Below are 214,734 nucleotides of genomic sequence, written 5' to 3'. Positions count from 1 at the left end.
GAGGGCCAAGACAGGCCCCCACCTGCTCCACAAAGTCAGGAGAATTCTAGAGGGCTTCACTGCCGCCCCAAAGCTTCAAGGAGCTTTAAGGACAAAGGGACAGAGAAAGAACTGAAGTCCCTGAAGGCATCGCTGACCTCCCAGACCTGGGCGTCCAGGAGGGGCCGGGGGCAGTGGCAAACTTGGGAGAGAACAAGGAAAGAGAGGGAGGGTGGGTGGGGCTGGTTCCCACCTCAAAGCGGTGTCCCAGCAACGGCAAATCCTGCAGCCTACGGGAAAAATCTGTGTGTCCTCTGTCAGGAACAGGGTGTTCTGAAGTCACTTCCCGAGCTGCAGGGGTGGCTGAGTGGCGCCTCTCACATCCGCAGGCCAGAAATAAGAGACCTCCTCAGTGCTCCGGCTCTACGCGGGCTGCTGGCTTCTATTCTTTCAATGTCACAACTTCTTGGAAACTTTTTCTTTTTTAAAAATTTAAGTAGGCTCCAAGCCCAACATGGGGCCTGAACCCATGACCCTGAGATCAAGAGTCATATATTCTACCATGCTCTATCTACTGAGCCAGGTGGGTACCCCGGGAAACTTTTTACTGTATCATTTAAAATTTTTTTTAATTTTTAAAAAAAATTTTTTTAATTAAAAAAAAATTTTTTAACGTTTATTTATTTTTGAGACAGAGAGAGACAGAGCATGAACGGGGGAGGGTCAGAGAGAGGGAGACACAGAATCCGAAACAGGCTCCAGGCTCCGAGCTGCCAGCCCAGAGCCCGACGCGGGGCTCGAACTCACGGACCGCGAGATCATGACCTGAGCCGAAGTCGGCCGCCTAACCGACTGAGCCACCCAGGCGCCCCATATCATTTAAATTTTTAAAAAATATTTATTTATTGTGTGTGTGTGAGAGAGAGAGAGAGCGAACAGGGAAAGTCAGAGAGAAGGGGAGAGAGACAGAATCCCAAGCAGGCTCCATCCTGTCAGCACAGAGCCTGTCTCCGGGCCTGAAATCACAAACCATGAGATCATGACCTAAGCCGAAATCGAGTCAGATGCTCAACTGACTGAGGCACCCAGGTGCCCTGCCAGTTTTTAAATTTATTTAGTTTTAAATGTTTATTTTTGAGAGAGAGAGCATGAGCAGGGGAGGGGCAGAGAGAGAGGGAGACACAGGATCCGAAGCAGACTCCAGGCTCTGAGCTGTCAGCACAGAGCCCCACGCGGGGCTCAAACTCACGACCTGTGAGATCATGACCTGAGCCGGAGTCAGGCGCTTAACCGACTGAGCCACCCAGGCGTCCCTACACCATTTTTTAACAAGCCATGAAAATAGTTATCCAGTCCACAGTCTATTTAGTATAACTTTTATATTCAATTGTTTATAGTAATACAATCATTTATATTAGATGAGAGGAAGAAATTAAAATTTCCCACGATCTCGCTTTGTTTACTGCTGTTACCCTGTGTATATCCCACTGGTCTTTTTTTCTAGATCTATAGATATCTGTGTATCGTATGTCACGTGCCCACATAGAGGTCTATGCATCCTTCTTAAGTGAAAATAGGATCATAGAGGTGGCGGACACATATTTGTTCTGTCTTTTGCTTAGTTTAAGTCATTTTGCTTTGACAGGGCATAACCTAGGGGGCGCAATTCTTGACCTAGGTGTGGAGACAGCCTGGGTTTCCTGCCAGCAGCTGTGGGTGTCCCACAAGGAATTTGTTGCAAACGTTAAACGAAGTCCCACACTTTGTGACTCATTTCCTTTGACGATCTGGAATAAATTCAAGTCACTCCTATAATGTCATTCTCGTGTGCCTGCATCGTGCGTGGAAGCGTTTTGAATATTTTAGTGTTTCAAATTACATGCTACATTCAGCTTTCACATCTGAATCGATCTGATGTATCCAGACCAGCAAAACGCCGTGGAGATTTTTAGTGGTGTTCAGAGAAAATGGAGGCGCTCCTGGGCGTGGGGAGAGGCCAGGTTGGCAGGAAGGGGAAGCCCGCGGGGTCCTGGGGGGGAGCTTCACCATCGGGGTGCCCGCTGGTGGGGGTCCAATGCCGTCAGGGCTCCTGGAGGATTGTTCTCAAAATCATCTGCAGCGATAAGAAAAGACACATGAGGGGGCGCCTGGGTGGCTCTTTGATTTCCGCTCGGGTCATGATCTCACGGTTCATGAGTTCGAGCCCCGCGTGGGGCTCCACCCTGACGGGGTGGAGCCCGCTTGGGATTCTGGGTCTCCCAATCTCTTTGCCCCTCCCCCACTGGTGCTGTCTCAAAAAAAAAAAAATAAAATAAAAAACACATTTTTTTTAAGTAATACGTGCTCATGTTAGCAAATGTGGAATTGCGGTTTTTTGTTTTTTTTTTTTTACTGTTTATTTTATTTATTTTTTTTAATTTTTTTTTTCAACGTTTTTTTATTTTTGGGACAGAGAGAGACAGAGCATGAACGGGGGAGGGGCAGAGAGAGAGGGAGACACAGAATCGGAAGCAGGCTCCAGGCTCTGAGCTGTCAGCATACAGCCTGACGCGGGGCTCGAACTCACGAACTGCGAGATCATGACCTGAGCCGAAGTCGGACGCTTAACCGACCGAGCCACCCAGGCGCCCCTACTGTTTATTTTTGAGAGAGAGACAGAGTGTGAGTGGGGGAGGGGCAGAGAGAGAAGGAGACAGAATCGGAAGCAGGTTCCAGGCTCCAAGCTGTCAGCATAGAGCCTGACACAGGGCTAGAACTCATGAACCATGAGATCATGACCTGAGCTGAAGTCGGACGCTTCACCGACTGCGCCACCCAGGCGCCCCTGGAAATGAATTTTGGGTTTTTTTGGAAATGAATTTTTAAAATGCACTGTGTGGGGCGCCTGGGTGGCACAGTTGGTGAAGCGTCCGACTTCAGCCAGGTCACGATCTCACGGTCCGTGAGTTCGAGCCCCACGTCGGGCTCTGGGCTGACGGCTGGGAGCCTGGAGCCTGTTTCCGATTCTGTGTCTCCCTCTCTCTCTGCCCCTCCCCCGTTCATGCTCTGTGTCTCTCTGTCCCAAAAATAAATAAACGTTGAAAAAATAAAAAAAAAATAAAAAAAAAAATAAAATGCACTGTGTGATACCACTGATAATTGAGTTTTTCGTATGCATACATATGCCTCCAGGGGTCTAGCTGTCTGTGTATCATTGAATTGGGAATATCAGTTGTTTCTTGTGTTTTTGCTTTCACATCTGAATCAATTTGATGTATCCTAACTAATTTTCACAAACTGTGTTCCATTACCTGATTATGTCATAATGTAACCTCATTGGGACATTTAGGTTGTTTCCCAGTTTTGAATATTAATACAGTTGCAGGGGCTATCTCTGTGTATTTCTTTGATTATCCGGAAGAGAAATTCCAAGCAGCAGAATTACTGGGCTAGTGGGTTTGGATCCATAGTGCCAGGCTGTGCGCCCCCCGGCAGAACTGGAGAGGACCCCCTCCACCATCTCTCCAGCAGTGCTGGGCATAATTATCATTAGAACATTTTCCTCTTCCTTTTTTTTCTATTTTTTAATTTTTTAGACATTTGTTTATTTATTTTGAGAGAGACAGAGACAGTGTGTTGGGAGTGGGGGCAGAGAGAGGGAGAGAGAGACAGAGAGAGAGAGACAGAGAGAGAGAGAGAGAGAGAGAGAGAGAGAGAATCCCAAGCAGGCTCTGTGCTGCCAGTACAGAGCCTGACATGGAGCTGAACCTATGAAACCACGAGATCATGACCTGAGCCAAAATCAAGAGTCGGGTGCTCTTAACTAACTGCACCCAGGCGCCCCTTATTAGAATATTTTCTTTTTTATTTTTTTTAAATTTTTTTTTCAATGTTTATTTATTTTTGGGACAGAGAGAGACACAGCATGAACGGGGGAGGGGCAGAGAGAGAGGGAGACACAGAATCGGAAACAGGCTCCAGGCTCTGAGCCATCAGCCCAGAGCCTGACGCGGGGCTCGAACTCACGGACCTCGAACTCACGGACCGCGAGATCGTGACCTGGCTGAAGTCGGACGCTTAACCGACTGTGCCACCCAGGCGCCCCTTATTAGAATATTTCCAATGACAGGTGGGAAAGGACTGTCATTTTAAGTGACATTTCTTTCAACATTTATTTATTTTTGGGACAGAGAGAGACAGAGCATGAACGGGGGAGGGGCAGAGAGAGAGGGAGACACAGAATCGGAAACAGGCTCCAGGCTCTGAGCCATCAGCCCAGAGCCTGACGCGGGGCTCGAACTCACGGACCGCGAGATCGTGACCTGGCTGAAGTCGGACGCTTAACCGACTGCGCCACCCAGGCGCCCCTTTAAGTGACATTTCTAATATCACTGGTATAATCTTCCCCCCATGTTTATTGGCCATTTATATTTTTTCTTAAACTATCCCTTATTCTTTATCCATTTTTGTCTGTTTCTAAATAGAAATTAAAACAGTTCTTATTGATTTGAAAGTACTCTTTATACAGTAAGAATATTAGTTATGTAAGAATTAAACTGAATGCTATAGGGGTGCCTGGGTGGCTCAGTCAGTTAAGCATCCGACTTTGGCCCAGGTCATGATCTCAACAGTTCGTGGGTTCGAGCCCCGTGTCGGGCTCTGTGCTGATGGCTCGGAGCCTGGAACCTGCTTCGGATTCTGTGTCTCCCTCTCTCCCTGCCCCTCCCCTGCTCTGTGTGTGTGTGTGTGTCTCTCTCTCGTTCAAAAATATTTTTTAAAAATTAAAAAAAAAAACACTGAATGCTATCAAAGCCTTACTGAGGTGGCAGCTGATTAAAAGTGAAGTTCTGAAGAACCACTTTCCCGTTGGGGGTGGGAGGGGGGTGGAGAAAAAGAAAAAGAAGAGAAGAGAAATGGTAACTCTGTATCTGCCAGGTCTGTGGCAAATACTCTCCCCAGCTTATTCTTTGACTTGTGAAAGAATTCTCCACGTTAAAATTGTAATGTTTGATTTTCAAAAGGATTCTCCACGTTTAAGTTGTAATCAACATTTCTGAACCAAATCTGCCCATCTTGTCCTGTATGGAGTTGGCTCTGCCTTATGCTTAACACAGGCTAACACTTTCCTTGGCCCAGATCAATGCCTCTCCGCCTCGGCACCAAGCCCCGTGCAGCTCCCACCTGTGTGCCCAGGCACAGACTCTGGGGCTCTTTCAAAGAGAGGTGAAGTCTAGGAAGCCAGGGGGGGACTCAAGTCCTACCGTAGGGTCCCCAGCCTCCCGGAGGCCAAGGAACTAGTGAATGACTCCTCTGTGCTCCCCACCTACCCTCCTGTCCGTATGTCCGGGGGTGCTAAGGCAGGACCCATGCCCTCCACAGTGAAGGGATGTGCCCCACCTGGGTGAGCACGTAGTCGTCCTGGGTTAGCTTCCAGATGATTTCAAAGTGATCCACATCGTGGAGTTCTTCAAACGAGGCGTTCCATCCTCCTCTGCACAGTGTCTGGGTAGAAAAAAAGGGCCAAGCAGGAGCGTGAGGCAGCAGGGCCCTGCCTGACCCGGAGCAGGTGCTCGCTCGGTATTTGTTGAATAAATGGCTGATGGTCTTGGGGTCCCTTTGGGTGAAATAAAGGGGAAGGTAATGACAGCGCATGACCCTCAACCTCCGGCCAGGAGCGGGGTGCTGGGGGTACCTGATAAAATTCCCTGGACTGTCGGGAGAATTCGGGGGAGTCGTGTTGGCCCACGATCACCAGCACGTGGCAGGCGGGATCCACGGGCTGCGTTGGGGCCGCCTCCAGGAGCTGCTGTGGACCATTCCTCCGAGCATCCTCCCTGATGCGGGGGTGGGGGGGGGGAGGCAGGCATGGGTCAGGACGGAGAAAAGCCCGCGCGTCACCCCTGGCCCGCCTGGTAGGTTCAAGCTCAGCTGGGGAAGGAGGGGGCAAGTGACTCACAGGGTCATGAGGAGAGGGCCGTTCTGAGAGGTGAACACGATGGGCTCTAGGTCATAGATCCCACTTACCAGGAAAAAGCCTGTAAAGGTGAAGAGCAGTCAGAGGGCCAGGCTCTAGGTGGGGCCAACACCCCACCCATACCAGGCTTCCTGCAGGCACACGGTGGGGCAATATGGGGCCAGCCCCAAAGGGGCGAGACCAGGGTAGGGGTAGAGAAGAAGCAAAGACGAGCCCACGTCACAGGGCTCCAAGCCCCCAGCTCAAGCACGTCATGGCTGTTGGGATTTTGTGCAGCCGGTGCGGCCCTCGGGCCCATCTGGGGAGGGAGAAGGCTGCCCGGCCAGCCCGCAGTCCCAGGGAAACCTCTGAGGTTGGGTGTGACTGCATGCTTGGTCCAGTCGGCCAGGAGCATCATGGCGGCCAGGTGGGCCCCAGCCGAGTGTCCGCACAGGTAAATCCCCCTGGGTTGGGTCAGAGGAGAGAGAGCCGGATTTGCATTCGGTGGCCCGAGTGCATCAGGTCGGTATCGAGGAGTCCCGGTTCGCCTTCTGCTCCACAGGCCAGAGGGAGCAGCTGGGCTGCATCCCGGGGGGCTGAATCCACGGTCCTCCCACATCGTCTGGCAAAAGGGAAAGCTGCAGTGATACCTACTCGTTGCGTGGATACTGCTTCTGGATATACACGATGCTCCGGGTCACTTGGTCTACCATCTGGTCCAGGGTACCTGCACAGAGAACACGAGTCGGGGCAGGGTCCGTCAGGGGCTCTCTCCCCTCCAAAGCCCACCAGGCTTCGAACCTGTGAGACCATCGTCCTTACCTTTGGGGGCTATGTCATAAGCCACTATCACCACGGCCACTCCCTGTGCTGTCAGTGGGTTGACCATGAAGGCTGATGTATCTTTACTGCAGAAAGAGAGACGGAGATGTAGTTAAGGATCCCGAGGTGAGATCATCCCTGATTCAGGGTGGGCATAAATCCCATGACTGGTGACACTATAAGAGAAGGGCGGGGGATGACCTGAGACACGGACACAGAGGAGGCCCCATGAGGATAGACGCAGAGATGGGGGTGATGCGGCCACAGCCAACGAAAACCCAGAGCCCCCAGCCGCTGGAAGACGCAGGAGTGGGTTCTCCCCCGGCGCCTCTGGAGGGAGCAGGGCCCTGCCCACACCTTTATCTCCGACTCCTGGCCTCCAGAACTGTGAGAGAATGCACTCCTGTGGTCAGACACACAGTTTGAAGCAGCAGCTCGCACGATCTCCTACACCAGGGAAGGATGGATGTCCCTTTGTCCCTGTTCATCCAAGCTCCCGACTCACCTTCCGCTCTGCCAGTACCCGCCATGGAAGAACACACAGAAAGGCGAGGCTGTAAGACAGACAGAGAGCGTGGGGGCTGAGCCGGGTGCCCGGCTGAGCCCTGCTGCGGGACCACCCGCCCATTCGCCTACCTTCAGACACTTGCTCGGGAAAGTAGATGTCCAGGTTCTCCCCCTCGCCGTCTCCGTAGGGGACATGCAGCAGGTTCCTCCTGGTGGCTCGGGCCCTCTTAGTAGCTGTCTCGAGAAGTGGACAGGTCGCTATTAGCACGACCTGCTGACCTGCAGCTGTTTTCCATTTTACCGAAGGTAGAAACCTCTCTGCTGAAAGCCCCTCTGGGTCGGCTGATCAGCCCCACGTTTCAGAACTCCATGAAAGGTGCCCCTCCCCCCCAAGTCCTCATGATCAACTGTGCCGGGCTCTGGAGCCTCCCCTGGGGGCGTAGTTGCAAAGAGACCAGACTGTCCCATCCAAGTGCGACCAACACTATGTGCTGACATCTGTCTGTAAGTGAGCTGTGGTTCTGAAGGTCACCTTTTACCACCACTTTCTTACGCGCCCATTTTGTGCGTCGTACTCTGTTTCACACTCCAGGAAGTATAAACTTTTGCAAGTCTCTGGAAAATCAATCTTCTAGGGAAGCAAGATATAAACTCACTTCAAATAAATAACGATATGTATCAAACCCCGAGAAGATCACACTCCTTGACGCATGAGTCCTTATGCACGTAATTTTTATAAGGAAATAATCAGAAACATTCCCAAGGACTTGTTTTAAAGATGCCCACAGTGGGGCGCCTGGGTGGCGCAGTCGGTGAAGCGTCCGACTTCAGCCAGGTCACGATCTCGCGGTCCGTGAGTTCGAGCCCCGCGTCAGGCTCTGGGCTGATGGCTCGGAGCCTGGAGCCTGTTTCCGATTCTGTGTCTCCCTCTCTCTCTGCCCCTCCCCCGTTCATGCTGTGTCTCTCTCTGTCCCAAAAATTAATAAAAAACATTGAAAAAAAAATTAAAACATAAATAAATAAATAAACGTTAAAAAAAAAGTTTCTTGATCCTTACCTCACACCACATCAGATCAGTTCCTGATGGTCTATCTAAACATGAAAGAGAAGCCACAAACCTCTTGGAAAAGAAAACGGGAGATCTCCATGATCTTGGGATAGACAAAGATTGCATAAATAGGACCCAACATGTACTAATCAAAAAGAAGGGGTGCCTGGCTGTCTCAGTCAGTAGAGCAAGTGACTCTGGATCTCGGGGTTGTGAGTTTGAGCCCCATGTTGGGTGTGGAGATTAATTGCAAAACAGTTTACATAAATACAATAGAGCCTGGTCAGTGTGATCTTTCTGATACTGAACATTGGAGCAGTGAGACATGAACTTGGGATCCGTGTCCCTGGAGGTGCCCAGGTCCCCAACCTTGGGGTCCATAGAGGCGGGCCCAAAAGGAAACCAGTGCACCTCTTGGCTGGATGATTCTGCAACTCTAGAAGGGACAAACCCAGTAGAAAAAGATAGTTTGTATAAAGTGTGTTTAGGCATAAACTAACTGGTAAAATAGGCCGTCTCCATTCAGAGAGACGGCTCAAGGCCAACAGAAACAAAAATGATGGGAGATGCCAAGTTTCCCCCCATGCCAAAACCAGAGACCAGGCTGCCTCTGCAGAACAGGCCAAGGGGCTGTAAAACCAGTTTTGCTGTCAGACCTTGTCTACGGACGCCCCTGTCCTGAGAGTGAAGCCTGAGAGGCTTCTTAGAGGAGAGAGATGTGGCTTGCTGTGCGTCCCTGCTCCCTCTCTGGTGCTGGGCAGCAGCAGGGGGAGACTTCCCATCTCCCAAAGCGACCAGCTGCTCAGAGAGCCTGAGGTGTGACTCCTGCAAGTGTCTAACGAACGGAACAAATCAGGCTCCCCCTGTGCCGGCCACACTGGACACAGCTCACTCTGAAGGCCATGCTTTACGGAATGGATCTATTATTAATTAGATAATTATTTAATGTTTATTTCTTTTTTTTCAACGTTTATTTATTTTTGGGACAGAGAGAGACAGAGCATGAATGGGGGAGGGGCAGAGAGAGAGGGAGACACAGAATCGGAAGCAGGCTCCAGGCTCTGAGCCATCAGCCCAGAGCCTGACGCGGGGCTCGAACTCACGGACCGCAAGATCGTGACCTGGCTGAAGTCCGACGTTTAACCAACTGCGCCACCCAGGTGCCCCATAATGTTTATTTATTTCTGAGGGAGAGAGAGTGTGTAAGCAGGGGGAGGAGCAGAGAGGGAGACACAGAATCCGAAGCAGGCTCCAGGCCCCGAGCTGTCAGCACAGAGCCCGACGCGGGGCTCAAACTCACGAACCGCGAGATCATGACCTGAGCCAAAGTTGGACGCTCAATCGACTGAGCCACCCAGGCGCCCCTGTCATTAATTTTTCTTATGGAGACACAATATGTTTGTATGGTTCACACACACACACACACACACACACACACGCACACACGGCTTCCTACGGGTGCCTGGGTGGCTCAGCCGGTTAAGCGTCCAACTCTTGATTTCAGCTCAGGTCATGATCTCATGGTTCTGAGCTTGAACTCCATGTCTGCACTGACAACGCAGAGTCTGTCTGGGATTCTCTTTCTCTCCCTCGCTCTCTGCCCCTCCCCCACCTCTCCCAATAAATACACGTTAAAAAAAAAAAAAAAAAGGCTTTCCAGTGAAACGTTCCCTCACCGCCTCTCACCTGCCTGCTTTCCCAGCCCCTTGCCAAGGTGACCTCCGTTACTAACACGGATATAGACCCTCTCAACCTTTCGTCCAAATGGCAGCATATAAAATACGTGTCTGCCCTGCCCACTTCGCGTAGTGTTTCTTGGAGAGCTTTCCCCATCTGCACATAGCTTCCTTGTTCTTCCCTTCTTTATAGACCTTCCTTCGCTCTTATATTCCATCTGAGGGTTGCATGCTAACCAGTCATGCCAGTTGCGCAGGCCCGACAAACCACATCCCATCATCAGGAAATCCTCTCCGTGCGTCTCCTCCCGCCTCCCCCGCAACTACCTTGTTGGATGTCCCTCCCCTTCTCCGCTGGAAGCAAGGCCGGCCCTCGCGGCTTTCCTACTTCTTCCGCCAAATGCTCTCCCGCCACAGGTGTGAGCCAGTCCTGGGCGCACCTTTCCCTCTCAGGTTCAAGTCCGTCCGGGGCTCCTGCGCGAGTTGGCTCCCACTGCTGTGACCAAATACCACAGGGTGCGGGGGCTTAACCTACACTTACTTTTCACAGTTCTGGGTCCCGGAAGGCCTAGATCCAGGCGCCAGAGGGGCTTGTGTCTGGGGACGGCCCTCCCCTTGGGTGGCAGGTGAGCACCTCCTCACTGGGTGCATACACGCCTCTTCTGGGTGGGCCTGTGGGGCTCTTGGCCTCTCTAGGGAGGCAAGCCCTCGGGCGTCTCTTCTAAGAATCCAGCCAGGTCAGGACCCCACGCTTATGACCTCAATTCACCTGATCACTCCAAATACAGCCACCCTAAGGGTTAAGGCTTCAACATGTGAATCTGGGGAGGGCACAAAGATTCAGTCCACAGCATCTGGCACACGACCCCCAAAAGCCCTGGGGCTCTACAAAATCAACCCTGCCCAGCACACCTTCCTCTAGGGGTCGACCCTGGCCACCCTAACACCCACTGTCCAGCACCCGCCTCGCCTGCTCCATACTGCCAGAGCGCTTGTCCCTTCTAACGGACCACGGCATTGACTTTGTCCTCTTCCCCTGCCCCGTTAAGAGTCACGACCAGGGCACCTGGGTGGCTCCGTCAGTGAAGCGTCCCACTTCGACCCAGGTCATGACCTCTCGATTCACGAGTTAGAGCTGACGGCTCAGAGCCTGGTGCCTCCTTCCGATTCTGTGTCTCCCTCCCTCTCTGCCCCTCCCCCACTTGCACTCTGTCTCTGTCTCTCCAAAAAAAAAAAAAAAAGAATCACAGTGAAAGACAGCAGAGAATACAGGCAAAACCACTGTGATAACGTGGAAGGTGACAGATGGTGACTCCGCTTCTCATGATGAGCACAGAGTCATGTAGAGAACTGTTGAATCATTGCGTTATACACCTGAAATTAATATACCTTGTAAGTCAACTGTATTTCGATAATACAGTAAGAAGGGGGGCACCAGGGGGGCGCAGTCGGTTAAGCCTCCGACTCTTGATCTCAGCTCAGGTCATGATCTCACAACTTGTGGGGCATTCACTTTTGAATGCCCCCCTCTCTGTAAAGAGAGCTTTCATACTCCTCCTGCTTTCTGATCTTATACTCTAGTAAACCTTTGCCTGCTGCTCAAAAAAAAAAAAAAAAAGAAACAACTCACAATTTGTGAGTGTGAGCCCTGCACCAGGCTCTGCGCTGATGGCCAGGAGCCGGTGTGGGATTCTGTCTCTCCTCTCTGCCCCTCCCCTGCTTGTGTGTACCAGCATGAGCTTTCTCTCTCTTCCAAAATAAATAAATAAAAGTTAAAAAAAATATATTTATTTATTTATTTTTTATTTTTTTTAACGTTTATTTTTTTTTTAAATTTTTTTTTCAACGTTTATTTATTTTTGGGACAGAGAGAGACAGAGCATGAACGGGGGGAGGGGCAGAGAGAGAGGGAGACACAGAATCGGAAACAGGCTCCAGGCTCTGAGCCATCAGCCCAGAGCCCGACGCGGGGCTCGAACTCCCGGACCGCGAGATCGTGACCTGGCTGAAGTCGGACGCTTCACCGACTGCGCCACCCAGGCACCCCGAACGTTTATTTATTTTTGAGACAGAGAGAGACAGAGCATGAACAGGAGAGGGGCAGAGAGAGGGGGAGACACAGAATCTGAAACAGGCTCCAGGCTCTGAGCTGTCAGCACAGAGCCCGACGCGAGGCTCGAAGTCACAGACCGTGATCATGACCTGAGCCGAAGTCGGATGCTTAACCGACCGAGCCACCCAGGCGCCCCCCAAAAATTTATTTTTAAATAATAAAATAAGAAGACAGAGAAAAAGATTCACATTGATGCACGGGCAGGGGTTTGTGTGTTTTGCTCACTGATGTAGTCCGTGCACAAAATGAGTGACCAGTACATGTCAGGCACCCAGTAAATATTCATTGAATGGATCGGCACCTGGGGAAGGAGTCCTCTGCTGGAGGCATCTGGGCTGGGTTAGCACAAGTAACCCTGCCGTGATCAGCCCCGTGCACACGTCACCACTGTGCGTGGGGGTCTGAAGGAAGCACTCTCAGCAGTGGAATTTCTGCATTAGTAGGTCTATTCATTTCTCATTTTTAAAAAAAAGTTTATTTATTTATTTGAGAGAGCACGCAAGCAAGCAGGGGAGGAGCAGAGAGAGACAGAGAGAATCCCAAGCAAGTTCTGCATTGTCAGCACAGAGGCTGACGTGAGGCTCGATCTCATGAACTGTGAAATCATGACCTGAGCTGAAACCGAGAGTTAGAGGCTTACCCGACTGAGCCACCCAGGCGCCCCTTCTCAAGAGTTCTTAAAGTATACATGGACCAGCCAGATTCATTTTGTGCCAGAACTAAGAAAAGACTATGAAATTTACGTTCTGAGTTGAAGAGTGATTCAAACCACACAGCTGTAGACATGCACTATCATGGACGTGTCTCCCTCAGATATTAAAAAACTCAGCTGACCCTGAGAAAGAGAGGAACTGTTTCTCTCCAGGAGTGGACCCCGCGGCTGGTGACGGGCAGCTGGGTGCAGGGGCAGAGAACGAGGTGACTCACAGCCTCCCTACCGAGGGTGAACACCACCAGCCCTCCAGTCTCTGGACCCCAGGGCCGGAACACGGGAGGACGTCAATGAATAGACCTCATTAAAAGGTCCTCTTTTTGATACTGAAGAAACTGACTTTCTATTATTTGCAACTCAAAGTATCCAAACTCTTACAGACAGAAACCCCAGGCCCGGGGACCCATCCAGAGCACATGTCAGGGGGATTAGAGGAAGTGGAGACCAGAGTCCTTAGGGACTTATGCAAGATACAGCAGGGGGACCACACGGTCCCAGAAAGGCTGAAGACCTTATTCCACCAGGCTGTGGCAGCACTTTTAAAAATGGCAGGGTCCCATCAGCCACCCTCTGGTTAACGATGGGTGGTGGAATTATTGATGATTTTATTTTGTAAATCTATTTGAGTAAGCATATGCTCCTTTTGTAATAAGAAAACAATGGTTACCTAAAAATAGCCAAGGTGGCGCAGAGCAGGGCTGCTTGGCCTGCGATCTGGGGATACTGGGAGCCCTACCCTGTTTGCTACTGGTCTATGATGAGCTAAATACGCAAAGTGAAAGTAAGCATTTGGAACGTATGCAATTGTGTCCAACGGCTTTGTCTACTGGTCTTAGTAATAAGAAATCAAGAGCTTTCAAACGAAAACGTGTACACGGATGTTCACAGCAGCCCTATTCACAGTTGTCAAAAGGCGGACAGCCCAAATGTCTGTCAGTGAATAAACAAGACGTGGTAGGTCCATACGACGAAGGCGTGAAGTAGTGATCGGCATTATATACCGTGGATGGAGCTCCAGAACATTATGCCAAGAAGCCGGCCACAAAAGGCCACACGTACATGTAAGGATTCCATTCCGACCGGGTGTCCAGAATAGGTAAATCCATAGACAGAGACGGCGAGGGGGGGAAATGGGGAGTGACTGATGGTAGGGCTCCTTCTGAGGCAACGAAAATGATATTTGGAACAAGGTACTGATGATGGCTGCACAAATCTTGAAGGTTCTAAACGCCACCGAACTGTACGCTTTAAAATGGTTAGAATGGTCAATTTTATATGTACAACAAAATTGGGGCTTGTATCTTTTGTGCCTTTGTTTTTCTCCTTTCACTTTTCCGGTGGAGAGGGAAAAGCCCAAGCCGGGAGCCTGCGAAGGTAGTGGGGTGGGGATCCCTAGTAGAGGCGGTCGGACACGAGGCTCCACCCACGTCACTGGTGATTGGTTCTCCTGGAGAGGGGCGTGGACTAGGACCAGAGGAAGCTAGCAGAGGCAGGGCGCCCAGAGAATCTTTTCTCTCCCCTTTGAAGTGTATGTAAATATTTTGAAGAGCTAAACGAGTCTCTTGCCAGTTTTCCAACCTCGGAATGTTTTCCTCCAGGACCTGGGGCGTCATCACTTTGCAATGTAATCATCAAAATACAGTGCCCCTACCCCCAGATTCTGCGGTCAGACAGGAGCCTACCTTCTACAGGTGCCCGGCTCCAAGTTACACAACTACTTTGTTGTTAAGCTACGGGAAGGTTTCTCTTTCCTCTGGATAAAGGCAATTGGCAAGCACAGATGGCCACCCTCATTACCAGGTGGACTTAGGAAGATCTAGGGGGACAAGTGGCACTGTGAGGCCACCTGCTTCAGCACAGCTATCATTTATCTTGAGAACAGGTATGCAGTGGGGGTATATCTGCCTGCCTGCATAAAAAGGTGAGGTTTCTGGGCTGCCTGCCTGCCTCAGTAGGGAGGGCGTGCAACTCTCGATCTCTGGGTCGTGAGTTTGAGCCCCATGTTGGGCGTCGAGATGACTTAAATGCATAAACAAATAAAAGCTTTTTTTTTAAAAAAAAAAAAGGGTGAGGTTTCTTTCTGGTTTCACAGTCTCTTTAGCAGCTTGCCTGTGGTGCACATCACAGTTTGGTTTAACCCTTATTCAATAAAAACTTATTTTCTTTCTCTCTCTGTCCTTTGTGGAGAGGCTTTCTGGCTCAGCAGGAATCTATTTCTCATCACTTGCCCTTCCTGTGCCTTTGCCGCCCCCCTGTGAGCTTGCATGGGAGGAGGCAATCCCGTCTGGGGAGCACCTCCAGGAGAGGCCGACTATTGCGCACTCACGGACACTGCCCGACCCACCTCACCCCATCGGGCTGCCCCACCCTTTTCTGGAAGCTCGGCTCCAGGCGGTGGCTACCATCACGAGCTGCGTGACTTGGGTAAGTTATTTAACCTCATCGAGCAGGGGTGAGGCCCTTGCTCTGGGTACAGCATGGGGGCGTCAGCACCAAAACTTCAGTCATGAAGTTCCTTTTGAGCTGAAGGTCTGTGTCCCCCAGCGCTCATATGTTGAAGCACTGCCCCGTAACGTGATGGTATGACAGGTGTTAACTTTGGAAGGTAGTTGGGTTTCGATGGGGTGAAGTGCTATGGTAGGATTAGAGGCCTTATAAAAAGAGGAAGAATGGGACGCCTGGGTGGCTCAGTAGGTGAAGCATCTGACTTCGGTTCAGGTCACGATCTCGCGGTTCGTGAGTTGAAGCCCTGCGTTGGGCTCTGTGCTGACAGCTCAGAGCCTGGAGCCTGCTTCGGATTCTGTCTCTCTCTCCCTCTCTGCCATTCCTCCTACTCACGCTCTGTCTCTCTCTCTCCCTCTCTTTCTCTCAAAAGTAAACATTAAAAAAGAAATTAAAAAAAAATAAGAAGAAAGAGGGGGCACCTGGGTGGCTCAGTCGGTTAAAGGCTCAGGTCAGGATCTCAGGGTTCGTGGGTTCGAGCCCCACATCGGGTTCTGTCTGTGCTGACAGTGCAGAACCCGCTGGGGATTCTCTCTCTCTCTCTCCGCCCCTCCCCTGCTCGTGCGTGCATGCTCTTTCTCTTTCTCTCTCTCTCAAAATAAATAAACTTAAAAAACTTTTAAAAGGAGAGGAAGACAGACCAGAGCTCTGTCTCTCTGCCATGTGAGGACAGCATGGAAAAGGCAGCTGTCTGCAAGCCGGGAGGACTCTCATCAGGGAACCAAACTGGCCAGCACCTCGCTCTTGGGCCTTCTTAGCCTCCAGAACTGTGAGAAACAGATTCCTATCGTTTAAGCCATCCGTTCTATGGCATCTCGCAATGGCAGCCCAAGCTGACCAATATAAAGATAAATAGTATTTAAATGCAACATATATATATATATAAATCAAAATTAATAATTAATGCTAAATGTCCATGGCCAACAAAATGTCAACATTTTATTTTGTTTTACTTTTTAAATTAAAAAAATTTTTTTTAACGTTTATTTATTATTGAGAGACAGCGAGACACAGAGCGTGAGCAGGGGAGGGGTAGAGAGAGGGGGAGACACAGGATCGAAAGTAGGCTTCAAGCTCCGAGCTGTCGGCACAGAGCCCGACGCGGGGCTCGAACTCATGAACCGCGAGATGGTGACCTGAGCCGAAACCGACTGAGCCACCCAGGAGCCCCTTTTGCTTTTTATAAATATCAACAACATTCCAGGTTCAGCCAAGTGGGAGGCCTGCCTTTTTCTCACCCTACTTCCTGGTGCCCCTGTAGCATGTGGCCTCACTGGTCTGGGCACTGTCAGCCGAGCAGGAGAGGAGGTGGAACACGGCCTGTTGGGCCTTTCCTGCCTCCAGCTGACCTGTGGCGAGGGCTCCTGGATGCCTGGCCCTGAGCCAAAGAGGCTTGCGTGGTACCTGGACTTTGGGAACTGTCCCGAGAGCCTCCTCCTGCCCCCAGCATTCTGAACCACTGCCATATGCTAGAGACCACCCACAGCATCCAAGGGGAGGGCCCCCAGTACCCTCATCCCCTATCTGTGAGTAGGTCCTCAGGGCCTCCTCGGCTCCCAGTCGGATGACCCATCTGCTGGGGCTGTACTGATTCTCCAGCTCCTATGGAACACAGACAGAAGTTTCCGTAAGACCTTTGTTCTCCACACAACGTGCCCCCACCCCTCCGAATGCCTGCCTTGAGAAGCCCCCTCCCCAATATCTCAGGCTCTTTAGAGGCCCTCAGCTTCCTTCAAGACCCTGGTATCCCACTCTCCACTCTCCCCCGACACCAACTAATTACGTATTTCAGATACAACATCACAGGGGCTCTCAGGTTCACGGTCTAGAGCTATGGCCGTGCTTTTAACTAGTGGCCAGCCCTGGGGCGCCTGGGTGGCGCAGTCGGTTAAGCGTCCGACTTCAGCCAGGTCACGATCTCGCGGTCCGGGAGTTCGAGCCCCGCGTCAGGCTCTGGGCTGATGGCTCGGAGCCTGGAGCCTCTTTCCGATTCTGTGTCTCCCTCTGTCTCTGCCCCTCCCCCATTCATGCTCTGTCTCTCTCTGTCCCAAAAATAAATAAACGTTGAAAAAAAAAATTTAAAAAAAAAAAAAAAACTAGTGGCCAGCCTTAAAGGGGAGATAAGGTCTTATAAAATGTGTTCTGGTTCATGCCACCATGGGCACTCCTACTGCAGGAGGCCAGGTTGCTGGGGTGGTCACCGCAGAGAAAGTGTGGCAGAGCTTATCTCTGAGAGGCCACGGTTCTGACTGCAGGAGGGCCCAGAGCAAAGGTACAGGGCTCAGGAGGGGGGAATCAAAGGTCGGTCTGGAGATAGTGATAGGCCAGACTGCTGAATCACAGAGGTGAGCCTGGGCAGCTGGGACCGGAAGACGGAGGGTCTCACATATCAGGCTAAGATGTTCAGACTTCATGTAGAAAAGTAACAAGAACCAGGTTTTGGAGAAAAAGTTCAAAGGCGAGGAGAAAGAGTGAAGCCCCAAATGGGAAACTGGAAGACAGGGTAGCTTCACAGAAGGATCTGGGGCTCTGGAGTCAGATGGGTTGAGGGCCATCCATGCTCCGTCACTTACAGGCTGTTTTACCCTGGGCAACTCGTAGTCTCTGAGTCTCAGTTCCCACATCTATATAACGAGCAAAATAGCAGCCTCACAAGGTGAAAGGTCATAAGGCACATAAACGAAGTAAAACCAGCCATTCAAATGTGGGTTACTGCCTCCTCGAGCTGAACGAGGTTGTTGGCCAGGGTTCTTTAGATCTGTACAATCTGTGCCTGTCAGACGTTCACAACCATCCCTGGCACACACGGTGACTGCTGTCACCGTCCTCCCTGTTCTTAAGTATGCTGATGATAATGCCACGGGTTTCTGAGAGTCCTCTGATATTGTAGGCAAGTGTGTGGGCGACAGAGAGACAGAGACAGAGAATGGGATTTCTTGGGGGGTTAGTGCCCATAACTTAACCAGATTCTCAGATGTATCAGTGGCCAGAATAAAAAAAAAAAAAAAACTAACAAAACCCCCCAAACAAACCAACCACTGCCTGAGATGCGGGGGAAACTGGTTAGGAAGTTACAGTTGCATGATCACAACACATGCTTTGCCGGTGTGGTTTCCAGCCCTCACAACCACCCGGCAGTAAACACCAGCCTTCCTGCATCCAGCATCCTGCGACCTGCCTGCACGGTGAGACCCTGCGCTTGAGGTCGGCAGCGTGGCCCCCTGGATGGCTATCGGCACAGCTTCGGTCTTCTCTGCCCTTAAAAGGCTGCCTGTGGCCAGAAGCAAACCAGACCGGGGCGCCAAAGCTTTCGGAGCAGGCACGCCCGGCACGCCCGGTGGGTCAACGGGCTCCGAAGCTCCGTTCCTGGAACTGCATCCAATCTCCGCGCTGCCCAGCTCAGCCCCAGCCGCCGCCTGCAACCCGCCTACCTCCTTAGACAGCTTCTTCCAGGGAGCCTCGGCCCGGCGACCCCGCTCGGGAACCTCCATCTCGCGACTACCGCGGGACGGTGCTCCCCGCCTGCTTTTTCTACGCGGGGGGGGGGGGGGGGGGCGGGGGGGGCGGGGCGGGGCGGGGCGGGGCCTGCCGTCCCGGTGACGTCAGCCCGCCGGGTCCTCGGCGCTGCCCACTAGGGGCGGGCTGCGGTCAAACCTCCCGCCAGTCCGCGGCCGCGCGCTGATTGGCTCCCGGGCGCCGGGGCCGGCTCCCGATTGGCCAGCGCGCCGGGGATAAAGACGGGCGGCGCGGGAACCAGCTCCAGGCAGCTGGGCGGTGACACCTGAGGGTCCCTGAGCGGCGAGCTTCCTAGGGGCGCCATGAGCTGCATCAACCTGCCCACCGTGCTGCCCGGCTCCCCCAGCAAGACCCGGGGGCAGATCCAGGTACGGGGGGCAGGTCCCAGCACGCGGGGGCGAGGGCGGGGGCGGGGGCGGGGGCGGAGTCGTGGCCGGGGGTCCGTGTGCAGTGGACCCCGAAGTGACCCCGCTTTCTCTTCTAGGTGATTCTAGGACCCATGTTCTCGGGAAAAAGGTAATGGCCTCGCGGGGCCAGGGCGGGCCGGGACCACTTCCTCCTCCACCCCTCCCTCCCGAGGGTCTGTCCTCCCCTGGCGCCTCTTGCGGGCCTGTCCCCCCTCTCGGACAGCCCCCCATCGTGCAGTCCCCCTAGGTCAGCCGCCACCGGCCGACCGCGCTTTCCCGCTCAGGATGCTGCTCCGCCCTTGGATCCGGTCCTGGAGGAGGCTCTCCCTCCCAGCCCGCCCAGTTTAGGCCCTCCCATTAGGGTCCGAATACCACCCGCGCCTTCGCGCAGCTGGGTGCAGCTGCTGACGGTTTGGCCCCTCGCTAGAGCCCTCTCAGAAAGGGGCAGCCAGGTCTCCTAATTTTTTTTTTTTTAATTTTAAGTATTTAACATTTTTTAATGTTTATTTATTTTTGAGAGACAGGGAGAAAGAGCGTGAGTGGGGGAGGAACAGAGAGAGAGGGAGGCACAGAATCCCCAGCAGGCTCCAGGCTCCGAGCTGTCAGCACAGAGCCCCACGCAGGGGCTCCAACCCACAGACTGTGAGATCATGACCTGAGCCGAAGTCGGAGGCTTAACCGACTGAGCCGCCGAGGCGCCTGTAAAACTTTAAGTATTCTAAGTTTAAGTTTATTTCATTTATGTACTTATTTATTTAAAGAGAGAGAGACAGAGTGAGCATCAGCAGGGGAGGAGCAGAGAGAGAGAATCCCAACCAGGCTCCAGACTGTCATCGCAGGTCCCAATGCCGGGCTCCAACTCACCACCCAGGCGGCCATGACCTGAGCCGAAACTGAGGATTGGTGCCACCCAGGTGTCCCTAAAAATTTAACACTAAGGAGTCAGGCCAGGGGACCTTTGCTCCCCCGATGTGACAGGACCACTAGCTGACCTGGTGGGCTGGTGAGCCCCCTGAGTACCTCTCTCCGCCCTGGGGGACAGCTGCGGTGACGCTCAGGTGGGCTCTGGGATCCAGTGGCAAATCGCCATCTTTGGCACAAAAAGATTTTGTGACGTCAGTTCAGACTCTGTGAAGACCTCTGGAGTGAGGTCACTTTGGACTCCTCCCCTCTGCCTGTGGCCTTTGCACTTCTCTGCCTCCTCCCCCGGCCACCTGGGGGGTTATCCCTTGCCACCCCCCACGTGGAGAGCACGTCCTGCCCTGGCATGCCTTTATTATTCCTGGGCTCCCTAGGGACGTACAGTCTTGACGTCCCTCTCAGGTCTAGACTGAACTCTCAGAGCACCGGCCCTCTCTGTCCTCACTGGTCTTTCTGTCCAAAGGCGCGGGCGTCAGGCTGCAGACCCCTAGACGGTGGTGGGGAGCCCAGCTTGTGCTGATAGAGTCTTCTTTGCCCCCTCTTAACCACTGTGCTCTGCTCTTGCAGTACTGAGCTGATGAGACGGGTCCGTCGCTTCCAGATCGCCCAGTACAAGTGCTTGGTCATCAAGTACGCCAAAGACACTCGCTATAGCAGCAGCTTCTCCACGCACGACCGGTCAGTGTCTGCTCTCTTCTGTCCTCTCCTAACACCTCCTCTGGAAGCCGGGTGGAAACTCACGGGTGGGGGGTGGGGGCTCGTGCCGACCGTGCAACTCGGCAGACTTTGAGGGCTGCTTGGCAAGGGCTGTCAGGACTTGGCCTCTCACAGGATTCTAGCCCTGGGTTTCTTCACCAGGGGAGATTTTGCACCCCCTCCCCCCCTTCCCAGAGTCCATTTGGCGATGTCTGGGGACGTATTTATTTTTCACAACTGGAGCGGGCTAGGGGTGGCTGTTGGCGTCCCGTGGCTAGAGGCCAGAAATGCTGCTGAACATCCCACAATGCCCAGGGCGGCACCGCCCCCCCCCCCCCCAAAATGTTGATCCTGCCCCAATTATCAACAGTGCCGTGCCCGGGCTGAGGAACCCTGCTCTGGAGGTTACAACTATACGGTTGCAAACTGGTTTTGTTGGGCCTGCACGGGGCTTTTTATGTAACTTTTCAGTTGCCCTGCCCTGGGGCTGATTCCCTGTGGCCTTGTGGCTTTTGTGCATATCCCCTTCTATGTTTATCTGCCTGCACCTTGGGATCATTTCAGTCTGCAACCTGAGGGGGGGGGGGGAGGGTTACATTTAGTCTTACTCGGGCCTGTTCCTTGCTGCAGATTGGGGCCTGACACTTCTGAGCCTGGGACAGGTCTCTGCCCTTTGGACTTGTCCACCTGAGCTGAAGGCGGGGCTTGCAGCCTCAGAACCGCCTGATGTGTGGCTTCAGGGTGGGAGCATGGGGTTTTCTGAAGCCAGGCCGGTGGTGGGGTGGACAGTGCCCGGGGTTTGGAGTTAAGTGCCGGGATTTTCATGACCATTGCTTCCTGGCCGTGCTGTCTGATGTAGGCCACGTATGTCTTCCAGTTTGCTTCTTTCTCCCTGCCTTTTTTTAAAAATGTTTATTTATTTTTGAGAGAGAGAGAAAGACAGGGCACGAGTGGGGGAGGGGCAGAGGCGGGGGGGGGGGGGGGGACACAGAATCCGAAGCGGGCTCCAGGCTCCGAGCTGTCCGCACAGAGCCGAATGTGGGACTCGAACACATGAACTGTGAGATCACGACCGGAGCTGAAGTCGGACGCGTAACGGACTGAGCCACCCAGGTGCCCCTGCTTCTTCCTCCTTAAAACACGCACTGGGCAGGGGAATATCCAGGGAAGCCCGTGAAACCAGGAGGCAGTACTGTGCTGTGATGAGAAGTCCCTCAGATCAGGGTCACATCTGAGCTCTGCCTGTCTGAGCACAGGTGCTGTCTAAATGGGCTGCAGCGGCTGGGACTGAGCCCCTGGCAGGAGTGACAGTTCCACACACCCTGCCCTTGCCCGCCCTCTGGTCTTCTCTATTTGGGGATGAAAGGGGGAATTTAAAATGCAGGGAGGGGCGCCTGGGTGGCGCAGTCGGTTAAGCGTCCGACTTCAGCCAGGTCCCGATCTCGCGGTCCGTGGGTTCGAGCCCCGCGTCGGGCTCTGGGCTGATGGCTCGGAGCCCGGAGCCTGTTTCCGATTCTGTGTCTCCCTCTCTCTCTGCCCCTCGCCCGTTCATGCTCTGTCTCTCTCTGTCCCACAAATAAATAAACGTTGAAAAAAAAAAATTAAAATTAAAAAAATAAATAAATAAAATGCAGGGAATACCATTTCATGCTCTTCCCAGATCTTGGAGTAGAATGATAGCATGGTAATAACTAAGCAGTGGTTGTGTTTTATGTTTTTCTAAATACACCTACAAACTGCTGAGCTTTAGTTAAGTACCAGCAGGAAAAGTGAAGACAAAGGAAAACAACACTGCGGAAAACAGAGACCCTATTTAAGAGGACAGAGAAAGGCATTTCTCTTCAGAAAGGGCCCTGGGTGTGGGAGCAGGATGGGGTCCAATGCCCTGGAACATTCCCACATGTGACCTTTCACTTGCAAACCCTTCTGGATATGACTGTCCCCGCAGGGCATGCCAGGCAGCCGTGGGACCTTAGATATAAATCCTGGCTCTGCTGGTTAACAGCTCTGTGAGCTTGGAGAAACCCTTCAATCTTCCAGAAAAGCCAGATGGAGGGAACTCTAGAGAGCTGAAGGTTGGGGTTCCGGACTTATCTCTGCCAGGATACACAGGGCTCCGAGTCTGGTGCTAATGTTTGGCCCAGGGCCACGTTGGACTTCCCTGGGCACTTTTGCCTTTCATGGGCCCCTTCCGCCATAAAAAGAAAGAAGTAAAAAATTCTAGTTTGTGACTGCATTGATCTAAAGACATCTGTAATGCAGGCTGAGTTATAGTTACTTATTCCTTTTCTCATTTTTAAAACAAATTAAAGCCTTTCCTCTGCCCCGGCCCACTAAACCAAAGTGGGGAGGAGCTTTTGAGTCTCAGTAAAGCTTTGTATCGCGCGTTGCTAATTTCTAGTCCAAAGCATCCAGTGAAATAGCTTGTGTTGAATAACTGGTTTTCTGAGCATGGGCCTTTATTCTCCCCAGATGCCCTCCCACAGGCGCTAACTTCACGCTCCAGCCAAACAGTGCCGCGTGATTTGCGGGTAGGGCGGTCACGAGAGCTGTTCCCCGGCCCCTGCGTTCAGGCCCCCACTCCCTTGCCTTGCTCACGCCCTGGCTTTCTCTCCCCAGAAACACCATGGAGGCACTGCCAGCCTGCCTGCTCCGGGATGTGGCCCAGGAGGCCCTAGGTGTGGCTGTCATAGGCATCGATGAAGGGCAGTTTGTAAGTTGGTTTGTCCTGGCATTCTGCCTACAGACTCCCTATCTGTCCCCCCCTTGTCCTCTGCTGGCTTGGAAGGTATTCGTTCTATTTCTGATCTTTTTTTTTTCTTTTTCAGTTTTTTTTTTTTAATGTTTGCCTGGTTTTTTTTCATTTTTTTATTACGTTTCTTTATTTTTGAGAGGCAGAGAGAGAGTGTGTGAACGGGGGAGGGGTAGAGAGAGAGAGGGAGACACAGAATCCAAAGTAGGCTCCAGGCTCTGAGCTTGTCAGCACAGAGCACGATGTGGGGCTCGAACTCACGAACCGTGAGATCATGACCTGAGCCGAAGTCCAATGCTCAACCAACTGAGCCACCCAGGCGCCCCAATGTTTGCTTATTTTTGAGAGAGAGCGAGACAGAACACGAGTGGGGGAAGGGCAGAGAGAGAGAGAGGCAGAGAATCCCAAGCGGACTCCAGGCTCTGAGCCGTCAGCACCGAGCCTGACACGGGGCTCGAACTCACAAACTGTGAGATCACGACCTGAGCCGAAGTCCGACGCCCAACTGACTGAGCCACCAGGCGCCCCTCAAAGACTCTATTCGTTTCTGGGATTTCTGGTTAGTTCTCTTTGTGTAGCTCCTGCTCTAATTCACACATCTTCATTTTTGTTTGCGAATTTACCGTTTTTTGTTTGTGTGGCGGCTGCTGTCCCTTTCCTTGTCTTTCCGAGAATCTTGTGTTAAAGGCTTTTCCGGCTCACTCTTTCCCTTTCTTTTTAAAAAATTTTTTTTTCAACGTTTTTATTTATTTTTGGGACAGAGAGAGACAGAGCATGAACGGGGGAGGGGCGGAGAGAGAGGGAGACACAGAATCGGAAACAGGCTCCAGGCTCTGAGCCATCAGCCCAGAGCCCGACGCGGGACTCGAACTCACGGACCGCGAGATCGTGACCTGGCCGAAGTCGGACGCTTAACCGACTGCACCACCCAGGCGCCCCCACTCTTTCCCTTTCTTCCGGAGTGCACTCTCTGGATGAGCCTGCAGGTTGTCTTTCGTAGTCTTGGCGTCTTTCGTCTTTCGTGTGCTTTGGGAGTTTTTGTTTCCGCGAGTTCATCTGGAATGAATGAAACTGTAACTCTCTCCCCACAGGGCTCACTTCAGCCCTCCGGAGAGTTCTGAGTGCGTCTGTCTCCACCCAGGGCACTCGTGAGGGTGACGTGAGCTGCTGTAACAATCAGGCCCCAAATCTCAGCAGCCGAGTAACATAGAACTTTATCGCGAGTCAGTGATGGGGAGGTCTGCCGACACGGCTTCTATAATTTCCCTGGGTGGGCGCGTCCTGACACAGGAATTGGGCGAAGGTGGAGGGTCCCCTGTACTGCCTATTTATTCTACCTCTGTGCCCTGAAATTCTTCTGTGTGTGTGTTTGGTGAGTGGGTACTGATTGTTGCAGGGAGAACCCACAGCGTGGGAACCAGGGACCTCTCACAGAGGGAGCCGGAGAGGGCTTGTGGGCGATCATTTTGGGGAGGCTTCTAAGAGGCTGGCCTGGCTCTCGATTCTGTGCCCTCGGGAAGGGAGTAGCTGACCGGCCTCCTCAACCTTCCCCCTAGGGAGGAGGGGGGACCAGGAGGCGGAGGCCGAGTCGGTAAAGCAGCAGTGGTCACTCCTCCTGGGCAGGAAGGGGGAACGTGTGGTCCTCCGTAGCCTGGACAGTGTTCACGTCTGTCTCTGTGCTCAGACAGGATTACGGAGGGTCTTGGTTTCATCTTGACCCATCCCAGTTGAGGAGTGGCCTTGCTGGATGCGAATGTTCCGTGAAATGAATTTCGCTCTACGTGGTACCACCGGGGCCTAGCTGCCAACGCCAGGCCAGCTGCTGCTGTGGGGGCTGCTCTTCTCTTTTTGCAGCCCAGAAAAGCAAACAAAAACTCATTACGTGTTGGTCTGCATCCATCTAGTCTTTCTAGATGTGTATTTTTAAATAGCGCGAGCTCCATCGGGTGTTGGATGTACGCGACAGATCGCGGGAATCTCCCGAAGCCAAGACGACCCTGTATTTAGCTAACTTGATGATAAATTATTCGTAAATAATAAATAAATAAATAGAGTGGGCTTCTATCGCATGGTTGACCATTTACCCATGTCAGCAAATGTGCAATATTCATTCATTCATTCATTCATTCATTCCTAAGTATTTTCTGGGCTTGTGCCCCATGCCAGCAGTGTTCTTGGTGTTGGGGGGGGGTACAGCCAGAGTCTCCCCCCTTGAGCATCCTTTCTAGTCCCTAGTCTAGTCTCTCCTTTCTAGGGAGAGAACGATGTCCTAGGTCAGGTGGGGACAACTGGACAGACGGGCAATGTGAAGGGGACAGAGCTACGGTGAGGTGGTCAGAAAGGGGTCTGAGGGAGAGCCAGGGAGTGAGCTGCTGGCCGGCTGGGTGTGTCCAGGGGCAGGATGGAGGCAGGTGGCTCTGGGCAGGCTAGGGGAGAAGACTCGGGAATTAGCCTGGGCAGAGCCCGCCAAAGGGCGGCCCCGCTGACGGAGAGCGGATGACAGGACAGTGTGACCACTGGGCCTCTGCAGAAATCCCCAGGAGAGAGGGGAGGAGTAAGGGGCAGGTGGCAGAGCTTGCACGCATGTGCGCACACGCACACACGCACACACGCGAACACACACCCCAGTGAAAGTTTGTCTCATCGCTGCTGTCTGATGTCTGTGTCCATGTTTACGGGCTACTTGTATTTATTTCTCCTTTTTCCAATGGCCTTTGAAGGGCTTCCACTCATTTTCCTCCTGGTTTCTCCCTTCTCCAGTGGACCTGAAGTGGCCGATGCCACTTTGTCACACGGTCTGCTTCTTTCTTCCCTGTTTATGTGCCCCGGAGATCTGTCTGTGGCATTCCGTTTCATGTTTTACCACTCACGGCCAAACGTTTTGCTTTGTCACGTCCTTTATCCCTGGCTTCTGTGGCCTCTGCCCCTTCCAGGCCGGCCTGTCTGCCAGGAAGCAGAGGCCTGGGCTGGGGCAGGGCCAGGGGTCATTGGGCTGCACATCTCGAGCCAGCCGGCTCTTGGCAGGAAGACAGCAGCGGTGAAAATCCACTCGTAGGCTTCCTAATCTCTTCTTTGGGTTCTTTCCCCTTCATGAGACCTCGTTTGGGAAGTGGCTCATTGCAGGTCGCCCGGAGGTGTAGAACGGGCCGCTGGACTCGGGTGGGCAAACTCGTCCCCAGCAAGAAACCTCCCGGTACTTTCCTCCGTGGGTCTCGTGATTATTTTTGTCCACCAAGAAAACCTGAAATTTACTAAGTACTTTGCGGTTCTGTGTTAAAGTATGGTTCTTTTGAGGTTGTTTATTTTGAGAGAGAGAGAGATAGCACGGGTGGGAGAGGAACAGAGAGAGAGAGAGAGAGGATCCTAAGCGTGTTCCACCTTTCCAGCTTGGAGCCCGATGTGGGGCTCGAACTCACGAGACGGGGAGATCATGACCTGAGCCAAAACCACGGGTCCGATGCTCCATAGACTGAGCCCCCCAGGCACCCCGAGGTTCTACTTTAAGTGTAACTGTAATATTTTCCTAGGGCTGCCCTAACAGGTACCACAGACCAGGCAGCTCAAACAGCAGGAATTGATTTTCCCAATTCTGGAGGCCCAAAACCCGACATCAGGGTGTGGGCAGGCTCCTTTCCCTCTCTGGGCCCTGAGGGGAAGGGTGTGCCCGGCCTCTCTCCTTGGAAATGTATGGAGACCGTTTGCTTTGCGACAACTTAGGGAGGGAGGCGTTTACTGGCTGAGAGCTCCTTGCAGGCTGGGAGCTGCATTTCTGTCACCTGTGACGGAGTGGGGACACGTGCGTGACGGTGCAGGAGTCGTGGGTGTTTCTGTAGCTCGGGACTGGCCAGCCCCACAGAGGGGAGTCACGTCTGGCTTCTTCGGCCGAATCGTACTTGAATTGCTCGTGATTTTTCTAGCCACCTTCACGGGACCTGTCTTGCCAACTGTCCAGGTCTCGGTAACCTTGCACCTCGATAAATGCGCCAAGTCAGGCCTGATGGCTTGGAGAGAGACCCTGCTGCCCAAAGACAAGCACGTGCGCGTTCTCACAACCCGAAGACCAATCCAGATAGACTAACACAATCAGCCGAAGGCAGTGGGATTGACCGGGGACAGCTCGCCCGAGCATCTGCGGAAGTTGCGACCTCACCCTGGGCCACTTAAAATCACAGTTGATTTACCAAGTACACGCGGGGCCCGCTGTGGCGTCCTGCTCCGTAAATGGCCAGTGGAACCCCGACCCCCTCTCGAGGCATCAGATGGCACATTATTCCCTATTATGAGTGCCTTCGATCCTTAAACAACACCGAGGGCGGTCCTTGCCATTTCTAAGGTTCAGAAACGTGAAGTCCTTGCCAAGGTCACCAAGCACACGCGTCCCACCAGAGCGGGGTTCAAGGCAGGCAGCCCTCTGGCCTGAGCTTTTGGCCACCGCGGTTTTAGACCGCCTCCGGGCGGGGCCACATCACCTGGCGACAGGTCCGTGGTGCTGTGCTGGGGCCTGGAGCTGATCTATTCTGTCCCTATTCTGTCCCGGTGGCCGGTAAGGCGGCATGGGTGGTTGTGGGTGCACATGGCTGTGTGCAGTGGGGCAACCACAGGAACACCCGTCTCCCTGTCGGGGCACTGGCGGGAGCGTTGGGGTCGCCCTGTTCTCATGCTCTACGCTGACCGGTGGCAGTGTCTCTCCGTGGCTGCTGCAAGCTGCTCGGGGTGGAAACCCACTGTTGTCCCCCCTCCACTCCCTCCCAGTTCCCAGACATCGTGGAGTTCAGCGAGACTATGGCCAACGCCGGGAAGACCGTGATTGTGGCTGCACTGGATGGGACCTTCCAGAGGAAGGTGAGTCGTCTGATCCAGGTCTTGGGAAGGGGTCTGGAGGGAGAAGGGGGCCCGGGGAGGAGCAGGGACAGCCCAGCTAGCCTTTGCTCTCAGCGCGGTCCCACCTGGATGACTGGGGCTGAGCCCTTGGGGGGCACTCTGAGCGGCTCAGGCTGAGCCGGGCACTCAGGTGAGCGGGACCCAGGCCCCCCGGGGTTTGCCTGGGAGCGAGTCCATCCCAGTCTGGGTGCTGGGGGTGTTGCAGGGGACGGCACTCTGGGGAAAGCAAGGTCAAGGCAAAGTGCCCCTGTGTCCGTGCTTGTGAGTCAAGGGGTCGCAAGGAAAGACCCGCCTGGCGAGGTGGATGCGCCCAGAGGCTGTCTCTCCCCCGGAACGTAGGCCTTCGGGACCATCCTGAACCTGGTGCCCCTGGCGGAGAGTGTTGTGAAGCTGACGGCGGTGTGCATGGAGTGCTTCCGCGAAGCCGCCTATACCAAGAGGCTGGGCGCGGAGAAGGAGGTAGCCGCCACCTGCCTTCTCCAGGGGTGGAGGGGGGAGGGTGGCCCGGAGGCGCCCCGCCCCATCTCAGCCCACGGCTCTTTGCATCCCCGCGGCCAGGTCGAGGTGATCGGGGGCGCAGACAAATACCACTCGGTGTGCCGCCTGTGCTACTTCAAGAAGGCCTCGGGTCTGCCCGCCGGGCCGGACGGCAAGGAGAATAAGGAGAACTGCCCGCTGCTGGGGAAGCCAGGAGAGGCCTCGGGGGCCCGCAAGCTGTTTGCTCCGCATCAGATCCTGCAGTGCAGCTCGGCCAACTGAGGTGTGGGCGCCTGGGGAGCGCCCGCTCCCTTCCCGCTGCCGCCCCCTGGCGGATGCTTGCAGGACTGCCCCCGCCCTCGTGCGGCGCAGCCTTTCCAGAAGAGGAAGTGGAGGGGGGTGGGGTGCGGGGACGGAACTTTTCGGCGGCGGTGCGCTTTCCCCGGGCTGGTGGTCTGCACGTTCCGTTTCCCCTTTCCTGCCCGCCGGCGCTTTCTTGGTTCCCTTCCCCGCTGCGGATCCACTCCTGAGCTCAGGGTCTGGCCACCCACCGCGGACACCCGCCCCCTCCTCCCGTGGGGTGAGGGGCCGAGCCACAGACTGGCGACACTACCGCTGGCCGCTTCTTCCCCCTTGTGGCTTTCACTGTTGAGTTTCTGTTCTCGCTGGGAAGTCCGTTCCCCAGTTGCTCCGGCTCAGCACAGTGTCATCCCACGCAAAAATTTCTGTTGGCCTGGAAAGGGCTCCTGGTCCCTCGGGGTGGCTGGACTTGTGCCTTCTGGCTTCCCTTTGGGCTAAAAGCTCTTCCCTCTCTCTGGTGGTCATTTTCTCCAGAATTACAGCTTCTCTCACATGGGGGACACTTACCCTAGTAGGGCCCAGATCCCAGGGGCTTATCTTTTAAGGGGGGGGGGGGGTAGGGGCAGAGGTAGCTGGGGACAGGGTCTCTGATTCTGTTGTGTGTGAAATTAATAACTAATATTAAAATTTACTGGTTGGTGGGAGCACATGTGTCTTTAACAGCCTGGGATGCCCTGGGTCTCCCTGTCTGATGGGACCATGGGTGGGGATTTCTTTCCAGATCTTTTTTAGCACTACCTGCTGGTCTCTTAGCCACAACACTTTAACTGAGAAGCGCCGCGAAGCGCGTCCCAAGAGGCACATTTGCTTGCTCTCCTGTCTGGACAGGTTTAGGACAAAATGGGTGGACGGAGGAGGCTGGGGCCCCGGGACGGAAAGACAAGGCTATACTCGGGGCTGCCCGCTGGGGCTGTGGGGTCAGGTTTTGTTTGTGAAACAGACACTTGATAGTTCAGGAGCCCAGAAGACTAGCTCAGCTGTAGCTTGTAACATGGGCCGTCAGTGGCTTGCGTGGAGGCCAGAACCTTCTGGGGTTGGGTGTACCCACCAGTGGAGATGGGATGGGGGTTCTGGGGTGGCCTCCTCGCCCTGGCTTGCCTCTCCCCTTTGCTCTATTCCGGCTTGCTAGTGACTGGTCTCGAATTACAGTGAGGCATTTGCAGAACCCTATGAGTGTCTACTCGATTTTGAAACTAACAGGCCCACTTTTGACAGTTCTTGCTGTCTCTGCTCCAAAAGGGAAGTGAGGTGCTTCAGGGGCCCTGGCCCTTCCTGCTAGAGATGGGCTCACTCCCTCAGGGTGGGCCATCCCGGGACGGGCTCCAGACGTGCGGACCCCTGTCTGCTAGAAGTGGAGGCCTCTGGGCCCTGCCGGATCACTCCGCGCTCTGCTAAGAGGGTTGGGAAGGAAAGGGTTACCGCGCAGGGTCCGCTCCCAGGGGCCCCCACCCCAACTCCAGCAAGGGCACAGCAGGGCCCTGGCAAGGCAGTCCAGAAAGACTGTCTTGTTTACAAGCTGAGCACAGTTGCTATTTTAAGATGCTGTTGGACGGCAGTGTGAGGAATGAGACCCCAGACAAGTGCGTGCGCGCGCTGGGCGTGCTGGAGGGGCACACTGCCGTGACTTCAAAATGCAAGTTCATAAAGCAGCCCCCTCCCAGGGTGCACCCCAGAGTGGAATCTCTCTCCAACCCCTGGGCTGAGGCCCAACTGATGACCCTGGAGATTATGAACGAGAAAAACATTTATTCCGTCTTCAAATCAGTCTAACAGAACCAAGGGTCTGCATCTTACCCCCAAGGCTTTTTAATACATTCAGAACAGCCCAGGGGCTGTGGACACACCCCACACCTCACAGTGGCAGAGTATTTACATAAAGCTGGGTGTTTTCCGGCAGGCAAAGCCCCTCCCGGTTGCCAAGGGCTGGGAGCAAGGCGGAGGGAATGCCTCCCGGTGCCCCCTGGGGTGGGCATCCAGCGCCACGGCTGGCAGGCCGGCAGGCCGGCAGGCAGGCAGGCAGTCCGGAGGCACTGGCATGGGGCAATGACCCTAGATCCAAGAGCAAGCAGATGCTACAGCAGTGAGCACGGGGCTGCTGGCTCCCAGGGCAGGCAGGGGGCTGGGGACACAGCAGCGCCAGGAGGTGGGGAACAAACCTGAGTGAGCAGGAAAGGGGGCCCTGGCCCCACAGTCTCCTCTTTGGCACAGAACCCGAGTAACTGTGGCCACCAGGGCCCAGGTCCTGGACCTGGGCCCGGCTCCTTTGGGCTGGGGAGAAGCTAAGGCACTTGTCAAAGCAGCGTGTCGGGCACTTCTAGCTATTCCAACTGGGGTTGGGGATCATTAAAAGCAATGACAAAACACATCTGGCTAAAAACCCTTTTCTAAAAAATGCCCTTGAGGAGTCGGTGGGCGAAGCCCTTGCTAGAGGGAGCCCGGCAGCCAGGGCAGGGGAAGCGGGGGCTCTCCAGGCCGTGCGCGGCTCCGACGGGCACCCGGCAGGGTGAGGGGGCCGCAGCTCCAGGAGGCGAAGCTCACGGGAGGAGTCCAGCATAGAGCGAAGGCCCCCGAGCGCCCTCTCTGCTCCCCTGACCGTTCCGGCCGCAGCTCAGTACACAGGGGGCGGCTGGTAGCCCTCCGTGGTCTCAGCGTTCTGGGTGAAGGGCGGTTGTTGGTAGTTGTCCACAGACGCACCAGGGTAGGAGGCGTAGGCGGTGCCGGGGTCTGGAGTGGGGTCCACGTAGTTCTGGATGAAGTCGTCCACGCCGGCCTTGTAGCGCTGGTAGGCCAGGGAGGCCAGCACGCCCTGCAGGGAGCCCCGAGGTTTGGGTTCCTCAGCCTTCCGCCACCCTTCTCCAAAGACACTGCACCCCTGCCCGCCCCGGCCCACCTACCCAGGAGAAGATGGAGAAGAAGCTGAAGGTGATGGCTGCCCGGGCCGAGTCGGCCCCCACTAGCACGTCTTCCGCCTTGGTGGCCACCCACTGGTTGGTGAGGAAGCAGAAACCAACGAACCACAGGAAAGTCCAGAAAGCTGGGAAGAAGGCCAGAAGGGCAAGGTCACTTCCACGGAGGCAGGGGCGGTCTGGGGACCCAGGAGGGGCCCCCTGTGGGGGCGGCGATGGCGAGGCCCTGTGGCAGGGATCTCCCAGAAGCCTCCAGGAGTGTGAAGGGCACTGATGCGGAAGCCAGGGTGGCGACCTGGGTGCCTGGCTCGAAGGTCCCGTGACTGTCACTCAACGCCGGTGGGCTTAAGCAGACTCACAGAAATCCCTGTGTGCAAGCCTGTCTGCTTGGGTAGGGGCTGCCCTCGGTTCCCCCTGAGGCTGCCGAGGCCCTGCCATCCCAGAACCCTCTTAGGAACACTCCTATTCACCTCCCCCAAGTCAACTGGGGGTCCCGCTGGAAGGTACCTGAGAAGAGCAGGTCGCTGATGACCAGGTATTTGCGGTCAGTGGCGTTGCTGATCTGGGGGAAATAGGCATCAACCACTAGGAAGGCGGCCGAGGCCAGGAAGGCTAGCACCCCAATGGCGCTGCCGTAGCCGCACGCGTCCTCGTTGTGGTTGAAAACGCAGTATTTCTGTTTGGACTGGTGGGTGTTGCTGTAGCCCTCGCCGAAAATGCACGAGAACACGATCAACGCAAAGACCTGAGGGGACAGGTGGGGAAGGGCTGAGCGGTCGCCAGACAAGCCCCACAGCGGGCACACGTGAGAGGGACCCTGGGCTCCCCCACTGCAGCTGTTCCCCTTTGGGACGGCAGGCACCAGGGCCCCCTCTGAACTTGGGGACTGAGCTCGTAAGCAAGTTGCTTCTGGCTGGTGCACAGTCCCCACTTCTCCGTGCTCCCGGGCCACCTGCAGGTGCCAGCACAGTCGCCATCACCGGGGGCACGGCGGGAGATTCTTGGACCAGGGAGGGGCTGGTGGGGAACGGACGGGGATCTCCTGGGAGGGAGATCCCCACCCCGGCTGCCTGCCGGGAAGGGCCATCGTGGTTCCGTAGGAGATGGGCCACAAAGTTACAGAAACCCAGGCCTGGAGTCACCCCCAGATCACCTTCTGCTTGAATCACCTCTGCAGAGCCCAACCTCTGCCCCAAAACCTGGGTGATGAAAGACCCCCCCCCCCCACCACCTCTCAGGAAAGCCGCGCCAGTGTGCCCTGAGCTGGAACCCGTGTCCCCAGACTCCCACTTCTCGGAGCCCCCTCCCACTCTTTCCTGCTCCAGGCTGCTCCCCCCACCCCACCCCCACCCCAGTTTGGCCAGCTTTCTTCCTACAAGGACTCCTGGCCTCTTTGACATCCTGACCCTCCCCTCTGAGGGCCCCCCAGGCTAGTCTGACTGGCAGGCCTGTGGATACAGTTCTGCACTCAGAACCCTGGAGGTCCTGGGCCGGGGTGGAAGGGGGTTCACCAGCCAGAACTCTGGGAGGGGCTCTAGGCCCTTGGGAACAGCCTCATGTGGCCTCCTCTCCTCCCCAGACGTCAAGGCCGCCACCCATCCCCACCCCATGTGAGCAGATGCGGGACGGTCTGGACACCTGGCTCCCACTAGGACAGGCACAGGCCTCTCCCTTGCCCTGCCCGGACAAGGCCCTCTGAATAGACTCTGGAGCTGGCAGTCACAAGCCCCACCCCCAGCTGGGGATGAAGCCGGAACTCCCCGATGCTGGGAGCAGTGTGCCAGCCCCGACTCCTGGCACAGCTGTCCCGACACACGGGGCATCTGCTCCTTGGATCAGACCCCACGGTCAGGCAGGGAGGGGGCATGGGTGCCACCAGGGCACCTCAGAAGGCTCCAGTCCCAGGCAGGCATGGTGAGGGCACTTGGGAGTCCCAGCCCTCTGCCTGCCCACACTAACACCTTGTCCAGCTCCAGGCGCTGGTTGTCCAAAATCCTGTGCCCCGCCCCCCTCCAACGCTCTTACCCCCAGTAATCTGGTGCTGGAGGGATCCCCTACCCTCCCTGGGAAGGGTACATCCTGGGGTCACCTGATCTTGGGTGGGGAAGCAAACACGTGACTTGCTCCGCGAGTGGAGGGGAGACCCCATTACCCAACGTGGCTTGGGAAAGCCCCTTCCGGATGAATTCCCCCAGCAGAGAGTCCCAGCACGGCGGCCACCTGTCCTGGAGCTGCCCCAAGCTCCTCCCACCGCCAGCAGGGCGACAGGCCTGCTCCCCCGCGGCGCCTCCGGGCCACCCCGCGCCCGGGCCCGGCCGGTGGGGGGCAGTGGGGACCAGGGGAAGCCGGGGAAAGCTGCGGCGCGCGAGTGGCGGCCGGCGGGGCCCGGAGGATGGAGGGCGGCGGGGCCCGGGCCCCCTCGCCGGCCCCACGCGCGCCACCCGCACCCCTCCCCCGGGCCTCGGCCGCCGCCACCTGTCGCGCTCGCAGGCTCGCGGCACCCCCTCCCCCGCCCGGTCCCCGGCGGCGGAGTCCGGTTCCCCCGCCCGGCTCCCCACCCGCTCACCATGCACACGGCGCGCGCCACCACCTGCGGCTGCGTCAGGAAGCGCCACAGGTCGAAGGAGCCGCCTGCCTTGGCCGCGCCGTAGGCCCCGCTCTCCATGTCGCCTCCGCCGCCGCCGCCGCCGTAGCCGCTGCCGCCAGCCTAGGACCCTGCCACCACCCCGCCCCGCCCCGCCCCGGCCCCGCCCCCAGGGGCGTGGCCAGCGCGGCCCCAGGGACCGAGAGCAAAATGCGGTCCGCAGCCAGCGGCGAGCAGAGCGGCCCGGACGCTCCGACGGCTGGGCCTGCCTGCGTTCTGGCGGCCGACAAACGTCCAGCCCACGTCGTGGCGGGGGCCGCGTCCCCCTGCCCCCAGCAAGGGGCCAGAGAGTCCCCAGGAAGAGAGGGACGCCAGGAGGGCCCGCCCCTCTGCCCCACCCACACTTTGCCGCCTGCCCTCCCGCCTTCTCCAGGAAGCCCAGCAGATAGATGCCTGTCTGGGCCTCACCCGCCCAGGACCCAGGCTCAGAAGCACCCCCTCTTTTCTCCCCATTCCATCCCAAACCCCAGCCCATAGCCTGGACGCCCTCCTCGACTGGCCCGTCGCTCTTTGCTCCCGTCTGGAGCTAAGCCTGGGGGTGGTGTCGAGGACCCTCTCCGCAAATTTTCCCGGGCTGAGCCAGGCCCCAGGGGTGTGTGACTTCAGACTTCCATGCCCAAGATGGTATGCAGACAGAAACAAAGTTTCCAGGGTGACAGGCAGAGGGCAGAGTTTAACCCAGCCCTCCCCCCCCCCACCCCAACATCTTTAGAGCATCTGAACAGAGAAGGTTGATGGGGTGGGGTGGGGGTGCACTCCCTAGGGGCCACGGACTGACCGGAAGGGAAAAATGCCAGACAGTTTTTGCTAGTTGCGGGTAAGGATTAATGAGTGGGTGCTGGGGGGGGGGGGGGGGGCGGTGCTCAGAATCCTCCCAGGTGAGCCGCACAGTGACAGGCTGACTAGGCCACCAGGAGATGGGGTGCCACACCAGGGAAGAGGGGAGCAGGGGTGGGGGAGGAGGAGGGGACGCTGAGTGGGTTGTTGCAGCTGGGCCTTTTCACAGTCTACCCCACCCTCTCCCCAGACCTGCAGGGACGGTGAGGACAGGGGCCACACAGAGGTCCCCCCACTTCCTATGGACCTCCCCTGCCATCACAGGCCCTTCTATTCATTCCATCCCCGTCCTGAAATTGTCACACTAACACCATGTGTGCTCGTGGAAGAACACCAGCCTTCAAGAATCAGGGCCGGCAGGGATTTCCTTCATTCAAATGGCGAGTCCTTCCGTAGGGGACAGACAGCCGGGGCCCTCTTGAGGGGACTCTGCCGAGCCCGCATCGTCTGGCCACAGCCTTGATGATAAAGGAGTTAAGATTCCAGGTTAGGCAAGCACACCTCTCAGCCACCCCTCCCAAGGCCTCCAGGAATTTTATGGTGCCAAGCGCATCAGTGCCCTGGGCAGGAGAAGGGGTATAAGGCTGAGTCACTCCACTAAATGAAGGGGGGCACTGAATCACCAAGAGGGCAAGCGTCGGCTCCTGGTCACGTGGCGAGGGAGAGCCTGGTCTCCGTATCCCATTTATATATTTAAAAAAAGTTTTTTAACGTTTATTTATTATTGAGAGACAGAGAGACACAGAGCATGAGCAGGGGAGGGGCAGAGAGAATCCCAAGCAGGCTCCAGGCTCTGAGCCGTCAGCACAGAGCCCGACGCAGGGCTCGAACTCACACACTGCGAGATCATGACCTGAGCCGAAGTCAGTCGCTCAACCGACTGAGTCACCCAGGTGCCCCTCTCTATCCCCTTTATAAAAGGGAAAACCGAGGCTCAGAGAGGTGACGCGGCTCTCCCAGGAGTCTGGCCTCTGGAAAGGACAGAGACGGAAGGAAGGGACACTGACGTGAGACGAGGAGAGTGCCAGGGATAGACTCCCGGACAGCGGCCACTGAAAAGCTTGGCCAGGGAGGGAGGAAGACAACCAGGAGACGGCCGTGTCTAGAGACCAAGGCAGGCGAGAAGTTCACGGGGCAGAGGTTGTTGCTGCCAAAGGCCAGACAGGTGCAACACGCAGAGGCCTGTGGGGCTTGGGGACAGACAACACAAAGGCCTGGTCGCTTTACAAGTCAGTGAACCGAGAGCCTTAGACAGGGGACCCCAGGAGGTCCAGCCCCTGCCTCTTGTCACCAGCTGGGAAGCACCGACCTATGTGGTTCCCACGGAGAACAGAAGCCCCTGATCCAGCCTGGTCCCCAGGAGGCTTCAACCCCGCTCCTCGTGTCCCTCCCCAGACCCGTCAGGAATACAGGCGAATGAATGCCCCACCCGGAGGCCAACTGACTCCATCACAGGGGAGTGTTGGTCGGGGTCAGATAAAGCCACGGAGGTGCAAGCCCTCAGCAGACACGTGGCACACAGTAGGCCCTTCACAAACTCTTGCAGGTGATGCATGAGCCACATGGCCCTTCGTTTGCCCTGGAGGCAGCCCTGTCCTCCAAACCCGCTACCCGGCCTCCTTCTCGCTGTCCCCCACATCCTGCACCCATTTCCTACCCGATCCGCGAGCTTGGCCCAGCAACCCAGAGGCAACAGCGGCAATAGAGGTGAGGCTACCAACCAGCCAGCACAGAGGTGGGTACCAGGGGCAGCTGCCCCGTGAGGGAGGCGGGGGTGGCTGAGCTGGCCTCCCTTAGGCAGGGCCAGGGCGGGGCTCTCCTACCTCCCGCTGACCCACCCAGAAGTGCCAACCGCCCCTCTGGAAGCCAAGGGGCCCTCTCACCTGGGGACACCAGCTTGAATGGGCTGGGGTGGCCACTGAAGTCGTTTTCAGCCTGGCTCCAATGCCAGGCTGACATCGGGGTAAGTGGGAAGAAGTTGGCAGACTGCCCGTAGTTCGGTCCCCGCTGCACGTGGACCTGTGGGTCCTTCCCGACAAGGCTAGAGGCGATGGGTGGGCTGCCTGAGGGCACCCGGCAGGAAATCTCCACCCTGGGGCCTGTGTCTCCGTCCAGCAAGGTGGAGTTAGCCTGTAGCTGAGACATGGGCTCCGATAGGGTGGAAGAGGTTAGCAAGGCATGGCTGCGTGACTTTAACACCCTCTCCCCAGCAAATTCCCTCGTTTCAAAGTGCCTACTGGGCTTGGAGGCCTGTCATTGCTGCCTCCTCCAGGCAGCCTTCTGGATTACTCCATCTTTTTTTTTTTTTTTAATATTTATTTATTTATTTATTTATTTATATTTTTGAGACAGAGAGAGACAGAGCATGAGCAGGGGAGGGGCGGAGAGAGAGGGAGACACAGAATCCGAAGCAGGCTCCAGGCTCCGAGCTGTCACCACAGAGCCCGACATGGGGCTCGAACTCACAGACTGTGAGATCACGACCTGAGCTGAAGTCGGCCGCTTAACCGACTGAGCCACCCAGGCGCCCCTCCATCTGTCATATGCCTGGGTTTCAACCCTACTTGTAGTGTGTACCACACAATTTCACATTTGGTTTTGTTCTTATGGTACATTCTGGGTTGCCAGACTTACCAAATAAAAATACAGGATGCCCAGTTAAATTTGAGTTTCAGGTAAATAACGAATAATTTTTCGGTATGAATATGTCCTGTGCAAAATTTATCTGGCAGCCCCTATTTATATTTTTTCAGTACTGATCCTTTTACTGGAATACATGTTCCTTCAGAACAAGAACTGTCACTTAGAAGAATCTGGATTCTAGGAGCTCCTGGGTGGCTTAGTCGGTTGGGCGTCCGACTGGCTCAGGTCATGATCTCAGGGTTTGTGAGTTCGAGCCCCGCGTCAGGGTCTGTGCTGACAGCTCGGAGCCTGGAGCCCGCTTCGGATTCTGTGTCTCCCTCTCTCTGTGCCCCTCCTCTGCTCGCACTCTGTCTCTCTCTCTCTCTCTCAAAAATAAAATAAAAATAAAAAAAATAAAAACATAAAAAAAAAAAAAGGGAGTGACGTTCCGATCCATGCTACGGCACAGACGAACCTTAAAAACATTACCCCCGGGGAAAGAAGTCAGACACAAAAGGCAACATCTGTTCTATTCCGCTCGTGGGAAATGTCCAGAATAGGAAAATCCTGAGACAGAAAGCAGACTGGTAGTGGGCAGGGGCCGGTGGAGGGGGAAATGGGAAGTGACCGCTAGTTGTGTAGGGGCTTTCCTTTAGGGGTGATGGAAATGTTCTGGAACTAGGTAGAGGTGTGGTTGCACAACATTGTGAATGCATCAGATGCTGTGAATCGTCACTTTAAAATGGTTAATTTTGTGCTAAGTGAAATTCACCTCACCTCAATTTAGAAAGGAGAAAGTAGGGGAGGGGAGGGGGGAGGGAAAAGATAGAGGTAGGGAAGGAGGAAGAGAGAAAAAGAAGAAGAAAGGAGGAAGGAAGGAAGGAAGGAAGGAAGGAAGGAAACAAACCCTACTGGATAAAAGGCTACCTCTGGGACTTAGACTCTTTTTGTCCAGAATATTTTCCTACAAAAACAAAATGAAATTAGGATGTGAGTAGGAAGCACGGAGAGGTTTGAACAGAGGTCGGGAGAGCGGACGCTGGATTCAACTTCTAGGTTCAACCAGTCTGTCGACTGGAACTCGCAAGACAGGCGTTGGTGTGCCTCGTGGTGACACCACCCATCTCGGGTTGGTTGGCTGAACCACCCGCTACAGGAGACGGCAGCTCCTAATGCGCATGTCCAGCCGGGAGGCATGCGCGTTCCAGGCATCTCCTAAGGCGATAAAGTGCGTGCCTCGAGGACGCGCCGAGCTGGGGATTTCCTCCCCGAGATAGAGACAAGTTAGGTGCCAAGTCGACCAGCCACCCGATCAGCTGGCCCCGAGCTCGGACCTGATGCTGGACGGGGGAGGGGAGGGGGAGCTGAGACCGGGAAGGCCTGTCTGCCCCCTGTATCAGAGGCCTCCTCTGCCAGACCCTCCAGGGTGCCTGGGATGCCCGGCCCCTGCTCCCAGAGGGGTCAATGTCTGGTTTAAAGGGGCCGTCGGAAGGCGAGGGTAGAGGGTATGAGCCAGATCCACAGGGACCAGCTGAGCCAGAGAGAAAGATGCCACTTGGGAAAGCAGGATTCCGGAAGGAGACGGGACGCTCCCAGCCCTTGGAAAACCCAGGACCAGACCCATTGCCCGGCCACGCCCCGAAGGCGCTTGCGGAACTTGGAAGTAACTTCTTTGTTTTGTAGGCGGATCCTGGAGTCGACCTGATGCAGAAGACATTTCTAAGAGCTTCCTACTGGCCCTCTCGCTGCCAATAGTGAATTCTCAAGGCAGAGAGGCCAGGAGGAAACAGAGCTGCTTTCGGAATGGGGGTTTGCGGGGCAGGGTCGGATTGTTCATGTTAATGGTGCCTGTTGAAGAATAGTGGGGGGGCGGGAAGGGCGCCTGGGGGGCTCAGTCGGTTGAGTGAATGACTTCGGCTCAGGTCATGACCTCACGGCTCGTGAGATCGACCCCCCCCCCCCCCCCCCCCCCCCCCGTTGGGCTCTGTGCTGACAGCTCAGAGCCTGGAGCCTGCTTGGGATTCTGGGTGTCCCTCTCTCTCTGCCCCTCCCCCACTCGTGCTCTGTCTGTCTGTCTCTCTCTCAAAAATAAACATAAAAAGGAGGAGGAAGCAAACTGGAAGACATATATGACTCTCTCTTTCTCTCTAAATAATAAACATTAAAAAATAGTGCTTGGGGGCAGTGCTTGGGGCGTAGAGAAGAGGGTTTACCAAATCGAAATATATATCTTGTGCACCACCCTTGCCCTGCTGGGCACACTGGCTCTGGAAATCGCACCGCCATCAGAAAACTGCTCACCGAGCAGAGAACTGGAACCAACCAGAATGTTCTTCCTCCAGAGACATTTCCCAGGAGTCCTGAAGTTTCTGACCCCTAAGCATAGTTCTTTCTAGATCAGAGGTTCTCCACAGAGGTGGCCTTGCTTCCAGGGACCTTTGTGTCTGGAGACTTTTTTTTTTTTTTTTTTTTTTTTTTTGCTCCCTTCAACGGAAGGAGGACCTATAAAAGTTCAAAGGAAAAGCTGGCCGCCTTTGTTTCCATTTCGATGGCCATTAATAGAAGCTTGATTTACATAAGTTCACAGACCAGAGTCCCGTGAGCTCTGTAAGGGGGGTGGGGGTGGGGTGCAGGGTGGGGGGGGGGGTCACTTTTCAGGACCGGCGTGGTCTTCGTCTTTTGATTGTTTAGTTGATGCATTTAACCCACGGGAAGTGAGTGCTCCGGCACGCACTTAAAATTCATCACCGCGTCAGAGCACTGGAATGATGCGGTGGAGTGAGACAAGCCCACGCTCAGACCCGAAGCGGAGCCAGGCTGCGCTGGGCTGAGTGGGTGGCCGCGCTGGGCTGAGTGGGTGGCCGCGCAGAGCCTCCTTCTGTTGCTAAGGGAAGAAGGAAGCCCCTTGGGGTGTAAGCGGGGAGAGCGGAGCTGCCGCCGCCCCCGTGGCTAGGCGGCTCTCCAGACTTGTGTGTGTGTGTCATAACCGGAGGCTTGGAGATTTGAGTCCCAAACCCAGAGTTCCAATTTCTTAGACCTAAGGTGGGGCCCAGGGATCAGATGCTGAACAGCCAGCCCACCTTTGAGGGTTGAATTGTGTCTTCCCAAAAGATACCTTCCAGCCCTACCCTGCCCCCACCCCCGGGGTAATTGGCTGCAGCCGCAAGGAATTAATACAGCACCCCCTCCAATGTGGCTCTTATGAAGTGGTCTAGAACGTCACTCAAAAATTCCAAACAGGTTTTAGGCACGAATGGGGGACAATCCGAGGTTCCTTTGCTCTCGCTCGGGGAGGGAGTACAATCTAGCTTGGATCCATGCTTCAACCAGGTCCCCCTCCCCCCACCTGCTGAATGAGAACATTGTCATGTGTTCATGGCGGCCCCACGGGGACCCCCAGGCCCCCAGCCCCGCCTACCCTAGCTGTTGTCCCTGGTGCTGGGGGTCCCCCACAGCCTCCCCAGCACTGACCTGGGAGGACAGGGGTGGACTTCCCCTCGACACTTCTGGACTAGTCTCCCTCCTTCCTCCCTAAACACCATCCTGGAACCTCCTATCTTCAGACGTATTCTGCCCTGCTCCCCTGGGCTACCATTACCTAGAAACACCCATCACTCCCTGAAGATTCTTGCCCCCGGTTCCCACGGTACCACACTTGCCCGAATTCTTGGGGATTTCATTTTTTTTTCATTATATGAAGTTTATTGTCAAATTGGTTTCCATACAACACCCAGCGCTCATCCCAAAAGGTGCCCTCCTCGGTACCCATCACCCACCCTCCCCTCCCTCCCACCCCCCTCTTGGGGATTTCAAAACACGCAGAGATACTCTTTCCAGTATCTTGGTTCTTCGGTTCCTTCACTTCCAATCTCTCGTGTCCAACTTCTTGCTCCCACTGAGGCGTTTCGCTGCACAATATTCTATGGCAAGACTCCACTTCACTTAGCCGTCCTCTGAGTCGCTCGGGCCAAAAACCTCGGGATCATCTCTCGCGGCTCTTTCGCAGCGCATCACCTCGTATCCTCAGCACGTGCCACTGGCCTGACCTCCAGAATGTCTTGATCGCTTCTCCTCACCCCCCCCCCCCCCCCCGGGGCTCTGGCTATCACCAAATCTCGCCTCTGGATCCGGGGAGCAGCCCGAAGGCCCCTGGGATGCCCCCGTGGTTCCCATCCCGTCGCTTCTCAACACAGAACCCGTGAAGGGGAAAGCGGCCCAGGTCTTCGGCGCAAATCCTGCCCCTGTAACTGCTCAACCCTCCTCCCCATCAAGCTCTCCCCTCCCTACTGCTTCCTGCGCTCAGGCCTCGCCGGCCATTTCCTCCTCCAGCTTGGGTGTCTCCTTCTCAGTGACGATCTCCCAGTAAATGCTGCTGCCCCCCCCCCCGCCCCACCCCGTATTCCTTTCTACTCTTACCTGCTTGCTTTTCTCTAGAACTTACCACATGCCAGCACACTGTGCAAATCGCTTATTTTCACTGTCGTCTGTGTCCCCCCTCCCAGCCCCACTGGAAAGTAAGCTTTGTGAGGACAGGAGACCTCTGCTTTGTTTCTGCACATCCATCTTGGGGCCTAGAACAGTGCCTGGCACCGAACAGGTGCTCCAACAGGCTGTGCTGAATGAATGAATGATTTAGCAGCTGGTCTCTCAGGAGTTGGGTTAGGGAGGGTTGTTGGGTAAGGCTCTGAGCAGAAGGCAGGGGCGGGGCGGGGCGGGGGGCAGACGGGGGGGGGGGGGGGGGAACAGGTACTTCCCGGGGTCGGGGACAGGAATGTCTGCCGCCTCAAGCTGCTGTCTCTTTTTAGCAGAAACACCACAACTGCCGCGTTTGTTTTTAAAGCGAATGAGGAAATGATAGTTCTGCCTCTGCCGCCTTCGCGCGAGGCCCACCCTTCAGTGGAATAGGGGCAGGTGCCAATTCTGTGACCCCGTGACCCAGGGAAGGTAACGGTTGAGATAAGCCAGGGAGGCGCGCCAGCCCCCAGCCTGGTGGAGAGGAGGAGGTGACCCACCACCTTGACCTTAAGGGTCACAGGGCTAGAAATGGGGGCGGGGGCAGAGCAGGGCGGGAGGCAGGCGCGGAGGCGGGCCCAGGAGCGTCCCCGCCCCCTGGCTCTGTACCGCCCCCTGGTGGAGAGCGGGGACCCTGCCACCCTCCGGCTGCCTCTGAGAGTAAGTCAGGCTCCCTTGGCCGCACCTCTGAGGAAGCCTGGACTTCCTCTTCCTCGGGGCAGAGACGCTCCACTGGAATGCCCCCAGCCCTCTCTGGGGCCACCCCCACCTGGCAGAGCTGGGGGGCTCCAGGAAGGGCTCCTGTTCCAGATCGGGCCCCTGGGGTAAAAAGACTGGACGCGCCTGCCCAGGGACATGCGCGCTGCTCCCTCTCCCTCCCCCACCACAGCCCAGGTGGAAGCCAGCGCTCTCCTGGCCCCATGGCCCCTGGAGGTCCCACACTGGCCTGCTCACCCCGCTCCTCTCCGCACCCCCCCAAGACCCCGCAGGAGTTGAGGCCAAGTTCCAGAATCGTCCAGCTGTCTGCCAACAAACACCCCCTCTCTATCAGCAACCTCCACCAGCCGTCTCCTTCCCGCGGGCCACTCGCCCTCCTCCTGCTCCGCAGAGAAGCTGCTGGTGGCTTCCAGAGGCGAGGGTGATAGGGGAGTAAGCAGAGAGCCCAGGACGCAGAGGCCGCCCGGAGAGCCTCCTGCCGAGGCCAGAAGGGAAGCCTAGGACTCAGCAAGCGTCTTCACTCACAAAAGCTCTTTCGAGGCCTCAACATTTGGTGTCGTCATTTTGTGGATGAGTAAATAGGGCCCAGAATGATGCCGCGATCGGTAACGGGGCCACAAGGGGCTGGTCTGAGACCCAAGCCCACGTCTCTCCCTCTCTCCTGCGCTTCCAGAAGTGTCTGTGCCTCCAGGTCCCTCTCCTGTGCTCACTGGCATTCCTGCACGAGCCTGCTTCCCTGAGGCCCTGGTAGGGCTCCCTCCTGCCCCCGCGCGATGTCCCCAGTGGCTCACCCAGCAGGGCCAAGCAGAGCAGCTGAAGGAGCCTCATGCCTCTGCTGGCAGAGGGCCCTCTGCTCAGGCTCACGAGAGCTCCCTCAACAGGGCCACCTCCACTCTGGGACCCCTAGGAGGCTCCCAGGGTGGGTTCCTGCAACAAGGAGATAACCCGGAGGCCACAGCACCCATGGCCTCAGCAACCAAGGCTGGGCCCAGAACAGCTAGGCCCCCCGCACCGCCCCCCCGGGGAATGAGTAGGCCCCTGGGGACTTGGAACTAAACCAGGGCTTACACTCAGCTGCCACTGCTGGGCTGTAGGGGCCTGGGCCTGTTTGGTAGGTAGATGTTGGCGTCATAAACCCTGGAATATGTATGTTACTGGCAGAGGGGTATTAAGGTTGCTAGTATATATTTTTAAGTGTATTTATTTATTTTGGGAGAGAGAGAGAGAGACAGAGGAAGAGAGAGAGGGAGGGAGAGAGAATCCCAAGACGCGGGGCCAGAACCCACAAACTGCACGATCATGACCTGAGCCCAAAACCAAGAGTCTGATACTTAACTGAGCCACGCAGGTGCCCCAAGGTTGCTAATCTTCTGATTTGAGATGGGGTCATTATTCTGGATTATGGGGACGGGCTGTTATTCTTCCCCAACCCCCCCCCCCCCAGGGGAGTCTGACTTACGGGCAGGGTATCTGGTGGGATGGACCCGCTGGAGACACAGGCAGGAGAGGCCATCTCTGCTCATGTCACACCAGTTCGTTAGTGACCCCCTGTTGGGCACCTGCTAGGTGGCTGACACTGGGCTCAGCCCCCAAATTAGAGCTCAGACCGGATGAGGCCCCTGGTCACCCCTGGACGGTGTTGCAGTGTGGCAGGCACGGTGCTCCAGGACTGCCCTTGAACTCAGAGTGGCATGGGGGCCCTTTCTCACACCTGCGGACAGTGGTCATTCCCAGGACCGATGCCAGCCAGTCTAAAAGGAGGCCAAACCACATCACATACGGGTGGCATGCGTGGCCTTTTTAGCAGTCTGCAACAGAGCTCACCGGACCTGGGGAGAAGGGTGGGAGTGAGCCAGGAAAACAGAGAACACTAAGGCCAGACCAGGGCTGGGGGTGCTCAGGGCAGGGGGCTCAGGGCCGCCTGGAGCGAGGGAGCAGGTAAGGTGTGGCAGCCGGGCTCCTCCTGAGCCAAACCTGGGCTGCTGGGCCGGCGGGACCTCTTTATAGCCACGTTCAATTAGGGTGTTCAATTAGGGTGCCCCATTGTGACAGCCTTCCTCAGGGAAGATGTCCCGCCCCAGCGGACCATTTGCTCCCGGTGGGAGCTGTTCTTCCTACCAAGCTTCACAGGCTGACCACATGCCCATGCCCCATACAGCCCAGGGTGAGCACCTGACCCAAGGAAGGCAGGGACAGCTGCCTCTGTGTACCCCTGGCCCTGCTCAGGGAAAGCCACTGGGGCCTGTGACATCTGGGCACGTTGGGAAGCTGGTCTAATGGATGACCCTGCCACCTGTGAGCAGCAGGAAGGATGAGGGGCCATCTGCCCCAGAGCCCAGGGGGCAGATGGCTTGGAGCTCACCTGGGGACTAGATGGGTCAGCGCCTTGGTGGCTCCCCTTCTCCCCAGCAGGCGAGACCCAGCATCTGTCACTTGCCCCCCAGATCGTGGCTCGTTCCCCGAGGATGTGCCCCGTGGGCTCACCTACCTCCCTGCATTTGGGGAGCAAGGGTACCCCCCCTCAGTTTCCTAGCCAAATTCCCTTTCACAAAGCCTGTCCTCACTCTGCTGACATGGTTGGGGGAAGGAATCGAAGGAATTAATGATTGCAGAAGGACAGAAGGATGGTCTAGGTCGCTGCCCACCTGTCTCCCGGGGAGGCCCCGAAGCTCACGTCTTTTCCTCCATGTTGTGCTCCGGGGATGGGGTCTGAGCTCAGGCAATTCATGAGAAGCCTCCTCCTTCCCTCCAGGTCGGAGGAGAGGTGGTGGGCGGACCCGAGGAACATTCCCCCCAGGGCTTTGATGGGTAGGGCATGTCTCCTGCCCCAGCCAGGAGCCCTCTCCAGCGGACCACCTGTGTCGCTGTTTTCAGAGGAGGCTGGTCCTCTGAGCTCTTCTGTCTCTTCTCTCCGCAGGCTGCATGTAGGATGGGACTCATCAGGACCAGGTCACCTAGACTGTGTGGAGCAGGGGCTATAATACAACCTGCAGTTACTCAAGGCACACATCAGGACACTTGATAAGTAATTGCTCATTTAACCCTCAGAGGAGGGTGCCGTGAGCCCCACGTTGCGGCTGAGCAAACGGGCCCAGACTTTGACTGTCTTCTCCCTGGTGTTGCACTTGCCCGGTTCTCAGCAAAGGTTTGCTGAAGCCTGAGAAAGTGATAAGCAAAGGCCCCTGGTGTTTCGGTGCAGCCTTCTACCATTCTGGGCCAGAAGAGCATCACCCCCGGAGGCTCATCACCAGACGGCGCTGGGCTCCACCCTGAGTTTCTGTTCCAGATCCGTGGAGCCTGAGAAGATGCATTTCTACCAAGCTCCCGCGGGATACTATCGCTGCAGGTCAGGGCCACGCTCTGTCTTGTTAATAACATGTGTCACTTTCACCCGAGACAGGCCAGTGGCCCTCCCCTGACCGAGCACACAGCACCACGTGTTTCCCCGGAACAGGGCCCTGCAGTTGTTGACAGACTGACGGGTCATGTGGCACCGGGTGGGTGAGAGAGGACAGCGATGGGAGGAGGTGAACTGGTCCAACCTCCAAAGCCCACGTGAGGGCTTGGGCCCGAGGGCAGTGGGCCAGAGCCGCCTCCAGCCTGGGAATCCTGCCGGGTGCCAGGCTGCCGGAGGAAGTAGAGGTTTTCCAAGCACGTCATGGGGTTTCTCCTGACCCTCCCTCCCGAAAGTTCTTTGGGCCAGCATTCTCAGCCCTGGCTGCGGGGGAGAGTCATCGGGCAGCTTTAGAAAGTCCCGATGCCTAGCCGCTGTCTGCACCTGCGCCAAACACATCAGCAGTCCTGGCACAGGGCCAGTTCTCTAAGGCTGAGAGTCACTGCAGGGGTGGAGGCCCTGGGCTGCATCCCTGCTCCGTGGCCCACTGGCTCCACCCCCTCCCCAGGCTGACTCTGGGGTGTGTCTAACAATGCAGGTCTACACTTGTCTCACAGCTCTTGTGGGGTGCCTCCCCGCCACCAGCCCCGCCACTCCTCGAGGTCAACTGAACGTGAGGGCGGGGGTCTTGGGGGGGCATGGAGGAGAGTTAGAGAACAGGTTCTGTAGAAGCTAGGGCCAAGGGACCTCTGTTCTGGGTTCCTGAGGAGGCCCACTTTATTGATGTGGGGTCCTGGGTCAGAATAGAAGACCATGAGGAATCCTGCCAGGGAGAGGCTGGCCGTGGACCATCTGTTACTCAGACTCGGGTAAGGTCTGGAAGCACCCCCACCCCCCACCCCTCCACCCGGTCAGGGGCAGGAATGCACCATGCTGGTGTAGTGTGGCTCTGGGACCAGCTCTGCTGCTTGGTGACTCCAGCATCAACTTGTGGGTCTCAGTGCTCTCATAGGTGGAGAAGGGATAGCAGGAGGCTGGTTGGGGGTGGGGGGCGCGGGGGGGCAGCAATGGGCACTCAGAGGACAGCAAGCCCCTAGTGCAGGCGTGCTCAGCGGCGGCCGGGTCTTGCCCTTCGCGTAGATGTCAGCGGCGCTCCCCACAGGAAACACTTTCTGAGCACTTCCGGTGGGTGTGTATTTATATATCGCATTCGTGGCTTACTATGCTAATGTATTATGTACGTTATAAACCATCCAACAAAAACAGAAACTTTACAGGACCGGGCTAAAAATAGAAATACAAGTCGCCATATTTTCTTCCTGCTGCCCGGGGGCTCTCCTGCGTCTTGCTGGAGGGCCCACTGAGAGGGGCAGTGTTGTCCGGCACGGGGAGGGGGCAGGAGCTTGGGGCCAGGGGGACTCTGGTGGGGGAGGTGGGTCGAGCCCCGGGGAGGCTCCGGGCCCGAGGCAGGGGTCGATGCTACAGCTCTGAGCCGCTGGGAAGGCGGAATCTACGCGCGGGGCCCGGGTCACCGAAGAGCCCCGCGGGATCCTCGAGGCAAGGTCCGGGCCTGGGGGTCCTGGGGCCCGGGGAGCCGGGGCACGGGAATCCAGGGCAGAAGGATCGCGGGCGCGAAGCTCGGGAGTGAAGGGCCTCGGGCCCCACAGAGTCGCCGGAGCCCGGTTCCGGCAGCAGCCGCGACAGGTCCTCCACCAGGTGCCACTTTTCCTGGACTTGCTGCGGGGATTGGGGGAGAGCGAGCGGCCGGTTACGAGCGGCGCCTTCACCCCGGAGCCGGCCGGGACGAGCAGCCGGCCCCGCAGCTGCACCTACGAAATCCGCCGAGCCGGGTCCCTTGCCCCGCCCCTGCCCCGCCCCTGCCCCCGCCAAGCCTCGCCCCACCCAGAGGCCACGCCCCACGCCTCCGTGAAGCCAGAGACCACGCCCCCAACAGTACCGCCTCCAGAAAGAAGCCACGCCCCCACCAGGGCCCCGCCCCTCCCTCAACCCAGAGCCACATTCTATCAACCCCGCGTTCCCAAGCCTAAGGCCACAGGCCTGTCATCTGGCTCCCGGCCTGAGGCCACGCTCCGGGGCGAGGTGTGACCCCTCCCCAGCCCAGCGGACACTCACCCACACCAGTTGCTTCCGGATCCGCTGGATGGCCCTCGCATTGGCCTGGGACTGGGAGACGCAGACGGTCAGGACAAGGCTTTGGACAGACAGACAGGAATCCAAGGTCAGCTATCCCTGGAGGGCAGGTGCCTCCCCTACTTCCTCTCTCCCCACCCCAGTGTCTTAACGCCTCCCGGGGTTTTTCTGTCTGCAGACACCTTTCTCTCTCCTGTCCTTCCTCCCCCTGGCAGCCTCTTTCCTCTAAACGGCCGTAAGAATACCTCAACTGCAGGTTTTTAGTGTGCCTGCAGGAGGGATCGTGTGTCCCCGTGGGTCACACAAGGTACCTGCTCGAGGGGGCTGCCCAGGGCTACCTGCCTTTGGGCCCAAGCTCTGTCCTCTGGGACCCTGCCCCCCCTGCCTCTCCTTGTCTTGCTCCCAGATCCCACGAGTGTCTGGGGGTGCTCATCGAAGGGCGGACGCCCTCCCAGGTGTGCCCCCTCTTGGCCCCTGCTGCCCTGAGAGGCACCTGAGCAGGATGAGGACGGGGAAGCTGAAGGCGTGGGAGCCCAGGTAGCGGAGGGCGCGCTGGCCAGAGGGCGGGAGCCGGAGGGCCATCAGCTCTGGCACCACCTGCCAGGGGGCCGCGTAGTTGGCGAAGAGGCCGCAGTCCCAGGAGGAGTGGATGCTGGGGAGAGACAGCCAGGGTGGGGCTGGCGTCAGGGCCCCGGGCGAGGAGGGGCTGCCTGCCCCCCCAGCCTCGGGCACCTCTGCTGCCCTCACCTGCTGACCACATAGCCCAGAGGCACGACGGCCAGGAGCTGGCCCAGGATGAGCACCAGCTGGAAGAAGAAGGTGGAGCTGGAGGCGCGGAATCTTCGGGGAGAGGCCTTGGAGTTCCTCATCAGGGTGTACTGGGGGAGGCGGCAGCAGGTGGGGAGGCTGTGAGCCGGGGGAGCCCGAGGCCCAGGGCAGTGCCACTGGGGGGCTGGGCGGAAGCGGGACGGGAGCCGGGCTCCGCTGCCGCTGGCTCAGGCGCCCACGCAGTGCCCCTCCGGCCCCCTCCCAGCCCCCGAGCCCTCACCTTCTTGATGTAGAAGGTGAGGAAGATGAAGACACTGTTGAGCAGAGGCAGCAGGGGACAGTAGAAGAGGCCCATCCAGGTGATCGTCTGGCCGGCCACAATGTCCAGGACATTCTTGGGCACCAGGAACTCTTCCCGGTCCAGCCAGACCCAGAAAGAGCCTGAGAACCGCTCCACCAGCAGCCTGGGGGAGGGGAGCGTCCAGATACCCACAGCAGTCGTGACCACTGACCGTCACACACTCAGTCGCGCCGAGCGTGAGGTGGGAAGAACTGCTCACCCTTGGCTGTGGCCACCGGCCATCCCCCAGACACGCCCGGGTCACCCCCGCCGCCCCCAGGTCTCCCCACGGTGTCCCCGGGGCTCACCTCCTAGGCAGGCTGACAAAGAAGGCAAAGGCCACCGTGAGGAGGAAGTTGAAGATGCTCAGCTTGTACAGCTCTTCCCCGACCGCGTTCTCCCAGCACTGGAGCAGAGGGGCACGTGTCACCCAGGGTCCCCGGCCGCCCCTCGCCCACCCACTGGGGGCCTCTGTGTTGTAGGAGCCCTGCCTGGAGCCCGATAGGATTGCTAAGTTAGAACGGGGGCCTCCAGGGGAAGAGCTGAGCAGGGACCCCCCTCCGCCCCCCCCAGCTAGGGCTGCCGCCCTGCCCAGCGTGCTGTGAACAGTGCCCCCTGGAGGAGTGCAGCGCGCTCTCTCCCAAAGGTGAGACCGGAGAGGGATGAGGACAGAAGGGACAGGCCTGGAGGGAGCCACCAGCCACCTGGTAATCACAGGCGTTGTAGCCGAAGGACTCACAGCTGGTCTTGTTTCTGCCAAGGCACAGCACAGTCTGGCCCAGAGAGAAGGAGAACATTCCCAGGCTGGCCAGCTTCAGCACCACGCACCTGGGGGGGTGGGGGGTGGGGGGGGGGGGGACCGTGTCAGGGGAAGGGGCTCGGGTACGTGGGCACAAGCCACCCAGGTTACATGTGCGGTGGAGCTCCGTTGGAGATCATGTCTCTCCGGGGTCCGGCGCACTCTGATTCCAGAGCCCGGCCGACTTCCAGCCTACTCTGTCCGGTGGCAACGTCGCCCAAGGTGTGTTCCCCAGAATCGTGGTCTCCAGATGATTCATGAGGCAAGGGTTCTGTTTTTAAATCAGCGTGGGAGACACTGTGTAGCCCAGCTGCCCTCCCCCTCCCCCGCGGTCACACTTGGTTTAGAGTTTAATATTCTCGCAGCAGGTGGGAGCTCTGTTTCTACCCTAGCCCGCTTACACGGTCTCACGTGGCACAAACATGCCCACGGGCACTCCTGAGTGTTGCATGACTGGATCACACAGGCAGGATGGCTTTTAACCCCAAACCGTCTCATGCGCATTAGAGCTAAGTGTGGACTCTCAGCTGACATATGACACGAGTTTGGCTGCGAACAGTGGTTCTGTTGAGGGAGGCTGGGAGGCAGGGCGGGTGGGGGCTTATTTTTTATCTTTGCTTTTTGTCAGCATTTTGAAGTGTTTTTTTTTTTTGTTTTTACCACGTGCGTGTGCTATTACCTATCCCAAAAATAAAGTTTCAAGCCACAGTCAGCCTTGGAGGAAAGCTGAATGGGCTGCAGACAGCTTCTGCACAGGGGAAGCAGGAGAGAAAGCCGGCAGAGCTAAGCAGGGGGGTGGAGGGGGAGACGGAAATGCTGAGCTGGAGCTCTGCGGGGGCTCAAGGAGGGGCTTGGGGTCCAAGGCGAGATCCTCGTCCTGAGCGGGCAGACAGAGCAGAGCATGGGGGTCGGGGGGGGGGGGCTTGCATTTGAACCTGCACCCAACGGACATGGTGAGCTTGCCTTTGGCTGAGGCCCTTGACCCGTGCGAGCCTCAGTTTCCTCATCTGTCAAATGGGAATGAGGATGGTCCTGACTTCACAGGTGAAGGTTGTCAAGGTGAGGGGTGGAAACCCTCGGGGCATGTGGGTGCTGTGCGCCTCCCACCTTCCTGGTTTTCCCGGGCGAGAGGCTGGTTCCCAACCCTTCCTGGCTGTTTTGTCACTGGCCCCTCCGAACGGCTGGTGCTTGGTCCAGGCAGCTGGCTTACTTTGGAAGGAAGGGACTGGAAAGCTTTAGACGGAGGCTCTTGAGATCATGTTTCTGGAAGCTTCTGCATACCTTCCCTTGCTCGGGACCACTGGTGCCAGGCGGTAACCAACACGGGCAGCAGGACGCGGCGTCCTCAAGTGCCCCCGGGCCCTCCGTTCCTTCCCCTCCACACGCTGTCCCCCCTGTCACCCCCAAGGATGGCACTCACCAGATAAGGGTGAGGTTGACCTCAGTGTTGGGAGGGTAGTTCTCCAGCTGGATGAGGAAAACAAAGAGCAGGGGACCCACAAAGTTGACCAGGGCGATGACCCCCGGGGGCAGGTACTGTAGCAGCACGAACAGAGACTCCTGCGGGGAAAAGCAGGTAAGGGGGTGCGCACGGGCTGGGGGGGTCCCCCAGCGGCTCCCTCGGGCCCTACAACCCCCTCAGGTGTAACTGGTGCGGGCCTGGCGTCTGGAAGCCCGCGGGCTATTCGCGACTGGAGGATATCGCGGGGAGAGGCGCTCTGGCCTGGTCGTGACCTCAGGCGGATTGTTTTCAACCTCTCTGAGCCTCAGCTTGCTCATCTGCAAAGTGGGACCGCCCCGTCTCCCCGCCAAGTTCTGGCCGGGATTAAATGCATGCGCGTCAGTTGCCAGGCACCTCTTTGTTGTCCTGTGAGTACTTGGTGGCCCAGAAGATGGCGCTGATGGCCCCGACCACCAGGAGCCCGATGAGGACATTGACCCGCAGGTAGGTGAGCAGGTGGCAGGCCCTCTGGGTCCGGGTCTGCTGCTGCATCAGCAGGAATCGACGCCCTTCCTCCAGCTCCACCTGTCATGGGGGCGGGGACACAGACAGGTGGGGGCTGGGTGCTGCGTGCGTGGAAGGGGCGGGTGCCCTCAAACGGCGCAGGCCCAGGTCCCTGTTGGTCGGGAGACAGGCCGCCAGCATCCAGGCAAGGTTGGGGCGACCCTGGGACGGGGGCAGGCTGAGGGCTGGTGGCCGGTCTTATCTAGACCGCCCCACCTCGCACCGTGTGCGTCTGCTCACGTCCAAACAGCGGCACAGCCCCACCTCCAGCTGGAACGCCCTACGCACGCGCGTGTGCACACACCCCCGACACACGCTTCCAAACCACGGCCGCTCACAGACCCAGGCGTACACGCACCACACGCTTGCACACACCTTGAACTCGTTGCTGATCTCGTGCTTCTTGATGGTGGCTGCTTCCTGTCCCCGGATACAGAAGTCCCAGGAGGAGAAGACTTTGACACTGACAGGTGACCTGTAGTCTTGGCCCAGAAACAGCCTCTGTGGCAGCTCCTTTACCATCCTGGAGGGGGCCGGAGGCCAGGGCTCATGGGGGAGGGGCCTCTGCCCTGGCTCAGGTCTGGGGTGGGAAGCCCCCCGACAGTCCTGGGGGCAGCCTGTGGCCTCAGCTATCGCTGGGGGTGGGGAGACAGGGGCGGTGTCCCCTGCCCCTGAGCTCTGCAGCTGGGGACACGGAGTTCAGGCCCTGGAGGCATGGATGAGCCTTAGGGAACAGGGGCCGAGGCCCTCCTGCTAACTTGGGGGTGCCACGCCAGGGGAGGGGCGATCAGGGAAGACCCCGCCCCCCGGAAGGAGGTAGAGGCCGGGGCTGTGCTCTCACCGCCGCAGAGTCCCACAGAAGCAGAGGAACAGGCAGGCCAGCGGGCTCAGGAGGTAGGCCAGGCGGATGCTGTAGGCCGAGCTGCTCTCCGGGCCTGCCCGGTATGCGCCATAGAAGAGGTAGGTGGTGTTGAAGGCCTGGGGACCGGGTCGGGTCGTGCAGGTGTGTGCTAAGTGTTTTCCAGGTCTCGGCTCTTTAACACTCACAGTACCCGCATCAGGTAGGGGGTGAGAGCCTCCCTATGTTACAGTCTCAGAGCAGTTAGGCAACTTGCCCAAGGCCACACAGCTTCGAGGAAGAGACATTGGCACATGGGAGTCTACACGGTAACCCCTCAGTGGCACCCAGGGGTGATGGTGGGGTGGTGCTTAGTCCACAGGCCTGGATGCTCCCCCAGCTGGGCTCTGAGGGCCATGGGCAAGTGTCCAGGGGCCTGGGCTGTGCATACTGGCCTCAGCCTCTCTCTGACCCCGTCACTGTCCCCACCAGCCTGTTTGTGTAGAACCATTTCCCTAGAAGCCAAAATGCCTTTGGAGGGACTGGGGTCCTCTTAGACTGCGGTCCCCTGGGGCCAGTTCTCCAGGTCCCCCAGCCCCCCTGGCCCATAGTGAAGGCAGAATCCACTCACCCTGCCGGTTAAAACATTCCAAAGTTGATTGTGGAATCTGGGAACACCAGTCTGGGGCTGGAGGCCACCAGGGCACTGGAGGGCTGTCGGGAGGGAGAGGAAACTAATAGGGAAGGGTCCCCAAGGGACATCTACTCCATAGCCCCCAGTCCTGGGGAGGCCCGAGCAGGGCCCTGAGGATATGTGGGGAGGTATGTCATGAACACGGCCCGGCAGGGAGGGTCCCAGGGCTGGACTCAAGCAGGAGGACGCCTGGGACCGGGACACAGAGGGTAGGGCTGTCCCAACACCCTGAGCCCTGGACCAGCCCCTCAGCGTCGCCGGGGGTGCCTGTGGGCTCCAGGACACTATTCCCTCGGCGGGTAGGGCACTCACTGAAGTTAAGGGAGGGGCCTGTGTCAGGGGGGCGGAGCCAGACCAGGGGCAGCAGCACGAAGCCTGCGGTCAGGAGCACGGTCAGCAAGTTGAGCAGCAGCAGGAAGCGAAGGAAGGTGAAGTAGGACTGGATTCCGGTGCCAAAGAGGCCTATGAGGAGAGGAGGGGGTCCTTCAGGGCCGCACCGAGCCAGGGGCCCCCCTGAGAATCCGAGGGCTGTGGGTGGCCAGCCTCGCGGGGACCTCGGTTTAGGGCCCTGGAGGCTGCCCTAGCAGTACCTCTGATGGCCACCAGGGGGTGCTGCCATCTATCGAGTTTTGCGCCCCGCTTGGGGCGGAACTGATGCGGGATGATGGGATGGGGGGCGATGGTTGTTGTTGGTGGGGGGGGGGGGGGCGGTGAGGGGGGAGGGCGGGGGTCATGGCAAGTGGGCTGGTGCCCTCCTTGGGCTTCTAAACTGGACTTGGACTCCAGAGAGTCCTAAACTAAATTGGACTCCAGAGAGGGGAGGTGGGGGTGAGGGCGCGGGTCCTACCCCCGATCTCGTAGAGGGCGTCTTCCCAGAGGCCGAAGCCCCGGACCAGCCTCCGCGCTGCCTCCCCTAGGCGCCGGCCCGCTGTCTGCCCCCTGCGCCGCCATCGCTGCCAGCGAGAGGTCTTCACCCCCCGGGGCTCCCGCAGCTGCCTGGGACGGGGTGGCGATGGGGGCGCCCTTGAGTCACCCGCTGTGCCCACCGGGCCAGGCAGAGCAGGGCCACGAGGCAGAGGAGTTTTCCCACTGCCGGTGACTCGGACCCTCATTCAACAGATCCTTCCTCTCGGGGCTCCCCCTCCCCCACCGTCTGATCTCCAGCCGTGTGGGTCCGCGTGTACCCACCGGATGAAGCGCTTGTCCACCATGGCATACGGCAGCCCCCGGACTTGTGCCTGGGAGGACCACAGCCGCCCGATCTCTTGCTCGCCCAGCTCCTCCACCCCTGGCTCAGGCGCTGGCTCCCCGGGGTCCTGGCCGGACCGCGCTGCCGGCCTCCGCAGCATCTCCGCGGTGGGGGTGGGGTTGGGGTTGGGGGCGCCGGGCCGCCCCGCCCCTCCTCCCAGAAGGGCTGGGGGCTGCCTGTCGGGCGGGCTTCAGGGTCGTGGCCCTGGCATGGCCAGAGATGAAGAGAAAGAACTCAGCCGGAGCAGGTCTGGACTCAGTCCCCATCCACATCTCAAAGCGACACACAGCCAGAGGCCTCCGTTTCCCTGTTTGTCCACGGGGGAGAAAGGCCCAAAGGGCACAGAAAGATGGGACTGTCACAGACACAGACAAAGCCAGGTGTGGCCACAGAGAAGTGCGAGGGGGCCCAAGGCCTGCTGTACCCCAGTTACGCCTGCTGCCCCGGGGGTCACCCTTTGGCAAGACCATTCCTGTTCTCGGGGTGCTAATTCTCCCATTGGGAACGGGCCCCAAACCCTGACAGGTCCAAGGATCCGGCATCCTGTGGCAGCACCGATTGGGATGTGCTGGGACTCGGTCTGCCGGGTGCCCCCAGGGACCCCAGATGAGGGGGCGTGGCTATGGTCTCAGACTTGGGAACTGGACCCTAATAAGCAGGCTCTGACCCCCACCCCCTCAGCAGCCCTCGACCTCGGTTTTCTCTTTCACCCCCTCACGCTCTGCCTCCTTCCCCCCAGTGTGGGCCCAGCTCACCTGGGGACAAGGGACCACCTCCCCGGAGGAGCCCCCTCCTTCGACCGGGTCCCGCCAAGCCAGGCGGGACTGTGAGGGAGCCGAGGGGAGAGGGGTCACATGACAGGAACCCCAGCTCTCCCGCCGTCTCCTCCCCCCTCCACTCCTCGCCCCCACCTCGGCAGTTTCCTCCGCTTTCGCTGGGGCCGCCACTTCCTGCGGCGCGCGGGGAGGCGGGGGGCGGGCGAGCAGGTGGGAGGCGTGGCGGGGCAGCCTCCCGGGCGGGCGGCTCGGTTGCGCCCTGGGTGGGGGTCGCGCCCTCCCCTCCCTGCGGCTCCTGCGGTTGCCGCCTTCCTCGCCCCCGCCCCGAAGCGAGGGCGCTCCTGGGTGCTCGCCCGGACTGCTCACTTTACACCCGGGGAGGGGGGGGGTGGCTTCTTATCTGCGGGTCCCAGTTTGTCCTCTCCTCTCGGGAGAGCGCGATAGTGGCCTAACGGGTGGGCCCCATCACTTAGGGCTGCTCAGTTTCCAGAAGCCCTTGGCGTTCCTGGCAATGAGGACAAGGCAGGGACCTAGAGCCTGGCCTATAGTGAAGGCTCAGGAATTGGCACCTTTGGGGCGGCTGAATCTTCTGCGAGCAAATCGTCTAAGAGCCATCTCGGCCATTTCTCTCTCCCGGGATCCCCTGGGGTCATGCCCTTCCTCCTTGGTCCCTGTCCACCTCCCTTAGGGCCCAGTCCATCTCATAGCTGAGCTCTGGTGGCTTTTCTGCACCCCTGCCTAGACCCCTTCAATTTCTGAGCCCCTCTGCTATGCCAGGCTCCAAACTGGGTGCTGGCTCCCAGGGCGCAGTGGGCTCAGAGAGCGGGGCCAGGGGTGACAGACCGGCAAAAGATCATGTCAACAGGAAGTGACAAGTGCTCCAACAGGGGTTCAATCCAGGGAGGCTTCCTTGAAGAGGTGACTTCCAAGTTGGGCCAGGGTCATGCAAGTAACATGGGGCTGGAGCGTGGGTGTGCGTGGGGGGCGGGGTAGTAGTGGGAGGAGAGGCAGGGGCCTGGGCAGGCCTGGGTCTTCATGGCCACCTGCCTTGTGCCAAGATCCCGCCGCCAGTAGTCCACCAGAGGTCCACACTGACAGCTGCAAAAAAGCCCCAACCCTGGCCCCTCCCTCTTTGTCCAACTTCAGGCCTGCGGGCCCCTTTGCCTGTTGCATTGCATCTTTTCATCCGGGAATCCTGGCTTGGCCCACCCGTTGTCCCCCCTCCCCTCTCCTTCCTTTCTGCCTCCCACCCTCCCGGCCTCTCAAGGCTTCTCCGGACCGGGAATGTCCCCCCCCACCACTCTCCAAATCCCGCCCATCCTCCCTCCAATCCTTGGGAGCCTGCCCTCTGACTGCCAGGCTTTCTCAAAGTCAGGTTTCTCAGTGGGGCTCTGGGGTGGACTAGACTCGCGCCCTGGCAGATGGCATGGGGGGAGGGGGGACTGATGAACCCCTGAGCCTCAGTTTCCTCATCTGTGAAGAAGGGACATGGGTGCCCACCTCCCTGGCTTATGGGGAAGAGCGACGGGGACAGTCACAGTGGCCTGGCCATCTTCCCTGGGTCTCACCCCCTCCTCCCCACCTAGCACACAGGAAGTGACCCAGAACTGTGGGCTGACAAACGAGGCAGAAACCACGCCCAGACCAGAGGGGGGTGACAACCCGGGTTCCCCACACGCCAGCTTCGGAAAGTCGTTTGTCAGCAGGAGGACGCGCTGGAGGGCAGGGTTACCCAATCTGGTGTCGAAAGGCGCTGCCTCGGTGGGGCTTTGCAGCATCGTGCTGGTTGGATAACTGCCCGGGGGCGGGGGGGGGGGGGGGAAGGGGCGGCTGGGAATTACAGCCCCGATTGTTTGAAACTCGGGGAAACTGAGTCCCACTGCCGGTGTGGACCTAGGCTGAGGTCGGAGTAGACCTGGGCGCTCGGCCGCCCGCACCCTGCTCAGGCCCGGCGGGGGGGCGGGGGCGGGGTTGGAAGGTGGCCCGGCGAGGGCACGGTCGCCGCAGGGCGCGGGGCGCGCCGGCGGGCGGGCCGGGTCACGTGACGCCGGAGGCCCGCCACCACGTGGGCCGGGCTGGGCGGCGCAGCTCCCTCGGGCCCCGCGGGTCCTGCGACGGCCCCGGGTCGTCCCCCCGGGCCCGCGGTCACTCCCTCCCCCTGACCCCGCGGTGCCCGCCCTCCCCCCCGGAGGCGGAGTCCCGACTGCAGCTCCCGGCGGCGCTTTCAGGGGACAGGTGAGCGGCGCGCGCGCAGGGCCCCTCCTCCCCCACCCCGCGCGTCCCAGGTGAGCGGCGGGGACCCGGGGGCTGGTCCGGGGCTTGGGGGCGGCGCCCGGGTCCTCCCCGCCCGGCTGCTTCCCCCCGCCGCGGACCCGCTCCCAGTCCCTTGGGGCCCCCGGGGTCCCCGGGGAAGGGGGTTCCACGCCGGTTGCTTCCCCACCCCCAAGCCCCACCCCCGCGGGCCGCACCGGGGAGAGGGCAGTGTTGGTGCCCGCGACTGGGACGCGGAGGGGCGGGGAGGGCGCCGGGTCGCGCAGGCAGGTATCACTGGCCCCAGGCGGCGGGGGAGGGGGGGCGGGGGGGTGGGAGACTGGCGGGGCGGGGGGGGGGGGGGTCGAGGGGTTCCCGGAGTTGCTGCTGTCCCTGGGCTCCAGGCTGGGCTGCTGCTGCTGCTCCCAGGGGACTCGCTGCCCGGCTGGGGTGGGGCTCCTGGAAACCGGCCCCACCCCTGCCCCTCCTCACCTGGCTCAGGGCTCAGGAATGGGGTGCCCCGGAAACTCTGCCGGACCTGCCCGGGCCTGGGGCGGGGTGCCCGGGCGCTGGGTGTCCGCTGGCAGAAGTCCTAGGCAGTGACGGGGAGCCCAGGTGAGCCTCTACCCCAGGCAGGCCTCGGGTTCCAGGCCTCTGAGCACCTCCCACTCGCTCCCCAACCCCCTGCCCCCAACTCCCCCTCCTCCCGGGGAGAAGGGGTGTGTGGGCGAGGCCTGTGGGTCTGAGCCTGCAAGGGGTCTGTCTGTGGAGGAGGGAATTCTAGCTCTAGGGACAGGATTGGGGGGCACACGGTCGGCCCCACCTCCAGCTCTGCTGGTTCCCAGCTGAGCTCCTGCTGGAGGGAGGGGAAGGGGCTTGGCCTGTGTGTGTATGTGTGTGTGTGTGGGGGGGGGGGGGGCTGGGCTGAGAAACGGAAGTCCTTGAGGCCCCTAAGTGAGGACACTGTCTGGGCACCCTGGCCTCACCCAAGGAAGACCCCTTGAGTTGAGCCAACTTTTCTGAGCGCCGCGTTCCCTGGGGGTGAGTGTAGGGAGGACCGGGCACCGAGCAGACGCAGGGCACAGAGTGAAGAGCCCACACAAGGTCACGCTGGTTCCAGTTGGCCCCAGCCGACCGCAGAGCCCTCTGCCTGGACACAGGCTGGACAAAGGCAGCCTGTTTAACGCCCAGCCCCCCTTCTCCCAGGCAGCTGCCCTGCGGCCCCTGGGGTGATGAATGTAGGGGAGTAGGTCTGGTGACCTTGCAGCGCCCCGGCCCCCGGCCCAGTGGGGAGAGCAATGTTGGTGGGGGGTGGGGGCTAGCTGTGGGAGGGGTTTCCTGGGAGAGGAAGTGCTCTGGGGTTATGGGCAGGCCCAGGAAGGAGGGCTCCGAGTCGCCCTGACCCTTTTCACCAAGAGAGTGGGGGTGTGTCCGGGGCAGAGCCCTTGGGAAGGCCAGCCGTGTGCACAGACACCCACCCTTCCCTTTCCAGGGACTGGCGCCATAGAGGAAACCGGCGGGGACTGCCCAGACCCCCCTCCCTTCCTTCCTCTCTCCCTCAGGCGGTGGAACGGGATCCCCCTCGCCCCCTTCTGGCATGAGTTTTATTCGGGGTCACTAGCCTGACCGCTGCGTATCGGGCTGTGGATGGGGGGCGGGCAGGGGCTCGGGCGGCCCAGGCTGTGAGTGCCACCTCCCGCGGTCCCCAGGGAGCGGGTGGTTCGGCCGGGCACCGGGCATGGAAGGCTGACCTTGGTGCAATATTCTGTCTCATCAGATGGGCAGCGGGAGGCTTCGGGGGCTGCACCCAGGCTCTGAGCTGCCCTAGGGCTGCAGACTGGCTGGGCGTGGGCCCTAGACATGGCCCAGCCGCTGCCCTTTGTCCTCAATGTCCCTGAGCTCCCGGAGGACCATGAGTAAGTGGTCTGGGCCTGGCGGGGGTGGGGGCTGGGCGGCGGGCTGGAGGGCAGGGACGTCCCCAAACTCCCTGCCAGGGAGAGGCCATCTGGACCAGGGCCCGGGGAAGGGGCGGCCGCTGGGGCGGGACCGGGGCAGCTGAGTCCTGGACGTCCGCCCGCTTCTTGCCCCCGCAGCCGGGAGCCCAGCCCGTTCGACGAGAGTGAAGTCCATGACTCCTTCCACCAGCTCATCCAGGAGCAGAGCCAGTGCGTGGCTGAGGAGGGACTGGAGTTACGGCAGAGGGGGCTGGGGGCCGCAGCCCCGGGGACCTCGGGTGAGCCGTCCTGGCCCAGGCGCCCGGCTGCTGCCGTGGGCCGGGCGCTGGGCCTTCCCGGCCTCTCAGGACACCCCTCCCGGCTGCGTGCGGGCCCGAGGTGGGGACCGGGTGGCGGAGGCCGCTGGCCAGCCGGGGCCTCCGGACGAGTCTTTTTTGTGTACAGGCAGTGGCCGCCAGGCCCTCGTGGGGCCCGAGGATGCTGCTGCCCACAGCACGGCCACGCTCCGCATCCTGGCCAGCATGCCTAGTCGCACCATCGGTGAGTGGGACCCTGGGCGGCCGGGGCTGCGGGTGGCGCTGTGAGTACCCGCCCCGCCCCCTCCCGGCCACCGCCCGGAGCCCCCGTGCGGCCTCGCTGGGTCGCAGAAACGACCGACCGCACGGATTAAAAGAGGCTAAAAGATAGGCTCCTGGGAAGCCAGCCGGTGGTGCCTGGGTCCCGGGAGAGGCGAGGGGCGGGGAGGCACAGCGGCGCGGCCCCCTGACCTGCCACCCCCCCTGCAGGCCGCAGCCGCGGGGCCATCATCTCCCAGTACTACAACCGCACGGTGCGGCTTCGGCGCAGGGTCAGCCGGCCCCAGCTCGGGGGCGTGGGGCGCTCGGCCCGGCCCAGCCTCCGCCTCTATGACCTGGAGCTGGACCCCGCGGCCCTCGAGGAGGAGGGTGAGTGAGTGGGCCCCGCGCCTCGGTGGGTCGGAGCCCAGGCCGGCTCCCCTCCTGCCGCGGGGCTGCCCGAAGGCTGCCAGGCCTCGTGAGGCCTTGCCACGGTGGGGGGTGGGGGGGGGCAGGGGCGGCCGAGAAGCGGGGCCTTCGGGCCGAGAAGGGTTTGGCCCGGGGCGGGTAGCGGTCGGAAACGCCTGGCCCACACACTCCCACGCTGAGCACCCGTTGCATATGCCGGTCTCGGCTTTGGGGTGCGATGAACCTGGGGCTGGGTCAAGTGTGGGAAAGTCCCTGACCGGGTCTGGCTCACCGGCAGCGAAACAGATCGAACCAACTCAATGGAAAAGCAGATGATTAAAGCACAGATAAGGGCGACGGAGGAAAGGCACGCTGCGGGAGGGGGATTCAGGGAGGCTTCCTGGAAGAAGTGACACTAGAGCAGAGGGGCATGTGCAAAGGCCCTGGGGTGGGAGGCCGGTGTGGAGGGGCTAGAGGGCAAGGGACGGTGGTTGCAGCAGGGCCAGTGTCACGGGTTGGCCTTCAGCCTGGTATCCTCTGGTGTTCAGGTGCCCAGAGCTCAGGCACTGTGTTGGGGCCCCTCCTGTCTCCTCCCCAGTTTGCTCGAGGCCCTGCGGCAGGGGACGGACAGTGCGCAGGGAGGCGCGGGCTCCAGGGTCAGGGTGAACTTTCCAGCTTCGCTTTGCAAACCGGGCCGGGTGTCCGTCAGCTTTCCGAGTGTCACCTCTTGTCTGGGAACTTGGGGTTGGAGGGCTGCCCCCTCCCAGGGTGGTGGTGGAGATGAGAGAGGGAGGGGCGGGTCTCCAGGCGGCGCCCTCCCCCGTCACCCCACGAGAGCTGGTGTCGTGGGCAGTGGTCGGGGCTGGGGTCGGACCTCATCGCTGCTGACCGGGGTGGGGACGGGGGGGCGGGGGCTCAGGTGCGACGGGGGTCAGAGCAAGGTGCTTGTGGGGGCTCAGGACGAGAGTCAGGGTCGAGGAGGAGGGGCCCGTTGGCCGAGGTGGGGGAGAGTGAAGACGGCTGGTGCGGGAACACAGGCGGGCATGGCAGGGCTGGCTTGGGCAGCAGGAGCAGAGGCCTCCTGGGCCTGGGCGGGCAGAGGTGTGTGTTGGGGTGGGGCCGCGGGGGCGGACAGGCTTGTCCGGGGTCACGGCCACAGGTGCGGGAGGGAGGGGTACGGCGGGAACCGACCCGGGTCCGTCCTCCGTCCTCCTGCAGAGAAGCGGTCCCTGCTGGTGAAGGAGCTCCAGAGCCTGACGGTGGCCCAGCGGGGCCACATGCTGAAGGGAATGCCCTTGGGCCTGGCCGAGAAACGCAGCCTGCGGTCAGTGCCCGTCGGGCCCGGGCGGCCCCCGCACCCGCTTCCCTGGCCGGGCTGGGTGGTCGGTGAGAAGCCCTCCCCCCCCCCCCCCCCCCCCCCCAGCTTGCAGCAGGCGGGGAGGGAGCTGGGTCCATCCCTGGTCCAACCGTGATGTTGCCTCCGCGCCCAGAGAGGAGAGCCGGACCCTGACGGGGAAGCACAGGGAGCAGCGGGGCCGGCGTGGGCTCCTCGCCTGCTGCGGTTGGCTCCGAGACACCTGCGTCCTGGTAGGAGCCTCCGGTCTGGGATGGGCCCAGGGCCGCCAGGTGGGGGGCGGGGGGCTTTCGTCCCCTGCTGTCCTCTTGGTGGGGTCTCCCCTGCCCGCCCCCCCCCATGCCTGCAGGCCTGCTCCCCGCCCCCCCCCGCCCAACCCGGGAGCTGGGGGCTGACCCTGCTGCCCTTCTCGCCTTGGTGCCCACAGGCCCTGCACGGCCTGGGGCTCTGGCTGCTGGCGGGTCTGCACGGCCTGAAGCCCTGGCGCTACGCCCTGAAGCAGATCGGAGGCCAGTTCGGCTCCAGCGTGCTCTCCTACTTCCTCTTCCTCAAGACCCTGCTGGCCTTCAACGCCCTCCTGCTGCTGCCCGTGCTGGCCTTTGTCGTGGGCGTGCAGGCCGCCTTCCCGCCACCAGCCTCCCCGGGCCCCGTCCCCGCCTTCACGGGCCTGGAGCTGCTCACGGGCGGGGTGAGGGCTCGGTCGGGGCGTCCGTGGCTTGGGGGGGGGGGCCCGACTCGGCTGTGGCCCTTGGCCCACCTCCCCGCTCTCCCCCCACCCCGGCCCCGGCCCTTCCCCTGCTCTGCCTTTCTCCTCGCCCTGCCCCCACGGGGGCCCTCCTCTGCCTCGCGAAGCCCGGGGCCCGGTCGGGCGTGGGAACGTCGCTGACGCGGCGGGGCCTCCTGCCCGCAGGGCCGTCTCACCCACACCGTCATGTACTACGGCTACTATGGCAACAGCACGCTGAACCCGCCGTGCGGGCCCGCCCCGGACGGCGGTCAGTGTGGCCGCGAGACCGACGGCCTGCCCTACAACATGCCCCTGGCCTACCTCTTCACTGTGGGCGGAGCCTTCTTTATCACCTGCATCACCCTGGTGTACAGGTAAGGGCCCCCACCCCGTGACCTGCTCTGAGCACAACTCGTCGGCCGCCCCCGTTCATTCGGGGATCCTTCCTTCCACCCGTCCGTCTGTCCATGCATCCATCCATCCTTCTTTCCTTCCCTCCCTCCCCCCTCCCCTCCCTCCTCCCTCTTCCTCCCTCCCTCCTTCCTCCCTCCCTCCCTCCTCCCTCCTCCTTCCTCCCTCCCTCCCTCCCTCCTTCCTTCTCCATCCCTCCCTCCCTCCCTCCCTCCCTCCCTCCTCCTCCCTCTTTCCTTCCTTCCTTCCTCCCTCCTTCCTTCCTTCCTCCCTCCTTCCTTCCTCCTTCCTTCCTCCTCTCCTTCCTTCCTCCCTCCCTCCCTCCTTCCTTCCTTCCTTCCTCCCTCCCTCCCTCCCTCCCTCCTTCCTCCCTCCTTCCTTCCTTCCTCCCTCCCTCCTTCCTCCTCCCTCCTTCCTTCCTCCTCCCTCCCTCCCTCCCTCCCTCCTTCCTTCCTCCCTCCCTCCCTCCTTCCTTCCTCCTTCCCTCCCTCCCTCCCTCCCTCCCTCCCTCTTTCCTTCCTTCCTTCCTCCCTCCTTCCTTCCTCCCTCCCTCCCTCCCTCCCTCCTTCCTCCCTCCTTCCTCCCTCCCTCCTTCCTCCCTCCCTCCTTCCTTCCTCCCTCCCTCCCTCCCTCCCTCCTTCCTTCCTCCCTCCCTCCCTCCCTCCTTCCTTCCTCCATCCCTCCCTCCCTCCCTCCCTCCCTCTTTCCTTCCTTCCTTCCTCCCTTCCTTCCTTCCTCCCACCTCCAACCTCCTCCCTCCAACCCTCCTCCCACCCACCCTCCCTCCTTCCTCCACCCTCCCTCCCACCCACCCCCTCCCACCCAACCTTCCAACCCACCCCACCAACCAACCAACCTCCCTCCCTCCACCACCAACCACCTCCCTCCAACCCTCCTCATCCATCCAACAACACCCACCTTCCAACCTCCCTCCCTCCAACCAACCTCCTTCCAACCACCCACCTCCAACCTCCCTCCAACCAACCACCACCCACCCACCACCAACCAACCACCACCCACCCACCCTCCCTCCCACCCACCCACCCACTTCCAACCTTCCTTCCTCCCTCCTCCTTCCTCCTCCCTCCTCCACCCTCCTCCAACCTCCCACCCACCTCCTTCCTTCCTTCCACCCTCCCACCCTCCCCCCTCCTCCCCCTCCTTCCTTCCTTCCTCCCTCCCTCCCTCCCTCCCTCTTCCAACCTCCTCCCTCCTTCCTTCCTCCCTCCTTCCTTCCTCCTTCCTTCCTCCCTCCTTCCTTCCTCCCTCCCTCCCTCCTTCCTTCCACCACCCACCCACCACCCACCTCCTCCTCCTCCTTCCTCCTTCCTCCCTCCCTCCCTCCTCCACCTCCACCCCTCCCTCCCACCATCCACCCTCCCTCCCTCCCACCCTCTTCCTTCCTTCCTTCCTCCCTCCTTCCTTCCTCCTCCCTCCTTCCTTCCTCCATCCTTCCTCCCTCCTTCCTTCCTCCCACCCTCCCTCCTTCCTTCCTTCCTTCCTCCCTCCCTCCCACCCTCCCTCCTCCCTCCTTCCTCCCTCCTCCTTCCTTCCCTCCCTCCTCCTTCCTCCTCCCTCCCTCCCTCCTCCTCCTCCCTCCTTCCTTCCTTCCTCCTCCCTCCCTCCCTCCTCCCTCCCTCTTTCCTTCCTTCCTTCCTCCCTCCTTCCTTCCTCCCTCCTTCCTTCCTCCTTCCTTCCTCCTCCTTCCTTCCTCCCTCCCTCCCTCCTTCCTTCCTTCCTCCTCCCTCCCTCCTTCCTTCCTCCCTCCCTCCCTCCTTCCTTCCTTCCTCCCTCCTTCCTTCCTCCCTCCCTCCCTCCCTCCTTCCTCCCTCCCTCCCTTCCCTCCTCCCTCCTTCCTCCCTCCCTCCCTCCTTCCTTCCTTCCTCCCTCCTTCCTCCCTCTCTCCTTCCTTCCCTCCTTCCTCCCTCACTCCCTCCCTCCCTCCCTTCCCTCCTCCCTCCTTCCTCCCTCCCTCCTTCCTTCCTCCCTCCCTCCTTCCTTCCTTCTTCCCTCCCTCCCTCTTCCTCCCTCCCTCCCTCCCTCCTCCTTCCTCCCTCCCTCCCTCCCTCCTTCCTCCCTCCCTCCTTCCTCCCTCCCTCCTTCCTCCCTCTCTCCTTCCTTCCCTCCTTCCTCCCTCCCTCCCTCCCTCCTCCTTCCTCCCTCCCTCCCTCCTTCCTTCCTCCCTCCCTCCTTCCTCCCTCCCTCCTTCCTTCCCTCCTCCTCCCTCCCTCCCTCCTTCCTTCCCTCCTCCTCCCTCCCTCCCTCCTTCCTTCCTCCCTCCTCCCTCCCTCCCTCCCCCCTCCCTCCCTCCTCCCTCCCTCCTTCCTTCCTTCCTCGCTCCCTCCTTCCTTCCTCCCTCCCTCCCTCCCTCCTTCCTTCCTCCCTCCCTCCCTCCCTCCCTTCCCTCCTTCCTTCCTCCCTCCCTCCCTCCCTCCCTCCCTCCTCCTTCCTCCCTCCCTCCCTCCTCCCTCCTTCCTTCCTCCCTCCCTCCCTTCCCTCCTTCCTTCCTTCCTTCCTTCCTCCCTCCCTCCCTCCCTCCTCCCTCCCTCTCTCCCTCCTTCCCCCCTCCCTCCCTCCCTCCCTCCCTTCCCTCCTTCCTTCCTTCTACCCACCCACTCAACACTTTGTCTACCCCACAAACACTGGCTGTGCTCAGCTCGGGGCAGGAAGGTGAATGAGCACAGGGTCTGCCCTTGAGGAACTTGCTGTCTAGGGGAGCAGACAGACCAGTGAGGAGGCTGGGAAAATCCAGAGTCTTCGAGGCCTTTGCCGACTGTTATGGAGCGTGGGAGAACGAGTCAGGCTGGCTTCCGAGGGGCGGGTCAGACAGGGAGGTTAAACGCGAGCAGGCAGGGGAGAAGCAGAGGAAAGTGTTTTGGTTCTCGGCACAGGCAGTGCAAAGGCCCTGGGGTCAGCCGGCATATTCTGCAGCCGGCCACATCAGTGGGTCCTGGAGCCGCAGCCCTCGTCTAGCTGCGTATGGCTGGCGGGTACCGTATGAGACAGGCCTGATGACAGGCTTGATCGAGGGTGGCCAGCGGTCTGCAGCGGGATGCCCGGAGCGCAGGGCTGGAGGAGAGGGGGGTGGGTGGCGGGAGGCTGACGTAGCGCTGGGAGGGCTCCTCTGAGTGGGTGGTGGGTTTCGGCTGCAGGGAGTGTCCTGACTGCCTTCTCCCGCCCTCTGTGCCCCTCGTCACCTCTCTGCCTGGCTCTGCTCCTCCCAGCATGTCACACTCTTTTGGGGAGAGCTACCGGGTGGGCAGCACCTCGGGGGTTCATGCCATCACCGTGTTCTGCTCCTGGGACCACAAGGTGACTCAGAGACGGGCCTCCCGCCTCCAGCACGACAACATCCGAACCCATCTGAAGGTGAGCTGCTCGGGGGCCCTGGGGCTGCTGCCCCGACCCTGCGTCCCTGTGTCCCCGCAATGCCAGTCCTGGCCTGTGTCTCCTGCGTGTGGCGGGCAGGGGGCGGGTCTTGGCCCTGCTCACAGTGGGTTCTGGACACGGGGTGGCCCCGGGAATCATCCTGGATTTTCCTCCCGTGCACGCCTCTCTCTCGGGGCTGTCTGCTGGCAGGGGCTAGTGTCCCCGGTCCTCGAATGTGCAGGAGCCCACGTAGCTGGGACGCGCCGCTCACAGCGGGTTTTGGTGGGCAGGCGTGCTCAGGGTGGGTCGTTGCTGTCGGCCTGTCCTCGAGGCTGCTCTTGGGGCCCTGGGCCAGGAGTCCCCGTGTTCTCTGGTCCCCCAGCGGGAAAAGGCCCCGGGGCTCCCGCCTGCACGCAGCCCTGCCCCGCCCCCGTGGCCCGGGGCAAGCAGGGACTGTTCTCTTCCTGCGCTGTCAGTGAGCAAACTGAGAGCCGAGGTTTGGTCCCTTGTCCGAGGCCGGTAGCCCAGCTGGGCCTTGTGGGTTCTCCGCCTTCCCGGGGTTCGTGTCCGGGGATCCCCCAGCTTTGACCCGGCTGATGGGCCCTCGCCCCTCAGGGAGCTCCCGTGGGTGGCCGGGCGGCCTTCACACCCCAGGGCTCCCGGTCAGCCGGGGGCCACCCCCCCCCCCACGGCAGGTGGCAGGGGGGGGCTCAGGTCCCTCTTTGTCCCCGCGAGTGTCGCCCACGCGTCTGCCTGTCTCCGCGCGTCTGTCACGGGGTTCGTGACGGGCTGGCTGCCGCCCGCAGGAGCTGCTGGCCGAGGGGCAGCTGCGGCAGGGTCCCCGGAGCGTGTGCGGGCGGCTGAGGCAGGTGGCGGTGCTGGGCCTCGTGTGGCTGCTGTGCCTGGCGATCACGCTGGGCTGCACCGTGGCCGTCTACGCCTTCTCCGAGCTCATGATCCAGGTGCGGGCAGGGAGCGGGCGGCCCCGGGAGCTCTGGGCAGGGGGTCAGACCCCTGCTTCATTAGGGATGGGTTCCCGGTGACCGGGCCCCTGCGCCTTCTCCCCCGCCTTCTGATCTTTTAGTTTCTTCTTTTCTTTCTTTTTTTTTTTCCGGCACCTGTGTCCCCACCCCCTTCCCGTGTGGGTTGAACTTGAGGACTGGGTGGGCGTATTCTGGGGGAGGGAGGCAGGGAGGTGCTGCGGGGCGGTTGGGCCCCTCCCTCCGCCGGCGCACCTGCCCAGACGGCCGCCCCTCCTCCCCTCCCACAGAGCCCCGTGTCTGCTGAGCAGGGGGGGGGCGCTGCTGGCCCTGCCGGTGGTGGTCTGCCTCCTCAACCTGGGGGCCCCCTACCTGTACCGCGGCCTGGCGGCCCTGGAGCGACACGACTCCCCAGTGCTGCAGGTGTACGTGGCCGTCTGCAGGTGTGTGTGCAGGCGGGGCGGGCGGAGCTTCCTGGGGCGCGACCCCTGTCCCCCCCCCCCCCCCCCCCCCCCCCCCCCCGGGCACCCCTGTCTCAGCACCGCCCCCTCCTCCCCGTCCTGTCTAGGAACCTCATCCTCAAGATGGTCATCCTGGGAATTCTTTGCTACCACTGGCTGGGCCGCAGGGTGGGCACCCTGAGGGACCAGGTGAGGGGGGACCTGGGTGGCGCTGGGGAGGCGTGAAGCCGCGGGCCCGTCGCGGGGGGGGGGGGGCGGCCTTGCCGCGAGGGCTGGGGGGCACCCGCCGTGTGGCGCCTCTGGCCTGGTCTGCGGCCGATGGGAGGGCCCCCAGCTGGGCTGCTGGGGCGGGCGGGGTGGCGGGGGCACCAGGGGCACAGGGGGCTGAGGCCCGGTCTGTTTCAGTGCTGGGAGAACTTTGTGGGCCAGGAGCTGTACCGGCTAATGGTGCTGGATTTCATCTTTATACTGCTGGACACGCTTTTCGGGGAGCTGGTGTGGAGGTGAGGCCCCGGCCCCCGCACCTGCCTCCTGGGCACCTGCCCCCCCCACCCCTCCGCCGCTGGCAGGGCAGGCAGGGATCCCCTGGAAACCGGGCCTCGCCTCCCGGATCGGGGCCGTCCATCCGCACCCACGACGCCTCTTCTGTACATCATCAAACCGAGAAAAGCACAAGACAGGATGTACCCCCCACCCCCGTTTTCTTTTTAGATCGGGGGAGGGGGAAGAGTTTTCAAAATGATGTATGATCTCAGTCTTGTGCAAAGGGGGAAAAAGGGAAGGAAGGAAGGAGAGGGACGTTTTCAGGGCGCTGCGGGTGCTGACGCTGGAAGTGTTTTTATTTTCTTCTGTTTGTGTTTTTTTTTCCGGGAACATATGCATTTGATAGTAATTAAAAAAAGGGATGTTTGACAGTGAAGCGTGTGAAGCCTGGACGTTGAACAGAGACTGAGGGGTGGGGGGAGGGGGGATGGTGCGCCCGGCGGGCTGGGTCAGTGGAACGTGCGACTCATCATCTTGGGGTCGTGGGTTCAAGCCCCACGTTGGGTGTGGAGTTTCCTTAAAAAAAAAAACAAAAACAAAAAAACAGAAAGAAGACTGGGAGGAAGTCAGCTGCAGCCTGGAGCCCCTCAGGTTGGGGGCCTCGGCCCGCCCGCCGAGTGCCCTGACATCAGCTGGGCGCCTGAGGGGGGCGGGCAGGGCGGGCGGCTCGGCCCGAGGGGAGGGTCACCGGCCGGGGTGCCTGCCTGCGGGGACCGCTCCCTGGGCCCGGGTCTCCTAAGTGATCCTCAGGGGCTCCTCTGCCCCAGGCTCATCTCCGAGAGGAAGCTTAAGAGGAAGGAGAAGCCGGAGTTTGACATTGCCGGGAATGTTCTGGAGCTGATTTACGGGCAGACCCTGACCTGGTGAGCATCTTCCGCCGGCCTGCCACTGCCCGGCCAAGGCGGAGCCCCCTTCCCCGCTCGGGACCATAGCAGGGCCCCGCCGTGGGACTCTGGGCCGACGCGGGGCCCCGACCCCTCCCCTGCCAGCTTCCTGAGCCCGGCCCGGCCTTGGGGTGCGGCCGGGAGGTCTGACCCCGGGCCGGGCCTCCGGAGCCCTGGGGTGCGGCACAGGGGTCGTGACCCCAGCCTCTGGACTGCAGCCCCCGCCCCTGCCTCCCCAGGCTGGGGGTCCTCTTTGCTCCCCTCCTCCCTGCCGTCCAGATCATCAAGCTGGTGTTCCTCTTCTACGTCAAGAAGGTAAAGGTGCCCGCTGGGCCCCCAGGAGGGTGGCAGGGCCTTGGGAGAGTGTGCAGCCAGGGCGGGTCACTGGGCTGCTGGACCCGGAGCCCCGGCTTTGGAACCCTCCCCTCGGCCCGAGTGGTCTGGGGCCGGCATCCCCGGGCTCCCTCCGGGGTCAGTCCCATGGTCCCCGGGGAACAGCCGACTACCCCCCTCCCCCCCCTCCCCCCCCACCACCTTACAGCCTTTCATAGGCTGGGTGGCATCCTGTCGGGTCCCTGGGTGTTGCTGGGCGCTCGAGCCTGCCGGGCCTCAGGGCCTGGCGCTGGGAGCTGCTCTGAGCGGAGGCCTCGACCTGGGCCGAGGGAAGCGGGTTGGGAACCAGGTTCTCTCTGGCCTTCCGTTTCCTCCTCTGGGTGATGGGGACAGTGCCCTGCTGGAGGCGACGTTCATAAAGCACCGGGCACGGTGCCCGCCCCAGCAGAGACCTTCAGTCAGCCGGGTGGTTGTTTCTATGGACTCTACCGCACACGAGGGACGGTGGACGAGGCCCCGCCCCCCCCCCAACCCCCGCCTGTGCCTCGGTCTCCCCCCTGTAAAGCAGGAGACTGGCCTGGCCGGCTCTCCCCACCCCGCAGGCTCACACGCGGAGGGTCTGCTTCCCAGGGGGGGGGGGGGGGGGAGGAGCCCGTCCCGTCCTGGGGTCTGGGCTCAGGGCCCCTCCCCCGCGGGAGGCCCCCTGCCGGGCCTGGGGGAGGGGGGGCCGAGGCGGCAGGGCAGTGGCAGAGCGCAGCCTTTGTCCCTTTGCCCCCAGACGAGCCTGATGGCCAACTGCCAGGCGCCCCGCAGGCCCTGGCTGGCCTCCCACATGAGCACCGTCTTCATCTCGCTGCTCTGCCTCCCGTCCTTCCTGGGAGCCGCCGTCTTCCTCTGCTACGCCGTGTGGCAGTGAGTGGGCGCTTGCCGCCTGGGGGCGGGGGCGCGGGGTCGGAACCCAGGCCCTGGGTTCCGGAGGCGCTGCGGTGTGGGGTGACGCGCCGGCCGCCGTCCTCCCCCAGGGTGAAGCCCTCCAGCACCTGCGGCCCCTTCCGGACCCTGGACACCATGTACGAGGCGGGCAAGGTGTGGGTGCGGCGCCTGGAGAAGGCGGGCCCTAGGGTCTCCTGGCTGCCCTGGGTCCACCGGTACCTGGTGGAAAACACCTTCCCCGTCTACCTGGTGTCGGCCCTGCTGCTGTGAGTGCGGGTGGGCGGGGTTTCCGGGGGAAGGACCGGCCCGGGCGGGGGGGGGGGAGGCCCCATCCTGTCCGTCCCCCCTCCCCCCCCACCCCGACCCCAACCGACTCCCCCATTTCCTGCAGGGCTGTGATCTACCTCAACATCCAGGTGGTGAAGGGCCAGCGGAAGGTCATCTGCCTCCTCCGGGAGCAGATCAGCAATGTGAGTGCCCCTCCCACCCCCTGCCCTGCGGGCCACCTGCTCGCTGAGCCCCACCCCCCACCCACCCAGGCTGCTGAAAGGGTCTATTTGCGAAACACGTGACACCACCGGGGACTGTGTGTGGTTTGCACTGAGCAGAGGTGAGGAGGGAGGTGAGGAGGGAGGCGGGCGGGTGGCAGAGACCCCCCGGGGACAGGGTGTGCGGCCCTGCGGGGCGGGGAGTCTCTGTGAGGATCTCTGAGACATGGAAAGAGCTGCTGGACTCCCTAGGGGACTCATGTCAGGTTGCGGACCTCGTTCGGTGCCTCCGTTTCAGAAACCAGGGGAGTGAGGTTGAAAGCGGGTCGGGATTTAAAACATTTTTACGAAGCACGTTGCAGTTTGTCGGGAAAGTTTGAGAGGCAGGGTGGGCCCGGAAGCCCGGGGCGCGGCTCCCTCCTGGGACCCCTCGGGATCCGCCGGTCCCCTGCCGCCCAAGCCCACGCGGAGAGGCCGCCCGGCCCTGCCCTGCGGACCGTCCCTCCTGCCCCGAGCGTGGCTCTTTCCCCGCTGGGTTACTGGACCTCCTGTCATGTTAAAAGCACGTGGCTGTGGCATCTGGGTCGCTTGGGTGGCATTTTCCCAGCTGGGGAAGGTGTCTTGCCCGGGTCCGGGCTGGGTGCTCAGGGGGGGACCGGCCGGCGACAGCGGGTCCCCGCACAGACGCCGCCCTCCCAGGGCTGTTTTCCTTCTGGGGTTTTTCACTCGTGCACCCAACGCTCGGGCCACTTTGGGGCCAGCTGTGGTGCACCCAACGCTCGGGCCACTTTGGGGCCAGCTGTGCCTGTGGCCCGGCATCCACGTGGGGCTGGGGGCCGCGCCTCGTCCAGCTGGGGGTGAGGGTGGGGGCCGCACAGCTCCACCTGCTAGTTCTCGGCCAGTGGGGCCAGCGGAAGGACGGGTCTCCAGGAGGGCCCTTGCTGCAGACTGCGTCTGCCCAAGGCCAGGCCCCGCCCCAGGTCTACGGCCTTGGGGGCTGCAGGTCTGAGCTCAGCTAGCTCCCCAAGTGGCTTTTCCTGGGGCCTGGGAAACTGGGTGGCTGACTGAGCGCACAGCCCTCCAGATCCACCAGTTGGGACGGAAAGGGCCCCAAGCCCAGGGCTGTGGGCGGGTTGCAGAAGTTGGAGAAAGCAAGCCAGGATGCTCCCCAGAGTCTCTGGAAGGAGCCGGTTTGGCTGACACCTTGATCCTAGGCCCAGTGAGACCCATTTTGGACTTCCGATCTCCAGAACCGAAGGATGAATTTGTGTTGTCTTCAGCTGCTAGGTTTGTGGTCATTGGTCAGAGCAACAGTAGAAAGGGACACAAGCCCTATGAGGCAGACATTCTTATCTCCCTTTTACAGATGGTGACTCTGAGGTCAGAGAGGAGGTAATTTGCCCAGTGCAGAGTTAGTAAGTGGCAGGACCAGTTTTAGATTGGGTCAGGCTGACTCTGTGGCCTTCACTGGGCCCCCGATTACATTTCCCTTTTCACCTTGGCCGCTAGGAAGCTTAGATCTCTATGTATGCCCATTGCCTGGCTCTTGGTTTTTCCATCCTTGTTTGGTGCCTCTTTCCCCCTTAAACCTTTTGTGCTTGTCCTGTCCAACAGTCCTTGTGAGCTCCCTAAGGACCGTTCTGAACAGACGGATGGACAACTGTTCCCTCACTCTTTGTGTTCTGGCCTTTCTAGGAGGGGGAAGACAAAATCTTCTTGATCAACAAGCTTCACTCTGTCTACGAGAAGAAGGAGAGGAGCAGGTGAGGGGCCATGGCGGGGTCAGGCACTTGGTGCAGAGCAGGGGTGAGGAGGGCAGGGGTGCTGGCCTCCCTGGCTGCTCTCCTTCCCACCTTCCCTGCTCAGGCGTGGTGAAGTCTGGTGGGCAAAGGAAGGCAGAGGAGAAGCGTGTGCAGGGGTGGGGTCGAGCTGGGCTCTGAGGCCCTTCCCCTCCTGTCCTCCCTGCCACGCCCTTTTCTTTCTAAGCTGGGGTGCCCGAGAGCTGGCCCCTCAGTTCCTGGGGGGTGCACGCTCCGGGCGGGGTGGTGCAGCTTGCTGTAGCCTCCCTTCTCCTTGCTCCTCTCTTACGTGTGGGCAAGCCCACCCGTCTTCCTGCTGCCCCGCCTGGGCCAGGTTGGGCAGGCTGAGGAGGGCAATCCAGGCCCCGGGGCTCATCCCTGGGCAGCAGGAACCTGTAGACTGAGCCATCTGACAGCCCCGCCCAGCCTACAGACACACTGGAGGTCTGTCCAGCCCCTTTCAGGCTCTCCAGAAGCTTCTTTACCCTTGGCTGGGGCGGGGGGGGGGGGGGGGTGTCTGAGTGCAGCCCCTGACAAGGGCTGCTGGGTGTCTGGCTGGACGACTCCTCAGCCTCCTGGGTGGGTGACCCGCTGCCCCCAGGACAGAGGGGCCCCTTGCTGACTCCCCCTTCTGGCAGGGGTGGTAGAACCCAGGAGGCCGAGAGGCTCGAGGAGGATCCGGACGCCCGCTAGGACAGCCTTGCATCCGCTCACAAGTACCGCCCGTGCCCGTCACCCTACGTTTCCACGGCCCCGCAGGCAGAGACGCCAACCTGAGACGGTGCACGCACTGGACAACCCCACTGGGCTACAGGGAGGGTGATAGGACTCTGCAGCCCATCGAGGCTGGAGCTGGAGGGTGGGCGAGTGGGGCTGGAGCCCCCCCCCCCCCCCCAGTGGACTAGATCCTGCTCGGGACTCTATTTATTCTGGTAAAAATATTTTGCAGAATGGGCCTCTCTTGGGAGTCTGTGCTCAGAGCCGAGCCAGCCGGGCGCCCAAGCACCACTGTGCTGTGTCCCCTCCCCTTGCCTGCGGATGACGTCCAGGCGGAGGGCGTGGGAACCTAGGGCCCCTTTATTTCCTCTTTCTGGCTGGAGGCTTCTCTTCCCTCCCTCCGCAGGGGTGCGGGGGTCTGGCGCTAAGCACAGGGCGCCCTCTGCTGGCAGAACCTCAGATGGCAGGTGGGCCAACCCACGGCTTGACAGGTGCCCCTGGCCAGCCTGTGCCAGGTGGCTGGCACCTGTGCGGGCAGCCAGGCAGGCAAGGAGCAAGTGTGGGGGGTGGCCAGGGTGACAGAGCTCTCAGCGGTGGTATCCCGCGGTTACAGGGCCGGGGGTGTGGAGAGCACAGTTAGGGAGGCTGGGGGATGGCGTCCCAGTTAGCAGCGGGCCACAGGGACAGGAGCCTGCCAGGCAGAGGGGCAGCCAGCATGCAGGCTGGGACGGCCTGGCGATCCTGTGGGGATGCCATGAACCCGAGAGTAAGGGAAGGTGGGGAGAGGCCATCACAGGCCCCCGTGTCCCAGGTCTGTGGCAGCCGGGGAGATGGCCCCACGACTTCTCATCCCACAGGGGAATCCAGAAGAGCACAACTCGGGCCTGGGCGAGGCAGTGGGGAGCGCCAATCAAACCCACGGCGGAGACACCACCACCAGCAGTGCCCCCAGCCGGGCCCACGCCCACCCGAACCGTCCCCTCTCCGAGGACGATCTCACGGGGGGTGGGGGCGCGTAGGACTGTTCGCAGATGTGCGGGGACAGGTCCATCCGCTGATGTGGCCCCGGAGGCTCACCTGGCACTCTCTGTAGGTGGGGGGCGGCGCCCTCGATGCCCCCGACAGCTCGATTCCTGGCTTGCCGTGGCCAGTCCCAACACGGGGCTTGGGGATCCCTGCAGATGGCTGGTGCTCATCCTGGGCACGAGCACGTCGGGGTGAAGTTGGACGGGCGTCCAGATGGAGGGAGGCTGGCCAAGGACCCTGCGACACGCCCTTCCCGACACCTGCCTCTAAACGGGCACAGACAGACCACTCCCAGTTTGAGCTGCCTCATGGCCCCTGTGAGGTCAGGCCAAACTGCTCTGACAAGTCAAAGGCCTGCCCAGGTTTCTGTGGAACTACCACGTGTGACGGCTGTGTGTGTCCCTCACTCGAGCACTGACTCGGGCGCTGCCGTTAGGGCGTTTCGCGGGTGTGTTTAGCACGTACAGCCAGCCGACTTTAGGGAGATTATCCCCAATAATGTGTGTGGGCCTTACCCAGTTGAAAGACCTTAAGAGCAAAACACAGGTTTTTCTGAAGAAATTCTGCCCCAGGACCACAGCGCTGACTCCTGCTGGCCCGGCTCCCACGTGAGCCCACTCTCCTCCTGGACACCCGCCTCCCGTCGTGCTGTTTCTGACAGCGTGCGGCCTCAAGATCCTCCGGTCAGGGGCGCCTGGGTGGCGCAGTCGGTTAAGCGTCCGACTTCAGCCAGGTCACGATCTCGCGGTCGTGAGTTCGAGCCCCGCGTCGGGCTCTGGGCTGATGGCTCAGAGCCTGGAGCCTGTTTCCGATTCTGTGTCTCCCTCTCTCTCTGCCCCTCCCCCGTTCATGCTCTGTCTCTCTCTGTCCCAAAAATAAATAAACGTTTGGGAAAAAAAAAAAAAAAAAGATCCTCCGGTCAGCGCATCTCACCACGTTCCTCCCTCGCCGGAGCCCCCGGGGGATCGGGCCTGCGCAAGGGCTGGGGCGTCGGACGGGCCCGGATCCTGACCCTTCTGAGCTGATAGCCTCGCGCCTGCTCTGTGACCTTGCCCAGCCAGGTTCCTCACCTCGTGGGGCTGCTGGAGCAAATGACAGGTCCTGTACGGTGCTTAGCGCCATGCTTGGCATGGGGATTTTGCTTAAAAAAAAAAAGTGATCTATAATTGCCAAAAGAGGTCAACTGAGCACTTAGAAATTGCTTTCAGGGGCGCCTGGGTGGCTCAGTCGGCTGAGTGTCTGCAGTTCAGGTCATGATCTCGCGGGTCGTGGGTTCAAGCCCCACATCGGGCTCTGTGCTGACAGCTCGGAGCCTGGAGCCTGCTTCACATTCTGTCTCTCTGCCCCTCCCCCGCTCACCCTCTGTCTCTGTCCCTCAAAAACAAAATAAACGCAAAAAAAAAAAAAGAAAAGAAAAAGAAAGAAATTGCTCTTCCTGGGGCCAGGAGGTTGATGGAGCTTTTGGGCTGATGACAAGATTCCTCCAGGCCACTGCTGCTCGGCTCTGGCTGCTCAATGGAGCCAAACGGGGAGACTAAAACTCGGGGGCCGGGGCCGCCCCCAGGGATTCTGCTTGCTTAGTTTGGGAGGTGTCCTGGCACTGGGGTTTAAAAAAAGTTTCCAGAGAATTCTAACGCAGCTTTGTGTAGCATCTGACACGGTCTCTTAAGCCCAAGGCAGAAGTGCCCAGGGAGGCGGTGTTGGGAAACGTGCTTCCGTTTCCCAAACCGGGGCGCCGGCCGGGCCTGCTACTTCTCCGGTTCCTGGTCAGACAGCGTCACGCAAGGGGAGCTCATCAACCGCGTTTGCACCGAGATGCGATGCGCAAAGCTGGCAAATTAATTATGACTCCGGTCGTGCTTCCTTGGGGGTTTCCCTCGATCCATCCCGAGCGTACGGCACCAGGGAAGAATCTTCTTGAAACGCCGCTCTGCGTTTCGTTCCGGTCAATGAACACGGGCTCAGCTGCTCGGCATCTCGGGTCTCCTCTCCCGTCATAGAATCCGTGCTCGCCCCCCCCCCCCCCCCCCCCCCCCCCCGCCATGCCTCCTCCTCGGGCCTCCTGGCTGCGGGAACAGCCCCTTCTCCGCACACTCTGTTACCACCCACCGGGCATCTGGTCTTTTGTCTGCCATTCTCCCGGGGTGTTGCCAGGACCTTGTAAAAAGCACAGCTCCGCACCTACCCTCTTCTCGATTCCAGACGCCGAGCCTCCTCTTGTACTGTGGGCACCGGGACCCCCGTTGCCCACTCCTGGTCCACGAGCAGTCACTCCCGACCTCCTGGGCTTACGTAGGGTCACCCACCCCGTCCCCAGCTTTCCGCAGCCCGTTAAAATCTGATCCGGCCTCCCGGGCCCGGGGCGGCCCCACCTCCAGCCTGGCGCGCCCCTTGGATGTTCTCGGGGCGCTGAGCCCGTCGCCCTGGGGAGCAGGCGCTGCCAGTTTGCTCTCTCGCAGAAACCCTGTGGACACTGCACCTGCTTGTTGGGAGCGCCGGGTGCGCTTTGCCCCGCTTCCGGCTTCCATCCCTTCTGGTCTTGCGCTCGCTCCTCCGGACCGTGAGCCCCTCGGCGCGGTCCTGCAGCAGCTTTCCAAAGAGGTGGGGCGGAGCCAGGAGTCCGCGGGCCTGCCTTCCCGCTGCGGAAGGGGAGTGGAGACAGACCCTCCTCCTGCCAGTCTCTGGGCAAGTGGTCACAGCGGCGGACGTGCCGGCTTGCCTCCCAGAGACCGTCTTCACCATCCTGATGATTAGAGGCGCCGATGCTTCCGGAACCGTTCTAAGGTCATGGTGTTCGGCGCGGACCCGAGAACATCACCGAAGCGTTCGCCTTTTGGCTGCCGCCGGAGGGACATAACGGCACCGAGAGCCACCGCGACCCGGCCGTGCCTGGACTCCCGCTCTGCTCGTGCACAGTGCTTCGTGAAACGTACCTTCCACGGCTTATTTTGGGTTGTTTTGCAAGGATAAACGAGGAAACGTCTAGGAAACACAGAAGACCTCCATCACGCGCTTCTGTTCAAATATTTCTGAGGCCCAAACCGGCTCGCCGGGGGCCGGGGGGCCGCAGGCCCTGGCCGCGTCTCGGGCTCTCGACCATCCGCTGTGGGGCTTCAGTGCGAACTGCAAAGGTACAGAGACAAATGAGAACATTATCCGCCACCCAGCCGGCATCCGGAGCTCCGTCTCCTTATTCGCGTCGGCTCGGAGGCCATCAGAGAGGGGCGCGCTCTCTCCCCCAGCACATACAAAGTGAAAATCGAGGATACCTGTCCTTGGGAAAACAAAAAAAAAACAAAAACCAAAACCACATTTATTTGAACAGCCAAGAAAAAAATTGCAATTTATTAAGATTCAACAAAGCGTTGTCCTTTTGAAAGCAACTCTCGGTGCGTGTTCTTTAACGATCACATTCTATGAGGAAAAAACATTAAAAGCCACAAACTTGTTTTTTAATCTCAGAGTTACAGACATCTTTAATTCAAAAGAAAAGGTCAAAAAAAATTAACAAAAAACAAAAACAAACAAACAAAGCGTCTTCACTTCCATCCCCAATTTTAAAAACTCCGTTTTTCTACAACCCGATGCTGGGCGGCAGCACGGCCCGCTGTCTGGACGCACACGCATGCACGCACGCACGCGCGCTCGCACATACATTTGCCGTACACGCGTAAGTACGCGTACGCCAAATACATAGGACGCAGGTAACGGCAATGAGATGCACTTACTCTGAGGAAGGTTTGTGTAGCTAAATACACGACTAAACTTCAGAAAACAAGTCTTGAACCCGGTTTGTGCATAGTTCATGATCCTCTATAAAACCAGCTTTTGTCGATCTGCAATTTTGCAGGACTTTTTTTTTTTTTAATTTTTTTGTTTTTTTTTTTTTAATTTTTTGTTCTTTTTTTGTTTTGCTTTGTTTTGATAAAACCATTAAAAAGCTAATTAAAAAAAATGTAATGCACAAGTTTCCTGATCAAGCAGGCAGGGAGCACAATGTTCATATATTTTTAAAACATACTTGAGGGTATGTTACTCCATTGTCTTTCTTTCTTGCAAAACAATCAAAACATTGATCATTTTTAAAACATAAAGCAATTTTTAATATATAAAGCACTCTTCAAACATCTATTTCTTTTGAGTCCGTTATTTGGTAAATATGTAACTGCTACACATTAGAGATTAGGTATTTTTCTTCTTTGTGGTTTTTTTTTTCCTTTTTTCTTTTTTTTTCTTTCTTTTTATTTTTTTTGTTTGTTTTTTAATAACATCTTCAGTGCTAGGAGTCGGGTTACAAAATACATGAAATGGTGTGGAGCTGCCCCTCGGGAACCCTGGCTTTCCTGAGAGCGCGTCCACATGTGCAAGACAGTGACCACAACGTCTCGTCACCTCGACGAAGGGGACACTCGACAGTCCACAACGATGGCCGGAGGGAAGCGACGACACTTGTTCAATCCCAGAGCTCTGAAGTAGCGAATCTGCATTCGGAAAATAGGTTTCTTTACCACGGAAGTCTCTTTTTTTTTCTTTTTTTCTTTTTTTTTTTTAAATTCCTTTTTAAAATTTTTTTTTTTTTTTTTTTTTTTTAAATTTTAAAGTCTGAAGGAGAAAAAAGGGTCTGTAAACAGGTGGGAGCCCTGAGCACGGGCCCCTCCGAAAGCGGTCACCACCCAGGTCCAAGTGCTTGGCCCCGCTCCTCGTGCGGGGCCGGTGGCTCTCACCAGTATCTATGGCCACGGTCCAGCACCAGCTGTTTTCTCTTTCGCTTTATATTCCAAATGGAAACATGGTGCAATACTCTGGTAATAATTCTCTTGCATTAGTCCACAATAAAAAGCTGCTAAAGGTAGGTATACATATTATTTATCCAGAGATATACACTGTAATTTTTAAACGCAGTAACAGAGTCCTTGAGTAAACATTTACACGTGAATTGTCACCGGCCCTGTCCTATGAATTCTCTTTAACGTATAGGATTAGCAAAAGGAAGAGCAGGGACACTCAGTGCAAAGTTAGAAGCTAATAATAGTAACAAACGTTGGACCAATGCGCCAAAAAAAAAAAAAAAAGCATATACTGAATAAAAGGGAAAACCCACAGTTAAATCCTCACACGCTTAACACACAAACACAGGGGTGCGCACACGCGCGCACGCACACACACGCGCACACACGCACATAGGCTGTGAACTCAGAAATGTTTCCTGGAGCCTGTCTCCGCGCACTGGTGTCAGCTTGGGAGTGCGGAACTGGACGCGGCGAGCGCACGCGTCTCCTTGTTGGCCTGCTGGATTCAAGTATTTGCATGTTCGATATGTCTTTTTTTTTTTTTTTTTAACTTTTAAAAAATATTTTTTGGGATTAAAAAAAATGACGGGAAAAAGTAACGAAACAAGGGTAATGTGCATAGGCGGGCCCGTGGGAGCGGAGGGCAGAGCGCAGGCGGCCGCGTGGAGCCCGCGCTCTGTGCCCAGGGAGGGACACCAGCCGCCCTGACTGCGGGCCGCCTCTGGTAATGTGCATAATCATCACAGGCTCGTTTCACATAGGCTTTCTCGTCTCCCTCCCTCCCGCCCCCCTTGATAAAATAACCCTTTCCAGCCCACGATCTGAAAAGTGCCCTTCATGATAGAACTAGTCTAAGCAGCTTTTATACTTAAAAAATCAAAATGACGACACACCATACGAACATAAGACGACACAAAATAAAAAGCTATGAGGAACATCCTGTCATTAGCGTGTGACACTGACCAAGCGCAGCCCGCACCGTCCTGTGGACAGTTCGCAAGGACCGCGGCGGACATGCGTCCCCGGTACTGGACGGAGGTACTCAAGGGCTGCCGGGCTGCTCCGGGCCAAGCGGGGTCCTCAGCGCCGCCCGGACTGGAAAGGGTCAGCCTTCTCATCCCAGCGCTGCTGATTGTGGTGCCCGTGGGGTCCTCTCGGTCCTAGATGGATTCCCCACTGAGAAGGTCGCCGGGCAGCAGGGTGTTCAGCGGGGTGGGGCTTCCGATCACCCTGCCGTCGTCACTGCTGGGAGGGCCCCAGAGGCTGCTTGAGTACTGGGGGACCCCGCCCCACAGCAGGTCGCTGCTCCCTTTGCCGGCCAGACACGGGGCGCTCCAGTGGCCGGTGTCGCTCCGCACCAGGCCGTGGGAGCCGCCCGAGGCGCCCAGCCGCGCCTGGCCGGCCCCGGTGCCCGACTGCCAGCCGGAGGTGGACGGCACCGCCTGGCCTTGGGCCAGGAAACGATTTACCTCTTCTTCGCCGGCAAACTCGGCCAGGATGGTAGTGTTTCCCAGAACACACCTGAAAGGGCAGGACGGCAACAAAATTAAGAGCTGGTCTTTGGGGAAGATACAAAACTTGACAGAGCTTCAGCCGGACGAAGAAACGGAACCGCAAAGACTCAAGTCCGTAAGATCAGAAAGGAAAGAGGAGACACGACGACTGATACCACAGAAACACACGGGATCGGGAGAGACTCCTAGGAACGATCCCATGCCGACAAACCGGGGACAGCCTAGGAGAGACGGACAAATCCCTAGCAGGACTGACTCGTGAGGAAACAGAAAGTCTCAACAGACCGATAATGAGCAAGGAGACTGAATCAGTGACCAGAGACCTCCCAGGACAGAAAAGCCCGGGACCACGACATGGCTTTCCTGGGGATTTCTACCTAGAATTCAACAGCGATCCTTCTCAAACGCCTTCAGAAAAACCGAGAGAAGGGGACGCTCCCACCCTCGTTTCATGAGGCCCGTGTCGTCTTGACACCAAAACCAGACCAGGATGCGAGAAACTACAGAACAGTATTCCTGATGAACACAGACGTAAACATTCTCAACACAATATTAGGAGACTGAATTCAACAGCACATTAAAAGGATCATACATCGTGATTAAGTAGGATTTATCCCGGAGATGCAACGACAGTTCGACACCCGCAGATCAACAAGTGTGATACGTCACGTTGACGGAGTCAAAGTTCAAAATCCGAACGTCTCAGCAGATGCAGAAATGGCATCTGACCAAACACAGTGACCTTTCACGACAAAGACCCTCCACGACAGGGGACAGAAGGGGCACGCCTCCGGGTAATAAAGGCCACCCACACAAGACAGACACACAGCCCATATACTCAGCGCTGAGAGGCCGGAAGCATCTTCTCTAAGATCAGGAACAAAACAAGGATGCCTGTTCTTGCCACTTCTTCTCAACATAGGACTGGAGTCTCAGCCAGAGTAATCGGGCAAGACCAAGAAGTAAAAGGCATCCAAACTGGAATGGAAGGGATAGAAGTGGCATTAATTGCAGATGACGTGATCTTACGTAGAGAAAACTCTAAAGGCTCAACCCAAAGCCTACTGATGAATTCAGTAAAGTTGCAGGATACACAACCAACACACAGAAAACAAGTGCATTCATACACACTAAAAGTGAAACACCTGGAAGGGAAATAAAAAACCCCATTTGCACCAGCATCAAAAGCAACAAAACACTTAGGAGTAAATTGACGCAAGCAAGCGAACACTTTTCGTGCAATGAAAACGAAAATAATTTTAAGTAAAGAAACCGAAGAAGGTACAAATGGAAGGACGTCCTGTGTTCGTTCACGCATCAGAAGAATCAACACTATTAAAAGTCCAGACGACTCGACGCCATCTATACCTTCAGTGTAGTCCCTATAAAAACCCCAGTGGCATTCTTCATGGAAATCTGTATGGAACCACGGAAGACTCCAAGTGGCCAAAGCGATTCTGAGAAAGAGTAACACAGCAGGAGGCATCACACTTGCTGATTCCAAACCAGACCACAAAGCTACGGTATTCAAAATCAGTATGGTGACAAAACCAAAACAATCAACAACAACAACAACAACAACAACGACCCAGACAGACACAGACACACAGACCCGTGGGACAGAACAGAAAGCCAGAAATAGATCCCCACGTAGACAATCGATTAGTATTTGGCCAGGGCATCAAGAGTACTCAGTGGGGAAAGGGGAAAGGACAGTCTCTTCAACAAATGTGCTGGAAAAACTGGAAAACACGTGCGGAACAATGAAAAGTGGACGCCTATCTCACGCCACTCACAAAAATTAACTTGAAATGGATTCAAGACCTAAACGTAAGATTCTGGAACTGTAAAACTCCTGGGAGAACACACAGGGAAAAAGCTCCTTGACGTTGGTCTTGGCGATGATTTTTTTTTTTTTTTTTTTTTTTTAAATTTTAGAGAGAGTGAGCAAGAGTAAGATTGCAAGCAGGGGAGAGGAGCAGAGAGAGCGGGCGAGAGAATCCCAAGAAGGCTCTGTGCTGTCAGTGCAGAGCTGGACACGGGGCTCGAGGCCACAAATTGTGAGATCACGACCTGAGCCAAAATCAAGAGTCAGACGCTCAACCAAGTGAGCCACCCAGGCGCCCCCCTGGCAGTGATTTTTTGATATGACACTAAAAGCACATGGGTGCCGGCTAGCTCAGTCGGTGGAGTGTGCGACTCTTGATCTCAAGGTTGTGAGTCTGAGCCCCACGTTGGGTATAGAGATTACTTAAATAAACAAAACTTAAAAAAAAAGCACAAGCAATAAAGAAAAAAGTGAATAAGCAGGACTGCATCAAACTAAAAATCTTCTGTACAGCAAAGGAAACTGTGAATCTAATGAAAAGACACTCTACGGAATGGAGAAAAATATTCACGAAAATATTCACATCACTCATCATCAGGGAAATGCAAATCAAAGCCCAATGAGAAATCACCTCACATCTGTCGGAATGGCTGTCCTCAAAGAGACAAGAGGTAACAACCGTTGGTAAGGATGCTGGGAATAGGGAGCCCTTCTGTACTGCTGGGGGAATGTGAGTTAGTCCAGCCGCTAGAGAGGTTTCTCAGAAAGTTAAAGACGGAAGAATCGTACGATCCAGCAATCTCACTTCTGGCCACATATCCGAAGGAAAGCATTCCTGCAGTGTTGTCCAAAGTAACCAAGACATGGAAAGAACCTGAGTGCCTGTCAATGGACGAACGGATCGAGATGGTTTACAGCCCCTGCCCCCAACCACGGAACGTCACTCAGCTGTGGGAAAGAAGACCCCGCCATTTGTGACAAACACGCACGGACGCTGGTGGCCTTAAGCTAAGGGAGGGAAGTCAGGGAAAGACAAATCCCGCGTGGTCTCGCTTGGGTGCGGAGTCTAAAAGATCCACGCTTGCAGACACAGAGAGTAGACAGGTGGTCGCCAAGGGCTGGGAAGTGGGGTGGCGTTGGCACAAGGGTACGGCCTTCCGGTTAGAAGAGGAGTGAGTCCTGAGGACCTGACACACCGTGCGCCGACGGCAGCTGGCAACACTCTACACAGCAGAGCTGCTAAGAGGGCAGATCTGCAGCGTGCTCGCGACAAACACCGAACGGTAATTCTGGGCCAGCGGAGGCATGAGCTATGCTGCGCAGCGATCACACCCGTGCAGGATACAAACGCGTTAAAGGCACATGTGCACACCTTAAACGGACGCAACGCCGTGTGCCAACTGGAGCTCGAAAAAGCCACCAAAACCCTCAAAACAAACAGCAAGAAGGAGCAGGACAGCAGTCATGTGAGTGGACCCCGCGCCTTCCTGTGCCCACCTCCCTGGCTTCCTGGGCTGCTTTCACGGAAAAAGCGCAGCTGGGGGCGTCACAGGTCACCCGGAAAGAGCCCACAGCTCGCGTTTTGCTTCTGCTGTTTCCAACCCCAGATTACGAGCTGCTTTCCTCAGCTGACACTTTTAGCAGAGATACTGTGTCGGTAACAGCATATTCTTCAGGAGGTACGTCAAGGTGCCCCTCAACTTGGGCATCATCTAGAATCTGTTAACTTACATCCTGGGCTAAAAATGGGAACGACTAATTTCCGGGCCCTGCAGCTCCAGTGACCGAGCAGGTCCATTCACACATCTTATCAGGAGCATCCTGTAATTGGGGGAGGGAGGTGGCTGCTAGGATGTGTCACCTGCCTGGGGCTACCCGGTGGGGACAGCGGTTTCCTTCTGTGTCCTACGTGCTCTCTCTTGGGGGGGAGGGGCTTTCCCTCATGGAGGGTGTGGCCACAGCAACCCCACAGCAGAAGGAGATGTGTCATAGGACACCTGCTAGGGCCTGGCCCTCCAAATTCCTATGTTGGAGCCCTGACCCCCAGCACCTTGGCTAGGCCTGTATTGGGAGATGGGACTTGCAAGTGGGGATGAGGGGAGCCTGGGTGGCTCAGTCGGCCAAGCGTCCGACCACGGCTCAGGTCATGACCTCACAGTCTGTGGGTTCGGGCTCTGTGCTGACAGCTTACAGCCTGGAGCCTGCTTCGAATTCCGTGTCTCCCTCTCTCTCTGCTCCTCCCCCGCTCATGCTCTGTCTCTCTCTCTCTCTCTCTCATTCAAAAATAAAGACACTGAAGATAAAATTAAAAGAAAAAAATAAAGTGGGGATGAAAATGGGGCCTAGGGGCGCCTGGGTGGCGCAGTCGGTTAAGCGTCCGACTTCAGCCAGGTCACGATCTCGCGGTCCGTGAGTTCGAGCCCCGCGTCAGGCTCTGGGCTGATGGCTCAGAGCCTGGAGCCTGTTTCCGATTCTGTGTCCCCCTCTCTCTCTCTGCCCTTCCCCCGTTCATGCTCTGTGTCTCTCTGTCCCCCAAAAAATAAATAAACGTTGAAAAAAAAAATTAAAAAAAAAAAAAAAAAGAAAAGAAAATGGGGCCTAATCCACTACGACTGTGTCCTTCTAAGAACGGGCAATCAGGACACACACGCTCAGACTCAGAGGCGTCTGCAGGCCGAAGAGAGGAGCCTTGGAAGGAACGGAGCCTGCGACACCTTCCTGAGGTGTGGGTGCTCCACAGAACTGGGGCGATCGACGTCTGTGCCCACGTGCTTTGTCACAGCAGCCCCAGACACACCTACGACCCCCAAACCCAGCGCTGCCGGGGCCGCAGCCACTGGGCAGCCGAGCGGCGGCCGAGAGACGTACATGTGCAGGGACTTCTGGGCCTTGGCGGCTTCCTCCTTGGAGCTGTAGCGGACCACGGCGTTGCCTTGGGTCAGGTTCAGGTGGAATGTGACGAGAGGCCCGTGCTGCAAACACAGCGTCCGTAGGGTAGAGCCATCGATCTGATTGAGGAAGCAAAGGGGGCAGTAACGAGCTTCCTGGGGCTTCTTCCGTGACATTCTTCAAAGGAAATGTACGTCACCCTGTGTACTAAACACTGGGCGAATGTCTGTCCTATACGACTTTATGCTTTTACCTTTTACGCCTTGTAACTTACCATGTAATCTTCAATGTAAGTTAAGTAAATCAGGAGAAAGAAAAGACCCCATTTTGGTTCTGGCCTCCCCGCCCACCCCCAGCCAGGGCACATCGCACAGAGCCCGTGGTCCTGGTGGCCTTGTGGCCCCTGACCCCAGAAAAGGCGAGCACAGGACAAATCGCTCTCGAGGGGCTGTAGTTAAAGGCAAGCAACTGTCTAAAGGGTAGAGTCCTTAAGCCTAAAAAATACGCAATTCACCAGGAACACGAGGGCCCCCGGCACAGAGACCGGCAGGCGGCGGGGTCCCCGCACGGTGACCCCCACGGCAGGCGCCTGTACCTGGGGCGTGAGGTTGCGGAGAACGAGCCAGCTGCTTGTCCTTCCTGAGGTGTCGGTGCTCCACGCGGAACCTGCGCGAGCCAGGGAAGAGCAGTCAGCACGGCCTCCGGAGGCTTCTCATCTCGCCAACACTTGGTGGCCCAGAGCGCCGCCGCGTGCTCTAAGCCTTTCTCAACCTTTGAAAACCCACGCCGTCGTTTTGCTTTGAGGAACCCAAGCCCACGATCCCTGCAGACTCCTGGGGGCAGGTGTGACGAGGGACTCCTCCTCGGCCCCCGGGCTCCTTGGAATCAACGCCCTGAAATCCCCCTTGTTAGTACCGCAGACCCACCGGGCTGCTCTCAAGGGGCCGACAGCCATTGCCAAACTATCTGCGGTGGGTTCTGATCTCAGCTTCTTAAACTCCCAGTGCACGCGTTTCTCCCATCCGCACAGCTGGTGGAGGGCACATCAGGATACAGGAGCCGCCTCACGCTGGGGGCCATCTGCCCCAGAGAAATATTGTGGAGACGCAAATGTGCAAGTGGCAACGGAGCCCCTTGTGCACGAACGGGCTTCCTCCCCGGGCCCAGCGAGGCCCCTCGAGGGGCGCCGTGACCGCCGGGGCCCAGACACGCCCCAAGAGTCTGGGGCGCCTCCTCCGCAGCCCGCCCTGGGACCTGGGGGGCGGGGTCACAGCAGTCCCTGTGAAGGGGTCCCGGGACAACGCGACAGGCACGTTCCCTGAAGGGTAAGTGGAGCAGGTGCACAGCCCCCGTGCTCCCCCACCCCCACCCCCCTTGCAGAGAGGACGGATTCGTACCCGAGGAGTAAGAGCTGGTCCAGCCGAGGGGGCTGGCTCCCCAGGTGGAGGAAGGCTTGGGATTGGTTAACCCTGGAGGCGGCCTCGTGGGTGCAGTAGTGTTTCTGGGCACCTTCCACAGTTCGTGAGACAGAGAGGCTTGCGTGTGGGAGGCAGGGCCAGAGGACCACGTCGATTTAATGTCTGACAGTTTACCTAGAAAGGCAGAGAGAAGGAGCACAGGCGTTCTTGAGACAGAAGAAAAGTCACCGTAGGGTGTGGGGCACCGCACGAAGTGCTCTCTGGTGCCGGCAGAAGCATCATGAGCAAGGAACAGCAAGTCAGGGCACCCCCACCCGAGAACCACGGGGTGTGCTCGCTCTTGAATCTCTGCCCGGAAACACAGGCGGCCTGCGCCCAGCAGAGACCCTGCCGGTTCTTACACTAATTCGCCAAATGTGCCAGAACCAGATTTGCCACCAAAAAATGGCATTTTTGTAGTTCAATGCTAAAGCTAATTTACCAACATATTCCACTGGGACGAGCTCGTTAACGTAACAAACTAATTGAGGTCAAAAGCCTAACCTGTAGATCCTTCAAGCTATGTCTTTAGGCATCAGCCCCTTTCCAGGGCTCTGCCCTGACCGCCCACAGCTTCGAGACCCGCTGGCGGGGCCGCACTGCGCACACGGATGCTTGTGGGCCCCCCCCCCCCCCCCATGCTGGCGGCCGAGTGTTCGGCATCTTGGAACCTCAGCCGGGGGAAGGGTGTTTTAAGGCTCTTTGGGAAAAAAAAAACCAAACTGGCAATGACTCCCGGCCCCAGCTTCTCCCGCACCCAGGGCTCGGCTGCGATGTGCGGACAGCCGGACGAGGGCCGGGCCTGCCTCACTCGCCCAGTGTGGCAAGGACAGGAAGTGCTGGTGGCAGAGTCGTCGCGGTCCCTGGACAGCATGGCAGTGACCAGGCCGATATGGACTGTGTGTGCAGCTCCCCTCCACCCCTGCCTACTGGCATTGACTGTGACTTCAAGCAAACAAACAAACAAACAAACAAACAAACGCTAATCTTAGCAAAGGTGTCCTTGACGAGAAAAACCAAAGTGCCCTAAAAACTGCCTCATACAGGGAAAATGATTTGATTCTGCCCCTTTTCTTCAGCTAAATGATTTTGGAAGCATTAAAGGTCTACACACATCTCTGTAAACGTCAGAAAGAATAAGCATGAGAAGGAAGAGGGTAATCCAGACGCTTTTCAATAAGACGCTGAACTGTATGTTGAATCACTGTATTGTGCACCGGGAACTAAGAGAAGACTGTACGTTTGTTACATTGGGATTAAAATTAAAAAAATAAACAAACAGACTTCGGAGTGAGAGGAAGAAATGCTAAATAATATCAAAACTACTTTTTTCCTCAGGTACGAGTTCTAAAAAGAATTCCTATGGCGCTGGTTTAAGTAAGTTTAACTAAGTCTGGACGACAAGGTTTGAAGGAATACAGAACTGTACTTGAAGACGCTTATAAGCAATAAACCTTCCTTATGTAAGTTTTCTATTTACAACCCCGATACACATTCCGTGAGCGTGTGTACCCACGTCTCGTTATAGCCTTGTCTTAAAGTTTTCAGATACAAATTCTTCTGAGGTTTTTATGACAGACAATTCTCCATTCTCCTGTAAGCCTAGAAGAAAACTGCTCACTTCAAAAGACGTAAGCGTCTAGGGTAACAGAGAAATAAATAATCCAGGCGCTGCACTTATCCGAGTGACCGGAAGCAGCCGCACTTTATGGGACCCGCTCTCGTCTCCTCCATCCGTGATGGCAAAGGTAACGGCAAAGTCTGAGCAGCTGCGCCTGTGTGTCCCTGATCCCCACGCACCCCCTGTCCTGTAGCTGCGGGGGAGGGAGGGTGGAGGTACATTCAGGGGACAGGTGTGCTGCGTCCCACAACCACGTGCCCTTTGCGACAAGCCCGCAGAGGCAATGTTCCCATGCCCACCGCACACGGAAGGGGGCGGAGGTGCCCGGGCCCCGCCTTCCCCGCCTTTGGCCACACCCCAGGGCGCGCCCGGGGGTGTCTGGAGCGAGCGAGCGGGCAGACGGCAGGGACAGCAGGACCAGCCGGTGCCGCCTGGGGAGAGCCGGGGGAGAGCCGGGGGAGAGCGGGCGCGTACCTGCAATGCTAGGCGCCGGCGCGATGCTGCTGAAGGAGCGACCGTAGCCGGAGGCACTGAGCGGCCAGGCACTCGAGGAAGGCAGCGCGGCACTCTGAGATGACGGTGGGGAGGACCCTGCAGGAGCAGAGGAGGTGCTAAGAGGGTGCCTAGCGGTGTGACAGCGCTAGCAACCAGGAGGGGGTCTCCCAAGGGGGCTTTGGCGGGAGGCTGACAGCGTGAGCGACACGCGGCCAGGACCGCGGCCAGGGCAGGCCGCCGACGCTCGCCCCCCACGTGGGGTCCCACAGCCACGCGGAGAGGCCGGGGCGCTCCGGAGGGTACGCGGGGCGTCAGGGCCCGAGAGAAGGGCATCACCAGCAGGGTGTCGAGAACGGCGCCCTGCGTGGGAAGGGGTCACACTGATTCCCCCCCAAGTAGGAGAAAACGAACAGTACGGGCAGTCTCCAGCTGTTCACACCTCAAACAATACCCACAAAACTAAGAAAACCCTCCAAGTTCTTGGTTATCCATTTGGCCATTAAAGACCAGCGCTCCGCTCCGACTCCAAATGTCTCCGTGTGTCTTCTGGCTCCCGTCCGTGCCGCTCCCGCTCCCTCATGACACGGGGGCGTGTGGTGGAGAGCCGTGTGGGGAGCTGGAGGGCTGGGTGCCCTTGTGTGACAATACCTGCTCGAGCACCGAGCACCACGGGGCGGGGGGACATGAGCACAATCGGCTTGTCACATTTCCTTCCGCAGGCTGACCTTCCCGGGGGGGGGGGGGGGGCCACCTGGGCGGTGGCGGTGGTGGCTGAACTAGCTCAGCAGGTCCGGCCCTGGCAGTCCCCCCTGCGGCAGACTGTGCAAACCATTTACATACAGAGGAGTTCTGTAGGTTCCCTTCTCCAAAAGAGCAAACCACCAGGGGCTCAGGAGCAGGGGAGAGGGTCCTCTGGCGCGTGCAGGGGGAGCCTGGCGGGAGCTGCCTGAGACTCGAAACGTCCACTGACCACCCCCTGAAGTCACCCCCCGAAGTCACATCACGGGAAGCTCCGAGGTGCCCAGGTTGGACGGCTGCCTGATTCTTTATCCCGGAGTTGGAGGTTCGGTTTTCTCATCTTATCCTGATGCCGACACTTCTGAGGCTTCTAGATTTTCCTCTGTCTGCCTCCGCCTCAGCCACTCTGGACTGGAGGACGGCTGCTTAGCCCCGTCCTCAGAATTTACCTACTTCTGCAGGGCACCTTTGTCACGTCACACTCCTGTGTCGCCCGCGGGGCTCCAAGGGCCATTCAGCGGCCAATGGACCACTGGAGGACCCACGGGGCACTGGCAGAAGCTCTGTGCTACACCAAGCCACCTCGACTCCTTCTGAGGTCTTTCAGTACCTGGGTCAGTGCTCCCTCTTCACACCTGCCATGAGCCTCAGAATACACTGATGGCCACTCCTGCTCAGACACAGCCCTGCCGCACACTCAGGGTGACGAGCTGTGAGAGCAGAGTCTGACTTCCGGCTTGTGCCTCTCCCCGTCCCCTGCCGTCTCACACAGGCTCCATTTCGTGTCCCCTGTACCACTCCTCTGTCCCCGACGGCAGGGTCTAAGCAGAAGCTGCATCGAGGCGCGAGGGATGCACAGCCCTGAACAGCGGGATCTGAACGTCTGCTGGTTTTCTACCCAAACCACAGAAACGCCTAGAAGCCCGTCACTTTAAGGAACCGCTGAAAAGAACTGCACCTCTCCCACAGTCTCACCCACAGCAGGAAAACTGAATTAATGTTCTGGGAACGACCCGAGGGGCCTCATTGGGGACGAGCACCCACGGCAGCCCAGCTATTCCCACACACCATTCTGACGGTGACGCCACGACTTCACCGGAGCTGCGCCGTCTGCCCTTGTCGGCGCCACGCCCGGAAGCTACACTTACGATTTGAACTTCACAGCCAGCTCCTCACTTCCTCCTGCTGGATCCTAACGTCTGACACGGGGCGTGCCAAAATCCAGCATCCTGAGTTCTGCTGGGAACATGGTGCTGGGGGGCGGGTTTTAGTCTTTTTACCAGACTTCGTGGAAGGAAGTGGACGGAGACAGGGCAGTAAGGGGTCAATTCACCTGCAGTTTAAATAGATCCTAAGTGGGAACTTTTTCACTAAAAGGCTTAATCCTTAATATCGGCATTTCGCGACATAGTGCTCTAAAACGGTGCGTTAATAAATCCAGCGAGCCCACTTGGTCGAAATCAGGCTCCATTTTCACCTTCAGCACTACCTCTGGGTGGGGAGAAGTGCACATAAACGCGTCTCCCAGTGTCCCTGCCTCACGGCCCGCACGGCACCCGACACCTCACCTCCACTCTTGAGGAGGTAGCGGTTGACGTCCTGTATGGTGGTATTGATGGTGGGCCCGGTGGGGACACTTCCAGGAGTGACGTCGGGGTCGTTCTCAGGGTCTATGTTCTGAAGTCCTTTCCACGGGACTCCAGGATGGAATTCTGGAAAATGCCAGACGGAATGGAAATCAAGACACGTGAGAATCACAGCACCTTCACGTCGCCTCACGAGAATTTATGCAAATTCTTATAATCTATGAGTCAAAACAGGAGACACATCCTAGACTTTCTTTCAGGGAATCATCAATCCTCGGGAACCAGCTAGAAGCAGGTACCGTAGCTGCCCCGTTCAGAGAGTGTTCGGAAGGTGTAAAGTCTAGCAACCGTTTGACCAGACGCAACCCAACGCCCATCCTCCTTCCACTGAACTAAGGGGCTTCAGGAAAGCGCTGGGGGCTAACCACTTCCCAAATCTGGATTTCCAGTGGAAAAGCCAAAGCAGGAGCTCACGCCTCCAGGACTCTCAGCTCAGATCCCGGCTTCTCCGGGGCGGAATCGCTCTCCCGGGGCTTGGCGCAGTTCTGCTCTGCCACTGCACGCAGGTCTCGTGCGCTCTTACCTGGGGGCCAGTTGATGCTGGAGCCATTCGAGATTTTATCACCGTCAGATTTGGCACGTGACCAGCTATGGGGAACAGCTACCGGAGGACTGGCTGGTGACTCACTGTTCTGGATTAAATCGTACCGGCCATAGGAGTCGTCAATGGAGGACTTAGCTGGAGGCCCGATGCTCAGGCCTCCAGGGATAGCACCTGTGAGGACAGCGGGAGGCAAAGAGCCCAGTGAACAGGGCGTTCTTGGGCCTCTGAGCCCTCGCGGCTGGGCGCCGGGCCCTGTCCCTTTCAGAGGCACAGGAACAAGCACACTCGATTTGTCCAGCGCTCTCTAAGGATAAGTGACTGTTTCAGTTAGTGCGTCTGTGAAAGACTGAAATTGTTTTCTTTTTTTTAAAGATTTTACTTTATAATTATCATTTTAAAAATTTATTTTATTTTACTTAGTTTTGAGAGAGCGCAAGACGGGGAGGGACAAAAAGAGACAGGGACAGAAGATAGATCTGAAGCGGGCTCTGCGCTGACAGCAGCGAGCCCAACGTGGGGCTTGAACTCCTGAACCAGGAGATCACGACCTGAGCTGACGTTGGATGCTCAACCGACTGCGCCACACAGGTGCCCCTAAAGATTTTAAGTAATCTCTACATCCACCGTGGGGCTTGAAGCCACAACCCTGAGATCAAGAGCTGTAGGCTCCAGGGGCGCCTGGGTGGCTCAGTGGGTTAAGCATCAGACTCCGGCTCAGGTCATGATCTCGCGGTTTGGGAGTTTGGAGCCCCGCGTCGGGCTCTGTGCTGACAGCTCGGAGCCTGGAGCCTGCTTCGGATCCCGTGTCTTTGTCTCTCTCTTCCCCTCCCCCACTTGTGCTCTGTCTCTCTATCAAAAATAAATAAATGTAAAAAAAAAAAAAAAATTAAGAGTTGTAGGCTCCATTAACTGAGCCAGCCAGGTGCCCCAAGACCGAAATTCTTTACAAAAAAATTTTTTTATAAATGTTTATTCCTGGGGCGCCTGGGTGGCTCAGTCGGTTGAGCATCCGACTTCAGCTCAGGTCACGATCTTGCGGTCCGTGAGTTCGAGCCCCGCGTCAGGCTCTGGGCTGATGGCTCAGAGCCTGGAGCCTGTTTCCGATTCTGTGTCTCCCTCTCTCTCTGCCCCTCCCCCGTTCATGCTCTGTCTCTCTCTGTCTCAAAAATAAATAAATGTTAAAAAAAAAAAATTAAAAAAAAAGTTTATTCCTTTTTTGAGAGAGAGAGAGAAGGAGAGAGAGAGCAAGCAGGGGAGGGGCAGAGAGACAGAGGGAGACACAGAACCCAAAGGAACTGTCCACACAGAGCCTGATGCGGGGCTTGAACTCTCAAACCGTAAGATCATAACCTGAGCCGAAGTCGGACGCTTCACCGACTGAGCCACCCAGGCGCCCCAAGACCGAAATTCTTTAAGAACCATGAAGTTTGTCAAGTTGGAAGTCTACTGTGTTTTATTTTATTGAAAAAAATTTTTCTCGGTAGACAGACAAGTTTTCTTCCTGAAGGATACAGATAAAAATAAACAAATATTTAGGCTACGGTCCATGTTCTCACTGCTCTGGGGCATCTTCAACAACTGGGTTTGTGGCGAGTGGGTGGCGGTTGGGGTTTCAAGAGGCCTGACTGCAGACCGGCTGGGGTCTTACGCACCCACGGACAGAGTACTCCGTTCTAAAGGAATTCTCAGGAAAGAGCTGCAGCGTGAGGTAGAAAACAAGCACGCTCTGCAACCGGACAGCCGGTGGGGGCACCGGCTCGGACGTACCATGCTTGCTGGGGTTCTGGTCGAGGGGAGGAGCAGCACCGGGCAGGTTGTCCATCGGGTTGGGGTGTGTCCACTGAGGGAGGCGGGACTGGGACTGAGACGGGTCCTTCACTGACAAACCGCCAGTCATGTCCATGCTGCTGACATTCATGTTTGGGTTCAGTCCAGCTAAAAATAAAAACGCTGTTAGGATGTGCCTGCTCTTCCTCTAAATTTCACTACCTTCTAACGCTCTCTTGGAGAACCCATCCGAGTCTCAACTCGTAGCCAAATACTTCAACTTTTAATGCTGGTGGAGAGAAAAGCTATTTGTCTTTCTAACAACATCTATTTCCAGGAACATTATTCCTGACTTAAGGTGAACTGGAAACGAATAGTCTCTGATTAAGTAAGACCAATGACTCTTTCTACTTTGCTCACTTCAGAGCTGAACACGGTCCTGGAGCTCCTCAGAGCCCACTGAGAGACAGGACGCGTCCAGACGATTAGGACAATCTTAGGGAAGCTCCCCGGATCAGGACAGCTCTTTCGGAGTTCTAGACGGGGCTCTAAAGGACCACCTAAACAAGGCTGGTAGGGGTGATTCAATTGCACTTTTAGTGACCTTGCTCTACAAAAGTCTGCCCTTCAGGAGTTTAGGAATTAAATACCGAACTCCCTTTAAGGACCTGGCCTGTTTGAGAGTGTGGGGCCGCCACGTGCCCCCAGCCGGAAAGGCATGCCGATGCTGGGTTTTTCCATAGAGCTAAAAGCACGTGCGGTCGGATGTGGCCACGCTGTGCCAGGTTAATAAAGAGAGGGGAGGAGGATGGCAACGGGGCCGCAGTGAAGAGCCCCCGATGCGGACACCAGTTATGGGCTGGACTGAATGCACGGCTGGGAGAGGACAGCCAACGGAAGCACATCCCAGTACGTACAGACTGTTTCCTTCCCAGACCAGGCAGAAGTGAACCTTGACTCTCAAGCAAGGTATCGAATGCTTCTAGTTTTAACTTGAGATCAGCGTCTGCAAACTCACATGCCTACGGGAGCCAGGTGGGTGTGAGGCGGGCCTGCCGGGGAGGGTGACGAACCCTACAGGGCTCGTCCCGCCTAAAGTGCCTGCCGCTGGTGCCGGCCAGTGGTAGCCATGGGGCGGGCAGACCCAGTGGAGCCACTTGAAGAGAAGCCAGAAGTCACCTTTATTTAAAAACCTCCAATTTTGAAATTTTGGCAATTAACACACACACGCGCACACACTCCGTGGATGGAACAAAACCCCTGTGTGCGTCGGAGGCTGCTGGAAGGCCACCTTCACTTCGCACAGATCTAGTCGGCTGAGGGGATGCCCGCTCACTCGTGGACGCCCCACAAGTCAGCATGACCGCCCGGGACGCGCCCTTTCCTCATCACTCAAGTCCCCGCCCTCTGAGACCCAAGCTGAGACCCTGCTCCGGTCTCTCCTTCCCCACGAGGTGAGCACGTGCCCTCCCTCCTCCGAAGCGCCGGCCGGGAAGGTTAGTTTTTGTTACTCTATGCCCCATCTTCCCGTGTGGACGACAGATTCCGGCAGTCAGCAAACACTGGAGCAAGGAGACGCTGTGGATGGGGGAAGGAAGGTGGATGGAAATACAACGGCTGAAGAAAGACGCCAAGAACCAACCGGACAGGCAGTTTTATACAATATCATCGAAATCACTTTTCATCTCATTTTGAAGATTCACTGTACTAATTCTTTCATTTGCCCTGAGAAAGAATCTGTAAGAGTGAAGATTGACGCACTTTGTTCCCCAAAAAGAAGATCAGGAGGCCACATGGACACTAGGAGGCTGAAGCTGAAGCATTCTGGGATACCAGACAGAGTGGAGTTCGGTTGTGAAGTAACAGTTCCTGAACCAGACGTGCCTCTGTCCAGCTCACATTCCAGACGGGCCTGTTGCATGCTGGGCACTGTCCTGAGAACTTCAGGTATTAACTCACTTAATCTTTAAAGGACCTCCCTACTTTATTTTTTTAAAGTTGATTTTTGAGGGAGAGCAGGGGTGTGCAGCTGTGTGCTGGGGGTGAGGAGTGGAGGAAAGGGATCTTTTTTTTTTTTTTTAAGTTTACTTATTTATTTTGAGAGAGAGAGCGTGGGAGGGGCAGAGAGAGAGAGAGAGAGAGACAGACAGAGAGAGAGAGAATCCCAAGGAAGCTCCACACTGTCAGCGCAGAGCCCGACGTGGGGCTGGATCTCACAAACCGTGAGGTCATGACCTGAGCCGAAATCAGGGGTTGGACACTTAACCGACTGAGTCATCCAGGCGCCCCCATATCCCCCACTTTAGATGAGGAGCTGAGGCAGAGAGCAGTCGGGCAAGCCACACAAGAAGCGCTGAGCCAGCCGTGGTGGTGGGTGGGCCAGCTCCCGGGCCAGGCCTCGGCTACCAGACTACCCAGCTCCGTGCGATAAAGGGCCGTGAGCGAGGGACGGTGAGGAAGGGGTGGAATGATCACAGTGGGCATTCATCAGTTTCATATTAAGGACGCACCACACCGATCGTGTGTCAAGTGGACAGCGCTCACACGATCGGGATTTATGGCTCTTTTCAGAGTAGTGTCATGGAAAGGGACACCGTCGGCCGGGAGCAAATCCAGTATCATGAACTGGCGTTTGCTCGTTTGGATGTGTATTTCCTGGGTTACTGATTCCCTTTGTCCTGTAGCCTCAGACTAACAGCCACCTGACAGACCAACCTGAGAGCTTTCACCAGTTTCTGGCTTCTTCTAGCAAACGTTTCTCACGCCATCAATTTACGGACAGATGCCTCCCCGCGACACTTCCTCGGTACGGCCTCCGGTTACGTGACCTGTGCCCCCTGGCTAGCTTGTGAGACCCGGAGGGCGGCCCCTGCCTTCTGTTCACCTGTGGGTTTCACGAGCACGCCTCCTGCAGGCGAACGGGTCAACACATGCATGGTGATTGGGTGGATGACACGAACCCCTTTCTACACCACAGGATGTGTAGGGACAACCGTGGCTTTCCAAGAAGTGCCCGATTTGTAAAAACCTAAACGCCTTCACTGGCAAAACTGTTAGAAACTCACCCTGCGGTTAGGGTGGAGGATGGCGGCTGCTAAAGAGGAGGAAACCGGGGATAGAACTGGCTCGACAGCGGAAGTGCGGGAATTCTGGGGCTTCCACTGGGACGGCCTTCAAAGATTTTAGGCTTAAAGGTATCCGTGGCCGCGGCGAGACCTTGCTCTGCGGCACAGCCAGCGCCGCTCCCCCACCGAGCGGGCCCGGGACCCGGCGCCGAGCGGCCACGCCGGGGACTCACCGAGAGGGTAGGGAGCAAAGGTGCCGGGTGAAGACTGCGGCTCTTTGGTCTGCAGGTCAGGCAGGCCGGGGGCCTGGGGGTGAGGGGGGAAGCTGTCCATGGCCGATTTGCCTGCAGAGGGGTGCAGAGACAGGTGCGGCGGGGGCGGCGGCGGCTTCACGAGCAGGGCCTGGGCCAGCTGGCGCTGGTGCTGCTGGATCTGCTGTTGCAGGTTAGTGATTGTGCGCGCGACCTGGTGGCAGAGACGCGAATTCGAAGGGGTCCCCAGGTGGCGCCCCTCGCTCGTCCGCAGACCCGGGGCGTCCGGTCTCCTCCTCCCAAACCCAGGGGACCGCGGCACCGCTAACAGGGGCGGCCTGGCGGGCGGAAAGTCAACGACAGTGGAACGGCCGGCCGCCTGGCGTCTTCCGATCGGGGAAGACGGGAGCCCGCGAGTCCGGCCGTGCCCTCCGGGTGGCACCTACTTGCTGTTCCTGTTGTCTCACGGGTCCGGAAACGCTGCGCTGAGCCTGTAGCATCTGCTGCTGGATTTGTAAACGTTGGTATGCCTGTCGAGAGAACACAGTTAAGATCCTGTAAGAAAGTCGTCGACAAGCGGTTCCGCCGTTGCGTATTAGTTTAAAAAAAAAAGGCAGAAAGCGGCCAAGATTCTTGGTCCCCTGACCGTGCTGTGGTTTAAGCCTCCTGTGAGGCAGAGCGTTTTTAATGTTTATTTATTTTTGAGACAGGGAGAGACAGATCATGAACGGGGGAGGGTTAGAGAGAGGGAGACACAGAATCTGAAGCAGGCTCCAGGCTCTGAGCTGTCAGCACAGAGCCCGATGCGAGACTTGAACTCACGGACCATGAGATCATGACCTGAGCCGAAGTCGGCCGCTTAACAGACTGAGCCACCCAGGCGCCCCGAGGCAGAGCGTTTTTAAAAGGAGAAATGTCTTCCCCAAATCCTTCCAGTGCGTGGAGTTTTACAAAGTACTTCAGCCAGTACCCACCCCCCACCCCCCGTCCCTGTGTAGTGTAGACAGTGAGGTCTGTCTGCAAATGGTTTTTAGTTGATGAAGAGACCAAAATTCTTGTTTCTTTATTTATTTTGAGAGACAAGGAGAGAGAAGGGGAGGGGCAGAGAGAGGGAGAGGGAGAATCCCAAGCAGGCTCTGCACTGTCAGCCCCGGGGCCCGACATAGGGCTTGGAACTCACGAATCGTGAGATCATGACCTGAGCTGAAATCAAGAGTCAGACACTCAACTGACCGAGCCACCCAGGTGCCCCAAGATCAAAATTCTTCTGCTTGAGTCCTACCAACTAAAAATAAAAACAAATGATGGCAAGATGAAAAACTAGGGGTGTCTGGGTGGCTCAGGCTGAGCACTGACAATGCAGGTCCTGCCTGGGAGTCTCTCCCCCCACCCCCTCCTCTGGCCCTCCCCCACTTGCACACGCACATGCTCTCTCTCTCTCTCTCTCTTTCAAAAACAAATAAATGTGAAAAATATTTAGAAGTGCCTCCTTAATCTGTGAATCATAGAGAAATAAAATACTTCACTGAAGTGAATCCGTAAAGGCCCTAAAAATGTCAGAGTGCACCAAAACTTTTTAACGATTATTTTGAAAAAAAAAAAAAAAAAACAAAACAAAAAAAACAAAAAAAAAACCCCAACTAAATGGGGACCTGGGTGGCTCAGTTGGTTAAGCGCCGACTCCGGCTCCGGTCGTGATCTCACGGTTCAGGAGTTCGAGCCCCGCGTCGGGCTCTGTGCTGATGGCTCGGAGCCTGGAGCCTGCTTCCGATTCTGTGTCTCCCTCTCTCTCTGCCCCTCCCCCACTCACGCTCCGTCTCTCAAAAATAAATAAACTTTAGGGGCGTCTGGGTGGCTCAGTCGGTTGGGCGTCTGACTTCGGCTCAGGTCACGATCTCGCGGTCCGTGAGTTCGAGCCCCGCGTCGGGCTCTGGGCTGATGGCTCGGAGCCTGGAGCCTGCTTCCGATTCTGTGTCTCCCTCTCTCTCTGCCCCTCCCCCACTCACGCTCCGTCTCTCAAAAATAAACTTTAAAAAAATTAGTAAAAAAAAAAAAAAAAAATTAAAAACAGCATGCTTGGTTTTAAAACAGAATACATGAAACGTAATTCAAGATTTTCCTGCAGTTTCCGCCATCTTCCCATGCTCTCACGGCAGTGTGAGTGAATGTCCTGGCAGATGCTCTCGAGAGCACAAACGACGTCGGAAAGAGAGGCAAACACCTAGCTTAGCAGGCTAGGCCCTGCTCCAAAGTCACCGTGTGGTGTGTGACTGCGATGACGAAGCACGGTGACGGCGGCCAATTTGAAATCACCGATGCTCACAGAGTGGGGAAAAGTGCTGTGAGCCTCCCGGGCGGAGCGACCAGCACCAGACGTGATGCACAGTGCAGACATCCAGAAAGATGGCCAAGCAATCTGCTCCCGTCCTGCCGTTTGGTGTCACGGTGCCGACCGCCTCAGCGGGCATCGTGGACCAGAGAGAAGCAAGGTGAAAACGCACCAGAGGGAAGATCCCGGGATTCTGTTTCTAGAGATGTGACACATACGTGTAAATAAAATGCCTCCATGGGAAAAAAGAAAAGATTCTCTTGAGGTCTTTCACACCGTAAGGGACAATAAAAATGACTGTATGAATAAGAGACTCTAGAACATCAGTACGATAATCAGATACGTCTCATGTCAGAATACAGCCACGTCTTCAGTGTTGCCAAGGAGCATAACGCGATTTTCCTCTATAGCAAGAGTTCTAAATAATATGCTTTTTATGTGCGTGCCTGATTTTTATGGCTGTTTCCTTCTCCGTCATCTGAGGTCAGCTTGGTAGTAAAAGCACTAATCCTGTGCGCTTGAGCCACCCACCCTCGGTGCCTTCGGGTCCTGGGAAGCCTCACCCCCATGCCGCAAGGTGCCCCCGCTTCCCGTTTTAAGGACAAAGAGACTGTCTCTGAGAGTCTGTCACGGTCACGACCCCCCTTCCAGAGTTCTGTGTCCTCCCCGACACCACGATTTGTCTCCTCCCATCCCATGCTGCTTCTTACAGGGAAGTCAACACTCAAACTGGCTAGATGGGAGTCTGACAGACAGTAAAGGCTTAGGGCCGAGAGGGCCCAGGGCTCTCCTGTGAGGAAAGGTTTCGCATCAACGCTTTCGTCTGTCGGAGGCCTTTTTTCCTTCCCTCGTGATTCCTGGTCATTTTCTAGGAGATGAAGCTGTTGGACGAGACTTCTAAATAAACCAGGTGTCGACATACCAAAGAAAGAAAGAACACACTTGGTCTTTGGACATATACAAATGCAGTATGCCTTCATACGTGACACGTGACCTGGCGTTTTATAGTAAAAGTAGAAAGACTGTTGACAACTAAAAATTTAAGACATGTTGAACTGTAAAGCCTTCCAGAATTATTAGGCTACGTCAACCTTTCTCAACAGGGGTTTCGAGAGAGAATTAAATCCTAATCTCCAAGGCATTCTACTGTATGTCATGAAGTAACTTCTCTTTTATGCTTCCAAAAGAGTATTCGCGTATACCATCCTGAAGAATTTAGAAAATCGTCAAGCGTTTCTTGTGTTCTGTGGTCCAGACGGGAAACTCTGGATGAGAAAAGCTAGCTGACACCCCAAGTTAGAGGGCATGCCTGACAGTAAGATCTGGATGACTCCGTGAAGGGACCAGGGAATTTACAAAGCTAAGGAACAACACCCGTAAGTGAAAAACTTCCTCATCTTTTTAGTAGTCCGCAAATTTTAGGAGGGTCTCAATGGGCTTCCCTGACAAGGAGAAAGCGTTGAACCAACTACCTGTACGGGTCAGGGTGTGTGGCTGGCAGAGATACGCGAATGTCGGGGGCGCACGCTTCCTTAGTTCTAGGAGCTGAACGGATCTGTCCACTCACCAGCTGCAGCTGATAGAGCTGGTTCAACATCGTCATATGCTGAGGATTGATCGGCGAGGTCAATAGTGCAGGGTTGAGACCAATGTTTTTTGCTGCAAACTGCAAAAGCTGTGCTTGAACCTGTTGGACACAAAGGATGGCGTCAGGTGCCTGCGCAGGTGGTCTCTCAAGATGCAGACTGGCTAATTAATGACACTTGTCTCAGGGATGAACTCCAAAGCCATTGACAAACCCCCGGACGTTTTGCCGTTGCAGTTAACGTGCTTCTGTGGGAAAGACGCACGGGAGGCAGGCAGGCAAAGAGAAGAGAAAGCCTTCCTCCTCCAAACGCCGCGGTCACGAGTGGAGCTGCTCAGGCTCCGGGGGACCCCCTTGCAAACGCATCTCACGTCCTGTCACCACAAAAACAGCCGGGCACGACTGAAGGACTGGAGACCGTGGATGTGGGATCTCAGAGAAGTCACACCCACTGGCGGGCACCGCGCCACCCCGCGGGAGGGTCTCATCGCAGGATGGGCTCTGGAAGTGGTCCACCCCGGCTCTGCCGGCCTGAGCCTGGACCGTCAATCCGCCCTTCTCAACGGGACTGGCACCTCCGCGGCTGGGAACCAGGTGGGGCCCGGCACTGGGGATCTCAGTGTTTTGCCACTAGGCGGCGTGTATGGGCACGGGGGGGGGGGGGGGGGGGGGCGGTGACACGCGCTTGGCCGAGTGTGGGAAGCCTGCTGCCCGCCACCCGGGCCCAGGTGGGGCTGTGGGGCTCCCTGCTGTCGGGAGGGGCCGTGGCAGAGCCGCCCCACAGCCCTGAGCCGCCGCCTCCTGCACGGCCGCCCGAGAGAAGCAGACGCCTGTGTGGCCTGAGCTTCTGCCCTCTGGGGTCTCTGTCAGAGCCGTTCACCCCGTGTCCTGATTAATGAATTTAACTGTTACTTGACCTGCATTTCAGCCATCTCGGCTCAGGGCACAAACGTGGGTTCAATTACTGGTGGGGAAGTAATTACTTCCAGCTAATTCTACAACTTATTATCAGTGTCTGTTACTGAATATTTTTACACGGAAAAAGACCGAAACACTGTAACGAAAAATTCGGTGCAAAGAGTAAGATTATGGAATGTTACTCGGTAAGTAAACAACGTTAAAACGAAAGAATCCATATGCTTTTGAGCTACACGAAGCAGTAACAATCTCCTCCTGATTCTGCTTGACTTCTTTTTTTATGCTTAAGGACTCTCTGTGGGCAAGCCTGGTCTAACACGAAGAAACGGACTTAACTAAGACGTCTGTGACGTATACGGGCTGACACACGATCCCGTTCAGTCGGCCACTAAAGCATTACTCGGTCCTTGACTGCTCCCACGTGGCCCCTCACGTCCTAAGCCAAGTGCCAGCTCGTCACCGTCCTCCCCCAGCTAGGACAGTGCATCGGGCTCGTCTGAGCGGCTGTCAAGAGCAGGACACCAATGGCAGCCTGGCAGCGTGGGAGGCGCCTTTCCAGCCGGCACGACAGGACGACCCCCGCTCGGCGCTTCCGGTGGCCGCGCCGGTGACCCTGGCAGCCTCCTGTCGGGCGGGCGGGGGTGAGCCCGCCCTCACTCTACAGCAGTGACATGGCTATGGCCCAGGCGTGCGTGCGTGCGTGCGTGCGTGCGTGCGTGCGTGGCCTTGCCCGGAGCGCAGGTGCGGGCCCCACCTGAGGGGATAGAAACGGAGGCACTTGAGCGCGGAGGCTGGGCTGGGAGGAGCTCAGAGGCTGCACGGGCGGCTGCGGCGGCTGTTGCATGGTCCTGGCTTGTGCTGCTCCGCTGCTGCCGAACATACCCAGATTGCCACTCGGGATCTGCAGGGACACGGGAGGGACCGGGGCGTTAGGGCGCCAGCGCCGCGGGAGCTCCGGGGGAGGCCCCGCCTGCCTGACCCCGAGAGCCAAAGCGTATCTACTCCCCCCTGCACCGTGAACTTCTACCAAAGTGAATTTCACAGCAAGCTGTGTTCGGCCTGGTTACAGGCGACGGCCAATCGGCCCACGAGGCCTGCCTGTGTTTCCAAATCGCAGAAGCCACACAACGGTGCCAGCCGGAAAACGTCCCTGGACAGGACTATCCCGTCCAGACAAACCCTGATAATACGGTGCTATGAACCACAGCCACGCGGAGCCACCGGGCCGCTCTACTTCTGTCACGGGAGACCTGTGGTGACGCAGGGTCGTCAGGGCGGGGATCACTAGGCCGAAGACAGCGACGTTTTCAAACAGGAAACACAAGTATGATCTCAACAACAGCCAAAGCTGAAGCTGAGTGAAAGGCCAGATCCTGGCAGGTATCTGCGTGTGAGATCTAATCAATGCATTTTAGGTGTACTTCCTGCTTCTCTGGGGTGAGTTAGCGGCCAGGCACGGGGGGCTCACTCCCATCACCCCGCCTGCAGGGTGGTCACTTGTCAGACGGCAGGACACCCGAAACAGGCGTTGCACTGAGCTACCACCGGCATCAGTGACGTCGGCCGCGAGGACCACACAAACAGGGACGCTGGTGGCAGGAGGCGCCGCTGGCCGTCACCGGGGACAGCAGGTGCGCACGTGGCCGCCTCACGCAGCTTAGCCTCTACCCAGAGAGGGCTCTCGGAGGTGGGTGCATGTCAGCCTCCTGCGTGAGGAAACCCAGGAAAAGGAAGTCCTAGGAAAGCCAGGAAAGCAGGTCATGTCTTCCAGAAGGACAGGGAGAGACAAGTGCCAGGGAGCAGCAGCCAACGCAACTCTCAGTCTTCCCTTCTGTGACGCCTGACAGGGACTTGCACCTTCCCTGAGCGTCAGAGAGGGAGAATGCCAACACGACTCTCTGGAAGCCACTGAAATGTCACCTCGACCTCAGGGCAAAGCAGGGGAAAAGGTGGTGTTTTCTCACAGACCAATGTATTTCCAGTTTTGAGGCCGGGAGAAAGTACAGCACCGCCTGGCTCCATGAAGGAGTCTGGCGGTAGGTCAGCACCAAGGGCACTGAACCATGTGTTACTTACGTGTAACAATACAATCTGGAAGCATTTTCCTTACTACGGTTCAATCCCAAGAGCTGGACTCCACTCCCGACACCTGCACATTACCTGCAGGATGATCTTTCGACTATGTCGGCTACCTTTTCATACGTGATTGTATCGTGAAGTATGGGTGTTCATTAAAAATGGGACAGTTTGTGGCTCAAACACATTTTTTTACAGGCAGGTGAAACAGACCGCGCTGGCTTTCTCCCCACGGCCTTACCTGTCTAGAAGAATTCAAGTTTTGCATGCCCAGCCCTGAGGCAATCCCACCCAGGGCCTGATTAGGGAGTGCACTGTTTGAAAGGGGGAGCTTCAGGCTTGGTGAAGGCAAAAATGGTGAAGTCGTGGGCTCTTCCACCAGGCCGCCGTCCTGATGGGAGAAACAGAGGGTGAGCTGTGTGCGGTGTCCATCCACAGAGCACAAAGCAATTTCCCAAGGGCGTAGAGGGATGTGGATGGTAAAGAATTAGGAGGTCACAACAGTGTGGGCAACAAGAGAATGGAGAACAAGGGCCAAAGGAAGAGGGGAAAAGCAAAAGAGAAACCAGACTGAGACGCTGCTTCCATTGTTAACGACCATTGCACAAGCACACACGGTAGCTTACGACGCTCTCATACACAACCCACCCCGCCCGGGGGCAGGAGTCAGGAGGACGACGGAAACATCCGCAAAAGCCTCATTTAGAAAACGGCGTACAGCCGTGTTCAAGTAAACCCGCTCCTTCCGAGAAGTCATCACCAAGGCTCTAGGTGTACATTAGGTTGGATTCTGGTGACGCGCAGCTGTTTTTGACCCGCAAACAGCAATTCTGTGCCGTTTAAGCCAATAACAGGGTAGGTTACGAAACAGACTCTTACCCTGTTACATTTATTAAGGTCACGTTACGGACCAGGCCCTTTGCAGATCTATTTTTTCTAACTTCCCAACAAACGTGTGGCAGTACTCTACACGTTAAAGGTAAGGAAACAAGTCAGCGTCCCATCCTGAGCCAAGTGTAAATACAAGATACTAAATTCAATTGGAATTGCGCACCGCCCCCTCTGGGCCCAGCCTGGCCACAGCGTTCGGCAGGGGGGCGTGCGGTAGGGGACCCTGTTTGTTTAAGAACGGAGGCGAAGTCTCACCTCTGTCTCCTGTGAGCCTGTTTTTTGTTTTGTTTTTAAACTTGTCCTTCCTTGCTTTAATTTTATTTCCAAGGTTCAACATTCTGACTGAATTCCGTGGGATGCTGTCCTCGTCTCCCTGTGAAGTCACACCAGTCTGGAGAGGGGGCATCACTATGGGACGGTCCTGAAAGGACCGAACCGGTGTCTGGACACGTGACCCACCCCAGGGGCTTCTGACAGACTCCTGCACGAACTCTCAAGTGGCCGAGCTGAGCTGGCCAGACACGGGCACCTGCACAACCACTTCAAGTCTCTTTTTCCGAGAGTAAACACATAACATCATTTCCAAGGGGAAGAACTGTGCATATAAAATAAGACAGTAAAACAGAGATTTGAAGACCCTTGTTACTGGGCAAATGGAAGCAGACAAGCCAGCCGAGTTCACCCACTACGATGAAAGTCAGTTTTCAATTTCAGTATTTTTTCTTTAGTCACATCGTATGAAACACGACGCCATCTCTTTTGAGGTAAACATTCATACGTATCTTAAAAAGTGGGTAAAAGTCACTTAAGCGTTACAGCCCAGCAAGTATTTGATCCAGCTTGCATTAAGGACACGGTTAAAATGAAAAGTCCCTTGTGTTAAAAACAAACAAGCAAAACACCCCCTGAATTCATACCTTGTCAAGAAAGGTGGGGCGGTCCCCGGAAGAGTCTTTGGAGACTGGTGGGCGGCAGCCAAGGGCTTTGGTGACCCCTCCATTGTAGTCGGTCACTCCCAGTCCACGCCTGTCCACGTCCACCTTCTTTTCCAGCAGGGCGCCTGGGGCACAGCAAACAGAGGCAACACTTACCCAAACGCCCGAGGAGCGTCAGTCAGGAGCGCCGAGCTCAAGATGGGGGGCGGTGGGAGCCTCTCAACCTCCCGGAAAACAGGGAGGCTGTGGTTTTGCTCTCGTGAGCCCCGACAGTCTGCAACGGGCCCTGCTCCTGCCCCTCCGCCCACCACACGGGCCACGCCGAGTCCGCCCTTCCTTCCCCTCCTGGGAGGCACCCCCTTCTCCACACGGCCTTCCCCGGTGGTGTCCTCAGGACCCTGCCCTGATTATCCTGTTTAAAACGGCTCCGCTGACCCCCTGCAGCCATCGGTTTCCATTTCCCACACCCCCCTGAGGGCTCTTCCAGACGCTGGGGACACCGTGTCATACGAGACAGACAAGGTTTTCGTCCTCATGCGCTCTCTGGCCAGCGACTGGCTTCGTGTGGCTACCTCTGACTTTGTGCCATCTTACAATTCTAACAGGGTACAATGAACTTCTTCAAGCTCACACTGATGGGTCATTTCTGTCCTGGCAGCTTACACCAGAACATTTTGGCAGCTGCACCTAATTATCAAGTCGATCTTCATATTCACGGATTCCGCATTCGTGCATTCACCGACTGGCTACATTTATCTGTAGCCCCCAAATCGGAACCCGTGGCACTTCGGTGGTCATCTGTGGACACGCAGGGGATGGCGAAGAATCTCGGCTGCCCGACACACGCGTTCCCAGCTCAGACCAAGCAAGATGCTCTGCTTCTCACTCAGCTCCCCTACAGCAACAAGTGTCCCTCTGTGGTCTGTTTAGTGCCACTTTTTTCACTTTTGTTCTTTTGGTTGGCGGTTTCGGTGTCTGAAATGGTCCCCAAGCACAGTGCTAATGCATGCTGTAGGGCTCGTGGGTGCAGTAAGGCTGCGCTGTGCCTGGTGGAGAAAACACGCCAGCTAAGTGCTGTTCAGGCAGGAGCTGCGGTGCTGTGGTTCAAGCTCAATGTGAGTGAACGAACGATACGGTGCCTCCAGCAAAAGGAAGAGAACAGTCACCCATTTGTATGTAAGGCCGCCCAGAAAGAGCTAAAGCAACATCTACCGTGTGCGATGAAGCTATGGAAAGAATGGAAGAGTGGCTAACTTTTTGGAGTCACAAGATGACGACTGATTTTAGAAAGGTGTGGCCGACAGCACTGGATTCAGTGTGGACGGCCGAAGAGATCTACGGTCACAGGACCCAGGGTCGGGAAAATGCTAACTCCTTCTAGCCAACGTTTTACTATAAAGAAATACAGCATCTCTGTGAGAAATATATATTAAATAAGGTATCTTTAGCCAGAAACGCACACAAAGGAAGGTTTTGTACGGACTGGTCGACAAAAATGCTGTGGCTTACAGGAATTCGACCCTATTATTTCCTGGAGACGAATAATGAGAATCAGCTACATTTTCCATGTTAAATATCTAACATAATTATTGTTTCACTTATTTATTTTTTAACTGAATCAATTTGGCGTGTAACGCTGTATAAGCTTAAGGTGTACATGTTACTGGATAGATCTACATACTGTAATATGATGGTCCACGTAGCCATATTTTATACCGTTACATAATTATACTACACCATTACTGTGCGTTCAGCATGCCGTGAACTGGGTCTCTGCGGCTTATCCACTCCTTGTTACAAATTCGTTCCCTGAAACACCATTACTCATCCCCCTACCCCTGCTCCCCGGTAACTGTCATTCACGGTTTCCTACGGGGCTTAACATTTTAGATGCCACATACAAGTGATATCATACAGTACTTGTCTTCCTCTGATGTGCTTAAGATCTGTCAGAATGAAGGATATGTTGCAGACTGAAGGATACTCCCCTTTCTCGTGGCTGAATCATATTCCATTGTGTATATACGGTGGCATCTTTTCCACGCATTCATCTGTTGATGGGCGTTTGGATGGTTTCCACTCCTTGGCTATTGTGAATAATGTGATACACGTGGAAGCAACTATCTTGTCAAGATCCTGTTTTCCTCCTTTGGGTAGATGCCCGAGCTGGGATGGCTGTGTCGTACAGTAAGTCTACTTTTCGTTTTTGGAGGTACCTCCGTATTGTTTTCCATGCCAGGTGAACAAATTTACGCTCCCTCCGACATTGCAACAAGGGTTCCCTTTTCCCTGTGTCCTCGCCGGCACCTGCTGTCTCTTATCTTCTTGAGAAAAGGCATTCTGACAGATGTGAGGGGAGACCTCACTGTGGTTTGGATTTCCATTTCCCTGATGATCTGCATGGGTCTGTTGGCCACTCTGATGTCCTCTTTGCAGAAATGCCGATTTAGTTATTTTATTTAAAAAAAAAAATTTTTTTTAACATTTATTTTTTTTTGAGACAGAGAGAGACAGAGCATGAACGGGGGAGGGTCAGAGAGAGAGGGAGACACAGAATCGGAAACAGGCTCCAGGCTCTGAGCTGTCAGCACAGAGCCTGACGCGGGGCTCGAACTCACAGACTGCGAGATCATGACCTGAGCCGAAGTCGTTCGCTCAACCGACTGAGCCACCCAGGCACCCCCGATTTAGTTATTTTAATCAAACTTTTTCTGGGTCATTAGTTTGACTGATAGATCCATAGATTTTGGATATTAACCCCTTATCCAGTACATGGTTTGCAAAATTTTCCTCCTGTTCTATAGGTTTTTTCATTTTGGTGCTTCTCTTGCTGTGCAGAAACTTCTGAGTTCGATGTAGTCCTCATTTGTTGACTTTTCTTTTTTTGTCTGTGCTTTTGCTGTCCACCCCCCCACCCCCCCCCCCCCCCCGCCGTTATTGCCGAGACCAACACTGACAGGCCTCTTCTTTAATTTTCTTCTGTTTTTGTTTTGTTTTGTTTTGTTGTTTAAGCCTTTGATCCATTTTGAATTAATTTTTGTGAGTAGTGTGAGATAGGGGTCCAATTTCATTGTTCTGCACGTCTCTCCGTTTTTCCCAGAACCTTTTGTTGAAGATACCATCCGTTCCCCAATCAGTACTTTTGGCTCCTTTGTCAAATACTAGTTCACTGTATATGCTGGGGTTTAATTGTGGGCTCTATTCTGTTCCACTGGCCGATATGTCTAATTTTTTTTTTTTTTAAGCAAGTTTTAGACCCAACGTGGGGCCTGAACTCACAACTCTGAGACTGAGTCACATGTTCTGCCAAATGAGCCAGCCCCAACTGTCTATTTTTGTGCCAGTACCACTGTTTTGATTACTGTGGCTTTGTAGTACAGTCTGAAATTCAGAAGTGTGATACCTCCACTTTTGTTCTTCCTTACGACTGCTCTGGCTACTTGGGAGTATTTTGTGGTTTCACACACATGTGAGGATTGTTTTTCTTTTCTTTCTTTCTTTCTTTCCTTTAATATTTATTTTTGAGGGGGGAAGGGGTAAAGAGAGAGGGAGAGAATCTCAAGCAGGCTCCCCATTGTCAGGCAGAACCCGACGTGGGGCTCGATCCCACAAACTGTGAGACCACGACCTGAGCTGAAATCAAGAGTTGGGGTGCTTAACTGACTGAGCCAAACAGGTGCCCCAGGATTGTTTTTGTTTCTTCTACTTCTGGGAATGCCTTTGGTTTTTTGATGGGGACTGCTTTGGGTAATATAACCAGACTAACAATGTTAATTTTTTTGATCCGTGAACATGGGATGCCTTTCCATTTGTTTGTGTCTTTTTCAATTTCTTTTAACAAAGTCTTACAGTTTTCATTGTGCAGATCTTTCACTCCCTTGATTAAATTTATTCCTAAGTATTATATTGTTTTTGATGTTATTGTGAATGGGATGGTTTTCATTCTTTTCCAGATGCTTCATCATTAGTGCAAAGGAATGCAATTGATTTCTGTATGCCGATTCTGTATTCTGCTGCTTTATGGAGATTGCCGACCGATTCTAGGTTTTTTGACTGATTCTTTGGAATTTTCTATATACAGGATCGTATCATCAGCAAATAACGAGAACTTGACTTCTTCCTTTTCAATACGGACAATATGGATGCCTTTCCCCCCCTTCTGCCTTGCCTAGCTGCCCTGGCCAGGACTTCCAGCACTTTACTGGACAGGAGTGGAGAGAGTCAGCATCCTTGCCTTGTTCCTCATCTAATGAACTCTTTCAACTTCTCTCCACTGAGTAAAATGTCAGCTGTGGGTTTGTCACCTACGGCCTTTATTAGGTTGAGGTACGCTCCTTCTCTACCCAGTCTGCTTAAGGTTCCCCCCCCCCCCCCCCCCAAATCATGAAAGGATGCTGTATGCTGTCAAATATTTCTTCTGCCTCTATCGAGATGATCACATGATTTTTATCTTTCGGTTTATTGATGTGATAGATCACATTTACTGATTCGTGTATGTCAAACCAGCCTTTCATCCTAGGTACAAACGCCACCTGGTCACGGAATATAATCGTATTCATGTGTTGTTGAACTCAGTTTGCTAATATCTTGTTGAGAATTTTTGCATGTACGTTCATTGGGGATATTGGTCTACGGTTTTCTTGTGGTATCCTTATTAGGTTTTGGTATCAGAGTAACGCTGGCCTTGTAGAATGGGCCTGGACGTATTCCCTTCTCCTTGATAGTCTGGAAGAGTCTGAGGACTGATGTTAATTCTTCTCTAATATTTGGTAGAATTTCTGTCAGTGAAGTCATCTGGTCCTGAAGTTTTCTGTGTTTTGGCAACTGACTCTATCTCTTAACTCACTGGTCTGTTCAGATTTTGTATTTCTTCCTGATTCGGTCTTGGTAAGTTGTTTCTAGAAACGTATTCATTTCTTCTAAGTTAAGTAATGTGCTGGCATATAATTGTTCACAGCAGCCTCTCACGGTTCCATGTATTTTAGTGGTTATTAGTTGCAGTGTCTCCTCTTCCACTTCTGATTTCATTTCTTTGAGTCTTTCTTTCCTTTTTAGGTCTGGCTGAAGGTTTATCAATTGTGTTTTTCTTTTTGACGAATCAGCTGTTAGTTTCACAGATCCTTTCTAGTGTTTTTCTAGTCTCTATTTTATTTATTTCTGCTCTGATCCTTATTATTTCCTTCCTTCTGCTAACTTTGGGCTTAATGTGTTCTCTTGCGAGTTTTGAGGTGTAAAGTTAGGTTGTTTCTCTTACCTCTTTTTAAATTCTCAGCATCTGTGTTTAACTGCTATACGCTTTCCTCTCACAACTGCCTTTGCTGCCTCCCACCACATTTGACATGTTTTCATTGTCACTTGTTTCGGGATAATTTCTCACTTTCCTTTCAACTTCTTCTTTGACCCAGTGGTTGTTTAGAAGTGTGTTTAGTTTCCACATGTTTATGGATCTTCTCAGTTTCCTCATGTTGAGGAAGATGGTTGGTAGGACTTCTAACTTCTTAAAACTAAGAATAGTTTGGGGGCACCTGGGTGGCTCAGTTAAGCGTCTGACTCTTGACTTCGGCTCAGGTCATGATCTCATGCTTGTGAGAACGTGTCCCACATTGGGCTCCACACTCAGTGTGGGGCCTGCTTGAGTCATTCTCTCTCTCTCCTCCCCCTCTGTCCTTCCCCTGTTTATGCTCTATCAAAAAGATGAAAAAAAGAAAAAGAAAAAAAGAAAAAAGAAAAAAACCCCAAACAACCCCTAAGATAGTTTTGTGGCCTATCAGATCTATCCTGGAGAATGTTCCCTGTGTGCTTGAAAAATGTGTATATTCTGCTGCTGCTGGATGGAATGTTCTGTGTATATCTTTGAGGTCCATTTGCTCTGAAGTATGGTTCAATTCCATTTTTCCTTATTGATTTCTAGTCTGGAAGATCTATCCATGGTTAACAGTGGGGTATCTGAAATCTTCCATAAAATTACTATATTATTTCTCCTTTATGATCTGTTATGAATTACTTAATGTAGTTTGGTGGTCAGGTGTTGAGAATGGATATATTTATAATTTGCTTACATCTTCTTGACGTATTAACCCCTTTGTCAGCATATAATGATCTTCTTGGACTCTTGTCACCCTTTTTGGCTTCACATCTATTTTGTCTGATATTGAGTATGGCTATGCTCGCCTTCTTTCCGTTTCTGTTTGCTTGGAATATCATTTTCCATGCTTTCAATGTGAGCCTGTGTGTGTCTTAGAGCTGCAATGAGTCTCCGGTGGGTAGCACAGACTTGGGTCTTGTGGCCTTGTTTACTTTAAACATTTTTAATAAAAAAAATTTTTTTTAATGTTTATTTTTGAGAGAGAGAGATAGAGACAGACAGACAGAGAGAGAGTGGGGGAGGGGGGGGAGAGGGGCAGAGAGAGAGGGAGACACAGAACCCAAAGCAGGCTCCAGGCTCTGAGCTTGAACCCACGAACCGTGAGATCATGACCTGAGCCGAAGTCGGACGCTCAACCGACTGAGCCACCCAGGCACCTTGGGTCTTCTGACTTTCATCCATCCAGCAGTTCTGTGCCTTTAGGTTGGTGAGTTCAGTCCCATTAAGAGAGATTACGGACATGTGAGCACGGACTAGCACCCTTTTATCTTTTGCCTTCTGGTTATTCTGTCTCTCTACTGTTTTTCCTTCTGTCTCTGTCTACCTTCATACGTCGACGGCCTTCCATTTTCTCAGTCTCCCCCTTTTTGTGGTTTGTGTGTCTGCGCTAGATTTTTGCTTCACGGTTACCACGAGGTTTACATTAAACATTGATGGAATAGTCCCTTTTCTGCTGAGAACAATTTCTCTTCATTGGCTTATAAAAGTTCCACCCGTTTGCTCTCCCCCTTTTATATTTTTGATGTCACAAATGATCTCTTTTTAAAGGTGCTATGAGGGGCGCCTGGGTGGCTCAGTCGGTTAAGCGTCCGACTTCAGCCCGGGTCACGATCTCGCGGTCTGTGAGTTCCAGCCCCGCATCAGGCTCTGGGCTGATGGCTCAGAGCCCGGAGCCTGCTTCCGATTCTGTGTCTCCTTCTCTCTCTGCCCCTCCCCCGTTCATGCTCTGCCTCTCTCTGTCTCAAGAATAAATAAACGTTAAAAAATAAAAAATAATAAAATAAAATAAAGGTGCTATGATTTTGTTCCCAAGTTGTAATAGCCGTAAGTTATGTTTAATTCTCTTTTTCTTTGCCCTTTATGAGTTAAGAGTTTAATACACCATTCTAGGCGTGCCCGGGTGGCTCAGTTGGATGAGCGTCCAACTCTTGATTTCAGCTCAGGTTGTGATCTCATCGTTCATGAGATCGAGCCCCGCTTCGAGCTCTGTGCTGAGTGTGAAGGCTGCTTGGGTTTCTCTCTCCCTCTCTCTCTGCCCCTCCCCCACTTGTGTGCACACGCTCCCTCTCTCAAAAAAAGGAAACGTTCAAAAGAGTTTAATATACCATCCTAAAACACAGCTACAGTATTCCGATTCTATTTATCACCTTTAGTTGTTACTATTTTTACAGCAGCTCCACAATGAGGGCTGCTCGTCCCTCGAGGTAAATCTCATCTGTCACCACTAAGTGCTCCACCGGCACAGAGATGTCTCTGTGGGCCCCCGAGCAAGCCCGTTCTGGGGCCAGGTGCGAAGAACACGCTCAGTCAGTGTCGCATGAAGTCTGGCCTGTGGTCCCAGTGTCTTTCTCTACGAACGCTGCGATGACCTCCCCTCAAAATAGATGGGAAAAACTCATCTCTTGGCTGAAGTACAGAGAAAAATGAAACAAGCGAACGTGCCTCGACGTGGGCTCTGGCCATCCGTCCCCAGGGTCCACCAGCCTGCAGAGACTTGCTGTGTGGTTACCACGCTTCACACGCTTGCTCTTTGGCTGAAGCTTGGTCCTGTCTACCCAGCACAAATTGAAACCATTAACCCAAGACTATGATAAAACGCTTCTGGAAATCCAAACTCCACAAACTGGCACCTTTTAAGAAAGTATGCGTTAAGGGCATCAGAGTACTCACTCATGGCCTGGTCAAGATTCATATTGTTGCTCCTCAAGGCCTCTTCAGCTGGTTCTCTCTGTGTGGGAAAACAGAACTTTAATGAAGATTACGCTTCGACGGTAACAAAAAGCTAGTAGAGAATTCGATCACTATTAGCTTAGAGAAGTGATTATGGCTGACGTAACGTTACTAGGTTTTGGACCCGGAAACACTGCCCTTCGTTGGCGAGGCTAGACACAAACGTCTTCTAAGGAAAGGCACTTCGAGTAAGAACACGCGCCGGGTTGACTTTTAGAGAACCCGCATCTAACACTTTAAAAACAAAACGTGCGGGGTCCGTGGAATCTTGTCGTGGACTCTACACCACAGTGAGTAGCAACGGTTCGGCAAGGATGAACTCCCTGCCAGAACGACTTTGGGAACGTCCCGGCAGCCAGTCAGAGCACAGAGCTCCACTCTCCACTGCGCGGACCCTGGGCCCTGCTGTTGACCACTTGCCACCAAGCAATGTACAAAAGACCAAAACAAAACAAGCAGACGCACGTTGATAACCATTCACGTTCCTACGAACGGAACAGATGCGTGTCAGCGTGTGCGAGCACCACGGTGGAAATGGGGACTCCCGGGCAGGCCTCCGGTGTCCCGCCCGCGCTCTCATGCGGGAAGGGGCTGGGCCACCCCCGGGTCTGCACCCTGACCAGTGACAGAGGGCGTGTGCCCGACGCGAGGCATGTCGTTTCTGGACCGGGCCGTTCTGGACCCATTCTCTTCAGGGACATCCACAGAAATCAAAGACACATGTTCACTTGAGTAAGGATCTGGAAAGAAGACCTTTGAAGGGAAGACCGAACAGACCCAGGGGATATCCCTCGGTAGCTGAACTCCTGCGTTAGGATCTCAGGAACGGGATGCCTCATGGCACATTTTCAGGGGGACACCGTACAATCTGAACTCTCCCTGCCCGTGACCCGAGACTCGGGCACTCAATAGGACTGGTTAGGACTCTTTTTTCTGGACCCGCGCTTTGGTACTTGATCCCAAGTTTTCTCTTGTGGTCTCTGTCAATCCACCGCATAAACTGACAAAAATTCACTTTTAATTATAATTTAAAAGAAGATGCGGAGCTGCAGAGGCCAAAGAAAGGAACGACCACGCGGCCCGTTTCATTCCAGAAGGCTCGCACACCCTACTTGACGGAATGGTGTGGATGCTCGCTCTGGCTGAAAGCCACGGTCCCTAGACAGAAGCACTCGGGTAAAAGGAGAATTCACGAGTTAGGCTGCATGAACACTCTCCTCCCTCAAAAGTCTTGCTTGTTACGTGTGACAACCGCGGGCAGGACACAATCAGGGCCACGCATGGCAGCACACGCGGAGGGAAGCGGTAAAAATAAGACACCAGTCACCGGGAAGCCCATGTCCGTGAGTTGTTTGATCAGCCGGTTCATGATCCAGGCCTCGTCCTGCTTGCCAGACGTTTTCATGCCCTAGGACAAAGCGTGGGTCACGGGTTAATACGTTTCTTCTAGACACGGGAGCGGCCTAAACTTCACGGTGATTTCAAGTTAGAGAATCTTTCTGTATTAACGCCGAGCGATGCTGTGCTCCAGAGTCCCTGACTGCTTCGTGGCTAGTACTACGGAATGCTTTAAAAGGGTGCGTGTGCAAGTCGGCGTACGTGTGTAATTTATGGACTTTAAAAAAGCAAGATAATTATTTTTCTTCCCCAGAGAATTAATTTAGTTCATCACAAATGTGTGCCACTTCCATTATCAAATAATCCTAAGCGTTCCTTTGAACACGGCCCTATGCTAATACTATGTGAAGTTTACTAAAAATTACATGTTTTCTGCCCTTTTATAAGCTTTACTGTCAAAGATGACAAAATGCAGGGGGTTCATTCCAACAGAATGAAAAGGCAACAAGATGAAAGGAACAAAAAGCCTGTTAATTTTATTGACTATTCACTGCTTGCAGCCCTTGGGGTAGAGAAGACATAAATGGCAAACGTCAGCGAGGGAGAAGATGAAGAGAAAAGGAGAGGCGATCACAAAAAGCAAGCTAGGGCAGCAGAGGAGGGGAGCACAGGGGAGTGGAGGAGGGGAGTGGAGGAGAGGAGCACAGGGCAGCGGGGGAGGGGAGAAGGGGAACACAGGGCATTGGAGGAGGGGAGCACAGGGCAGCAGAGGAGGGGAGCACAGGGCAGTGGAGGAGGGGAGGGGAGCGCAGGGCAGCACAGGAGGGGATGGGAGCAAAGGGCAGCGAGGGAGGGGAGAAGGGGAGCCACAGGGCAGCGGAGGAGAGGAGGGGAGTGCAGGGCAGAGGAGGAGGGGAGCATGGGGCAGCCCACAAGGGCTGGGCGAGGATGTTAAGTTTTCTCAGTGACGTCCCTCCTCTTCCAACAACTACAAAGGTTCTAACCATGTGTTCACACAGGGGAAAGAACAGCCTCCTCTAAAATCACTCCTCACAGCGCTTGTCACAATGGAGCCTGCCGTTAACTACAGAACGGGGTCTACGTGGCGATATTAAACCAACCAACGGGCGCTCTCTCCTCGAGGAAGTGCCTATTTGGAGGCGCCTGGAATCCCTGCCGGGGCCAGAGGTGCCAAGATTGCACAGTGTTTTAATTTACCAATTTCGTATTCCCGGTGCCGTCATTAACTGGGTTATTTGCCAGCCCAGTCGAAAAAAGACTCCTCGTCTGATGTCTGTAATCACCTCCACTCCTGATGACGCGAGCCCTGATTCTAGTTTCTGGGTTCTGCTACTGCTAATTAAATGCTCTGCTGAATTCATTTTTCTGAACAGGTAACACCTCGTAGGGTTCGGATGGAGAAAAAGGGTGTGCACACAAAAGCGCCGCCTTCTTCCTACCTCCCCTTCCGTCCGCTCAGCTCCCGCTCTCTCTTCGCACGCGCAGGTGTGCGCACGCACGCTTTCGCCCCCGGCCCCGCAAAGGTGTGCACCACACGCTTTTCTGTCCCTTGCCTTCTCATTTGACAGCCTACTTTGGTGGTCTTTTCGGATGAATATAGGTAGACTCCCTTTATAAAAATCTGTTCAGCTTTCCCTGGTACGGATGTGGGGTGACTCGGTCACCCCATTAACGTACATTTAAACCATCGCTTTTTTCCCTACAAAAACGCGACAGGAGAAGACGGTGTACGGGTGCCACCTGCTACGCCCGTGACAGGCAGAAGCACCACATCCCGGCGCTGGCCCATCTGTAACCGTGGCAGATGACGCCAAACCGCCCTCCGCGGGGGCCCCGCCGACTTAAGTCCCGCCGGTGACGTGGGAGAGGGCTGCTTTTCTCACAGCTTTGCGGACAGAACCCGCTTACTCAACGCTGGGGGTTTTGCTGGTCTGAGAGATGAAAAGTGGCATCTCCCAGTGTTGTTTTAACTTGAACTCTTTCCGCAGGGCAGGCTGAAGGTCCCTTCGTGTGTTGAAGAGCTGTCAGTGTTTGTTTTCTAGGGAGCATCTATTTATATTCTTTGCTCATTTTTCTAGGGAGCAATCTACTTATCGATTAAAAAAGCCTTTCTTTATGTATATATCAGGGAGATCAGCCCTCTGCACGACAGGATACAAATATGTTTTTCCAGCTTGTCTTTTGATTTTATGGTATTTTCTGGCGTGCACTTTTTAAAAAAAATGTTTACTTATTTTTGAGAGGGGGAGGGCAGAGACAGAGGGAGACACAGAATCCAAAGCAGGCTCCAGGCTCCGAGCTGTCAGCACAGAGCCCGAAGCGGGGCTTAAACCCATGGACTGCGAGGCCACGACCTGAGCTGAAGTCAGACACTTAACCGACTGAGCTCCCCCCGCCACGCACCCCTGTCATGCACGGTTTTACTGAAGTCTGTAAATCTTTCAGGACTGCAAGTTTTGTCAATTTGATGATTTTTAGATTTTTCTCATAGTTAGAAAGGCCGCTCACTCCTGCTCTAAGATTGTTTTTAAAATTCTTTCACATTTTTATATTTGTATTTATCATATTTAAATTTGTGATCTACTTGGAATTTATCTCGGTGCTTATACGAGTTATGGATCTCACTTAAATGTTTTTCAAATGGCTGCCATTTACTGCAAAACCACTTAAAGATGTACCTCAGGAGTCTTCACACTTAATGGTGGTACCAGGACCAATCCCATTACTCTGTTTTATTTTTGAGGGAGAGAGACAGAGCGCAAGTGTGGCAGGGGCAGAGAGGGAGGGAGACACAGAATCCGAAGCAGGTTTGAGGCTCCGAGCTGTCAACACAGCCCTATGTGGGGCTCGATTCCACAAACCCTGAGATCATGACCTGAGCCGAAGTCGGACGCTTAACCGACTGAGCCACCCAGGCGCCCCAAGACCGAGGATTCTAAAGAAATTCTGTTGATATGTTGATTGTACTTATCAATATTTACCGTAGGAGAAATGGAAAAAACCACTTATTAATTTGTTTAAAAATTACAACAACAAACCCATCATCAGTTAACATCCACAACACTGTTTTAGTGGAAAATCGTCCTTTCTGAAACACGAAACCCTTTAGAGTGAAGAGTGGCACTGTCATAAGCACCTGCATGTCTCTACCGTCCGGCTTCTTAGAAGCAGCTGGATTCTCACGTCCGTCTCTGCCTTTACTCTGCTGTGACAGCAGTGCTGGGCAGCATCCGGATCCCCAGAGGGCCCCAGAGAACTCCCGATCTACCCGTCACCGTTACCTGGAAACCCCCTCTACCCTGAATGTAGTTCTAAGTGCCGGTGGTTTTAGCGTTTCTTTTCTTTAGGGCTGCACGCACCTTTGGGAGTCCTTTTTTGGGGGCGTTCCCCCAGGAGGCGCAGGAGGACGCGCTTTCTTGGGAAGCAGCACTGTTCCACATGCCCCCTTCTTCGTCTTCCCACTGACTGGCACCGAGGTTCATGTCGTCCCCACCACTGCCCCAGCCTTCTTGCATAGATTTCGAAGCTAGAAGGAGAGCACACGTGAACTTCACAAACTCACCCTTCCTCAGGGAGGCGGTGCTGCATTATAGCGCCATTTAGGGGGAGGTGGGACGAGGGGGTGCCCTGGGAGCTGCCTCTTTACCTCTTCATTTCCCAAGACCGAAGAATTGAATTTCTTGCGGGAGTTACAGAATACACACGCAGATGTGTACGTATTGTTTTCTCCAAACTCCAGCTGTCTGTAGTCTGTGCTGTTACCCACTCCCCTAACCGGCTACAGGTCATTTTGAAGCACGGGCTTCCTAACAACAGATCCTGGGGGCCACGGGGGAGGGTGGCACTGTCTGCATAGCAGGTAGCTGGTAATATGCAGAGTCCCGGAAATACCACTGTCCGCCACACGGTTTTTGAACCCGCAGCGGAAGGTGGGCCAGTGCCCCTCTCACGTGACCAGACCCGAGTCACCTGGGGATCACGAGAAACGCACAGGTCTGCGGTTGGGCCTGACGGTCTATGTTTTGGACACGCTCCCAGAGTAACAGGGTGGAGCCAGTTGAGGCCGTAGGTGGATGGGGCCTTGAGCTGACTACTGAGTTTGGATTTCAGGATGTTATTTCTTCTACTTTTTTTTAAGATAGAGTGATTTCTGGTACAAAAGTTAGCCCAAATTTTCACTTCCAGGGAGAAGGCGGCCAAAGATTAAGTGATGATACAGTTAGCGGGAGTCTGTAAGACCATGAGGACAGGACGCTTTTTCAAGGTAGACACGTGTACGATGGCGCCTCCGAGGACAAACTGTAAGAGCAAACATACTGCCTCGGGACGGCAGGTGAATCTAAGGACCTCCCTGTCTTTTAGGTTTGCAACAACAAGGCATAGGAATGGAATAATCCAGCAGAATGGTGGATATGGGGAGCACACTGTCCAGCGTTAGCTAAGTAACACACACAAAACTCATGTAAAATATGGTAGTAAAAATACAAAAATAAGGTTGCATTTTAAGATCCGACAGGTTTAACGACGGCCAAAGAAAACATGAAGCTCTCGCAGCCATCTGAACGACGGATCTTAATACCGGACCTAACTCACACGCTTAGGTCCACGCTAACGTCACATGCATCGTGCCGCAAAATCCCCACGCGTCACAGAATTCCACTCGGTAAACGTGATCTGGACGTGTGTGAGAACGCGCATGGTGCACGTAGGCTTCTTACACTTTCAGATGACGTAAGGAAAGCGCGGCCTAATTTTTCTTATCTTCCAAAGAAAAAAAAGAGAACGCGTAAGCCTGGAGCCCCAACGCAGAACGGCGCTCCCAAGAGAGAAGAAGGCAGAAGGGTCTGAGTGCCGTGAAGTCACGTCGGGCTTAAACCCACTCTCAGAAAGGAGAGACGGCGTGCTTCACCTCGTCCTCGTCCTCGTCGCTCAGTGAGCTAGTGAGCTAGCACTGTTGAAGACGGCAGGCACGGGGGGCCCTGCTGCCGTGTAGACGCCACTGACGGCATCCCGCAGCCCTGCGCCAGGGTGTGGATTCTGGTCGTTAATTTTCTAACAAAGGAGCGCACGGGCTTCTGTTAAGAGCTCCTCTGTGTCCGTGTACCAGGCGCGGCAAATAGACGTTAGTTTTAAAGCATAAACAAAATGAGGAAGGTGTCCTAAAACATTAATTCTTAAAATCCAATGAAAAGTATCCCTCTAACTAAAATATCCTGACCCATTTCTAAAGTGCCAGTCGGACTCACCTGGTTTGCACAGGGCCGGGGCGGCAGTGGGGGCGCCGGCTCTCCCGAAGGTCACGGGCGGCTCCGCGGGCTGGTCCCCCCATCCGCTGCCACTGCTGGGCGGCTTGCCCCACGCTGCGGTGCCGTTGTCAACCAGGGCAGAGGGGGAGGACGGCTCTCCCCAAGAGCTCTCAGCCTTCGAATGGACGTTAGGCATCTCTCCCCAGCCCGATGAGACTGCAAAGGGCACCGCCCGAGAGAGAACGAGATTATTCATGTGATAAAAGTGAAACAGGGAAGAAGTAGAAAAGGTAGTTTCAAGTTCAAAATCATTTCGAGACGCTCTATCTTTAGGACGGCTGCCAGGGGAGAGTGGAGAGGAGGCAGTATCTCATCTAATCAGATTTGCTTCGCTTTTTAAAATCACAGTGTTTCCACTCCCGCCCCCACGTGCTTAGAATCGAGAGTCCCTTACACATTAAAGACCACTGACCTCGGCATCTGCAGCATAACAGCGTTCAAAAGAATTGTTAAGAAACTGATGTTTAAGAAGTAGCTTTTTCACTTCCAGTATTACAGGTAGCAGCCGAGAAGAAATTGTACGTCACACGTCACGTTATTCTCTTCGAAAACAAACTTACAAGTTGCAAATATGTCTTCACTCTTGCTGGTCTTTAAGACCCACCCTCAAAGACACAGATGTGGGCCGAGAAATGAGGCGACGGCAGGTGAAACGTGCAGAGAAAGTAACGGGGGAAAATCCGCACGGCGCCCGGCAGCACCTGGGCGCGCTGGGAGGTCTTCCCTCCCCCGCGTGCCCAGTGCTGTGAGCATCAGGCTGGCACCCTGTGGGCGTGCCACGGAGGAAACGGGGTCCTTACTGAGTCCTGAGGGTCGCGGCACTGCTCTCTACAGGTACAGAAGGCGTCGCGGGGCCAGAAGGATCTCCCTACTCTCTTCATGCTTCAGTAAGGTAAACATCTTACTTTATTTTATTTTTTAAAGTTTATTCATTTATTTTGAGAGAGAGAGAGAGAGCGTGTGTGTGCGTGTATGTGTCTGTGTGTGCGCAAGTCGGGGAGGGGAGCAGAGAGAGAGAGGGGCAGAGAGAGAATTTCAAGCAGGCTCCTCTGCTGTCAGCGCAGAGCCAGACGCGGGGCTCGATCCCGCGAACTGAGATCGTGACCTGAGCCGAGATCAAGAGTTGGGCGCTTAACCGACTGAGCCGCTCAGGTACCCCGGGAGAAACATTTCACGTCACACACGTAAACTGTGTTTTTCCAACTCAACCCGTACTTCGTTCTGCCTCTGCCTGTAAAGCTTCCTTGACGCTCCCGATCGCCAGTCCTGGCAGCTCACATCAGCTGAAGTTCCGTATGGACACGGTTTCTCAGCGATGGAAATGCGGACATTTTAAATACTATCTAAAGAACAGGAGGCATGCCATACAAACAGTTAACTGTAAATTTTAGGTTATTTGGTGGCAAGTGGATATTATCAATTCTGAAATGTATTTATTTTCTGACTAAAGACAGTATGGAATGAGCTCCCTTGATGCTCTTTATTCTAATAAGATGCTGTAATATTGATTAATGACAAAAGGCCGTGCAACCTATGAATCATTTTAAATTACAAGCTCCATGCTGAGCAATATATTATGTAAATTATTGCCAATAACAGGGAAGTTAGCCCTAATCAGTTATTGTCAGCAACTGCTAACCACACTATTCCCTATAATTACACAGAAAACAATCACGTATATTGGGGAAAGTAGTTTTATAAATTGAAGGGACAAAATTAAATCAGGAAAATTAACATAGCTGACAAAAATTATGGATGTTTTAGGAAGATAAAATAATTTCGGTGTTGCTAAAGGGCAATCAGCTGTAAAAACACTGATTTATTGTGGGTAATTAAATAACAAACTCATTTAAAATTTGTCACCCTTATACTTCCATCTCTTTGAAAGGCACTATGACAAATTACTTAAGGAAGTCAAAATGAAGAATAAATATGAAGACTATGTTAATTATAGTTAATCGATTTTTACCAAGAATTTTCAATTCCTGTTAAAGCGGTGCAAAGGTCTACAGAGCATTTCTGTACACAAGGCTAACGGTCTATAAGCAGCACGTTTCAAAATCCTACAAATGGAAGAATGGCTATTTACCCTCGAATCAAGAGAACAAGATTTCCTTTTTTTTTTTTTTTTTTTTTTTTTTAAGTGGTCAAACAAGAAAGGACTTTATTTCAGCGATGCCAACACTAGGAAGACAGCGGACTAGTTCTCAAAGACCGTCTCCCCAGCAATATTTCCATCTCGAGTTGATCCCTGGCAAGAATACAATCGGCTCACAGTGCCGAACGAACACGTACATCGTAACGGGTGCACCACGGATGCTCGAGAGGCCCTGGAAAAAAGAGGTGCTACAACCTTAAGGCACACTGGCAGTCTGTGATGCAAAGCAAACGTGTTCAGTAGACAGAAAAGAATTCTAAGCACATACTATGAAAATAATCTCCACTGTTCAGTGCCTACTGCTGCAGTGAATTCTGGTACGCTTTTTGTTAATAATTTCATAGAGGTTCTTTTGTACAGATGGGCTTAATGAGGCAGAATAAATTTCTACTTTACATTCGAAACACTGATACTAGATTTTTCAAAATGGCCCTTCAAATGCTACTGCTTTTTTTTTTTTTTTTTTTTTAACGTTTATTTATTTTTGGGACAGAGAGAGACAGAGCATGAACAGGGGAGGGGCAGGGAGAGAGGGAGACACAGAATCCGAAGCAGGCTCCGGGCTCCGAGCCGTCAGCACAGAGCCCGACGCGGGGCTCGAACTCACAGACCGCGAGATCTTGACCTGAGCCGAAGTCGGACGCTTAAGCGAGTGAGCCACCCAGGCGCCCCGAAATGCTAGTGCTTTTGACAGAACATTTCTGTACTGTGGGGGTCACGAATTATCCCCCTTCTTCAACTGAACACCTACAGTATTGGGACTGAAAGAACAGTAACAATGAAATGCCACTGGAGTATGTCGTTTTCATTCAACTTTACATGCACAGTCTTCATCAGAACGGAGAAAACAAAGTGCCCGTGTGGTACACACACAGCAGACTGGTAGAAAACGAACACAAAGCAGTCATCAGGCCGGGAAACAGAAGAGACACTCCGTCTGACCAGTGACCCTCATCTTACGAGCTCCAGACGGTGAAATCCACAGAGTGCATTCTTTCTTTTGTGAAATAAGAAACCAACTCTAGCTTGTTCCACGGGTGCTACCTCTATAGTAGTTTTGTAAGTAGGACAGGCAGTCCTTATTGGGAAGAAAGGATCAGTTAGAAAATGGCCGATTAGGGGCGCCTGGGTGGCCTGGTCAGTTGAGCGCCTGACTCGCGTTCCGCTCAGGTCGTGCTCCCGGGGTCGTGGGATTGAGCCCCGTGTGGGGCTCCGTGCCAAGCATGGAGCCTGCTTAAGGTTCTCCTTCTCCACCCACCCCCCCCCTCCCTCTGCCCCTCTCCCCGGCTCGTGCACTCTAATAATATATTTTTTTAATTAAAAAAATGGCCAATTATAATTAAATGAAGGAAAGATAAAAGACTGAAATTGCATCGACTGAGCACCTGAGTGCCAGCTATGTGCTTGGCATTTCTAGGTACCGACTTGAATATTAACGAGATGGGATTTTGTTCACACCAGTGGCCATCCTGCGTACCATAAATTTATTACAATGCTTGGTTGGCTACTGGCTTATGGAGGGACAACCAAATAGCTGGTAGCCATGGCAAGAATTAATTTTTCATATTTGAAATCAAGACAGATATTTACATAGTGAAGCTCTCTATACAGGAGTTTTCGCTCAGTCAGATGGTAGAGTCTCCTACTTTTCTGAATGCCTCGTTTCAAGAGCATTCATTTAAAACTTCTCTTCCGGACTCAAGGGACTCTATGTGAGGGTTACAGATAAGGTCCTTTCTCACTGGCCACGTGGCCTCGAGCTGCTCAGAAGAGCTAGATGTTAGAAAGGGGGGACGTTTCTTTAGTTTTCATTTGAGTGCGCTAATAGAGACTTTAAATGCACTCTTTTTCATTGATACGAGGGGGAGCCAAATTGTACTTTTAATGGTCTTATTCATTCCTTTTGAACCGAAGGTACCTCCAGCAAAAACCTGTGTCCGCATCCCCAGGGTGTGCACTGAGAACTGTCCCTCCCACCTCTCCGGCAGGACGCTTCTGATGCCCTGTTTCTCCTTCTGCTCCAGCCCCACTTACCACGCCCCCCCCAAAACACAGGAAAGTGAAGACGCCCCAACCAAACACCCTCCTCCCTGCCCCCCCCTCCCCCCCAATCCCATATCCACACAAAGCAGAATGCTCAGATGACTCCTCTTAGTAACTACCGTGTGGTGCTTAAAACAGAATCACTCTGGCCGGGGCGGTCCTGGCGATCTCTCCCTGAGGTCGCGGTGTGAGAACAGCTGCGCTCCTGGCAGCACCTGCTGATTCTCTCTGCAGGTGACTCTGTGTTTTGGTATCATCTTATACCAAAGGATGATGAAGGGGCGGGGGAGCTGCAGGAAGGACAGCGTTCTCCAGCTTCTGCTCTCTAAGAGACTGGGGGCAACAACACACGCGTCTCGTCAACCTAGGCAGAGGGGTCCTGAATCCAGTTTGTTCCAAGTTTTAGTTTATCGGACGGGTGATAAGCCTCTTCCACGATTAGCTTGCACAATCTCTGCCTTTGGTTATGATTTTGTGCTGGAAAACTAAGTGATAAAACAAACCCACGTAGTATCAGGGGATTAAGTACCCAAGTGCAAAGTGCAGTGGGCCTCTGGCGGAGCCTTCTCCGACCTGCTGGGGGCAGCCACAGTGATTACCCTGGGGCGGGGTGGGGGGGGGGGGTGCCCTGCTGGAATGTCCCGCCAAGGCAGTGGATAGACACGCCTGAGGAGCTGGGGAGAACAGGTATAAAACGGATAAAAAAATCCTGCAATTCGATCAACGTGAGCAGTGCGGTCCCAGTTTACCGATCGGCCTATGGCATTAATATTTCACTTCCATTCATTGCTGGAAAACACAGCCCCAAGCAAGGTTTTACGAGGACGCTATGCTGCTGGTTTAGCTCGGATCCAGTCTACAATGGCCTTCCTATCTGACGCTAAACTAATTCTATGACTAGCGATCTCTCTACTCCCTGACTCCCCGGTTCCTTTCAAAGCGTCGATCTAAAGGTTTGGGCGAAACCTGAAGAGAGTTCACCCTGACATTCTCCCCCAATCTCATTGTTAGATTCAGAGTCTGCAGTGAGGGTTTACTTTACATCAAAAGTTTAATTAACTGATATTCAACGTTCTCCTGTGTCTGCAAATTGAGTTTTAAGTGTCCAGAGCATTTACCTCTAAGTGTATTAATCAGGCCGCGGAGTATTTTTAGGATCCGCGTCCTTCCCTTAGGAACAAAAGTAAACGCTATGCTTGCACGTCCCCACTCTGGGCCACACCTCCAGTGACAGTCAAAGTAACAGACGGGCTCTCCACAGACTCGGTAGCTCTTTGCCGCATTAGGGCACAAGCGAGCAGGTCCTGCACACCTGGCTCACGTTCTCGTGAAGTCACAGGCACGTTAAGGAGCAGGTTCTGCGTCGTGCCGTCTTACACGACCCGACTGCCCCACGGGTCCCTCTCCGGCAGCTTATCATCCCTGATCAAGACAGGCAGGGGGACACTTGTCCAGAGTATTACCACGTTCCATCTCCTGAATGGCTTGAAGCAGATCCAAACAATCCAGTTTATGAAGCTATGTTGCATTTCCTAAATTACCTTCCATTTTCCTCAGGCTCATCAGAAAACAAATTAATATCCGCATAACAAGAATGGGACAAACGTGAGTGTCCTAAGTATAGCATTTCCTTCTGTAAAACCAGACACACACAAATGTAATTGAGGAAACATATCTTGTAGAAGAGGTCAATACTCTCAAGTGATCATGATCAACAACTTAGAACCCAAGCTCTGACACAGGTGCAAGTCTGTGTGAAACCAGCAAGGCCGACGGCAAGCCGCCAAAAACGTGCAAAAGACCAGCTTTATGAAGAGCAGAAAGTTCGTCAGTTAGTCGGGTGCATCAGTTAGTTGCCGGGAGCGCAGAAGCCCGGAAGGTTTACGAAAACCAGTCGGGGCGAGGCTTCGAGCCACAAGGTGACTCACAGCCTGATGGGGGCTATGACCGCTGCTGCCATGAGTGATGTCACAGTCCCCGCCAGGAGGGCCACGGGGCTGGCCTTTGCGTGGACGAATGCAGAGGGCCAAAAGGAAGGGGCGGGCTGTCATCGCTAGGAGGCAGCTGGTGTGACGGGGGGGGGGGGGGGGGGGACTGCTCCTTCTGCAGCCTCAAAGAACAGCTCGGTGCGCCAGGCTGGGAAAGTGACAGGCTTCTACCTCCTGTAACCCCTGAGGGCGACGAGCTCTGCTCTCACTGCACAGAGTGCCTGCTTCAGGCCTGGGACTTGAATCCCTGGGGTGACGTGGGGCAGGAATCATACCTCCGTGTGACAGCTCAGTGGCCCGGATGGAGAGGGACACCGCCGTGAGGGGAGACGTGGGGCAGGACCCCGGCCCACATCACCATCCGCTGAGCTCGGGAGTTTCTGCCCGGAAGACACCGGTCTCACTTTCTGTCCGTCTCCGTCAGGAGGCCAAACACAGCCCTCACCGCCCCCACACTCTTGCTGCGGCCCCGCGATCGCTCACGTGCGTCAGGCCTGACACCTGCAGGGGACACCAGGGAGGCGGAAAACCACTACTATGGTTGCATGGAGCGCATTTCCCTTCCCTCCACTCGGTGATATTAGGTGCAATTTGTTAAAGAAAAATCACCGGTAAATATTTTTCACATAGAAGAGAACGATTTGGGCGAGAGCGTCTTTATCGGGGGTAGAGGTCTCATTCTCTGTCTACCACAACACCCGGGAAGAGTAGATCCTAAGGGGAACATACCAGAGAGGAAAAAAATCACTAACGCAGCACGGTTGCAACGTCTGTGGGGCCGTTTCGGACGCAGGCTCGCAGAACGGCAGAGGGCGAGGCGGACACCGCACACCGGGACGTCGCCGCGCGCGCGCGCGTGTGCCCTCAGTCGGCCACTTTCCACCTGTACATTGAGGCCCGGGGCCGCGAGGTTCCAGGAGAGGGGGTGCGCAGGTGCACCGCGCGTCAGGAACCCCCGGCCCAGGGGCACGCTGCGGCGGGAGCTTTTTCCAGAAGACCCTGAGCAGAGCGAGGGGGCGCAAACACAGACACTCAAACCGTGACCTGGGAGGAGTGGCACTGGGGTGAGGATTCCCAGAAGAAGTCTTAGGCGGGCGGGACAGGACAGTTGTGTCACGCAACGCCACACGTGGGGCTCGAGCTCACAACCCTGGGACCAAGAGTCACATGGTCTACGGACTGAGCTATTTTTAACCATGACAGCTATTTTTAACCATCAATTCTTCTCAGCGCAAACATCCCCTGGGGCGCTAATCACACCACAGTCCCGGTGACGTAGCTCATCACCTCTGCCCCCAGACCGCACCACGTCTCTACGTCTGTATCCTTCCGTTTCTGGCTTCAATTCTCTTGCTTCCCACTTCTCCTCATTCCTTCAAGTTCTTTACATGACATTTTAAAGTGCTTAGAAATGTTAGTTATAACCTGGTAAAAAACAGGAGTCCCGAACCCCAGCGCCCCAGGGAACCAGCCGGTTCACGCACACAGGCCCCCCCGCGCAAAGCGCCCGTGACCTCTCAGCGGGGAGGCCTGAGAGGCGGGGGGGTGGGGGGGGGGTGGGAAGCGACGAGGCTCACAGGCTTCCAGGCAGCCGCTCTAGCTGACCGCTGCCGTCCGAGTCCAACGTGTCAGAGCTTCCGGGATTTCAAGAGGCCGGAGATCTGGAATTTTATATAAAACGTTTTCGTTATAAGTGCTGATTCATACGAAAACGTGGGCCGCTGAAGGCACCTCTGTGGACGTGTTGCAGTCCGCAGCCCACCGGGTTTCTGACCTTTGGTTCGGGGAACGGAGGCGTGTGTGCAGGCAGAGGCTACAAGAGCCTTGAGCTCCAGAGAGGATTCCCCATACGGCGGCCCAGAGCAGACTGAATCGCCAAGGAATCTCAGGAGGCTGCGGAGGCCACGTCCGGCGGGTGGACCGGCGCAGGGAGGGGTCTGGAGGGCAGCGAACTGAACTGAACTGAACTGACCGCACAAGGGGAGACAGCCCTCCTTCCGCTCTAGCTGCTGGATGCTTACAGCGAAGACCCAACAGCTAGTCACGTGCTCGGCGGCCCTGCCCGAGGTGACGATCTCTGCCCCCCTCGCCCCTGCCCGGCTTCTTCCTCCGCACCGCCGACACCCTGCACAGTCGCTGGCTCACCCGCGAGCCTCGGCCCTCCTTCCCGGATCACACCGCCACCAGGGCCGGGGTTCCGCCTGTTCTGTTCCCTGCTGTCCCCCAAAGCAGAGCGCAAGCCGGCGCACAGTGGGTCCTGACGAACACACGCTGAGTAAATGAACGTCCATCTACTGTGAAACCGACCTCTGGGTCCCAAACGCTGTCCAGCAGCCCTCTGGGGACCCCTGCTGAGCCCTCTGCTCCGTCTCCTACGTGGGCGAATGCGACCCTCGCCTCTGCTCCTGCCCGCCCCATCTGCACTTGAGGCCGGGGTCCTTGACACCCTCAGAGAAAAAGAATCCCGGGAGGCATCTGTCGCCCTCTGGCCACAGACACTCGGGCCTCCTCCCGGCTGGATGCAGGGAGCCCCTCCCTTTGCATTTACTCTCCCTCTCTACTGGCTCCTTTCTGTCAGTCTTCAAACAACAAGCTGAGTTCTACCGTCTTAAACAAAACCTCGGCTCCCGACCCTGCCCTCGACTCCTGCCGCTCTCCCCCCGCTGTGCCTGCCGGCCAAGCTGTGGCTGGGACCGGCTTCCACAACCAGCCTCTGCCACATCTCCACGGGACAGATGTCTCCCGCCGTGCTCCTGGGTGAGTCAGCGAGGGACATGCCTACCGGCCCGCTTGCCAGAGCTCCGAACCCCCGGTGCTCACCTTTCCTCTTTGTTCCCACACCTGGTTTCCAAGCCCGGTTGCCACCTCTGTCTCCATGGTGCTTTCCAGCCACCGTCCCAACCCAGGCCACCGTCACCATCAAGACCCTGGCTGAGCTTGGCTCTTCCTCTCCTGCTTTGCTTCCCACTGATTTTTGTAGTTGGGACGATTCTACAAAGAGGTCTGATCATTCAATCTGTGAAGCTTCTCACCGGCCTCTCAGAAACCCCTGGGTACGACCTGGCTCCTTCAGGGGCCTGAAAAGCCCGGCCCAATCTTGCCTTGGCCCCTCTCCAGCTCTTCTCTGCAAGGCCTGCCACCCCACCCCTTGCCCCAACCCCAGATCCCTGTGAACTTCTTTCTGCTCCTCCCACACGCCGCCTCTTCTCCGGCGTGGACCTTCTCAAGCGCTCGCCCCTCCATCCGAAACACTCCTCTGCGCTGCTACCCAGCGTCTGCTCAGCCCCGACCCCTCGTGGTCCGAACCCTGGTCGGATGCCATCCTACGTGCCATACTTTGCTGGCCCTGACTATCGGGCACCATGCTAAAGCGGTCCACGTGGAGGTTCAAAGAGGACAGAGCTCCTGTCTTCCACGCCGTTACGTGCCTGGCACGCCAGAGTGTTCAACGATGTATCTCCAGTGAGTGTAGGTCAAATAAAGGGATAAAGGCACCAGTTCCAGAAGCATTCGTGCAGATGGGTGTGAGAGCGTGGTACCAGGCGGTGGGGGTGCACCAACGATTCTCCCTTCGCTTCTGTTTCAATGATGTTGGGTGGTCAGAGCGATCTTTTTTAAACCCACATCTCTGCACAGGACAGAGTCAACAGCCACTCAGCATCCATTCTCCTGCCTTCTATGAGGCTCACAGTTCAAACACGTCACCTTCCAGACTCCCTTGTGTTGGATTTTGGATGCAAATTCTGTTCCACATATAAGGTGACCGACTGAGTGACCGTGAAGAAAGGACTCTATCTTTAGTGTTGTCTTTATGGCACGTTTACGAAAATTTACGGATTCCAGTAGAAAACTGGAAGGAATCACTGATACGCCGATTACAGAATCAGGAAACAATAAGATCTCAACAGGCTAGGGGACTGGAATCCAACGTTTACTGGGTGCAAAGTTCTACGCTTGGGACCAAGGGGCCAAGTGCACAAGGAACAGTCCTGAGCAAGGAAGGGCTTCGTAGCAGTCGTAACGAAAAGAGGTACTTCAGACTTTAAGCTGAATTTAAGGAAAACAGTGTGACGCGGCTCCAAAAGGCTAAAGGAAACTTAGAGCGCATCACAAGGAGTAGGATTCTGAAGAGGGAAGGAGGTTACAGCCTCACCCGATTCTGCGCTCGCTCGTTAGAGCCACACGCGTAAACCCACGACATCAGTTCTGGGCACAAAGACCCTCCTCGGCAGCTGACCAAACAAAAAGGAGTTAAAACCATGACCCTGAGGAGGAGCTCTAAGGAGCCAGGAAGACGTCCCGGAAAACGGGTAGACGGAACAGGACTATGTGCCACACTGCCGCTCGAAATTCTGCGACATGGGACAAGAGGGCCTGCCGTGCTCTGGGTAGTCCCCAAGGACGGCACTATGCGAGCAATTACAGAAGCCAGAGGGAGGCTGGTGACGGCACCGCCTGAGGAGACATGACAGCCAGAGCAGCAGGCGAGAAGGGCACTGGGCGGGAGGGGGCCTCCCCGGTACCGTGGGGGGGGCCCTGACGCAGAGGCTTCTAGCTGTGTGGGGAGCGTGCAGGAGGGGGGGGGGCCTGACTTGGGACTGTACTCTCCTTCTGGTTCTTCTGTACCTGGGGACTCTGTGATTCGGGGGGCCCGGTTAGGGGCCACTGCTTAGGCAGGCTCCACGCCCGGGGCAGTAAGGCTGTGTGCCACGCACCGACGTCCCAGCTAGAAAGCGGGGCCGCTGCCCGCTCCCGTCACAAAGCCCGGCTGGATCTTATCTGGATCCCATGCGGTGAGTACTGTGTGTTCATCCTGTCACAATTCCCGCTCCCTGGGGGGAAGATTCTGGTCTGGGCCTTCTTCCTGCCTGCCAGTGTCCAGCAGAGTGCCTTGTGCAAAGCAGGAACTCAAAACCCAAGGTTTAGTCTAATTTTAGGATTTTTCTTCCGACTGGAATCACAACGTGCCTCGTATTGTATAACACCACTCCCGCTACACGCACGATTCCATCTCAGCGCAACCACGCATCAGGAACGCCCGCGGAGCTCTAAAGCTACCAGCGAACGGGCTTCCCGCAGACCCACGTCGCCAGAGACGCTGGTGACTGGTCCCCCGGCCCCCAGGCACTTCTAACCAAGGCCGGGCTGGAGGACCACTGGCTCATCCCGTAAGGAAACGAAGACCGTCGCAAGGAAACAACAGCTGACACAACGGTCCCCGGTGTTTTCCCGAACGGGGGGTATTTCTTCTTTACTCTCCTTAACACTGGACCTGCCGAACCTCTCTGTCTCTCTCGGGTAGAAAGCTATCAGAGAATCCTACTTTATTTATTCTCCGGGGATAATATTTAAGTACGATGCTACAAGGCGAAGGGCACTTAAATCAACGTCCTCTGCTACCTCAAAACGCCACGGGGATACGTACACACCCGTGCTAGGAACAAGCGACCTCGCGTAAGTTCGAGAGTCACCTAAAGGGCCCGCCATACCTGGACCGAGCAGCGGCGATCGACTCAGCTGGGCGCCGGCCTGGTGTGACGGCGGCGTCTCGACCACGTCCGTGCTGCTGCTCGTGGTGGTGGTGGTGGTGGTGGCGGTGGCCGTGGTACTGCTCTGCATGCCCGGGTTGTTTCTATCCCACATGTTTACAGTTTTATTATTGTAGTTGCTCGGGTCGCCCCAAGCTGAGGTACCATCATCGATTTCCATTTTGCGTCGAATGGATGGCGGAGAAGGCTCCTCCCAGCCCGTGGCCTCACTGTTGTCCTTCTGTTTGACAGGGACCGGACCCCCGATCCACCCGGTTCCCGTCTGCTTAACGGAAGCGGCTCCTCCCCAGTTACTCACATTGCCGTCTTGGGGTTTGCCCGCCCAGTTCTGCTGGGGGCCAGGTTTTAAAGACTCTCCCCAGTTTGTCCCTGGATTCACCTTTGCGTTTGTGCCATTACCCCAGCCGCTGGTCCCAGACCTGGTAGCGTCGTTCCAACCAGACCCTGACCGATTACTGTCGGCATCCCATCCAGAGCCATTTTTTTTCCCGTCCCCCAAGTGTCCGAGGACGGAAGACGAGTCCGCCCAATCTCCCCCTCCAGCGCTCCAGGCCGGATTGGATTTTTGTCCGTCTCCCCAGGTTTGAGATTTGGGCTTCTGGGGCTCCCCCCAGGTGGGCGACTTGTCCTCCTGGTTTCCGGTCCCACTCCAAGCGTGGCCGCTCTTGGCGACAGCAGCAGCAGCAGCATTATTAACAGCAGTAGAGCTTATCGAGTCCCCCCAGACCCCCGGGCCATTTGGCGCTTTGTTGCTGCCGTCCCCCCACCCTGTGCTCGCCGGCGCAGCAGCAGGCGGTGAGCTGACCCACCCGGATACTGCAGAGGTATTTGTACTGCTCACGATGGACCCATCACTCTTCGCCCCTGAGTGTGAAGGCTGAGGAGCCGCACAGCCCCAGGCCTCTGTCCCGTTGTCATTTTTCCTCTCAGACCTAGGGGACTCCTCAAATTCCCAGGCAGTGTTTTGCTTTACGGGCGTCTGTCCCCAACCAGTATTAGACAGGACTCTTGGGTCCAGATCGTTCCTTGGCAATTGGATATGCCCTTGGTCTAGGATCCCTTTCTCTCGCCTCCGGCCTTCTGCTCCTTCCCTCCCGGGGCCCCCTTCGTGGTGACTGCCGGAACTGTCGCTACTTCCTTCGCTTGCCGTGGTTCCAGAAGACGCAGCTTTGGCCCAAGAGTTCACGTGCTCGCCGCCGGGCTGCACGGCAGGATTCTGGCCGCTGACGCTCGGACCGTCCCACCCTGCCGATCCTTTCCCGTTGCCGTCACCGTTGGAATGCTGGTTTGGGGGCTTCCCCCACTCCCCATTCACACCGTTAGAGGCGCTTCGGGTGGGGTGGCCCCAAGCCCCCGAATGGATGTGACCGACGCCGCTGCTGTTGCCGCCGCCCCGTCCCCAGGCGAGGAGCCCGGGGCCGGCAGGAGGGCCCGAGTCCCAGGCGTTACCGCCACTTCCTTCCTTCTGCGCCGCACTGCTGGATCCGTTCTGTTTAGCACTCAACGCCGAGTTCACAGTGTCTCCATTCCCCTGACTGAAGCCAGAGCTGCTGCTTCCCGCGGCAGGGTTACCCGGGGACAGGCCCCACACGGAACCGCCGAGTCCTTCGCCGCCGCTCCCTCCGACTTGAGAAACCGAGGATCCGTTAGCACCAGGAAGGCCTTGCAGGTGGGGTGGGATGATGGCCCCCATGCCGACGGCCATGCCCCAGTTTGGCAGTCCGTTCGTCTGCATTGCATTGACAGGGTTTGGCGAAGAGTTCATGGGGTTAGTGTTATTTGGTCCATCAGTGTTAAGGTTCTGAGGTTGTACGCTGAAAGACACATTCTGAGAAGCGGACGTTTGTGGTTCTGTGCTCTCCGGCGGCAGCAGGCTTCCCCAAGCACCTAAAGTGCCCGGCGGGTTCCCGTTCTGGTTGCCCGCGTTTTGACCTATGGCACTGACCGGACTGCAAATACTGGAAGGGTTGCCTGTCGCCCCAGTTCCTTCGTGTCCGAGTACGGGCCAGGCAGCTGGGTTGGCATTAGGGTTCAGGTTAAGATTAATGCCGGCATTGGAGCTGGAAGCACCCCAGCAATTCTGACTTCTCCCGTCTCCGATCATGCTGTCCATTTGCCCATCCCCGCCGCCGAGGGAGCAGTGAGCTGGGCCCGAGCTGGGGCCCGCGGCTACGCCCCACACTCGGGCCGCGTTCCCGTTCCCGCTGGCGCCCCCTGCTCCCAGGGCACTCTGGTTAGAAGGGCTCTGGACGGGCACCCCGTTGGTGCCATTATTGCCGTTCGTCTTCTTGGTGTGTCCGGTGAAGGCGCCCTGGGCACTCCCCGTAGCCATGCTACTGTTCTCCGAGCCACAGTTGGAGGCAGAGTCAGCGTCCGTAGTGCATTCTGAGGCAGACTCAGTCTCTGTTCCTGCGATGGAAGGCCACGCCTCCTTGTCGGTCCTGTCTGTGATCACTTGGTCCCAGCCGCAGCTGGCTTCGCTTCTGTGCGTGGGCTGCTGTCCCCGGTGGGAACTGTCATAGTGATCTGCCGACCCGCCGTGACTGAGATCTGCAAGAGATGAAACACACGCGGAATTAGATCTTGCTCGCGTGGGTCAGCGGAGCCCCTGTCAACTAGTCTTTGGGAGAGGCCCCTCATCTCCAGCTTCAATTCTGAGCGGCACATGCTAAAACACGACTCAAAGGAAACAGTTATTCGGCGTCATCCTAAGTTCCCATTTGAAAAAGGGCTGACGTTTCTACAATTATATCCGTTCTGGCCACGACAGCACAGCGTCATCCCTCTGGAGGAGCCTCACAGGACGCGTGAGCACGCGGGCGTCTCGGAAGGCGTCCGCAGTAAAGGAAGCTGCATAGCTGAAACGCAGCACGCTGGAAATTTCGGTGGCCGTGGCACACCTAAACCTACTCAGACTTTGGAAATGCCGGGGACGACGTGTCCACACGCGGCCTTGAGTCCGGCCCGTAGTTCTCTTCAAGACCTCCAGCCGGAGCTAGCATAGAGTACAGAGGCTCCACGGCTCATTTAGTAGAAAACGAGTGTAAATATGGTGCGAAACTGCGGAACAGAACTAGTATTTTGGGGGTGGGGGACAGAGGGAGAGAGAGAAGAGGCATCAGAAAATGCTATCTTGTTATCAGGGGTACCAAGGATTAGTTATACTATTAATTTATATGTGTAATGACATTTACACTATTTATCTAGTATGACCAGCAATTATGGCTTATCATTGTTTCCTCTGTGTTAATAACAACAAATAAGAAGTCTCGAAGGCTCTCCAAGGATTCCTTCCACCCTTGTTTTCCATTTCCTTAACTTGCAGCCTTCTCATTGGAGACCCCCAGAATCACTTTATACAGTGTCTTCCTATATTGCATTTATGTCATTTCACTCTGGGTGAAATGCTTTTAAAGAAGAATTTAATGGGGCGCCTGGGTGGCTCAGTCGGTTGAGCGTCCCACTTCAGCTCAGGTCATGATCTCACAGTCCGTGAGTTCGAGCCCCGCGTCGGGCTCTGTGTTGACAGCTCAGAGCCTGGAGCCTGCTTCGGATTCTGTGTCTCCCTCTCTCTCTGCCCCTCCCCTGCTCATGCTCTGTCTCTCTCTGTCTCAAAAATAAATAAAAACATTAAAAAAAATTTAAAAAAAATAAAGAAGCATTTAAAGGTGAAATGCATTTATTTTTTTTCAAAATTACTTTCATTTATTTAAAAAGTTTTTTTTAATGTTTATTTTTGAGAGAGAGAGAGAGAGAGAATGAGCATGCGTGTAAAGTAAGGGCAGAGAGAGAGGGAGACACAGAATCCAAAGCAGGCTCCAGGCTCCGAGCTGTCAGCCCAGAGCCCGATGCGGGGCTGGAACTCACGAATCATGAGACCATGACCTGAGCCGAAGTCGGACGCTTAGCCGACTGAGCCATCCAGGTGCCCCAAGGTGAAATGCTTTTAAAGAATCCACCATTTGGTATCTGCATTTTATTTCCTAGTTATTCAAGTATTTCTTTTTCTTTTTTTTTTTTTTCAACGTTTATTTATTTTTGGGACAGAGAGAGACAGAGCATGAACGGGGGAAGGGCAGAGAGAGAGGGAGACACAGAATCGGAAGCAGGCTCCAGGCTCTGAGCCATCAGCCCAGAGCCTGACGCGGGGCTCGAACCCACGGACCGCGAGATCGTGACCTGGCCGAAGTCGGACGCTTAACCGACTGCGCCACCCAGGCGCCCCGTATTCGAGTATTTCTAACATTGCAATCCAACTTCTACTCCAACGGATTTTCCAGCAGACTGCATTACAAGTATGTATCACTCGGGGCACCTGGGTAGCTCAGTCCGTTAAACATCTGACAGCTCAGAGCTTGGAGCCTGCTTTAGATTCTGTGTCTCCCTCTCTCTCTCTCTGTCCCTGCCCCACTTGTGCTCGCTCTCTCTCAAAAATAAATTAGCATTAAAAAAAAATTGATGTATGTATGTATGTATGTATGTATCACTCAAAAGTAAATAAAATTAATATAAAAAATTAATTTAACTTATACGTACAACTCACACAACTTAGAAATCTTTGACAGTTTCTTCAAATAGTATGACAGATAACTGCAATAAATATTTCTTCTCTTTTACAATCTTTTCATCATTATGTTTTCTTCAATTTTTTAGTAAGAAAAAACTTACTTGTAGGCAGTAAAACTGGGCTTCCCCCTTAAAATTTAATGAAGCTAAAAGAAAAGGAGAGAGTGCAAAGAATGATCACTACAGCCACACAGAACATCCTAGAGACAACTTCAACCTTAAAAAAAAAAAAAAAGAAAGAAAAAGGTTTTGGTGTCTGATTTAACTGGGAGGTGATGAATTTAAGCTATTTTTAAAAAATGTTTATTTCTTTATTTTGAGAGAGAGTGAGTGAGTGTGGGAGGGGCAGAGAGAGAGAGAGGCAGAGTGAGAATCCCAGGCAGGCTCCAAGCTGTCAGCACAGAGCCCAACGCGGGGCTTGATCTCACAAACTGTGAGATCATGACCAGAGTCGATATCAAGAGTCGGACACAACCGACTGAGCCACCCAGGAGCCCCTTTGCAACCCTGGTTTGTGACAATTTCCCCCACGGGTTTTGTGTGTGCTACAAAAACTAGCTTTTGTAATAACTAGTTTAAAGAAATGAATGAGCCTCTTGTCATTGAACACAGAAAATAAGACCAAGTTAAAAACCGGGGATTATCGCTCATTATCAACAAATCTCCCACCGTTCACTCCCCATCAATCCTGCTTCCTTCAGGGACAGGATATACCAGGAGGCAGACCACTCCCCTCCTGACCAGGCTAGCCCTCACTGCAACCCACACCTAGAAGCCAGGACAGAAACAACCTGGCTTCCAGTGTGTCCCTTCCGAGACCTGGAGTACCTTCTGAATACATCGTATTATCATTTCTATCCCGTAACAGGTCACAGTGTAAGAGTCCGTTCTCTCTTAATGGTCCAGAGGGTTTGGGCAAAATGCTTTCTGATTACTGCTCACCTCCCAATCTGATGGACTCACACACAGTTCTACATCAGGTTTGAAAAAGGCGTTTGCGTCCTTGATGGTACGAAGCACAGCATCACAGGCCAGTGGAAAAAGGAAGGCCCGGCTAACGAATGCTGTTGGGACAAGTGGCGAGCCATATGGAAAACACAAAAGTAGGTCCCTGCCTTCTTTCATGTACTAAAGTAAGTTCTAGATGGATTAAAGACCTAATTACGAAAAGTAAAACTTTTTAAAAGATGTTTATTTATTTTGAGAGAGAGAGAGAGAGAGAGAGAAAGAGAGAGACAGAGGGAGAGAGGGGGAGAGCACGCACATGCGCACGAGTGGGGAAGGAGCAGAGAGAGAAGGAGAGAAGGAATCCCAAGCAGGCTTCGCGCTGTCAGCATAGAGCCTGATATAGGTCTCGAGCTCACAAACCATGAGATCGTGACCGGAGCCGAAATCAAGAGTCAGAGGCTTATCCGACTGAGCCACCCAGGAGCCCCAGTGAAACTTTTTTTAAGCTCAATAAGTAAATACAGAAAGCTGTCGCCATGACCTGGGGCATTCATCTTCTTAAAGAGTTGATAAATCTGACTAGTCAATATTAAAAACACTTGTATGACAGAAGATATCATACAAAGGAAGCTAAAAAACGAGCCACAGGCAGGAAGAAGAGAGAACAGATAAACGATGATTATCAGAATAAAGAACTCCTAAACTCAATAAGAAAAAGACAGCAACCCAACAAAAATGGGAAAAGGAAGACGCAATTTCGAGGATGCCCGCGATAGCTGCTGAAACATGAAATAATAACCAATCTCATCAACCACTAAGAAACGCACTTGAACACCACGAGACACCAGTTTACACTCTGGTCATTTTACACAAAAACACGAGGACTGATTCCCTTCGGCAGAGACGAGAATGGGAACGAGCAACGTCCGGAACATTTCTAAAATAGAGATCTGAAGCAAATATGGCAAAAGATTATGTGAACTCTGTATTGTAGATAGTCGTATCATTTTCCGTACGCTTTCTTCTACTGCAAATGTTTAAAAAAAAATTAAATGCTTAGGGGCGCCTGGGTGGCTCAGTCGGTTCAGTGTCCGACCCTCGGTTTCAGCTCAGGTCACGCACGGTCCCAGGGTTGTGGGATCGAGCCCTGCGTCTTGCTCCATGCTGATGGCGGGAGCCTGCTTAAGACTCTGCCTCTACCCCTCCCCTGCGTATGTGCACACGTCCCCTCTCCTTCTAAATAAAAACAAAACAAAACAAAAAATTAAATGCTTAATTGTGATAACAAAAGTGACATAGCTGGAATCCCAAAAGGTACCCAAGATGAGCGGCCACTGTTAATTAGACAGTAGGAATGCAATTAAAAGATCAAACCTCTACTGTTCAAAACTGTTCTAACTTTACGCATGCAAAGAGATTCAGTGTGACGAAAACACCAATCTGGTCACTGAGTTACGTCTAATTCCGGAGGTGAGTTCCTCGAGGACACGGATGTATCTTTTGAGTTTTAGAGGCATCATGCCTGCCACGTGGCAGGCGACCAATAAAGGTTTCCTGGACAAACCAAAGCATACGCGTCGAGTAGCGAACCTGAGTTCCAGCTAAAGGCGCAAGTGACCCCAACAATGTGAAGTCCCTTCACTCCACAAAGACGATGACAGACCACATAAACCCTAGGGTTCTCAACTCCAAACTGGACGATTTCTGGAACTGACAAATACTACACATACACACACACACACACACACACACACACACACACACACACACACGTGGCAAGCGACGTGTGTGGCATATTCAATCTTAAGCAAAGATTTTTTGTGGTGAAACAGACATTTCCCATCTCCGCCCTTTTTGAGTATACAGTGCGGTGGCTTGAAGCGCATTCATACCGCACAAGCATCAGCACACTGGAGTCTATACCTGTTCCACACCAGCTCCTCCTTCCGCCCCGTCCCCCCAGCCCCCAGGCTCTGGTCACCACCACTCGACTTTCACACTCTGGGACTCTGACTATCCCACGAACTTCCTATAAATGGAATTCGTGCAATCTCTGTCCTTTTGGTCTGGCTGATTTCGGTCAGCATAATGTTTTCCGGGTTCATTTGTGTTGTAGCAGGTGTCCCAATGTCCTTCCTTTTTCCTTTAACGTTTATTTTTGAGAGAGAGAGACAGAGAGAGACAGAATGTGAGTGGGGGAGGGGCAGAGAGAGAGAGAGGGAGGCAGGCTCCAGGCTCCGAGCTGTCAGCACAGAGCCTGATGCAGGGCTTGAACTCACGAACCACGAGATCGTGACGTGAGCCGAAGTCGGACGCTTAACCGACCGAGCCCCCCAGGTGCCCCGAGAATTTCCTTCCTCTTTAAGGCTGACCCACACTCCACTGTGTGCACACGCCACATCGTGTTTACCGACTCATCCGTCCAGGGACGATCTGGGTTGTTTCTACCTTTTGGCTACGGTGAAAAATGCTGCTATAAATACGAGTGGACAAATACCTGTTCCAGTCCCTCTTTTCAATTCTTTTGGGTACACGCGCAGAAGTGGGACAGCGGGGTCACGGGGTAAATCCATGTGTAATTTCTTGAGGCAATGTCACACTGTGTCCCATAGCGGCTGCACCATTTTAAGCATTTCTAACAGCAGGACACAGGGTTCCATTTGCTCCACATCCTTGGCAACGCTTGTTACCTTCTGTTGGAAAAACAGCCATCCTAATGGATACTTTTAGGGTCGAACTTACTTATTCTGTGTAAAATAGACAGAGTCAAAGACCAAACGTACACGGTCTGGCAGGAAAACACCACAAAACCCAGTGCATTTTCAATAAATACCATAGAACAATTCCAGCATATGCCACCCTGCTGCTCAGATGATTTTGCTTTGGAATTTCCCATGAATGTGAAACCGTAAGTAACAAACACGAATACAGAAATGGGCCAGAACATTTGAGACACTATGAGATGACAAAACATAGGGGCACCATTACCGCTTACGAGCAAAATAAACAAATGCAGACCTGACATTTGCTAACACTCTGTAAGAAAAAGCAATTTATAAACTTCTCTGCGAGGCAGGAAGAGGCCAGGGCTGACAAATACTTACATTCTGTACTTTCACAGATAGTTCTTTGTCTTTAGAGCTTTCCAACACCAACAAAGGGCCAAGGACCAAAGGCTAACGCTGGATTCAAGGAGATGACCATGTGAGAAAAATAATTCTTTTCATTAACAGAAATGAAAACACCTCAAAGTTTGAAGTACCCCCAGTCATTAGGCTAAAAAAGGCTGATAACTGCACCGAGCTGCAGCCGGGGTATCAGAGGCGCGGGGGCAGCCGGCTGTCTCTGTCAGTACGGCCACCTTGGGAAGAGATGACCGCCGTGACAATAAGGCCCCCGCTGACGTTCGTTCCTTCCCAGGGTCTGAGGCAAAGAGCTCCAGAAAAGCAGAGCAGGGCAGTCCTGGCAGGAAGGAAAGTCACTTCTATGGACATGCCCGACATCTGAGACAGCAGACGGGCAGGATCAAGTCATGCCTGTGAGTTTAGATGTGAGTCTCTCTAGAAACTTCCATTTAAAAATGATCTCAGGGTGGTGAGTCTGAGCCCCATGTTGGGTACAGAGAGTACGTAAAATTAATAAGTAAATTAAAACTTAAACAAAAGAGAGAGAGAGAGAGAGAAACAAAACCTCCCTGCGAACGTCCCCTGGCCGAGCTCCCCACTTCTCGACTGGGTTAGGGTCACAGCGCCCCAGGAGCCCCCCCGCCCCCCGAAGCCACCCTGCTCCTCTGCAGGGAGCCCCACACCACGTGTTCTTTCCAGTCGGACACCCAGCACATCGCGACTGCGCGCTGCAACACTTCAAAGGGCTCCTAACGTAAAGACCCAAGTCTGCGGGTCACCCACCGGGCTTGGCTGTCTCTCGAGACTCCATCTCACACCGTCCCTTCCCCGCCTCTGTGCTCAAGCCAGCTCCACCAGACTCCGCCCGCGCTCGGCTCCCCACGGGCAGGGCCTCGCTAGCAGCTGCCCCCGACCCGGACTCCAGGCCTCCTCTTCTGGCCCATCTCAGCTCCGCAGACATCTCAGCCGAGAAGCGTTCTTCCCTCGCCGCTGGGGCCCTCGGACACATTAGACTTGACAGTCTGCTTTCCTTTTCATTCATTTAGACCAGGGCCTGGCAAACATTTTCTGTGAAGGGCCAAAGAGTAAATATTTTAGGCCCTGTGGGCCATATGGCCTCTGAAACAACCACTCCGCTCTGTCACCGTGGCGCAAAAGCCGCCGTGGATAATACGTAAATGAAGGAGTATGGCCGTGTCCCAACAAAACTTTATTTACAAAAGCAGGTGGCAGGCTGGATTTGGCTTGCGGGCCGCGCTTGCCAAGCCCTGATTTAGATGAGAACTATCTCGGAGCGCCTCCTACGTGCGGGCATCATGCTGGGGACACAGTGCTGAACCAGACAGACAAGCTCCTTCTCTCATGGAGCGTACATCTTGGTGTGCGTTATCCGTCCGTGTGACAGTCTGCCTCTCCCTCTAGGCTGTAGATTCTGACAAGGCAAGGACAGCCCAGTTTTTTCCTCCCGTGTTCGGCAGAGCATCTGACACGATTACAATTAGCAGTGAAAAAGTTTACATTCACAAACAGCTGTAACTGACATTAGAAATCTACAACGATCGATCGCCTCTCGGCCTTTTGGCTAAGATCAAATGTAGACATCTACAACGGACACGTAGTCTCCTTCAAAGGTGGGTCCTGGAGTGAAGAAGTCTGGGGCAACACCGTTCTACTTAAAACAAAGCAAACTGCTGGGCCGTGTATGCCCTCCCCCACCGCCCCGCCGCCTGTACGGTCTCCCCCCGGGTCCCCCTGGGTCCCAGACAAGCTGCGGGCTCTGGGGCACCTTGTGGCCTGGCACACCTCCCGTCCCCATGTCGGTTTCAGCTGCAGCTGCTGACATTTCACGTCTGGCCTGCCATCACTGGGCACACTGCTCCTCCCTCCTCCTCCTTTCTTCTAGTTCAGGGGCTCTTCCGTTTCTTCCTTCTTGGTCCTTCAACAACATCAGAATAAACTAGGTCTCCAAAAATTAATTCAGTGGCGGTACGTGGAGACCGAAAGTACATAAAAAGTACCTAAAAAGTAAACAGGAGGTATTCTTGTGTTTCCAAGGGCAGGTTCTAGGTATTTCTCTGAAAATTACGAATGCAGAAATAAATACATAAAAAAACCAAAGGGGAGGGGCGCCTGGGTGGCGCAGTCGGTGAAGCGTCCGACTTCAGCCAGGTCACGATCTCGCGGCCCGTGAGTTCGAGCCCCGCATCGGGCTCTGGGCTGATGGCTCAGAGCCTGGAGCCTGTTTCCGATTCTGTGTCTCCCTCTCTCTCTGCCCCTCTCCCGTTTATGCTCTGTCTCTCTCTGTCCCAAAAATAAATAAACGTTGAAAAAAAAACAAAAAACAAAACCAAAGGGGTCTCTGGGTGGCTCAGTTGGTTGAGCATCCGACTCTTTTTTTTTTTTAACTTTCTTGGAAAAAGCTTGTTTATTTATTTTCAGGGGGGAGGTGGTGGTGGGAGAATCCCAAGCAGACTCCACACGGTCAGTGCAGAGCCTGATGTGGATGGACCTCGGTCTCACGAGCTGCAAGACCGTGACCTGCGCCAAAATCGAGAGTTGGACGCGTAACCGGCCGAGGCACCCAGGGGCCCTGAGCGTCCAACTTCCACGAAGAGCATGGAACCTGCTCGAGATTCTCTTTTTCTTTCTCCTTCTCTGTCCCTGTCTCTCTCTGTCTCTTTCTCCCTCCCTCCCTCCGCCCCCCTCCCAGCTTGCATGGTCTCTCACTTTCTCGTTTAAAAAAACCCAAAAAACAAAACAAAGCCGGGACTAAACATCGCACGGAGCTATCGTTTTACTATCAGAAACGATTCTGAAGAAGCGAACCCCCTCATTTTACTTCCTATTCGAGGAAGTGGCACCGACGGACCCAGACAGGGCTGCGCGGCCGGCTCGGTCGGTGCGTCGTGAGATCCTTCATCCTGGGGCTGTGAGTTCGAGCCCCACACCAGGCACAGAGATTACGAAATAAATAAAATAAAACTTGAAAAAATACACAGAGTTCAACTGCCATGAAGGGCGCTGTTGGGACAACTGGTGAAACTCAAGCGTATGAAATCCAGGTACACTAGCTAACGTGATGATGCCAAAGTTAAAGGTCCTAAATCTATCATTACACTGTGGCTGGAGAAGAGAGCATCTCTGTACACAGGAGCCATGGAGGGGCCGTGATGCCTGCAGTCTACTTCCGAATGCTGCTCCAACAAAACAAATAAACGGGCACACGTGGGAAGCGAGAGCCACGCAGGATGGCCAACAGAAAGCCCAACGTTGACCCACAGGGCAAAGATTAGTAACGCGTTCCTCCTGTACTTTTTATATCAAAAATAAACAGGAGTTCTCGTTTGCTGCACATCAGCAAGTTGGGAACGCGCAGCCTCTTGTCAAAGACATGTGAGTTTCAGAATGCCGGCCACTCTGCCAGGAGAGGGCCGGGAGTCTGTTCGGCGCCAAAGGTGGTGCCCTGGGCCCCGTTTCCCGAGGCAGCAGCACTGCTGAGACGGCCCTGTTTGGGGCCGTCAGGTCTATGGAAACCTCACCGAGCCCACACGAGCTGACCCGGCTCAAAACCCAGAGTGCAAGAAGGAACGACCGTGGCCCTGAGACGGCCCCTTCCGGCAGGTGAGGCCCCACCCCGCCCACACCCACCACACGTGTGAGACCTGGGACCCAGGCCCGGATGGTCGGTAGAGGACACACGCGTCAGGCTGTAGAGCAAATATTAGAACTAGAACACTGGGATTTCTTCCTTACCTTCTATGCTAAAAAATAAAACCAAATGCTAATTTTTCTCCATCCTCCACCTGGGTAGCCATAGCTGAGGCTAAGACAGTAACGATAATCTAACCTGAGGGCCTTGCGGTGGGAGATGGGGACAGGGAGTGATATTTAGCTGGCAGAGTTGACAGGACCTACAGAAAGACTGGCCATGTGGGGAGCGGGACAGGAAGACTCAAGAGTGAAGCCCAGGTCTGGGGTTTGGGCGCTGAGCTCGGGAGCACTGGAGTAAGAGCAGTTCTGAGAAGGGGGAGGAGGAAGGGAGATGACGGTGCAGACTCAGCAGGGAGTCTGGGGTGCTCGCGAGACGTCCAGGCAGATCCGCCCCAAAGTCCGGGGAGAAATCAGCCAGGAGCTCAGATGTGCGTGGTTCAGCTCATCAGCACAGGGCGTGTCCTTGTCCCCTCTGTCTCCGCGTGGACGGGGGCAACGCTGCCGGTGCTTCATCTAGCTCTTTAAAAGGCCACCAGTGCCACTCCTGTCTCCTCTCCATGCCCGTCGGCCTCCTCAACGGCCCAGCCGAGTGGGAGCCGCATCTAACAGGCGCCGTCCCTGAGCAGTGTCCTCTTCCTCAACAGCGAGAACACGTCCGCAGGTGGCACACGCCAGGAGACAAGTGCTCGCGACTCAGAGGTGAGCGGAACGTTCCGGAACCAGGCATGGACAGCGGGAAGGGGCAGAAAAGAGTGAGAAGGCCGGGGGAGAAGAGCGCGAGGAAGGGAGAGATGAAAGCAGATGAAGAAATGTCTCAGAAGCGACTCTGAAGAGTGTTCCAGAGAACGGCGCACGCCCTGCACTCCCGCACGGAGAGGACGAAAGAGAGGGCCTGCTCGTTCCCCAGCGCTGCCCGAAAAGCCCGCATCCACTCGCAGCGAGGGCCTTTGTCCCCAACACCGCAGAGACCGGCGGTCCCTACACACGCAGCTCTTGGGAGGGGCCGACGAGGAGGCTGACAAGTCAACGTGCTCCTCGTTATCAGTGGTGTTGTCACTTGCTACGTAGGCTGCTACAAATAGTTCGTATTTAAACGTCTCTAGTTGTAATGAAAATGGTGGATAAGGAACAAAATGAAAGGGACAATTATTATGATGTTTTTCATTGTAATTAAACTTTCAGGTCTCCAAACTAATATAAGTATTTATCTAAGAAAAGTACTTTTGTGGGCGCGATTTACACTAAACACATAAAAACCAAGAAGTTAAGGATGAGTAGTAACAATCTCTCTATGCTGTAGGGCTACGCTTCTGATTTTTTGGCCCTATTCCTTGATGCTCCCGGTTCTGGTACATTCCCAGTGCCCTAGGAGTGTTCTTATTTATTAAAAGATTGAAAAAAAAATTTTTTTTGATGTTTATTTATTTATGAGAGAGAGAGAGCAAGAGCTGGGGAGGGGCAGAGAGAGAGGGAGACACAGAATCCGAAGCAGGCTCCAGGCTCCGAGCGGTCAGCCCAGAGCCCGACGCGGGGCTCGAACCCACGAACCGCGAGATCGTGACCCGAGCCAAAGTCGGACGCTTAACCGGCTGAGCCACCCAGGCGCCCCAGCCCGGGAGCGTTCTTTCAGACGTCTCTCTGTACAGGGCAGGGCCCCGTATCACACCCGTCCGCATGCAACCCCCATCACAGTGTCCTCAGCCGCTGCTCCCTCAGACAGACCCGTCTAGCTGAGCACCCCTGCTTCCCAGGCCCACCTGATGGGCTTACAGGGACTCCTCAGGTGGACGGACCCGGTGTCTTCAAGAAGAGGACCTTGTGCCGTGACAGAGGCGGGCGCAGGACACACAGGCTCCATTCCTTGCGCTACTTTTCCCTTATTTTCCTTATTCCGCTTGTATCTTGTTTCCTCATTTTTTCCCCCCTGCTCAAGAAGTTTTACGAGGACAATCATGTCCTATTGCTTCAATGTTAAAAAACACCAACAGTTCGAACATAAAAACGTGTTCAGAAGCCCGAAAGGTCTCAAAAGCCAAAAAGCAAAAAGTTATGATTTTCACGCCACGGTTACGGTTTTCAACCAAAGACTTGTTTTGAAAACACCACTCACCGCGGCCTTCTTGGCGCAGCGCTAAAGACAGCACAAGCGCCCAGACGCAAGCAGGAGAGCTGACATCGCCAACACACGAGGTGTGACGCCCTGAGCCACTTTGGAGAATCAGGCCAGACTCACTCGCCGCCGTCCCTTCCCCACGCGGGTGCCTCTGAAATCTGTGGGCCTCTGAGGAGCACCGTTTGAGCAGCTCTGTCCCAGGGATCCCTAACTGTGTCTCCCCCCTCCCTGTCCTCCTGCCGTCACCACGGCCACGGTCTTTATCACTAGCCTGCCACCTCCAGCACTGCTGCCACGCACTCTTTTTCTCTTTCAGTTTTTTAGAGAGAGACAGAGAGAGAGAGAAAGTGTGTGCACAAGCGGGGGGTGGGGTTAGAGGAGGAGGGAGAGAGAGAACCTTAAGCTGGTTCCATGCTCAGCACGGAGCCCTACATGCGGCCCCATCCCACAACCCTGGGATCATGACCTGAGCCGAAATCAAGAGTCCACCGCTCAACCGACTGAGCCACCCAGGTGCCCCCACGACATATTCTGATAATTTATTCCAAAAATGAAAATGTAAAAAGGCCGTCATTCTCTTTATGTTGAAGGCACACCATTCTTCCTAAGAAAACTTTCTGACTTCCACAATATTTGAATAACATGCTTCTCATAAACCAAAGTTCACCGAGAGAATTATGCAAAGAAGAATTTGTGAAGTGACTGACTTGCTAGGAGCGGGATCTTGAAATGAATGAGAGCTGTGAAGCGAAGCGAGACCGTATTCTCTTACAGGTATTCTAGACTCTCCTGCGTCGCCCAGGGGCTCTGGAAGGCTAACGTGCCTGCGATCGTAAGTCTGAGAGAGAGTACAGAGTTGTCACAGCCACAAGACAGCACATAGCACTTTGAAATTGCAAGCATCTCCACACACACTGACTTAACTGAACCTTAACAAATAATGTCCATCTCAGAGACGGGGAAACCTCTGTTTCAGAGAGCTCACACTTGGAAAAGCTGTTTCGGCTAACAAGCAGTAAGGGCTGAACTGAACCCTGCATCTAGTGCCCCTCTCACTCTACCATTCTATCAAACTAGTTCCCCCTAAAAGAGCTGTAAAAAGAAAAATCGAATGAAGTTTGTCTATCACGTTAAAATCTCTTTTCTTCTGCCGTTAACATTCTAAAAATAGATGTCTCTATAAAAATCTAAGTAACATAACTGCCTTAAGTGATTAAACTAAAACGGGTTACACAATAGCATGATTTAAAGAGAAAAGCCTCCTTTTTTTTAAAATTCCAAAATGTTACCATACACACACAAGATCTTCAAGTATTTAACTCAGAACTTCCAGCAGCTGGAGTAAGCAACATCCTCATGAGGGATCAAATTCATCAGATAGGGAAGCGCCGACACGGTTCACCCAGCAACGTGCAGAACGCTTCATCAGCACTAGCACTGAGCCACCGACAAACAGCCCGCTGCTCGTTCTTCACCCCCAAAGTCCCCGGGACTGAAACGATCAAACAGCAAACCATACATTATAGAAAGGAATTCCGAACGCTCCCCATAGCTGAAAATGTTTCCTGATGCTGACTGATAACACACGGCGCCTGCCACTCGTCCTTCCAGGAGCGGGATGAACGGAACAACTGCGCTCAGCTTTTGACAACCAGAGGCGCCTCCCCTCCCACCGCCTTTCCCGTGCGCCAGGATGTCGCGGAGAAAGCGCTCTGAATCGACGATTCCATCTCGGGGCACAACTCTAAACACTTCATCTGTCAACTTCCACAAATACAAGGAATTATGAAATGCAGAACAGAGTAAAAGGTTTACTGAGAACAACAGTCCAAGTGTCCACAACACTCAGCTTTCGGGCCTGTGCTTTCTGCACAGAAATGGCTTGGGGGCAGGTTAGGGACCTATCGGCGGCGAGGCAGGACCCAGGGCAGGCCGCTGGGCGCTCAGCAGCTCGGAGGAGGGAGCCGGCAGCGCTGGGGAGAGAGCTGGAGAGAGAGCCGCGGGAGCCCTCCGCCCCCGCCTCCGCCCCCCGCCCCCGCAGCACGGCCACGGCCGAGGTGGCGCAGCGGGTGGCCACGACGCCATTTTATCCACTCGGGGCCCCGGGCGCAGAGCCGCCCCGCTCGCCTCCGCCTCCCCGCTCTCCCCGCTCTCGCTCGCGCCGAGCGCCGCCGGGGGTGGGGTACCTGCAGGCGCGGCCCGCCCGGGCCCGGAGACGCTGCCTCGCGAGCCGGCGGGGGCGCGCGGCTCCACCATGTCGGCCGCGCGCCGCCGGGACCGTCCCGCGCAGGCCTGCGGCCGGGCAACCTGCGGGCGCCCGCGGGGCCGGGGGCCGGCGATGCCCTTTCCGCGCCGGGAGGTACCCGATTCATCCCCTGCCACGAGGGGGGAGGCACCCACCGAGGGATTTGAAAGCTCTGATTATCTAATTGCAGCTGACACTAAACCGATCTTCCTTCCTCTTTAAATTCTTTCGATTGTCACCCAACGTTTGCACTTGAGGACCGGCTACCTGGCGCACCAGCGGGGGCCCCTCTTCTGTTGTTTTGAAAGGCAGCCAGAAGAATAAGGCCTAGCGCCTACTGGCTGCGCGCAAATAAACGCTGTTCTTTCATAGTGCCTTTGTTTTCTGTTCCTTCCTCCTTCCCGCTTTCTCTAAACAACCCTGAAACATTTGGCATACCAACACTGGCGATAATATTCTAAACGAGTCCCATATGTAAACTGGCAAGGGTCCAACTTCTTAATTACTTTCCTGCCTCTATCTAAAAAAGATCTAAGTAGCAAACACTACCCTACTGCATATTAATCAAAGCCTCTGTTTATAAATGTACAAAGCAGCCACCAAAACAATACATTGTTCTGCCTTTAGCACAATGAAAAAGACTTTTTTTTCAAGCTCTCAAGTGTCTCGAGCTACAGTTATGTGGCAGACTTGCAAAAACATAGTCTGCCTAGAAAACCACATGACAAAATGACATCTTTCTGGAACCTGGATGGTGTGAATCACTGCATTTATCTGCTACCACGCATCTTACCAGTTACAACTTTTGCCAATTGGCTAAATGAGCTCCCCTCCAAATTAATACATGAATTAAAAAATCCATCCCCCCCCCCATTATTTTTTTAGAGGGCCAATGTTTTATTTCAGGACAAATGCTGTTTAACTAGGGAACCCGGAACCAAGGCTGGGGAACCCTGGCCTCTCCGTCTCGTCTCGTTTTGCAGGAGCCCCTCTCCAGCCCGGCAACTTGTATCTCTCTGTGGAAACCGCCCACGACGGAGGACTGGAGGGAGACCCAGCAAAAGCTCGGCTGGTTCTCGAACACAGGTCATTCTTTATCTCCACATGGCAAAGCACGGCGTCTGCCTCTGGAAGGTTCATAATGTCCCCTGCACGTGTAACTGCTCCAAGGGGTCTTTGTCCGTACTGCCTCTTGACTGCCGCTCACCGACCACCAGATCGGGCCACTGGGCAGGCGATGAGTGCCGAGCCAACAGAGACGGGGCCGCGAACAGATGTATTCCTAGTTAGAACCGCTGGGTCAGGGGACAGGACCACCTAGCGTGTTTATCAGTTCTCCCCAGCTGCCCTCCCCAGAGGCCGCACCAGTTCACATCCCTACCTGCAGCCAGTTGCCCACTGCCCCTTCCCACACTTCCACCTGCCGGGTGTGGTGGTTCCGGAGTCTCGCTGCGAAGACTAATAAACAAGTTAATACGTGTAAAGCACTTGGATCCGGCAAACAGTGAGCGCTCCCTCAATCACCGGTGCCACAGTGACTACAATAGACTGTCAAGTTCTGGCAACTTGGTACGTGAAGAACGATGTGGCCCTGTTGTTTTCATCTTCATTTATGTTTCCCGTGGCCACACGTAACATTATCTCTCAATGCTTAGGACTCACTTGTAGTAGCTTTATGATCTGCCGGCCAACAATCTCTGCCCACTCTCCTACCGAACTGGTTTTTTTCCTCGTTGATTTATGGGAATGCTTGGTATTTCCTCTCAGGTTTTATTTACGGGTTCGTACAAAAATCTGTGACTTTTTTATACACAACTTTGTCGGCCTTTCTTTGCACGGCTTCTTGCTGGAGAGAAACCTTCAGGCCACGATGTGGAAATATTCTCCTGTGTCGCCTCCGATAGTTCTCCCGTGCGTTTTGCGTGTGGCTTTCTAGCGCTCCGTTGACCGGGGCCACCGTTTCCCAGGAGTCTGTAAGGCCACGCCATGCTCACCTCGGTCTCCACGCATGCACGTGTCTGTCCGCAGTCTCTCCACTGCATCGCCTCTGTTCGTTTGTTTTGTCTGGCCCCAGTCACACACAGTTGTAATCAATTACTAGGGCATCATTAGCTCTACTGGGTGGCTCATTATTCTTTTAAAAAAATGTTCTTGGGGGCACCTGGATGGCTCAGTCAGTTAAGCGTCCGACTTGGGCTCAGGTCATGAACTCATGGTTTGTGAGTTCGAGCCCTGCATCGGGCTCCCTGCTGTCAGCACAGAGCCTGCTTCAGATCCTCTCTCTCTCTCTCTCTCTCTGTCTACCTCTCTCTTTCTCTTGAAAAGAAATGAAAATATTAAAAAAAAAAAAAAGAATGTCTTGGCTTTTCTATTTATGTACGTTTACTTTCCTAGATGAACTTCCGAATTAGTCTATCAAGTTCGAAAAGTAATGTGCTGGGATAGCTCTGAATGTGGATTTGATGGGACTGGGTCATCACAGTAAGTTTGCTAGTTTATTGCTATACTCCCTGGCAGCCACCTTTCCAGCCCTGTCTCCTCTTGCTGGCCCCGGCACGCTGCCCCCCCCCCCCCCCCACGCGGAACCACCTTCATTACCAAACGAGGCCCTCCCCGCACGCAGGCTGCTCTATCGCCTTCCAAAACTTGTGTCGTCTCCATCAGAAAGCCTTCCTTGGCGGGCGCCCATCCTCAGTCTGGGTTATTGCGCATGTGACACCCCGCCGTTATCTCCGACTGGGCACCCCACCCCACCTGGGCCTCCCTATACTTAGTAGGCATTCAATATGTGTTTTGCTCGATGACTTAACGCTAGAAGAAACTCTGGAAGGTCAGCCTCTTCTCCCTTGTCAGAGGCATACAAACGGCCGTGTGGGACGGCTGCCTAAACATTTGGAGGGAGGAACAAAAGGAAAGAGACAGTGAAAAAGGATGAAGCCAGTGTATCGGTTTGTCAAAATACGGCAAAAACTGGCGTTGCGATTTTTCCATAGGAACAAGTGTGACGGATTAATGTAAACTACAAGGTGAATCATAATGAAACTTAAGAGCTGGACTCACCTACTGACGTATCCTCTTCAGAAGCATGTGCAACATGAAGGACACGAATGAATTAAAAAATCACTGTCAGGCTGGGTCTCTCTCCATATGCTACCAGCGCCTTCTACACCAGTAGAGAAAATGTATCTACGCTTGCTGGGCTAAAGCAAGTGTGACTTCGGCTTTCGACTCTTCAAAAACGCTCCCATGTCTCCACCTCCACCGCTCACTGGTATCTGTAAATGCTTTCTGTGTACCGGATGGATGCAATCACTGTCCCTTACTCCAGCGAGGACTGCAACAGTCCCCTCCCCATGGAGGAGGCAGCACTCAGATGGGAGGCAACCAGGATGCTCATGAATTCTGGCAGGTTTGCACCGTGTGACTGTTTAAACCTAAGAGCTATGATAAAGGTGATTCAAAGTCCACCAATTCCTTCCAGGGATATGCAACCTTCTCTAATCTTTGCCAATCACACTAAACCTTTTTTTTTCTTTTTTACCTATTTTGAGAGGGGGAGAGAGAGAGGGATCGTGTGCGCACATGCACGCACACAAGCAGGGGACAGGTAAGAGAGAGGGAGAGAGAATCCTAAGCATGCTCTGCACTATCGACACAGGGCCCGACACGGGGCTCGATCCCACGACCATGAGATCATATCCTGAGCCGAGATTAAGAGTTGGACGCTTAACCGCCTGAGTCACCCAGGTGCCCCCACACGAAACCTTTTGGGGGAAGAAGGGTCCACATACTGATACACCTTGTATGTGTGTATTAATTTTTGTGCTGGGCTGAAAATTAACGTGCTGGGCTGAAATAACCCCTTTCCACTTTTCTTTTCACGAGAAACGGTCTGCTCTTAAAATCTGAAGGATAAGTCACGTACCCACTCCCTGCTTGGGTAATTCAATCTTCGTTCCCTGACCGAAGCTTCTTTATGTTTTAACTTAACTTACAGTTGGAGGAATGGAATAACGAGCGAAACCGCGTTTTTCATTTTCACACAGGTGTGGCTGCAGAGTGGAAACCTGCTTACCCAGAACGAAACACGACGACGATCTACGTGTTACTTAAAATAGAACTTACACGAACTTGTACTTGAAGCAGTATCTAGGAAAGTTTCAAATGCACCAGGAAAACGTGGCCACTCTTCTGGATTTCACCTGGATATGAATTCAGTGCAAAATACGCACCATGGAAAAGAAAAGTTTATAGAACGCTTCATCTCTAGGAAGGTCGGCTAAAATTTCAAAATGTACGCAGGTCACAGAGGGACGAGAGAGCTTTCTCGTGCTGCTGCAGAATTTACTCATTTAAAGACTTTGCGAGTTTAAAAAACGACTGCTGCCCCATCATAGCGTTTCAAAGATGGACACATATTTGCTGCACTTATGGAGCACTTACTGTATACAAGGCCCTGTGCCGCACGTGAAGCAAATATCTCACCCTCAGAGTCCTGTGAAGGAGGGGTCCCCCCATGTCACAGGTGAGGGCTCGAATAGGCAGTGGAAGCGGCTTGGTCGAGGTCACACAGGAGGTCACAGGTCTGGAAACGTTATCAGGCCCGGGGCCTGCAAGCCTGTGTCCTGACCGTGCTGCTGCTGCTTCCTGGCCAATCCCTGTGCTGGTGCCTGAGCAACACGGGGCACGGTGCCAGCGGTGCCTCTGCTGACAAAATCAAGCAAGCGCTCTGGAGCCAGTGTTTGAGTCAGAGGTTAAAGGGAAGGGACCTTAGCAACTAGAGGTCCCGAGAGCCTCAGACTTCTGATTTTAGGGGGGAATGAAGTCCTAGCTGGGGGTGTGACCCATGACAGCTGCCAGGCCTTCCCCCTGGTGCAGAGCTCTTTCCATCCAAGGGAAAGTGAGAAGCTTTCTTTTAAAAAGAAAAATTGTTTTAAGTTTATATATTTTGAGAAAGAGAGAGAGAGAGAGAGACAGAGACAGAGAGAGAGAGAGAGAGAATCCCAAGCGGGCTCTGTGTGGTCAGTGCAGAGCCCAATGTGGGGCTCAAACTCATGAACCGTGGGATCATGACTTGAGCTGAAGTCGGACACTTTACCGACTGAGCCACCCAGATGTTCAAGAAGGTTTCTTTAGAGGGTACTTTCAATTTGATAGAGAGGTGAGACTCTTACAGTTAGCCAGCAAACAATGTGGGCTGCACCGTGTGCCAGAAGGGGAGGCTGTGCGTGCAGACGAGGAACAGAGAGAGTGGAGGAGGGAAGGGGCTTCGTGGGGGCGGGGCGGCCGCGGCCTGGGCAGGCAGGCAGGCAGGAAGGAGGGAAGAGACGAGAGGCGATCTGGCGGACGCAGGGCTGGTTAGGGTGGGAAGCGGCCACGCGGACTAGGAGGGGCAGCACGGACTGGACAAGACGGGAAGGGCTGTGGCAGCCCGGGAAAGCCAGACCCTGTGCAGCAGGAGCTGGGGAAGCAGGACAGGTTTTGAGGGGACCCGAACCAGTCAGAAAGGTTCGTCTGGCTACAGGACCAGCAACTGGCGGGAAAGAGACGCGCTCGGTGTAAAAGGAAGACCTCTGCTCAGGAGCCATAAGGCTGCCCTTTCTTAGCTTACTGACAGAGTACAGACTGATTCCATGTTCTGAGCGGTTTTACAGAAAATGCGGATTTATTGAGTCTTCTCTTTTTTTCGAAAGCATAATAAACTGGAAACAGCTTTCTGGAGAAGGGTATTTGCAGAGGCAAATAAGCCAAGGAGATACCAGCGGCAGCTTCTGCACCAACGGCATTTGAAGAGTACCCGGACGCAATACTTCCAACGAATCCCGTGACAACAGGACAAGCCCTGAAGACAGCAGGTGTTACGCTTCTTGTCCAGGTTCTCAAACTAAGCATCTTCAGCTGATACACCGAGCTGTTTAGGGACAGCCACACGCTCCCTGTGTGTGTTAAGACTGTCCAGAGGACCACCCTTCAGCGTAGAAAGAACGGTGCTCGATTATATAATTGCTTGCGGCGAAGCAGACGGGACTATATTCCTGGCCAATGACTATATTCGATCATTCCTTTTCCTCCTTGCTTTTTGCTGACAATCACTGACCTACATCCCCTCTCCCGGGAATTTAGCAGGTAAGAGTCGGGACTATTTGAAGGGACGTGGCAAAGTGGTCTAAAAAGACTTGTTTCAAATGTATCACAAAGTCAGAGTTTTGTGAAATACTCCTAGAGATCCTTTTAAGCCATGTTGGAATTATTCTCCGTGTTAAAAGGCAGCACACGAAAGAAAACATTAGTCTAACTTGTGACATGTTTCTTTTAAATTCCAATCTAGCACAAGAAGCCTCCTCGCTTCTCTAATTACAGACGTGAATTTCACTGCCATCAGCAAATATGGTTTCCATGCTAGAACGAGTGCCAACCGTTAAATCATCGGAAGCGGAAAGATTCAAGAAAATAACGAGAAGTGTGGCCGTTGGGCACATGTACTTTGCTCTCTTCCAAAAATTTCTAAAACGTCAGTAAACGAGTGTTTCAAGTCTGAGTCCACCAGTAAGGTCAAGAAGGCGGGACGAGGAGAGGGAGGCGAGGAGAGCTGTCAGCGGTCTGAAGGCCGGAGAGCCAGCGGACGAGCGGCGCTTGCTCTCGGAGCCAAGAGAAAGCCGGTGTCCAACCGCAGGCGAGGACGCCGGCAAGGAGCGGGACCCTGGACGCCGCGGGGGCCGAGCCCGAGGTCTGACAGCTTTGGCTCAAAGCGTCTGAACGAGTTCGAGAGCCTCACCCCCGACAGAGCGGGCCCACCCCCGGGCAGCCTGGTGGCCGGGCAGGAAGGGTTACTGAGGGACCCTCCCCGCGGCCTTCTCCGCACCTGCCGTCACAGACTCACGAGGACTCACGTGCAGACCTGTGGCTTCTGGGGAGAAACGAACTCGGCTGACGGAGCTAATGCCATCTCAAGACATATGAGGAACCATATGGAGAAGAAGGCGAAAACAGAACCCAACTTTAAGGTCCGATACAAACGCATCTGGCTAGCTGGCTGGCTCACGCTGTTACACGTACACCGTGAACGGTGGCCAAACTACGTCTCTCTGACGAGCGGGCGGCAAGGCTGAAATGGCGCACCGTGGTCAGGTGAAAGGAATGCCTCCCTCTGAGTATTTTACCTGCTTGGAGCTTACTGGGGTGCTGCTGCGCTCCGGCTCCAGGGAGGGGAGGAGGGCTTACGCCTGCGGGCCCAGCACCCTGGGTCGGGCTCACGCTGGCCAGAGCCCCGGCAGGCAACGGCTGGCCTCTCTTTAACAGCTGCTTCTGTTCTTGCTGGCGGAAGCGTGGAGGCACCTCGCGAGGCAGGTAACGGGGCGCAGCCGGCTGCTGGCTGCTGGCGGACGCACGTTTGCCATTGCCGCCGCTCGGCAGGGCGCTGGTGCAAACGCTGGCGGCGGTACCGGCAGGCTGGGGCTGGCTCGAGCAGGTCTTGGGAGGTTCTGGCACTGCAAGGGACAAAACGGAAAGAACCCAGAACTTTAGTAGCCCTCCTGAAGCCCCAACCCAAACCAAGGAAGACAAAGCAAAAACCGAGAAGGAAAGGGTCGACGTCGCGCCCGGGAAACGGAACTGGACTGAAGTCCAGGGTGTCAGGCGCGAGACCCGGTTTTCTTACAGACTAACCGGAATTCGGAGCAGCAGGCTTTGGGCCCCGGGTGCCTCGTCTGGGACGTGGGCGATCCCGTTAGGCCGGAGCAGCGGCTCACACCTCGGCTGCGTCAGACTCCACGCAGGGCCGATGAAGGCCCCAGGCCTGCCCCCCACACCCCTTCCAGGGAACTCAGCAGGGTGGAGCGAGGAGGGGAGACTTTGCATTTCTGGCAAGGTTCCGCGCAACTCTGATCTGATGCTGGTGGTCCCGGGGCCACTCTTTGAGAACCACTGCTCTTGGCGTTTTTTTCAAAATTAAGGGATTTTTGTTTTAATTCTGATGACCACCCCCCACCCCCACCCCCACGCATCCTGCGTTATCCGAATAATTAAAGCATTGGTGGAGCTATCAATAGCACTGACTGCACTCCATTAAAGATTTACTTGAAAAGAATGCAAGTGGACTAACGTGCGAATGATGCATTTGAATTAAGTGGAAGCCAAAATGCCATCTGGGTGTTGCACAAACAGAAGCTCCACAGTAATTTCAACAGAAACAAGGAGCGGGAGAGCAGAGCGGAGTGGTGACCCTGACAGTAACCAGCAGGCCAAATGCAAAGGAGATCTGCGTAGTCACCTGCACTCCTAAGGGAGCACAGACGCATCAAATGCAAAGAATCTGAGCCTCAAAAGTCATTCCCCTCTTGAACCTGAAACGCTAATATCCGAGACATTACATTTACCTTGTTATTTGAAAAAAAAAAAAAAATTTTTTTTTTCTACTTAATTTGTAAATGTCTTTGTGCAAAACGCGTTTATACCTAGTTTGGTGTATATCTTAAGCGTGTGAGTAACAGTATGAAAAGATGCCCGGTCCACACTGCGGGGAACACAAGCCGTTCCTGTCGGCCTTTACACCACCCACACCGGGGGGGGGGGGGGGGCTTCCCACGGGTGCGCCCGGCGCCCTGTGCCGTCTGCACCGTCTGCGTCCACAAGGCCTCGGTCCACTGTTTTTCGGTCGTGCTGCCCAGCAAACCCTTAATCCTAGATGAAGCCACTGTCCACTCTCCACTCCTGACTCAGATCACAGCCAGGTAGTCTGGTGTCATTATGAGTTTACATCTCTAACTGAGGACACCCTCAGTGCTCCCGGCCGTCCTACAATTTCCTGGGTCTGCCTGGCCCCACTGCTGTCAATGACTCACTCAAAGACCTTGCACTCTGGAGCGGATGATGAGGTCGGACTTTACTTTCCAGAAGAAATAAAAGCCGTGAGGCAAAACCTTCAAGTTTCTGCCCCTACAAACACACGAGCATCACACTGTTCTCCGTCTCAGGCTTCTGATGCTCCCACCTGAGGCAAATACTGATTTCACCAATTTTAAGACTTAAATGTCTTCAGATGTGAAAAGCATTTACACTGGGATGTGTCTTACTGTGGATGACAGGTCAGTCAACTGGCAGTGTTTTTTCCTTCTTGGTACGTGAATACTGGCGCATCCCACAACGAATGGTTTTGGAGAGACAACTGCAAGATGCTGCCCTCCGGCGGCGATCCCATCTCGGGGACTTCGTGTGCTTTGGGTCTTAAGCCCCGACACCCTCCAGAGCAAACACAAAGGCCCGAAGCTTAAGAGTGAGCCTCTGGTTGATTCTTTGTTTTGTAAATACAAGTACGCAAGAGAAGAGATCTAGCCACTTGGGTTTGTGTGGAGAGTGGAGGAAAGCACATGTGCAACTTCTAAGTTGCCCAGGGATTGTGTGTGTGGCCGCTCTCTGCAACGAACTCCTCCTCGTCCCAAATCTCCACCACTGTCAAAGACGGCGACCACCACCACCCTCCTCGGCCCCAATCCCACCTCCCCACTTGTTGCCTCCCCTTCTGTCCAAACTTCTCGGAGGGCCTGTCGGAGCCTCCTCGTGCTGCCTCCTCACCCACCGCTGGCCCTTCCCCAGCCCCTCTTGCCCTCTACTTTGCGGAAATGACAATCATTCAGCACTTCCTTGATGCTAACATCCAATGCCACGTTCTGAGCTGTCTTCTCCACCTCTCCATTGTCTTCTGCAGCGATGGTCGCTTTGGCCATCCGAAGACACCCTCCTCCTCGGCCTCCATGGCTCTCAAAGTCCTCGCTTGGATTCCTGCTGGCCTCTCGGGCCACTCCTTCCCGCTCCCCTCTGGGGGCTTCTTCTTCTGCCCTTCCTTAAGGTTTTGTTGCAGACTCTCTCTGCTCAGACACTCATCGTGGGTCATCCCGTGTGCACCCATCAGCCCTGTGCTCACCATCCGAGCCCCCTGTGACTTCCAGAGATCTACACCTGGCGGTCTTACAGGCACTTCAAACTCAGCATGCTCCCGGTATTCATCAGCTTCCTCACTCACTTTTCTTCGGAGTTTTGCAATCACGCTCTTGGCCTGTGGCTCTGTGCTGGAAACCTGGGCTCCGCCCTTGGTTCTTCCCTTAATCCACCCCAACCTACCGTGAGCCAACCACCAAACCTTGACATTCATAGTTTATCTTAAATGTTCCTTCTAAGTGCCCATCAAGCTCATCTGCCTGTTTCCGTTCCTATTGCCCTGACCAGAGCCTGGAGGACTCGTCTGGACACTACAAGAGCTTGTCTGTTTCTTTTTCTTTAAGTAAATAAGTATGTACATATACATACATGTATTTAGAGAGGGGAGGGGCAGAGAGAGAGAGAGAGAGAGAGAGAGAGAGAGAGAGAGAATCCCAAGCAGGCTTCCGCACCGTCCGCGTGGAGCCCGATGTGGGGCTCGATCGCATGAACGGTGAGATCACAACTTGAGTCAAAATCAAGTCAGGTGCATAGCCGACTGAGCCGCCCAGGCGCCTCTAGACTGCTTACTATTGGGCCTGTCTCCCCGCATCTGATGTCAGCACGGTGCCTGACACACAGGAAGTGCTCAACAAACACTAAAGGACTTGACTGTTTTTCTTGAACACACACTGAAGTTAAAAAGCAACGTAGAAATCGCAGAATATAAAGAATATTCAGAATATAAAGACCATGCAACGGAAAAAATGCCAAACTGGAATGCCAAAGCCCTGGATTTCAGGCCAGCTACCCGAGAGTGTGTATGATCCTGCTCAAGAAGTTTACTATCCCTGGAGCTCAGTTTCCCCACATGGAAATGAAAAGTTTAGACCAGCTGACTCTCTAAGGTTTTACTCTGTGAGGACTGTTGCTTCAGAGTCCACTGAATGTCTCTACTGATGCCCGGCCCCTCTTTGCTCCTAGTTAGTTCCCTGGCCTTGGTACAGACATGGAATGTTTTTATAATTATTTAGATCTGAAGATTATTCACAAAGGCGCAGGAGATGAATATCCATTCTGTCTTTCCTTTTTTGAAAAGAAACCTATAAAACCTATTATAGGTTGATTTTTAAACATAGGGGCCTTCACACGTATTTTTTTCTGACATGGGCCTTTAGCCAATGAAAATAGCAGAAGTTCCTAAGTATTTACCCCAACGAGAGGAGGAAAACTTCTATCTACACAAACATTCACAGGAGCGTTCAGAGCAGTTTTATTCCTAATTGCCCCAAAGGGGAAGCAACCCAGATGTCCTTCAACAGGTGATGGATGAGGGAACTGGTACAACCACACAATGGAAAATTAGCATTTAAAGGAAATGAGCTATGGGGTCCCTGGTTGTCTCAGTCAGTTAAGAGTTTGCCTCTTGATTTCTGCTTAGGTCATGGTCTCCACGGTCTCCTGGTTCTTGGGATGAGACGTAGGGTTCTGCAGTGACAACATGGGAGCCTGCTTGGGATTTTCTCTCTCTCTCTCTCCCTCCCTCCCTCCCTCCCTCTGCCCCTCCCCGCTCACACTCTCATGCGCAAGCTCTCTTTTTCTCAAAAGAAATAAACTTAAAAAAAAAAAAAGAAAAAGAAATGAGTTACCAAACCTTGAAGAGAATCATACACACAAATTGCCAAGTAAAAGAAGCCGGTCTGAAAAGGCTTCGCACTATAGGATGCCTACTAGGTGACATTCTGCAAAAGGCAGAACTATGGCGACAGTAAAATATCTGTGGGCGACAAGGGCCTGAGGAGGGCGGGAGGGACGAGGAGGCGGAGCACAGGGGACTTGCAGGGCAGGGAACAGGATGACACAGTCATCGTGGACACGTGACATTATGCACTTGCCTAATTCCACTCGAAGCGTCCAACACTCAAATGGAAACTGCGGACTTCAGTCGCCAGTAACGCATCGACGCTGGCTCACCGACTACAACGAACGCCCCACACCGAGGCGGACGTTCCTCACAGCAGAAACTGAGGATGTGCTGGGGTGGGCGGAGGGAGCATTACGGGAACTCTCTGTACTTTCTGCTCAGTCTTTCCATAAACCCAAAACTGCTCTAAAAAACAAAGCCTACTGGGACCCCTCGTGCATCGATGGTGACAATGCGAGCTGTGCAACCACTGTGGAAAAGAGTACGGGGCATCCTCGAAAAATGAAAGACAGAACCAGAACCACCCTAGGATCCGCTAATTCCACTGGGCATCTGCCCAAAGAAAAGAAAACATTAACTTGAAAAGATACGCGAACCCTGCGCCGACTGCAGCGTGATTTACAACAGCCAAGATTCGGAAGCAGCCCCAGGGTCCACTGGTAAGCGAATGGGTAAAGATGATGTGGTACGAATACACGCGCACACACACACGCAGAGGAATAGCACTCGGCCACAGAACACAATGAGATCTTACTGTCTGTGACAACACGGGTGGATCCAGGGGTATAATGCTAAATGAAAGAAGCCAGAGAAAGACAAACACCGTATGATTTCACTCATATGTGGAATTTAAGAAACAAAACAATCAGAGACAAAGAGACTCTTAAATACAGAGAGCAAACCGGTGGCTCCCAGAGGGGATGAGGGTGGGGGGGTTGGGGAGAAATAGGTGAAGGGGATGAAGAGCACACTTAGGGGGCGCCTGGGGGGCTCAGTTGGTTAAGCGTCCGACTTCTGCCCAGGTCACGGTCTCGCGGTCTATGGGTTCGAGCCCCGCGTCGGGCTCTATGCTGATGGCTCAGAGCCTGGAGCTGCTTTGGATTCTGTGTCTTCCTCTCTCTCTGCCCCCTCCCCAACCTGTGCTCGCTCTACGTCTCTCAAAAAAATAAATAAACGTAAAAAAAAAAAAAAAAATAAGAGCACACTTAGGATGAGCACAGAGTCATGCACAGCATTGCTGAATTGTTACAGTACTTCTGTCTGTCATCCAGCCTCTTCAAAGGATGGAAATGGAAGAAAACGTACCTGAACTCAAAACCTGATGGAGGGGCGCCTAGGTGGCTCGGTCAGTTAAGCACCCGACTCTTGATTTCGGCTCCCGTCATGATCTTACGGGTTGTGGTTCGAACCTCACGTGAGGCTCTACGCTGACAGTGTGGAGCCTGCTTGGGACTCTCTCTCTCTCCCTCTGCCCCTCCCCCAGTCTCTCTCTCAAGATATATAAATATGGGGGCGCCTGGGTGGCGCAGTCGGTGAAGCGTCCGACTTCAGCCAGGTCACGATCTCGCGGTCCGGGAGTTCGAGCCCCGCGTCGGGCTCTGGGCTGATGGCTCGGAGCCTGGAGCCTGTTTCCGATTCTGTGTCTCCCTCTCTCTCTGCCCCTCCCCCGTTCATGCTCTGTCTCTCTCTGTCCCAAAAGTAAAAAAAAAAAAAAAAAAAAAGTTGAAAAAGATATATAAATATGAAAAAAATAAAACAAAGAAACCTGATGGAGACAACTGGCAAGGGCTCAGGAGCAAAGAACCCAAGCTGACAGGAACCTGAGAAGTCACCGTGTTCACCCTCACCCGCACAGACCCCCAGGGCCCAGGTGAGCTAATAACCAAGATGACACCAGCATCCTCGAGAGGAGAATTCTAATCTCTGACAGCCAGCCACAGCTCTGCCACTAACTACACTGTTAGTATCTTTCCGGAAAGATCAAAGGACAAATTTGGGGCTATTTTTCTTCAAAATACTTCCAGGAAAAGGAATTCATGCTGCAGAAACGAAGCAGTGTGATGTAATAAGCGAATGCCGTCGGTCCCTGGTTTCGAACAAGTACAAAGAACGAATGCTACCAATCGGTAACTATTTTTGAATATAAAACAGCAATTCTAACATATCTGAATACGGACTATTTCCCCTTTGGATCTGTTCTTATGATATCGATGAATCAAACGGTCATTTTCTGACCAGCCATCCACCCTCTTCAGATACGAACTTCTCCATCTCTCGCCACCCAGAGAGTGGGTAGGGTATCACGACACTGCTCTTCTCAAACTCACCTGCCTCTAAGGTTATCCCTCGATGACAGAGGCTCACGGACGAGTCTACCCCACACATCACTGTTCCAATACAGCAGCAGAACCCAGCCAGGCGATGGGAATCTTAGCCTGATTTAGGGACTGTCGACAAGTCACTGATTTAGAGAACATGAAGACAGCAGCCAAGTAATTTTGGTCTGTCCGAACTCTCTCCCTGAGCTTTCCTCGCCCTAATAAACTTTCCCCTTTTCTTTTAAATGACGGCGACACCTGCTGGGGAAAAGGCAGATAGGAAACCATCCTCTCAGAAAGTTGGGCTTCTTCAGAACAACTTTCTTTCCAAGAAACAGTTTTTTGCTTTCAGTGGCAGTTTTCAGAGGGCACTGTCACAAGGGGGTCCAAACGGGTTCTAAGTTCCCGCTACTTCTTTCCCAAGACAGCCAGCTGCAGTATGGGTGGGGAGTTCAGGCCGACCCTTCGGGACAGGAGGGCTGTTCAAACTTCTGCAATACTCTTCAAACCCGGACACCACCCAGCTCCCTCTCGGTGTGTGACGCGGGGCTTGCAGGTCACGGAGACACTGGCCGACCTTTCACTCACACGTGCTGGTAAGTCCTTCCAGAGCCAGCCACTGTTCCAGGCACCGGGGGAACGCCGGAGAAGAGAAAGGGCAGACTCCCACCCGTCGAGCGGACACCGTGGCAGGGCAAGAAGACAAGGACAGAAAACGCTACACTGTGAGATGCACGGCAGCAGGGGGCAGGTGCTGCGGGGAGTAAGGGGTCAAATCACAGTTCACTTTCTCTGCCCAGCATTCTTTTTACCCCACAGACTGTGTCTTACCCTCACGTACCCTCTCCATATTCATTTACTTGGGACAATTTAATGAGTATACTGGGTATACCGTGGAAAATACACACAGTTCCCGTCCTTGTAGTTTATAATTTAGTAAGAGATTGTAACGATTCCACAGATACACAAGTCGTGGGAAGCCCGATACGAGTAACAGTGGGACAGAGGATCTAACTCCTGTGAGGCAGTGACAATCAGGCCGGGCCTGGGAAACTGGTGGCCGGGTAAAACGTGTGCGCCTGAGCCGGTGTGTGGCTGTGGGGTCCGCGGGGGCTGTGGGGTCTGCGGGCTCACACCTACCGGCCGGCACGGCGCAGGGAAAGGTCCTGACCGGAGAGGGAGCTTCTGTGCTCTCAAGGACGGACACAAGGCCAGGGTGACTGGAGCTCGTTGCCCGAAGGGAGGGCTTCTGGGCCTGAGGCTGGAGAGGCAGGCGCAGGCTTTGCAAGGGGTCTGGAATCCATCCACCGATGGCTGGGAGAGCACGTGGGGCGGCCTGACGGAAGGCTGCTCCGCGGTGTTCCTGTTCCGGCTGCAGCCTCCAGTTCCAGGGAGAAGTTCTCCAGGGAAAGGCTCCTTCGGTTACAAGTTCACGGGGTCTCGATACACTCTTTCACTGCTAGTTAAACTCCACAAGCAGGTGACCTTGATCAAGACCCTGTCTGTGCAGGCTCCGGAGCCACAGGATCCTGTCTGCTTGGCCGACGTCGCCTTCACAGGCAAGGGAGACAATACAGCAGCCAGTGCCCACGGCAGCAACCCCCTCCTTGCTCCACTCTAGGAATTCTGCGGGGCCCCCCTTGGGAGGTTAGGTTCCCAGCGCCGTCCACCTTCCGCTCCTCACCAGGGGCTCAACAGAACCGGGAGCATGAGAGCACAGGGCACCCAGGGCACCGAGGCGTTCCCACCTGACTGCAAGTCATACTACCAAGACCTTCTTTTCTTTAAAAACGCGTCCGGCTCTGTGCTGACAGCTCAGAGCCTGGAACCTGCTTCAGACTCTGTCTCCCCCTCTCTCTCTCTGCCCCTCCCCCACTTACACACACACTTTCTCTCTCCCTCTCTCAAAAATAAATTATTTAAAAAAATTTGGAAATATCAGATGGACAAAAAAGCACAAAGACTGAATAATCAACAAACCTTCATGTATCCAATCTCCAGTTTAAGAAATCAAATGTCACCGATTCCACCAAAGCCCCATCTTCCCCTCCCTGGATGTATACCCTGAAGAGATTCTCACCACGAGCAATTTGGGATTTACCATTCCCACGCACCTCTCCAGAGATACAGTGTAGTGGCTACGAGTATGGACTTGGGGTTTAAACTTCAGCTCTGCCCCTTTACCGGCGGGTGACCCTGGGTAAGTTACTTAACCTCTGTGTCACTCGGTTGTGCCATCTGCGAAGTGGGGGTAAGTGGAGGATAAAACAGAGCACCTTCTCGAGAGGGTTCTCTGAAGGGTGAATGTTACTATAGGTAAAGAACTGTTCAGAACAACGTCTAGCATATAATAAGTGCACTGTGTTTATTATGTTAAACAAAAAACATGCCACGTGACACTTAAGGACACTGAGGCAGACTCCACTCAGGACCGTTGTGCGGGCGTAGGGACCATGTGAGGGGATGTGCAGTGGGGGAGACAGACAGGGCTCATACCCGAGTGCAGCGGGTGGAAAATCGCTACGAGGACAATACATCACGGGGCAGGGGGCTTCTGGCTGATCCGACCCAGCAGGATTCTGGCCGGAGGCAGGCCGGGGGGTCAGGCGTCACCCAGGGGCCGGTGGAAGATGGGGAACCCAGTCAGGTATCTGGGAAGCGGAGGGTGGTTCTGCGAAACTGACTCTGCAGGGTTCTTGCTAAAACTGGATTTGACAAGGAAGTTCGCGGATGGGGCTTCCAGAAGGTTCAGGAGCCTGACTGAAGTTCTGGTCAGCAGTCCTGGTCAGTCTTTTTTATTTTTTATTTTTTTAATGTTTGTTTATTTTTGACAGAGAGAGAGAGAGAGAGAGACAGAGCATGAGCGGGGGAGGGGCAGAGAGAGGGGGAGACACAGCATCCGAAGCAGGCTCCAGGCTCTGAGCTGTCAGCACAGAGCCCGACGCGGGGCTCAAACCCACGGACCGTGAGATCATGACCTGAGCCGAAGCCGGACGCTTGACTGAGCCACCCACGCGCCCCAGTCCTGGTCAGTCTTAACAATCCTCACTCCTCTTCCTCCTCGAGGAAGCAATGGGAAGGACTTTAGGCTGATGAACAAAAACTCAAAGTCACGTGACGTGAACTGCAATTAATGAACGAAAGAAGGGAGGAAGGTAGACAGAGACTCTGACGGAAATGACCATGGTAAGTTAGCACAGGTACTGACATCTGTACTCCTGACTGCAGGGTCAGATCTCTAGCCTGGCCCTAAACTTCCCACTTCATTTGGGTCTCACATCTCCACCGTCTGGAAAGTGTCGAACACCACACAGAAGTTAATCAACAGTCACCCATCCCATCATTTTAAAGAACGGTACCGGGCGGTCGTCAAAGCCGTCTCTGCCTGCCCCCCTTCTCCAACACGCGCACCGGCAGCAGGACTCACAGGGGTCTGGCTCATGGCTGCAAGGAGGCCTCAGTTGTGGATCAGGCCCGTCAGATGCATGTGCCCGTGCGATCCGGCAGCCAGTGACCTGGCTGCTCTCTGCCTGCTGCACCAGCTCCAGCCATAAGCACAGCCCTGAGGACGGTGGACGTTTGTTGCTGTGCAGGGTCCTAGTTCCCAATCACGACCCCTCAGGCAGGGAAGCGATAGTGTTGATGGCGGCTTCCCGATCCCTGGGCTGCAGTGGCGACACGGTGCCAGTGCCGGTGAGGCCTCCTGACTCTCCCAGGGAGCAGCTCTCTGGGATGACTCTGTGGGGAATCTGTTCTGGAGGCCCAGCCTAGGGGGGCGCCCCTCTCCCTTCCCTCACAATGATTTTACAAGCATCTTGTACTTAAAAACAGCTAGAGTGGTTTCTATACACTTCACTGAACTCTGATTAAGACCAGATTTTGGCGGGGGTGACTGGGTGGCTCAGTCGGTTGAGCATCCGATTTTGACTCAGGTCACAATCTCTCGGTTCATGGGTTCGAGCCCTGCACTGGGCTCTGTGCTGACGGCTCAGAGCCTGCAGCCTGCTTTAGATTGTCTCCCTCTATAAATGCACATTAAAAAAAAAAAAAAAGAAAGAAAAAAAAGACCTGATTTTTGTTTTTAGCAAGTAGTATATGCAACTCTCTCACCTTGACAACGTCATGGTATGTGGTCATGACCTAGATATTCCACAGTGGTCTCCTTATAACGGCATTTACTGAAATGGGACCTCCTTACACACGCCCTCCGTTAGAGTCTCATGGGCTACCGCAATCACCCTAAAGCACACTGGCAGGTGAGCATGGAAAGTAACCTTTTATAGATAAACGCCAAGCTAGAGGGACATGTTAACATACCTTACTTCTGAAATTTGGATGCACCTTACAATGAGTGTATAAATTTAATATAGTTTCATTAGCCCTCCAACTGCACCCGTATGGAAGATATTATCAGATCAATGATGTTCCAGAACTGGTGGCATCTTAGAAGAAATAAGGGCGCCTGGGTGGCTCAGTCGGATAAGCGTCTGACTTCGGCTCAGGTCATGAACTCACGGTCTGTGGGTTCGAGGCCCGTGTCAGGCTCTGGGTTGACAGCTCGGAGCCTGGAGCCTGCTTTGAATTCTCTGTCTCCCTCTCTCTCTGCTCCTCCCCTGCTTGCTTGCATGTGTGTGCTCTGTCTCAAAAATAAACATTAAAAAAATTAGAAAAAAAAAAAAAAAAAAAAAAAAAAAGAAGTCAAGACATACAAGTTTTTTGCATGATAAAGCATAGAATTTCTCTTCCATACAGATACCACATAATGGCAAAAGAAAAATACTCAAAAATCATGCATTAATTCTAGCTATTTCAGAATCCATACTCAAAGATGTAGAGCTCTTAAAAATTTTAATTTACATTTACTGAAATCTATATAAAAGAGAACTATTTTCCAGCCCTAAAAGAACCTGTGATTCCAAGGAAGATTTTCATTATTACGATCTCTTCTGCAACCTACACAGCAGCAAACGCGGCAGCAAGAAGTTCCTTAGAACAAGAGGCGAGGGGAAGACGCTACGTGCAGGAGGGTCCATCTGCTGTGTTTATTGGCAGCCCCGGCGGGGTACCAAGCCCTGGCCTTCTGTGTGTTCTGTTGACGGCTTCTGGCCGATCCGTCACCATGGCAACTTGGGGAGCTCAACTCAAAATGAGCACAAACTCATTAACTACTAACTACATTATCTTAGTGCCTGTTGCTAATGAGAGAATGCCGTTTAGAGATATTTTCTATTCTAATGTATTACAGTTACCTCTCTAAAAAAGCATGAAATTAAATTAAATGCTACTCTTAGTACACCAGACTGGATAATATGAGTGTTAAAGTAAATTTGCTTTAATAATGACTGCTAACAGTAAGAATCGTTTTATTAGAAGATTACTTTGTTTTGGTCCTTGGATTCTTCTACTCTCAAGAAATGAACATACAGGCAAATATTTCCAACCTCTTTTAAGCAACAGCCAGCAGATTTAGAAGATCCAAGTAGAAAAATTTGATAACAGCATATGTTAAAGCCAAGTAAACAACACAGCATTAATATATATTGGCTTTTCTATCACCTTTTTAATATGGAACACTGGGGATATGAATATGTCCCCAGATGAGGCAACACACTGGACAGACATGAAGGGTGAACAGAGTCCCCTGAGCACAGAGATTCTCGGCTCTCTCACCTCCAGCCTGACCTCGTCTCTTTCCATACTCAATCATCTGGAACTGAACTAGCTCTTGAAAAACAGCAGATCCTAAATCTCACGAAACACAGAAGGGTTAAGTGGAATTATGTCTGAAATGTATTCTCTTAGGGCATGCTTACTGCCTCGTGTGGCAGGACCGCACGCGGGCGCGCGCCTGTGTGTGTGTGTGTGTGTTTTCTGTAATAAATGTACAAATTGTGGAACAGCGTCGATCCTGGGATGTTTATCCTCCAGAAGTGCAGAATCCTACAACCTGCCAGAAGAGGGAGTCCGAGACAGACTACGCCGACATTCAGCGGGAGAAGGCTGGGGAAGGGGAGGCAAACCGGCCATATTGCACATGGGTTTTGAAAAGGAATATCCCACCTCCACGTGCCCTGTGCACACCGGGTCCCCATCCACCTTAGCCTCAGTGACGCCACTCTCCCCCGTGGCCGACAATTCACCTGCTGTGCCAGCTCTTTGTTTGGTTCCGGAGAATGCCACCCCAGCCGGCCGGCCTTTGCAAATGCCGTTCCCTCTCTCTGTGGGCACCCTGGAGTCCCCTCTCTGCTCTCCCCGGCCTAGCCAGCTGCCTTCTCTCCATCCTTCAGATCTCAATTCAAGCTTCACTCAGGATGCCTCGGCCCCTCGCAGCCCGGTTCCGATTCTTCTGTTCTATGCTCTCATTAAACAACGTTCCTTTCCATCACAGCAGCCGTCCCAGTCAGTAACGACACGGACAGCACTGCGGCTGAGGTTTCTGCCCGTTCCCCGTAAGACTCTCCCCTCCGGGAGGGTGGGAAGCCTATCTGTGCCTTTAAATCTCTCCCCCCACAGCGAACAGTGCCGGCCACACAGGAGGTATTCGGTGAAGTATCCGCCGGAACAGATTAGCCCGGTCAGTCTCCAGGCTCTGTCTGCCCCGCACCACGACCCTTCCTCTCTGCCCACCCCGCGCCACACAGTCATCAAGTAGGCAGCGGTCTAAATGGACCCGCTGCCCCCAGTTCTCTCGCCACCGTCGGATTCATCTTCAATCTGGCATGCTCCGTGATCCTTCTAAAATGTGAACCTCATGATGTCACTCTCCGATTCAAAATCTCCAGTGGCGCCCTCTGGTCTAAAAGGTCACACACACCTGGAGTCCCAACATGGGCCCCGTGGGCCTCCCTGCCCTCCACCTCTCTAGTTTCAACTCACTGTTCGTGGTAGGACAGGCTGGTGAGAGGGGCCTCATGGGTGGGTTCAGGATGGCTGGGATAAGGCACCCCCCCACCTTGTGTCACGTGCACAGCTGACTTGGGGACAACCGGGAGAGGGGCCAGTCCCAGCCTGTGTTTATCTTGTTCTAAACCACTATTTGCCTTGCCCCCAGTTTTCCCACTTATTTTTAAAAACAGGCCATCTTTTCTTCCAGGGGTATAAATATTGAATGAAAAGTGACATGTACTTAAATCCTTTCAGGAACAAGATGTGGGATAAATAAAACACAACCCCCGGAACATTTTATTGAGTTCATTTGCTTACATATCTAACCTATCTCTTTGAGAACAGAGGATTTATCTCTGTCTGGTGGATATTTGTTAACTGTCTAATTAATGAACTAACTTGACAACTCTAGGTAGCAAAAGGTGACTAACCACGCCTTTATTAATGCAGTCTTTAGCAGACGTGTTAAAAGCTAGATAGAACGTGATCACAACTACCGTATTTTCTGAAATTACTGTATTACAAATAACCGCACACGTAGAAAGAAAGGGTAACGACTGAGGCATGAAGAAAACTAAGCTGCCATGATGAGTCTCTCTGCCCAGCTCTAGAGGCCAATTTAATATTAGAAACCAATCAGGAATAAGAGAGCAAATAGCTCAGCTTTTTAAAAGGTAGCAAAATGTTTGACTAATTCGCCAAAGATACGTGGAGAGCAAAAAAGCACAGGAATGACATTCAACACCATCAGCCCTTACAGATATCCAATCAAGGGCACAATGAGAGATCACCACCCACCTATTAGAACGGCTACCAAAATCGAGACTGATTTTCCAAGTGTTGGTAAGATGTAGAACTGGGAAGGGGTGTAACCACTTTGAAACGTTTTGCGGTTTCCTCGAAGGGTAAAGCCGAATCTACTCCAAGATCCGGCCGTTCTATTCCTACCCATCGACCACAGAAAAAATCATAGCAAACGTCCATACAGAGACTTCGATATCAAAGTTCGTAGAGGCTTTATTCACGGGAGTTAAAAACTAGAAACAACTCAACGTGCCCACGAACGGGTAAATGGACAAAAACTGTGATGTACCCAAACAATGGAACTCTGCTCAGCAATGAAGAGGAGTGAACCGCTGATATCCACGACAGGGACGAAATCTCTAAAGCATTACTGAGGGAAAGAAGCCAAGAGTGAATCCGGTGTGATTTCGTTTCCCTAACGAGAGTCTCGAAAAGAAAACCTGCGGTAGTGACGGGAAGCGAATCAGCAAACGTTTGCCTCCGGACCGATGGAGGCGGGGAGGGCATGAGAAGTGGCTAGGAAGGGCCGGGGAAACCTTCAGGAGTGGTTTCATTGCGGGGATGGTTTCCAGGCTCGCACGCACCGAAACTTACGAAACACGTGCAGTTTACTGTGTGCCAATTTAAATCAATAAAGCTGTTTTAAAAAAAAAGAAAAAAAAAAAAAAAGAAAGTAATCTGTTAAGTGATTTCTCTGAGAGCAGATTGTCAGCTTCCTTTGGAGCTATAAACTGTAACTTTCGCTAAACTTGGAACTGCCTTTATGTTTAACATTTGGCTTACTTAAGCTAAACGGGGATGTGGACTTTCACTTCGTCGGAGACTCATCGGAAGGGCCTGCAAGGAGATGTTGTCAAAGGGCCTGCAACAGAAGCAGAGTGCGGCTTCCCAGCCACCGGCGGATATTCCCTTCCTTCTAAGTCTGAGGGGGACCTTCTACGCATGTACCCGCTTAGCTGTCTTCCCCCCGATGATTTCTATCCTTTTAAGCTGCCTACGTATTAGGGGAAAAGTACCACACCTTAATACACTTTCTTTCATTCCCATGGAAAAAATAGGAATGCATTTATTATATCTTCCTTCTCCAGGGATTTAACAGAAAAATTAAACAATTACCTTAAACACGGTAACATGGCTAAAGAGAGATACCTAATATTTAAAATCCTGTAAGATACCATCCCATAAAGATCCCTCACAAACTGAATCCCTTAGGAATTTCTTTCAGCCTCACTTGACAAGACCCTAAGTTACTTCCTAAAATGAGCGATTACACTGACCATGGATATACGATGTTGATGTGTCCCTCACAGGACAGTACGATATATATATATATAACTGGCAGCCGGAAGATGAGGTTCTAGTGTTCTGCCCCTAATTACAGCTGTCCAGACATAGACTAAGTGCTTAACCTCTCTGAACCTCATTTCCTAATCAATGAAGGAACTGGAGAGTCTCTAAGGATCCCTCACCCCCTAAGATTTTATTAATTTTGTAGACAGGCAAACAAAACGCCATATTTTATAAACCATACTATGCCGAGCACGCTAACTAGACTTTTAGCTACCGCTTCTAAGAGTAGCTCATACACTCAAAATAATATCTGCTTTGGTTACGTGGATGTGAACGTGAATACACGTGAACTCAGGGAACCTGGCCAATTTCACCACACCGTGTAATTCAGGAACACACGGACGTGACGCCTGATAAAAACAAACCGCTGAGTATTGTGCTGAGCAAATAGCTCAGGACCGAGTGAACCGCAATCGGCCAGCGCCGCCGAAGAGGAGGGCCAGCTAACTGGTGAGGTGCAGAGGCTGGGTTCTCACTTCCACTCGTCCGTATCTACACCCGACTACGAGCCTGGGAAGGCGCGCTTCCAGCTTCACTTCTCACCTGCATTCGTACTGAGAGAAACACACGTTGAGAACGAGCCTTAACAGGACTACAGCACAGTGCGAATCATCTGCGACCCCCCAAAACCTCTGTCACTCCGCATAAGGCTGCCGAGAGCATACGGTTTCAACTGATTTACGTTAACAAAAGCTCATAAAGATTTTCGTAAAATTAGCATTACAAATTGAATGCATGGCAAAGTTGAATACCTGATCGCAAAACTTAAATTATAGTCCATCCTTTGAAGCAAGATTAGGAGACTAATCATAATGTGTGAATTTATTACAGTATATGACTCAAAACCATAAAGCATTAATCATATGGAGTTTGAGACATATTGGGTCATCAAGATACTCGCTTTCATACATGATATAATTAACTGAGCTTCTTGTATGAAAACTTACCTATTTTATGAACTTTAGGAAATCTGGCCAAAACCAATAAATTAAATTACTTCACATTTATGGATGTTATAATTAATCCTAAAAAAATTAAATTCATAAAAGACCCAGAACACAGTAATAGACAATTTGGGCTCACAAAGTCATCACATCACATAGAAAGCTATTGTTATCTGTGCCCAAATTAAGAGCAGCGCCCAAAATAAAGAAAACAGATCACTGATTACCGAAGCAAAACCCGTTAAAAAGCGTCAGGTGCTCAGATGGCAGAAATACAATACATAGGTTGGTGGTATGTCACGACAGGGTCATGTCTGACTGCCAGCCCCCAGCTACGAGAGCACCCCGAGTCTCACCGAGGCGTAACAAGTCACCGTGTTCCTCTCCCTCTCCCTCTAGTCACCAATAATGCAAAGAGAGCGTTTCACAGAATTTACAAAAAACAATTTTGCTTGTGAGCAGGCTCACACGAAGGTTTTCCACGTGCTGAGTGCAGTTCTTTGAGAGACAGGGGCCGAGGGGAGTGCTCATCAGGGAAAGGGCAGGCCCAGCCTGTGGTGCCCAACACGCACGGCCAGTCAGAGATTCAGAACCACCTTCCTGCAGGCAGTTAATTTCAATTTGAACCAGTAATAGGGGAGCACCTGAGAAAAATGTAAACCTTGATACTGCTCATATGCATTAATGAATTACCTAACAGCACTGTTAGATTATTTATAATTTAAAACGCCTTTTTTCGTTGTTTAGAAGACATTAATAACCATTACTATTATGTGTGCTGAGGCTAGTTATAGTTAGTACAGCTGATGACAAATTGGACCCAAAGGAGCAGTAATTTAGAGGAGAGAAAAGGAGAACATAAAATACCAGCAGAGTTTGGAGTATGCAATGGCAATACTCATCAGAACAGTAACGGGAAATGATAACTCCGTGTAGTGTGGCAGGACCACGTAACTCACGATCACTGCACAACCAAAAGCGGTTTGTTACTATCTGAAGAGACAACGATGACAACAGAATACAGCCGAGATTGAATCGGGTTATAAAAGCTTCCCAGAATGTTTTAAAAAAGAAAAAAAAGGGGGGAGGTGGGGGGATTCAGAACAACGATCCTGTAGTTGCAAGAGGTGAGTGTTAAGAAACCACTGTTTCTTGGGGCGCCTGGGTGGCGCAGTCGGTTAGGCGTCCGACTTCAGCCAGGTCACGATCTCGCGGTCCGGGAGTTCGAGCCCCGCATCGGGCTCTGGGCTGATGGCTCGGAGCCTGGAGCCTGTTTCTGATTCTGTGTCTCCTCTCTCTCTGCCCCTCCCCCATTCATGCTCTGTCTCTCTCTGTCTCAAAAATAAATAAAAAAAAACGTTAAAAAAAAAAAAAAAAAAAAAAAAGAAACCACTGTTTCTTATTCAAGATGGTCACTGCCAATACAACTATGCACCACAACCCCTTGGACCTTCTGGAAAAGTGTGATATAAACTCCCACTGCTTCTCAGAGTAGAGAAAAATGTCCTTTTTGAGAACCAGGCTGCCGCTCAGTATTGACTCGATAGGAAGTCCCAGGCGTACTGCGACCCTGGTGCAGGGACTCGGAGGCCCGCTGCACGGGGGTCGGAAGCCCAGGCCCTCTCCGGTCTGCTCTGTCCACGAACTGCTGGCCAAGTGCGGGCCACTTAACTCGCGCCATGAGCCTGTTTCTTCACGGTAAACTAACACTTGCTCTGCTCAGGCATGCAGTTCAAATGAAGTCATACACACAGATTTTGCTTTGGAAACTAAGACGCCAAACAAAAGTAGGGTCTTAACAGTGGTACCACCCGAAACGGCACCCCGCCAAGTGTTTACAGCGTGTGTACATGCTTGCGTGTGCTCGCGTGTGTGACTGTGCACACGTGACGGTCCAACAGAAACTGTAACATCGTAACCATTCATTACAGCTAACCCTTACTGAGCACCAACTGTATGCCGGGCCCTGAGCCCGTTCCCTACATGGTCTCACTGGATCTGCACAAGCAGCTTTACAAGGTGGGAACCATGCGCTCACCAGCTTTCTCATTTTATTTATCTATCTATCTATCTATCTATCTATCTATTTATTTATTTTAAAACTATTGTTATTATTTTTTTATTGTTTTCAAATTTGGCATTTGTCCAAAACGCACATTTACATTTCTAAATCTGCATTTCTAATGCCTATTATCTTTACCTGGTGTGGAGACATTATTTAAGAAATGTTAAAATAAATAAGCTCATCTTAACAGCATTTTGTTTGATTTTTTTCAGACTCACTTTTTAAAATTGATGTTGTGATAGCTGATTGCTCTAGGCAGCCAAGGCAGTTTAGACTTTTGGATATTTTATCTCATCTCATCAAGTTTCTTTTTTTTTCTTTTTTTTCTTTTTTTTTAACCAGCTTTCTCATTTTAAACAGGAGGTGCTCGAGGTTGACAAGTGAGGTCGCCGGCCCCAAATTACAGAGCTGGTGTGCGCAGATCCCGCACGCGCACGCGCCACCGGACTGTCCCCGACCAGAGTAAGCACGGAGTGAAGCTCGCGGCGTGGCTGCCGCTTCGCTCCCTTTCCAGCAAATCCCAGGGATGCCCAGGTTCCTGAGGGAACTACGTGTGTTTGCAACACCCACAAGGCAGTCATAAGCAAAGTCTGGACTCAAAATAATAAAGAAATCTTTTCTGTATCAGTAAGCAAAGAGGGAATAAGAAAAGAATAGATCTCTTTTTATTATAGAGAGTCAGCAAAGAGAAAGTGGAAGCTTCAAAAATTTCAGTATCTTTCAGTCTTATTCAAACCGGATCAACATTGTCAGCTTAGTCCTTGTTTGGTGGAAAGCAAACCAAAGGAAAATGAAAAAGCATTTCTTAGAAAGCGAATACAACGTTCTTTAAGCATTTTTAGGTCAAACAAATGCCAATGAAATACAGATGGAAAAACAGTGATAAGTGAAGAATTTCACAGTGAATAACAAAAGAAGATTCCAGAGATTCAAAGGGCTAGAGTCTTTGTTTCTGACCACCAATTAAAACGAGAGTCACCCTCATCATGAAAAGTCTGCTGCTGCAGTAAAATGTACCGCCCGCAAATAAAATAAACTTACCTTTGGTTTTTTGATCAGCAGCCTGAAAAAGAAAAAATCAGAAACTCTTTAGGAATAATAACGTGTAGAGTGTGCACATCTATGAAAGTTTATACACAGACTTTAATACTGTAAATTTTAAAAATGAGTTTTTGCCCGGGTGATTTGTTAAAATTTATTAATGAGAAAAATGTGTAATTGCCTACATGCTTTCACATGCCAACAGTGATCTCAAGACCAAAACCACCACCTATCTGGAAGCTCACCCGAGCTCTGTATTTTAATACAGACCAAAAAGGATTCAGTTTAAATCACAAGATACATTAAACTAGGCAAGAACAACAAATGGCATAACTTGGTGTGTTAAATGCCATAAAATTCAAGTGCGACCGAAAGATTTACAGTAGGACTTTCAATTCTTAGCATTTACTAACAGGATTTATAGAAGAACCCTGGCCAAATCTGCGAAACTGACTTCTAGCTTCCCTAACCAAATCAGTTACGCGGCCCTTTCCTCACTTCTCAGACACGACTGCCCTGGACGGGGCGCCATGAGCGAGGAGCGCGGACATTCTCTAGTGGCAGCAACGAAAACCAGACTCCTTTCAAACGCCGCTCTGCCACTTCTAGCCCCTGAAGACAGATACTCTGTGGCTGTCACCCCATGTCCCTTTCGCTAGTATGACACCTATTTTTTGCTAATCAAAGAGGTGGCGTATTGCTTTTTGGAGGTCATCAAACGAAACTCTGTAACACAATGGCTGTGACGGGGCAAATGAGGCACGTGGTGATTATAGTCAATGGGGTGGTAGTTCTGGCCAAACCTTTTTCTGAGCACCTTCCTTCTTTTTCTTTTCTTCCTGCTTTTTCTTTTTCTTTTCTTCCATCAAACGTTCCTCTTTTTGTGTTTCTTGTTCTTTCTCCCTGTTCAACATAAAGAAAGATGGCATTAGTGTAAAGTCCCTCTTAAACCAAATGGTATGCAGAAGGGCGCTCTGAGAAGAGGCACTAAAAACGGGGCCACTTCTCTGGGGCCACGGCCAGTTGTCCTGAGCGCACTAGTGGTTCCGTGGCTGTTCATTCAGCCCACGTGTCAAACGCCATGCTTCCAGAAGGCAGTGTGTTAGGCGGTAAGGGCACGGCCTGCATAAGACTGCTGCTCATACAGCCCGGCCCCAGGCCTGCGTCCCTCTGCTCAGGAGCCTCGCTGTCAGCACCCCCGAGGGCACCGATCAAAAACGCAAATTCCTGGGTTCCACCCTAGCCCGAATCAGAACCTTTGGGGAGGATTCTTTTTTTAAGTTTTTCTTTCTTTATTTTTGAGAGAGGGAGGAGGAGGGAGAGGGAGAGGGACAGGAAGGCAGGAGCCGAGAGAGGGGGAGACAGAGAATCAATCCGAAGCGAGCTCTGTGCTGTTAACGCAGAGCCCAACGTGGGGCTTGAAGTCTCCAACCGTGAGATCGTGACCCGAGCTGAAATCAAGGGTTGCACACGTAACTGACTGAGCCACCCAGGTACCCCCAAGGCAGTTAAGCAAAGATTCCTACCCAGCGTGGAGAGCCGCTACAAGGCTACACGGGAACACAGCGCAGAGTCACGGCCCTCGGAAGGGTGAGCCCTGTAAGCTAGGCCTCGAACACTGCAGGAGCATCTGGCTGGCACGGCCTGGTGGGTCAGATACCAACTTACTGCTGGGCCGCTCCAAATTCAACCTTCAACACACACTGCTGTGCGTACCTGGGCGGGTTCCTTCAACATTTCTCCTTTCCAGTGGGCACAACCGAGCATGTAGCTCGCTGTGAAGACGCCAGTGAGGACCCCAGCCACGGGCCAGAAAGGGCGGTCCCTCAAGCAACCCTGCAGCACGTGGTCTAGTGTCACCTGCCCGTGACCCTTTGTACACAGACACCGTGTGCTCCAGGCCTCCTGCCAATTACCCTGCCCCTACATTCGTCTTTTGTGGTCCCGCCAATGACACGGCCCTCCCGCCGGGACCCCGCGTGCTCCCCATCTCCTGCCGCACTGATATTCCTTCCCCAGCACGTCCACGCGGCCGGCCTGCCACCAGGGCCGCGCTTCTAGTGCTCCCGTGCAGCCGCACGCCTGGCTACTGGCCGTGGCTCTCCCACGCCAGGCGCGTGCCGCGGAGGGGCACTTCCTGCGGCCCGGCACCCGCGCCCACGCCGCCAGGGAGGCGCTCTGCCACCAGAGGGCCGCAGCTACACCTCCCTCGGGGAGCCTGGGCCCCGGCCTCGCTCGGGCACTCTCCCTCAAGCCAAGGCGCCGCGCAGTTTCTACAGTGGCTCCTCTCCCACCACGGCTTCCTTCTTCTTTGTGGGAAACTTGCCCTGTACGTGACCGTGCCGTTCCTGTCTCCTGCCTGGGCCGCCCGCGCCGGTGCTGGCGGGAAAGAGGATTCACCAGACCAAACAGGGAGCAGCGGGCACAGAAGCCTCGGGAAAACCTCATCCAAGCATACATTAATGTTGTTTTGAGAGTTTCATTTGTAAATGTGTTTTATATATATATATATACGGTTACACGCATAAGGAGTTTCCACCTACTGTCCGTGTGCACCTATTTAAACACTATCATAATAAACATAATTCAAGTCAGCACCATGTGGGTGGGTGTCCTTAGAGAATATTCTTCTTTATTATTTTATTTTATTATTATTATTTTTAATGCTTATTCATTTTTGAGAAACAGAGAGACAGACTGTGAGCGGGGGAGGGGCAGAGAGAGAGGGAGACGCTGTCAGCACAGAGCCCGACTCGGGGGCTCGAACTCCTGAGCCGTGAGATCATGACCTGAGCTGGAGTCGGATGCTTATTAACCCACCGAGCCACCCAGGCACCCCGAGAATATTGCTTTTAAAGAAGGACAGTACATTTATCAAGTTTGGGAAATGGTTATTATTCATTTTTCCAGGAATATTTTCATGTTAAAAAGTGCAGAGACCCTAAGAAATCTGCATTTAAACATTCTTATAAGGCGCAGGCAAGTCTGTGAGTGATGGGTGCGGTGCTATAATCGTCGCGCCTCCTGCCACACGTCTTGGAACAAAGTGAATAAATAAAAACCAAGTCGTGGCTGCCTACCTCTATTGTTACACTTTCTTAATCTACAGTACAATGAAAGCCTTAAATTATCTTCAGATATTAAACTTAGTAAGATAGGCAAGTATGGGTACATTTGTAAAAGGTATTCAACTGAAGTGAAAAAAAAAAAGATTGCTTAATTCTACTGCTCTGACAATTAAAGTAATTAGAGCCGGCTACTCCCCCAGCTGCACAGTTAAGGTTTCACCTTAACAGTAAAATAAAATGTTGTAAATAAAGAGCCCAAGTAGCCACGAGGTATCCTATCCCTACCTGCCAGAGCTCATGTGTGTATGACAAGGCGCAATTCACACGTATGGTCTTCAGTACAGTTTTATCTAATTTCCCCCAATTAACAGTAACTTCTTCTACCTCTGACTCCAACACACAGTTACGGCCATTTCTCGCTAAAAATCTTTTTTTTTTTTTTTTTTTTTTTTTTTAAAATCAACGTTTTAAATGTGATTTAAATGTGCTTTAAAAATCAACATTTTAGGGGCGCCTGGGTGGCGCAGTCGGTTAAGCGTCCGACTTCAGCCAGGTCACGATCTCGCGGTCCGTGAGTTCGAGCCCCGCGTCGGGCTCTGGGCTGATGGCTCAGAGCCTGGAGCCTGTTTCCGATTCTGTGACTCCCTCTCTCGCTGCCCCTCCCCCGTTCATGCTCTGTCTCTCTCTGTCCCAAAAATAAATAAACGTTGAAAAAAAAAATTAAAAAAAAAAAAAATCAACATTTTAAATGTGATTTAAAATCACATTTTTTACTTTAAAAAGACATCTTCCATAAGTATACTCTCTTTCCAAGGGACACCTTATTACTACCTGAAATGATCAAGTAATAAGATTCTATCTACCTTTCAGGGCTAGTGAGAAGATTATAAATTTAGATTTGGAGGGGCGCCCGGCTGGCTCAGTCAGAAGAGCACGAACTCTTGATCTCAGGGTCATGGGTTTGAGTACCAAGTTGGGTGTAGAGATTACTTAAAAAGAAAAGAAAAACCACCCTTAGGTTTGGTAAGTTTCTTGACCTAGTGGAAGAGGAAAAAACTAATATGTATCAAGTATCGACTATACAGCTGACCCTTGCATATCGTGCAGCTTAGGGACACCGACTCCCCAAGCAGTCAGAAATGCACATGTAACTTTTAACTCCCCCCGGATTTAACTGCTAAGGGTCTGCTGTTGACCAGAAGCCTCACTGATCACATCAACAGTCGATTAACACATATCTGTATATATATTGTATACTGTATTATTAGAATAAAATAAGCTAGAGAAAATGAAATGTGAAGAAAATCATAAGGAAGAAAAAATATATTTATGGGACTGTACTGTATTTACCAAAAGCAAATAACCCATGTGTAAGTGGAGCCCCACAGGTGAAATTCCTGTTGTTCAAGGGTCAACCGTATAGAGTTGGTTACTCGGTATTTTTCTCACGTGGGACAAGTACGAAACAGACTTACAAGTTAAGCTGCAAGCAGCAGAAAGAAACGGGATGGCCAGGCTGGGAGAATTTCATTTGTAACTTTAATTTTTAATTTCAATGTTTTCTTTTAAATCTTACATGTAAATACACAGCTGTATACACGTGTGTAAATGTAATCCTATACTGTTCCCAGCATACTCTGCGGTTTAGTTTCTCATTGGCTTGGCCTTCCTCCTCCCTCCACAACCACAGCAAAGCTCCATTCGCCCTCACTGCCCTTCCAGATAATCCCCATTAAGCACCTAGTTCGCACCCTTCTGGGTCTTTCCCCACTCTCCCGGGACTGTATGGAAACATACCTACCTACACATTTCTTATGAAGCATTTCATTTGGTCAGTTCTGTAAAACTGGGAACACATTGTACAAACTTTTTCGCATCTTGCTTTTCTCATTCAGTACGTATGTGTGAATCTCCTCATCCCCTCCCCCAACGGATAGATCTAATCTATTCTTTTTTTTTTTTTTTAACATGTATTATTTTTGAGAGACAGAGAGACAGAGCATGAGTGGGGGAGGGGCAGAGAGAGGGAGACACAGAATCCCAAGCAGGCTCCAGGCCGTCAGCACAGAGCCCGAACGCGGGGCTCGAACCCAAGAACCGCGAGATCATGACCTGAGCCGAAGCCGGACGCTTAACCAACTGAGACACCCGGGTGCCCCAAATCTATTATTTGTAATGGCTACACAATATGCCACGGTGGGAACATTATCCTATCCCTTTCTGTTCGTACACCTGCACTTCCCCTCTGGTTCACTACCACCACCACCAGTAACTCCCGCGTTCCTGTCCAGCTTCTGCTCAAGAAAACAGCATTGCTTTGACTGGTGGTGCAGCTTGTTTCAGTAGCAGTGAAAACTGGGTAAGGAGAAAATCTGGTACGAGGCTCAACTTCTGGATGTCAAACTGAACCCAAGGCCAAACTGGATAATAAATCACCTATACTCTGCATGACAAGGCATATTCTAATGGCCTCCACTATACTGAGTTGGATTAGAAAGAAAGTATTTTTAAGAATCTGGGTTTTAAGAATCTAACCTTTCTTTTATTCTCAAATAGTTTAGCAATCACTGGCTTACTAGCGGGCCTTGGGTGGAGGAAGGAGCAACACCCTGATTTTCGAAGCAGCCAGAAGAAGGGAGAGTTGGGAGGTAGGGGAATCCCCATAATTGAAGCCTCGATGTGTACCAATCATCTCAGTATTCCTGGTTAAACTCACATTTTCCCAGAGACGCCAGGATTCAAAAGATACAGTTATGTAGGGAGACTGGGAATGTAGCCACCCCATGCAAAACTATGCTGGTTGCAAAACCTTCCAAATTTCCAGCCTTTCTGTCGGTTGATTTCTCTTCTTTTTGTACAAGAGCAGGCTTCAATAAGAGAGGGTGGGCCTGTCTCTGCCTTGGAGGTTTAGTTTCCAGAGATTGCAGTCAGTCCTCATCCTGAGTTTCACCTACAAGACCCACCACAGCTTGGTGGGTCAGTACAGTTTTATCTAATTTCCCCCAATTAACAGTAACTTCTTCTACCTCTGACTCCAACACACAGTTACGGCCATTTCTCGCTAAAAATCTTTTTTTTTTACTCTGAAGTTATCCCGCTTGGACTCCAATGCCTAGTTGTTAAAGCGCTCACCAATTCATCGTGTGTTTGTGTTCATCCCATTATTTTCAAAGTTTGGCTAATCCAATTAGAATTTCCTGGCAGTGTTTAGGTTAGAAAGGGCTGATAAAGTGTTACCAGACAAATTTCAAAAGGGAAGAAGGAAGTGGTATCCTGTCCAGCTGTCACTGAAATATTTAAGGTTCTTAATTTTTCAACATGTGTTTGAATACCTGCTATGTGCAGGAAATACTCAGGAGATCCTGTGGGCAATACAAGAGGGAGGGGACATAAAAACAGACTTGGACCTCAAGGGACAGAGAATCTAATAAATAGGAAAGTGAAGTTAAGACCTGAATTACCCTTAATACGTGACAGATGATGGAAATAAACAGAATTATGTAGCAAAGAGCATATGCTTGGGATTTCAGGACAGCGTTCTAAAGTAAAGGTCACTAGCATACAGGAGGTCAAGAACTCATAGGTCCGGGTGCTGGATGGACTGTCTAGAAGAACCAGGAAGTCACTTGGCATTACACCAGGACTAGGGGTGGAAAAGAGGACCACGGCTCTGATGAGTTAAGAGCAGAGGGAGAGTTTTTATTTGAGGATCAAAGGATAAAGTAGTTGATAGAGACTCTGAGGTCTCCTGATGTTCACACCTTTGTATAAATGCCCTCCTGTGAGTGTGGGAGGGACCCAAGACTTGCTTCTCACCATTAGAATATAGCAGAGGTGATGATATGCTGCTCCCTTGACTACGTTATTTAAGACTCCCCCTTTTTTAGCAGACGGGTTTTAGTCTCCCTCTTGGGAGGGAGACACAGCTGCCATGAATCCTACTGTTGCAAGGAAATGAATTCTGTCAACAGCCTTAGTGAGCTTGGAAGCCCATCCTTCCCCAGTCAAGCCCCCCCCCCCCCCCCCAACCCCCCAAAATGAAAAGCCAGCCCAGGCCTAGACCGCAGCCTAGAGCAGGCCCAGCTAAGCCACGCCCAGCCTCCTTGTCTACAGACATTGTGAAATACTGAATGTATAGTGTTAGGCTCTAACTAGGTCTGTGGTGATCTGTTATGCGGCACGGAAAACCATTGCAGGTAGTAATTTATGACTTCTGGGGCTGACCGAGACGGAGGAAGCCCACAAGAGCCTCTCTCAGCTGCTGATTAGAATAAAAAAACCGGATGAAGTACAATGTAAATACAAAAACACAGCAAGAAAAGAAAGTGAAAAGCAGGTGGGGTTTAAAACTTGGGGAGAGGGGCGCCTGGGTGGCTCGGTCAGTAAAGCGTCCGACTTCGGCTCAGGTCACGATCTCGCAATCTGTGAGTCTGAGCCCCACGTCGGGCTCTGTGCTGACAGCTCAGGGCCTGGAGCCTGCTCCGGATTCTATGTCTCCCTCTCTCTGCCCCTCCCCTGCTCGCGCTCTCTCAAAAAATAAAGGATAACATAAAATAAAATAACAAACAAACAAACTTGGGGAGGTGACCTGTATGGGGGTGAGTTTCTCCTCCTCCCCTTTTCTCTCGCGCCTGTTATTTTGTCCACGGGTAGGTCCCAGTCACAGAGCTGTCCTGGGGCAGCGGTGGCACAGGCAGCTAAAACTGAGAGAACCCCATCTTTCTTTCTTTCCTTTTAAAATATGTATTTATTTTATTTTTGAGAGAAAGAGAGCGCACGCGAGGAGGGGCGGGGGGGAGGGGGCCAGGAATCCCAGGCGAGCTCTGTGCCGACCGCAGTGAGCCTGATGCAGGGCTCCAATTCACAAGCCAGGAGCTCATGACTTGAGCTGAACTGAGACACTCAACCGACTGAGCCCCGCCAGGCGCCCTGAGAGAACCTCTTCTTTCTAACGGAGGATTAGGAAAAGGAGCTCTTGAGAGCAACACAGTGTGGGGGAATCCGAGAGAGGCACTGGTCGGAGAAGGCCTCTAAATGCGGTGTATAAACGTTCCCAGTTCTGGGCTCACATTCGAGTCACCCACGAGTGGGACAGATCCAGAACAGCAGAGTAAAGGCTTTGAGACAACAACAGCAACAAAGACCAACATACTCTGGAGGAGTTTATAACAGGAGTCAAAATCTGTACAACATATTCAGAATGTCCCGAATAGAATCCAAGATTACTCCTTATTCACAGAACCAGGAAAACGTAGCCACTGCCCGGACAAAAGACAAAGCAAGCTGGCTCTCAGATGAGCCGGGTGCTGGAATTAACTTTACACTTGATCTGAGCCAAAAGGCCGAGAAGCGATTGGAATTAACTTTAAAGCAGTTATTGTAACTTTGTTCCAGGAGGCAATAAAGGCACATACATTTGAAACAAACAGGAATTTAGGAGTTCACAGCAGAGAAAGAGAAACTATAGAAGAAGAACAGAAAGATAAGAGATTAAAAAAAAAAAATGAAGAGCCTCACAGACCCTTAGATATTATCAAAAGGCCCAATATTCATGTTATTGGACCTCTAGAAGTAGGAGAGAAAGACTCGTGTGAGAAGACAATGGTGGGAAACCTCCCCCATTTGGTGAGATTCAAAAAGCTCTGTGAACTCCAAATAGGGATAAACTAGAAGAAAAGCACACTCACTGGGGCATAGCATATACTAAGCATATACAAGCAGGCAGTTTCAAAAGGCCATGTGGTGTATCGCCCATTTATGTGACACTCTGGGAAAAGAAAAATCATAGGAACAGCAAACAGACCAGGGATTGCCTGGGGCCCGGGGTGGAGTGAGACACTGACTACGAAGGGGCGGAGCAAGGGAACGTTTGTGAAGGGTGACGGGATTTCCCAATAAATCTTGACGGTGGGGGTGGTTATGTGCATGTATGTATTACGTATACGCTGCATGTATTTGTTGGGACTTACATTAACTGGACACCAGAGAGTGAATTCTACTGCATGTACTTTTAAAAAGCGAAAAGAACAAAGAAACCGAAAGCAAAAAAAAAAAAAAAAAAAAAAGCGAAAGCAAAGAAATAATGATTTAGAAATGGTCATGGTAGGGGGTGTGGTTCTGGAGAATGCTGAATCCCTCCCTCATGTGTTCCCCCTGTCCCTCCATTGCTGGTCTGAGGAGAGGAAAGGTTTGAAGTAAATGGATGGGGTTGGGGGGGGGGGGGGGGGGGACAAGGGCCAGGGTTAAGGGTTTTCACTTCCCACAGGACCAGAATGCCACAAGGCACACAGGGAAGCTCTGGAGGAAAGGACGAAGAAACGGACTTGGAAGAGATCCTGCAGGAACCTGGACTCTGGAAGGATGGAGAAAAACCTTGGCAAAATCAGCAGGCCTGAAGGCATCTCAAAGGAACTCCGCCCTAATTTTCATCTTAGTGCTAACAGGCCTCCAGCCCCAGGACTCAGGTCTCAAGACATGCTGCTGTGTCTACAACACCGAACCAGACCACCCGACAGCACCTCAGCAGCGGCTTCTGAAGTCTGACCCAGCAGAGACTTGAGAAACAGCCTTTCCCGCTTGTCACCTTCAGGGTGCTGGTTGTCCACCACGCAGGCACATCCGTTTCCCGGTTTCACCAATGTTTTCCTACATTCTGTTATCTTCTTCCGCTGGCTTTTTATCACAGAACAAAAGGATGTTCCTCATTTCCGCTGGCGTTTCTCTGAACCATCAGGCTGGTTACCCCTGTCTGTTATTTTTTGCCAGGCAGCTCCCTCTACTTCTCCACTGGTAACTGCACCCCTCAACTTCCCCTGGAGCACCAGGCCCTCCCTCCCTTGAACTCCATGGACTTTTTTAGGGCAGTGGCTGCAATCAAAAGGTACCACACTCCCGAGCCATCCGCTAGATTCAGGGACGACTCTAAGGTTCAGGGATGGACCTAACAGGATCAGGGGAAGGGAAGCTGCTGGAACATCTCCCCACCACGTTAGGCCTGGAAATGAAACCAACACCAAGGAAGAGAAGCTGAGAAATGGAGTGAGAACGGAGTCTCCAGGACCAGGACCTATGTCCCTGGAGCCCAGAAACAGCTTGTTCCTTGGTCTGGCACCCCAGTGCCTTGCCCGTGCCTGACCCTCCCGGGCCCTCCTCCGAATGTGAATCCTGCACCGAGTGGCAGACAGCTGGGGCAGATGCGTCTCACCGGCTGCTCCCTGCAAAGCCGTCCACTGGCGCTGGCTACCCAGGTCCCGAGAGCTTTCTGGTGTTGCCTTCAGTGATGTCAGCTGCCCCCTAGCATCCCCGAAGTCCCCCTTCCCTTCCCTCCTTAAATCAAAGAACCGATAGACACAATAACTTTTCAATAATCTATTTAATTTAGGCCTGCGTAGAAAGGGAAGAGTTGACTGGATTCAGCACTATTTAACTATGATTTGTCTCAAAACGAATCAGGTTCAGTAAACATTTTAGCCACTATAAAAGCTGCTTTCGTATTACCATATTAACATGTCAATTACAGGTATAGGAGTCACAAGTGCCATTTTGCAAAACCTTTTATTTCATTTCTGAGTTAAAGCAGCCTCAAAATGAAAACGACACTACAATTTTTAACGCTACTCCGTTTTCAGAGTCAATTTATATAATGACACTTGAATATGTGTACTTTTTTTTTTTTTTTTTTTTTTTTTTTTAAATTTTTTTTTTTCAACGTTTATTTATTTTTGGGACAGAGAGAGACAGAGCATGAACGGGGGAGGGGCAGAGAGAGAGGGAGACACAGAATCGGAAACAGGCTCCAGGCTCTGAGCCATCAGCCCAGAGCCCGACGCGGGGCTCGAACTCACGGACCGCGAGATCATGACCTGGCTGAAGTCGGACGCTTAACCGACTGCGCCACCCAGGCGCCCCAATGAATATGTGTACTTTAAACATGCTTAAAATAACAGAAGCGAACCTCCAACCAGCCTCTCAGACACAGTGGTCCTTGCCGCCACGTCCTGGTGTGTACCTACCAAGTGGTTGTTACCAATGATCAGGATTTCATTGTTCGCTACAAATTTTCAAAATACGCCCTGTGTGTAATCAGTGATAAGCATGCTTTCCCCAAGTGTCTCCTTCCAAATACTAAGGAATCTGGAGGTAGGGAGCTAAGCTGGCTATTGACTTCCTGCCTCTTAGCTCCACACTCAGCTTTTGGCCCGCTCTGTGAAAACTGATCTGGGGCCTTTCAACGTTTTTTCTTTGCCAGCTGGCATGACGCTACGCTTGTTCAGTAGAGGGCGCTGGAGAGATACGGCAGAAGAAGAGTGGTGGTTTTTTTTTTTGTTGTTGGTTTTTTTTTTTCCCCTCCTTGGCAGGCTCCTTGCAATGCTCCCGGCCACCCAGCAACCTCCTTCCTAGCTGCTCCCCTGCTCCCCCTGCTCAGTGAGTTCGCCTCTATCCCATGAGCCACAGCTGTGCCCTCTCCAATGAGGTCTGGACCTCAGCCTGGGAGGCTCTCACAGGGCGCCTCATCTCAGCCCTGGGGGCAGCGGTCCTGCTTCTCCCCCCTATTCCCACATTCTCAAAAACTGTTTCTACCTAGCCAGTCCCTTTTACCTCAATCCCCTGCTATAGCTGGCGATTCCTTAAACTTTCCCAGTTCACACTGCTGCATGGTTTCTCTCTCCTCACTGATCGAAGAATCCTTAAATCAGAGCCTATTTCAATTCTGTCAATAAACTGGACTTTTTGATACGGTCACACCAGCAAATAAAAACCACAGATGTGTCTAAATGACAAATAAATGGCACTGAAGTATATAACTACAAGTTACACTTAAATAATAACACAAACCTCAAATATGAAACCTGATAGATGGTGGAAAAGACCACTTGCCTCAATCTGCCCAGTGTTTTGTGTTGTTTTTTTTTCCTTTTTTTTTTTTTTTTAAACTCCATTATACCTCTGTGTTCTAAAACTTGTGGTACATCTGGGCAAATTCAGAAAAGGCTCTCCTTCATGATCATGAAAGAAAGGACAAAGTCCCAGCGCCATACGACTGCGGGGCACTCCCTGAAGCCACGAAGCCGACGCCTGGGGCACTTATCAATGAGCGCTCTGGGCTGCAGATGATCTCCAGGGTAACTTTCTATTAGGAAATTCTGCAATTCTGTGAACTAAAAAGACTGTTCACTGTAGATTCAGTTTTGGAAGCCATTAAGCTAACTTGTGCTCAGGGCTGGATTCTAATTTGGGAGAGCAGGCAAGTGCACAAGACCTGAGCAGAAATAGCTTTATGACAATCTGCACACGGGCAAAGTCAAATATAAAAAGAGATGATACCACCATCCAGCCAGTCCTCTGATCTGGAAACATCTGTGAAGTTCAGGGTTTGTACGGAAGGACAGCAGAAAAGAAGGGTTCACAGACATGCACTGGACTCACAAGCTGGTAAAGGAGTCAAATGCCGCCTAAACAGTTTCCATAATGAAACATAAGGTAGAAAAAAATGACCAATTATATGTGCTAAAGAAAAAAAAAAACCATCCCACAGGTATTAAAAGGATTGTTAATATTTCACATCAAAAATGTGAAATGTAGAAACTTGTATTTCAGAAATGATGAACAAGAAAACCTACCTGAAAATCTCAGTTATATAAACAAATTTTAATTTTCTTAAAAAAAAATTTAATGTTTATTTTTGAGAAAAAGAGAGAGAGAGAGAGAGAGAGAGAGAGAGAGAGCAAGAGCGAGGGAAGGGTAAAGAGCAAGGGAGACACAGAATCCCAAGCAGGCTCCAGGCTCTGAGCTGTCAGCAGAGTCCGACATGGTGCCTGAACTCACAAACCGTGAGATCATGACCTGAGCCGAAGTCGGAGGCTTAACCTACTGGGCCACCCAGGCGCCTCTGAAATTTTAATTTTCTACTTTGTTTTTAAACGCATGCCAAGTTCATATGGAAACAAACAAACAAACAAACACTCCAGACAGATGCTACAGTTACCACCTAGGTTAAGGAAGAAAGCATTCTATAATTTGCTGTATGTACTATTCTTATATATCCAGGTTTAGTCTTTAGTCGTTCAAGGTGAACTGCTTACTGAGACAGTTTGAGGCCCTGACCTGCTCAGTCCCATGCTTTGTAGATTAACAAGTATTTGCCAGTCACAGGCTGCTGTCCCTGCACTTTAAATTGCTATCTTGGAATTACTGCCACCACCCCCCAATTCTAACATTCAAAGTTCAGAAACGGTATGAACTGCGTATCCAATACTATGTTCATATACCCATTTAAAAAAAAATTTTTTTTTCAACGTTTATTTATTTTTGGGACAGAGACAGACAGAGCATGAACGGGGGAGGGGCAGAGAGAGAGGGAGACACAGAATCGGAAACAGGCTCCAGGCTCTGAGCCATCAGCCCAGAGCCTGACGCGGGGCTCGAACTCACGGACCGCGAGATCGTGACCTGGCTGAAGTCGGACGCTTAACCGACTGCGCCACCCAGGCGCCCCTCATATACCCATTTTTAAAAGCAAATGTTTCTGGGACGCCTGGCTGGCTCAGTGGGTAGAGCAGGCAACTCTTGATCTCAGGGTTGTATGTTTGAGTCCCACAATGAATGTAGAGATAACTTAATAATTAAAAAAAAAAAAAATTTTTTTTAAGCAAGTATTTCCTATTACGCTCAAAGTTACCTTTCTGCTAGCTGCCAACATTCTGGCTTTCTGATTTAAAAAAAAAAAAAAAAAAAAAAAAAAAAAAAAAAAAAGCCTAGAATTTACCTCCTTAAAGGACTTTAATGGAACCACAGCTAGTCAGGATTAATACAGGTATGCAGAGCTAACCTACAATTTGCCCTATAGTGGAAGCAACTACCAATTTCCCAAATTATGTTACTATTTATGATTCAACTCCTTTCTCTGTCCTTTATGGCTTCTCATTAACCCTGAGAACACACACCAGTTCTACAATGGTAGAAAAAGTTTCCCTGGCCCTCAGGTCTAAAGAAGGTTTTCAGGGGATACCTCGCATAGGTGACAGAGTCCAGGCCTGGACAGCCTCTTTCGTGCCCTGGGGCACGCACAGGACAGGCTTGATTAAACAATCTCTCACAACCTCCCCATAGCCAAAAGCATGATGGGAAATCTCAGGAAACTCTCAAAACCTCAGCAGTTCTCTGGGGAATCAAGGCAACACGGTCCAAACGTGAAGGTTTCTGATGATTTTGCTTAATCCAAAGATATAACCTAGAAGATCAGACAAACCTCCATAAATACCAAGCCCAACGGAAAAAATACTAGGGCAGCAGACAGCCTGGGGTTGTAGTCTTTGGAAAAACTAACGATGACAATAGCTGTCATTTACTAAGCACTGGGCTAGGAAGGCCTTTTAAATAGATGATCTCATTCGTTCCTCAAGAGAATCTCGTTGAGGGGCACCTGGCTGGCTCAGTCGGTAGAGCACGCAACTCTCGACCTTGGGGTCGTGAGTTCGAGCCCCATACTGGGCACAGAGATTACTTAAAGAAACAAGAAGAAGAGGACGTCCGTGAGTAGCCCACCGTGACATTGACAGTAAGCGACAGCTGCCATTCAAGCGGAGGTCTGACTGCATCTCAAGCATGTGCTTCATCCATCACGCCACACTGCGTCCCCGAAGAGCACATATACTCTTCGCTGTGGTCCAAGAGTGAGAGCCACCTGCTTCACACCTGAGACACACCGATGGTGAGGCTGACCTCATGCTGTTAGAAACAGAAGAGCCCGCCCGGGACGGTCTCTTCGATGATCATCAGGTGCAGCACAGGGAAAGCTGCTATAAGAGGCCCCCAAACACAAGCACAACGTCCTCAAGATGTTTCTCCCCCGCGGCCCACAGGCTGGCCAGGCATCACTGTTGCATGAGGTCACCAAGGGACCCACGTTCTTCTCACTAGAAGGGGGAAAGGAGGAACTGGAGAGCAAGCCATTTCCTTTTCCGTTCACTCCCGGGCAGCCCACGCTTCATTTCTGCTGACATCCGATCAGTCAGAACTTACCCGCGTGCCCGTGCCTAGATCCAAGGAGGGCCGCGGAAAATGTCTCTTTGAGCACAGCTACAACTTCTTCCAAAAGGAAGGACAGAAAGCATTCCAGAGGGATCATCGACAGCCTCGGGAACCGACGGATGGCCGGCCCACCTCTACACAGAGATCAAAAAAAGTTCTTCCAAAAAACAGGTACACACACACATACACAAATTTGAATCTGTGTGTTACTTGGAGCGAATGATACACAAATCAAGTCCCCAACATTCAACTCGGCGGAGTATGACCAAAATGACTATAGGCAGAAACTTCTTCAAGGGATCAGTGACCAGTTACCTGCTAGTGGCTACAGGAAAATCTTAGCAATGCTTCCATGGAATGACTGAGCACGTCAAGGTTCTCAGTAAATCTTCCACAATGAACTTGTTACAAAATACCAAATTGTATCTAATCTAAGAGGCCTTCAGATGTAAGACGCACCATTAATTTACGTGCCACTAAGAAAAATGCTGCCAAATGCACCATAATATGCCGTTATCTACAAGATGTGTGCCTATTTCAGATGTGGTGCAAATGAGAAAAACGTTTCTTAGAACCATTGAAATAGAGTATGCCCCTGAAAAAACGTATCAAATTGATCTACCCTATAAAATCACTGGATAAAAACCAATTAAATTTTAGAAGACAAATTGTTATAGTTGCTATTAGGCCATCCTTTATGATGATAATATAAATATACTGAGGCCACACCTATACATCAGGAATTAGAAACAAAACAAAACCCAATTCTATGGGAAAGACAAACAGCTACCTTTATAACACACTCATTACAATTTGCTAAGAAGCACAGGGTGCTGTGAGAGCACAGGATGGGAGGGCTTTCTGGCCTCGTCAGGAGAGTACGGAGGGTCGCCTATGGAAGTGAGTGAAATTCCGGAGGACAGCCAGCTGCCACGGCAAGGGACACAGCATGGACCATGGAAGCTCTACAGCGGGGAAGGAATAAGACAAGTTGGGGAAACAGCAAGTGATTAGCAGGCCTAAAGCATGGGAGCAGTGAAGAAATGGCTAGCACAATTCCGGCTACTACGGAGAACAGATTATAAGGGGCTAAGAATGGACAAGTGGAAACCAATGAGTAGGCTCCTGCTGTCAGTCAGAGGGAGTTTAGACTTGGTACTTTAGATTTGAGGATTTCCAAATTAGGGGGTGTCTCGGGGTAGGGGGTTTGGGGCTAGAAAGCAGGGTTTGAAAATTATTTAAGAGAAAGAATGAATGGGGCTTGGTGACTAAGTAGAAACAGGCATAAGGGAAGGGGAAGCATCAAAGATAACCCTTGGGTTTCCCACCAGGGTGACTAAGTAAGATAATGGCGTCGTTCGCCGAGATAAACACTGGAGAAGGGCATGTTGACTTTGAGATGTGTGAGCATGAAGCTGGGAAGGGAGCTGGCAGACAGATATGCAATTCTGGATTCAGAGCAAAGATTCGGGCTGGAGAAAAATCTAGAGAGATGTCAGTGTAGAAATACAAATCAAAGCCATGCTCATAGCTGTGGTCAGTAGAGAAGGGGGTTAGAGCAGCAGAAAGGAGGGCCTGGGGCAGAAGCTTAAGGAACATCAGCATGTAAAGGTCAGGCTCAGATAGATGAGACAGTCATTCAAACGTCCATTCATTGTTTATGCATCAATTATTAATAACTGGCCACAATGTGCCACTCTGTTTTAGGTATCCTTTAGGTTATCCTTAGGATACCCAGGATATGTAAGATCCCCATTTATTAAGGAGCTTACAGTTTAGTGTAAAACCCAAGTCAACGACCAAGGTAATTTCAGTTTGTGATAAGTGTTATGAAGAAAATAAAACTGGCTTTGCAACTCAAATACTATGAATGGCACTAAATCAGTGATGAGATTTCCAAAATGATAAGTGACTACTGAGAAAATCCCACACAGAGTACAATCTTTCCTCAACTCACACCAGAGGTGCTTTCCCAGGAAATTCAGTGTATATTATCACAACAGCACAGAAAACTGTACAGTATACACATAAGATAGGTTCTGCACTAAAATAAACTGGTTTTTCACTTTCACCTACCTAGACATCCATCTAGAGGGATATCCGAGGCAGGAAGGACGCAGTATGAGTCTGTATTATATGGGACTGGTCCGGGCACTAGGAAAGATCCAGGATCTCTGGCTCCCACCCGCTGAACGCCACTGTGGCTGACGCCAATCACGTGGCACCCCAACCACATGTCCATATTTCCAAACGCCCCTCAAAGGGGTCGGTACCACCCCTGTTGAGAACTACTGCTTTAAGGCAACAAAGTATACACTGTGCTAATGACACAAATTCTGAGAAACGGTATCTGCGACACGTGACAGTCGCCAGACATTTCCACCAAGTGACCAAGCGGCAACTGTTTCATTCGGCATGGCTTACTGAGAGTGTTCTACGTGTCGGACGGTGTTCTTCCTGCCTTCACAGAGCTCACAGTTTAGAACACTGTAGTATATACACAACAACTTGAAATGAAGATGGTGCAGAATGTGTGTGGCTCTTATATTTTGAATCTATGCACCTTGTATCTCTTGGGCAAAGTATAAACGGCTTTCTGAAAAGTAATGTTATTTTCCCCATTAAAACGGTCATTTATCGACACATGTGCCATAACATAAATGTAAACATTCAGCACCCAACGAATGACATCCAACATTGGAAAAGCAACTGTGTAGTTTCAAATCCCACCAAATAAATTTTTACAGTCTAAGAAGAAATATACACCATACAGTAGCACCTAGTGGAAAAGATGCTAATTGTAACTGAGCCGTTTTGGACTCTAAATATGCTCAAAAAGAAAAGCAAAGGTTGGGGTGAGGGCGGGGGTGGGGGGCTGTGAGTTTCTCACCAAGGAACCATTCATGTTCAGGAGCGACCTCGATCTCCTGTGAGAATGAATTCACAGACAGGCAAGTGCAGAGAAATTCTGATGTTGGGAAGATGCAAACGAAGAATAAACAGGTGGTAAATACCAGAAAACAGAGCGTAAAGCAGCAAGCCACCGCCGACCACCATCTGAACTCACGCTCTCACAAGTACTCGGTTCAGTTTAGAGAACTTCCCAAACTTATAAAAAGGACATGGCTGAAATGATCCTTTATATAGGATTTTGTATTCTGTTTTCATTTACAAGGTATTCTCACACTCTTAAAGACAACACAACACTTTCATTGTGTACGTAGGCCATAATTGTCTCAACAATTCCCCCGTGCTTATTCCATTTTGTACTATGTTCATCACCAATTCCCTCTTGCGTAGTTTGTTCTGAATTTGTGATTCCTGCCTTAAGAGAGATATCCAGAAATAGACTTACTAAACAAAAGGGTATAATTAAGGGTATGAATACTTATAAACTGTTACCCAAAAAGTATTTTAATAATCTGTACTTTTATTAGCCGAGTACAAGATGCTTATTTCAAGCACTGAGTATCTTAATTTTTAATCTTTGCTGATAATCAAATAGAAAAAGTATCTCATTGGCCTTTATTTACAATTTCTTGATTGTTAATGAATATATTTCCCCGTATTTGTTAACCTGCATAAATTTTATTTTCTATGAACTGTTTCTATATTTAGGTCTATCCCTTGGGTTCTCAGTAGGCTTTTTCCCTATCCATTTATAAGAGTTTATATATGTTCAGTGATTAACCATTTATCACGTTGCTATAAACATTTCTACTATTTTTGGTTTGGCTTTTGATTATTTTTCACATTCAGAAGTTTTAAATTTCTATAAAATCCCACAGAAAGCTTTCATATTTTACGTTTGCTATTTTCTTTTCTAGATTTCTCAATTTTTTTTTATATAGATGATGCTTTATTTAAATTTTATTTAGGTGGAAGGTAGACATTAGGATTTACCTTGCTTTCTTTTTGAACCAAATAGCTAACAGAATGCATGGGCATCATTTAGTGCCCCAGATTAAATGACCCTTCCTTTCACTACTCAGTTGTGACCCTGAGTCTTTATACATCAAAGTCACATGTAACAGATGGGCCTGAAGACCACTCTGCTCCATGAATAAGTAGGTGCTTCTGCCAGGACCACACGATTTTAGTCCAGTTTCATAAAATCTGTGTTACCTACCACTCATTTTGCTCATACTTTTAAGTTTATTTACTTTTAGAGAGAGGGAGAGAGCGAGCATGAGTGGGGGAGGGGCAGAGAGAGGGAGAGAGAATCCCAGGCGGGCTCTGCACCATCAGTGGGGAGCCCGACGTGGGGCTCAAACCCACAAACCGTGAGATCACGACCTGAGCCAAAGTCGGACACTTAACCGACTGAGCCATCCAGGAGCCTGTCTTCATTTCTCTTTTTAAAAAAATTACTCAGGGGGCACGTGGATGGCTCAGTTGGTTGTGCGTCCGACTTCGGCCCAGGTCACGATTTCGCGTTTCGTTGAGTTTGAGCTCTGCATCGGGCTCCGTGGTGACAGCCGGAGCCTGGAACCTGCTTCGGATTCTGGGTCTCCCTCTCTCTGCCCCTCCCCTGCTCGTGCTCTGTCTCTCTCTGTCTCTCAAAAATAAATAAAGATTAAAAAAAAAATTTTTTTTTAAAGTTACTCAGGTCACCTGGCTGGCTCAGTCAGTAGAGCATGTGACTCTTGATGTCAGGGTTGTGAGTTTGAGCCCCATGTCGGGTATAGAGATTACTTAAAAATAAAATCTTAAAAAGAAAAAAAAGAATTGTTTTAAACTTATAAATTAACTGAAAGCTCTGTAGGATTTAATTTTCCTGCTTGAGAAAATCTACTTCTTTCCTCTTTCAATGAAACTGTCATTTTCTTCCTATTTCCTATATATATGTTAAGCTCATTTCTAGGTATTTTACGATATTTTATTTTATTGTTGTGTAGGATATAATACGATCAAACATTCCACGTGTGGCCTAAATGGTTACCGACGGTAGGGGTCTAGTCGGCTTACTGACTTATCTCTGTTGCATCAAATCACTTTTCAGCTGATCATCTTGGACTTCCTGGGTATAAAATGTACCAAAAATATCTTTTCACCTTTTTATTTCTTATTTCTATTTCATACTGTGCTGGGCAGAATTCTCAGACTCCCTCCCCCCGGCCCCCACCACCAAGGTTCTGGGCCCTGGCGTATGCATATGTTCTCCCAGTTATTCAATCAAGCGTGAGTGTGGGCACTGTCACGAAGGGGTTCTGCACATGTAACTAAAGTCCCAAATCAGCTGGCCTTAAGACATCCAGGTGCAGGAACCCTGTAGGCTTAGAGGTCAGAGACACAGGAAGTCAGAAGCTCAAAGCATGAGAAGGAAAGAACACGCAGGTGCTGGCCTGAAGTGGAGGGCACACGGCGGGGAACACGGCAGCCTCTCAGAGCCGCCAGCAACCCTTGCTGACAGCCAGCAAGTCCCACGACGACGAGGGACTGAATTCTGCCACGACAAGCATGAACCTGGAGGCAGATTTTTTTCCCCCAGAGCCTTGCAGGAGAACTCGCCTTGGCTGACGCCTTGAGTTCAGCCTGTGAGGCCCCAAGTAGAGACCCAGCACTCCCGGCCTGCAGAACTGGTCGGAACTAAACTAACACTGGTCGTTCTCTGAAGCCACCAAGTCTGTGGTAACCTGTTTCGCGGCAATAGAAAGCCAACACACCTATCTTACTTAATTGGTAGGAACTTAGATGGCAGTGTCAGACAAGACTAGATAACAATGTTAGTGAGTCCTAGCAGTCAGGGAACAGTTGGAGTCAGAACCCACACCAATAATTTGAACAGAGTGGACTTTTTTTTTTAATGTTTATTTATTTTGAGAGAGACAGAGAGAGAGAGGGAGAGAGTGTGTGTGTGAGCAGGAGGAGGGGAAGAGAGAGAGGGAGAGAGAGAGTCCCAAGCAGGCTCTGTGCCGACAGTGTAAGGCTCGATCCCATGAGCCCACGAGATCATGAGAGCAGGGTGGACTTAACGGAAAGATCTGTTAACTAGTACAAGTTGGCTAACTTTTAAGAGAGGGGAAAAGTCTTTACGGGGTCTGGAAGAAGCAAAGCAGAAAGCAGAAATCTATCTCTGGTCTGAGGGCATATAAATAATGGGCTAAGAATTGAGAGACAGGGCTCTGCACGAGGACCATGAAGGATGTGGCTGCCATAGGACACACAGGCGATCAGCGGCAAAGAGACCTAACAGAGGGCTCAGGTCAGAGATGGTCCACGCAGCCACCCTACTGGGTGGCGGCTAATGGTCCCGAGGGTACAGGTAGACCACGCTGCCATAAGCGTCGCTGAGATGAGAACTACCAGGACTACAGATGCTGGCTTGCTGACTGTTGCACCAAAAAAGAAAAAAAGAAAAAAAAAAAAAAGGAAGCACGCCTGAACCAGAGCCCCTTTTGTCCCTCTCTCCCCACTTCTACTCTCCAGCGCCCTCTATCGACAAAGACTAACATGATGCCAGCCAGCCAAAGGGAAATGTTCACAGCGCCCAGCTCTAGTATCACAGGCCAGGCAAAGAGGGGGTTGGATCTACACAGATTAGAAGATGCGGGACGAATTGGTAATGGGCACACGCTATCCTTCTGGCTACTCGGCTTCCACATATGCCCTCTACGCACATCTGAACTTACATACAGCACCAAACAACTGTTTCCATCGAATAGCACGCAGCTATCTTCCTATAAATGAAGATGCTTTCACCTTCTCACCAAAATAAGGAGCCACAGTCCTAACAGCCACTGTATCCATCACTGGCTATATTAATTACTTCTTAAATTCTGTACAGCTCCACTAAACAGTCTCCTCTCCAAAGACTAAATTGTCAAATTAAATCCCCCAAATTTCTATATAAAATACGGGCAAGAAGAAAAATAAAAGTTCAACACACAGATATAACAAAGAAAAAAATGCTAATTCACTACAATTCTCATTTCTGCACCTGGTCATGAGGTCACTGATGGTGTCCACAACTTTCCTTTTCCACTTCCTGTCCCATATCTCCTGTGTCTTCAATCAGAACCTCACGTAGTCAGAGTTCTCAACATGACAGGATAACCCTAACCCTTATTCTTTTTTTTTTTTTTTAAGTTTATTTATTTTGAGAGAGAGAGAGCAAGAAAGCAAGCTCACGAGAAGCAAGGGAGGGGGCAGAGAGAGAGAGAGAGAGAGAGAGAGAGAGGGAGAGAGAGAGAGAGGGAGAATCCCAAGCAGGCTCCGCATCATCATCGCAGAGCCCAACACGGGGCTCGACCTCACAAACCATGAGATCATGATCTGAGACGAAACCAAGAGCTGTATGCTTAACCAACTGGCTCAGCCAGGCGCCCTACGCTACCCCTCATTCTTAAAGGATCTGACCCATCAGACCTGCCTTTTTGGGGGTACTGCAGTTGTTCATTACTCTTCAATACAGTGCATACTTACCGAGAGACACCCCAGAGAATCCTGAGTTAGCATAGCCTTCCTTGTCCCCACTGTGTAGCATCACCCCTATTTTCCCTTAGTATCAGGATCAAGCACTCCAGGCAGTAAAGTAGCCCCTCCGGTTCAGTGGTAAGAGGGTCGCAAATGGGTGGGAGCCTCGCATTCTAATTCAGTGGAACTCTCCTGTATCCTCTGGGAGAAGCACTCCCCCCCCCCCCCCCCGGCTGGGAAAATAAGAACTCCAAACCAACAAGCTCAAAGTTGCTAGGATGGAAAGCAGAAATTCTGCAAGTGGGTTACTAGGTACAATAATAGCGAGAGATTGCTTTTAGGGTTTTACCATGAAGTATGATGTGGAAAGTTGGTCTGAGAATTTATACCACATTAAACAAATACCCTACTCTTCCTAACTTGTGTCTAATAGAAGAAACAGCAATAGCAGATCTATCTTTTTCTTTTCAAAAACAAAATTTTTTTTTAATGCTTATTTTTGAGAGGGAAAGCAAGCAAGTGGGGGAGGGGCAGAGAGAGAGGGAGACAGGATCAGAACTCAGAAACCGTGAGATCATGACCTGAGCCAAAGTTGGCTGCTTAACAAACTGAGCCACCCAAACACCTCAACTCCTTTTTTAAAAAATGTTTATTTCTTTCTGAGGGGGGTGGGGAGGAGAGAGAATGAGCGGGGGAGGGGCAAGGTGAGAGGGAGACAGAGGATTCCCAAGCAGGCTCTGCCCTGTCAGCACAGAGCCCAATGCAGGGCTCGAACTCACGCACCGTGAGATCATGACCTGAGCCGAAGCTGGACGCTTACCTGAGCCACCCAGGTGCCCCTCTTTTTCTCCTTTTGATCCTGTTGATTTTTGCTGTTTGCATTTTGAAGCTCTGTTATTATGTGCATACAAATTTCCTTGTGGATTGACTCATTTTTCATTATGAGATTTCCTTCTTCATTTCTATGAATACGTTTTGCTTCGAAGTCTACTTGGCCTAACATCACTTCAACCGACCATCTTACTACTCATTTTGTAACTTGTCTCACCTATCTATCTGTCCCACGTTTCTTTTTTTCTCTTCTCTCCCTTCTTGTCTTTTTTTTGACGAGTAAGTAGTTTTTATCATCTCATTTCCCCTCTCCTCCTCTATTAACATGGTAGCTATAAATCCTTTCTATCCTTTTAGTGGTCATGCTAGAGCAGCTTCTCGCAATTAAAGCTCCATGAGAGAACCGTCTTACAGAAAACAATCTGAGCGGCTCTTCTGTTAATTTTTCCAAGGTTGATACATAACCGGTGCCCTTCTAGATGCAAATGAGCTAATTCATTAGATACAAAGGATTCTTTAGCATAGATAGAAGTTAGCAAACTTTTCCTATCAAGGGCCAGGTAGTAAATATTTTGAGCTTTGTGGGCTACGCGGTCTCCACAACAACTACTCAACTCAGGCGCGAGAGCGTGAAAGCAGCCATAGACAGTACATAAACTAATAGGCACGGCTGTGTTCTAAAAAACATATTATTTATTAAAAAGGCAGCAGACCGGATTTGGCCCACAGGCAGAAGCTTGTCAATCCCCTGTCTTTGGGCATTAGGACATGTTTCTCTCACTAAACACGGTAGAGACGGGCTGCCTTAGGTATGGTATCTTCTATCCCAGACTCCTTAATCTTGCTAAATATAAATTACAAGGACCTTAGGATGTTGAAACTATAATTAGCCTCTTCCTGCTTTCTGTGCTACTGTTGTCATTAATTTTACTGTTCTACGCATTTAATATTACTTCAGATTTATTCACCGTTTACCCTTTTTCCACTGTTCTTTCTTTCCTGTATCTCCACGCTTCCATCTTGGATAATCTTCCACTTACCTTGAGAACTCTCTTTATAGTTTATTTAGTGTGAATCGGTCAGTGATGAATTCGCACAAGTTTTTGTCTGTCTGACCTTCATTTTTTGCTTGATACAAATTTCGAGGTTGGCAGTTTTTTTTGTTGTTTTGCAACACTTTGAAGATTTGGTTCTTTGGTCTTCAGATTTCCATCTCTTCTGCAAAGTCAAGCGTTAGTTGCTCCTTTGAAGGTAACGTCTGTTTCTTCCTTTGGCTACTTTTAAGGCTTTCTTTGGTTTTTAACAATTTTCCCTTTTTCTTCCCTTCTTTTCTGTTTTCTTCCTTTTCTCCCCCTTCCCCTTCTTTTTGTTTTGTTTTACTTTTATCCTGCCTAGGTCCACAGTGATTCCTAAATCTGTGGCTTGATAGCTTTTGTCACTTTGGGAAGATTCCCGGCCACCATCTCTTTTAATATCGCCTCTGTCCTTTCTCCTCTCCTTCTGAGTCTCCAATTCTTTTTAGACTTTTAATAGTGTCCCGTTTGTCTCTAGTGTGTTTTTCTTTTTCTCCTCTTTCAACCTTTGTGCTCCAGCATGGATATTTTCCTCGGATCTATCTTCCAGTTCACTAATGCTCTTTTCAACTGTGACTAATCTGCTAGGAAACCCTTCTGTTACTGTACTTCTCAATTCTAGAATTTCTACTCGGTATTTGTCATAGTTCCAGTTTTCTACTGAAACTCTCCATTTTTAATTTTCTGAGAATATGCATCAATGTTTTTTTTTTTCCCTCATCAATGTTATTTTAAAGTCCAAGGCTGATGACCCTTATATCTGGATCTTCTGTGGGTGTCCTTGTTGCCTCTCTTTTCCCCTGATTTTCAATCTTTTTATATGCCTGGGTTTTGACTGTTACTGTGTGTGAAAATTTGTGGAGCTAACCTGAGGTTCTGAAAGATGGAATCTGCCTCCAGAGAGGATTTACTTTTCCTTCTACAGGCACTCAAGAGTAGAGACAGGGGCGCGTGGGGGGCTCGGTCAGTTAAGCGTCCTACTCTTCATTTCGGCTCAGGTAATGATCTCACGGTTGGCGAGAGCGAGCCCCGCATCGGGCTCTGTGCTGACAGTGCTGAGCCTGCTTGGGATTCTCCCTCTCTCTGCCCCTCCCCTGCTTGTGCGTGCACGTTCTCTCAAAATAAATAAGTAACCAGAAAAAGAGAAGAGGTAAATCATTTTAATGTATTTCCATTAAAAACTAAGTTTTAGTTTTTCTGAGAACTGGATTTCAGGATCATCCTTAGGTTCATCATTATTCCTACGCTAAAACTTTTTTTGAGGTGCGGGGAGAGGTCCCAGCCAAAAGCCTGGGATGTTCACCGGGTCCTTCCTCCACTGTCATTCCTGAACTCCCGTTTTTGTGCCTTCCATGCTCGTAAGTCTGCTGAACACTCTGCTCAGCGTCTCAACTTGTCTTCTGTTCAGCTTTTCAGTCACAGCTTCTGTGTTGGCAGTGCCTCTGGGGGTCAAATAGCACCAAATGTTGATCCTGCCTCCTCAGACCTCTCTTCTCCTAGGGGTGTTGGCCCCTCACCGTCCTCAATGCCCTGGCCGCCTCTAATGCCTTCAAATCATCGCTCTTTGGTCTACCTAGTACTTTTCGTTCTTGGCAGCATGCTGGTCTGACACAACTCGTCTGCCCTAGCCAGAAACGGAAGTCTCAAAACGTACTGGATTTTACTCAGTAACTCTTCAGGTAGCAATTAGGATCACCTCGGGACTTTTCTTACTTGATCTACTAGTGCAGTGAAATGTTAGATTTCTTGCATCCCCAAGGTAACCCTTACTTGGTCTTACCACTCTCCTGATTAATATGCTGCTCCATTTATCTCAAACTTTCTTTAGAGATTTTAAAGAAACAGTATGAATACTGACAAAGTATACTTGTTGGTAAACTGCTTAAGATTCTCAGACTATAGGGGCGCCTGGGTGGCGCAGTCGGTTAAGCGTTCGACTTCAGCCAGGTCACGATCTCGCGGTCCGTGAGTTCGAGCCCCGCGTCAGGCTCTGGGCTGACGGCTCAGAGCCTGGAGCCTGTTTCCGATTCTGTGTCTCCCTCTCTCTCTGCCCCTCCCCCGTTCATGCTCTGTCTCTCTCTGTCCCAAAAATAAATAAACGTTGAAAAAAAAAATTAAAAAAAAAAAGATTCTCAGACTATATTTCTCTAACAGGAATTTAAGTTAGCTTTGTTGCTATCACTTTCAAGTATCTGGTATCATAATTGTGCTAGCTTCATAAAGAGGACACCTTTCCCTCCTTTTTAAGTTCTTAGGGGCACCTGGGTGGCTCAGTTAAGCGTCTGACTCTTGATTTTGGCTCAGGTCATGACCCCAGGGTTGGGGGATCGGGCTCCATGCTGAGTGTGGCACCTTCTTGAGATTCTCTCTCTCCTTCTGCCCCTCTCCCCTGCTCGTACATGTGCGCAGTCTCTCTCTCTCTCTCTTTCAAATAAAAAAGGTAATAAAGTTCTTAGACGATTCACACAGTAAATATTAAAAATATGAAAGAATTAATTTTTATTGACATTATCTGAAAAGGAGAAACTTTCTGGAGAGAAATTCTTTTATAATTAAAATGTCTTTCCTGTTCTGCTTAGGTTTTCTGGATTCTCCAAGGGTCCGTGACTACCTAAAAAGTTAAGGTCCTGTCCTAGCACAAAGCTAAGACTTAACAATTCCTGTTTCCTTTTGACCTAAAAAGTTCTCTTTTTGTTTTGCACCAGGTCATGAATATCTACCATTTTGAGTCAGGGAGTTGCTTTTCATGACCTGAAGCTTTACCATTACTGGAGAGCACGGATGTAGGAAAGATACTGTGAAACTGTATCACCTTACTTTCCTTGTTGCTGGGAGTCTCACTGAACTTGGGGGGAGAGAGCTGGTGCCATTAGAAGTCAGCAATCCAACACATATGAAGATTTAGTTATTCGCCCAAGCAGTTATCTACTGAGTGCATACTCTATATTAAGCTCAGTTTTATAAAAGATGAAAAAAATTAAACCCGAATCTTGCCTTCAAGGAGTTTATAACCTAATAGAAGAAAACTTGCATACATACACAATCATCATAAAAAGTAGAAAGTCCACATCCCATAAGATAGCTAGCTACCAACCAGAATCACCTGTCATTCAGTAATTCATACAATCTGTATGCCAAGTAGCAACAAGTTAAACATTCTATTTTCCCTCTTTAACATACCTTTAAAACGAAGGAGGAAACCACGCTTTATAGGTAAGTGACTAAGCGACTGTATATTTCTTAAGTATCTCATCTTAGTGAATAAAGCTTTACGCATTATGGTAATTAAATGCCACAGGAGACCAGTTTATAAGCATTTCTGGGACACTGACTGGGGCTTCTTTGTGTGAAATCCAGCAAATTAAACCGACAATATGATCGTCACAAGAACAAATCCTAATAGTCTACAAAGAATACGAATTCGATCTCTATCCCATGTCTTTGCTCACACGATAATTTTATGTCAGCTTATGTGGAGTTTTTAGAGTAACACACCCTGCGCCCTGACCACCCCACACACCTTATAAATCAGGCCAAAGCGATTACATGGCCATGTCTGTGGCAGGATTAAAATAACGCCACCCTCTACACCGGAATCACTCCTCTGAAATTACAGCAACACGCACACACACAAATAGATAATGACAATGCAAACACGTGCTAGTGAGGAACAGACTTTGCAGGCCTGGACACAGAGAAGATAATGTGTACCTACAAGGTGTCAAATTTACGCACTCTCTCATTTAAAACATATAATAACCCTGTAGTAGGCATTAGTATTCCCACCTTCCAGATAAGAAAACAAAGGCCCAGAGCAATTAAAAAATAAACCCAAAGTTACTCAGCTTGTAAGGAGCATCCCTAGAAACCTAGCCTAGAATTGTGTCGACAATTCCCAAGACCACACTTCCCCCAGTGGTCCCCAAATGCTGGTTAGCAGTTGACGAGAATAATACCCTGCACATATTTAAAGGGTGCCATTCAATGAATTTTGTTCTACGTGTACCCCCGTCACACTCACTCACGCACACACGCGCGCGCTACTCAAGATAACTCCACAGGAGGAAAAAAGAAGGATGACGTCAGGTAAACTTTTCATAAAGCTCCATTCACTCGCTACAGGACTCTCCTCGAAGCTGGTGTCCTTTGTAGTTCTTTGCACGGGAGTGTCCTTTCTTTTATAATGAGAAGAGTGGATGGCGGTGGTTTTTGAGTGTCTCACGTGGCACGTAAAAGATGGCAACCACAGGCCGGCTTCCACTTCTGTGTTGTAACTGTACCGGTGTACAAAGTCTGAACCACAATGCCTTTCCGTGTTTTCAAAAGAACAGATTTCGCCCTCAAAAAGAAAGGTCTGATCAAATCATATTTAGGAGATACCTACTTCTCCACAAGAATGACAAACATTTTTTAAAACTGCTGTGTATAGCCTCCTTGACGGGCAAAATTCTAAGGGAGGCACCCCCCTTCCTGGCACTGCCGTCTTTCCAGGGGTCCCTCGGGGTCTCATCTCCTTGCCCTGCTCCCCCCACCCCCCACTTCTACCGCTCAATCTCAACAGACACGCTCACAGGTAATCATGTATTTCAGTCCCCTGACATGGATGACCATCTTCACGGCCACATTCTTACCAGCAGCACAGGAGTGGAAGAATTTCTCTTCTCATCGTCCTGAGGATTCTAGTTAAACCTTGCCAGCTGAATATGTTCCCTCCGAATCTGGTTTCTTTAATTTGCTTTTCTCTGATTATTGGCAAGATTAATTTTTACAATATGTTTGCTCACCGACCTGTTTCATAATTGCCTTCCCTTTTGCTCTTTTGTGCCAAAAGGCATGAAAAAAAACTAGTTTTCTCCAAGACCTGGGTTTGAACCCACGACTGTCTGATCCTAGGCAAGTCATACCACCTCTTTGGATCTCAGTTTTCTCCCCTAGAAACCCCAAACATCCATGAATTTCAAGTAGTTTACATTAATTAAGACTTATTCCTAAAAACACAGCAGGCACACAAAATATAATGCTGATAATAATATTGCTGTTGCTAACACATCATCACCTTGACTATAGAGAACATTAAATAGCAACAGTAATATAAACTCCGAATAAAACTAAGCAAACACACACACACACACACACACACACACACACACACACACACACTCCTCATATTTTTAACGAAAAATACAGTAAGAGTGTCTGAAGAATAAGGGCACCTGGGCGGCTCGGTCATTTAGGCGTCCGACTTCGGCTCAGGTCATGATCTCACAGCTCGTGGGTTCGAGCGCACGTCAGGCTCTTTGCTGACATGACAGTTCGGAGCCCGGAGCTTCCGATTCTATGTTTCCCTCGCTCTCTGCCCCTCCCCCACTCGTGCTCTGTCTCTCCGTCTCTCAAAAAAACAAGATTAAAAAAAAATGTCTACAGAATACATTCATATTCGATGCGTATCAAAGCCTTCAGATAAAAGGACAGCTTTTCCTTCTCTAAGGAGTCAGTACATTTAGAGTTGAGCAGCCTTAAGAACCACGATCCAGTTTCTGAACACTTCCATTACCCACAAAGATCCAGTCTGTAGCCTCACCCTTAGCTCCAGACAGCTCCGAACATGCTTTTGGATCCTATGGTTTTGCCCTTTGTGGAAACAGCCCATAAATTAAGCACAGCTATTTTCGCTTGTTATGATGTTTTTGAGATTCATCCACACTACAGCATGTATCGGAATTTCATTCTTTTTATTGCTGAATAATATTCCACTGTATGGCTAATCCGCATTTCCAATATCTATTGACCAGTTGATGGTCTGGGATTGTTTCCACTTGTTGGCTCTTTTGAGTAACATTCACGGTCACGTTTTTGTGTCAGCAAACGTTCTTGTCTGCACTGCAGAGATAGATACGCAGGGAGGAACTGCCAGGTCATATGGTAAATTTACGTGTAACTTAAGAAACCGCCAAACTGTTTTCCAAAGCACCTATACCAAGCAATTGCCACCAGCAATACGCGAGGTTCCCCATTTCTCCACATCCGTGTTCTCACCTGGCCTTTCAACCAAAGCCATTCTAGTGCGTACAGAGTGGTTACCTCTTGGTTTTAATTTTCAGTTCCTGAATGATTAACAATGTGGAGTGCTGTATGTGCTTATTAGCAATCTGTGTTATCTTCTTTGGCGAAATGTCTATGGAAATCCTTTGTCCATTTTTTAACTGGGCACTTTGTCTTATTATTGACTTACGAGAGTTGTTCTTTTTACGTATTCTGAATACCAGTCCTTTATCAGCTCTATGATTGGCAAATGTTTTCTTCCAGTCTGTGGACTGTCTTTTCATGCTCTTAATGCCTCTTAATGGTGTCTTTTGAAGTACAAAGTTTTAGATTCTGATGAAGTGATGGATCTTGCTTTTGGTGTTACATCTATGAACTCTAAGCAAAGGTCACAGGGTCTTCTGCTGCGTTTCTAACAGTTGCAGCATTTTAAATCATTAGTCTATGATCCATGTTGAGTTTGTTTTCGTGTATGACGTGAGACAAGGGTCTAAATCACCTTCTTAAAAAAAAAAAAAAAGGTCTATCTGTGGATTCACAGATATCCAGCTGTCCCAGAACATGTATCGAAAAGACTATTTTGGGGAACCTGGCTGGCTCAGTCAGTGGAGCGTGCAACTCTTGATCTCGAGGTTGTGGGTTCGGGCCCCATGTTGGATGTGGAGATTACTTAAGAGTAAAATCTTAAAAAAGAAATGACTATTTTTTCCCCATTAAAATGCCTTGCACAGTGTCAAAAATCAGTTCACCATAAATGTAAAGGTTTATTTCTGAACACTCAATTATGCTCCATTAGTCAAGATGTCTGTCCGTGTGCCAATACCACACTGTCCTAACTGCTTTAGCTTTAAAGTATATTCTTAAATTGGGAATTTGAAGTCCTTTCTTTCACTTTTTATCTGGTAAATGGCTTTGGCTATTCTAAGTCTTTTGCACTTCCATATAAATTTTAGAATCAGCTTGTCAATTTCTGCAAAAAAAAAAAAAAAGAAAGAAAAGCCTTTTGGAATTTTGATAGGGATTCCATTGAATTTATAGGTCAATTTAAGGGGAATTGCTACATTAACAACATCATGTCTTCCTATCCATGAATGTAGGCTATCCCTGCAATGACCTGGATCTTCCATCATTTCTCTCAGCAATGTTTTGCAATTTGCAGTGTAAAAATCCTTCACTTTTTTGTTAAATTCATTCTCAAGTATTTCTTTCTTTTTATTTATTTATTTATTTATTTATTTTTTAATTTTTTTTTCAACGTTTATTTATTTTTGGGACAGAGAGAGACAGAGCATGAACGGGGGAGGGGCAGAGAGAGAGGGAGACACAGAATCGGAAACAGGCTCCAGGCTCCGAGCCATCAGCCCAGAGCCCGACGCGGGGCTCGAACTCCCGGACCGCGAGATCGTGACCTGGCTGAAGTCGGACGCTTAACCGACTGCGCCACCCAGGCGCCCCTCAAGTATTTCTTTTTGATGTTATAGTGAATGAAATTAAGAAAATGATTTCAAACTGTTTCCTGCTAGTATATAGAAATACAAATGATTTCTGTATATTAATCTTGTATCCTACAACTTTGCTGAACTTGTTTACTAGTTCTAGTAGCTTTTTTTTTTAAGATTGTATTTTTAAGTAATCTCTTCACCCACCGTGGGGCTTGAACTCACAACTCCAAGATCAAGAGTTGCATGCTCCACTGACTGAGCCAGCAAGGAGCCCCTCAGTTTGTTGTTGTTGTTGTTTTTTTACAGACTCCTTAGGGTTTTCTACATACAGAGTCATGTTATCCGTGGATAAGAACAGTTTTACTGCTTCCTTCCCAATGTAGATGTCTTTTCTTTCTTTTTTCCTTTCAATGTTTTGTTTTATTTTTGAGACAGGGAGAGCACGTGTGAGTGGGAGGGGGGCAAAAAGAGAGGGAAACAGAAGGTCTGAAGTGGGCTCTGCCCTGACAGTGGAGAGCCTGACGCAGGGCTCGAACTCACGAATGGTGAGATCATGACCCAAGCCAAAGTCGGATGCTTAACCAACTGAGCCACCCGGGTGCCCCTATTTCCTTTATAAACTGACTGCACATGCTAAAATCTCCAGCACAACGTTGAGTAGACGTTAAGAGGATGGACATTCTATGTCTTGTTCCCTATTTTAGGAAGAAAGCATTCATTACACACCCTTAAGTATGATGTTAACTTCTTGTGTTCTGTATGTTTTTCTTACATGCTCTTTATCAAGTTAAAGAAGTTCCCTACTAAGGGCATCTGGCTGGCTCAGTCAGAACCCCTGACTCTCGATCTCAGGGTTCTAAGTGTGAGCCCCACATTAGGTGTAGAGATTACTTAAGAAAAATAAAATCTGAAAAAAAAAAAAAAAAAAAAAAAAAAAGAAGTTCCCTTCCATATCTAATTTGCTGAGAGTTTCTATCATGAGGGAGTGTTGGATTCTGTCAAGTGCTTTTTCTGAATCTATTGAGATGGTCATGTGGTTCCATTCTTTATTCTAATCAATATGGTGTACTACATAAAGTGATTTTGGGATGTTAACCTAAACTTGCAGTTCTGCAATAAACGTCACTTGGTCATAATCCCCCCCACCCTTTTTTGAAGTTTATTTATTTATTTTCAGTAATCTCTGTATCCAACATGGGGCTCAAACTCACGACCCCAAGGATCAAGAGTCACACGCTCTTCTGAATGAGCCAGCCAGGGGAACCTGATCATAATCGTTTTTATATCTTGCTGGACTCAGCTTCCTTATATTTGGCTAAAGATTTTTGTGTTTACATTCACAAAAAATATTGGGCTGCAGTTTTATTTTTTTGTGATGTCTTTGGCTTTGGTACCATGGCCATACTGGCCCCACTGAATCAGTTAGGAAGCATTTCTTCCTCCTGTATTTTCTGGAAATGTTTGTGACGTCCTGGTATTAGTTCTTTACTTCTGAATTAGAATTCACCAGTGAACCCAAGATGACCTGGGTTTTTCTTTGTGGCAAGATTTGTAATTATGGGGGCTCCTGGCTGGCTCTGTCAGGGGAGCCCACAACTCTTGATCTCAGGGTCATGAGTTCAAGCCCCCCCTTGGGTATAGAGCTTACTTTAAAAGAGAGAGACAGAGAGATTTGTAATTACTAATAAATGTCTTTTCTTGTTATATGCCCATTCAGATTTTTCACTCTTTTTGAATGTTTTGGTGATTTGTCCACTTCTACCACTATCATTTCATCTAAGCTATGTAATCTGTTGGTATAAAGTTATTCATAGTTCCTATTTAATTTCTGTAAGATCAATACTCATTCTTGATTTTAGTAATTTATATCTTCTCTGTTTACATCTATCTAAGCCACAGGTTTGTCCATTCTGTGGATCTTTTCAATTAACCAGCTTTTGGTTTTGTTGATCTTCTCTATTACTTTTCTGTTTCTACTTCATTGACTTCTACTCTAATATTTATTTCCTTCCTTTTGCTTTTTTCAGTTTGTTTTTCACTCTCTGGACTCATAAGGTGGAACCTTAATTTTTGATTTGAGGTCTTTCTCCGTTTCTAATATAGATATTTAAAGCTATAAATTTCCCTCTTAGTACAGTTTGGCTGCACCTCATGAATTTTAATATGTTGTGTTTTCTATTTTTAATTCAGTTCAAAATACTTTCTGACTCTCCCTTGTGATCTCTTCTTCGACCCAATTACTCAGAAATCTCTTGCCTCATTTCTTATGGACTACACATGGAGACAAAGAGCAGAGTCCAAAGGGATTCCAAAACTTTTTACCGGAGCAATTGTAAGGAGGGAAGTGCTGTTGGAGATTGGGGGGGGGGGGGGGGGGGGCGCAGGTGCAGTGGACGTAGGGGCAAGAGCAGCAGTTCAGTCCGGGACATGTGAGGTGGATATTCTCACGCAAGAGTCATGTGGGGATATGGACAATTGGATATGCAAATACTGAGTCTGGGGAGCAGTCCAGGCTGGTGATATAAAACTTAGGAGTCTTCAGGGCATGTGTGGTATATAAAGTCACAGGACTGAATTACCAAAGGTGTGAATGTCCATAGAGAAAAGAAAGTTTCCATGTGTGAAGTCTGAGACAGTCTCATGAAGGAGACTGTTGTTAACTTAGGTATGTTAGGACACTTAGAATTTGATCTAGCAAGGACAAGGCAATTCAAGCACTCTGCAAGCCACAGATGTAGAATAAATGTTGTCACATAAGAACACGTCGTCATCTGTGACTAATGGAGGCGCTGAAGATAATGATATTAAGAGATCTAGATCTCCATATAAACAGACATTTTACAGTACGGATGGATACATCTACGTCAGGCTTACTGTATATATGTCTGCTAAAATGATAACATCCCTTAAATTGCCCATGTTCCTAAAACAAGGTCTTTACCTCACACACTTACTTTTCTGTCCGTATCTCTACCAGTCATTTAACATATGTCTCTTCTGAAAACCGTGAAATCAAAGGGGCAAAATTGTGGCTCTACGGCGGGAATGAAGACCATTCTCAGGAATGTCACTCTGAAGGGACACACTGTTACTGTGAAAGGCCCCGGAGGGACTTCAATCACATCAATGTAGAACTCAGTCTCCTTGGAAAGAAAAAGGAGAGGCTCTGAGCTGACAAATGATGGGGAAGCAGAAGAGAAACGAAACGACTGCTGCTCGTACCACCTGCAGTCGCCTACAGAACATGGTCAAGGGTGTTACCCTGGGCTTCCGCTACGAGATGAGGTCGGTGGATGCTCACTTCCCCGTCAATGTTGCTACTCAGGAGAATGGTCCTCTCGTGGAAATCTGAAATTTCTTGGATGAAAAAGACGTCCGCAGGGTCTGGAAGAGGCCAGGTGTTGCTTGTTCAGTATCTCAAGCCCCAAAAGATGGGTTAATTCTCGAAGGGAATGACATTGAACTTGTAACAAACTCAGCTGCTTTGATTCAGCAAGCCACGACAGTTCAAAATAAGGGTATCAGAAAATTTCTGGATGGTATCGATTTTTCTGAAAAAGGAAACAGTTCAGTAGGCTAATGACCAAGATCTAAGTTCTGCCCAGTTGTACAGAAACAGCAGGATGCCAGATGATTTTTCAGACCTATTTGTGTTATTCTAAACTTTTTGTTTTAAATTTGAGAGAGAGAGTACGGGCAGGTAAGGGGCAGAAAGAGAGGAAGAGAGAAGGAGAGAGAGAATCCCAAGCAGCCCCACGCTGTCAGCACAGAGCCTGACGCAGGGCTCGATCTTACGATCGCCTGAGACGGAATCAAGAGTCAGACGCTTAACTGACTGAGCCACCCGGGTGCCCCTTGAGATATTTAAAAGATGCAATAAAAGCTGTACTGATTTGGGGCTTCTTCTTAAACCAACAGTCCTTTCCAACTATTTGGCAAGTAAACCACTGCAAAGTAAAAAAAGCAAAAAAGAAAAAGAAAGAAGCAGTAGCAAAATTGTTATCCCTCCAGCCAGACAGCCACATGACAAAACAAAAGATAACATGCTTATTCCAAAGCAAGTGTCTGAATCTTGTTACCATATAAGTCTTCAAGGGTTTACAACACTCCATTCCTGCAAACTTTTTTTGTTGAAGAATCAGAAGAAAGATAGAATACTGAAGAAAAATGGGTCAAGTGAGGGAAATTGCTTTCCAACTGAGATTTGAGATTGAATAGGAAGTGGGTGAATTAGAAGAAAGACAGTTATCACCCATTTGTACGCTGCTCTTATATATCAAAGGCAGCTTACTTCCAGCTTACCCCATTAACTAAAGCATTCTAGTTTCAAGGTGACACAGAGTTTTACAGAAATGTCTTCCCACTTTTAATAATGTGGCTCAAAACTAGAATCCCTTTAAATGGGCTTAAAATTTCCAGTGATGTTAATTTTCAAATAATGTTTCAAGAAAAACCTGCTGCTGTGGCAGAAAAAAGAAATAATCCAGGAGATGTGTGTTTGTCTCACAGACACCCTTCTTGCCTAGCTTCATTCTAGACACCAGAGTTAGAAATCAGAGAGAAAAGAGAATCCATCATCAAGCGTTTCAAATATAAACAACATTTCTTATAAACACATCAATGTCAGTTTTCTCTTAGTATACTCTTAGAGCCCACAATGACGCTATCTGGAACTACAAACCCATTAGACACAGGTTATTTATGTGACACTTAATAAAACTGTTTTATTAAAATAGGTCAGATGCCACAGTTCAAATTTGGGGCCCCAAGGATCTCTTAGATCTTTACAAATACTGAAAATCACCCTGCCCATCCGAATGAAGTGGGCAACAGGATGGTCAGGTGCACGGTTACTGCAGTCAGACAGACCCGACTTCTCCAAGGTACCTCGGGGTTTCAGCTATCGATGAAAATAAATGAGATTATAGTAGGCTTTCTATACCTAGCATGTGATGAGCCCTCAAAACACCATAGCTATTAGGAAGTTTGGAATCCTTTCTCCAGCTCTGAATTTATACCTTCGGAGCCAACAGGCTTAGCAACACAAGTGCACTGAAATGGAAAAAAGGGGACTCTTCACCCTATCGCCAAACCAGGCCTTACCCCCATTTCCAAAGTGCGGTTTCAGGAAAGAGAAACGAAAAATAAAATGAAAAGGTCGGGGGTGAGGTTATGGGAAAAACAAAAGAAAAACTTCTGAGTGATCTTAAAGGCTGAATTCTGAAATTGATGTCCACTGACTTGAGACTTAGCTAGAAAATCACAATTTAAAAAGAAAAAACAGGGGCGCCTGGGTGGCTCAGTTGGTTGAGCGTCTGACTTCGGCTCAGGTCATGATCTCACAGCTCGTGAGCTCGAGCCCCGCGTCGGGCTCTGTGCTGGCAGCTCAGAACCTGGAGCCTGCTTCGGATTCTGTGCCTCCCTCTCTCTCTGCCCCTCCCCCGCCCACCACGCTCTGTCTCTGCCTCTCTCAAAAATAAATAAACATTAAAAAAAATTTTTTTTAATAAAAAGAAAAGACATCTTTTTTAGGCCATTGGATCTGCACAATGAAAATCTGCCATTGAAAGTAAAATCA

The 214,734-nt window shown here is 53.0% G+C and overlaps 6 protein-coding genes across 18 annotated transcripts; 2 read left to right on the top strand and 4 right to left on the bottom strand.

Annotated features, from left to right (window-relative positions):
• Nucleotides 1–1,339: 1,339 nt before the first annotated feature.
• On the bottom strand, nt 1,340–18,821 carry AFMID (arylformamidase). 5 transcript variants are annotated; one of them, XM_047833699.1, is made up of 11 exons: nt 18,723–18,821; nt 16,803–16,893; nt 7,370–7,519; nt 7,239–7,287; nt 6,734–6,819; nt 6,566–6,638; nt 6,278–6,375; nt 5,915–5,993; nt 5,651–5,792; nt 5,286–5,460; nt 1,340–2,092 (listed from the first exon to the last, which is right to left on the bottom strand). In XM_047833699.1, exons 1-10 carry the CDS (start codon nt 18,780–18,782, stop codon nt 5,311–5,313), a joined length of 978 nt encoding a protein of 325 aa, XP_047689655.1. In that variant the 5' UTR covers nt 18,783–18,821; the 3' UTR covers nt 1,340–2,092; nt 5,286–5,310. The 5 variants fall into 5 exon arrangements, 4 of the variants coding, with proteins under 4 accessions (XP_047689655.1, XP_047689656.1, XP_047689657.1 ...); XM_047833700.1 differs by having other exon boundaries at nt 5,356–5,460; XM_047833701.1 differs by having other exon boundaries at nt 7,370–7,474.
• Nucleotides 18,822–18,964: 143 nt separating this feature from the next.
• Nucleotides 18,965–29,859, top strand: TK1 (thymidine kinase 1). Of its 2 annotated transcripts, XM_047833707.1 has the most exons (7): nt 18,994–19,175; nt 19,292–19,323; nt 20,703–20,813; nt 23,451–23,544; nt 28,336–28,425; nt 28,804–28,923; nt 29,023–29,854. In XM_047833707.1, exons 1-7 carry the CDS (start codon nt 19,110–19,112, stop codon nt 29,221–29,223), a joined length of 714 nt encoding a protein of 237 aa, XP_047689663.1. In that variant the 5' UTR covers nt 18,994–19,109; the 3' UTR covers nt 29,224–29,854. The 2 variants fall into 2 exon arrangements, with proteins under 2 accessions (XP_047689661.1, XP_047689663.1); XM_047833705.1 differs by having other exon boundaries at nt 18,965–19,175; nt 28,804–29,859.
• Nucleotides 29,860–31,027: 1,168 nt separating this feature from the next.
• Nucleotides 31,028–34,933, bottom strand: SYNGR2 (synaptogyrin 2). Of its 2 annotated transcripts, XM_047833709.1 has the most exons (4): nt 34,774–34,929; nt 32,715–32,952; nt 32,196–32,335; nt 31,028–32,107 (listed from the first exon to the last, which is right to left on the bottom strand). In XM_047833709.1, exons 1-4 carry the CDS (start codon nt 34,870–34,872, stop codon nt 31,910–31,912), a joined length of 675 nt encoding a protein of 224 aa, XP_047689665.1. In that variant the 5' UTR covers nt 34,873–34,929; the 3' UTR covers nt 31,028–31,909. The 2 variants fall into 2 exon arrangements, with proteins under 2 accessions (XP_047689665.1, XP_047689666.1); XM_047833710.1 differs by lacking the exon at nt 32,196–32,335 and having other exon boundaries at nt 34,774–34,933.
• Nucleotides 34,934–48,086: 13,153 nt separating this feature from the next.
• On the bottom strand, nt 48,087–56,610 carry TMC8 (transmembrane channel like 8). 2 transcript variants are annotated; one of them, XM_047833678.1, is made up of 16 exons: nt 56,473–56,610; nt 55,657–56,024; nt 55,316–55,464; nt 54,781–54,930; nt 54,406–54,488; nt 53,778–53,914; nt 53,312–53,459; nt 52,787–52,957; nt 52,352–52,491; nt 50,837–50,960; nt 50,441–50,538; nt 50,073–50,256; nt 49,772–49,902; nt 49,518–49,676; nt 49,007–49,085; nt 48,087–48,610 (listed from the first exon to the last, which is right to left on the bottom strand). In XM_047833678.1, exons 2-16 carry the CDS (start codon nt 55,815–55,817, stop codon nt 48,353–48,355), a joined length of 2,172 nt encoding a protein of 723 aa, XP_047689634.1. In that variant the 5' UTR covers nt 55,818–56,024; nt 56,473–56,610; the 3' UTR covers nt 48,087–48,352. The 2 variants fall into 2 exon arrangements, with proteins under 2 accessions (XP_047689634.1, XP_047689635.1); XM_047833679.1 differs by lacking the exon at nt 55,316–55,464.
• Nucleotides 56,611–58,389: 1,779 nt separating this feature from the next.
• TMC6 (transmembrane channel like 6) lies at nt 58,390–75,829 on the top strand. Its single transcript, XM_047833667.1, is given in 22 exon segments — nt 58,390–58,728; nt 60,521–60,659; nt 60,837–60,976; nt 61,143–61,238; nt 61,484–61,642; nt 62,879–62,984; nt 63,151–63,247; nt 63,442–63,702; nt 63,925–64,115; nt 67,377–67,521; nt 68,328–68,483; nt 68,792–68,812; nt 68,814–68,944; nt 69,070–69,151; nt 69,368–69,465; nt 70,273–70,368; nt 70,629–70,704; nt 71,501–71,634; nt 71,745–71,921; nt 72,047–72,125; nt 73,839–73,906; nt 74,581–75,829. Coding segments are annotated over 21 exon segments (2,424 nt in total). The 5' UTR covers nt 58,390–58,728; nt 60,521–60,603; the 3' UTR covers nt 74,636–75,829.
• A 3,168-nt stretch (nt 75,830–78,997) lies between these two features.
• TNRC6C (trinucleotide repeat containing adaptor 6C) lies at nt 78,998–178,089 on the bottom strand. Of its 6 annotated transcripts, none has more exons than XR_007147004.1 (22): nt 169,073–169,347; nt 157,391–157,717; nt 133,463–136,072; nt 121,725–121,940; nt 119,838–120,004; nt 116,447–116,527; nt 115,060–115,117; nt 107,007–107,149; nt 105,440–105,589; nt 103,877–104,023; nt 102,187–102,306; nt 98,737–98,820; nt 98,273–98,504; nt 94,975–95,142; nt 93,187–93,378; nt 92,586–92,729; nt 90,259–90,375; nt 88,104–88,298; nt 87,302–87,372; nt 86,686–86,825; nt 81,439–81,996; nt 78,998–80,166 (listed from the first exon to the last, which is right to left on the bottom strand). XR_007147004.1 is itself a non-coding variant. In XM_047833661.1 (22 exons), exons 4-22 carry the CDS (start codon nt 135,852–135,854, stop codon nt 81,636–81,638), a joined length of 5,178 nt encoding a protein of 1,725 aa, XP_047689617.1. In that variant the 5' UTR covers nt 135,855–136,072; nt 157,391–157,717; nt 177,255–177,276; nt 178,058–178,089; the 3' UTR covers nt 78,998–81,635. The 6 variants fall into 6 exon arrangements, 5 of the variants coding, with proteins under 5 accessions (XP_047689617.1, XP_047689612.1, XP_047689614.1 ...); XM_047833661.1 differs by lacking the exon at nt 169,073–169,347 and adding exons at nt 177,255–177,276; nt 178,058–178,089 and having other exon boundaries at nt 78,998–81,996; XM_047833656.1 differs by having other exon boundaries at nt 78,998–81,996.
• Between the last annotated feature and the right edge of the window lie 36,645 nt (nt 178,090–214,734).

Source organism: Prionailurus viverrinus, chromosome E1 (assembly GCF_022837055.1).
Source record: "Prionailurus viverrinus isolate Anna chromosome E1, UM_Priviv_1.0, whole genome shotgun sequence".
Classification (NCBI taxonomy): Eukaryota; Metazoa; Chordata; class Mammalia; order Carnivora; family Felidae; genus Prionailurus; species Prionailurus viverrinus.
This window is presented reverse-complemented; position numbering and strand designations above follow the sequence as displayed.

Excerpts from the sequence above, each read along its gene's own strand:
- AFMID (XM_047833699.1), bottom strand. The coding sequence starts at position 18,782 with ATGGAGGTTCCCGAGCGGGGTCGCCGGGCCGAGGCTCCCTGGAAGAAG. Across the intron at positions 7,288-7,369 it reads TCCCGAGCAAGTGTCTGAAG|CCTCGCCTTTCTGTGTGTTC; the intron begins GTAGGCGAATGG and ends TCTGTCTTACAG. Across the intron at positions 6,820-7,238 it reads GGGTACTGGCAGAGCGGAAG|TAAAGATACATCAGCCTTCA; the intron begins GTGAGTCGGGAG and ends CTCTTTCTGCAG.
- TK1 (XM_047833705.1), top strand. The coding sequence starts at position 19,110 with ATGAGCTGCATCAACCTGCCCACCGTGCTGCCCGGCTCCCCCAGCAAG. Across the intron at positions 19,324-20,702 it reads CCCATGTTCTCGGGAAAAAG|TACTGAGCTGATGAGACGGG; the intron begins GTAATGGCCTCG and ends CTGCTCTTGCAG. Across the intron at positions 20,814-23,450 it reads AGCTTCTCCACGCACGACCG|AAACACCATGGAGGCACTGC; the intron begins GTCAGTGTCTGC and ends TTCTCTCCCCAG.
- SYNGR2 (XM_047833709.1), bottom strand. The coding sequence starts at position 34,872 with ATGGAGAGCGGGGCCTACGGCGCGGCCAAGGCAGGCGGCTCCTTCGAC. Across the intron at positions 32,953-34,773 it reads TGGCGCGCGCCGTGTGCATG|GTCTTTGCGTTGATCGTGTT; the intron begins GTGAGCGGGTGG and ends CTGTCCCCTCAG. Across the intron at positions 32,108-32,195 it reads TCTTCTCCATCTTCTCCTGG|GGCGTGCTGGCCTCCCTGGC; the intron begins GTAGGTGGGCCG and ends GGCTCCCTGCAG.
- TMC8 (XM_047833678.1), bottom strand. The coding sequence starts at position 55,817 with ATGCTGCGGAGGCCGGCAGCGCGGTCCGGCCAGGACCCCGGGGAGCCA. Across the intron at positions 50,539-50,836 it reads ACAACGCCTGTGATTACCAG|TGCTGGGAGAACGCGGTCGG; the intron begins GTGGCTGGTGGC and ends CCTCTGCTCCAG. Across the intron at positions 50,257-50,440 it reads TTTGTCAGCCTGCCTAGGAG|GCTGCTGGTGGAGCGGTTCT; the intron begins GTGAGCCCCGGG and ends CCCCTCCCCCAG.
- TNRC6C (XM_047833656.1), bottom strand. The coding sequence starts at position 169,097 with ATGAAAATCTTCCTTGGAATCACAG. Across the intron at positions 120,005-121,724 it reads CCCGGCCCTGTGCAAACCAG|CTTCGAAATCTATGCAAGAA; the intron begins GTGAGTCCGACT and ends CTCTCCTTCTAG. Across the intron at positions 102,307-103,876 it reads CTCCGTTTCTATCCCCTCAG|GTTCAAGCACAGCTTTTGCA; the intron begins GTGGGGCCCGCA and ends TGTGTCCAACAG.